At 56.3% G+C, this 243,359-nt stretch overlaps 10 protein-coding genes across 24 annotated transcripts; all 10 read left to right on the forward strand.

The window, feature by feature from the left end:
- The first annotated feature begins 1,823 nt into the window (after positions 1 to 1,823).
- On the forward strand, positions 1,824 to 20,751 carry SLC25A20 (solute carrier family 25 member 20). Its single transcript, XM_045856931.1, has 9 exons — positions 1,824 to 2,029; positions 4,877 to 4,969; positions 8,553 to 8,680; positions 12,691 to 12,781; positions 17,505 to 17,622; positions 18,326 to 18,398; positions 18,750 to 18,859; positions 19,345 to 19,469; positions 19,891 to 20,751. Exons 1-9 carry the CDS (start codon positions 1,925 to 1,927, stop codon positions 19,951 to 19,953), a joined length of 906 nt encoding a protein of 301 aa, XP_045712887.1. The 5' UTR covers positions 1,824 to 1,924; the 3' UTR covers positions 19,954 to 20,751.
- Positions 20,752 to 24,671: 3,920 nt separating this feature from the next.
- On the forward strand, positions 24,672 to 71,228 carry PRKAR2A (protein kinase cAMP-dependent type II regulatory subunit alpha). Its single transcript, XM_045857154.1, has 11 exons — positions 24,672 to 25,221; positions 40,781 to 40,816; positions 43,981 to 44,033; positions 47,043 to 47,126; positions 52,960 to 53,066; positions 57,238 to 57,391; positions 58,681 to 58,782; positions 59,390 to 59,464; positions 64,742 to 64,807; positions 66,587 to 66,728; positions 67,431 to 71,228. The coding sequence occupies exons 1-11, from the start codon at positions 24,972 to 24,974 to the stop codon at positions 67,562 to 67,564; spliced, it is 1,203 nt and encodes a 400-aa protein (XP_045713110.1). The 5' UTR covers positions 24,672 to 24,971; the 3' UTR covers positions 67,565 to 71,228.
- Positions 71,229 to 81,979: 10,751 nt separating this feature from the next.
- Positions 81,980 to 102,744, forward strand: IP6K2 (inositol hexakisphosphate kinase 2). Of its 2 annotated transcripts, none has more exons than XM_045857152.1 (6): positions 81,980 to 82,058; positions 92,996 to 93,327; positions 95,278 to 95,500; positions 96,350 to 96,525; positions 101,359 to 101,534; positions 101,973 to 102,744. In XM_045857152.1, the coding sequence occupies exons 2-6, from the start codon at positions 93,126 to 93,128 to the stop codon at positions 102,471 to 102,473; spliced, it is 1,278 nt and encodes a 425-aa protein (XP_045713108.1). In that variant the 5' UTR covers positions 81,980 to 82,058; positions 92,996 to 93,125; the 3' UTR covers positions 102,474 to 102,744. The 2 variants fall into 2 exon arrangements, with proteins under 2 accessions (XP_045713108.1, XP_045713109.1); XM_045857153.1 differs by having other exon boundaries at positions 82,026 to 82,138.
- A 1,784-nt stretch (positions 102,745 to 104,528) lies between these two features.
- On the forward strand, positions 104,529 to 114,915 carry NCKIPSD (NCK interacting protein with SH3 domain). Its single transcript, XM_045856874.1, has 13 exons — positions 104,529 to 104,788; positions 107,277 to 107,386; positions 107,615 to 107,819; positions 107,990 to 108,080; positions 108,301 to 108,791; positions 110,040 to 110,210; positions 110,374 to 110,460; positions 110,547 to 110,685; positions 110,780 to 110,860; positions 111,042 to 111,170; positions 111,279 to 111,371; positions 111,473 to 111,645; positions 114,007 to 114,915. Exons 1-13 carry the CDS (start codon positions 104,618 to 104,620, stop codon positions 114,208 to 114,210), a joined length of 2,145 nt encoding a protein of 714 aa, XP_045712830.1. The 5' UTR covers positions 104,529 to 104,617; the 3' UTR covers positions 114,211 to 114,915.
- A 3,723-nt stretch (positions 114,916 to 118,638) lies between these two features.
- LOC123830398 (cadherin EGF LAG seven-pass G-type receptor 3-like) lies at positions 118,639 to 155,027 on the forward strand. Of its 8 annotated transcripts, XM_045856570.1 has the most exons (54): positions 118,639 to 122,377; positions 123,839 to 124,489; positions 124,925 to 125,150; positions 125,465 to 125,580; positions 125,906 to 125,994; positions 126,100 to 126,257; positions 126,695 to 126,858; positions 126,967 to 127,092; positions 127,183 to 127,352; positions 127,994 to 128,179; positions 128,697 to 128,813; positions 129,184 to 129,355; positions 129,501 to 129,642; positions 129,742 to 129,862; positions 130,148 to 130,331; positions 130,636 to 130,737; positions 132,053 to 132,147; positions 132,369 to 132,578; positions 132,790 to 132,985; positions 133,194 to 133,349; positions 133,777 to 133,951; positions 134,561 to 134,728; positions 134,953 to 135,079; positions 135,167 to 135,373; positions 135,607 to 135,781; positions 136,010 to 136,122; positions 136,577 to 136,656; positions 137,170 to 137,293; positions 137,648 to 137,764; positions 137,866 to 138,014; positions 138,234 to 138,349; positions 138,570 to 138,728; positions 139,219 to 139,419; positions 139,979 to 140,867; positions 147,447 to 147,605; positions 147,689 to 147,828; positions 148,025 to 148,135; positions 148,676 to 148,839; positions 149,013 to 149,177; positions 149,267 to 149,419; positions 149,573 to 149,655; positions 149,738 to 149,885; positions 150,151 to 150,264; positions 150,381 to 150,458; positions 150,828 to 150,923; positions 151,021 to 151,127; positions 151,299 to 151,368; positions 152,266 to 152,358; positions 152,445 to 152,546; positions 152,899 to 152,991; positions 153,697 to 153,882; positions 154,089 to 154,143; positions 154,411 to 154,547; positions 154,778 to 155,027. In XM_045856570.1, exons 1-54 carry the CDS (start codon positions 118,639 to 118,641, stop codon positions 154,790 to 154,792), a joined length of 12,189 nt encoding a protein of 4,062 aa, XP_045712526.1. In that variant the 3' UTR covers positions 154,793 to 155,027. The 8 variants fall into 8 exon arrangements, with proteins under 8 accessions (XP_045712526.1, XP_045712518.1, XP_045712519.1 ...); XM_045856562.1 differs by lacking the exons at positions 147,447 to 147,605; positions 147,689 to 147,828; positions 148,025 to 148,135; ... (15 more) ...; positions 154,411 to 154,547; positions 154,778 to 155,027 and adding exons at positions 130,955 to 130,969; positions 142,468 to 144,227; XM_045856563.1 differs by lacking the exons at positions 118,639 to 122,377; positions 123,839 to 124,489; positions 124,925 to 125,150; ... (29 more) ...; positions 139,219 to 139,419; positions 139,979 to 140,867 and adding an exon at positions 145,691 to 145,772.
- Positions 155,028 to 156,423: 1,396 nt separating this feature from the next.
- TMEM89 (transmembrane protein 89) lies at positions 156,424 to 158,224 on the forward strand. The gene is made up of 2 exons (XM_045856571.1): positions 156,424 to 156,930; positions 157,333 to 158,224. Exons 1-2 carry the CDS (start codon positions 156,634 to 156,636, stop codon positions 157,516 to 157,518), a joined length of 483 nt encoding a protein of 160 aa, XP_045712527.1. The 5' UTR covers positions 156,424 to 156,633; the 3' UTR covers positions 157,519 to 158,224.
- Positions 158,225 to 161,487: 3,263 nt separating this feature from the next.
- LOC123830829 (cytochrome b-c1 complex subunit 1, mitochondrial) lies at positions 161,488 to 171,884 on the forward strand. 2 transcript variants are annotated; one of them, XM_045857440.1, is made up of 13 exons: positions 161,488 to 161,626; positions 161,879 to 162,022; positions 165,950 to 166,036; positions 166,961 to 167,090; positions 167,280 to 167,478; positions 168,041 to 168,120; positions 169,515 to 169,630; positions 169,860 to 170,003; positions 170,136 to 170,296; positions 170,409 to 170,494; positions 170,823 to 170,911; positions 171,201 to 171,276; positions 171,698 to 171,884. In XM_045857440.1, the coding sequence occupies exons 1-13, from the start codon at positions 161,558 to 161,560 to the stop codon at positions 171,760 to 171,762; spliced, it is 1,446 nt and encodes a 481-aa protein (XP_045713396.1). In that variant the 5' UTR covers positions 161,488 to 161,557; the 3' UTR covers positions 171,763 to 171,884. The 2 variants fall into 2 exon arrangements, with proteins under 2 accessions (XP_045713396.1, XP_045713397.1); XM_045857441.1 differs by having other exon boundaries at positions 161,497 to 161,626; positions 161,882 to 162,022.
- A 3,791-nt stretch (positions 171,885 to 175,675) lies between these two features.
- On the forward strand, positions 175,676 to 206,290 carry COL7A1 (collagen type VII alpha 1 chain). The gene is made up of 119 exons (XM_045856877.1): positions 175,676 to 175,724; positions 175,830 to 175,915; positions 176,466 to 176,646; positions 177,284 to 177,443; positions 177,534 to 177,627; positions 177,719 to 177,880; positions 178,102 to 178,265; positions 178,384 to 178,513; positions 178,646 to 178,762; positions 178,864 to 179,010; positions 179,098 to 179,214; positions 179,295 to 179,444; positions 179,524 to 179,652; positions 180,121 to 180,264; positions 180,364 to 180,489; positions 180,590 to 180,733; positions 181,200 to 181,319; positions 181,453 to 181,596; positions 181,952 to 182,077; positions 182,179 to 182,325; positions 182,587 to 182,709; positions 183,090 to 183,236; positions 183,463 to 183,597; positions 183,695 to 183,841; positions 183,923 to 184,059; positions 184,339 to 184,465; positions 184,548 to 184,694; positions 184,786 to 184,958; positions 185,066 to 185,101; positions 185,189 to 185,215; positions 185,297 to 185,341; positions 185,433 to 185,495; positions 185,940 to 186,011; positions 186,113 to 186,148; positions 186,291 to 186,326; positions 186,484 to 186,555; positions 186,663 to 186,740; positions 186,981 to 187,007; positions 187,085 to 187,138; positions 187,270 to 187,332; positions 187,430 to 187,489; positions 187,622 to 187,657; positions 187,857 to 187,901; positions 187,989 to 188,024; positions 188,409 to 188,453; positions 188,538 to 188,573; positions 188,702 to 188,734; positions 188,956 to 188,988; positions 189,148 to 189,201; positions 189,279 to 189,338; positions 189,431 to 189,466; positions 189,564 to 189,644; positions 189,746 to 189,781; positions 189,981 to 190,025; positions 190,277 to 190,348; positions 190,590 to 190,634; positions 190,894 to 190,920; positions 191,120 to 191,149; positions 191,285 to 191,365; positions 191,446 to 191,481; positions 191,556 to 191,591; positions 191,666 to 191,746; positions 192,034 to 192,069; positions 192,446 to 192,508; positions 192,595 to 192,639; positions 193,471 to 193,506; positions 193,579 to 193,614; positions 193,732 to 193,827; positions 193,950 to 193,985; positions 194,072 to 194,107; positions 194,227 to 194,274; positions 194,614 to 194,649; positions 194,758 to 194,880; positions 194,966 to 195,166; positions 195,271 to 195,306; positions 195,385 to 195,438; positions 195,614 to 195,682; positions 195,760 to 195,804; positions 195,917 to 195,979; positions 196,106 to 196,150; positions 196,483 to 196,518; positions 196,636 to 196,671; positions 196,808 to 196,852; positions 197,065 to 197,097; positions 197,175 to 197,237; positions 197,329 to 197,364; positions 197,444 to 197,524; positions 197,747 to 197,815; positions 197,918 to 197,953; positions 198,027 to 198,068; positions 198,177 to 198,221; positions 198,309 to 198,353; positions 198,979 to 199,014; positions 199,101 to 199,160; positions 199,276 to 199,383; positions 199,557 to 199,628; positions 199,775 to 199,810; positions 200,233 to 200,292; positions 200,436 to 200,480; positions 200,693 to 200,728; positions 200,848 to 200,883; positions 200,964 to 201,020; positions 201,169 to 201,240; positions 201,713 to 201,784; positions 202,022 to 202,057; positions 202,304 to 202,384; positions 202,632 to 202,685; positions 202,769 to 202,822; positions 202,901 to 202,963; positions 203,308 to 203,370; positions 203,475 to 203,591; positions 203,774 to 203,851; positions 203,948 to 204,001; positions 204,162 to 204,210; positions 204,811 to 204,843; positions 204,970 to 205,056; positions 205,213 to 205,302; positions 205,446 to 205,643; positions 205,951 to 206,290. The coding sequence occupies exons 2-119, from the start codon at positions 175,831 to 175,833 to the stop codon at positions 205,965 to 205,967; spliced, it is 8,811 nt and encodes a 2,936-aa protein (XP_045712833.1). The 5' UTR covers positions 175,676 to 175,724; position 175,830; the 3' UTR covers positions 205,968 to 206,290.
- Positions 206,291 to 206,531: 241 nt separating this feature from the next.
- Positions 206,532 to 207,671, forward strand: UCN2 (urocortin 2). The gene is made up of 2 exons (XM_045856912.1): positions 206,532 to 206,654; positions 207,321 to 207,671. Exon 2 carries the CDS (start codon positions 207,333 to 207,335, stop codon positions 207,669 to 207,671), a length of 339 nt encoding a protein of 112 aa, XP_045712868.1. The 5' UTR covers positions 206,532 to 206,654; positions 207,321 to 207,332.
- A 1,405-nt stretch (positions 207,672 to 209,076) lies between these two features.
- On the forward strand, positions 209,077 to 236,965 carry PFKFB4 (6-phosphofructo-2-kinase/fructose-2,6-biphosphatase 4). 6 transcript variants are annotated; one of them, XM_045856891.1, is made up of 15 exons: positions 212,749 to 212,831; positions 213,652 to 213,752; positions 218,447 to 218,563; positions 218,707 to 218,803; positions 221,905 to 221,971; positions 224,618 to 224,692; positions 225,047 to 225,103; positions 225,786 to 225,907; positions 228,002 to 228,209; positions 228,731 to 228,877; positions 231,034 to 231,138; positions 232,429 to 232,558; positions 232,672 to 232,734; positions 233,556 to 233,620; positions 234,968 to 236,965. In XM_045856891.1, the coding sequence occupies exons 2-15, from the start codon at positions 213,725 to 213,727 to the stop codon at positions 235,025 to 235,027; spliced, it is 1,341 nt and encodes a 446-aa protein (XP_045712847.1). In that variant the 5' UTR covers positions 212,749 to 212,831; positions 213,652 to 213,724; the 3' UTR covers positions 235,028 to 236,965. The 6 variants fall into 6 exon arrangements, with proteins under 6 accessions (XP_045712846.1, XP_045712850.1, XP_045712845.1 ...); XM_045856890.1 differs by lacking the exons at positions 212,749 to 212,831; positions 213,652 to 213,752 and adding an exon at positions 209,077 to 209,203; XM_045856894.1 differs by lacking the exons at positions 212,749 to 212,831; positions 213,652 to 213,752 and adding an exon at positions 210,470 to 210,489.
- The last annotated feature ends 6,394 nt before the right edge of the window (positions 236,966 to 243,359 follow it).

Raw genomic sequence — 243,359 nt, forward strand, 5'->3', positions numbered from 1 at the left:
AGAAAGAGGGGGAAGGAGGAAGAGAGGGAAACATCAATGTGCGAAACAGTGCCTCTCACACACCCTCAACTGGGGACCTGGCCAGCAACCCATTCATTTGCCCTGACCAGAAATGGAATCAGCAATCTTTCAGTTTGCAGGCTGGCCCTCAATCCACTGAGCCACACCAGCCAAGGCAATAATGACATTTTTATCTGTCAATTTCTCCCCAAGAAATAAAGATTTTAAAATTAAGCCAAGCCCTAGGCCCAGTAGTTCAGTTGGTTAGAGTGTCCCTGATATGCCAATGTTGCAGGTACAGTCCCTGGTCAGGGCACACACAAGAAGCCACCAATGGCCCTGGCTGGTGTAGCTCAGTGGACTGAGTGTGGACTATGAACCAAAGGGTTGCCCTGTTTGATTCCCAGTCAGGGCTCATGCCTGGGTTGCAGGCCAGATCCCCCGTGGGGGGCATGCGAGAGGCAACCACACACTGATATTTCTCTCCCTCTCTTTCTCCTTCTCTTCCCCTCTCTAAAAACATACAAATAAAACCTTTTTTTAAGAAGCCACTAATGAATGCATATTTAAGTGGGACAACAAATTAATGTTTTTCTCTCTACTGTTTTATCTCTAAAAATCAATTAAAATAACTATTTATAAAAACAATTTCTCTAGATTCTTCCTTAAGAATATATCCAGAATCCAAATATTCTCTTTTTTTAAGATTTTATTTATTTATTTTTAGAGAGGGAAGGGAGGGGGAGAGAGAGAGAGAGAGAAACATCAATGTGCGGTTGCTGGGGTCCGAGGCCTGCAACCCAGGCATGTGCCCTTGACTGGGAATCAAACCTGCAATGCTTTGGTTCGCAGCCCGCGCTCAATCCACTGAGCTACGCCAGCCAGGTTTCAGAATCCGAATATTCTTCACCACCTCCTCTGCTATGCCCTGATCCAAGCCAGCATTCCTGACCATGATCTTCAGCCTCAACACGTCCTGCTTTTTCCCTGCTCCCTACAGTTTATCCTCACCCAGCAGTCAGAGGGCTCCTATTAACTCAGACTATCGCTTCCTTGCTCAAAACCCCAGGATGGCTCCCATCTCCTTCAAAAGAGAAGCTGCTGTCCTCACAATGACAAAGTCTGCCTTGCATGCTACCATCACCTCCATGTCTTCATCAGCTACTCCTCTTGCTCTCTCTCGCTCTGCTGTAGCCACAAAGGTCTCCCTGTGGCTTCTAACAGACCAGGCACAGACCATCTCAGGGCTTTTGCATTTTATTTTCCTCTGCCTTGGAAGGTCCCTCAACCCTCAAACCCGTGGACAGGACTCACTTCCTCACCTTCTCAGGTCTTGAATCCAGTCACGTCAGTGAAACCCTTCCTTACCTAATGAAAATTGCAAATTACTCTGTCCCGCTCCTAATCTTCTTTCCAGGTTTATTTCTCCCCATAGCAGTCATCCCCAGTTGATACGATGCATCTTTCACTCATTTATCTTTGTTACGGTGTGAACTCCACAAAGACAGTGACTCGTGTGCTGTATAACCAGCTGCGCCTCCAGCACCTGAAAGGGTGCCTGGCACACAGCAGAGGGCAAACGAATTCTGCCCAGCGAATAAAGAAAAGGGAGTACAGAGGAGGACGCATTTAAGTCTGGAAAGTCTTCCTGGATAAAAGCACCCAACCGCACACCCAAACCCACCACTCAGACCGCGTTAAGGCCAGCGCAGCTTCCTAGGCCACGCCCATCGGGGGAGGGGCCGAGGCCGGAAGTAGCCCCACGGCGGAAGCTCCGCGGGTCAGTCTAGGCCCACCTCCCGACCTGCCCCGGGTTCTTGCCCCGCCCACCCGAAAGTGGGTGAAAGGTCGGCGGAGCCGGAGCTGCGACTAGGGCAGTGCAGCCAGGTGACAGGGAACGTGCAGGCTGACTGACAGACGGACCATGACAGACGAGGCGAAGCCCATCAGCCCGCTGAAGAATCTCCTGGCCGGCGGCTTTGGAGGCATGTGCCTGGTGTTCGTGGGGCACCCGCTGGACACGGTTAAGGTGCGAGGAGGCTGGGGCGCGGGTTAGGGGGAGGAGGCCCCGGCAGGGCGCGGAAAGCAGGGTCTGCCGTGAGGCGCGCTGCGGGACAGAAAGGGGGCCCGTGGGAGCTTCGGGGAGAAGTCGGGGAACCTCCCTTTCGCCCCTCTCAGGGGTTCGTGAAAGCTGTTCCTCGCGCCGCAAAGAGCTGGGTCGCGCAGAGTGAGCCGCAGCTAACCAGCCGTCAAGGACCGTGATTTCAGGTCCTCCGACCCGTAGCCTCCCCTGACCTTGCGCCACTTCTTCGGGGATGGGGAAGAAAAGGCGCCTCCCCAGAGCTCCGATTTCAGCAAACCCTGACATTATCGGTTAGGCTGAAATCCGTCGCCGGTAAATCTCGCCTCAGAAAGAGGCACGGATATTCCGGAGAGGTCTTTTGACGCATTGCTCTGGGTCCGAGTGCCCATTACTGTCTCCTTCCGCTTCCCCCCTCCAGAACGGGGCTTGGCGGTCTTCGGCCTGTCACCTCATATTAGCGTAAGTGGCCTCCAGTGGGAAGTGATGATTTCCTCGGGGACGGGAGCCCCTGCTAAGGAAGCCTGTGACCAACTTTGTCTCCGGCCAGGCCGATGCTCTCAACTCCCTCCCAGGTGCGGAAGCCACGCTCACACGGAGGCTTTGGGAAGGAGAAACCTCACCTGGGCTTTTCCCCGGGCTTCCTCGCGTCCTGCCTGCCTCAGCTGCTCCCGCGGCAGCACTTCCAGCCAGGCCTTCATGGAGGCGAAAGCCCGTGAGCTAGGATCTAGGGTTGAAAGCTTCCTCCTGCTTTGTAACCTTATTTCTTGACACACATTGGGAGGAAATCGACAAATCACGGCCAGGGTGCTGGGGAGCAGACGTGAGTCTCAGGGAGTAGGAAGCCTGGGGAGGGGGCTTACTAGAATTCATCTCGGGTTTCCAACCCGGGGAAATAGCTTTAGGCCATGTCCTCTTGGCAGATTCGGGCAGTGACTTATTTGCTACCTTTCACCTGGGAGAGGAGCTGGGGCCATTTTTTGGCAAGACCAGGATCGAAGCAACCTGCCTGACTAGGACACAGTGACACATGAAATCAAATGTTTATTTAGCTGATGGTACTTCCGCGTGTTTACTGCTGCTTCCCAGACAGTGATGGTTCTAAGCAACACTGTCTAGTAAGAGAAAAGAGCCCTGGCTGGTGTGGCTCCGTGGACTGAGCACAGGCCTGTGAACCAAAGGATCACTGGTTCGATTCCCAGTCAGGGCACATGCCTGGGCTGCAGGCCAGGTCCCCAGTGGGGGACGCATGAGAGGCAACCACACACTGATGTTTCTCTTCCTCTCTTTCTCCCTCCCTTCACCTCTCTCTATAAATAAATAAATAAAATCTTTGGAAGGAAAAAGGAAAAGAATTGTCTGGCCCCTCTTCCTATTTTTTTAAATTAGTTTTCAGGTATACAACATCATTTGACATCTGTATACACTTCAAAGTGATCACCCCCAAAAGTCTAGTTTCTATCCATCACCATGAAATTGACTCCCGTCACCACTTTTGCCCATCCCAACCACCCTTCCCTCTGGTAACCACCAATCTGTTCTCTGTATCAATGAGTTTTTGTGTTTTGTGTGTGTGTGTGTGTGTGTGTGTGTGTGATATCATATGGTACTTTCTGTTTCTGACTTACTGCACTTAGCATTGTGCCATCAAGGTCCATCATTCATATTTTTTCAAATGGCAAAATTTCATTCTTTTTTTTTTTGGCTGAGTAGTCTCTCTCTCTCTATATATATATATGTGTGTGTATATATATATGTGTGTATATATATATATATATATATCTCACATCTTGTTTATCCATTCATCCATACATGGACACTTAGGTTGTTTCTATGTCTTGGCCATTGTAAATAATGCTGCAGTGAATATAGGGGTGCATATACAGGGTGAGGCAAAAGGAGGTTTACAGCTGTTCATATGGAAATAATACAATAGTCACTAAATAATAATACAAGAATAAGCTGTATGTTTCACATACTCACAACTGTAAACCTGCTGTTGCTCCACCCCCAGAGATTCTGGGGGTGATTTGAGTAGGGAGAGCTTCTCCAGGCAGTTGGAAATGTAGCCCTAAAGGTAGGGCAAGTCTGGACATGGGCCAGTGATAGCAATCACTGAGCAGGAGCTGAAGCCCTGGAATCTGAGTTTTCTGAAAGAAATAGTGGACCAGATGAGTGGGGTGCTGAGCCGTAGAGAATGCCTGGAGTAGAAAAGAAGACAAAGGAGAAAGTACTAAGAAGGGAGGTTTTAAGAGAGAGACAGTTGAAACATTGGATACATCAAAAGGTCAAGAAGGATGACCAAGAAAAGTGGCATAAAATCCACCTGACTCCAAAATGCCATCGTTGATTTGCACACCTTACCTAACTGCCAGCATGCCATTACATGTCAGAGTGGGTGGTGGCCAGAGCTAAACTTTGCATAAGCCTGTTACTAACCTGTCACTGAACTCACTGAACCCTGTCTCCTCATCTGTAAACTGGGAATATCTATCCCATTGGGTCATTGTGGGATCCATTAGGTAAGAAATGAATGGCGAAAAATAAGTGCACATCTGTAAACTGGGAATATCTATCCCATTGGGTCATTGTGGGATCCATTAGGTAAGAAATGAATGGCGAAAAATAAGTGCATGGGGAAATCAGAGGAACCATCACTGTCTCTGAAAGCATGCTACTAGTGACTTGTGAGTGCAGAGTTTGAATAAACTGGAGGAAAGAGAAGCCTGAATCTGGCAGGTTAAGTGAGGCAGTTCTGATTCTGGGGAGTGACTGTGTCTTAACTTCTGATTTCAGGTCCGACTACAGACGCAGCCCCCGAGTGCGCCTGGACAGCCTCCCATGTATTCTGGAACTTTTGACTGTTTCCGGAAGACTCTAGTTAGAGAGGTATTGTATCTCGGCGCTGGGCATTCCTTTCACTCAGAGGAACATATTCACAGGGTTGGTGTGTGACTCCCCCTAGGACTTAGCTTGACCTTGTGAACCCACAGCGGTGGCTCATTCACCGTGCCATCCTATGCCTTCCTGTTGTCAAACCTGTCGCTCTGGAGTCTCTGCTAGTTCAAGTTCCAGTTTTATGCCAATGACTAAAGCTAATAAAATGATTCTCTTTCTGGAAGGCAGAATTGAGGCCACAGGAAATTAGTGAGGGATAATTGGAGACTCAAAGTAGAAGAAAACGCAAGTCTGGATCAATCAGTTTGACAAGGATCAGTGGCAGAAGTTTACAAAGAGTCTGGAGGAAAAGTCAATCAGTCCGAGGCTCAGTGAGAGAGGCCACAGAGTATTCAAACCCCTAGACAGGGATGCTAAATTGATCGATTGTCTCCCATATACACCCCGACCAAGGATCAAACCCAAAACTTAGGTATATGTCCTGGCCGGGAATCAAACACCTGTAACCTTTTGGTGTTCGGGATGACGCTCCAACCAACTGAGCCACCCGGCCAGGGCCAAAATACGGGACTTTTAAAGAAAGTTTTAATTACTAATGATATTTAGTACTCAATTAATTAGCACATATGTAAAAAGACCTTGTTGAGAATTTTTTTCTTCCTTTGCTCCCTAAAATATAACTCTCATATGAATAAATGCCCTATTAAACACATAGGCTTTACTAAATACACAGAAACCGAGCAGTAGGTGTCACTGAGATAAAGAGGGGATTCTGCTGGTAAGTGATAGACTTGGACTTGGGGAGAAGTTGTTCCCAGGTGCCCTGAAGGATCCAGGAATAGGGGGAAGATTTTGCACCCATTCATGAATTAGTGCTGTCTTTTCTTCTGTGAGGTGCTTCTTCTTTTTTTAAAATCTTCACCCAAGGATATGTTTTTATTGATTTTTTTTTTTAGACAGAGTAGGGGAGAGGGAGAGAGAAAGAAACATCAATGTATGAAAGAAACATCAATAGGTTGCCTCCTATACATGCCCCAATCAGGGATTGAACCCACAACCTAGGCACGTGCCCTAACTGGGAATTGAACCTGCAACCTTGTGGTATGTGAGACAATGCTCCAATCAACTGAGCCACCCCAGCCAGGGCAAAGTGCTCCTTCTTTTGTCTGTGTAGAGTCTGATCAGTGTAGGATGGAGGCTTAAGGCTTCAGGTATGCTCAGAGCCCTCTGCCCTTATGGAAGAGAGGCAGGTTTACAGGCCCTTTGGTCAACAAATGTTGAGCACTTGTTTAGCAGCTGGGCAACGTGCTGGGTGCTAGGGGCCCTGTGAGAATGGCTTGTGTAAACCCAGGTCCCTGCAGAGTCAACTAGGCTCCCTGACTGCAACCATATTGGCGTGTGTCCCTGTGTTTGTTGTGCTGGGCATGGCTCTCTGCTTTCTGGAGCTGCCAGACAAAGGTCTTGGTTTTGCTGCATGGGTCCGGGACGGGGGGGGCAGCGTGGTGGGAGGAAGGCTAGAACTGTCAGGACTTGGCTCCTCTGGACCTGAACATCTGCTCAGCCAGGTGGGGAGATTCTGTCGGAGGGGCTTTGGAAGGAGTTTGCCCCTCCTGCTTGTAGATTCTCCTCAAAAGCTTCTCTGTCCCATCACCCTTTTCTGTTTACTGCCTTTGCACTTTGTATTTGGAGAGTCAGCTTACAGCTGGCAGGAGTGTTTGACCTTTGCAGGGTCCTGGAGGTGTGCTGACAGGTACAGCTGTGCCCTGTTAGTTCTGGAAGGTGGATGGGGTGTGAATGCCCCGGGGCTGCAGCTGGGCAGGCTCTCCAGACTGGGACCCTCCCACTTGCAGTCCACTCTGATACTCCTGCTACTCTCCATAAGGAGCAGCTTTTACATTTTTTATATTGGTTTTTAAATTATTCTTATTTTTTAAAAATTATCTTGTATTAAAGTGATACAAGCACTTAGTTTGTTACTGAAAGGCTGGTAACGAAAACAGCCGTCTTCTCCCCACATGCACACCTTCCGCCCCCATTCTGCAGGAACAGCTGCTCTGAGCTCTTGCAGCTGTTCGTGCTGTTTCTCTGGAGCTGCGTAACACACATTCACTGCTACATCTCCACACTTCTATGTGGTTCATCTCCCTATTTATGGTAGACGATTTTAACTCTTACAGTACCTATCCCCTGATTTTGACCTGCGCATATAATTTATCCTAGATTGTGATTTAATCCAATTCACTGTTTTCATGATTACAACTCTATGTATGTTTCTTTCTGTTAGTTAAGTAACACGCTGACAAGTGCATTTCATTTATTGGGCAACTTTTTGTTTTTCTTGAGGTTGGGTTAATAATTATGTCAATTACAGTCACTTGTGTTTCTTTGCATGGCTGTTTCTGTCGTACTGTACCCTGACTGCTCTGTGGCATACCTCTCTGGCTTTCCACACTGCCTGAACAGTGACAACCTGTTGTTTCAGTGTGTGATTTTGCTTTGCTTTTCTTGGAAACATGCCTACTGGAGTCCTCCCTCCTTGTATTCGCAAGTGGACGGACTTCTTCCCAGGCCCACTGCGCCCAATACCACCCTGGAAGTCCCTTTCCCTTTTCTGGGGCTGTACCTTTGCTCTCCCAGATCCCAGACCTTCCTTTCCCTTTACTGCTCTTGTTCGGTTGAGATATCTACTTGTCTTAGTGTCCACTTACTGCTACTGCATAGTTGCTTTCATGACCAGACTATACTAGTGAAAATTGATGTGCAGGCTTACTATTGTTGTTGTTTTTTTAAGATCTTATGTATTTATTTTTAGAGAGAGGGGAAGAGAGGAAGAAAGAGAGGGAGAGAAACATCAATGTGAGAGAGAAACATCAATCGGTTGCCTCCCATACAAGCCCCGACCGGGGACAGGGGACCGAGCCTGCAATGGAGACATATATCCTGACCGGAAATCAAACCGGCCACCTTTCCCTTGCGGGACAGCTCTCAACTGACAAGCTACACGGGTCAGGACTTACTGTTGTTTTTTTAACAACAAAAACCCATGTCTTGATTTTTGGAAAATACAGATCACCTCTAATCTCACCCCAAGGAAGTCAGATCAAAATACCCTGTTTTGTAGCCTGTTTTGTTTTCCCTTAGTAGTCTCTTCACGTTACAATGTGATTTCATGACAGTGTGATAGTCCATTTGTGGAACTCCTATAATTTGTGTCATTTATCTCCTATTTGGGGGCTTTAAGATTCATTCCACAATCACAGTACCTGATAAACACCTGATGTTATTTTCTTCTTTTCCATCTCTGCGTATTTCCCTAGAATACACCTCTAGACAAAGGATTTCTTGGTGAAAGGTTCTGCCTGAATTTCTTCCAGAATGGAAGCTGTTTTCCATTTTCTCCAGCAGTATGTAAGAAGACAACTGTTTCTGACAAACGTGAGGGGTTTCTTCCTTTTAAAGGAGAGGCGAAGGCAGGATGCCTCAGATAAGCAGACAGACACACTGCTCGTCTGTTTCAGCGGCGTGAGGGGTGGCGGTGCCTGTACACAGCTTCTGCTTCTGTGACCCCTTGCAGGGCATCACGGGGCTGTATCGAGGCATGGCTGCCCCCATCATCGGTGTCACCCCCATGTTCGCCGTGTGCTTCTTTGGGTTTGGTCTGGGGAAGAAGCTGCAACAGAAACACCCAGAAGACGTGCTCAGGTGAGTGCTTACAGGCCTGGAGCTCTTGGTGCTGCTCTGCCTGGTGATGTAACCTGAGTGACAGGGAAGAACCTTGGCGGACAGGCAGTGGCTGTCCTCCTGGGCCCCCGAGGCTGGCTCCTGAGAGCGCACATGGGGCATGAGGGAGCTACTTGAGTTTCCTTGGCCTTGTGAACCAAAAGAGGAAAAGCCCACCTACCCCTCCACCAGGTTTTCATAATTCCTTCTGTGAGGTAGTATTGTGCTTATTGGGGCTATTAGTAATACCAGCCTTGAGGGGTGTTGGGACATCTGCACGCTAAAATGTGTGTCAGGTTAAAAAAGCCAAATGTGTATCAGGCGCTCTGAGCAGTACCTGGTGCAGCAGTAACGACAGCCTCACCTGCTGGTGGCAGCCTCATTTTCACTCACCTGGTTGGGGAAAGGGAGACTCCTACTTCTGTCTTTTACCTCATTTTAATAACAAAGTTGGATTTGGGTATGAAGTGGCAGGTGAGTCAGAATTACAGCTCATGACAAAGTGGTTCGTGAAAATAGACTTCTCATGGCTCATGCCAGGGCCATGTGCTGCAAGCCCAGCGGGGGCACCGCCAGCACTTTGGCCTGTGGGTTGTGTTCCCCATGTGATGTGATCAGAGAAACACTCTTCCTGCTTAAGCAAAAGTTGGGACACTCAGGACCCCACCCCCACACTCCTGCCATGTTCAGAATCCTGAAAGTCAGCCCTATCACTTTCTCCTCCCCGCAGTGGTGTTTGGGAAGAGTATGGAAAGGAGCAGTACCAGGGCCTTGGGGTGGAAGCTCAGGAAGGGCCAGTGCTCACACATGCCTCCCTGGGGTGGGATGGGAGTGGGCAGCAGAATGGGCCAGGCAGTGACAGAGTATCTACATGGTACCCTGTGTACACACAAAAACCCCGTTCAGAGGAGGGTCACCAATTCTAGGAGATGGAGGTGTCCTAGCCAGGGTCTGGGCATCCTAGGAAGAATGGAGCATGCTGGGTTCACAGGAGAAGTTTATTTGCTGAGAAGTCTCGTCTTGGGAACAGCACTGTGAATGGAGACTGTGAAGGAGACCATGCATGAAAGCAAGTCTCTTGGCTGTTCAGCAGACAGCCTTTGGGCTGGGCTTGCATGCCTGAGGTGGAGGTGTGAGCCCTGCCTGGGGCCATGGAGACTGGTGCCCCGCCTAGAGGGAAAGACCCTCAGTGGGTGTCTTCCCTACCCCATTTGACATCCATTCCTCAGGTCTTGGGCTCCTCATTGGGTAGAACTGGCCTAAAGGCTCAGCTGTCAGAGGTTTGGGCTCAGGAGGGGCCTGAGGCTTAGGCAAGTAGGTGAAGTTTTTCAGCAACATTTGCTAAATTGTGAGGAATCTGTTGAAATACTAATTGTAGCTTTGTGCTGCATAGCCTCTAGACCACCCTGGTATTGCTAGTCCCGGAAAGAAAAGATGCCAGAGGTGGCATAGACAGCTGTGGCCAAAGCTGCTAGGAGCCTCAGACTCCTCAAAATACTCAGAGTGGCTGATTCTGTGGGGGCCAGAGTGAGGGTGCATATATCTGTCCACTGGGGGACTGTTCCCTGCACAGAGGGCCCCAGGGCCCATTATGCCTGTCTGGGCACCATCCTGGTCTGGCCTTTCCTCAGTGTTTTTTTAACATACTTTATTGATTATGCTATCACTGTTGTCCCAATTTCCCCCCTTTTGCGTCCCTCTTCCCAGTACCCCATTTCCTCCAGCAGTCCTCCCCCTTAGTTCGTGTCCATGGGTTATGCATGGAAGTTCTTTGGCTTCTCCATTTTCTATACTATTCTTTTCTCTTTTTTTAAGATTTCATTTTTTATTTTATTTTTTATTTTATTTATTTATTTTTAGAGAGAGGGTAAGGGAGGGAGAAAGAGAGGGAGCAAAACATCAATAGGTTGCCTCTTGCATGCCTCCAACTGGGGACCTGGACTGCAACCCAGGCATGTGCCCTGACCAAGAATCAAATTAGCAACCTTTCGGTCCACAGGCCCATGCTCAATCCACTGAGCCACACCACCCAGGGCTCCTACACCGTTCTTAACATCCCCCTGTCTATTTTGTACCTACCACTTATGCTTCTTAATCCCTGAACTGGGCATCCTAGGAATGCCCCCCCCATTCTTCCCCTTCCTCCTCCCAGTTGATAACCCACCAAATGATCTCCATATCTATGATTCTGTTGCTGTTCTGGTGGTTTGCTTAGTTTTTTTTTTAGACTCAGTTCTTGATAGTTATGAATTTGTTGCCATTTTAATGTTCATAGTTTTTATCTTTTAAATAGGTCCTTTTAATATTTCATATAATAATGGCTTAAACTCTGTTAGCTTTACCTTGTCTGGGAAGCACTTTATCTGCCCTTCCATTCTAAATGATAGCTTTGCTAGATAGAGTCATCTTGGTTGTAAGTCCTTGCTTTTCACCACTTTGAATACTTCTCACCAATCCCTTCTTATCTGCAAAGTTTCTTTTGAGAAATCAGCTGACATTCTTAAGGAAACTCCTTTATAGGTAACTTGTTGCTTTTAAGATTCTCTCTTTATGTTTAACCTTTGGCACTTTAATTATGATGTGTCTTGGTGTGGTCCTCTTTGGGTCCAAATTGTTTGGGACTCTATGCTTCCTGGACTTGTATGTCTATTCCCTTTGACAAATTGGGGAAGTTTTCTTTCATTATTTTTTGAAATACGTTCTCAATTTCTTGCCCTTCTTGTTCTCCTTCTGGCACCCCTTTGATTAGGATGTTGGTCCATGTGAAGATATCCCAGAGACATCCTATACTGTCCTTGTTTTTTTTGTTGTTGTTGTTGTTTTTAATTTATCTACTTGCTGTTCTGGTTGAATTCTTATTTTGTCTTTATGTTCCAAATCATTCATTTGAATCCTGGCTTCATTCTCTCCACCGTTGGTTCCCTATAGGTTGTTCTTTATTTCACTAAGTGCAACCTTCATGTCTTCCTGGGTCTTTTTTATACCATTGCCATACTCAGTGAGTTCTTTGAGCAAAACACTGATCACCAGTGTTTTGAACTCTGCAGCTGATAGGTTGGTGATCTCTGTTTTGTTTAGTTGTTTTGTTTTGTTCTTTCATTTGGGCCATATTTCTTTGTGTCCTCAATTTGGCAGCCTCCCTATGTTTGTTTCTGTGTATAAGGTAGAGGTGGTTTGACTCCCTGGTAGAAGGGCTTTGCAGATAAGTAGCGTGGCTTATTTTAGAAAAGACACCTGTCAGGATGAACGTGGCTTCTGTAAGTCCTTGGTTGTTGGAATTCCATACAGCTTGATTTTCTGACTGTTCTGGGTGTTACTTGTTTTGAGGTCTAGTTGCAATTCTTCTTTCTGTGACTGTGTAAGGAGGCAAAGCATGTTTAGCTCTGCCTCCACCTTGATCAGAAGTCCCCTTTCTCAGTGTCGTATAGCACATTTCGTAGGACTGACCTGGCTGCCCCTCAACCTGTGGAGGTGGCCACAGCTGTTCTTCCTGGCCTTGATGCTGTCCTGCTTAAATCTTGGCTTAAAATATTCTCAGACCCTTGGTGGTCCAGAGGAGGTGATATTGGAGAAGAACTGGGGTCGACTGAGATCCAGATCCTGGGTTAGTAGCTTTTTTCAACAACAGCCCTGAATTTTATAGATGCAAAGCAAGGCACAGAGAGGCATTGAAACTTGTTTATAGTCATTGTGCATGGCAGGCCCAGGGACGGAAACCGTGTCTTACTGTAGAGCCTTTCCCACGGGTGAGGCCATCTGCATGTGTAAGTGGGCCTCGCGTGGTTCTTGGCACTGAGGCCCTTGCCCCCGGAAGTTTGACATCAGAATACACCTGAAACTCGGCTTTTGTGCGAAATTTGATTTATTTGTGCTGGGCTTTCTGCCCAGTCCAAGTATTTATTTTTTTTCTTATAAAGTCGTCCTTGGCTGGAACTGCCTCTGTCCGGTTGAGTACTCACAAGTGCTTGCTTCTGGTTTTGTTTTCGATGCAGCTACCCCCAGCTGTTTGCAGCTGGGATGTTATCTGGTGTCTTCACCACTGGAATCATGACCCCTGGAGAACGGATCAAGTGCCTTTTGCAGGTAAGGGTGTGATCTGGGTGGGGGGATGTGAGGTGGGGGGAAGTAGTTAGCTTCTTCTGTTCAGTATACAATTTTGTGTGGATGTTTATGTCCTTTCACCCTTTATAAGGCTTCAGATCAGGTGTGTAAAACAATTTCAAGGTTTTCAGGAGCATGGAAGCAGTCATAGTAGAATCAAGAACCAGGACAGTGTAACAGACCAACCAACATGTCACACTTATGACGTATCAATCCAGACATATCTACCCTTATTAGCACCTGCTTCAGGGACTCTGAAAGGTAAGTCATGTCTCATCAGAGGAGAAAGCGAGGCTGCTCCTGCCCAACATCTCACGTCTCCACCGATTACCCTGAGACCCCGTGCCTGCAGTGTGCCTCAGGCCCAGTGAACTGGCTGTCTGCCTTAGCACACGGGACACTTTTTAAAGAACAAATGTTAATACTTTTTCTTTGAATGACTGAAGTAATTTAACACACAATTCTTGCAAGGAAAAAAGATTTTTTAAAGATTGTATTTACTTACTTTTTTAGAGAGAGGGGAAGGAAGGAAGAAAGAGAGGGAGAGAAACATCAGAAACATTGATGTGTGAGAGAAACATCGATCAGTTGGTTGCCTCTTGCATGCCCCCAGCTGCCTGGCCCACCACCCAGACATGTGCCCTGGCTGGGAATCAACTGGTCACCTTTTGGTTAGTGTTACTATGCCCAACCCACTGAACTACACCAGTCAGGGCTAGAAAATATCAATGATGCAGAGAAGCACAAAGAAAAAAATGTATCTATTACCCATGACATTACCCCATTAAGGTAACCACTGTGACTACCGCTTGCATGTGAATTCTAGTCTTTTGGTAAAAATGTATATTTATCAAGAAATATTATCTTTTGAAATAAAATTAGGATCACCTACTACAATTGTTTTATAGCCAACTTTTTCCCCTTGATAGACCGTAATATTTTTCTGTGATTATTTTTCTCAAGCATAATTTTCTGCTACTTATTTCATTACGTACATGACTGTCATTTACCCAGTAATCCCTTACCTGGGGGTATGACAAATTATATGCCAGCAGCAAAGATCTCTATAAATAAGATTTTGCACAATGTACCTGATATTTTGATGAATATTAGTTGCTTGTATTTTTCCTTTGTGAAGTAACTTTTTATGTTTGTTGCTCATTTTGTGTTTTTTTTTCCTCAATTTATTTTTAAAAGCCTGGACTTACTAAGGTTATTAATTACTTATATGTGGCAAGTGTTTTTTCATGACCACTCCATTTTGTGTATTTTTTAATTAAACTTTTTATTTTAAGATAAAATAACAGATTCATGTGCAGTTGTAAGAAATAATACAAAGAAAAAAGAAAGCAAGAAGTAATACAGAGAGATCTCCTGTACCCCTTACCCAGTTTTCTCGCAGTGGTAACATCTTAAAGCTACAGTACAGTATCACAATCAGGATATCAACATTGATACAGTCAAATACAGGACATTCCCAGCATACCGAGGATCCCTGATAGTGCCCTGTTATAACCACATCCACTTCCCTTCCCTGCTCCAGTCATGAACCACCCCAGCAACCATTAGTCTGTACTTTATTTCTATAATTTTGAAGTTTCAAGAATGTTATAAAAATGGATTCATACAGTATGTAAACTTTTCATACTGGCTTTTTAAACTCAACATAATTTTCCAGAGATTCATTCATATTGCTGATATATGAATAATTCACTTTATTTTAAGGAGTACATGGCATGGAAGAACCACAATATGTTTAACTTTCCATCCATTGAAGGACATCTGGGTTGTTTCCAGTTTTTGGCTCTTATGAGTAAAGATGCATAAACAGTCATGCACAGAGATTTTTCTGAGAAAATAAGTATTCATTTCTCTGGGATAAATGCCCAGGAGTATAATTACTGAATCATATGGTCCTTGCATGCTCAGTTTTTAAGGAAATGAACAAACTGGTTTGAAGGGGGCTGTTCGGTTTGCATTCCTGCCAGCAATGTGTGCGTGAGCCAGTCTCTCTGCATCCCCACCGACATTTGGTGTTGTCACTGGTTTCCATCTTAGCCATTCTGATACGTGTGTAGTGATGTCTCCTTTTAATTTGTTTCCCTCATAGCTGAAGATGTTGAACTTGTTTTCATGTGCTTTTTGCAATCTGTGTATCTTACTTGGTAAAATGTCTGTTCATGTCTTTTGCTCATTTTGCAATTGGATTATTTTTTAATTGTTGTGTTTTGACAGTCCTTTACTCTAGATACTAGTGCTTTGTTAGATATGTGGTTTGCAAATATTTTCTCTCAGTTTGTGGCTTCTGTTTGTCCTCTTAATCTTTTGAGCATTTTAAATTTTATGAAGTTCAGTTTATTAATTTTTCTTTGATTGATTGGGCTTTGGGTATTTAGGGTTCTGGGTCTAAGAACCCTTTATCTAGCCCGACATCCTGAAGATTTTCTTCTACTTTTTCCTAAAAGCTTTGTTTAGTCCTTGCAGGTGCGGCTCAATGGGTTGAGCGCTGCCCTGGGAACCAAAATGACACCAGTTCCTATTCCCAGTCAGGGTACCTGCCCGGGTTGCAGGCCAGGTCCCCCAGTTGGGGGCGTGTGAGAGGCAACCAGTCTATTTATCTCACTCATCCATGTTTCCCTCTGCCTCTTTCTCCCCCCCTTTCTCTCACACATTGATGTTTCTCTCCCTCCTTTGCTCCTTTCCTCCCCCTCTCTCTAAAATAAATAAATGAATGAATGAATAAATAAATAAATAAAATCTTAAAAGTGTTACTTACAATTTTACACTTTAAATTTAAGTATGTAACCCCAGTATGAGTTAATTTTTGCACGATGTACAAGAATTAGTCAGAGTCCTCCCTTTATATCTGTAAATCAGACTTTTCTTGAACCTCAAACTAGTTTACCCAACATTTGTATGTGGCTGCTCAGGGACACCTCAAAGGTACCTCGTGCAGAGCTGAACCGGTCTTCCCCCAAACCCGCGTGACCTTCAGCCTTCTGCAGCTCAGGTGGTAGCAATACCACCCTTTCAGCTGTTCAGCCCTGCAACCCAAACGTCCTCCTGGGCTTTCCTCTCTCGCTCGCTGTATATATCCCATCTCTTGAACAGTTGAGTTGGCTTTCCACACATCCCAAACCCGTCCCTTCTTGCCACCTCCACTGCGGCTGCACTGCTCCAGGTCGCCTTCATCGCTGGCCAGGACCACCGTGGGGGCCTCCTTACCTGGTCCCCGCTTACAGTCTGTGCCGGATGTCATGAGAAGGTTGTTGGTGTGTCAGTTCTATGTCCAGCCCTTTCTGCTTCTCCAGATCACTGCGAGTCAGCTCCAGTGTTCTCTGGTCACGTGGGCCTCCCTGCTGTTCCTCGGACCTACCAGGTTCACATGTGCCTGCATCATCCAGGAAAATTATACCAAAAACCAAAACAAAACAAAAAAACACCATTGGTATTACATTGACCTTATCCTAAATTTTTACTTTTAGACAACTTGACATCTTTCTGATTAGAAACTTTTCATAACCAGAATTATGACTTTTTATTTATCTCTTCTTTTATATCCCTTAGAGATTTTTTAGTTTTTTGTTTTGTTTTAAAGTTTCATATATGCAAATCCTACTGCTTGACACACTATATTTTATTAATTTTTTATTATATTGCTGTTTTGAATGGGATTCTTTTTCATTATTTTTCAACTGGTTAGTGCTGGTATGTAAGAAAATTATTGGGTTTATATATTTATTTTGTAAGTGTTTCTCCTGGGAACTGTTAAAACTGAACCCTCTTTTCAGCTTTAATTACTCTTTGGTTGATGCCCATGTGTTCCGATTCCTCTTGGCTCTGTACTTCCTGTGGATTCTGCTTGGGGGTCTCTTTCTCTCAGACCACTAATGGGGCTACCCCTGCTTGTCCTCAGGCTCTAGGGGTACAGAGGTAAACAAAACAAAACAAAAGGGCCGTGGATCCCAGAAACCGAGATGGGGGCCTCTCCTTGGCCCTCCGCTGCCTCTGCACAGGACCTCTATTTAGATACTTACAGAGTTCTGAATCTAATTTCCAGTTCTCCTTTTCTCTCTCTTTTTTAAAGATTTTATTTATTTATTTATTTAGAGAGAGGGGGAGGAAGGAAGAGGGGGAAACATCAGTGTGTGAGATACATCCATCCGTTACCTCTCGCAAACCCCCAAGGGCACCTGGCCTGCATGTGCTCTAACTGGGAATCAAACCGGTGACCTTTCCGTTCGCAAGCTGGTGCTCAATCCACCGAGCCACACCAGCCAGGGCTCCAGTTCTCCTTTTCTTCACCAGGCTTTAGGACTTGGAATGGAGTTGGTGCTCAGTGGATATTTGTGAAAATAGAGTAAATGAATGACTGATGTATTTGTCTCCTCCTTTGTAGACCTTCCAGCTAACTTTTTGGGGAATGCTTTTGTATTTTGGAGAATTCTTCAACTTATTTTCCAACTCCTCTGTTGATTTTCTTTTTCTAGTCAGCGTGTGCATATTCTGTGATATTTTCACCTACCCTTATTTCATAGTGACTTGCACCGGTATTGTACATTCCAAATAACTATCGTTTTGACAGTCATCTTTCACCGACCTAATGCATAACGACCACGTCCCTACTCACTTTGTAACCTGTAACCTGCTGAGCCTGTTGACTGTGATGCTCTTGCTGACTTGATGACTCTTCCCTTCCTCTCAGATTCAGGCCTCTTCAGGGGAAACCAAGTACACTGGTGCCTTGGACTGTGCAAAGAAGCTGTACCAGGAGGCTGGGATCCGAGGCATCTACAAGGGGACCGTGCTCACCCTCATGCGAGGTAAACTTTGAGGTCCCCCACCTGAGGTCACCTTGGAGAGGCTCACCTGTGGTGGATTTGCCACAGAGGGTCTGGCCTGGATCGCCGCCTTAGCCTTCACACCAGACATGCCACCTCCCAGACAGGGCTGAGACTGAGTGTCCTGGCTTTCGGTAGTCTCACCTCTGGCCAGTACGGACACAAATGAAGATGGGGGCATCATCTGTCCTTCTCATAGGCCAGCCCTCAGGGGTAGAAGTCATGACAGTGGCAGTTGGAGGGGAAAGGTACATAGGTAAAAATTATGGCTGGAGGGATGAGTGGGAAGAAAGAACATACTTGGGACAGTGGGGCTCTCCTGGGTTTCGAGAGGCATGCTCTGCCGGGGTGGAGGTAGGAGAGGCAGAGATGGCCCAGCCTGGTCCTGAGATGGCAGCTTGGAGGAAGGCCAGATGCTAGCGGTGGTTATAACTGCCTGGAGTGGGCATGTCACTGGGGACTGGGCAAGGGGAATTTGAAGATGAGATGATGTCATGTGCGTTTACCCTCACTCACACCAGCGCCCGCCCCGGAGCAGCGTCTGGTCACGGCGCAGTGATTATCGCAAATAGGGTGTGCTGCCGAGGAACTTCCCGGGAAACCTTGACGAATCCAGCGCCAAGCTTGGCTCTACTAAGTTCAGGATTTTGTATCATTTAATTCACATCCTTCTTGCCTCTAACAGATGTTCCAGCCAGTGGGATGTATTTCATGACATATGAATGGCTTAAAAACATCCTTACTCCAGAGGGAAAGAGGTGAGGAGAAAAGAAGAACTTAGAAGCCACTTTGCTCAGCCACGGGTAGGTTGCGCTTTCCTGAGAGTGGGTCTGGAGGCAGAAGTAGGACTTGCTTCTGGCTTCGTGTCCTCTTTCCTCTCATTGTCGCTGAGGCCCAGCCAACACCTCTGGCCCTGTGCCTCACCCAAGGGAGCAAGCATCTGAAACAAGTGCATGAAACCTCCAAGGAGTGGCAGCTGCCATGTCATGGGAGCCCTGGCCTTGGCCCCTGTCGCCCTAGCCACTGTCTCCTCCCACTGTCTGCCGCAGGAGGGATGGTCAGAGCGCCACTCTCACAGCCTTTGTCTGACTGTGGTTGGTGTTCTGCAGTGTCAGTGAGCTCAGTGTGCCTCGGATCCTGGTGGCTGGGGGCATCGCGGGGATCTTCAACTGGGCCGTGGCCATCCCTCCAGACGTGCTGAAGTCCCGCTTCCAGACTGGTTAGTGCAGGGTAGTGGGGTGGATGGGGGTGCAGTGGGTCCTGGGACTGGCTGCCCCTAGGGTGCGGCGCTCATAAGTGCTGAGGGATACTCACTCTCCAGAGCGCCCCAGCACCTCTCTGTCCAGCATTGTCCCTTGTCATTTGTGTTCTAGAAGCCTAGACTCATTTTCCTGTTGACCTGAACACAAAATAAGTGAAATAAGAAGTCCAATCAACTCTCCTTCCCCGCTATGAGCAGAAGGACTGTTTCACTGTTCATTCCTCTTCTCCACTCCCTCAGCACCAGTAATCCAGACATTTGTGCCTGTTTGTCCCAAGGTGAACTGTGTTGTCTGTGACCTGGTCCCAGCTGACCTGCAAGGTGTCCTCTCCCTGGTGCTGTGACCCTGCGGGAAGACTTGACTACAAGATTGTTCTCATGTGGGTCACCATGGTCAGGTTAGGAAGCTTCCTGAAGCCTTAACAGTTGGGTTCTACCCGCAGCACCTCCTGGAAAGTATCCTAATGGTTTCAGAGATGTGCTGAGGGAGCTGATCCAGAAAGAAGGAGTCACATCCTTGTACAAAGGGTTCAACGCAGTGATGATCCGAGCCTTCCCAGCCAATGCGGTGAGTGGCTGGCAGGAACTGTGCTTTTTCTTTGGTGTTGAGAGCAAGCTGCAGGGGCTGACTTTTGCCTGCTCTTGGGGTTGGACTGGGGGCTCAGTTTTCTCAAAAAACCCACTCTCGGCCAGAGCCTTCTAATTTGCTCCCTTTCCTGAAGATGTCGGGAAGATTTGCCTTTGTGATTCTCTGAGGTGAGGGGCTTTGATGACCTGACCTGGCCATCAGAAGTGGACAGCTGTGGAATGTGCATTTTCCTTCCCTCTTGGGAATGAGAAAGCACAGCTCGATTCCCTGACCTGGGTGCGGTGGGGGTGAGGTTAGGGAGGGGTTCTGGTCCTGACAGGGCCAGCCAAACGCGGTGCTGGGGTCTCTCTGAATAGTGACCACTCCTGCTGGCTTTTCTCTTCTTCCAAACCCTTCTCAGGCCTGTTTCCTTGGCTTTGAAGTTGCCATGAAGTTCCTTAATTGGATCGCCCCCAACTTTTGAGGCTGAAGGCTGCTCAAGGCTTCTGGATGCTGGAAACGGTTACCAAAGAGGAGCAGTGGGCAGGACTAGGCCTTCCTGAAGGGGGAGGGCAGGGGGTGGGTGAGATCAGAGCTCTGTGCGTGGACTTGTTGAGACCGTTTGCCTTAATGACATCCTCTACCTGGTATAACCTGGCGTGCCCTTTTGAAACTTGAATTCACTCTTATCCGTTTAAGGGATCTCAGGAAGATTTGGAGATGGAGTAAGTGGCTTCTAGACCAGATACCACCTGTGGCCTGAGAACTGCCTATGGGTTGGTTGACTGCTGGCCCTAGTATACCCCGAAATGCTGGTCTCAAAAGAGAAAAGCTTGGCTTTTCATTGGAGGTGCTATCTGTGTTTTTGGCCAGTTGACCCAGAGCCAGGGGCTTCTTTGATCCCTAGGCAGGAACACCCACCGGATGTCTGTGGTATCATCCTATCCTGACCCGCACAGCGGGGTATGAACTTGAGGCCCATGTCTGTCTGTCAAGTGGAATGAGCAAATGTGTAGGGCAGATAGCCTGATAACTATAGGGTTTGGGTTTGTTTGTTTTTTAAGGCATGCAAGTAATCAAAATTGAATCTAGAGTAGTCTAATTTCCCAGGAAAAGGTGGAGAGCTTTCCCTCCTACACAGTGAGGAGAGTTTTAAATTGGCAGTCCCAGCCTGCTAGGATAAATGAGAAATCCCAAGGTGTTGGAAGCCTCTCTTTGCACATTCTTTTCTCATGAGAGCCCCCTGTTTTTACAGGAAACAATAAATATTGTTTGTAATTTTTGCATTGTGTGAGTTTTTTTTTTTCTTTTGAATCTAGATCATTTCAGCAGGCAGCCTGTGGCCTTGGTAGAGGCTGTCAGGGATTGGGTGTCCTTTCCTGGTTGCTTCAGGCTCCATCAGGAGAAAAAGGGGGCAGTTTTGGCCAGGCAGCCGTTCCCTGACTGCTCCAGCCCCAGCTGCTTTAGGTGGAGTAGGGTGTGGCGGGGCAACTCAGTTGGTAACTGTTCTCATAACTCCCAGTGCAAGCCTGGCGTGCAGGCCCCACACACCCAGCCTGCAGCTTATCCGGTCATTCCTTAGCCTTTCTGCGCCCAGCCACACAGATGTCTGAGCTAAGAGATGGAGAATCGATTGTTCTCAAAGACCAGAAGCGGTCTTGAGTATTCACACGAGCTTTGGGTGGCTGTGTGAACTGATGTCACCAGCCTGGCTTTGCTCCTCAGGCTGAGGAGGGTGCCCGGGTGCTGCCTGAGGAGGTGAGGAAGTTGGAGCAGAGAGTCACAAGCTAGTCTGTCCTTGCCTGGTTGGTGGAGGGGGAGGCTACTGGAGCTGAGCTGCTCTGACAGTGTCCCATCTGGCAGTCACAGTTCTGTTGCACTTACACTTCCTGCCTGCTGCCGCTACAGGGAGACCCTTGGACTGTGGCTCTCCAGCCAGCACTCTATGTAAATGGGTGGGTGGGGCAGGGACCCACACACATCCGGGAGTAGGCGTGGCCTACCTGGGGGGAAGCCGAAGATTTGGGGGTTTCAAGAAGGAGGCTTTATTTCTGGGAAGATATTTCTAGAGGACCAGACAGGAACTATGGTCCAGTTAAAAAAATAGCGTTCTAAGATGAAAGTTGTGTGCCCGCTGCTCTCGTGCTGCGGGATGTCTCTGTTTAACCTTTTTGGTTTGGAGGTGGCCATATATGTGTCTCCTGAAGCTGTTGTCAGCACGACCCAGTTTTTGAGACCTTCCTGAGACCTCGCCCTTTGCTGGGAAGCCCCTGGGAGTGCATTTGCATTCCAGTGAAATGCCAGCCATTCCCATGGCTCCGGATCTTTTACAGTCTGCGCTTCTGGATAATTTGCCCTTTGAAACAGCTTCTATTTTCAAATGGAATGTTTTTGGTTCCTTGATGTTAGTGGTGGTAGATTCTTCTACTCCTTTGGGTCTTCGGTAGACTCAAGTCAAATAGGGAAGCCCCTGGGGGCATGTGTGCGAAGGGAGCAGAGCAGATGGTGAGTAACTCCCTCCTGGCTGGCACTTCCTTTTTATGATGCACTTTGAAATGCCACCTGTTCTGAAATATCTCCTCTCTCCCTGATGGGGGTACGGGTGGGGAAGAGATTGGGCCCCTCTGCAGCAATTTCTCTGTCACAGAAAGCGTTAAAGTAGAAGCCAGACAATGTTTGTTAAAACGGCCAGCTGGTGATATTAGCCTCACCAGGCACAAAGCAGAGTATAACTGGGTGAAATGTGAAGGACAGGGGGCAGGTTGTTGCAACAGCCGCCCATTAGAAGCAATAGTAGCACCATTTCTGCTGTAATATCATACCATCTCTACCCACAGTTCTTTCCAGGCTGGAACCCCCTATGCCCTTTGTCACCTCTTCAGGGGTTCATTTTCATCCCTTATCCCCATGTAACTCAATGTTTGATGGCTAGGGATTTTTAGCCCCCACCCCTTCAGATGTGGAAATCAAGACTCAGGAAGGGTGAACTGCTCGGCCAAGATCATCAGCAAGTTGGTAGCAGAGTGGGGGTAATAGAGTGGTGTCTGGATATCCAGAGGCCTGCAGAAAGGCTTGTGATGCTCTCAAAGACTGACCTGGGGCTACCTGACTCAAGCTCCAAGAGGCCTATCTGTAAAATGCAGGGTCAAAGCCCAGGCAACGGGCTTGTGAGTCAGGCCAGGGGTGACATACAGAGTCCCAATAGCCACTGGCAGGGCCCCACAACCAGGTGCTCCCATCGGGCTCCCTTTTCTGCTTTCTCTCTGCTCTGGGCAGCATGCAGCCCGGCTGTCCAGCCGGGCCTGGGAGCTGGCTGTCTCTTCTTACTCTGAGGGTAGTCTGTGGACACAGGTAAGGAGCCTTACTCCCTTCGGGTCCAAGGATGCCTTTGAATGCCACGTTGGCTGGCTGGCTGGCTGGCTGACCAAGCTGCGGGGCATATGAGCACAAGCCAGGCAAGCCAGCCTGCTTCTAGCAGAGTCTGATGGGTGTTGCTTAGAGCAACTGGCAGAACCCACCACACCCAGCTCATCAACCCTGGAGTAGCTAGTCTCCCTCTACTCTATCTTGTAATTGAGGCCAGAGTCCTAACTGTATTCGAAAGGTGCCTGTCCCCCTTTCGAATATATAAAACCTGACAAACAGGCAAACCAGGGAGTGGAGATGTGATTTTGCCCTTCCAAAGGGTTGGTTGTAGGACCATTCGAAGTGGGGGCACATCCTCAGGTGTGGCAGCAACGGGAGTCACACCCAGGTTTCCTGGGTGTGGGCCGACTCCCGGACAACTTGGAAAGGTTGGTCTACCCAACAGCAGAGGAGAGTTGAGAAACCATGCCCCTCCAGCCCTCACTGCCTGTCCTTAGTGAAGTCTTTATATTCTGAGATCAGAAGCACAGCTTTGGAGCAAAGAATCCTAATTCTGAGACCGTGAGGTCAAGAGAGCAGTTTAATTGGCCCTGCTTGCTGTGTGGGAATCATTCATTCATTCGTTCCTTCATCCAGTAAACCTTCTCTGAGGGTGTCCAGCAAGCAACAAGTTGGACACTGCCCTTCCCCTCACAAAATTGGTGGTCTGAAACTCCTTCCAGGGGTCAATGAACTTGACTAAGGAGACACTGCTCTTTGGAATCACAGGCCTGCCTGGCCTAGAGCTTGGGTGGCTTCTGCACCCACAGCACTGATCTTCTGGCTGTGTGCCAAGCGAATATGAGCGGTCCTAGTGAGGATTTTAATCGATACTGGGTAATTACCAGGCGGAGCTTAACCAACCTGGATCAAATGCCTTTCAGGTTCCCTAGACTACATACAGCTAGTCTCTTTCTGGTGGGACCCAGCAAAGAGAGGGAGGGCTCTGTCCTATGTCCACTGGGCCTTTGGTCGGTGCCTGGGCTGTGGCATGGACATCCAAGACGATCTTCACCTTTTCCTATTCACTTCCAATCTGGTGTGGGTAAAAGGGGACAACTTGGGAAATAGACTGGCCCTTCCAGTTTGCTTGTGTCCCTCCCCTAGGGGCAAAGGATAACACTGCTTTGTGGTCTGCTCAACATCATCAAGCACAGAACTCAGGGTGGAGTGTGGGGAGAAAGGCACATGCAGACCTAGTCCTGGGACCCCTGGTGGGAGTACTCAAGGAAAAGAACAGGCACAGAGGTCATGCCTGCAATGGCTTTATTCCCATTTCTCAAGGTACACATTTGGCCTTTCAGGCTGTGTGCCTGTGGCTCCCAAATTACTATGTCATTGGAACTCCTACTATACACAAAGCCTTCCCTGTTTGACATCTCACAGACCTGCCTGAGCGTCCTGTGGTCATTCCACCATTCCACCTGCTGGCCAGGGTGGTCCTGACTCGGCCAGACCTTCGCTCTCACTGTGCACTATGCTCAGATGGCCTTCCTACAGGTCCGAAGTTGGATCCTGTCCAGGATTGGAAGTCAACTTGAATGTCACCCCTTAAAGGGTCCACTAGCTCTCCAACGTGTCCCATAGGCTGTATCCCAGGCGTCTAGTAAATGCTGGCAAACAGGAGGCTCTGGGCGCATGTTGAAAGAATAAATGAAAGGCCTTTAAGACTAGGTCAAAGGCGCTAACGACTCTGTTCAGTGGCTGAAACCTGGACTGGCCAGGGCGCGCTGCCCCTCGGCGCACGCGCACTGAAGGCCGGCCCTCGGCGGGGGCGCGCACGCCCGTAGCCGCGTGCGTCACAACCCCGGCTCCTGCCCCGCCCGTCCCGCCTGCCCGCTGGTCGGTCGCGCGGCGGCGGCGGCTGCCCGGTGACAGCAGCGGCGGCACCAGGCTGGCAGTACGAGCGGCGTAGGGTCCTGCGGCCCAGAAACGCGTAGCCGGCCAAAGGGTGGCACGGCCGGGGGCGAGGAAGGCCCGACCGTGGTCGAGCGTGAGGAGACCTCGCGGGCCGCGGGCGTGAGGCCGGCGTGAGGGAGCGCGGAGGCAGTGGCCGCCGGCGGCCGGGACCCGCCTGCCCTCGCGGCCGCAGCCGGCATGAGCCACATCCGGATCCCGCCGGGGCTCACGGAGCTGCTGCAGGGCTACACCGTGCAGGTGCTACGGCAACGGCCGTCCGACCTCATCGACTTCGCGGTGGACTACTTCACCCGCCTGCGCGAGGCCCGCGCCCTAGCCTCCAGCCCGCCCGCCACCCCTCCTTCCTTCTCCCAGGACCTAGAGCTCGGCCCTGGCCTGGCGGTCACGAAACCGGAGAGTGAGACGGACGAGGACGAGGACTTGGACGGTAGGCGGCGGGGCTGGGCGGAGGTTCGGGTGGGGGGCGGGGATGGAAGGAGCCGGGCGGGCGGCTCGGGCGGGCTAGAAGGGCCTGCGGGGGGGGAACCATGCCGACCACCCTGGTCCGGACCGTGGGGCTCTTGGCCCGGAGTCTGTCGGGGCTCCCCGAGCCGCCGGCGGAGCCCAGCGTGCGCCTCCTCCAAACTGAGTTCCGCGGTTCTCCAGCCCCGGCGCGCACGGAGCGAGTTGTCAGATTCCGCCTCCACGGAAACGTGCGCGCTTTCGGCCCGCGTGGTGGCGCGGAACCCGCATCCGCCCGGCCGGCCGGAGGAGCCCTCGCCTCTGCTGGAGGAGACCCTTCGCCCGGTTTCGCTCCCAAGACGAGAACACATGCATCCATTGACTCCTGTTTAATAACCAGGAGTGGAACTGAGCTTGGGAATCATTTTGTGAAAAGTTACTGGGAAAAACTTCAAGTATAGACAAAGTGGAGGGAAAAGAGGAAACCTCCCGATGCCATCACCCACATTCAGTAGTTGACATGTTTTGCAAAAAAATGTTCCCTTCCTCCCTCTCTTCCTTCTTCCCTTCCTTCCTTCCTCTCTTTCTCTCTTTCTCTTTCGCCTTTCGGAAGTATTTTTAAAGGAAATCCCAGTCAGGTCATTTCACAGCTGCATACTTGAGTATGCATTTCTTAAAATATGAAGCCTGGGAATACAGATAAAGATTTTTTAAAGGTTTTATTTATTTATTTATTTATTTATTTAATTTATTTATAGACAGAGGGGAAGGAGGAAAGAGAGGAAGAGAAACCTCAAGGTGTGGTTGCCTCTCTCATGCCCCCCACTGGAGACCTGGCCTGCAACCCAGGCAAGTGCCCTGACTGGGAAGCGAACTGACGACGCTTTGGTTCACAGGCCGGTGTTCAACCACTAGCCACACCAGCCAGGGCTTAATTTATTTTTAGAGAGAGGGAGAGAAACATTGGCCTGCAGTCCACATCTGTGCCCTGATATAGAATTGAACCCGAATCCTTTGGATTTACAGGCAGGCGCTCAATCCACTGAGCCATACCAGCCAGGGCCGTATATAATTTTTAATGTGGCTAAAATGACTGATTCAAACTTGGGGAGGGTAAACACTGTGTTCAGCACACTGAGTGCAGGAGAGAAGATGAGTAACACTTTCTACAGCAGATTTAAGCAAGGTTGTCAAAAACCAATTCCAACATAGGCTTTGTCAGTTTAACAATGGCATGTATCATACTTTTAAACAGCCAGAGTTTAACAAAACAAGGAAAACATTTGAGAGGCAGAGTTAGAGACTTAGTGCTGTTAGATTATGCTGAAAAAAAAAAACTATTTCTGAGTCGAAGTCACATTAAGTCATGCTGGCAAGGAGTTTGGTTGGTCATTGCTGTTGTAAACTTCAGTGTTCTTGACAGCTTCCCTAAGCTTATTCATGCTAAGAGTGAAATTGCTCTTCCATGTTTCTTGTAACTTATTTATTGCACGTTAAATTATGGGTTCTTGCCTTAACCCTGGAAATAAGGAATTGTCGTTTCCCAAATGTCTGCCACAGATTTACTTTGTGGTCTAAGACAAGTTAAACCTGTTTTCTTTCAGATTTACTTATCTTTAAAATGGTGAGAGTGGCAACAGTATCCCAGGAATGTGTTTCTAAAGCTTTATTTCAGGATAGACTCCTACGTTTGTGTCACTGTCATATCTACAAATCACAAAGCTGTAATCTGCTTTGCAGCCGATTTTTTTCCGGTCTCTTTTTTTTTTCCTTTTTCTTTAAAAAATATTTTATTTATTTGCTAGAGAGAGGAAGAGCAGGAAAAAGAGGGGGAGAGAAACATCAATGTGCCCCTTGCCTCTTACATGCCCCCCACTGGGGACCGGGCCCACAACCCAGGCATGTGCCCTGACTGGGAATCGAACTAGCGACCCTTTGGTTCACAGGCCTGCACTCAGTCCACTGAGCCACACCTGCCAGGGCTAAATTTATTTTTCAATTAGAGTTAATGTGCAATATTATATTAGTTTTAGGGCTACATCATAGCAATTAGACATTTATGTACTTTACAAAGTGATGGCCCTGGTAAGTCTAGCACTGATGTGACGCCACACACAGTTATTACGATATTGACTCTATTCCCTGTGCTGCACTTCACATCCTCATGACTGTTTTTCCTGCTATAACTAATTTTATAATGTGCAGTCTATACTTAATCCCTTTCATGTCTTTCCTCCCATCTCCCAAACCCTCTCCCATCTGGTGACCACCAATTATGACAGTTTTTATTTACATGAGACAATATTTTAGAAACCAGTCCCAGATGAGTAAAATGGAGTTCATAAGTTTTGTGTTATGCCTTTATTCTTTGTTATTTTTATATCTTTTGCAGAATTGAGTTGACCCCTGTTTTGTTCTTTATTTTGTCTCCAGTGCTTAGCATTTAGCCTGACCCATAGTAGATACTTAAAAATCTCTTGTTGATTAGAGAGTCGTGCAAAGATTGTGGGTTTAATGCCTAGTCAGGGCACATATAAGAATGAGCCAATGAATGCATAAGTAAGTGGAACAACAAATCAATGTTTCCATCTCTCTCTCTGTCACCCCCCTTTTCTTTCTAAAGTCAACATTTTTTTTAATGAAAAAAAAAGGATTTAAAAAAATCTTTTGTTGAGTAAATGGGTGAATGAATGGCCAAAGGACTGATTTTGGAGACTGCTATCACAGAGTACACTGGGAGTACAGAGATGGGAGCTAAGGAAGGGATTGGTTGGTCAGTGGTGTGGGAAGTAATGGAGAGGTCAAGTCCAGTAAGGCCATTGTTGAAGTGACCGACACAGTGGTAATTCTCAGAGATAGAGGCTCCACTGGGGTTGTGGTAGAAGAGGTTTGTTGGCTGCAGGAGATTCAGACAAGGAATAGGGAGTACATTTTGAAGAAGTGAAGAATGGACTTGGTGGTAGCTTAAAGGAGAGGTACTAATTAGGGATTTTTTTGTTTTTTTAAAGATAGAGTCACCCTTAGTATGTTCATGTGCCTAGGTAATGGAGCCAGAGGTAGCAGCTTATGAAGCATGGTCCTAGAATGGGTGTGTGGATTAGAACAGAGGGGAAAAGTGTTATTTAATTTAAAGGGTAATTTGAGCCCTGGCTGGTGTGGCTCAGTAGACTGAGTGCCAACCAGGCTGCTGGTTCAATTCCTAGTCAATGCACGTGCCTGGGTTGCAGGCTGGATCCCCAGATGGGGGCATGCAGGAAGCAACTGGTTGATGTATCTCTAACACACTGATATTTCTCTTCCTCTCTCTCTCCCACCCCCTCTCTCTAAAATTAAATAAAACCTTTTAAAAAATGATTTTAGAAAAAGAATAATTTGAGATTTTACTTCTTTATGCCCTTAATTCAAAGTTTTGTCTTTTACCTACTTGATTCTGATAAATGTGAATATTTAAGCTAAAGGAAAATTACCTCTTTAAAATTGGTTATTGATTTTTCTGGCTTATCTGTTGCTCATTTGCATGCAATGGATGTATGAAAGAGAGGCAAATGCATTTTTAAAGGGCTTATAAGTTAGACCTTTTGGGGGGGGTTCTTTATAAAATGGATCTACTCCATACAAAACGTTTTATCTAGAAATGAAGGAAAGGGCAGCTTATTGGATCCTCTTTCAAGTCTCAGAACTCTTCAGTGTCTGATAAGAGATGATGTACTACTTTTGGATGATTTTATTTTTTGGAATTTTTCATTTGTTCTTATTAACTTATTACTTTCTTGGAAAAATGAAAGCAATTAAAAGGTCATTATCATGATAAATATACTAGAAGCTATTGTAATAATAGCTAACTTTTATTGTGGTTTCTGGAGATAGCCAGATAATTACAATCAGTAGTTAAGTGATATAGTTATCCTTGAATTGGTTTTTTGATGGAGATACTTCATTGAGAATGCAGATTTCCTACTTTTTCTTCAGCTCTGCTTCTGATACTTACTGTTAAAATATTTTCAATTTTGGCCCTGGCTGGTGTGGCTCAGTGGACTGAGTGCAGGCCTGCGAACCAAAGGGTCGCCAGTTCAATTCCCAGTCAGAGCACATGCCTGGGCTGTTGGCTGGGTCCTGGGGAGGGAGCGTGTGGAGGCAACCACACCTTGATGTGTCTCTCCCTCCCTTTCTCCCTCCCTTCTCCTCTCTCTAAAAATGAATAAATAAAATATTTTCAATTTTGTGAAAAGGAATGATGTCCTCAGTGATCAGCTCACAAATTGTTCTCATTATAGAAAAGGGCACGGCAGTCCCCAGTTGGAAAAGTGAGTTACGCAGTACTATGAATCACACTCTGCTTCTCCCGTGCCTACGTTTTTCTCTTTGAGAGAGGTAATCATCGTAAGTCCTGTTTTTGTCCTATCGTGATTAACACTTCTGTGACTTCAGTGAGGCTGCTGGGGCCTGTCCTCCCTGGGTGGACTTGCCATCTTCCTGGGTGTGAGAAGGTGGAGTTGCTGCTCTTCAGCGAGACCCGCCTCCACTTAATGCAGCTAAAAAAACCTCACGTGCCCTCCCTCTTCCGTCCCTTCCTTCCTGCCTTTACTGCTGGGTGGCAGTAAAACTTACAGCCCTTCAGCCCTTTCTGAAAGTGGCTATGAGAATGGTCTGTGGGAAAGACCTTCCCAATACCTGAGAAAAGGTAGGCTTCCTAAGGAAACGCAATTATTAAAAATGAATTAGAGGACACTTATTCACAGAACACAGAAGATCCCCTCTAGCATTAATACAAACACGAAGCTTTGCTAATGCATCATCAGTAACCTCTAGGCAGCTTTTGAAATGTTCTTACTTGAAAGACCAAATGCCGTTGTAGCCGTCAGCACGTAATATTTGGGCAAGGACAGGTTGGGCATATTTGCCCATTCTGGAAAGTATATGAGGAGGTTGTTTTCACTGTCTTTGGCATAGAATAGCCTTAGTTTACAGTTCTGTCGAAGAATGAGAGATTATTTCAAGATTAAATGTTTACTCAGTAATAATGGATCAAGAATTCCTATTCAAATAAGAAGCAACTTGAGGGAAAATACTAGGGAAAATATTTTGCTCATTGAGTTCTTTTGTTACAACTTTAGATGATGTGGTTCCAGAAATGAAAATAGGCATTGGCACAGCGACTTTTTTTCTCTCTTAAAACATGTGGTCTGCTAGGACTATTTTTGTATATTTTCACAATATGTTTTCCTTGTTTAATTTTTTCCTGCTTAGAGTAAAATTTAGTGTATGGCTCTTTGGAATTAAAAAGAAAAAGGAGGGCTCAGAGACTGGTAGCTAAAACTTTTAGCTCATACTATTTCTTTTGCATTTGAGGTTCCATTTAAGTGAATCTAAAAATAGATGGCTTAAGTTTTTCTCAGTCCAGGCCCTGATATCTGCCTGGAATTTGTCAGCAACAATTTGAAGATATAATACCCACAAGATATTATGTATGAAGACAATGACTAATAATGTAGAAATTTGGATAAAGATTTTTTGGATTAACCAATGGCTGGAGAATTACTGTTCAGTTTGCAGTGTTATCATTAAGCACTGTTTCTTTAAGGCATCCAATATTTAAAAAAAAAAAAGATTTTTATTCTCACTTGAGGACATTTTTTTCATTGCTTTTTAGAGAGAGAGGGAGAGAGAGAGAAATATCGATGCAAGAGAGAAGCATCAATTGGTTGCCTTCGGTATGTTCCTGGACTGGGGATCAGACCAAGGATCGTTCTCACCCAGGTCAGGGGTCAACCCACAACCTAGGCATGTACGCTGACCAGGAATCAAACCTGCAACCCTTCCGTTACAGGACAATGTTCTAACCAACTGAACCACACTGACCAGGGGCCAATTTCTTCTTTTTTAAGATTTTATTTACCCAGCCCTGGCTGGTATGACTCAGTTGGATTGAATGCTGGCCTGTGAACCAAAGGGTTGCTGGTTCGATTCCCAGTCAGGGCACATGCCTGGGTTGCAGGCCAGGTCCCCAGTGGGGAGTGCTTAAGATGCAGCCACACACTGATGTTTCTCTCCTCTTTCTCCCTCCCTTCCCCTCTCTCTAAAACTGGATAAATAACATATTTCTTTTAAAGATTTCATTTATTTGTTTTCAAAGAGAGGGGAAGGGAGGGAGAAAGAGGAGGAGAGAACATCAATGTGAAAAATGTCGATCGGTTGCAAATTGCATGTGCCCTGACTGCACCAAACCTGCACCTCAGGCATGTGCTGGACTGGGAATCAAACTGGTGACCTTTCACTTTCAGCACCCAACCAACTGAGCCACACCAGTCACGGCCTGGGCCCAATATTTCTTTTAAAAAGTAAAATTATGATTAGAGCAGGATTTTCTTCTTACTGTAAATAGATGTATCCTTTTGTCGTGTTCTTGATGGCTCTTTTGGGAAAGATTATTGAGGTTTTTTGTTTGGTGGCTCCACGATCATTAGGAGGGCAGATGATCTGTCTTGCCATTACCAGCCCAAGTATCCAGTGCTCAACTAATGGGTTGGTTTCTTAACTCACAAAAGGTAAGTCCCATCTGGTTGGCGACACTTCAGGGTTTTTTTCTAGGGATCATTAGATAATTCTCAGATTATGGTTGCTTTTAACGCATACCAAATTTTTAAAATGTTAATCTAGTATATCAATAGTATCTAAAATGCTAATAACCCTGGTGTGGCTCAGTGGATTGAGCACCGGCCTGTGCTAAAGGTTGCTGGTTCGATTCCCTGTCAGGGCACATGCCTGGGTTGCGGGTTCAGTCCTGGCAATTAGAGGTGTGTGAGAGGCAACCAATCAGTATGTCTCTCCCTCTTATTCTCCCTCCCTCTCTCCTTAAAAATAAGTAAATAAAAATCTAAAATAAAATAAGATGCTAATAAGTAAGGATGGGAAATAGCACTCCTAAAATGAGTGGGCATCAGTGGTCTTGGGTATTTTTTTGAATGTTTCTCTTTATTTTTGTAAATTGGCTAGGGAGTTTTAACAGTTTGTTTTTGTTGCACAATAAAGAATGTGTCTGGCCTGTGTCCCAGAATCCTGGCAGTGAGCTTCTAAAACTCTTAGAATTTCCCAAGTGTAGGAGTGTTTTTGGAGCCTCCTGGCTCACACCTGACTTTTGTTAATGAGAAGATTCAAGGTGAGGCCTGGTCACCAGAAGACCAGCCATGTGGCGGGTTGGGGCTTTGGTCCAGTCTATCCTCCAAAGAAGGAGCGGGACTGGAGCTCGAGTTCAATCATGCAGCCCGAGATTCAGTCAATCACGTCTGGGGAATGAAACCCCAGTAAAAAAAACTGAACACTGGAGCTTGGTGGAGCTGGAGCGTCATGGTCAGCAAACACATTTATTATCTGCTGGGAGAGGGGTGCACCCCATTTCCATGAGGAGCAGGCATATCCAGGACTGTTCCAGACTGCGCCCTATGCGCTTCTGCGTTTGACTGGTCCTGCTTTGTACCTTTACAATAGAACTGTAATTGTAAGTATACTGCTTTCCAGAGTTCTGTGAGTTGTTCCGGCAAATCTAACCTGAAGAGTTGTGGGAACTTCTGAATTTGGAGCCAGTTGGTTAGAAATGTGGGTGGCCTGAGAACCCCCAAAGTGCAGCTCACTCTGAAGTAAGGTCAGTCTCATTGAGACCATGTCTACTTTGTGTGGTAAGCATCAGAACTGTATTGACAAACACCAGTTAGTGTCAAAATAGTTTTATATTCCTATTATATTTTGACTTAAATTGGCCCCAGATGTGATTTGATGAGAGGATATACACCAGAAAAGGGACATGATTTTTAGTCGCTTTCCAGACTGAGTAATAATAGGAAATCATTTACTCAGCCTGTTTATATTCAGTGTCTATGTGTGCCGAGGTCTGTACTAAAAAAAAAAAAAAATGGCAGGAAAGTCCCCATTCATATTCCTTAAGAGCTTTTAGTGTGGTGTAGTAGGCACATGGAATTTCTGTGTGCTCTGATAGGGAAGGAGTGCTCAGCCTTTGGAATGGAGCTACCTCCTCTGAGTCTTGGAAATTGGGGCTGGATTGGTGATGGGTCTATTAGGCAGTGGGTACTTCAGAAGCAGGGAGATGTCAAACCTGCAAGTGTTATAGGGGCAGGGGGTTGTGGGTGGCAACGGTTGTTTCAGAATAAGTAACTGTGTTTATTGGCTGGATGTATGTCTTAGGGCAATGCTTTGCAAAGAGTGGGTAAAGGAACCACCAGTATCAGAATTACCCTGTCCACTGGCTCACCACTCCTCCCAGAAATGCTGGTTTTCTTTTCTATTTTTTCATGATAGAAAATGTTAATTATTGACAATAGTAAGAATAGTGTAATATACCCCTATCTACTTAGTACTCAACTTCATTAACTCAAGGCCAGTGATAGAATGGCAATGGGATCTAATTTATAGTTTGCTAATTTCCCTTGGGGAATATTTACCCACCCACGCATTTACCACGCCAATTTCAAACTACCAACACAATTTCACTCATCTCATGGGAGCTGGCCCCAGCTCATGAATCATTCCCGCTCAAACTAAGCTCTTCTTCCAGATTGTTACCATAAGCGGTTAAGATTATGCCTGTAAGGACTACTTTTTAAAATATACCCACAGTATTTATCTTACCCCTGCTGGGCTCCGTGCTTGTTGGGTCGAAGAAGTAAACATTGTGGAGGGACACTGACCTGTTTGGAGCAAAATGTGGAACATACACAATAATGAAAGAGTACCATCCAATTAAGATGGCAGTGTAGGCAGACATGGCTCACCTCTTGGCACAACCACGTCAAAATTGCAACTAAAATATAGAACAACCTTCATTCAGAACCTTCAGAAATCAAGTTGAATGGAAGTCTGACAACTATGGAATTAGGAAAACCATATCCATCCAGACTGGTAGTGGGGTGCAGATGCGGAAGGGGCTGTTCCCTCATCTGTATGTGGTGGATAAAAACTTGAAAGGGATATCTCAGGAGTGAGGAGTCCCAGACCCACACCAGACCCCCCGACCCAGGGTTCCAGTACCTGGAAGATCAGTCCCCACAACTGCTGGCTGCAAAAACCAGCAGGGATTGAGTTGGTGAAAGAAACTACTGGAGCCCCAAGCAGTCCTCTTAAAAAACCTACACGTGGACTCAACTACTCAGACTCATTCCCTCTGAGCTCCAGCACCAGAGTAACAGCTTGAAAGGCACTTGTGGCATATAGGGGGAAACTGAAGTGTCTAGTAGCATCAAGGTAAACAGATACCATTGCGCCTTTCCTAAACCCTACCCTCACAGAGCCAGCAAGCTGATGCTATATCTGAGACTCCATCAACCTGGCTAACACTATTAAACCCTCCTTGGAGATCCTTAGAGACTCTACCCTACCCAATGTATGGACCTGCCCAAGCTGCTTTTCCATATGAATGGCTGGTCCTGACTCAGGCTTCACAACTTCCTGAGTCCTCTCAAACAAGCAACAGCCATCCTCATTGAGTCCCAGGCCCAGCACTAGCAGCAGCCAGCCTAGATTAGCAGCTTGGCTTTGCCTGGGAGTCTCCAAGCCTAGCTCAAATAGCAGCCATCTCATACTGCTTTATAGCTCAGTCAGGGTAGCCCTGGGCAAAACACAGGTGGGGGCTGACCTTGGCCTACACCACCAAGGAAAACTCAGGGCCAGCACACCCAGTAGACAGCAACAGACGATGTTGGAACACCACCACCCTGTCCCTGCACAGCTGATCCTCCACAGAGGGTAGACGGTGGTGGGAAGTGGTCACAGCCAATCCTTGCAGCTGACTAGCCTGGGTAAATACTTCCCATTGATCTGCCAACAACAACCAAGGCTCAACTACAAGAGGAGGGTGTACTCAGCCCACACAGAAGGCGAACCTTGAGTACCCAGCTTAGGTGATAGGGGAGGTTGTGCCTGCCACCAGACCCTGTAGGACACCTACTATATTAGGCCACACTACCAAGACACAGACGGAGTCAGAGCAGCTCTACCTAGTACATAGAAACAAACACAGGGAGGCTGCCAAAATGAGACAGAGAAACATGGCCCAAACGAAAGAACAGATCAAAACTCCAGAAAAACAGCTAAATGAAATGGAGATAAGCAATGTATCAGATGCAGAGTTCAAAACATTGGTTATAAGGATGCTCAGTGAACTTAGTGAGGACCCCTCAACAGCATAAAAAAGATCCAGTCAGAAGCAAAGGATACACTAATTGAAATAAAGAACAATTTTCCCTGGCTGGTGTGGCTCAGTGGGTTGAGTGCCAGCCTGTAAACCAAAGGGTCACCAGTTCAATTTCCAGTCTAGGCCACATGCCTGGGTTTCGGCTGGGTCCCCAGTAGGGGGTACATGAAAGGCATCCACACATTGATGTTTCTCTCCCTCTCTTTCTCCCTCCCTTTCCCTCTCTAAATATAAATAAATAAAATCTTTTTAAAAATTTTAGAGGGAAACAACAGAAGAGTGGATGAAGCTGAGCATCAAATCAATGATTTGGAACATAAGGAAGCAAAAAATGACCAATCAAAACAATGAGAAGAAAAAAGAATCCCCCCTCCCAAAATGAGGATCATATAAGTAGCATCTGGGACAACTTCCAAAGGTCCAACATTTGCATCACAGGGGTGCCAGAAGGAGAAGAGAAAAAGCAAGAAATTGGAAATCAATTTGAAAAAAAAAAAGAAAGAAAGAAAACATCCCTAATTTGATGAAGGAAATAAACATGCAAGTCCAGGAAGCACAGAGAGCCCCAAACAAGATAGATGCAAAGAGGCCCACTCCAAGATACAGCATAATTAGAATGCCAAAGATTAAAGATAAAAAAAGAATCTTAAAAGTAGCAAGATAAAAGAAGTTTGTTACCTACAGGAGAGTTCCCATAAAACTGAGCTGATTTCTCAAAAGAAACTGCAGGCTAGAGGGGATTGACAAGAAATATTCAAAGTCATGAGAAGCAGGGACCTACAGCCAAGATAGTTCTACCTAGCAAAGCTATCATTTAGAATTGAAGGGCAGATAAAGTGATTCAGACTTTGGCCCGCAGGGTCCATGTGTTGTGGCTGCGATGAGCAAATTCACACGGACTTCAGAAGTTCTGTGGAGAAAAAGGGATGGCGTGGCTGATCTCTAGGTGAGAGAGAGGGCCCCGGCCCCTGCCTGGACAAGCTTTTATTGCTCTTCTGGGTACATTACATTGAGGGTGGTCCTCATTTACTGTGCACAGGTTCACTTTAGGTGGTTATCTTTTACAGATAACAAAGGAAAGAATGTTGATAATTCAAAGGATATTTGCAAATGCAAGGGGAAAGGTGGTTGAACTGGTTACACTCCATACTTGGGAGGTTTAGCACAGATTTTGGCAAGTTACTTCAAAGATATGCAGTAAACATTTGCTGCCTCAATTCAGGGTGAGGGAGTTTTAGCAAAAAGCAAGCCTCAAGGCAGCCTAGGTACAGTGCAGGCCTGATTCCCCTCGGGGAAACCGATGCATGGGCTTGGTTTCTGTGTGCCAACTCGCTCCCCACCTATTTTCCAGATCACGAAAAGGTTCCCTATAATAAAGAGCTTCCCAGACAAGGAAAAAAACTAAAGGAGTTCGTCATCACCAAACCATTATTATATGAAATGTTAAAGGTACTTGCGTAAGAAAAAGAAGATCAAATATACAATCAATAAAATGGCAACAAATACTTGAATCTTGAAAGACAAACGAAGCAAACAAGAACAGAGGCAGAATAATGGTTATGGAGAGCGTTTTTGATGGCCAGATGGGAGGGGTATGAGTGAATGGGTGAAGAGGTGAGGGAATTAAGAAGTACCAATAGGTAGTTACAGAATAGCCATGGGGATGTAAAATACAGTGTAGGAAATGGAGCAGCCAAAGAACTTACACTCATGACCCATGGACATGAACAATGGTGGGGGGATTGCCTGAGGGAGTGGGGTTGCTGGGTGGAGGGGGGCAAAGGGAGGGAAATCAGGACAACTGTAATAGCATAACCAATAAAATATAATTTAAAAAATATATCCACAAAATTTTATTACATTTAATAAGATAATTAACCATAATTCCTTAATCACATATTCCTTCTGTGTTCAAATTTCTCCGTACACCTTCAAATAAGATCCATAGGTTATATTTGGCTGCTGTATCTTTTAAGTCTCTTTTGACCTATAGGATCTTTCTCAGTATGTCTCTCCTTTTTTTTTCCTTTTGAAGTCTACTTATGGAAGAAAATTTCTATAGATTTTTTTCACAATCTGGAGCTTCCTGATTGCATCCCATGGTGTTTGTATCAAAGTTCCTCTGTCCTGTGTTTTTCCTCTAAATTCTAATTAGTGCTATAGCAATAATTCTCCAAGTGAGGTTCCAAGATCAAAAACATCAACATCAACGTGGGAAGTTTCATAGAAATACAAATTCATGCTTGGCCTCATTACAGGCCCATTGAATCAGAGACTCAAGATGGTTTTCTGCCCTGGCAGGTGTAGCTCAGTGGATTGAGCACGGGCTGCGAACCAGGCATCACAGGTTCCATTTCCAGCCAGGGCACATGCCTGGGTTGCAGGCCATGGCCCCCAGCAACCGCACATTGATGTTTCTCTCTCTCTCTCTTTCTCTCTTCCTCTCTCTCTCCCTTCCCTCTCTAAAAATAATAAATAAAATCTTTGTTTAAAAAGATGGTTTTCTGCAATATATTTTAAGTAGTTCTTCACATGATTCTGATACACCCTAAAGTTTGGGAACCGTTGTTATACAGCCTTAGTCAAATTCAGGTTTGTCTCTCCTTCTTCCCCCCACCAACTATTTTGTAGCTGTTGATGTGTTTCCCTTAGAAGGCACGTGAAGCTGATCAGTCTCATTTATGAGGCTGGTGATCATGTCAATATTGCCTACACTATGGGCATTGTTATGCATAAGATGGAACACTTCTGTAAAAAAATTCCACTCTATTAACTCTTAGGTTACCTGTAGTCTAGTTGGTTCACGAAAAGCAGGGTAAATGCTTGAGTCTTTTCCTTTAATTAACCTGGATTCAAAATAATAAGTTGGTTCTCGAGCATGCTGCGAAGACGACCAATTGAAAGGTTTTCTTAGGCTCCTCGGAGGAATAAATGCCAATCAGCCACCAAGTTAGGCAGTATAGGGCTTTATTGGGGTTTGCACACCCAGGCGAGGTTCCCCGGTCCGCACGGTGGGGCCGAGGAAGTCGCGCCCAAGCAGGGAATATGGCGGGGTTTTATTTTGGCTGGCTCTCTCCGTGGGCGCTGGGGATTGGTCCCCTTTGAACAAAGTGGCAATGTATCATTGGTGGTTCTCCTCCGGCTCAGGTTGCTTTGCGGATATCCGCTTTGGCAAAGCCCGCCGTTTTGGCTCCCTGGTTTGACGTCAGCCGTCTTTTCCGGGTTGTAGTTCAGCCGCCATTTTGTCCTACCCCACCATTCCTGACACCAATGAAGTCTGAAAAAATATCAGTATAAACTCAAGGATCTCACTTTATCTGATTTTTTAAAGTGATTTTATTTATTTATTTTTAGAGAGAGGGGAAGGAGGGAGAAAGAGAAGGAGAGAAATGTCAATGTGCGGTTGCTTCTCGTGTGCCCTGTACTGGGGCCCGCAACCCAGGCATGTACCCTGACTGGGAATTGAACTGGGGACCCTTTGGTTCACAGCGCACGTTGGGTCTACTGAGCTGCACCAGCCAGGGCTCTGATGTTTTAATCTATTGCCATTTTGTTCTTATTTGATGCTCATGGTATCCCATCTGTGTAGTGGGAACTTCTTCCTGTTTCTACCTAACACCCTTGAGATGTGACCCATGTTTCTTTTGTGTGTCCTTGATTTCTGGTAGATTTTCCAGTACGTACTGTTACACCTTTAGTTCTAGACTAGTTACTGGGATTAGTAATTTCTTCAAGGACTCCTATTTCCCTTTAGGCAAACATAGTAGAGACCACGATCTAGATGGTAGGGATGCTCATTGGTACTGCGGTTAGTCATATTTTTCATTTAAGTTCAAGAGTTTTTAGTGTTTTTACTCAACTTAATGTATATCCCTTCTCTAATGCCAGAAAATCCCAGTATTTAACAACAAAATTACTCTCTTCTCTGACCAGCATGGCTCAGTTGGCTGAGAGTCATCTTGCAGAGCGAGAGGTTGCCAGTTTGATTCCCAGTCAGGGTGCATGCCTGGGTTGGAGGGTGCCCCTGACTTTGGGGGTGTGGGCCACTGATCAGTTTTTCTCGCACATCCATGTTTCTCTCCTTCTCTTTCTCCCTCCTTTCCCCTCTCCCTAAAAATTAATAAATAAAATCTTTTTTAAAGAGTTGTTCTCTTTCTTCATCTCATAGCACACACAAACAGTCTCAGAATCCTAAGACTAACAGTATGATTTCTGAAAACTAAGATTATCTTGAGTTCTTGTTACCTTTAGGATATACCCCACTAAGATGTCCAGTCAAATCACTTGAAATGGTTCTTTGTGTGCTTTTGCTCAAAATTTAATATATTGAATACAGTTAATTTTGCTTTATATTTTGGGGATTGCTTTTTCAAATTTAATTGTATAATTTTGTAAAATATTTATATGGTTCCAAAGTCCAGTATGTAACAAAAGGTATATTCAGAAAAGTCTGACTTCTACCATCGTAGCCTTCTTCCCTTTGCTAGTTTTGAGTTTATTTTGCTCTTTTTTCTACTTCCTTAAGTTGTACAATTAGGTTATTAATTTGAGATCTTTCTTAAATGTAGACATTTACAGCTGTAAATTCCCCCTTAGCACTACTTTCAGGGCATTCCATAAATTTTGGTATATTGTGTTTTTGTTTTCATTTGTCTCAAGGTATTTTCTAATTGCCCTTCTGATTTATACCTGTACATTTAAATTAATATCATTGTGGTTGATTGTTGGTAGTGATGTTTTAAAATGATTTTTTCAGCATTTATAGATATCGCATAGCAAGAGAATAGACCTTGCATTATAGTTTTTAAATTTGTGACTATGTTTTTTTCCCCTAGAAGTTCAAGTTGTTGTTTGTTGTTGATTTCACATCTCCCTGGTTGTTTTTGGTTGTATCTTATTCTTCCTATGTTTTTGACTCACTTTATGTCTTTGTTATAAACATACTTTTTATTTTGTAACAGTTCTATAATCTTGATATCTAACTCTTTGTGAGGTATCCTCTGATATCTATCACTCATGCTCAATTGTGTCAGTATGTGTTTTATAATTTTAGGTTGTATAGTAGCGTTTAGTGGGGTTTTAATTATGGAAATCCATGTGACCTGCCTGCATTGAGGGCTTAAGCTGGTATACCCTTCATACATCTACCAGAGTGACAGGCATTGGTATTTCAAATGATCAAAGGAATCTCTCCCATACCCATCTAGCTAGAATGATACCATTTGGTATCATTTGGTATCAAGATGCTTAATTCTATTGCTAAAGATCTTTGCAAAAAGGGAGGATAAAAATGGGGTCATATGACATTATGATGACTAAATATTGTTTCTTCTTTCTTTTACAGTTCCAATTCCTAGTAGATATGACCGGAGAGTATCAGGTATGTGTTCTCTTTCAAAACATACTGCTAAAATGCTATTTTGAGATAGGATTACCTTAAATAAAAACAAACTGATCTTTTTAATAAAAAGTTAGCATTCAGATGATTAAAATGACTTGATTCCTTCATTCTGTTTCACTTTAACTTCTAAGTATCTATGTATATAGTTTTGTGTTGCTGTAATTAGTTAATTATTATATCATTAATATTCTTCCATGTTTATAATTGTGGCTTCAGAAAACTACACTTAATATTACTATTTATGGTTTTTCAGATTATGCTGCCATTAACTTCTTGCATACAGTTTTCAGCCACTTAAATTACTTCCTCAGTTACAGTGTTGGGAGTGGCATTCCCCAGTCAGTGACTAAGCATTGCGTTGGCTTTTCCTGTGCGTTGCTTTCTAGAGACAGTCTGTAGGACAGGCTGCGGGGAGAAAGACATCCCGCAAAGGTCTCTTTTCCAAAACCGTCTTGCTAACACGCATGGTGCCTACTCCTTTAAAGATTCTGTATATTTACGGACTACTTCTTTAGTTTAGATGTAAAATAGTACCTCAGATTGTTTTTATTTGGCATTCCATTCATAATTCATAAAAATAAGTGTTTTCCAAACAAAGGGAAGTCTTCTTTTATTATTTTTGTATGGAACTAGTTTAGTAATACTTGACCCTTTTATCTCTTATAGTCTAGATTATTTTTGTAAGTTTGAGTAAATTTCTGTCATGATTTTTAACCATTTGAAATTTTAATGCAAAGTTTTCCATATTGGTTGTGCTATTTTAATTTTGCTATTTTTTTATTTACTCAAAATTTCCATTATGTAACTAGTACTTTATACCCTGCCTGGCACATAGAAGGCACTCAGTGAATAGTTATTGAATATATACATCCTCTCCTTTTTTTTCAAGATCGCTCCTAAGTTGAGGAGGTCCCCCTTTTTTCATAGAGCTGATGAGTATATTTTCTAAAAGTTTTTCATGTAATTAAAATGTTAGACTTTTGGATACATCCAGAATTTGATCATTTGTTTATAAAGAAAAGACTTTTATTAGCAAGTTGTAATAACATCTAGAGTTAATTTCGTTTTATACAGTTGGAGTGTTAATGTGTTTTAGGATTGCTATGCAAGCTGTATGTGTCACATTCTTTCATTTCACCTTGTTCTGAGAATGTTTCTTGCCCCTACATTTACCCTTCTTGTCCCTCAGTCCTTTCATTTAGGAAAATCTTATCATTCGGAAAGCCTTTTACCTAGACTGACCAGTTAACATTTTGCCACATTTCCTCTTTCTGTCATGTGCATATGTAACGTTGTACACCAAAGTCTGCTGAAAGGAGATTGAAGGATGTGTTCTTATGTACAGACAGTTGTTTACAGAGAGGAAGTAGAGTAGAGATTAAGGTTGGCGCAAAGGCTAGTGAGTGATCATCTCCTGTTCGTGTTCATCCCTGCCTGCATTCTCTGCCCCCCCCAAAAGATTAATAATATTCCTTGACATCTGCAGGACCGATCTGGGCAGTGGAGAGTACAGTGGCATCTCCAGAGGCACAGGTGGTGGTAGTTCATGAATTGCTGCTTGGGCTGTCAGTGATTCAGCCCTTGAACTGTTGAAAACTCAGACAAGCACATGTTATTTGTCCCCCTTAAATTGTACAGTCTGTTTCTCTTTGTATTCAGTTGTGGAATTACTCCATCTGTATCAATTTAATTTTGATTTTTCAATATGTAAAGTATTTAATATGACTTAAATGTTAAAACTGCATAAAAGAATTTTCTCAGAGGAATTTTATTCCTTTCCCTATACCTTCTTTTTGCTTGTGCCTACCCTTTGTTTCTGAGTAATTATATTAATTTCTGAGTAATATAATTATATTACTCAGAAAGTAATACAATTGTTTATCCCTTTTTTTCCTTTTGGAAAAATAAATAGGTAAAAAAATTGTATATATATTGAAATATTTGTTTACTCCCTCCCTCCCCCATTTTTAGCTCTCCTACTTTCCCATGGAAGTCCTTTCTTGCTGGAGGGATGGCATATTACATGTGCTTTTCACCTTGCTCTTTTTCCTCCGACCTCACCCTCTGTTAGCCTGTGGAAATCTTCCTCATTCTTCTTAGCTGTGTTATTCAAATGGACACTTACTATCATTTATGATGTTTTTGCTATCATAAACAATTGCTCAGTGAATATTTTTTAAATCTTTAAATTACAACAAAGGCAAGTCGTACAGGAAACTGGCATACACACAGGTTACCTACAAAGAAAATCAAGATGGTTTTAGATGTATGTAATGTACCTAGAACAGAGTGTGACACGAAGTATTTATTTTGTCAGAAGTTCATTCTTTTTTTTAAGTCATTCATGTACTTACTGATGGTAAGTTATTTTAATTGATCCTGTTCATAATTACTCCATATCCATATGCATATGTTGCATATATTGCACTTTGTGGTTTTCCACCCCTGCTTCATAACAGCAGAGATAGCACCTCATGCTTGTCCTTGGCACCATAGTAGGATTTGGTAGATGGTATACATGGTGGGTCAAAAGTGTGTTTATGTTCCTTGGCTGGTGTGGCTCTGTGGGTTGATCACCGGACTGCGAATGAGGGCATCACCAGTTTGATTCCCAGGCAGGGCATGAGGCCGGCCAGCAAGGGCCAGGTCCCCACTGGGGAGTGTGTGAGGGGCAATCTCTCACACACACACTGATGTCTTTCTCCCTCCCTCTTTCTCCCTCCCCTCTCCTCTCTCGAAAAAATAAAAAATAAAAATCTGTTTAGAAAATATATATTTACAGTTGTGAGTACGTGAAACATAGTTTATTCTTATATTATTATTTATTAATTATTGTATTATTTTACATATGAATGACTATAAACCACTTTTGACCCATCCTGTATTTTTTCATCTCTCTCCTGTTCGGAATTACAAATTAGGAATTACAAATCCCTAGAGACCTGGCCTTTCAGCATCTAACAGGATGCCTCACATTAGTAGGTATTTAATGTATTTGTTAATTGAAAGAAAGGATTTAAAAAATCATTACAGCTTTAGCAAAGAGTGAATAAAAGGAAATTGTGTTCACTTCCTATTTTCCTAGTTAAAAGCACACATCTGTTTCATTGATTTTTCTCTTTATTTTTTCTCTCCAAATTTAGTTTGTGCTGAGGCCTATAACCCTGATGAGGAAGAGGAAGATACTGATCCAAGGGTAAGAACTACAGCAAAGAGTACTGGGTAGAACTGTTTTATAACCCACTTACTCCCCTGCTCCTCTACATACCAAATCAAATCATGCTGGTAATTAATACAAATTAAAATCTCAAGAAGGTACCATTTTTTTAATCTAGCAGATTGACAAATATTAAGAATTATACATATGAAACTAATACAAAATAACATTGAATGTAAACTGAAGTTGAAAAATAAGCCCTGGCTGGTGTGGCTCAGTGGACTGAGTGCTGGCCTGTGAACCAGAGGGTCGCTGGTTCAATTCCCACTCCAGGCACATGCCTGGGTTGAGGGCCAGGTTGCCATTGGGGGGAGGGGCGTGCAAGAGGCAACCAGTCACTATTTCTCTTACACATCAATGGTTCTCTCCTTCTATTCTCCATCCCTCCCCTAAAAATAAATAAATACAGTCTTTAAAAAAATAAAAATAGCCCTGACTGGTGTAGCTCAGTGGATTGAGTGCAGGCTGTAAACCAAAGGGTTGCCAGTTCGATTCCCAGTCAGGCCACATGCGTGGGTTTCAGGCCAGGTCCCCAGTATGGGGCACATGAGAGGCAACCACACATTGATATTTCTCTCCCTCTCTTTCTCCTTTTCTTCCCCTCTCTCAAAAAATGAATAAATAAAATCTTTTTAAAAAGTCTATTTATAAAAAATATATATCTATATATAATAACATTTTTAAAAATAAGAATGAAAGCAAGGCTAATTGAGTTACTGGAAAGAAGGGGTGCCTCGCTATACCTATCAAAGCCTTAAGCTTAGTCAGGACAACTGGCCCAGCAGTTCCCTGAAGGAGAATTCATTCCTTAACAGTTGGGTCTATTTGTTCAATTATTTCTGGAAGGCTGTATCTCAGAGGTTAACAGTGGTTGTGGCTGGACTGTGGTTGACTTTTGGGAGCTTTTTAAAAAACTTCAGTTTTAAAATTCTTATACAGTTAACAAATTACTTCTATAAAAGCAAATGTGAAGCATCATTTTTAAAAGATTGATGTTATAAAAGAAACTTTGATGATCTTTCAAGTATGCCTTAAAATGAATAGCCTATTAAAGATTTCTGAAGTATCCTAATAGTAAAATGCTGCCATTGTGTGAATATAATAGACGTAGGTTTTTAAAAATATTTTTATTCTGGATATTGTAAAATACCTGATGACTTTTCAAAGTTAAATTGATTTTTTTACTAACTTTATTCAAAATACTTCACACTTTTGATATGTTATTTCTGGTTATATTACATGATGTACCTTTCTTTTAGGATGAAGACAATACTTAGGAACGATGGGCCTCTCAATTATAAACACCAGCAGTACTAGCGAAAATTGTTTTTTGTTCAATAAATGTTTGTCGAGCATAATAATAGTAATAGTTTTGAGCATCTACTAAATGTCAGGTACTGTTTTAAACACTGCATATATTAACTTATTTAATCTTTATGGCAACTCTAATTTTATTTATTTTTTAATACTTTTAAAAAGATTTTTATCTATTTATTTTTAGACAGAGGGAAAGAGGGAGAGAAACATCATCAATTAGTTGCCTCCGCACACCCCCAACTGGGGGCCTGGTCCACAGCCCAGATATGTGCCCTGACCAGGAATTGAACCAGCGACCTTTAGGTTTGCAGGCTGGTGCTCAGTCCACGGAGCCACACCAGCCAGGGCACATCTCTAATTTTATAGATACTACCACTACTATTACTATTGCTAATAATAATGATTACTGTTATTTGTTGATGTTTGAGTTCTAGCTTATATAGCCATTGTTTACTTTCCATGTTTCAACAGACAACTCAAACTTAACATGAATTCCTGATTATCTCTCCTTTTAAACATTCTTTCACCATAGTCTTCTCCAGCTCAATTCATGGCAGTACCATCCTTCCAGTTGCTCAGGCCAAAAACTTTAGGGTCACCCTCTGGTCCTGTCATTTTTCCATACCCATATTTAAGTTTTCAGCAGTTTCGTTGGGCTCAGTCTTTAAAACAGCCGAAATTCCACTACTTCTCAGCACCTCCACTGCTACCACCGTGTTCCTGACGATCACCATCTGGCAGTGGGATAATGACAGTAGCGTCCTGGCTCTCACCCTTTCTTCCCAAGGCTGTCCTCTACTCAGCAGCTAGTGTGAGCCTTTGAAAACATTCGATCTCTTCCTTTCCTCAGTCACAATCCTTAAACTGTCCCCGTGTCACTGAAGAAAAGTTCCAGTTCTGTGACCTACAGTGCCCTCTGCATTTGGGCATCACCCACACCCAGCCCCCCAACCTGCTGCTCTCTTCCCAGCCTTTCCCCCTCACTCTGCATTAGCCACATCTGTCTCCTGGCTGTTTCTCAGACATGCTGTTTACCTACCATAAGGACTTGTTTTTACTTGCTGTTCCCTTAGCTTGAAGTGCTCTTCCTGCAGAGATGGCCAACATGACTCCCTCCCTCTGGTTGTCCTCACTTCCTTGAGGTCTTTACACAAATGTCATCTTCTCAGTGAGGCCACATCTGGACACACACACACACACACAAACACCCTTCCCTAACTTACTTTTCTGCTGAGCCTTATAACCCTTCAACATATTTTTATGTATTTACTGAATACAAGAGCAGGTGTGTTTTGTCCGTATGTTCACTACTGTGTCCCCAGAGGTAGGACAGTGCCTGGCACCTAGCAGATACCTAGCATTTGTTGAGGGAACAGATCTAGAGCCCGCTGCTTTACGAATGAGGACTCTGAGGCTTCCGGCGGGGGCGGGCAGCTAGCTTGCTGGCAGCCACACAGTCGGGGCTTTTCAGGCCCCAGGGTGGGTGCCGCTCATCCCCGTGATGTTACCCTTCACAGTCAGGCCACTGCTTGGAATTTATATGCATTTGAAATGATAGGAAACACTCTTAATTTTTCCCACTTTTTAGGAGAGGGAAGTATACCAATTTGTAAGTAAAGTAAGATTTTAAAATGGAATTTAAAATTTTCTTGGTTTTATTTGTATTGGCAGGTGATTCACCCTAAAACTGATGAACAGAGATGCAGACTTCAGGAAGCTTGCAAAGATATTCTCCTTTTCAAAAACCTTGATCAGGTAACATTGATTTTGAAAATATTTTTGTTCCTTTATTTTGCTTCTGTAACTTGTTTCCTGAGCCTACACAGCCCAGCTGGCTCACTTCTCTCTATGTAATTTTCTAGCTAAATTGTCTCTTATAATTTGAAAAAATAAAATAGCTTTATCTTTTAGCTTTTTTCCTTTGTCATTTCAACAGTTTTAGTGTCTTAACCACAGCTATGTGAGGCATAAAACTTTAAACTCGTCTTACTTACAGATGTTTGCATTGTGTTGTGAGCTTTTCAGGTGACTTTAGCTTTCATAGAGCAGCTTCGACACTTCCTCCAGACGGTACCATTTGAGGGCCGTGCGGTTTGGTCACATGAAAAGAGAATGCTCAGGTTTGCGTGACCCTGGCTTAGTTAAAGGGTCTGAATTCATGCTGCAGAGTAATTTCTCCAGAGATGCCCGTGTGGGGTTCTCTTCATCTGTATCTGGAAGTGTGTGACTGCTTCTCAGACCTTAGGTGTGGGGCACCTCCTGGGATTACTTCCCATGGAGAACCTCAGGCAGGGGGCGCACACAGAGTGTTGTGTGTACAGGGCCCAGAGGGGGGATCTCTGCGTGCGCTTGTTTTCCCTCCCTCGGCGGAGACAGAGAGCAGGGGCTACCTCCTGAAGACAAACAGTCTTCAACTCTCCTCTGTCTTCTTCACTTTGAGGGGCCACGTGCTGAAGCCATGAATGGCTGAGATGCTGGACCTGCTGGGGAACCCCCTAATGTACAGAGATAGGAAGGCTGGGATTAGAATTCTCCTACTACCCAGCTCCTGCAGATAAGTCTTCTGAAGATATTCCCACAAGCCCTCCCTGGGAATCCGGCTGGCCATCCATGAATCTGTGTTATATCAGTCAAGCGGACCAGCCATCTCTGGGAAACCAATCTGTTTGCTAGCTCTGTGGTTTTAGGAATGCCCAGAACATTAATCAGAGACTCAGATTGGACTCAGGCTAAATAAAAGAAAACAAAACAAGGACTGTGAGCTCCAGGAAAAGCTGGTTGTGAGAAATGTTGGTCTGTCAGCTGTTTTCTCTCGATGGCCCATCTGTATCAGCGGAAGGGGGAGTTGCTTCTTGATCTACTGTGAACAAAACCCCTTGTGAACTTAATACCATTGGATGTTCTAAGGGAAGTTGCTATAGCAATTTAATAGTTTTGTTCGTTTTGGAGAATACCATTTTAGCTTCAAAATGATAACTGAATTTTCAGATTTACCAGTAATTATATTTTTCTAACGTTTTGTCATGAAAACATTCAAATACAACAAAGTTCAAAGAATTTTATGGAACAAGCATTTATTCACTACTTTGATTAACATTTACTATGCTTGCTGTGTTATATGCCATCTATTTATCCATTTCTCAGCAAAGGGATCGCCAAACTTTTTCTTAAAGAACCACATAGTAAATATTCCACCACAGTTACTCAACTACTTGGTTAGTATAGCAGGAAAGCAGCCATAGGCAATACATAAATGAAACAATGTGGCTGTGCTCCAGTAAAACATTATTTAGAAAAATAGGCAGCTGTTTGTTGGCTCCTATAGTAACCCATCTTATTTTAGGCGGTGCATTTCACAGTTAATTGCAGGTGTCAGTATTCTTTCCCTTAAACACTTTGGCATGCATGCCATGAACTAGAGCTTAATACTTGCTTATAATTTTTTCATGTTTTAAGTATGCATTCACAGAAGTTTGACCATATTGTACATTTAGGTAATCCAAACCCCTATTAAGATATAGTCACCCTGATTGGTGTGGCTCAGCGGATTGAGCATCATCCTGCAAACTGAAAGGTGGCCAGTTCGATTCCCAGTCAGGCCACAGACCTGGGTTGTGGGCCAGGTCCCCAGTTGGGGGCGTGTGGGAGGCAACTGATTGATGTATCTCTCGAATGTTTTTCTCCCTCTCTTTCTCACTCCCTTCCTCTCTCTCTAAAGTAAATAAATAAAATGTTTTTAAAAATAAAATTTAAAATAAATCTTAAGAAAAAAAAAAGATATAGAACATTGCCACCACTCCAGAAAGTTCCCTCATGCACCTTCATGATCATTTCTTGCCCCTCTGTGGGGACAACGCTCTAACAAACTGAGCTTACCTGGCCAGGGCTATTTTGGACTAGTTTTAACCTCACAAAAAAAAGTTGCAAAAAAACACAGAGATCTCATATATTCCTCAACCAGTTCCCTCAGTGTTCACACCTTACATAGACCATAGTACAATGATCAAAACCAGGAAATTAATGTTGTTACAATACTATTTAAACTACAAACCTTCAGTACCTCATGCAAATTTCACTTCTTTTCTCACTAATGTTTTGTTTTCTTCTGTTTTCCAGTTAAGGATCTAATTCGGAATCCCACATAGCATTTAGTTGTTATTTATTCTTAGTTTATGCCAGTCTGTGATAGTTTTCAGTTCTTTCTAAGTCTTTCGTGATGTTGGCACTTAGAAAAGTACTTCTTTTTTTTTTTAAGATTTTATTTATTTATTTTAGAGAGGGAAGGGAGGGAGAGAGAGAGAAAGAGAGAAACATCAATGTGCAGTTGCTGGGGACCGTGGCCTGCAACCCAGGCATGTGCCCTGACTGGGAATCGAACCTGCGATGCTTTGTTTTGCAGCCCTCGCTCAATCCACTGAGCTACGCCAGCCAGGGTGAAGATTACTTCTTAATTATCTCATAGAATGTACCTCAGTTCGAATTAGCCTGATACTTCCTCACGGTTGGGAAACAGTTACACATTTTTGGGCAGTCTGGCACAGAAATTGTGTTGCGTCCTTCTCTGAGAATTGTCTGTATGAAGGGGTCCGTGAAACCAGTAAGTCTCATTGCCGGCGACTGCAGTTCTTCCCTTTTTATTGCCGAGTAGCAGTCCTTTGCGTAGAAGGCCAGTTTGCTCATCCACCTTTCTGTTGATGGGTGCCCGACCAGTCTCTCGTTTTTCAGCTCTTACAAATAATGCTATGGACATTTTGTACAAGTCTTTCTGCGAACTTTTTTCCCCATTTCTCTTCAGTAAGCTACCTGAGGGCAAAATTGCTGAATCATAGGATAGATACTTATTTGATTTTATAAAAATAGGTCTTTTTGAAAGCAGTTGTATCATTTTGCATTCCTTCCAACAATATGTGAGATTCCCAGTTGCTCCTTGTCCACATTTAATGTTGTCTACTTTCTTAAATTTTAGCCATTCTGGTAAATGTATTTATCTCAATTTTTAAAAATTTAAAAGTTTCTACTTTTAATTCTACAAATTTACAGAAGGTAAATTTGTAGAATTGACCTTCTACAAATTCTGTAAATTCTACAAATTTACAGAAGGTCAAAAGAGTAGTACCACGAACAGCCATACACCTTTTACCTAGACTGACAGTTAACATTTTGCTACATTTACTCTTTCTCTCATATGCATATGTATACATGCCTAATAAGTACATATAAACTGCTTTTTCCTGAAGATGTGTTTTCCAAGAACAAAGATACTTTCCTACATTAATATATTACTGTTATTAAACTCAGGAAATTTAATATTGGTGTGATAATATTACCTAACATACAGTCCATATTCAGATTTTCCCAGTGAAGTTCTATGTAGCTTTTTGGTTTTGTTTTTCAAATCCTGAATCCCATATTGCTTTTGGTTGTCACGGTGTCATTTCAGTCCTCTCTAACCTAGAACACTCCCCTAGCACCTTATTCTATATCTCATGACACTGGTGTTTTTAAAGAGGCCAGGGGAGAAGAAGAGTTACTCAGAACAAGAGGCTACCAATGCACAGTCCCCAGGCCAGACACAGCCCGGTATAGATGTGTGTGTTTGGTCTGTATTGTACGTGAAAATCTGAATTTGTTACTGGTACAAGTCATGCGTTGCTTAACGACAGGGATACCTTCTCAGAAATGTATCGTTAAGCTATTTCGTCACCATATGGACATCAGAGCGCACTTAACGCAAACGTGGTACAGCCCACTACACACGTAAGGCATATGGTACAGCCTGTTGCTCCTAGTGCAAGCCTGTGCAGTGCGTTACAATGCTGAATACTTTAAGCAGTTGTAAACAGTGGTAAGTTTTGTGTATCTAAACATAGCTAAACAACAGGAGATTAAATCAAGCACAAGAGAAAAATGATGCAATCAAGAGATGCCATAAACACGAGATGTATGAGGCTGCTGCTAACATAGCATATTGTGTTACAACAAACTTTTTTTTAATAAATGGAAAGAGTACACTCTAATGATAAAAAGTGTAGTACAGTACATACATAAACGAGTTACATAGTTGTTTATCATCATCAAATATTATGTCCTGTGCAAATTGTATGTGCGACACCACTGACAGTGGGTTTGTGGACACCCCCGTCCCCACAGACATCACCATAAACATGTAATGTGTTTATGGTGCCACGATGTTGAGATGGCTGCAGCCTCACTAGGCAGTAGGAACTCTTTAGCTCCATTATCATCTTACTGGACCACCATCGCGTATGCAGACTGTCATTGACCAAAGCGTCGTTATGTAGCACATGACTTTATTGGAACATGAGATGGCAACACTGGGCTGACATTCCACATGAATGTGGATGGCATATGAGTAGTGAGCCTTCCTTTTTATATTTGTCAGCTTGTACAGTATTCAACATACGTGGAACTGTGGAACGAAAGTGATGTTTTTTGGTGACACTCAGTTATTTTAGGTAGCATAGTCACACTGACAGAACCCGGAATCACATGAAATTATCCACCAATAAAATTATGTCCTGGCCAGGTCTTCAACCCACATTCCTCCAAAGAAAAAGTCTTTCTTTGAGTTGAAGCTTTTTTTTTTTTTAAGATTTTAGTCATTTTTAGAGGGGGGAAGGGAGAGAGGGAGAAAGGGAAGGAAACAACAGTGTGTGGTTGCCTCTTGAGTGCCCCCTACTGGGGACCTGGCCTGCAACCCAAGCATGCATCCTGACTGGGAATCAAACCAGTAACCCCTTGGTTCACAGGGCAGCACTCAATCCACTGAGCCACACCAGCCAGGGCTGAAGCTGGTATTCTTTACTGAGCTCTAATGGTCACTGATCTCCCTGCCTGACAGAGGCCCTAGTCTGAGACCAATGTTTTGTTAGAATTGAATAGCATTGTTTTGTTTTCATTATACTTATTGATACAGTTACCTTCTGGTTATGGCAGGTAACATTGGTAAGTAAGCAATTGTACGTGTTTGTATAGAAATGATTGAAGCAGTATTAGTATCTGATAATAGATCTCATTTACTGAGTACCTGTTATGTACTGCTTTCCTTAACATTTATTAAGCCCCTTTATGCATGCGAAAAGAAGTGAGAGAGGTGTAGCGATGTGCTTGGCTAGTCAGAGCAGTTGTGCTACTCTGAAAGATAACCTCCAACGCCATCCCAGCCCCTTAGATCTGATAATCCTGATAAACTAATACCCACAGGAAGGTGGCCTCATATGGTTTTACATGTGACATAGCGGAGCATCAGGGCCAGTGGCAGGCATGTGGGTCGGGTGAGAGAATGGGCACCATGATTGAGATATCCGTGTTTGCTTAAATTATGGGACACTTTCTCAAAACAATGCTGCCTCAGAAAAACTCGGCACCTGAGCTGTGTGCACGGAGGTACAAAGCTGGATGGTTACAGGAAGGCACTTGTTTCAGTAGTCCTTAAGTTTCTGCTTGCATAGGGGGAATCATCTGATTTGGGGACTTCCACTATGTAGTCACAAACTGAGATGAGCATAGTCATTTTGTTTTCCAGCAGCTGTGAAAGCCATCTTTTCTCCTTGTGTTTACCCTGCAGGAACAGCTTTCTCAAGTCCTCGATGCCATGTTTGAAAGGGCAGTCAAGGTGGATGAGCATGTTATTGACCAAGGAGATGATGGAGACAACTTTTATGTCATAGAACGGTAAGAGATGAGGCTTTGCGGTTGTGCAGCCACACTTACAATGATTCATGTTTAGGACCAGTGCTTTACGCTATACTTTGTTCAGGCCCAAGAGGACGTAGGCAGGTGAACCAGCTTCCCAGAGCTTACCCATCTCCTTCCACAGCCTGCCCTTTCCGCTGTGGTCCTGAGTCCTCAGTACTCCCCACACTTGGGCTGCCACCGTCTCCGTGGAAAGTCTCCTTTACAGTTAGGCAAGCTGTGCTTTATAAACCTGTCGTCAGTGTTCAGAGGGATTGATTTCCTGAAGAATAGCTGTGATTCCATTATCATACAGATCTTTCAATCCCAGCCTCATCTTACATGGGAAGACACTGCCTCAACCTCTGCCTCTGCTCCAGGTGTAAGCCATGATGGAAAATACAAAATATGTGGGTTTGACCTGCTCGCCTTAGTGTGCCCTAACATCTGGAGCTGTTAGTATCACCTGGGGGATTCCTTATGACCGCTGCTGAAAGGGGTGCCCTCACCAGAATTTAAGATCAACACGATGTTGCCTTACCCAGTAACTTCCATATTTATTTTTTTATTTTTTTTAGAGGTTAATCACTTTTTATTGTTGAATTATATTGTCAAATCTACATCTACAGTTTAATCAGGAAAAAATGCTTTGCATTTACATCAAGGGAATTTTTTCTTTTGAAGTAATTTCAGAGTTACAGAAATGTTACACAAATAATACAAAAAAATTTTCATAAACCTAGTTCCCCAGGTTAGTGTTTTACCGGATTGCTTTATTGTTTGAGAGTAAGTTGCAATTACAATGCTTCTTCACCACCAAATACTTCAGTGTTTATTTCCTACAAATAGGACATTCTTTTACATAAGCACAGAACAATTTTAAAAATCAGAAATTAACATTTATACAGTACTGTCATCTCCTCTACAGACTTACTCAATTTTTCCAATTGTTTCCCTGATTTCCAAGATTCTTTTCGTCTCTGCCAAGTAATTATAACAGATTCATGTGGTTCCCTTTCTTGCCAGGCCTTGGCCTGTTCGGATTCTTGCGCGGAAAATGTTCTCCCTCCTTGAATAACCTCTGGACTCTGGATATCTGTGACAGTGTTACAGCGAGAAGGAATGTTTTGTTTAAGGAGTAAAGACATTACAAATAATAATCTTCTAAGCTACATTCCCACGTCCAGCAGCCACCTTTCCCCTTGCTCTGCCGTGTGCTCTCCCACCAGCTCAGGAGTCCTGGGGGCCTGCAGTGTGGGAAATAGGCGTCCACCTGCACGTGTCCATAGATAGCCTAAAGGTAGAAATGCCTGTCTGCAAAGGGAGTGATTTGTTACCTGTGTAAATGAGACGGATTATCTTTTGTATGCTGTGAAAGTAATTATTAACGCATTGGGAGAGACAGACCCTTAAATAGATAATTATTACTTATCCATTTAAGGATAAGAAATCCAATAATTATAATTATTAATTATAAATGGATGTGGTGGGAACAGCAGTGATAAAACTATGTTCTGTTATTTGGAAGAGGACTGGAATGAGAGCAGCCGCATCTGCTTTGCGGATGACCTTTGACCTGAAGTGGCTCATGTCATTCCCAAAATTCAGTAACTAGTGTCTCCTGGAGGACTGACTCTGAATTCCGCTTCCCAGTCATGGCCTCATTACTTTTGCCCTGTCTGCCGGGTCTAGGATAGGTCCGCTTCCCTGTGGAGTGGTGAGCTCTCTTGGGAGCAGAGTCGGTGCCACATAACCTGATACTTTAGTGATTGATTTTATCAAAGTGGAGGCTCTTAATAAGAAATTTAGAGAATTAAAATAAAAACAGGAGCCCTGGCTGGTGCGGCTCAGTGGCTTGAGCTGATTCCTGTGAACTGAAAGGCCACCAGTTTGATTCACACTTGCCTGGGTTTCAAACCAGGTCCCCAGTTGGGGGTGTGTGAGAGGCAACTGATTGAATTTGTCTCCTTTTCTCCCTCCCTTCCCCTTTCTAAATATAAATAAAATCTTTTTTAAAAATGAAAACTGGAAAGATAGTGATCTGGCCATAATTTCATTACCAGAATATATCAGTTTTTCCCCCTATGTTTTACTGTTGAGGTTAAATCTATGACCCCAGATTTGGTTCAGATGCTTTGACTGATGATACCACACGCACTAAGGGAATAAAAAGGTTTCTTACTCACATAATGAGGCTTTTTAGGGAGAGCAAGTCAAGCTCCCAGTAAGTCCAAAAATGACGGTAGGGAGGGGTGACTGACTTGGAACTTAACTTCACGGGGTTTAGAAGGTGGGACTGGGGTGAGGGTACTCTTACGTATGGGCTGGCACTTGTGTTGTCTGAATATCCCATCAGCACCATCGGAGGGAGCAAGAGGCTTTCTTACCAGCTTTCCTAGATGTGAGATGGGAGAGCAAGGTGGACTGACGGTAGGGCTTGAGAGCTATGACAGTCAAACATCAAAAATGGAGTTGACTGTTTATTACATTTACATGTGTGTACTTTTTTACATTGTGTCATACATTGTTGTGTGGCCTGATTTCGAAACCCATTTTAAGTAGTTTGCCACGGGATGTAGCATTTTCTGTCACCTTCATATGGACTGTGTAATGTGGATATAGACATGCATTTGACCTATCTCTTCTTTTTTTTTTTAATTTAATTTATTTATTTTTAGAGAGGGAAGGGAGGGAGATAGAGAGAGAGGGAGAAACATCAATGTACGGTTGCTGGGGGTCATGGCCTGCAACCCAGGCATGTACCCTGACTGGGAATCGAACCTGTGACACTTTGGTTTGCAGCCCGTGCTCAATCCACTGAGCTACGCCAGCCAGGGCTGACCTATCTCTTCTTGTTAGCAGATTAAATTGTAATTTTTGCTGTTATAAATATTACCTGGTGAGCATCCTTGTAGTTAAATTCTTTTCAGTATCTTTGATTATCTCCTTTAGAATGCCAATTAGAAATGGAATTGCTGTGTCAAAGGGTCTCTTTAAGGAATTTGCTATATGTTGTTAATTATCTTGGAGAAACTTGGAAACATGTACATTTGCAGCCCTGGCTGGCATAGCTCAGTGGATTGAGCGTGGGCTGCGAACCAAAGTGTCGCAGGTTCGATTCCCAGTCAGGCCACATACCTGGGTCCCATGGCTCCCAGCAACTGCAAATTGATATTTCTCTCTCTCTCTTTCTCCCTCCCTTCCCTCTCTAAAAATAAATAAATAAAATCTTTAAAAAAAAAAGAAACATGTACATTTGCCTCAAGTGGTATATTGAGAGTGCCTGTTTCTCCAGCTGCTTGTCAGTTCTGAATATCATTATCCATCAACAGATAGAAATGTTATTTTTGTTTTTTTCATTTTAATCAAGTCTACATCCTAGTTTTCAACAGACTACAAAACAAAACCCTACATTCATTTGAATAACTGCAGGAAAAGCATTTGACAAAATTCAACACCTTTTCTTGATAAAAACTCTCAACAAACTAGCAACAGAAGGGACTTTTCTCCAAATTAATTAAAGGTATTTTTAAAAACCTACAGCTAATATCATACTTATAGTGAAAAATGGAATGTTTTCCCTTTAAGACCAGGAACAAGACAAGGATGTCTGCTCTCACCACTTCTATTTAATATTGTGTGTAGGTCCTAGCCAGTGCAGCAAGGCAAAGAATAAAGAAGGAAAAGGAGGGAAGGTGGGCAGGAGGGCATATAGATTGGAAAGTAAGAAGTCAAACTCTCTTTGCAGATTACATGATTCTCTAGGACAGGGCTGTCAAACTCATTTTCACTGGGGGCCACATCAGCCTCAAGGTTGCTTTCCATGACCAACTGTAATTTCAACTCCTTAACAGTTAAGGAGTAGTTATATTTATCCAGTCCTAAAATTATTTCGGCCCTTTGAAGGCAACTGCAAGACTGATGTGGCCCCGGTGAAAATGAGTTTGACACCCTGCTTTAGAAAATCCTAACAGTGTTGCAAAAAAGCTACTAGAACTAATAATTGGGTTTAGCAAGGTCACAGAATACAAAGTCCAAATGCATAAATCTGTTGGGAATGCCCTTTAACAATGTTTTCTATCTTGTATACTTTCTATTTATATACCACCTGCCAGTTCTTAAATGTATTGTTGGAATTAATAAATGAAATTGGTTTTTGTTTTACTTTCAGGGGAACTTACGATATTTTAGTAACAAAAGATAATCAGACTCGCTCTGTTGGTCAGTATGACAACCGTGGAAGTTTTGGAGAGCTCGCTCTGATGTACAACACCCCGAGAGCTGCTACCATCATTGCCACTTCGGAAGGCTCTCTCTGGGGACTGGTGAGTTGGATAAATGGTTCCTCTTGCATGGCCCAGTACTAATTCCCTTAATTCCTGAGTCTCTGTCCTTTGGCTATTGATTAACGCTGTATTTTATAGACAGTTATTTGAAAGACATGGTGGAAGGCCCTGGCTGGTGTAGCTCAGTGGGTTGGGTGTCGTTCCACAAACGGAAAGGTCACTGGATCCAGTCCCGTCAGGGCACTTGCCTGGGTGGCGGGGCCAGGTGCCCGGTTGGAGACGTGCAAGAGGTAACTGATTGACGTTTATGTCGCACGTCGGTGTTTCCCTCCCTCTTTTTCCCTCTTCCCCTCTCTCTGATCATAAATGAATAAAATGTTTAAATAAATAAATAAAATGATTTGTCAGTACCATTTATTCTAAATTACAGGACAACAGCTGGGTCTCGTGACCCTGCAGTCATGTCAGCTCTTATTACTTTTTCTGTTTGATGTTTTTATGAGACAAGTAGGCCGGGGGGTGGAGTAACAGTCTATATAAGAGAGAGCAATAAGAAAAATAAGTCATTGAGCCCTAGCTGGTGTGGCTCAGTGGATTGAGTGCCGGACTATGAAGCAAAGGGTCCCTGGTTCGATTCCCAGTCAGGGCACATGCCTGGGTTGCAGGCCAGGTGCCCAGTAGGGGGCACAGGAGAGGCAACCACACACTGATGTTTCTCTCCCTCTCTGTCTCCCTCCCTCCCTTCCCCTCTGTCTAAAAATAAATAAAATCTAAAAAAAAATCTTACATGTTTTTTTTTTTTTAAACTTATCCTTGATCACTCCATCCTACTGTGAAATCTCTCTCCCTCCTTGGAATTCTTGTGGCACTTATTTTGTCTCTGTAGTTCATCCAGTACATTTCATATGCCGTCTTGAACTATAAATTTTTTTATTCCCATATATTGTGTATTGTCTTCTCATTGAGATTGTAAAGTCCTTGAGGGCAAAAAGCCATGTGATTGTTTTATGTCTTTTTTCTGAGGGTGCATCTTTTCACATTGAACAGTGATTGACTGTAAGCTCACAAATGTGTAATTGGAAGTTTTGCATTTTGTATTCTATTCATCCACCCGTAGGTGGCACTCATTGAGTACTACATAGCAAGCAACAATTTGTAGACATCTGTCTGGCCCAGGCTGTAGTCTTTTTCTCCAATAGATGACTTAGATTGAAATATCTGACTTAGTCCCTTTCACAGTCCTCTAATACTTGCTGTGGCCAGTTAATTAAACCATATTTGTTGTCTTACATACACATTTATCAGGATTTTCATGTTCTTTCTTGTAGGACCGTGTGACTTTTAGAAGAATCATAGTGAAAAACAATGCAAAAAAGCGGAAGATGTTTGAAACATTTATTGAATCTGTGCCCCTTCTTAAATCACTAGAGGTAAAGTCTATTTAAATAAGACTCTGTTTATGTAGATTTAAGGAAAGCTATTAAGCCCTGGTAGGGTGGCTCAGTTCATTGGAGTGTTGTCCCACACATCAAAAGGTTGTGGGTTTGATTCCTGATCAGGGCACATACACCTAGGTTTCAGGTTTGAGGCACGTACGGAAGGCAGCCGATCAATGTTTCTTTCTCACATCAATATTTCTCTCTCCCCGCTCCTCCTGCTCTCTCTCTAAAGTCAATAAACATATCCTTGGGTCAGGATGAAAAAAAAATAGAAAAGCTATTAAAACTATCCTATTGCCCTGGCCAGATAACTCAGTTGGTTAGAGCATCATCCTGATAGTCCAAGGTTGCAGGTTTGATCCCCAGTCAGGGCGCATACAAGAAGCAACCAATGACTGTATAAATATGTGGAACAAGAAATCAGTGTCTCTCTCTCTCCCCCATAATCAATAAATTTAAAAAATTTAATTAAAAACAATTCTATTGTTAGGTGTTCAAATCAAAGTATTCTAATCCATTTCTTTGGTGTATCGATGTTATTTGTGACTTTTAGTTGCAGTGTTTTCCTTATCATTTGTGAGTGTGTCTGTTGTTTCAGGTGTCAGAACGAATGAAGATCGTGGATGTGATAGGAGAGAAGATCTATAAGGATGGAGATCGCATAATCACTCAGGTGAGGGGTGGGGACTCGCCTCCTGAAGGACTGGTGCATCGTTTGTTCTCCCACTTTGGGGGGCCCGTGTTGCGAGACAGTAGGACACACTTCCTGCAGGGTGTTCCGAAGCCCTTTGATGGTCATCTCGCGGACGTGCAGATCTGTTGCCTTCACTCGCCTTTCTGTGGCTGCTGGGTGTGTTCTTTTGGATGTCATTTTCTTTTGATCCTGAGCAAGCTTCATTCACGGCTGTTAAAAGCTGGGGAAGGTCAAATAGTTGTGCCTTTTACCATCTGTCTGTGTTTGGCCCAGAGGCAGAGTCTTAGCTAATCTAACACAAACCAGAATCTTTGGTCTCCAAAGCAACTCTGTCCTGAAAGCCCCAGGCCTCCAGGAGGTATGAGAAGCCACAGTGTTTTCTGGTGTGTCTGTGCTCTTGAAGACAGGAGTGCTGGCTAGTGGTGCAAAATGGACACAAATTAATATGCTTATTATAGACTCCTTTTGACAGTGTCTCTAGACCAAGGGTGTCTCTAGACCAAGGGTTCTCAAGCAGTTCCAAATGGTTTTGAGAGGAAGAATGACAGAGTATTCTATTTCCAAAGCATAGTTCTGGCATCACTGAAAAATGAATTGGTGCCCTGATTGTGTAGCTTCGTGGGTTGGGCATCATCCCACAAAGCAAAAGGTTGTCAGTTGGAGTCCTGGTCAGGGCATGTGCCTGAGTCGCAGGTTTGGTCCCACATTGGGGCGCATGTGAATGGCATCCGATCGATGTTTCTCTCCCTCTCTTTCTCCCTTCCCATCTGTAAAAATAAATTTTAAAAATCTTTTTAAAAATGAATTGGCTTCAGCTTCATTGAGTAATCAAGGAAATGCAAATTAAAAATCACATTTAGGAACCATTTTCATACATATTACTCTGTCAAAAAGTAGGAATCTGACTTTTTTTAGAGAGGGGAAGGGAGGAAGAAGGGGAGGGAGAGAAACATCTGTGTGTGGTTGCCTCTCAAGTACCCCTCACTGGGGACCTGCCTGCAACCCAGGCGTGCACCCTGGCTTGGAATTGAAATGGCAACCCTTTGGTTCAGAGGCCGGTGCTCAATCTACCGAGTCACACCAGCCAGGGCATGACCTTTTTTTTTTTTTTAATCTGACAATTTTAAGTGATGTAGCAAGAACTTTTATTCACTGTTAATAGGAAAGTAACTTAATTGAACCCCTTTGGAGAGAAATTTAATCTTAGCCTATAAACTTCAATTAATCTTCAACCTCTTAATCTAGAGGTTTCTTTCCTTGATATTTTCAGAGAAATGCTCTCACACGTCAGAAGTGGCCCAACCCTCACGAGTTCCTTCTCAGCCACAGCCCTCCTGCCGCCCTACCCTGACTTGCATGGCAGTCACATGCTTACCACTCCTTATAGTTCTTACCGCTTGTGTGTACACCTTAAACAATACGGCCAAGGTTTACTTCTTTTTGTATTTCTTTCATTGGAATTAGGAAGTATATATTTTATTTGCATCTGCTTTTTTTTGCTCAATGTTCATTCACATTGCATGCAGCTGTAGTTTATTCAGGGGCGCGGGGTATTGCTATGTCCTATTCCAGTGTATGAATATAAACTGTTTGCCTTTGCACCACTGATGGACATTTGGGATACTTCTAGTTTTTAGCTATTACAAACAATACGTAAGTGATTACGTTGATTTGGTTTTCAAATGTTAAAGCTACCTTTTGTTGCTGACATAAGATAAACCAATGTGGCCATCATATAATATCCTTTTTATATGTTGGTAAATCCAATTTGCTAATATTTTGTTTAAGATTTTATATCTACACCTAGCGGGTGTGGCTCAGTGGATTGAGTGCCAGCCTGCAAACCAGAGGGTCACCAGTTCGATTCCCAGTCTAGGGCACGTGCCTGAGTTGTGGACTAGGTCCCCAGTAGGGGACATGTAAGAGGCAACCACACATTGATGTTTCTCTGCCTCTCTCCGTCCCTTCTCCTCTCTAAAAATAAAATCTTTTTAAAAAATAAAAAAGTAATATTTGAGCAATGCAGAAATGTATACACTATGAGTTAAAGGTTTCTTTAAAAACAAAACAAACAAACAAAAAAACCCGCCCTGACTGGTGTGACTCAGTGGTTGAGTGCTGGCCTGTGAATCAAAGGGTCACTGATTCGATTCCCAGTCAGGGCATATGCCTGGGTTGTGGGCCAGTTAGTTCCCCAGTGGGGGCTACGTGATAGGCAACCACACATTTATGTTTCTTTCCCTCTTTCTCTCTCCCTTCCTCTCTCTAAAAAATAAATAAGTAAAATCTTTATTAAAAAAAGATTTTGTATCTGTGTTCCCAAGTGAGGCTTATATGTACTTTTCCATTTTATAATAGCTTTGTCAGACTTTGGTATCAAGATAATGTTAACTGATAATGTAAGTTGGAATTCAGTTCTCTTTCTATTATCTGAAGAGTTTGTGTAAGATTAGAGTTTCTTGCCCTGGCTGGCGTGGCTCAGTGGTTGAGTGCTGGCCTGGGAGTCAAAGGCCGGTGGTTTGATTGCCAGTCTAGGGCACATACGTGGGTTGCAGGCCAGGTCCCCAGCAGGGGGCGTGGGAGAGGCAGCCACACATTGATGTTTCTCTCCCTCTCTCCCTTCTCCTCTCTAAAAAATAAATAAATAAAATCTTTTTAAAAAATTAGAGTTTCTTGGATATTTTATGGAACCAGTGTTTTCTTTGTGGAAAGATTTTGACTACAGATTATTTTAATTGTTAAACTATTTGAATTTTTTATTTCATTTTTTAAAATTGAATTTATCAGGGGGATATTGGTTAATAAAATTATATAGCTTTCAGGTATATAATTCTACAATATATTTCATCTTTGGTGTGTTTTGGTAAGATTTCTTTTTTAGGGATTTATTCATCTCTTCTAAAATGCAGTGTTATTGGCATAAAGTTGGTCCATAGTGTTCCTATTAATGTCTTGTAAATATCTACTGCATCTAGAATGATGTTTCTATTTTCTTATCTTTTTTTTTTTGAGATTGTATTTATTTTTAGAGAGAGGAGAAGGGAGGGAGAAAGAGAGAGAGAGAAACATTGATACATGAGAGAAACATAGGTTGGTCACCTCTCACATGCCCCCAACCAGGGACCTGGCCCGCAACCCAGGCATGTGCCCTAACCAGGAATCAAACTGGCGATCTTTTGGTTCTCAGGCTGGTGCTCAAGCCATTGAGCCACACCAGCCAGGGCTCTTTCTTAAAAAAAAAATATTTTGTTCCTTTATTTTTAGAGAGAGGGAAAGCAAGGGAGAAAGAGAGAGAGAGAGAAACATTGATGTGTGGGGCTAACTTTGATTGGTCACCCCTCGCACACCGAACCCATAACCCAGGCATGCGCCCTGACTGGGAATTGAACTGCCAGCCTTTTGCTTTGCAGGCCAATGCCCAACCCACTAAGCCACACCAGTCAGGGCGATTCTTTGAGGTTTTTTGAAGAACCAACTTCTTCCTTTTAATGCTATTGGGTGTTTGTTTTCTGTTTTATTACTTTCTGCCTTTACCTTATTTCCTTTCCTCTACTTTTTGTAATTTTTTTCTATTCTGTTGAGTTAGATGCTTAGCTCTTTACTTTTCAGCCCTTCTTTTACATTTATGGGCATTTTAAAACTAGAAATTTCCCTTCCCTACGTCTCTGAAGATCAGTGATAATCCTCAGCACTTAGAGATTTCTACTCTTAGTCCCCTTGGACATCTGTGCTCTGACTTCTGTTACTCTTTAGCACCAACACGCCACAAGCTTCTTTCTGCAGCCCAGTTGTTCTTTACACGTGCATTTTGCCTGAGGATGGGCTCCTTGCCCAATACAGATGTCCAGCTGGGGCCCGGATGCAGCAGAAAGAACAGAAGCCACTGCCTGTGGCAGGGGATGGTAGCATCCTAGCATGCACCTCAGCCTGTTTCTGGATGTTCTCCACACCACACCTGCTCTCTGGGCAGCCCCTGGCCAGCAGCTGTCCCTTCAGAGTTTTTTTTATTCCATCCCTTTAAGTTTGTCAACACAATTTTTTATGTTTGTGTTGATTTTTTAGTTTCTTTCATGGCTCTCCGTCCTTCATTAACTCCTGTCATACACTTACTTGTGTGATGCTAGAACTTCATGGTAATTTAGCTCTGCTGAGTGTAGGGTGCGACCCAACATAGCAGCACTGAAACCCACAGACACCCCTTCATAAAGCTGTGGCTCTCACTCACATGGGACAGTGATGATTGCGGGTAAGAGCCTCACTGAAGATATAAGACCCAGAAGAAATGAGAGCGTATGATTAATACTGAACTATCCAGTGTAGATGGTCACTGCTTCCGAGCTTACAAGTGTGGGCTCAGAGTCTGAAGTATGCCTGAAAGCTGCCTCTCCCCTGCTTGCCTAACTCTCACCTCCTTGCAGCCTCTGCTTAAATCTCACCTTCTCAGTGAGGCTCTCTGTCGGGTATGGTAGCCATCTCCTCCCCTAGTCCTCCACATCTCACATTCTCTGCTCCCTTTTTCTCCTGTAGCCCTTACTGCCTTCCAACACAGAAATAACTTACTGATTGTTATGTCGATTGTTTACAGTTTGTTCATGCTACCAGACTGTAGATTTCACAAGGGTAGGGATATTTGTTTTGTCCGCTGCCTGTATCACGTGCCTAGGGTAGAACAGTGCCTGGCAGAGAGTAAGTACTTAATTATTTGTTGAATTACCTGAATGACTAGTTCGGCTAAATGCGGTAAAATCAAAACAAGCGAAAGAAAAGCCTGAGGCTCATAAGGATGACATCAGCCCACATCAAAGCACCTTTCTCACCAGGCAGGGCTTTCCCGCTGCCCCCAGACAGCTGCATTTGATGATCAAGATGACCCCTGGGCCCCCGCGACCCAGGGGTGGCCAGGAGCCACCTTGATAGTGTCTGTAACAGCCTTGGCTCCTGTCCCCTTGACATAGGTTTCAGCAGTGTTCCAACACAAGCCGCAGGAAGAGCAGTGCTCTGTGCAGCTGACGGCCTGGGCATGGGCATGGAAGAAGAGGTGAATGTTCCATGTGAAGAAGGAGAGACGTGTGTCAGTTCTGTGGGACTGACATCCCCTGTGGGCAGCATCTGCTCGTTTTGTTCTGAATTTGCTAGCCATTGTCTGATCTGTAGAGTTGGAAAATAAATACAAATCAGAGCTCAGGCAATGACAAAATGATCTACTTCTGTGTCCGCCTTCAATACACATGTACCTGACCTCCTTTCCCTTTTCAGGGCGAAAAAGCTGATAGCTTTTACATTATAGAGTCCGGTGAAGTGAAGATCTTGATTAAAAGCAAGGTGAGTTGGTGTGTGATTATGTAAGTTATTCCAGGGAAGATCCAGATGCCAGGTGTACACACAGAAAGTCACTGTTTGTTTTAAGTAACGTGAAGTGTGTTTCGTGTACCCAAACCACCACTGTTAGGTGAGGCAAAGACCCATGTTGAAGCCCATCCACTGATGGGGATTTACTGTAATGTACTTATGTTTGTCCCTATTGCCTCTGCCTCTGTTGTGTAATTAATGATATGAGAAATATCGGCCTACAAGTCAATAAAAAGATAAATACCCTAATAGGAAAGTAAGGGAATTACATCATTAAAAATACATGTTGGTGTTGAATATGAAGATAGCTTCCTTATGGACCTCTGGGAAAGGAGGTCTCTAGGACAGTTATTATGGCTAATTATTATGGTCATTTGATGGATTGCGAATTTTGTACATTTTTTAGGTATTCGTTTCCACACAGCACAGTGTTGGGCGTGTAGGACAGCAGCACTGTGACACTGGGGGAATGGGCGAGTTTGTCTGAAATGCAGACCTGCTGAACCAGAATTGGCACTGTTACAGAAGCCCTGGGGTTCTGGTGTGGGTGTGGCAGGGCGGTGAGTGCTGTTCTGGCGGAGGGACTAGGTAGGCACCAGCATGTCTGTAGGCTCCGAGAGGGCTGCAGAAGGAGGAAAGCGCCTTGGCTTGAATGGGGCAGGCTGGTTGAAGAGCAAACAGGTCAGGGTGGAAGCGTGGACCTGTTTACGCTTGTCAGGGAGGACCTGTTGTCAAGGAGGAATAGTCAAGCCATGTAAGCTATTGAGGCACTTCTGTTTATTTTTCTAAATAAGTCTTCAATAAATTATTCTATCTGCCCATAACATAAAGGGGCTATGAGAGATTTCAGACTAATTCTTACTAATAAACTCTAAATAACTTTTTTACTTAAACGAGTTACTGCTTAGTTTAGTAGAGGGATTTGGTTTAAAAAAAGGAAACTCTAGACATTTAATACAGTATAGTACTTTACTCACCATTTTCAGTGATCTGATAAGCATGTGTTACACCCTACTTGATTTCTTAATACAGAGTTAAACCACCAAATTTTGGGGATGGACACAACTCTTCTTTTAAAAAGTGTGTGAGGGGACCACTAACTGAAGAGGTAGACAATACCTTAAAAGAAAATTTGTCACTGTAAAGTTTTATCTGAGAAAGGCATGGTCTCAGATCAAAATGTAGTAGCCCAGGATTTTCATTCTTTACCTAAGAAAAGCATTGACATTATTTAGAAAGAATTAACAAAAAATGTTGTTTATTTTCCCTGTGCCACAGAGGTCAGCATCTGACAAACTGGGAACATTCATATACAAGTATATGTGTAAAATATGTGCATTATTATATGTCAATATGCAATGTATTAATAATTATTGATTATATAACATTCTTTATGTTATATATCAATGACTGTATATTATATATTATAATTATATGTTATATGTTAATTGTGTATTATAATGTATAATGTATTACTATAAAGTATATAGTAATATGTATAAATCTTCACCAAAAATGGTCTGCACCTTACCTTTTGATATTTAGCTGTTACCTGAAAGGTGCTAGGACTCAGATGAAGTGTCAGTGGAAGCCAGCTCCTCTGATTAAACCATGTCACTGAGATTAGCCCAAAGTGAACTTCTCAGTAGCTGTGTTAAATGTACTAAGAAGGGAATCAAAGTGTGTGTGACTGGACGTGCCCAACTGTGGTTCTGGAGTCAGCCTGGGTCATCTTCTCACCCTACTCTCTAGACTACAACAAACAAGGATGGTGGGAACCAGGAGGTCGAGATTGCCCGCTGCCATAAGGGGCAATACTTTGGAGAGCTCGCACTGGTGACCAACAAACCCAGAGCTGCTTCGGCTTATGCTGTGGGAGATGTCAAATGCTTAGGTAAGAAAAATTCTTGCCGTGGCTGGTGTGGCTCAGTGGATTGAGCGCCAGCCTGTGAACCAAGGAGTTGCTGGTTCAATTCCCAGTCGGGGCCCATGCCTGGGTTGCAGGCCAGGTCCCCAGTAGGGGGCATGTGAGAGGCAACCAGACATTGGTTTTTCTCTCCCTCTCTTTCTCTTTGTCTTCCTCTCTCTCTAAAAAAATAAATAGATAAAATCTTTTTAAAAAGAAAAGTTCTTTATGTCTGAATACTTTTTTCTAACATTCAGTATTTTTTTTGCTCATCAGCAAGCCTTGACTTGTTTCACCAACTCTTACATCTAGACTTGGACAGTTTGCGTGACCCATCAGAAATGCGTGAATATTTTCTTTTCACAAACATTTCTGAGCATTGACTAGCCTGTGAACAAGATGGGCATACGGGCACCCGGGCATTGTCAAAAGAGGAGGCAAGTGTCCAGGCTTGTTTGGGGACAGAGAGAAATAGGTGCTGCTGGACTCTGAAATGTCTCAAACTTAGATGACACTGTCCTGCTGTGTTCACAGAGAAACATCCCTCCTCTTCCCCAGTTCCCGGTGTCCCAAAGTCTAAGGTCCTGTACTGTGAATGTGTGTATTTAAGAAAAGGCGTGCCTGAGGGAAACGACTTTGAATTGTTGATACAGAATTCATCCTCTCCCTCACGTCTTTTTGACAATGCAGTGATGGACGTACAGGCCTTTGAGAGGCTGCTGGGGCCCTGCATGGACATCATGAAGAGGAACATCTCACACTACCAGGAGCAGCTGGTGAAGCTGTTCGGCTCCAGCATGGATCTGATGGACCCCGGGCTTTAGGTGCGCCACGCCTCGGCGTCTTCTCAGTGTGACACCAGAACCTTCCGGTCAGCCACAGAACACACGCAGAACGCAGACACGACAGGACCTTTCCTTCCGTTGCCACCACAGCTGCCATTGCTGTGGCCATGGGCATTTAGAAAACTTGAAAGTCAGCACTAAAAGATGGGTAGAGGTTCAACCTGCACCTCCACTTTGCTTCTGAAAGCCCATTATTAGACTGCTTGTAATGATTGTTCCAACCCAGTTCCACATCTTTGGTTCCAAATGGCATGTCTCTCCAACAATTTAAGTGCCTGATACTAAGTCCAAAGTGTAAACATCTTCGTTTCCTCTCTTGCTGCTACTATTGCTTTTGGAAGTCACCACAGGTCTGCACAAACCTATTGTGTAACTGTAGATGCCCTCCCCCAACCTTTCTCAAGGGAGGAAATGTCGTAGCCTTTGATCTCCTCGTTTGTTCTTTGAGAAAGTCCACATTTGTTCACAATTGTAGCCTTCGGTTTTATGTTGGAAAGTAGTGGCAAATAGGATGAAGGTCTGTGGTCCTGTGGCATTTTGCTGTCTGCTGAAAGCAGCACACGTGACGGCCGTCTCCAAATTCTCAGTGATGCTTAAGGGATGGCCCTGCTCAGGGCCCAGCAGGGCAGCACCCCAGCGCACGCTGATGGAGCACTGGGACTCACCTTAGAGCAGAAAGTCTGGGTCTGGTACGTTGTTCCGGTAGCAGAAAGATGGAAGGTTTTCTGGGTTGGGGTTTTTTTGTTTTTTGTTTTGTTTCAGTAGGTTTTGTTTCATTTCATCTCCGTGCAGTTTGCCTGAATGAGTTGCTGTCCATTTATAAGGAGCCAGGGTTTGGGGATGTCATCACTTTATCCGACCCACAGACTTTCCTGGGTAACCCCTGCTGTCCCTTATGTCCAGGCGCCTCTACCGGCCGAGGGAGCAGGCCGGCCAGAGTTGCACTACAGAGATAGCCTTGGCTTCCACTCTGGAGTCATCACACAGCTGTGCTGTTGAGCCATCAGTTTTTAAACTCTGTGAAGAAGCAGCAGCTATTTTTGAAGTTCAAAAAATATTTCTCTAGGAATTCCCCTTGGACATATTCACGTATATCAGTTTGTCAGCTGACTCAGGCATGATTCCTAATGATTAACTCTTTGTTGGTTTTCAGAAATTGGCAACATTTACAATTTTATAGAATTACTGCCAAGGCCTTTCTAATTCAGATGTTAGGGTATTTGGGGTTCCAATTGTGAATCCCAGAAGAAAGTAATTTAGCTTCTGTTTTTAAACTTTTTTAACCTTTTAATTATATCAGCTAGAATTTTGATTATTTTAATTAACTAGATGTTTCAGAATGAAACTTCTTCTTCAGAATGACTTAAAATCAGATGATACAGGTGATGCTAAGAGCAGTATGAAATTTGCATAAATGTTAATTTGAGTGTTGTAGTTCAGTTTTTATTAAATCAAAAGGCCCTTTCCAATATGATTTTTTTAAAACTAAGTTTTTAAAAACTTAGGGATTAATAAATCCCTAAGATACTGCGTGCTGGGGCTTGAGCCATCCCTGTGGCGGATGGTGATGGGAGCCCGCGTGGCCACCCGCCAGCGCCCGCATAAGCCCGGCTCTCTGTTTTTGCCGCAGACACTGTGGCCAGGAGACTCCCAGAGCAGTGACTCACCGCGGCCTTGTCAGCCCTCCCCTTTCCTGTGTCCGTGACGTAAAGGCAGGAGGACTCCTCAGACTGGCTGCCCTCCGTGGCCTGCACTGCAGCTCGGAATCGTGAAAGGTTGAAACCAGTTCTCCGAAACAGGCAGCTAGCACTGGGAAAGTCCATGTGTTTTCCCCATGATTGCTCAAGGTGATTATTTTCTGTGGTGGTGTTTCATTATCAGGTAAGGAAGCAGATCTCGCACATCACCTGACAACCACCACACCCTTTTCTTGCCAACGTAACAGGTGCACACTGGGCTTCAGGGGTGACACGGAAGCCTGGCCCCAGACTGTGTGAGGACTTGAGGACTCGGTCCCCACCGAGCAGAGGTCCCCTGCGCACCTGCGTCCCACCTGTGAGGGCTGGCTGTGCGCTCCAGGCCAGTCGCTCCTGCAGGCTGCCCTCTTGCACATCCGGGTCAGTCCTCCTCTTCACAGAGTCCCCTGTGACACCCCCGCCTCACCGATGGCTGGTGTTCTACAGGGTAGAATTCATCAGATTTAAGTTCTCCTGCTCCAATTACAGACTGATATGCGGATGATCGGCTTAGCCCCTCACTGCGTACAGGGCCCCTTGGGGGTCTGGCTTTGAAGGAGGGAGGCTTTAAAGGGACCAGTGTGAGTGAAATAGGACATAGCCGTTTCCAAGGTGCCAGGTGTCTGACAGTGTTCCGAGTCTGTGTGCAGCGTGGGGAATCACAGGTGGTGGGCAACCACAGGTGGTGGGCACGTCCAACTCAGCGCCGTGGTGTCCACGTTGTGCCAGGCAAGCCCTGCACTGATGGTTGCACCTCACGGGGTGGAGCTTGTGTTGGAAAGCGACCCCTTCGGTCACTGACTTGGATGGTGGAGAATGTTCTAAGAGCTGTGAGGTCCAAGTTGCAGTATTACCCTTCCTTCTGACCCCAGTGTATCACATCCACTCTCTCTGGGTTATGTTCTCTGAAAGAAGGATTCATATGTTCTGACCTCTTAGTCAGTAGTCATGTATAGTTGTTACAGATTCTCAGAAATGCAGGCTTAGGTTTTCTTCAAGCAGTTTAATGAGAGAATTCGGCAGCAAAGTGGCCAAGAAATGGTTCTGCAGCCAGGAGAGCTCGTGCTCGTCCTCGTACCGCCCAGTCTCTGCTCACAGTGGCAGGGCAGTCGTGAGTGGCGCTGGCACCCAGCAGCACCCTGGGCACGCGGCATTTCCATGTCGTGTCAGGTGTACCGGCCACCCTCTCACGCTTAGAAAAACTGAAAGGGCATTTTTGCACAGAGAAGAAGAAAAGAGACCCATGAATGTCATCTTTTATCTTTTGCTTTCAGTTGGCTGATGTTGGAATTTGTGTTCTTGACATGCACTTGTAAACCAATCTTGCCAAGATACAAGTCGTTTCGGTTTCTCACTGTAATTACCTCTTGTCCCTCCTGTCTTGACTGCTGACGTTCCTCAATGATTCTAATGTCTATTTTATAGGAAGCGGCCTTCCCGTGGGTTTCCTTTTACACACTGCAGGGCTATCTTTATATTAAAAAAGTTTTTTTTTAAAGAATATTGTCACTAACCTCATGGGGGATTTGCAGAAAACCATTTAACCCACCTTGAGCAAAAGGTAGATTCCTCATTGTTTTCTTCAGCTCGTTGTAATAAAAAATCTAATTCAGCATTATTGTGCTACCTCAAAGGTAAAAATGTTTTAAGGTCTTGTTTTGGTCCTGAGTTCTCTACATAGTGTTTGAAATGTCTTTCAATTGGAGTTACTTTTAAGTCACTGGGAAGAATCTTATTTTAACCTGTTTTACACTTGTGTTGTAATCTCAGAAGAATAAGTGATTAATCCTTGCTCTGTAGTATTGAACGTATAATGATGTCATTGTTTGCCATAACCAAGGTTGGGTTTTTTTAAAGGAAACTCTAGGGCTTGGCTTCGCTTTTGGTTAATAAAGGCTGACAAATCACGTCCGGCTCTGCGGCTCTGGGGCTCTGCAGGGCAGCCTCGTGTCACGGCCACCCTCTCACGGCAGCGCTCCAGGCCGTCATCTCACTCACTGGGCAGGCGCGCGGTTGCAACTGGGGTGTGGGTTCTTAGAAATCAGAGAGGAGGCCCCGGGTGTACATATTAGTTAGGGTTCTCCAAAGGAACAGAACCAACGGGACAGTGGGGGAGGGGCGGTATGTGTAGAGAAATTAAAGAATTGGCTTTGCAGTGAGTTGGCAGTCTGCAGACCCAGGAGAGCTAATGGTTCAGCTCCAGTCCGGGTCTGAAGAAGGCCTGAGACCCAAAGAGCCGATGGTGTACTTCCTGCCCAAAGGCCGGCGGCCTGGAGGTCCGGGAAGCGCCGCCGTCCCGGTTCCAAGGCAGTCGCACAGGAAGATGCCCTCCTACCGGGAGGGAGACTCAGCTTCTGTTCTGTTCAGGCCCTCGGCTGATGGGGTGGCGTTAGGAGGGCAATCTGCTGTACCTCGGTCTGTTGGTTTAAATGTTGACATCTGCCTTATGGAAACCCCCAGAATAATGCTTGACCAAATATCTGGGCACCCCATGGCCTAGTCAAGCTGACGCATGAAACTAACCGCAGCTTTGAGTTGTTGGGAGATGGTGTGCGGGGGCATCCAGTATGTCCCTCGCCGGGAAAGACTCTCTCACCAGCGAAGCCCAACAGAAGTCATCTGCTGTCTGACAGTGTTACTTGTCATTTCCTTCTCTGTGACACAGCTGCCAGAAATAGCAATGACTCTGTGATAGCCCACTGTACCTACAGTTTCAAGTGACCACGGGGAGGTCATTCCGTGATAAAACCAGGTTCCAGTTTGATCTTGCCTCCACCTGGCAGTTATAAACAGTCAAGTAATGAGTGAACATACAAAACATGCACGTGGGGCCCAAGAAACTAGTCATTGAACCCTCAGACCCAAACCAGCCTTGTTTCAAGAATTTAAAAATGAAATTTTTTTTAATTTTTAAGAAACATCCCACCAGCCCTGGCTGGTGTGGCTCAGTGGATTGAGCTGTGGCCTGTGAACCAAAGAGTCACTGGTTTGATTCCCAGTCAGGGCACATGCCTGGGCTGCAGGCCAGGTCCCCAGTAGGGACACATGAGAGGCAACCACACATTGATGTTTCTCTCCCTCTCTTTCTCCCTCCCTTCCCTCCTCTAAAAACAAATACATAATCTTTAAAAAAATTAAATATGGTAAACCTTTGTGTTTGGTGGCATTACTGCTGTAAACAGTTAAGAAATGCCAGGACAGCATCGAAACCATGTTGTCCAGGCAGTCTCAGCCCTGAAGAGTGAGTGTCACGTGAGGGCTTTGCTTTCCGTGTACATTGTAAGAGGAAGCTAGATATTTGTCCTGTCAAAGTGACCTGAATATATCCTCTATATCCTCAGCAGTCCTAGTGCATCGATTTTATAAGAACAGAATTTAAAAGTACTACTTATAATAGGGTTAAAGAAATGGGGGTCGTTTCACAAGGCATCATGTTAAGTATAGATTTTGCTTCCTTTACCCATCCTCCCCATCGTAGGTGATGGCCAGTGATACGTACTGTCACCTGACTTTGAGATATGCAGAAAACCCGGGGTGTCCAACCTTTTGGCGTCTCCAGCCCACACTGGAAGAAGAGTTGTCTTGGGCCACACATTAAATACACAAACATTAATGAAAATAAAGCAATCTTACAATGTTTAAAGTAAACTTATAATTTTGTGTTGGGCCGCAGCACCTGAGTTGCAGGTTAGACACCCCTAATTGTAGACTGTTAACCAGGAACATACCGAGTAATCAGTTGTGAGTTGAGATAAGTATTATCCAAGTTCTGAATTAGAATGTCAGAAAGTGGGTCTGACTCAGGCCTTTGTTTAGTGAACAAGTCTTGATGACCTGCTGTGGACTTTCCCGACACTGTGTTTAAACCCCAGGCGTTGGCAGGACTAGCAGTACTGAGGTCCGCTGGGCCGTCCCAGACCTGGCCTCCGGTGCTGAAGGCCACAGCCCCAGGCTGCTCCTTTAAGGACGGTCACGGCTGTTGTTGCCCTTGGTCATGCTGCTCTTCTCTGTGTGGGCTACCATTGCCTCTTGGTAAAGTGAGTGGCTTTTGTTGTTGTTGTTATAAAGGTTTATTAAAACACAGCCACGCACTCAATTATTTATACAAGGGGGGACCCCCCCAAAAAATGGAATTATCTTCCGAAGGGCAGGCCTCTGGTAGTACAGGCTTGCCCAGCTCGGTGAGTGTTCTAGGAACCTGTCTGGATGAGTGCACCAGCTGGCATTGCTGTGAGAGGCTGCATTCGGCATCAGTGGATTTTTTTTTTTAAGACTCTTTCCATGCATTTGCCCATTTTATGATGGGTGATTTACTAGTGCACCTGCCCACACTGTTGCTGAGTGTTCAGTTTTTGACCAAAAATAGCACGACTCCTGTGCTCCACCCTCCCTATTCACCTGATCTCAGAAACCAGCAGAAGCACTCAAAGGCATCAAAACTGACGAGTTCAAAAACTTCTGAGCAGTGGGAAAAAGTCTCCATAGGTGTATTGCATCAAACGGGGAGTACTTTGGCAGTGACTGAGGTTTAAACATGTAAAAATAAATACACTTTTATACATAAATTCCTGGGATTGGGGGGGGTTGCGCCTCGTATACAGCTTGTGATAGAGGCCGCGTGGCCTGTGAAGCCATCGTTGATGTCGGCCCTGAACAGACTCCAAGTCCCCATCATGAGGATTAAGTGTAACCAGCTTGAAAAAGCAGTATTTGCCTTTTTGGTTGACGTGAGCACATCACTGACAGTCATGAGTTACTCTGGCTTTGGTAACAGCCCCCCTTTTTAAAAGATTTTCTTCATTCTTAGAGAGGGGGAAGGGAGAGAGAAAGATAGGGAGACACTGCCCCCCCAACAGGGGGTCGTAGGCCGGCACTCAGCCCACTGAGCCGCACCAGCCAGGGTGATAACAGAGGCCTTGAAAAGTGTACAGGATGGGCCCTGGCTGGCGTAGCTCAGTGGATTGAGCGTGGGCTGCGAACCAAAGTGTCGCAGGTTCAATTCCCAGTCAGGGCACATGCCTGGGTTGCAGCCCATGACCCCCAGCAACCACACATTGATGTTTCTCCCTCTCTCTCTTTCTCCCTCCCTTCCCTCTCTGAGAATAAATAAATAAAATCTTTAAAAAAAAACACATTAAAAAAAGTGTGCAGGTTGTGTATTCTGCCATCGAATCAACCAAATCTTCGGCAGGATGAAATTTTCCGGTAATTCGAGTGTATTGTTCCTGGCAACCCCCACCCAAAACAAGGCAGCAAACTACACGCTCCCTTTCCCCTTCTCCCTCTGCTTCCTCCAGCTCCACTGCTGTGGTCATGGCCACAGTTGGCAGGACCTGGGGGATGTTTCCCAGCCCGCACACTTTGCATGGGGCTGCTGAAAGTGAGTGTCTTGAACACACAAGTGTGCGGCGTCCCTCACTGCTCTAGCTGGCGTCACACAATCCTGGTTACAGAAGCGTCAAAGGGACTGTGGAAGAGAGACCATAGGGCTCAGACTTGAAGGAACCCCCCCCCCCCCGCCCCGCTCCAGGTAAGGGCTCCTCAGAAATCGTCATCTTCATGTGAGTCATCCTAAACATCGTGACGGAGTCTGGCCAGAGAGGCCTTTCTGGCCTAGGTTGCCTTCTTTGATGGTGTGTGCTAAGAATCAAACTTTTCTTGAAGTGCCTTTTTTTCAGGTGGCATTTCTACTGCTTCCTCTTTGACTTCTTTCCAACCAGCATCACTGATCCTGTGGGCAGTTCTTTCTGTTCTATAGAACCAGTTATCTGGATTGTCTTCAAGCACACAGACTGAAGCCGGCCGGGCCCAGCCCGTTTGTAGACTGCAGGGCCACCGGGGCTGTGACGGAGGGTGGCCAGGCTAGAGAGTGAAACCCAAGGGGCTGGGGCTCGGGGAAAGCCAGCAGACTTGCCTGCCCCTCATCCGTCAGTCCATTCCAACAGGTTACAAGAATGAGCCCCGGTCGGGTGGCTCGGTTAGAGCGTCACTGCGTCCACCGAAAGGCTGCAGATTCGATCCCTGGTCAGGGCACATACCTCGGGTGTGAGTTCGATCCCCAGCCAGGGTGCACACGATAAGCTACCAATGGATGTTTCTCTCTCTCTCTCTCTCTCCCTTCCTCTCTGTCTAAAATTAATATCCAGTCCAAGGGTGAAGATGTAAATAAATAAATAAAAGAATGGGCATTTGAAACAGTACCAGCTAAAATGCCCATGGCCTTGTTGGCCATGGGCCCACCCCTTCTCTGCAGAATTGCACTGAGCCAAGGGTCAAAAGTCACTGTGTACCCTGCTGGAAGCCCAGATCCAGCAATCTCCTTTCTGGCCAGATCCTCCAATCCCAGAATGAGGAAGCAGGGGTGTGCAATTGGGGGTTTTTTCCCTAGTAAATAGGTGAAAAGGAAGAGCTGAAGTCCAGACCCACCAGATGACCAAACCAGCACTTCCCAGCATAACATCCAAGCGTAGTTCAACTGGACATTTTCATTCCGAAAATGAAAGACCTGAGCAGGAAGCAACGTGCACAGCACCGCCGCCCCCCCCCCAACCCATGTCTGCCATGACCCCAGTCCGGGAGGAGGGAGGAGCAGGGTGCCTGAAGCTGAGTTTTGGGCTGCGGGGCAGGAGGAAAGAGGCCTTCGGGGCAGAGGTGCATCAGTCCCTGGCAAATCAGAACAGCTCAGGAGCCACCTTGGGCCCTGGGGTCCTGTCCTAGAGCTGTGCAGCTGGCATCGTGCCCAGGGCAAGAAATGAGGCTCAGATGCACCTGGGAACCAGCCTGGACCCCAGACAAGGGGTCATCCCCCCTGAGCAGCTCTGGAAGCCAGGGTGTCACCTCAACCTGAATGGAGCTGAGGGGTGGAGAGCATGTGACCCCCCACCACCACCCCCCTGAACTCCAGGCCGCCATGGTGGGTGAACACACAAAACACCCACATCTGCCCTACCTTAGAATTCAAGATAGTTTCACCCAACTGACAGCGCCTCCTCCCTGAGGCCCACGGCTGGAGCCTTGTCCAGGGCCTCTTTTTGGCTTGCCCCTCTGGCCGGGTTTATGGGAGGGTACCACACCACCCGCCCTTTGGCTTTGCCTGCTGGCATTGGGCGCAGTAGGATTTCAGCCCGGCCCCTCACCTGCCCGGGCTGGGCTGAGGCCCAACTACATAGAGTAGGGGGCTCCTCGGATCCAGTGGCTGGTGTGGTCTCTCCTCTTGCGCTTGCTTCAGGCTGGGCATCTCTGGCTCCCAGCAAAAGCAGCCTCCCTCCCAGACAGAGAGAAGGCCTCACAGAAAACGGGGTAGGTTATCCTCATACCTGAAAAGTGGGTAGAGCTGCTTTTACAACCCGAGGGCAAGCCCGCAGGTCCAGGGCCTGGTTTGCAACAGGCAGGCAAGGGTACGTTGAGTGCTGAGGCCAGGCCAGGCAGGCTCGCCAGCACAACGGGGATTTCCCTTCCCAGAGTGACCCTGGGGCTCTTCCCTGCCGGATAGTGCCAGGAACAGGGTGTGCTTTGTGAACCGCCTCCACCCTGGCCCTAACTTAAGGATCCTTTTCTTGGTAATTTTCCTGCCTTTTGTTCCGGAAGAAAAAAATAATAATCTTAGGAATGATTTGCAGTCAGCCCCTCCTTGTGGGCGTGGATGGCGGGAGTTGCGGGGGCATCCGGGGTCGCCTCCATCCTGGTCGGAACATCGTGTTCTCCGCTTGGATCTGCACGTCCAACCGTTGGAGAGGGCGCTGGGTGCACTGGGAGAACTCCAGGCCGGAGAGGGTGGGGTTGAGCAAGAACGGCCAGCTCTATTTAAGGAACAGGCAGGGGAGGCGAAACATGGGGAGAGATGCCGATCCCAGACAATGGTACTCACCCCTGCACCCACCTTTCTCTCCCCCACCCCCTCCCCCAACCCCACGCCTGGAGGGACAAGGTGCAACAAGGGAGCAGCAGCTGCTGGTGCTCCCAGCAACAGGCATGCAACAGACATGACCCGGCGGCGCCTCCACCTCCTGGTCCAGTTCCTGCCCGCTCCTCCTTGAGATGACCCCTCTCGCCCCAGCCGATGTCTGCCTGGGGCCAGGTGACTGACATCCCTGAGGCCGGCTCTCCACTCAGTGCGTCCCTTCACCTTCAGGCCCCTGGCAGGGCTTGCTGCATGGCCCTTGCCCTGTCCTCTAACCTCTTGCACCCCTGCGCCCCTCAGCGATGGCCTCCCTCGCCTGGTCTTTCGGGAGAAAACAGAAGCAGTGGGCCAGAAACTCCAAGCTCCTCCTCTGCTCCCCACATCCTCCTGGAGCTCCTGTCCCTTGTTCTCCCCTCACGGCCCAAAGCCTTGAGTCTGGCCTGCAGTTGCCTCCTCATCTCCCAGTCTCACCACAGCCTTCCCAGTGACTTCCACAGGCAGAGCCAGGGTACCAGGGTCCCCTCTGGCTCCCTGGAGTCTCAGCCACATTCATCGTGGTGAACTCCTCCCCCCGGCTTTAAGGACCCCCCTTCCCAGGAACATCCCGTTCTGGTTTTCTTCCCGCCTGGGGTGAGGTTGCGGTTGCGGTTGCCAGCTTCCACCAAGGCTGCAGTTAAACGTGGGAGTGGCCTGGGACTCCCTCTGTGTTCTGCGGCCTCCTACCCCCCTCCCTCTGCAGGGGCGTCCAACCTTTTGGCGTCTCTGGGCCGCACTGAAAGAAGAGTCATTTTGGGTCTCTCACGTGAAATACACAAACATGAACGAAAACAGATGAGAAAAAACAAGGTTTCAAGTAAATTAGTGGTTTTGTTTTGGGCCTCACTCATAGCCATCCTGGGCCGCCTGCGGCCTGCATGTCACGGGCTAGACACCCTGTCTAGAGATTCTGTCGGGGACAGCAAGGCTTTGGGGGTTACCCCCATGCGGCTCACTCCCTTTGGGACACCGCGCTGAGCTTAGTATCCAGTCCTCCCCTTGTCCCTCTCCCATCTCTGTGCTCCCTGGGAACCTTCTGCAAAGTTTGCTCTCCTTTCCTTTTTTTAATTTAAAAAAATGTTTTAGCTGTGGAATATCATAACAAACACAGAAAGATGCACAAAACAAAGACATTCCACTCAATGAGGTCTCAGAGGTCAAACGCAAAACGACTCAGAGGAAGCACACTTCCGGCCCTCCTGTGGTCCCCCATTCTCCCTGCTCCATCCCGAGTGTTCAGGGCAGGGGTTCAGGGCTTTTCTCAATCACTGCCTCACCTGAACATGCCTCTCTGAAAAAGCACTCTCTTCACGCAGCTGGGCACCTGTGATTAAATGCATAAGGCAGAACTCATTCTAACTGCTGGGCTTTAGCACCATCGTTTATCTTGTCCACTTCTGCTTACCCCACCTGCTCCTTCTCTCGGAATTCTTCTCTGGGGCCCATGGTTACAAGATCTACGTCCCCTACATTTCTCCTTGCTTCTGTAGTCATAGAAGTATACACACAATCACAGTGGTTTGTCTGTGCTGTCTACACTTAGACCATTTTATACACACTTTTGGGCATCTCATTTTTCTCACTCATCCCAGCTTTGTGGCAGGCCCTCCAAATCAGGTGTTATTATTCCAATTCCTTCTTTTTCATGGTGACATAAGACCTGTCCACGCTCTTGTTGATACTTCTCCCTCAAAAGGAAGGATCTTATTTCCCTTTCCTTGGATATAGCCTGGACTTAGTGACTTTGCTCCTAATGAATAGAATGAGGCAGAAATAACATGGGGGCTTCTGAGTCCAGGTGAGAAAGACAACACAGCTGCCACCTGGCTTCCTCTTTCTCTTGGGACGATCATCCTTGGAAGCTTGCCACCACGTTGTAAGGGCACATGAAGTGACCACATGCGGGTGGGTGTTCGGCCCCAGCTAAAGTCTCAGCTGACGGCCAGCACCCAGGTGCCCGACTTACATGGGGAGACTTCAGACAACTCGGGCCCCAGCATTCCAGCTGACGCAGCAGAGGAGAGCGATCTCCAGGGAGCCCTGCCCAAAGACAGACTTGTGTGCAAAATAAAGGTTACTGTTTTCAGCCACTAGAGTTAGATAATTTGTCACACAGCATACTAACCCAAACAGTATGAAGGTAACCAAAATGTCTCCAACTATGTCCTTTTGGATGGACTCATTGTCTCACCACAGCACATGATATAGCAATAAATATCCCTGACCATTTAGCTCACATGTTGTGTCCATTCTTGCCATGCACCAGGTGTCTAAGCCAGGTCAGCCCTTGGAGAGCACTTATGGAACGAATGGAGAAGTGAATGAATGCTAGGGCTGCCCCACGGAGACCCTGCCCTGTCCAGCCCCTACCCATACAGAGCAACGCTGGAATGGGAGATTGCCTGGGCAGAGGAAGCCAGGCAGTGCCTGTCTGCGAGGTCTGAATGACTGGCACCTTTTGGGCTTTTATTCTGTGTTTACAGCACCTGCTGCCAGCCCTGAAGCCACCCATGGGGAACAGCAGCAGGGGCGCAGCTGGGTCTCCTGGCATTCCCGCTGGTTGTGGAAGGCCTTTTGGGCCTGACTCAGGACTAGCCTGGATTTGGGGCACCCTCGCTGTGCCCCAACTTCCTGCTGCCCCATTTTCACTTTTTCCATAATAGTTGTCAGTTAACACCACATGGCTTTATTTTTATTCAGCCAGTCAGCAGGAACTTACTTGGTGTTTGAGGCGCTCAGGATACATTCACGAATAACACAGAGGGATTTCCACCTCACAGAGCTCATATCCTAGTGGAGGAAGTCAGGCAATGCTGTATAAGGATAAGAAATACCGTTATAAACAAAAAGCAGAGCGGGATAAGGGGCTAAAGGTCATCCCAAATGGGGGGGATGGGTGCTGAGAGGTGCAAGTTGCAGTCTGAAATGAGGGGCTCTGCAGGCATAGGGGCGCAGTCCTGCAGAAATCCATCAAAAGTGCTTTCCACCTCCAGGGGACGACTGGAGCCCAGTCCCTGAGTCCCAGCGTGCACGGGGTGTAATATGCGACGAACTTCGCGAGGCTGGGCAGTGGGGCTGGAGGCACACAGAGCGGGTGCAGTCAGACAGGTAATGAGGAATCCTGGGCCCCTGCCAGCTCTGGCTTTTTTCGGGGGAAGTGCTCCTGCAGGGTTCTCAGCCGGGAACGAGGGGTTCTGACTTAGGCATTTTCAGGCTGACATGCGGAGAACAGAATGAAGATGGCAAAGGCAGCAGCAAAAAGACTGGAGGTGGCTATGACATTGCCCCGGGGAGAGGCGGTGGTGGCTTGCACTGGATGGAAGCCAGGGGCCTGCTGCCATTCTCATCCTGGGGATACGATGCAAAGGAAGCAACGGAACTATCTGGTAGGCAGGAAGGAAAGGAGTCAGAAGGTAATCTGCCGCACTGAGCCTGAGCAGTAGGCAGGATTGAGCTGCAATCACTTGAGCTTGGGGAGATGGGGTGGAGTGGGCCTGGGGGATGAACCTGAGCCAGGATGGCACAAACTGAGTTTGAGATGCTAAGTGGAAGTCAAACTGCAGATGCCTCGTCGACTGCTAGACATTGAAGCTAGCACTCAGGAAAGGGTCTGAACTGGACATACACCTTCGGGAGTGATCAACCTGTGGGCAGAACTTTAAGCCACGAACCTGGATGAGATTATGAAAGATACAGTGTAGACAGAGAAGAGGTGAAGAGGAGAAGCAGGGAGGTCAGAGGAAAACCAGGCGGGCATGGGGCCCTGGAAGCCACTCAGGGAAGGTGCTTCCAAGAGAGGAGAGATCAGCTGGTCACAGGAAGTGTCTTTCTTCTCTGCCCCCATAGGGGCCACTTTTTTTTTAACTTTTTGTCCACTGCTATATTTCCAGCACAGAGCATGCATGCTCAATAAATATTTGTTGAATGAATTAGCATATGCTTGAATCCACACCTCTGAAAACCCCCACTACACAGGGCTGCAATTAACAATGGCCTCCTTTAGAGAAAGAGCAGAGATCAGGTAGGAGGCTCTGGCCATTCACAGTAGCACAGAACTCCTCCCTCGCCTTTCCCAGCAACACTGACATTCACTCAGGTGGGAGCCCTACTGGCCAACACAGGACCCAAGACAAATGAACCTGCCAATGTGGAGCTTGGTGGGACCTGGGTTGACACTGAGTTATCCACCAGTCACCGAAAAGCTCTACTCCTTTGTCCATCCCTCTAGATTTAGTCATTTGTCCACCCATCTACATCCAATCATCTGCCCATCACATATATACATATATTCCTTTGTCCACCGTCTACAGCCACCCTTTTCTCCTTCTTTCCGTCCATCCGCATCAGTTCATCCATCTACCAGGGTGACCAACTTCCCGGTGCTGTCTCTTTGTTAGCACTAAACGTCCCACATCCTGGGAAACCCTTTAGACAGTTGGTTGATCCATCCATCCCCCAGGCATCCCACATTGCATCCATCTGCCCAAAGCCCATCTGTCCTGCCGGCCACCACCCGCCACGCACTGACCTCTTGGGCCCACCCTCCCAGGGGAGGTAGACAAAGCTCCGCCCAGTGCCCCGCCCTGCCCCGCCCCTCCCGGAAGCTGCCGCAGAGAATCCTGGCACCTTAGCAACAGCGCTTTTGGGATTACCCAATCCGCCAGTCGGGCTCCCAGTGCGAGCCAATGGCGAAAGTCGTCGGGAGTGAGGTGTGGGGGGCGGGGTTCGGCGAGGCCGCCGCCATCTTGATGGGAGAGAAACAATAGGACAGAAGCACAGCAGGCCGGGGCTGTGGCCGCAGGTACGCCCGGTGTCCGAGCTTCTGGCTTCGTCGCCCCGGGAGCTTTGAGGGAGGGCTTCTCCCGGCTGTTGTGGAGCGAGGTCTCTGGTCACTTGGGGAGGGGCCCTTGTTATTATGATGGGGGGGGCGGTGGCTGGGAGATGCCCAGGATCTTTTTGGGGGGCCGCATTTCCGCGGGTCACTGGCGAGACTACGTCTTCAGGTTATTGGGAGGGAAGATCTACCCTGGCTTTGAGGGGCAGTGTCTTCCCTGGTCGGGGCGGGGGTAGGCGGTCTCCCGGTTATTCGCGGGGTTCGGGATCTGCCTAGGTCATTGAAGTCCCCTCGGGTCCTTGGGGGAGGGAGACCCCCCGGGTCATTGAGGGGTCTCCCCAGGACGTGGGCGTCCCCGATCCCCCGGGTTATCGAGGGGGTTTCCCTTGAGCGTGTGGGTGGAGGGGCCAGCCAGCGCCGCAGGTGCAGTTACCTGGGGCCGGCAGATGCGCAGCCATTTTGAGTGTCGAACGGCCCCGGGGCCCGTGCGCTGGTGTCGCGCCGTCCGGCGGCGGGGCGAGCTGCACACCTAGCCTTCCTACCCAAAACAGGCCCGAAGTGGGTCACCGGGAGCTTTCGTTTCGGTCGCACTGCGTTACCCAGTGTTTGTTTTCTGCCTGCTGGCGATTGGTTTCGTTTTCCGGTTCGGTCCCACGAAGAAAGCGGCCCTGGCAGATCAATGAGCGCTGTGTTGTGAAAATAAAACCCAGAAGCCAGGAAAATCTAGTGCTCTTCGATGCCAGGGGAAAGAGAAGTAGTCACCGCTTGAAATAAAAACACGTTGGTAGAAAACGTACCTAGAACGAGAATAAAATAAAGTCATTTGGAAGAATAGGTTTAAGAAAAAGTACTGAGACTTTTGAGAAATGGTAACAAAAATGTTGCCGATAACCCGTTTGATGGTAGGTTTTATAAAGCACCATGATTACTGTAATTTTGATGAATTCTGGTATTTAAAGTATTTGCTGTACTTGCCTTTTTAGCAGGGTAACATTTTAAGTGAACTAAGATGCTTATTTACGGTTGTTGCCGGGGAATTTGTGTAATTGCATCCTGTAACCTGGTGTTAAGTATTTAAAGAAAGTTTCAGGGTGGCATTGTTTTAACTGTAGCCACTATCAGAATTAGAAACTGGGTGTCATATTTACACAGTAGGCCAGTTGATCGCTTAGTAACTTTTTCTTTGGAGAAAAAATCATTTGAGCTGTTAACCGTTACTCCAGTTGGTTTACCTGCCTTGTGATTTTAGAGTGGAACTCACAGGAATTATTAGAAATCAAGTGGATGGGAACTAGGCCTAGAATTGATATAATTGTAAAAATCAGTTTAGCAGGTGCAATTGACTTACTTTGTGCTTCAAGACATCGAAAGTGACAGACAAGCCCTGGCTGGCGTGGCTCAGTGGGTTAAGCTTGGGCTGCAAACCAAAGGGTTGCCAGTTCGATTCCCAGTCAGGGCACAAGCCTGGGTTGCAGGTCAGGTCCCCAGTAGGGGGCAAGTGAGAGGCAACCACACACTGATGTTTCTCTCCCTCTCTTCCTTCCCCTCTCTCTAAAAATGAATAAATAAAAATCTTTTGAAAGTTAAAAACAAAGAAAGTGGCAGGCAAGTGCAGTGTATACCTGTGCCAGCCCTGTGTCTGTCAGAGCAGCAGGATGTGTGAGGAACAGTGCTGACTGGGTTCCCTTGCAGAAGGTACCAGAGCTTTCTGTACGCTCGGTGGTTGTCATCGGTATCTAGGCAACCACGTTGAGCCTGAGCCTCCCTGAGGTTAGCTTGTGGAGGTGAAAATTTTCCATTGTTTGGCTCATAAAGAGGATGCACTTGGGAAGAATATGTCCTTTAAGTGTTTTACTGGGTGAGATAATCACCTTAAACAAATCGAACATATTCTTGCATAGTAGAAAATAAGTGGATGATTACTCTTACATGATGACATTTCTTAAAACTTAGTTTTATCTATTTTTAGAGATAGGGGAAGGGAGGAAGAGAGGGAGAGAAATATCAATTGATTATCTGTCATACACCCGATGTGAGAGAGAAACGTCAATTGATTGTCTGTCATACACCCCCGACTGGGACCAAACCCACAACCCAGGCCTGTGCTTTGACTGGGAATCGAACTGGTGACCTTTTCAGTTTGAGAGGCGATGTCCAACCAACTGAGCCACAGGGGCTGGGACTATTGAACATTTTCAATTCTGCTGTTACAGATAGAGGTTTTCATATAGGCAGTGGAAGATGTCCTTCCATGTTCTCGTGAGTACCCCTGAGGGAGAGGCAGCTGAGTTGGTTGCTTACCCTCTGCTCAGGGTTTGGGTTTTTCTTGTCCTCTGACCTTATGTGAGTATGAGAACACAAGTCTCTTCCTCAGGCCCCTTGAGCTGCCCTTGCCCTTTGTAGACTTACCCTGGACCTTACGGGAGAGACACGCCACCACCTCTCCAGGGCTTGAGGGCGTGACGGGCTGATTCGGATGCTTGACCTACGTTGGGAGTCAGGGGAGGACTCTAAGCCCTGGGTGCAGGGGCCTGGGGCATTTGGAAAAGCGGACCTTGCAGGGATGCCAGCTGGCAACTGAGGAACTGGGCCCCCAAAACTGATGCAAGTAGCCAGGTATGGGGCAGGTGAGGGCTGGGATAGAAAGGAGCAGGCTCCCCCGCTCCCAGGAGTGACTTACCTCACTCTCAAAAAGTGCTTTTACTTTGAAAATACCTTAAGCTCCTTGTATGGAGCCAAAGAAAGGGAATAGTGTGGTAGATGTCAAAAGTGGAAGTGCCCCTTTGGCCCTCCCTCCAGTCCTCAGATGTGCTCCTTATCAGGAGCTGAAGACACTGTCCTTATCAGAAGCCAGGCGACTTGCTTCAGAGCTGTGGGTACAATTGAACTTGATTTCCCCAAAGAATTCTTCAGTATTTTACTGTACTTTATTTTGGAAAGAAATCTCAACTCATGAAAAAAATTGGCCAATGGTCCCTGTGATAGACACAGTGCTGTGACCTGTGCAGTGTCAGGAGTGTCCCCCCTCGTATCTGGTTCTTCTCCTGGCTGCGTGTGGAGGGGTGCTGACTGTGCTCAGACTGGTTGGGTGGTAAGAGCTGCCAGAGGAGTGCCGGGAGCCTGGGTGGTTTTGTAGACCTTCTAGAGGAGAATTTACCTGAGGGAGGTGTTGTGAGGTTCCAGAGGAAACTGTGTCCCCTGGGCACAAGGTCTGGCAAGTGCAGGGTACACCTTCATCCCTCCAGCGGCAGGTGCCACACTCGGGCTAGCCTGGGCAGGTCAAGGCTGCCTGGTTCCGTGGCTGCCAGCGCATGAGGACTGACTCATTTTTGTCATCCTTTCTTTCAGAGGGTGAGTTCATGTGTCATCTGGTTTGGGAACTGTCTGAGAGATGAGCACTGGTAAATATTGACCACAGGCAAGGAGCATGTAATCTTGCCTGAAGCTCAGGGGGTTTTACCTATTGACACATGAGGGAACTGTGACTCAAGGAAGGAGTGCACCGCATAGATGGAGCCTCGGATTTCGGCCGCAGTCTCACTTCCGTGTGTTCCTGTTGTGTGGGTTTCTTGCCAGTGGTGGGATTCGCGCATTACACCAAGGAGAAAGAGACTAAAGATGGAGATTTACCCTTTTTTAAGGAGGACTGAAAATTCTTGTGTGTGTGGAATACATGTAGCTTTTTATTTTAAAAAAATCTGATGTTCTGATAAAGAGGACATGTGAAACCTTAGAATTACTGATTTAGATTTCCTTAAGGCAGCAGTGCTACAGTTTTAGCTAGAAAAGGCTTTTAAATTGCTAAAACTGTAATTCTAGCGCTGTAACTCTGATGAAAGCATTTACTTCTAAGCAGCTGAAAGTGTCTTCTCCCTGCACCGCTCCATCTGGGGGCCTTCTAGGCTGTCATTCCAGAGCTCTGGTCCGAGGAGGCAGCGGCGGGGCAGTGTGGTCGCACTGGTGGCTCTGGAGAGGAGGGGCAATCCAGGAGACTGCTCTTCCCATACGGAAAAGCTTGTTCAGATTTTTGGAACAGAATTTGCTGTTTTCTTTGTCTCTCAGCATTGGAGGAAGGATCTGCATTACGATTTTCACGAAACAGTTCTACTCTCAGGCCTGAAGACCGCAGGCGTCCGCGTCAGGTAGACGCAGGGCTTTTGTGTCTTGTCTCACTGGCCCTGCTGCTGTGGCAGAGCCAGCACCTGCTGCGGCATGGTGGCCGGCCAGCCGGCCAGGCTGCAGTTCCTTTGAGGAGGGTAGGGCTGTGAGTCCAGCATTCTTAGCAGTGACTTTCATCTCAGGTACCTGTGTTTTTTGCGGTGAGGCCCAGGTGATGTGGTGACGTCATAGTGCCACGGTGCACCCTTTTGTAAGGGAGGTAATCACAGTATCTACTCCAGAGGGCTGTTGTGAGAGTCAGGTTCTCTCCCTAAATGGCAGCTCTCCTGTTTGGCTTGCTTGTGTCCTGTTATCATTGAAGGCTGCGGAATTGGTCTCGTCTTCCACTAACTTCCTGGCACCTGGTATACGCCTTAGGGCCAGGGTGTGTTGGGGTTGTTATCCTCACTTGTTTACATGTGGTACGTGTCCCAGAGTCTCCATCTTGGAGTGGAGCTCTGAGCACGCATCACAGGTAAGATCAGTGATTTTGTGGAAGGGTTTAAAATCTCCAAGAGCGAAGCAGATCTGGGTTTTCCTGTTTTAGTTTTCAGTAAATTCTCTTTTTTCCCCCCTAATGTCCTCCTAATTAAAAGATAACACGTGCTGCAAGTTTGAGACTATTTCAAGAAGTTTGGAACATATAAAAAACTGAAGAGAAGGGAGTAATGACCTTACTGCTTAGTACAGGCAGATCCAGGTTTTGTGGTACCTGAAGTTTATATAATGTTATATAAATACAATCTGTAATTTTATAATTTTAAATGTCATTTTTAAGCAAAAGAAGTTAACAATTATGAAAACAATTAGGTAAGGCCCTGGCCGGTTGGCTATAGTTGGAGCATTGTCCCATTCACCATTCGATTGTGGGTTCAAATCCTGGTCAGGGCACATGCCTCAGTCGTGGGTTTGATACCTGGTCAGGGCACATATGAGAGGCAACTGATCGATGTCTCTCTCTGTCTCTCTCCCCCACCCCTTCCTTTCTAAAATCAGTAAACAGCTGTGGCTGGTGTGGCTCAGTGGATTGGTTGCTGGCCTGCGAACCCAATTCCCAGTCAGGGAACATGCCTGGGTTGTGGGCCGAGTCCCTGGTTAGGGGCGTGACAGAGGCAACTGATCTGTCTTGCACACTGATGTTTCTCTCCCGCTCTTTCTCCCTCCCTTCCCCCTCTCTAAAAATAAATACATGAAATATTAAATAAAATAGAATAAACATATATCTTCGAGTGGGAATTTTAAAAAGTTTTTTAAAAAAGAAAATAAATAACTAGGTAAGAAAGTGGCTGTGTAAGTTTGCCCTGGCTGGTGTGGCTCAGTGGACTGAGCGCCGGCCTGCAAACCAGAGGTCTCCAGTTCAATTCCCAGTCAGGGCACACGCCTGGCTTGCGGGCCAGGGCCCCAGTTGGGGGTGTGTGAGAGGCGACCAGTTGATGTTTCTCTTGCACGTTGATGTTTCTTTCCCCCTTCTCCCTCCCTTCCCCTCTCTAAAAATACATTTAAATTTTTTTTAAGTAATGTGTAGTTATGAAAGTTTTATAAATTCAAAAATGTGTGAATAAAATGTAATCCCTTTATTGGAGTATAATTTCTATACAATAATATTCATTGATTTTTAAGGGTATAATTTGATGATTTTGACAAATTACGCACTCATATAATCACTGTCCCAGTGATTATAGAATATATTCATTATGCCTAAAATCTCACCTGGGCCCCTTTGCAGCCAATCCTGTCTGTCCCCTGGCAGCTGAATATATGATACTATAGTTCTGCTTTATTATAGAATTTCATATAGATGTAATTATGCAGTGTATCCTTTGTGACTTCTTCCAGTTACCATAATGCTTTTGTGTCAGATCTTTGTTTACATGTATCAATACATTATTTTTCATGAATGTTCCGTTCCATTGTACAGCTACACTGCAATTTGTTTATTTGTTCACCTATGATAACATTTGGGTTTTTCCTTTTGGCTGTTGTGAATAGCGCTGCTATGAACAGTTGTGTACAAGTCTTTGTGTAGACATTTGTTTTTATTTCTCTTAGGTAAATACCTATGAGTAAGGTTGCTGGGTCATATAATAAGTATATGCTTAACTTTATGAGAAACTGCCAAACTGTTTTCCAAAGTGGTTGTATCTTTCTATTTCTCCCAGTGGTTTGAGAGCGCCAGGGACTGACCCTTGCGGTGGGCTTGCGTGGCGTGTGTGGGTGTGTGCAGATGCCAGGCGTGGCCCAGGGGCGCGGGGAGAGCTCAGATAGCGGAGGTGTGGGTGGAAAGGGCTGTTTCTCCCGCGGGCTAGTGCGCCCCTCACCGTCCCCTGTGACTGCCTGAACTTGGGGCTTGTCGTCAGGCAGAGTAAGCCGCCCCGGCGGGTCCCGTTTGTAGCCTCATTAACTAAATTCTAGATGTGTGAGATAAGGGCCCAGAGGCTCTCATGAGTTGTGGCTGTTTTATTTGTAGTATTTTAAAAGTTAAGAATAATGGGTGTTGTTTCCAGCAGATTCTTAAACCAATATGATAGATTCGGGGATGTGGGCTGTGAGGGAAAGCTGTGTCCTTGCCCAGGATGAACCCTGCTCTGTGTTCCTGCACTGTTCCTAGTTTCATGGACAAATGTGTGAGGCAATACAGGAACCTAAAATAGACACTAAATCTGAAGCCAGCGTTTTATGGTGTTCCCTGTCTTCCTAGGTGCAGTGTCCATTCATTTCATGGACTTGGCAGGATTCTTGGGAAGCTGAGCTGTAGACCTCAGTTTTGGAAACCATTAAGAGGTCCTGCTGCTCAGACTGCTGTGGAACAGAGAGAGAGAGAGAAGGGGGTGAAATAGAGCAGGTGCTTTGGGTACTTTTCTTTTGAGGCTCCTAGGGAAGTCATTCCTTCATTTCCCTACAGGGAGAGGGTCTGAGGGCACGGGCGCAGAAGCCCTGCTCCTTGGTCTGCCGTCCCGAGTGTGGGAAACACGTCCTGGTGAAGCCACGCTTGTGTTCGTGTTGGAAGATTGAGCGTACCTGAGATGAACGAAGTGCAAAACGACTCACCTTACTATGTGCAGTGCATCGATAGTTACTTGTTTTTCCTTTTTTTTTAGTTCTCACATGACTTCTTTTTCACTGTTTTTTTTCCCCCTTCTTGTTTAAAACATTAATTTGATAACAGCCCACAGAATAGAGATTATACTCTAGGCCTCCCCTCTCTATTTTACAGACCAGAAAACAGATGATAAAACTTAAAAGGAGCCAGGGACAAGTAATTAAGTCACAGATCTGGGGCCACAATGCGGCCCCACCTCACTACAGGGTAATTTTGCCTGGCATTTGTGAGTTTCCTCTGTCATCAGACTTGGCTCGGGTGAGAATGAGCCTCATTTTTCTTGCTTCTCTACTCAAGATAATGATTCTTCTCCGGGGGTCAGTGCCCTGTGGACTGCCAGAGCTGGGTGCTGAGGGGAGTGTGGCGAAGTGCCGCACCATACCCAGCAGCTAATGACCGCAGTGGGGACCTGGGAGGAGGAGGTGGGGACCCTAACCGGGCCTTTCAGCCTCCGGGCACACCTGTGAGGGTGTGCTGCCCCCAGAGGGAGCTGCCATGAGGGACTAGTTTTTGTTTTAGATTTGTCATTGGAGATGGGAATGGAGAAGAGATGCCTGGAAAGAGATTTCTCTGTTTAATTGAATACATTTAGGAATCTTGAACAGAGCTGGAATGGGATTTGTATTGTTAGCTCAGATAACAAAAGCAGTTTTACACATTTTTATGAAAGATTTGGATTATGTTTCTAAAGCCTGGCCCATGAGGAGTGCCTTGTACTTTCAGAATTTAATCATTATGGTACCTGGTTTGTGCTTGGGCACTAGAAGGCTGACCATGAGTCAGTCAGTAGGTTTCTTTTGGCATTGCTTCTACTCAAGAGGTCTCTTCAGTTAGATGAGTGTGAACTGGGCTCCGTAGACCTAGAGAATGGGGCTTATGTGGCCCAGCATCTCAGAGCTCCACCTTATGGAGAGAGTCTGGAATGACTGGGATGTTCTAGAGCTGATTGCCTGTGTGGTCTCTTAGGACTCTTCTTAGCACATGCCCTCCAGCGAGCTTCTCTGATCCTGAGAAGGTAGGGCCAGGTAAGAAATCGGGAGCTTTGGTTTTCTGCTCTTTGCATATAGAGAAGCTTACTGATTTCTAATTCTTGAATCCCTTTAGGGCCCACAGTTGGTTCTCTCTGAAAGGAGGAAATGAACACCAGTTTAAACTTGTTAAAAAAGGCTGTAGTCATGTGCCACAATAACGACATTGTGGCTCAGTCAGCAATGAACCAGATATAGCATGGCTGTCCCATAAGGTTATAACAGAGCTGAAAAATTCCTATTACCTAACGACTGTGTTAATGTGGTAGCACAACACATTACTCACATGTTTGTGGCACTGCCGGCTGTATAAAAGTATAGCACATACAATTATGTATAGTGCCTAATACGTGATAATGGTGATAAACAACTGTGTCACTGGTTTATATTTTAAAGATTTTATTTATTTTTAGAGGGAGGGAGAAGGAGAGGGAGAGAAGCATCATTGTGCAAGAGAAATCAATTGCCTATTGAACGCCCCCAACCAGGGACCTGACCTGAAATCCAGGCATGTGCCTTGGCCGGGCCCTGATCAGGAATTGAACTGGCAACCTTTCAGTTTGTGGGACAACACTCAACCCACTGAGCCATACCAGTCAGAGCACTGATTTATGTATTTACTATTATTATTTCAGAGTGTACTCTTTCTAATTATTAGAAAAACAAAGGTTTGCTGTAAAAGGTATGTGTGGTATGCTGGCAGCAGCGTAATACACCTTGTGTTTACTGCGCCTCTTGATTGCATCAGTTTTCCTTGTGCTTGATTTAATCTCATGTTGTTTTGTACAGTAACATTCAGTACAGGCTTGTACCTAGGAGCGATAGGCTATACCATGTATCTAGGTTTGTGTAGGTGCACTCTGGTGTTCAGTCCATGAAAAAAACAACTGATGATGCATTTCTCAGAACGTACCCTTGTTGTTAGGTGGTTGATGACTGTGTTTTATAAATATGTGGTGAAAGGACTCTCATAGGACAAACTAAATGATTTCCCAAGTGTGTGGGAGTGCACACCAAGGCAGAGACTCTGAGCCCTACAACAGCAGCCATGTGGGAACGTCCAACAGATTGAGGTTCATTTGGGAACTGTGGCTTCTTGTCTCTTGCTCTGGATTAGTCTTCACCTCCCCAGATCAGGCTCATTGTTTGCAACAGAGAGTAGTTTCTGCCTCTTAGAAAGCATCATGAGGACTAAGTGAAGTATGTTCCCGCATTGAACCTGGCACGTAACCTAATACATTCCATCTCCATCAGTGGGCACATCTCCCTCCGACCATCTTTACCACCACCGTCTCAGGTGGCATATTGGGAGCCAGAGGAATTCCCAGTGAGAAACACTGTACCTAAGATAGTGAAGTGTGGCCCAAGCCCTGCAAGCAGGGCTAGCAGTGACTATGTAGTCCACAAATTACAGACAGAAAACAGGAAACTAGCTTGATGTGCCCTGAAACGGTTAACAGTGGTATATAGGCATGCTTTGCTGAGATCCAGTGTGTTTGGGAGTGCAGAGTCAGGTGGAAGGCCCCGGACCTCAGAATGGGAGAAAACTGTGATACCCCAGGAGAGCAGCTTTGGTCTAAAGGTGTGCCCCAGCCCTGGCTGCTGTGGCTCAGTGGACTGAGCACCGGCCTGTGAACCAGAGGGTTGCCGGTTGATTCCCAGTCAGGGCACATGCCTGGGTTGCGGGCCAGGTTCCCAGTGGGGAGGTGCATGTGAGAGGCAACCACACATTGCTGTTTCTCTACCTCTCTTTCTTCCTCCCGCCCCCTGTCTAACCATAAATGAGTAAAATCTTTTTAAAAAATTAAAAAAAATAAAGGTGTGTCCCATATTTGGAGAGCAGGATAGAAATGATAAAAGTTGCCAGTGACCTAGAATGCTGTGTATTTTTTTAAAGGGAGTTCACCTTGATCTGTTTTTAGATACTGACGTTAATTATTAATGCTAGGTCCAATCTCCACTGCTAATAAGGTTAATGAGGCATGTCTTTGGCCTTCGGCAGGGGTAGTGTTTGTGGACATCCTGGGGTGGGGGAGAGTAAATCTTAACTAGATGGTGTGTAAGCAGGTTTTCCCTTTAAATGCATTTCATAAAAACATAAGTAATGACCAAGAGTAAACCCTGAGGTAAACTGATCTTGTGGGTTCATCATCATTTGTAACAAATGCACTGTACTGGTGGGGGACATTGGTACTGGGGGAGGCTGGCATATGGAAGCAGGTAAGTTACATGGGAAATCTTAATTTTGCTGTGAACCTAAAACTCTTCTAAAAATGTGAAGAGACTTGGACATCTATTACTTTAAGTTGAAGAATTTTATTAGGAAATGGTCAGATTTAATCCAAATATTAGGTTTGAGATTGTGGCTTGCTCTCAGTGGCTGTCTAAGGCAGGGGCTGTTTAGGCACCTGGAGCCAGTCCCTGCTTGTTGGTGTCCGGCCCGGCCCCGCCCCGCAAGAGCCCTGGCTCTTTGTTTCTGCGGGTGGAGGCGGGGCTGGAGTGGGCAGAGTGGGCCTGCGCCCTGGGTGAGCTCAGTCTGTTTTGCTGCTGAAGGAGGGATACACTCTAAGGTGGTTCCCAGGCCGCTTCCAACTCCTGTCACTGTTTGCCTCTGGCAGAGCGTCCTGACCTGCGAGACAGAGGAGTGGAGGCCAGACATACCGACGCAGGGACGGAGGACAGACGGAGAACTCGCTGGCCGCTGGACTCTGACGCCTCCCCCTTCTCCCTGCTGCCTGTGCTTGGAGGATGAGCCCAGCGTTCAGGGCCATGGAGGTGGAGCCCCGCGCCAAGGGCGTCCTGCTGGAGCCCTTCGTCCACCAGGTTGGGGGGCACTCCTGTGTGCTCCACTTCAACGAGACAACCCTGTGCAAGCCCCTGATCCCGAGGGAGCACCAGTTCTACGAGACTCTCCCAGCTGAGATGCGCAAATTCACTCCCCAGTATAAAGGTGAGCCCCAAGCTGCTGGTGCAGGTCACCAGCGCCTGGCGAGGAGGTGTGAGGCCAGGCCTGCCTACAAGGCATTGTGACCTTCCGAGGCAGCCATCCCGGGAGCCCTCACCCCCTCCCGCTCACTCTGTGTTTTCCCTCCTCCTCCTCCTCTTGGCCCTGAGCCCAGCACCTCACACCCTCAGTTTTCAAGCCCTGGTAAGATTGCTCAATTCTCTGTTGTTTTGTGGATTGTTTCGAGTTTATTTTTGGATTTTGGTGGAAGTGTAGTTGTGTTTTATGTTCAAGTGTCTCTTGATCACAGTAATCCATAGACCCCATGGGGGACAGCGAGGGAAGACTTTGGGAGGATTTTACCCAGAATATTTGCTGCCTGCTTTTTGTCCTCCAGAAAACCAGAAGCCCCGGTGATTAGGTAGGCTTGGGAGCAGGGCCGAGTCAGATGGAATGCAGGAGTGGGAGGCCTGTGCTGATTAGCTGAAGCCCATTGCTATTACGGAATGTCCCAGAAATTGCTATGTTACAACCCTTATTCACACATGGTGTCTCTTTCTTTTTTGTAATGCATTATGGGGGGATATCCACAGCCACCAGCGTGGTGTGGTCTTTCCCGGGGAGGTGGGCATCCTTTGTAAATCAAGAAAGAATTCATTAAGGAAATGAATTTAAATTTGCGTTTCCTGGTTATACAAAAGACTCTTGAACAACTTAGTTTCTTCTGGGACTGTTGAAACACACTCTTTGAAGACAGAATGTACTGGGTGCCTCTCTCTGTATTCTGAATATGCATGTGTGTTGCGGTGGGGATGTGGGGTGGGGAGTTGGGGGCCCTCACTTGGTCCTTCTCTGTTGTTTTTTCCAGGACAAAGCCAAAGGCCCCTTGTTAGCTGGCCGCCCCTGCCCCCCTTTTCCCCCTGGTTCTTTTCCCATGGACACAGGGAAGTGTGGTCCCCTGAATTTCCCACCCCGGCTCCTCTGCGCCCAGAGCCGGGGACCACCTCAGAAGTGTCGTCTCTCTCTGAGCACGCATTCCCCTGCAGCGGGCGGGCGGCAAGCAAATTGATCCTGGGCCCGAGAGGTCCGGGAGGAAAGGTGTTCAGCCAGTCGGTTGTAAGGCGCTCGTCGGCACCTGCTGAAATGCTGCCACTTGACAAACCCCTCCTCAAAGACTGACTAAATTACACATGGCAGGTGCTAGAGACGGAATGGGGAGAGAGCTGCTTCCAAGGCCACCACGCGTCCTGCTCCCAGCCCTATTCGCCTTGTGTTTATTTTGTTCTTTTGTGACTTGGGACCTCAAGAGACCAATAAAGTAACATTTGAGAAGGACAAAAAGGCTTGGGGCGCCCGCCAGAAAGGTGGTGCTGCAAGAAGCCTTTGCTAGGGTGTCTGTTGTGCTGTGTGGTTTGTTTTGTTTGCTCCTTTATTTTGTTTTGCTTGCCCAGTCTCCCTTTACCCTTGAATGCCCCTTACCCCTCAGGGAAACCTGTATTCCCTGTGGTCAGGTTCTGCTTTAAAGTAAGCCTTGACGCCATCAGTGTTTCTGTTTAGGGCATAAAATTCCCCAGAAGATAAAAAGAGCAAATGTTTTTACATCTCTCTCAGGACTAGAAGAATTACATAAAAATTAATAAACATTTTCAATGATGGAAAAATGTGTCTTGTAATTCTTTGGCTCTTGCCTTGTTGAGTGCATCAGGGAGGAAGACTCTGGGCCATGTTTGCTCCCTGATCACTTGTCTTGTGTGGTGTCATCTTTTCTAGCTGTTTTGATATTTGTTAGGTTTGCAGATGAGTTTGGGGCCTCTGGCAACATAGAGACTAAGGAACAGGGTAAGAAAAAAATCCCACACATGTTACAATCATGTAATTTATAACACATGTGGAATTAAACGTTCTCTCTGCCTCTGTGGAATTAAAAGTCCTCTCTGCTGCTCACCCCCTTTCCAGGTGTGGTATCTGCGCGCTTTGAAGAAGATGAAGACAGGAACTTGTGTTTAATAGCATATCCCCTAAAAGGGGACCATGGAACTCTGGACAGTGTAGACAATTCAGACTGTGAGCCAAAAAGTAAGCTCCTAAGGTGGACAAACAAAAAACATCATGTCCTAGAAACAGAAAAGAGCCCCAAGGACTGGGTGCGGCAGCACCGGAAGGAGGAGAAGATGAAGAGGTGGGTGTGAACGGACGGGAACCTGACTCTCGGGGAGGGGGGTATCGGGGATCTTAGCTACAGCTCAGTGCCCTGGACCCTAAGGACTCACTCAGTGGCCTTAGTAGGTGCCTCTTCACTCAGTGGCCAGTTTTCCTCATGGCATGCCCAGCTTTTCTGTAACCGACTCTGCATTAAATTATACCATTTTGGGTAAACAGCTGTAGTGACAGCTGTAAAAGAATTTCAGTCACTCGTTCCTTCTGTGCCAGGCCCCATGCTGCATCCTGGGGATGTAGCAGTGACCGAGACAGCCACCTGGTTCAGGTTGCTCACTGACAGAGGGGGACAACACGGGCTGCTGGGCATCCCCGAAACTCAGGAGTCCATCTAGGCAGGGCCTTCCGCGTGCCACACCTTGGCAGAGCTTGTAAAAATGTAAGTTGAAGTATGTATATATAATGTAGCTCAGTAGGCTGACCTGAAACCATGGAATTTCAGTTCAGATTTCCCTGGTCAGGGAACCTGGGTGAACCAGAAGCCAGCAGGGTCACTGCCTAGAGGAATAGGGCAGTGCACGCTGCCCTGTAGGGCTGGGCAGCAGGCAAAGGCTGTTCTTCCATCGTAGGTTCTCCTTATGTTAGGTAAACAGTGAACTGGCTTCTTAATTAAAAAACTTTATTGAGGTATAATATACATACAATGATATGTATACAATGAAATATACCCATTTAAAGTGTCTGATGTGTACAATGAAACCACCACATCAAGATATCAAACTTCCTGTCACTCTAGAAAGTTTCTTTGTGCTTCTTTGGCCCTGAATTTTGATAAGATACTGTGATTTATTGGCTCCTTATCTCTTCATAGCCATAAGTTAGGAGAAGAATTCGAATGGCTAAAGAAATCTGAAGTCTTATACTACAATGTAGAGAAAAAGGGGAATGTAAGTTCCCAGCTTAAACACTATAACCCTTGGAGCATGAAGTGTCACCAGCAACAGTTACAGAGGATGAAGGAGAATGCAAAACATCGGAACCAGTACAGTATCCTTTGTTCACAGGACATCTTTGCCTTGGGGAGGGCGGGGAAAGGAGCCTTGCGGAGCTCGGAGAGAAGGGTTGGGGGTTTTCGGTCACGGTTGAGCCGGGACACTGCTGCGTGATAGCTGTGGGCAGACTTCACTCTTCTCAGGGCCAGGGGCCAGTCTGGGAGTGCGGGTGGTGGGGCAGCGGGGTGAGGGTCTCCGGGGTGAGTGGCTTCTCGTGAAGGGGCCAGCCTGCACCAGGGATCTTCCAGCCTAGAGTGCAAGGGGCAGGTTCATGTTTCGGACTCCTGGGGGGGTCCCCAAAGGGTGCTTGCCTGCCAAGGGCCAGCCAGGGTGCGGGGACTGACCAGGCGGGCATGTGAAGAAAGCACAGGGTCCTTTTTTCTCCCCTTTTTACCCATTAAGCTATGTTACAGAATTTTTTTGATCTTATGGGGGGAAGTTCCTCAGAATTGAGTGTGATTTATTTATGATTTTATTCATTCTTACAGAGAAGGGAGAGAGAAAGGGAGAGAAACATTGATGTGTGAGAGATACATCTATCAGTTGCCTCTCCCATACCCCAAACTGGGGACCCAGCCTGCAACGCAGGCATGTATCCTGACAGGGAATTGAACCAGCAACCCTTTGGTTCGCAGGCTGGCACTCAGTCCACTGAGCCACACTAGGCAGGCAGGGGTGTTTTATTTATTTTTAACATTTTATTGAGGAAAAATTTAAACCTCTTAAAAGTGGACTGGGTAGAACCTTTAAATGCCACTCTCCCAGATTCAGCAGCTGAGCCACGACATGAGCAGCCTCGTGTCACGGCCGTCACACACACGCTGCGCCCCACCGCCGGGCTGTTTCGGAGGCCGGTGTCGGGTGTGATGTTTCACTCTGTACGCTTAGCGCGAGTCTCTGCAAGATAAGGATATTTTAAAACATTAACACAATTGTTACACCTTGAAAGTGGACAGTAATTCCTTAGTATGAAGTCCTTAGTTTCTGTCCGCGATCTCCTGAATGCCTCAGAAATACGTTTTTATTCACCCACAGTCCTGCGCTCTACCAGCCGAGCTGTCGGAGGCAGTGTGCTTTTATCGATAGTGTCTTTGGATGGAGACCCAGTGAGATAGACGCACGTGTTCCGTTTGGTTGAAATGTTTTAAGTCTTTTTAAATACCCTTCTTTTTTTTTTTTAATTCTTGGAAACTTCTTGCCAAAGAAACTGGGTCTTCTAGAGTTTCCCACTATCTGAATTTTACTGATTACGTTCCTGTGGTGTCTTTTACGTGTTGCTCTATCTCCTCTGTTTCCATTAAGTTGATTATTTGATCTACAGGCGCGATCAGATTCGGGTTAAATTTTGGGAGGTGGGAACCAGAGCCTCTCAGAGATGGTGTTGTCCGTGACCGTCAGGACATGCTGTTTGGTTGTCTTTCTCTTCTGTGTTGTCATTGCCTTTGATCTATTTTTTTTTCATTCAGCGTTTTCTAATTTTGTCATTCCTTCGCTCATTAGGTAGAATCCTACTATAAAGAAAAACTTTTCATACACGTTAACTGGCAAACACAGCAACTCGGCTTCAAGCGACCCCATCCAGTAGTTAGTTTGTAAGTTCACGTGGAAAGTTGAGACTGTCCGGCCGCTGTTGATGAGCCCCGTCCTGACACTGGTGAGCAGGAGGACATACTAAGCCAGTGTCCGACCCGGTACACTGCTCCGCATTTCACCTGCTCATTGCGGGCCCCGTGCTCTTACGCTTCCTATGCGGTGGTCTGCACGAGAACTTTCTCTCAGTTGGTTTTGCGAGAGAATCTGACCTTATTGCCCCGATTAGTGGGGGAAAAAAGGAAAGAAGAACTCTTTATGGAACAAATCTCAAAGGGAAGACTGTGCCGCCCGCACCAAGTTTACATCATCTCTGGAATTGTCCTCAATTATCTGGCGTTGCTCTGACCTTTTGATTGGTGTCGTCATTGGATCAAGTGACAGAGTAATAGCGAATAGTCTGCAAATCCAGAAACATTTTGAGACACTGGTGGTTACTCTTCAACCGCCTGCCCATGGGGAACAAGCAGATTGACCTGTTAACTGTGACGCAGGTCCTGCTATTAATGGATAGATTCCCAACAGTGGGTTGGATCTTACGTGTTCGTTATGCTTAACAGGTCATTTGAGTCTCCTCTCAAGGAGGCGCTTGATCAGACCTGACTTGGAGCAAGGAGGGCACGAGTGACAACATATTACACAATTCAGATGTTCCTGGAACAGGGCATGGACGGGTCCCTTGCGCTGCCGCCAGCTGTTCATGGTATTGTAGTGTCTGAGGAGGAAGGAGTCTAAGCTTGTAGAGAAGGCTCTCGGTCAGTGTTTTGAATATGGAGGAGCATTGAGGCACCCCGCCACGTTGGAAACTTCACCGTGCATGTCCCAAAACCTTGCCACAGTGGACAACCTTTGGGCTTGGAGATCAAATCCAACACATTCTGGCTTCACGGCCCCTGATACCGTTCTGGGGCAGCTGTCCCACTACCGCTCACTCAGGCGGTAGCAGTGAGAAGGGTCTGGAGAGGCCCAGTGTCCTAAGGCAACATGGCAGCATCTCAGAGGAGGAAGCATTTCTTGAGTATGTATTCAAGACACACTTTTCCTCATCAGCTGTGTGCTTATCCTGAGGTATAGTTTATCCAGGAGGGAGAGTCAGGTTAAACCTTTGCTTTATTTACCACATATGTATTTGGAATAATGGATAGGTTTCTTAATATCCTCCATAAGTGACCAGTGAGGGTTTTTATTTTTGATTGATTTTGAGAGAAACATTGCCTTGTTCCACTCATTGATGCATTCTCTGGTTGATGCTTGTATGTGCCCTACCTGGGGATTGAACCTGCAACCTTGGCATGTCAAGATACCCTAACTGAGCTACCCTGCCAGGGTGACCAGTGGGGGGGTTTTTTGTTCGTTTTGTTTGTTTGTTTTTTTAGCATCATTACGAATCTGAATTTAAACATATTTGACATTGCATTTATCTTTGTTGGTGCTCAAATTGTCTCATGTTTGGCCAGTGGAAGACCTTTTATTTATGTATTTACTTGTTTTTTTAATTTACTTATTTTCTAAAAGATTTTATTTTAGGAAACGAGGGAGAATGAGAGGGAGAGAAACACTGATGTGTGGTTACCTCTCACGTGCCCCCTATTGGGGGCCTGGCCCGCAACTCAGGCGTGTGGCCTGACTGGGAATCAAACAGCAGCCCTTTGGTTCGCAGGCCTGCACTCAATCCACTGAGCCACACCAACTGGGCACATTTTACTTATTTTAGAGAGGGAGGAAGGGAGGAAGAGAAACATCAGTGTACGAGAGACACGCAGATAGGTTACCTTTTGTTCGCTCCCATCTGGGCCCCTGGCCTGCAGCCCAGGCATGGCCCTGACTGGGGTCAAACTGGCTTCCTTTCAGTTTGCAGGTCCATGTTCAATCCACTGAGCCATGCCAGGCAGAGCAAGACTGTAAAAAAAATCCTTACCCGAGGATATGTTTTTGTTGATTTTAGAGAGGAAAGGGGGGGGGGGGAGGGGGAGGGAGAGAATATGAATGAGAATGTTGATGAGAGAAAAACATCAGTTGGTTGCCTCCTCTACACACCCGGCCCGAGGCTCCACCCCTGACGTAGGTATGTGCCCAGACTGGAGATTGAACGCGCAGCAACCCTTTGGGGTACGGGGCAGTGTTCCAGCCAGTTGAGCCACCTGGCCAGGGTTTGTATTTTTATCCTCACCCGGGGATATGTTATATAGATTTTGGAGAAGCAGCGGCGGGGAGAGAGACGTGACTGTGAGAGAGAAACGGCTCCTGTGTGCCACCCTGACTGGGAGCAAACAGTGGGAGACGTTCTAAATAAGCTCCTGCGTAATCACAACAGTCTGTGGTAGATGTCTGTCTTTTCCCTTCCGAGGTGGAAGGGTGTCCAGGTCATGTAGGTTTCCTGCTCCAGATGAGAATTTAGTTATTCCTCTTAAGGCAGGGGGTGTAAACCTTTTCCGTAAAGGGCCAGAAAGTAGACATTCTAGGCTTTGCAAGCCACACTCTGGCATTGTAGCATGAAAACAGTCCTAGATAACGAGGGCGACTGTATGCCAGTGAAACTGTTCATGGTCACTGAGGTTTGGGTCCATTTTCACGTGCCACGACGTATTTTATGTATATTTTTTGAACTCTTAAAATTGTAAGAACCATTCTTAGCTTACAGATTATATATACAACAATGAGTTAGGGGGCCACAGTTCAACAGTCCCTACTCCAGGGGTGCTGGTCTGGAGCTAGGGGTGCTCAAACATCTGGTCATCGTTTCTAGACCTGTATAGTGCATGCAGCTGGAAAATAACACTTATTTTACAGAGAGACTCTTGATGAGTTCATACTGATGTTTCCAGTTCATTTATTTTTTATTTTTTATTTATTGCTTTTTAGAGAGACATTGCTTTGTTCCACTTAAACTCATGCATTCATTTGTCGATTCTTATATGTGCTCTGATAGGGGATCAAACCTGCAACCTCATGTATTGGGACAAGCTCTGACCAGGGCTCAGCCAGGGCCCTAGTTCACATTCAAGGCCTGTGTTGAGTCCAGACCCGGGCTGTTCTCAGGCAGGTTCCCTGACGAGAACTGAAGATGCCTTTTAGCCTGCAGTCAGCCTTGGGCTCCTTATGGGAGATGGCAGGACTGATGGGACCCTCTTTGGTCTTGTGTTGCACTGGGCACTGTGCAGGCATTGCACCCTGGGAGTGCCAAGGACCCATGCAGCCGCAGCACCTCTTCTAGAGGGGGGTTTCCTTAACCGCTCAGAATTTATCTTACTGGAGAACCTGACCTCCCGGTACGAGATGCCTTGTGTCCTGGACCTCAAGATGGGCACACGCCAGCATGGCGATGATGCCTCGGAGGAGAAGGCAGCCAACCAGATCCGAAAATGCCAGCAGAGCACATCTGCAGTCATCGGTGTGCGCGTGTGTGGCATGCAGGTGAGAGGAGGGGGTGTGGTGTGGGCTGGCTGGGTCGCCCAGTAGCTGCGACTCCCCCCACCCTGGCATAGTCCTATTTTCCCAAAAAGATACCAGATTTGATTAAATTGAGCACTTCTGATTTGAAAAGAAACCACGCATGCCTGGGTGATCCCCTTTGGGGCTGGCCTGGCTGGTGGAGTCCAGGGTCCAGACACAGGAGAGAAAGGCAAGAGGGTTAGGTCCTCTCCACCAACCGTATACCGAACAGGTGGCTGGGGAAACCCGAGTCAGGGGGCTGGGTCCTGACTGAGTGTTGACTGGAGAGGACAGTGTCTCCTGTGAGTCAGCAAGTCAAAGGATCTGATCCAGGGCTGCCTGCCGTTCTTGCCAACCACTCCCCGGGGTCTGGGCTTTGAGGTGGCTGCAGCATCTGACTTGTTGGTCTTCCTCCCACAGGTATACCAGGCGGGCAGTGGGCAGCTCATGTTCATGAACAAGTACCACGGACGGAAGCTGTCTGTGCAGGGCTTTAAGGAGGCGCTCTACCAGTTCTTCCACAATGGGCGGTACCTGCGCCGTGAGCTCCTGGGCCCAGTGCTTAAGAAGCTGACCGAGCTCAAGGCTGTGTTGGAGCGACAGGAGTCTTACCGCTTCTACTCAAGCTCCTTGCTAGTCATCTACGATGGCAAGGAGCGGCCTGAGGTGGCCCTGGACTCAGATGCTGAGGACTTGGAGGACCTGTCAGAGGAGTCAGCCGACGAGTCTGCTGGTGCCTATGCCTTCAAGCCCATCGGTGCCAGCTCAGTGGACGTGCGCATGATCGACTTTGCACACACCACCTGCAGGCTGTATGGCGAGGACAGTGTGGTGCACGAGGGCCAGGATGCTGGCTATATCTTCGGGCTCCAGAGCCTGATAGACATTGTCACAGAGATAAATGAGGAAAGTGGGGAGTGAGCTTGCTGGCTGCAACAGCACTTGACTCTCTGTGTCCCAGGCACAGCTGTGCTGTGTCTCGGAGGTGGCCAGTATGGCCTGGCAGTGGGGCCTCTGCAGCCTGGAGCTGATGTTCAGAGGCCTCTGTGAGTCCCAGCCTGGGCCAGCCCCAGCCACGCTTGGAGTCTTTATTTATTTTAACTGTTTCTTCAACATTCCACATTTGATGATGCAGATACCTCTTTCTTCCCTGAGTGTAAATGTTCTAATACAAATCCTTTTGTTAACTGTACACAGTGCTGCTGTCGTTCTTGCCCAAGGCCGGCAGTGTACTCCCCTTCCAACCCGCAGAAGTCTCCTCACCATTCTCCTTGCCACTGTCTCCACTCCATGGCGTGGTCCTCAGTCCCCTAAACTAGCACCCTGTGGTCACCCAAAAAGGACCCTCACACATACAACTTTAGCCGGATTCCTGTGGGGTCTGTGGTGGCCTAGTGTCCCAGCAGCCCCTATGGAGAGAATTACACTTGGTACTGGTCTTTCTCTGCTCTCATGCAGCTTACCTGCAGCAAACCTGTAGCAGCTAATTGGCTTGACGTTGTGATGTCAGAGGTCCAGGGAGCAGTGCCGGGGCCTCAAGGAGCCACCAGCCTCTGGTCTGTTGGCAGCCATGGTCTCTAGTGAGGGGTCCCAGGAGGTGGGTGCTCAAAAGGGTCTGTTGGTTGGTTCCACTCTGGCACCTGTCACCACTCCTATGCAGCCCTGGGCCCCACTGCAACTGTGCCGGTCTTGGCCTTCATGCAGCTTTAGCCAGGACAGCCCCAAGGAGAGTGACCTGTGCTCTTTGCTAGGAGGGTTTCTGGGAGGAGGATGTGTGGCAGGAAGTTTGAACTGCAGAACCAAACACCAGGGAGGAGGACACAGACCTGGCACTGAGAAGGCAGGGTCTGGATGTCCAGTTTCAGCAGCCCCACCCCTCTCCTGAACCTCCCAGCATCACCTCTCCAAGGCCCACTGTGCCTCTGTCCACTACGACCAAAAACAGGCCAAGTGCATACACTGGTGTGGTTGTGCCCACAGACTGCTCCCTGGGCCCAGGCTTCCAGTGGATAATGTGGCGGAACCAGTCCCTGGAGAGAGGGGAGAGATCCCCAGAGATCTCTCTGGGTTCCCCCCTCCCTCCTAGGACTTCCAAGTGCTTTCCAGGTCAGGGCTGACTTGTAAAGTACGTGGGTCAAACAAGCTCTTAAGGCCACACGTCACCCACTCCTCACCCTCCACCAGCCCTCCTGTCTGTTTCCAGAAGGGAACACCAGAATTGGAGCTGATTCCTGTCAAGACAATAGAACAGACCGATGTGAAACGTACAGATTCCTGTGCGTCCGGATGCTGTGAGCGGGAAGTGCGTCCCAGGCAGAGGAAACAGGCCACACGAAGACAAGGGCAGGGAGGAAGAGAGTTGCTCGTTGTTGAAAGGAGGTGGGGTGGGGAGGGAAGACGGGAGGGCTTTGGACGGGAATGTCCCGACCTGGCTTCTGTTTTCAAGACCCCTTCCTCACTCTTGCTTCCCCATTGCCCACCACTGGCGCGGTCTGCTGCCGGAGCTGTCACTTTAAGGGGTCCTAAGGCCTAGAATACACCGAGGGGACACGGGCCCCGCTGGAACCTCAAAGTGTCGGGTCAGCGTGAAACAACAAAGGGACAATCAACACGGGGTCGCCGTCCTTTCTGTTACGTCAGGACTCACTACCCAGCTCCAGGGTGGCGGGGACGCCAAGGACACGGGCTCTGCCGTTGGGCTGCGGGCGGAGCGCTCCTTCGCGAGGTGCCTAAGCCCTCGGGCTGGAGCCGGGTAAAGGACTGGGGGACTGGGCAGACAACGCTGGGGCTCCCGGAGGGGTCCGCGTCGGGAGGGTGGGGCAGGGACCTGGAGCCCGACCGTCCGGGACCGAAGAGGCAGGGAACTCTCTAGCGTTTGGGACCGCCAGGGGCCTCTGCGCTTGCGTGCGTGGGCCGACACACTCAGGGGCGGGGCTGCGGCGAGCGGGCGTGCGCGCGCACGCGTTTTGTGTCACGGGGTGGGGCGGGTGCGGCGCTCGCGGCCTGGGTCCCGGTTGCACAGCCCCCGCCGCCTACCCTGCCCCAGCGCGGCCCGGCTCGGCCCCATGTACCGCGCGCTGTACGCCTTCCGCTCGGCGGAGCCTAACGCGCTGGCGTTCGCGGCGGGCGAGACCTTCCTGGTGCTGGAGCGCAGCAGCGCGCACTGGTGGCTGGCGGCGCGGGCGCGCAGTGGCGAGACAGGCTACGTGCCCCCCGCCTACCTGCGCCGCCTGCAGGTGAGTGTGCCCCGTCCCAGCCGGCCCTCCGCGGCCCTTAGGTTGAGCCCTGTTACCTGCTCGCACAACCAACCCCGGAGTGCTGGGCTCGAGAAGGAGTTCGAGAACCTGACCCATGGCTTCCCCTGGTCTGACGATGGCCCCGTTTCTTTCCAAACCCACCAGGACTAGGACCCCAAGAACTCGCACCTCCACATTGCACCTGGCCCTTGACAGCCAACTCTAAGGACTTCAGACCTACCAAAAATCTGACTCTGGAACTGAGACTCCTTGGGATCCCAGACCCACTGGGATCCCGTGTCTGAACCCTCATCTGAATAGAATCCAAGAGTCAGCCTTGGATTCCAGCCCCACCGAATTCTGACCAGTTCCCCAGATCCCTTATCGGTCCCTTTCCTGGATCCCAAGGATCCCACACTCTTGCCTCCCACCCTCAGACCCCCAGTTGGAGCCACTGCTTCCACCGCGGAGACCCGGCCACCCTGGACACTTTGCACAACCATCCTCCCTGTCCTCACCGCCCCCCAACTTGGACCCTGGAGCCACAGGCACCCCTGGCCCCCAGATGACTCCCAAAGCCCTGAGACTTCAGTGTCTTCCCCTGTCCTGTCCTCAGCTACTCCCTAAGCTCTGCCTAAGACCACCCACCCACTTCGAACCAAGGTGCTCAACTAGAACTCCCTGGCCCTACTCTCCCCCCTTCCCCCAAGTCTCAGGTCCTGGCTTTCCAGACTTCCTTTGCTTTGAAAGTGAGGGAGTTCCATCCCTCCTTGTCCCCAGTGTGGAGTGGGGACTGTCCCCATTGCGAGGAAGTGAGACCTCCCCATGGCTTCCCTTGGTCTGGCTGTGCCCCCGTGTCCTTCCAGCAGAGGCGACAGCCCTAGTTCCTGTCTCCCCAAGAATAGTCCTGCTGTTGGGGCTTGGATGCAGTGTCACCAGCTGGTCACTTCTGACCACAAGAAAAGAAGGCCCGGAGCCTCCAGGCCCGGCCAGTGCCCGACACCCCCACGGCCGCCCTAGTCCCTAGACCAGGAAACATCCTGGCCCAGCCCAGTTAAGGACAGAAATGACAGGGTAAATTTGGAGGTGTCCTCTGGTCTTCCCAGAGGAATGGGCCCTGGGCAGGGGACCCTCGGCCTGGTGCCTGGAGTGACAGTGGGCAGTGGCGGACGTCAGGGGTGCCGGGTCTGGAGCGAGCATGTGAGGCCCAGGCTCTCTGGGGCGGGCGGGGGGGCTGCTGGAGGCCGCCGAGGAAAGGCTGCTGCTTGTACACCTGGGCCTGTGAGGCCCCTCCCCTGGCCAGGGCCGGCAGGGCTGGGCGTTCGGGGAGGGCAGAAGGGCTACCCTCCGCTCTGTGTCTTGGTTTCTCTCTGCAGATCTCCCTGCCCCGGACTCCCTAACGCGCTCATTCTGACTGCCTACGTGTGTGTCTGTCTGCCTCCGACTCTCCGTGTCTGTCTCAGGCTCTCAATTTCTTTCTGCGTTTTCTCCCTTTGCCTGACTCTCCCCACCCCCCTCTCTCCATCTCTATGTCTTTCTTCCTGTGTGTGTGTGTGTGCGTGCGTGTGTGCGCCTTTCTCTTTCTGTTCCCATTTCTGGCTCCTGGCTCCTGTCTCCCTGCACTCCGGCGTGCCCCGTGTTACCTGCAGGGCTTTGCTGACCCCTGCGTCCATCTGTCTGTCCCCACCACGGAAGCTTTCAAACCCTCTCTGTAGTGACGACATCCCCTCAGTTCTGAGGCTCCTGTGTAGCCCGATGGATCGTGTGTGTCAGGGACAGGGAAGGGGTGGAGGTGGCTGGTCCCACTGCTGCCACCCCCTGCCCCCTGCTCCACGCCAGGCAGGCTGGGTAGCCTGGGCCCCTGAGTAGCCGGGGGATAACAAAACAGAATCTGGGACAGGTTCCCATGTCTCATCCTTTGCCACAAACACAACTGCTGCTTTCCCGGGTGGGTCTAGATTCCTGGACCAGCTCTGGGGGATGAGGGCTGGGAGCAGGGGTAGGGAGAGGAGATCCCTTCGGCCCATGGCCAGTTACCAGGACCTGCAGAAGGCTCTGTGAGGTCAGGGCTGTTCTGGAATGTGACCTCGGTTGTGTGAGCCATCAGCAGGGTCCAGGGTGACTTGCGAAGGGCTCTAGACTCGGCAGCCTCCCTGCGTGGCATCTCAGCCTGAGCTCGGGGACAGTCAAGCCTGGGGATAGAGCAGGTGTGTGCTCCTGGCCTCAGGCTGGGGGTCCTGGCCTGTGTGTTTGCTCCGGACTCCTGGTTTCCAGAGACATCTTAGCTGAGAGCCTCCCTGTGGGCCAAAATCCCGAGCGGGGCCCCCACGGGCCAGGCCTTGGCTCCCTGGCCGAGTGAGTGACGCAGTTGGAGAGCCCCGTGTCGTATTCTAGCCCAGCTGTCTGTTCTCACACCCAGCCTTCCAGGCCTCCGCTGTTGGGGTCCTCTGTCTGCCCCGGTTCTAACTGCCCCCCCTCCCCCACTCAGGGCCTGGAGCAGGATGTCCTCCAAGCCATCGACCGGGCCATCGAGGCCGTGCACAATGCAGCCATGCGGGACGGTGGCAAGTACAGCCTGGAGCAGCGTGGAGTCCTCCAGTGAGTGGGGGGTGGCGGAGGGCGCCTCCCAGGGAGCACAGTGGGTGGGGTCCTTCCGTGGGTGCTGGGGAGGCGCCGGGGGTAGGGCTGGGGGTAGTGCAGAGTGGGGTGGAACGTAGGGGAGGTGGGGAGCACCCGGGCGGTGGGGGACCCGTGCATCCCACAGGGAGCATGCGATGACTCTGGGAGTTACGAGGTGACAGCTCCAGTGATCTCCCGGTCCCTTAGGAAGCTGATCCACCACCGGAAAGAGACGTTGTCTCGAAGGGGCCCCTCTGCCTCCAGCCCTGCAGCTATAACCCCGTCCACAAGTGACCATTATCTGGATTCTGCTGCCGGGAGGCAGCCCAACGGGGTGTGTCGTGCTGGGTTTGAGCGGCAGCACAGCCTGCCCAGCTCTGAGTATCTTGGGGCAGACAGAAGCCTCTACCAGGTACATGGTGAGGGCAGCCTGGGGAAGGGAGGTGGGCGGGCCTCAGGCCCTCGTGCAGAGGCCCGAAGGGTCCAGTTGGGGCGGCACTGGCTGCCCAGAGCCGTAGCCCTGCCCGTGCCAAGAGCCCAGATGGCAGCCTGCCCTCTGCGACCGCACTTGCACCCTCCCAGATCCCTCCGCAGCCGCGCCGAGCAGCACCGGCCACACCCCCTCCGCCTGTGAAGCGCCGGGATCGCGAGGCCCTGGTGGCCTCGGGGAGCGGTGAGAGGCGGGGCTGGGGGAACTGTGGGGGCTTGCTCTGCTGTGTCAGGGAGTTGGGGGCTCCAGGCTCAGGGGGAAAACGAAGCACATATTGCAGCAGTTGGGGGCTGTGGGCTCAGTGGGGAGGGTCTGGCAGAGGAACCGGGCCCCGAACCAGGGACAGAGGAGGGGTAGGGCCCCTGGAGGCTGCCCCAGCACAGCATCCACTCTCTGCCCACAGGCGGCCGCAACACCACGCCCTCCGGGGGCAGCTCCGCGTCCGGCGGCTCCTCAGTCAGCAGCACGTCCCTCGACACGCTCTATACTGGCTCCAGCTCGTCTGAGCCGGGCCCCAGCGGCTCCCCCACGCCCCCGCCTGTGCCCCGCCGCAGTACTCACACCACCGTGTCCCAGCCTCAGCCCCCTCCCTCCAGGGTGCCAGCCCCCGAACCCCCTACGGAGGAGGTGGCGGCTGACACCCCCTCAGCCCCTGATGAGCTGGAGGCCCTGGGTGCGCTGAGCCTGGAGACCCCGGAGGAGAAGGCAGCGGCTGAGACGGCCGTGCCCAGGACCATCGGGGCAGAGCTGATGGAGCTCGTGCGGAGAAACACCGGCCTGAGCCACGAGCTGTGCCGCGTGGCCATTGGTGTCGTGGTGGGTCACATCCAGGCCTCTGTGCCAGCCGTCTCGCCCGTCATGGAGCAGGTTCTCCTCTCGCTGGTAGAGGGCAAGGTGAGGGTGGGCAGCGGGGCCCAGGGCCGCCCGGTCCTTGTTCCGCCCTGCCGCCCCCGCCCCTTTTCCACCCTGGCATTGACGCCCAGCCTTTCCTTGGCAGATGCATATTGAGCTCTAGCCCTGGGCCACCACCAGCGAGCTGGGTGCTGGGGGCGTTTGAGCTGATCCCTTGAGCTGATCCCTTGAGCAGACAGGGACGGGGAGCATTCTAGGCAGGGGCTCAGCCTGGACAGAGGCCCTGAGGCAGCACCCAGCCGGGCTCACGGGAAGCAGTGGGCCAAGGCCAGTATGGCTGGAACGCTGGGAGTGAGCGTGCAGGTGGTGTGGGGGGAAGTGAGACACGGGGCAGGTGACAGGTGAGACCAGATTCGGTGGCCAAGAGTTCTCTCTGGCTTCAGGGAAGGGATGGACATAGGGCGTGAGTGAGGGCAGTGAGTGCCTTGCTGACCTTGGCATTGGAGACAGAGGGGGGGTGCTTCGAGGACTCTGACGGAGGCCTAAGTGCTGGCTCAGACATGAGTGAGGTGTGTGAGCATCATAGGGTGGGGTCCGGTTAGGGAGCGGGATGGGAGGGCAGCGAGCCCAGCCTGCCCAGTGGGGCCTCCCGGGGCCCCATGGTTCCTGTGGCTCGGGTTTGGGGTCAGGGAGCAGTGGGTGGATGGCTTGCCTGTGCTGGGCATGGCTGGCACTGCTTGGCTGGCAGGGTTCAAGGGGAACGTGGGAGGTAGGTTGATGGCAGGCCTGGTGCCCCTTTGAGCAGAACTGGAGCGTGGGGTCTCAGCCTCATTTGAGCTGTGACAGAGGCCACGGCCCTCCTCGTGGGGGAGCTTTATCCAGATCTGAGATGAGAGGCAAGCTGCTGGGAAACATGCACACACGTGCTTTAAGCAGAAGCCTGTCCCAGGAGGTTGTGCGGGCGGGGGGGCAGTGGCGTTTCCTGGAGGGGGAATAAAGCACTGGGCTGGTGTTTGTGGGAGCCTTGGTGTTGAGGGATGGCCCGTGGGAACAGGTGTTGGCTGGAAGCCCGAGGGGGAGCCGTGGTGAGGAGGGACGATAACCCCAGTCTGGTCCCCTCCCAGGTCCTAGGACGCTGACCAGGGGCAGCTCTGGGAGGTGAGGCCGGATCCCTGGCCTCACCCTGAGCCTGGCTCACAGGGACCTCGGGGCCTAGGTGGGGCTCCAGGGTGGGGGCTTCCTGGAGATGGGGGGAGCCTGCTGAGCCACGCCCAACCCTTTCCCCCCCAGGACCTGAGCACTGCCCTGCCCTCGGGGCAGGTCTGCCATGACCAGCAGCGGCTGGAGGTGATCTTCGCAGACCTGGCTCGGCGGAAGGACGATGCCCAGCAGCGCAGCTGGGCCCTGTATGAGGATGAGGGTGTCATCCGCTGCTACCTGGAGGAGCTGCTGCACATCCTGGTGAGGGGCGGGGGGGGCCCGCAGCTCTTCCCCGTGTGCAGAGCGGCCACCCCACCCCACGCTGTTCTCCACCGCTCGGGCGTCTCCCTCCCTGTACTCAGCTCGCTCACGTGAGGCGGCACAGCTCACACTGAGTGACTGTCGCACTCCCTCCTCCTCACAGACTGATGCAGACCCTGAAGTTTGCAAGAAAATGTGCAAGAGAAATGAGTTCGAGTCTGTCCTGGCCTTGGTGGCCTACTACCAAATGGTGTGTGCGAGACGGAGGGGCGGGGCCCGGAGGGACCTGGGTGGAGGTGGGGCCCCAGGCACTAAGCACCCAGGGTCCCGTACCAGGAGCACCGGGTGTCGCTGCGGCTGCTGCTGCTCAAGTGCTTCGGGGCCATGTGCAGCTTGGACGCGGCCATCATCTCCACGCTCGTGTCGTCTGTGCTGCCGGTGGAGCTGGCGCGGGACATGCAGACAGACACGCAGGGTGAGGCGAGGGGAGCTCCTTGCCGTGGCGGGTGGGGGGGGGGGGCGGTTTCTGCCATCTGTGGGGACTCTGACTGTCTGTCTCGCCCCCTCAGACCACCAGAAACTCTGTTACTCGGCCCTCATCCTGGCTATGGTCTTCTCCATGGGGGAGGCAGTGCCCTGCGCGCACTATGGTAAGAAGGCAGGCCACTGACCAGCTCACTGTAGGGAGCCCAGAGCCAGCTGGAGCCAGGACCGAGGGCCTGAGAGGCTGGGCCCCACTGACGGGTGTCTCCAGGGCTCACAGAACCCCAGGGAGGCTGGGGGTGTGGAGCGGAGGCCAGGGCTGCGGACTTCCGTTTGCCCCTCTCGCAGAGCACCTGGGGACCCCCTTCGCCCTGTTCCTGCTGAGCATCGTGGAGGATGGGCTGCCCTCGGACACCACGGAGCAGCTGCCGGATCTCTGCATGAACCTGCTCCTGGCGCTCAACCTGCACCTGCCAGGTGGGGGGGGTGGGGCCCGGCCGGGAGGTAGCCGGCTGCCCCGGGTGTGGGGGGGCGCTCCCCGGGCTCACAGCCCGCGCGCTCACCCACACCCGTGTCCTCCCTCAGCCCCCGACCAGAACGTCATCATGGCCGCCCTGAGCAAGCACACCAACGTCAAGATCTTCTCCGAGAAGCTGCTCTTGCTCCTGAACAGAGGGGGTGAGGGCCCAGGAGTCCTGTGACTCCGAGATCCCGTGACTCCCGGGGGCGACTGGGCCCCCCACGAGGACCGCCCTGACGACTCCTCCCCCGCCCCCTAGATGACCCTGTGCGCATCTTCAAACACGAGCCGCCGCCGCCACACTCGGTCCTCAAGTTCCTGCAGGACGTGTTCGCCAGCCCCGCCACGGCCGGCATCTTCTACCACACGGACATGATGGCGCTCATCGACATCACCGTGCGCCACATCGCGGACCTGTCGCCCGGAGACAAGGTGCCCGGAGGGGCTGCCGCGGGGACAGTAGTGTGTAGCACCCGACACAAAGTGGGGGGACATGACACTGAACGGAGACAAGGGATGGGGATGCTCCTGGCGCCAGGGAAGCTCCGGAGCCTGGCCGGTGTGCCCGGCCCCAGAGGAGCCAGCCACGGGGCCACGTGGGGGGCGGTCTGTCGGAGGGGGGGCGGAGCTGGAGTGGAGGGAGCCGTGGGGGTGCAGAGAGAAAGTGGGAATGTGGAGGCTGCGAGGGCTTTCTCCATGGAGGGGGGTGCACAGGCCTACGTTTGGGGAGGGCCCCTGATCTGATGATGGACACCCACGGAGGGGCCGAGAGGAAGCAGCCGCCGCTGTTGGGTGGCAGGGGCTGGTGGGGAGAGCTGGTGGAGGGAGAAGAGGGCAGAGCCGGGTATTGAAGGTCGGCCAGGCCGGGCTTGCTGCCGCACACTCTGGTGTTGAAGAGCAGGCGACGGAGGAGGCGCTGATCGCTGAGCCGGGGAGGAACTTTGACCCCCAGGGGCGGCGGTGGCCGGTGGGGACAGAGTTATGTTTTGATGTGTGGAGATTGAGAAAAGATCGCTGCTAGACAGGCAGGTGCAGAGGGGGTCGGGGAGGCAGCTGGGACTGCAGAGACGCTTCGGCGGTGTCCGTGCATAGATGGGGCAAGAAGCCTGTGGCCGTGTGACCGTGTCACAGGATGGACAGGTCGGAAGGAAGCCCAGGCCCCGGTGCGGGACCCTGGTGGGTGAGCAGGGAGAAGCCGGGAGGAAAACCGAGAGAACAGGAGCCCAAAGCCACGGGTTTGGGGGACGAGGGAGTGAGCTGTCTCCACAATTAGGAGCCTGAGTTAAGATAAGGGCTGAGAACTGGCCACTAGATCTGCCACACAGAGGTCAGTGGTGGTGGACAGGCCGTGTCTGTGGAGTGGAGGGAAGAGAACGTGAGTGGGGGGGTTGGAAGCAGTCAGTGGAGACGTCTCGTGAGCTTCTGTGAAGGGGTGCAGGGGAGAAGGTGGCACCGGGGGCCGGGGAGGGCGTCTTAAAGCTGGGAGAGCCCGGCGCACGTCTCGGAGCCAGAGGGAACCATCTGGTAAGTGTGGAGCACTGGCGTCATGATGTATTGCGGGGCAGGGTTGGGGGGTGCTGCAGAAGGCAAGTGGGTGAGGTCACAGGAGGGTCCAGGCCCATGTTGGCGGAGGGCCCCTGACAGTTCCTTGCTGGGGGGGGCAGGGAGTTGCCGGGGCTGAGAGAGGACAGGACTTCCTGAGAGGTGGCTGGTTTCCTTCCTGAAGCCCAAGGCCACCGGCTGACTGAGCAGTTCAGGTTTGCAAATCAGAGACGGTGGGCAGTGGCGCTTTGAGGAAACAGTGAACACAGCCGAGAAAAGTGGGGGCAGTCCAGACGATGCGCGTCTATCCAAGTTTGTGGTCGGGGAGGAGGTTGAGGCCCGCGCCTGGCTCTGCAGCTGCCCGCTGCTCAGGCCTGGGCAGGCTCCGGGTCTGACCAACGGTGGGAGTCACAGGGTGACGCTGCCTCAGCTGAGGTAGAGAGAGAAATGAGGGATGGTAAGGGGCAGACCCAGAGAGAAAACACTGGGTCAGGTCGGTGCACTGGGGGCCTCAGGGAGGGGAAGGAGCAGCTTGGGGTGTCAGATTGGAGCTCTTTAACCCGAGGTGCAGGGAGGGTAAGTGGGGGTTGGGAACTGGAGCCAGATTCAGAGCATGTGGAGGCTGTAAGATGATGGGGTCCAGTGGGGTTTGGGGGGCGTGGGGAGACACAGATTCGGAGAGGGGACCTGCAGTTTTGGCCTGCACTTCTGAACGGACAGCAGAGAGTTGGACGGCGGATGGAGGGGTTTGAGGTCCCTTTGAGATAGGCAAGAGGCCACCAGTGGCAGTTGGATGATTCTCTTCTGGAGCTCGCAGAAGTCTAGGCCAGGGGTACGGGTGTGGGTCACGTTTGGAGCTGCGGGTGTGAATGAGATCTTCCAGAGTGAGGGCACAGTGAGAAGCGGAGGGCCCCTGAATTCAGACAGCGTTACCACGAGGGCTCAGCATCAGAGGAGGGGGGCAGGGGCTCGCTGCTGCTTCTTGCCTCTTCGCTGAGCCAGGACTTCGTGGGCCAGCCACATTCTGGGACTGTCTGTGTCTCGGCTGATTCATTCACTCACTCACTTACTCAACAAATATCGGAGGCCAGTTCTGTGCCAGATGCACTCTGGGTGCCGGGCGTGCGACCCTGATCCTCACTGGTGTGAGCGAGTCCACAGCCCCAGGGTCCAGGTGGCTGCCACGGGGCCTGTCCCTCTCTGGCAGCAGTGCCTCCGTGGGGTCCACGAGCTTGCCCGCTCTTCCCGCAGCTGCGCATGGAGTACCTGTCCCTGATGCACGCTGTGGTCCGCTCCACACCCTATCTGCAGCACCGCCACCGGCTCCCTGACCTGCAGGCCACACTGCGGCGGATCCTGGCCGAGGAGGACGCCTCACCCCAGTGCCAGATGGACCACATGATTGTGCAAGAGATGTGCAAGGAGTTCCCAGTGCTGGGCGAGGCCCCCAGCTAGCACCTTCCTCGCCACCCTTCCCTGTGGCCCTGGGCAGGGATCAGAGGACTTGGGGCTTGGCCCTAAGAATGTTTTGCACTGACAGTGTTAGGGGGTGTGGTGGTGGAAGGGACCTGAGCAGAGCCCCCCACCTGAAGTAGGGCTAACTCGAGGGGCCAAGTGCAGGATTGAGGACCACGCTCTGGGAACAGTGCTGGGGCAAAGGGAGTTTGTGAGCTGACGTCCATCTCCCCAGGCTGCCTGTTCAGCATGTCCCCCTGCCCCCCAACTCCCCATATACACGCACACACTCAGAGTCCTGCTGCTGCTGCTGCTGCTCCAGGCTGGGCCAGAGCCCCTGTCCCCACCTGTCAGGTCTGTGTCCTGGGCTTCAGCCAGCCGTGTCCTTGGGGTGACGGGATTTCTTGCCAGCTCAAGTTTTTTTTGCCTTAGCTTTGCAGTAAATGCTGCTCGTGCGCTTCCCCCGCCCCCGGGGGGGTTGCTACCCCTCACTCCCACCCCCAGGGGCCTTGGCCAAGCTGCTGCTTTGAGAGCAGAATCTTGGGGATGGGCCACCCATCCTCGAGCCTCACAAAATGGAGCGATGGCACCGAGAAAGCCAACGACAGATTCTATTTTCTCTGTAAAAATGTAGACTGGAAAGCCATGTGTATTTTCCTATGTGTCGCCGCTCACCTTTGGGAATAAATCTCAGGCCTCTGCAAACAGGCTTCCCAGTACGATGCTGGGTGGTGGTGGGAAGAAGATGGGCCGCGCCACTGGGACCTCAGAACCGGGTCATCAGCTTGCCCTGACAGCTCCAGCCCGGTGAGGTGGCGGTCCCGGACAGGCCTGTCCTTCACGGTCCCTTGAGCCCTGTTGAGTTCCCACTTCTGGGCCACAGCCACTGAGGGCCTTGTGGTCCTTGTGCAGCTGACCGCCCCTCCGGGCTTCACTTAACTGTTTCTTTGCCTTGGATGCCGTCTCTCTGTCCCCTGTTGAAAGCTGACCCGGCCCTGGCCTCTTTGGACCCCTGGGCCTTGTCCAGCTCTGTTTCGTTACGGGCCCAGTGAGATCTTTCATTATTCAGCTTCAGCAGAGACTTGGTCATTATTGGGGTGGGGGGGGGTGTGCAAAAAGAGTAAAACATGGGTGAGAGCTGCACTGTTTTGAGGGGAATTAGGGCAAAAATGTTATTTTCCTTGTGGGCTTCCAAGTCAAATGCTCTTGCTGGAAGTGGGGGCGGGAGAATCAGGAAGTCTCTGCCAGACGGCAACCAGTCTTGCGTGTTTTTTTTTAATTCATTTTTATAAAGATGTTGTATATTTTTAGAGAGAGAGGAAGGGAGGGAGGAAGGGAGAGAAACATCGGTGCGCAAGAGAGAAACACTGGTTGTCTCATACACACCCCGACCAGGGGCCACGCCCTGCAATCAAGGCATTTCACTTCCCCTGCTTAGGAGTCGAACTGGCAACCTTGGTCTGTGGCACGGCGCTCAACCCACCAGGCCACAGCAGTTGGCAGATTTTTGTTTGTAAGAGAAGAAGGGAGAGAAACGTCAATATATGAGATCAAGTCGTATCTCACAGCCCTCCAACTGGGGGCCTGGACCCCAAACCAGGCATGTGCCCTGACCAGGAATTGAACCAATGACTTTTCAATTTGCAGGCCGCAGTGAATCTACTGAGCCATGCCAGCCAGGGTCAGGATGGTTTTTACCAGTTCCCTTCATTTCTCACCAAGATGATTTTTTGTTCTTATTTATCATTGTTCAAGTACAGTTTTCTGTCCATTACTCCCATCCCAGACCGAGATGATTTAAAAAAAAAAATTTTATTTTTAGAGAGAGGAGAAGGGAGGGAGAAAGAGGGAGAGAAACATCAATGTGTGGTTGCCTCTCACGTGGGGACTTGCCCCACAACCCAGGCACCTGCCCAGGGAATCCAACTGTCAACCCTTTGGTTCGCAGACAGTGCTCAGTCCACTGAGCTACCCCAGCCAGGGCTCACCAAGATTTTTATCAAGTGATTCCACACATCCAGAATCCCTGATACTGTGACTTGCGTTCCCGACTTAGCCTTTCTCAGCGGAGCACGGAAGGCAGGGGACTTTCCCCCAACAGGACTAACGCAGTGAGCAGCACAGCGAGGCCAGGGTTAGGCTTGGGACCTGGGAAACAGGTCCTTAGGAAGCTGAGGCAATTACATTGGACAGGGAGCTCACGGGAGCAAAGTGCGGGGGACTGATGGGGAGATGTCCTTAACTGTCCCCTGTCAGAAGGCTAAGCACAGAGGCTCCCCTGGACCTGAACAGGGGCTGAAGTGTTTGGCCCCAGTGAAAGCAGTTTGTTGCGCAACGTGGTGATTTCTCTCCATCCTGGAGGCATCATGCCTCCTGTTCTCGTCCCGAATGGAGACTCCTGGCTCGCTGGGGTGCTGGAGGCAGAGAACCACGATTCTCCTCCTGAAATACTGTAATTCAGTGGAAAACACGTCCTTGGGGAGCTGAGGCAGGAACATTTGACATCCTCTGTGCTTTGCTCTCTGCCCTGTGCACACACTGACCTCGTGGGAAGGGGAGGGCTGTGATGTGTCATCTGTCCCAGTGCTGGCACTTACGGACAGTGTGGCCGTATGGCAGGAGGACCTGAGAAGCTGCTGCCAGTTTCCACGAGACTGTCCAAGGGGCCTTTGTGTATGTTTGAAAGGGATGCAGATGCTCCTCCATCACGCCCTTAGGAACCCAGACCACACAACCTGCATGAAGCTCTGATCTTAGGGGGTCCTCAGAATCAGAGACAGGAGAGCACCACTTGAGCTCAGCCGCCGGCTGTCCACCGCAGTTTAGGCGGGGGAACCCGCGGGAACACTGCCTCCCGGAAGCATAGATGTCAAGAGGCCAAAGAATGCGCTGATTGGTTGATGGTGATGTCATAGTTACCGTTTGGGGCGGGACAGAGGCCTTAGGTAGGGGTCCTCTGCCGGTTCGAAGCAGGAGCCGCGCCCCTTGGAGCGTTTTGGGCCCCAGACCTGACCCCTCCTCGGTCTTGGTAAACCCACACCCTCTGCACGTGGCGCTGAAGCCCACTGTCGCTGCTGCCTCTGCAGGCTGGTTGGTAGAGCTGGATAATCTTTCCGGCTATCCTGGAACCTGCAGACCCCTCTCCCCAAACAATGAGTCTGCCGTCGGGGGCGGAGCCTCCCATTGTGCCTATAGAGACGGTGAATTTCTGATTGGAACGCTCGGGCGTTCACTCCCCGCCCCACTCATAGCCTGTGACGTCTATTCTGCCACGTCTGCCCATTGGCCAGCCGATGCCGGCCTACGCCTGCAGTTGCGTAGCGCGGGAAGAACAGGATTAACCTGCGAGGAGAATTGAGCTGTCATTAGTCCCTTCAAGGGATTAAGGGACTGGGTTGGAGCGCGCGATCGGCCGGGATCCGAAGAGCCGGACCCGCAGCTGTGTGGCAACGCCGGCCTCCAGGTGGCATCCCAGAGCACTCAAGACCTGTGACCTGGAGAGGGGCACGTAACATCCAGTGGAGAATCCCCCAGCCAGGGGAGAATACTGGGGGCCGCCTAGGCAGGGGAGAGTTTGGCCTCTGCTTCCGCCTAGGGCGGGTAATCTCTCATTCCTGCTCATCAGGGGAGCTCCAAACATGGAGGTGGTCGCGGCATTTCATGAGTTAAAACTCGCTGATCAAACAGTTAAAGCTATTGTTCGGGCTGCTGGCGCCCTAGGTACCGCGCCCCACCCCCCAACCATCGCCCCCTCTACCCCAGGATTCCACATGATATCCCCCGCCCCCCCCCGCAAGAGTCATGAGAACTCTCATTGTGCAGCAAATTTTCAGACCAAAATCCGGGACAGCATTCGGAACCAGCATTCTTGTGCTCAGGAAGGGCGACAAGAGTTCAGCAAGCAGAAGAAAGGCTGGGAGACGTAGCAGGGACAGCTCCCTAAAAGGAAAGAGGCGGGTGAGGGCGGTGGCCGTGAGCGAAAAGGGTGGATCCAAAGGCGGTCCCCTCTACATCCTGTTCAGCACCGTGGGCAGCGCTTATGCTTTGCCATTAATAAAGATGGCGGCACAAGCTTCGGTAATCAGAGATGCCATGCGCGACGGTCTGTACCACCGGATTTGGGGCTTCGGGGCGGAGGTGGAACGAACCATCGCGGCAGCCGGGAGCCATGTTGGAGCGGCGGGAGGCGGCAGCAGCGTCGGGGATGCTGTGGTGGGGGCGGCAAGAGCCGGAGCCGCACTCCAGAGGGGCTCTGGCAACGGAGTAGATGGTGGCCAGAGGGTGGCGGCGGTGGCGCGGAGCGACAGGCCGAGAGGCGGGGGACCGGGGCGGCGGCAGGGGCCCGGGAGGGGGCCCGAGCGGCGGGGTGGGCCCAAGGCCTGGACCGGAGCGGGGGACGGTGGAGGCCGTGTGGGGAGGCGGAGGGTGATGGCGAGGCAGCCACCGTGGTGGGGCCTCAGGGGGCCGACGACCTCACTACTCCTGCTCCTCCTCTCTTTGTTCCCTCTCAGCCAGGAAGAGCTGGGGGGCGGCGGGGGCCAAGGCTGGGACCCGGGGGTAGCTGCAGCTACGGGGTCAGGGGCTCCGATCGGCGGCAGGGCCTTAGCTCTTTGTCCCGAGCTGCCCGGAGCCCGAGAGGATGGAGAGCCTGGCCTGGGAATCAGGGAACCTATCTTCGTGGGGCTCCGAGGAGCAAGGCAAAGCGCCCAGAGCGATCGAGGGTCCCCTGAGCAGCCGGATGCGGGGCTTAGGGTGGAATACGGGGTTCAGGCATTAGGCAGCCCCGGGCAAGAGACAGGACAGGGAGCGGGGTCTCTGTTATGCTGGCGCTCAGAGGTCTCCTCTTGCAGGCGGACAGGACCCTCACGAAGAGATAGTTTGTCGCCAGAGGCTCTTTCCCCAGGGGTCCCGGGCCCAGAGAACAGTTTGCCCTCCGCTTCAGACCTGGTTCGGCCCCGTGGTTCCAAGCTGGTGTCCTCCCAGAGGAATGCTGGGAAAGGTGCTCCCCAAAAAGTGGGAGCCACGCGATGCTGCAGAGAATTGTGGGTGCCGGGGTACAGGGGTCAAAGCGAGAGAACCCTGATATCCCCAGCCGAGAGGACAGTCACCGGGGCGGACTGTCCTCCCGGAGCTACGGGATCTGGCCCCGGGCTGGATTCAGCACCGCGCACGGCAAGGACAGCTCCTGCTTCTGGTTCAGCACCGCGCGGTTATCGGACAGCTCCTGAGCTGACGCCCAAGCGCATGCGCTCCCGCGGTCTCTTCCGCCGCCGCTTCCTTCCGCAGCGCCCCGGGCCGCGACCCCCAGGGGTCCCCGTCCGGCCAGAGCCCTGGATTATACCCCTAGCGAGCCGGGTCCGACCCCGTCGCGCCGCGAACCGACACCCGCAGTTTCCGCAGTACAACTACCAGGCGCTAGTGCCCGAGAACGAGGCAGCGGGCACCGCAGTGCTACGCGTAGCCGCGCAGGACCCAGACTCGGGTGAGGCTGGGCGCCTAGTATACTCGCTGGCTGCGCTTATGAATAGCCGCTCTCTGGAGCTGTTCAGCATCGACCCGCAGAGCGGCCTCATCCGCACGGAGGCCGCTCTGGATCGCGAGAGCATGGAGCGCCACTATCTGCGTGTGACAGCACAGGACCATGGCTCGCCGCGCCTCTCGGCCACCACCATGGTGGCGGTTACCGTGGCCGACCGCAACGACCATGCGCCGGTGTTTGAGCAGGCGCAATATCGGGAGACGCTTCGCGAGAATGTGGAGGAAGGCTACCCAATCCTGCAGTTGCGTGCCACCGACGGCGACGCGCCCCCCAACGCCAACCTGCGTTACCGCTTCGTGGGGCCACCAGCTACCCGCGCTGCAGCGTCCGCTGCCTTCGAGATTGATCCGCGCTCAGGCCTCATCAGCACCAGCGGTCGCGTGGACCGTGAGCACATGGAAAGCTATGAGCTGGTGGTAGAGGCCAGTGACCAGGGCCAAGAGCCCGGGCCGCGCTCTGCCACCGTGCGTGTGCACATTACAGTACTGGACGAAAATGACAACGCGCCCCAGTTCAGCGAGAAGCGTTACGTGGCTCAGGTGCGTGAGGATGTGCGCCCGCATACAGTGGTGCTACGTGTCACAGCTACCGACCAGGACAAGGACGCCAACGGACTAGTGCACTATAACATCATCAGTGGTAATAGCCGTGGCCATTTTGCCATCGACAGCCTCACGGGCGAGATCCAGGTGGTGGCGCCTCTGGATTTTGAGGCAGAACGAGAGTATGCTTTGCGCATCCGTGCGCAGGATGCAGGCCGGCCTCCGTTGTCCAACAACACGGGCCTAGCCAGCATCCAGGTGGTGGACATAAATGACCACACTCCTATCTTTGTCAGCACGCCCTTCCAGGTATCTGTCTTGGAAAACGCACCCCTGGGCCATTCGGTCATCCACATTCAGGCAGTGGATGCAGACCATGGGGAGAATGCCAGGTTGGAGTACTCCCTTACTGGTGTGGCACCTGATACTCCCTTTGTGATAAACAGTGCAACTGGGTGGGTCTCTGTGAGCGGTCCCCTGGACCGTGAGTCTGTGGAGCATTACTTCTTTGGTGTGGAGGCCCGAGACCATGGTTCACCCCCACTCTCCGCCTCAGCCAGCGTCACGGTTACTGTGCTGGATGTTAATGACAATCGGCCTGAGTTCACGATGAAGGAGTACCACCTACGGCTGAATGAGGATGCAGCTGTGGGCACCAGTGTGGTAAGTGTGACTGCCGTAGACCGCGATGCCAACAGTGCCATCAGCTACCAGATCACAGGTGGCAACACTCGGAATCGCTTTGCCATCAGCACCCAGGGTGGCGTAGGTCTGGTGACCCTGGCTCTGCCACTGGACTACAAGCAGGAACGCTACTTCAAGCTGGTGCTAACCGCATCTGACCGTGCCCTTCATGATCACTGCTACGTGCACATCAACATCACAGACGCCAACACCCACCGGCCTGTCTTCCAGAGTGCCCACTACTCCGTGAGTGTGAATGAGGACCGGCCAGTGGGTAGCACTGTGGTGGTCATCAGTGCCTCTGACGACGATGTGGGTGAGAATGCCCGTATCACCTACCTGCTGGAGGACAACCTGCCCCAGTTCCGCATTGATGCAGACTCAGGGGCCATCACGCTGCAGGCCCCACTGGACTATGAGGACCAGGTGACCTACACCCTGGCTATCACAGCCCGAGACAACGGCATTCCACAGAAGGCAGACACCACTTATGTCGAGGTGATGGTCAACGATGTGAATGATAATGCCCCACAGTTTGTGGCCTCCCACTACACGGGCTTGGTCTCGGAGGATGCCCCACCTTTTACCAGTGTCCTGCAGATCTCAGCCACTGACCGGGATGCTCATGCCAATGGCCGGGTCCAGTATACTTTCCAGAACGGGGAAGATGGGGATGGAGATTTTACCATTGAGCCCACCTCTGGCATCGTCCGCACAGTGAGGCGGCTGGATCGGGAGGCCATTCCAGTGTATGAACTCACGGCCTATGCCGTGGACCGAGGTGTGCCCCCGCTTCGGACTCCGGTCAGCATCCAGGTGACAGTGCAGGATGTGAATGACAACGCACCCGTCTTCCCAGCTGAGGAGTTTGAGATTCGGGTGAAGGAGAACAGCATTGTGGGTTCAGTGGTGGCCCAGATCACTGCACTGGACCCTGACGAAGGTCCCAACGCCCATATAATGTACCAGATCGTGGAGGGGAACATCCCTGAGCTGTTCCAAATGGATATCTTCTCTGGAGAGTTGACGGCACTCATCGACCTGGACTACGAGGCTCGCCAGGAATATGTGATTGTGGTGCAGGCCACGTCTGCCCCTCTGGTCAGTCGGGCCACTGTGCACGTTCGCCTGGTTGACCAGAACGACAATAGCCCGGTGCTCAACAACTTCCAGATCCTCTTCAACAACTATGTGTCCAACCGTTCGGACACCTTCCCCTCCGGCATCATTGGCCGCATCCCAGCTTATGACCCTGATGTCTCCGACCACCTCTTCTACTCCTTTGAGCGGGGCAATGAGCTGCAGCTGCTGGTGGTCAACCAGACCAGTGGAGAGCTTCGACTCAGCCGCAAGCTAGACAACAACCGCCCACTAGTGGCCTCCATGTTGGTGACTGTCACAGGTAAGGGGCGGGGGCAGGCAAATGACCCAGTGACTTCAACCTGTCTGGGCTCAGGGACTCCCCAGGGCACCTCAAACCAAAGAGGTATTTCCATGCCTTCTAGAATCCCTTAAATGTTTGGTTCCTGCACCCCACAGGATCTGCCACAGGCCTCCCAGATTGTTTCCACAGTCCCCGCTTAGGTTCTTGGGAAGTCTCTGCAGAATCCCAACGATTCTAGGGCATCTAGTAGCTTCTATAAAGACTGTCTACCACCCTAGGAATAGCCCTTCTACCTCCCAAAGCCTGGAGGCCTGGGATAATGCTCTAGAGCTTGCAGGGAAAGCCAGCCCACACCACACCTCTGTTCACATGATGGGTTACTTTGGGTGCACGCTGACCCTCACCCCATGTATGTAGGAGAGGGAAGCCAATAGTTTTAGTGATCAGGAACGGCAGCTTACTCTGGCAGCTTCAGGCAGAAAGTGGGCCCATATTGGAGGCCCTGCTTTGGGAAACTATCCGGAGGTCGACCTGACTCTTTCCTGCCTCCACAACCGCAGGTTTGCACAAAGCCCTCCCTGATAGGAGGGTGCAGGTGGGAGGGGCTCTTGCAGTCCCCCCTACTGGAGGCTGTGGAGGTTGGGAGACAGACTTTCCCGGTGTTTGCTCCCCAGTCCGGAGCACAGACTCCTGGTACTGCCCCAGAAGGCACTGCCTCCATTTATCACTCAGTTTACTGAACAGCCGGCCCTCATCGACCACCCAGTGTGTGTACGGTCTGGGGACGAGGCACATACGCACCTCATCTTCACTTTTGGGAGTGGCCACTAAGACGGCAGGACCCAGGTCTGGGGTGATGGGCAGCTTGCTGACCTAAGAGTGCTGAGGGTGGAGGAAGTCAGGGTGCAAGACCCGCCTGTTGAGAGGGAGCATATTGACCTGGAGGGATGGGGTTAAGTGGGTCATAGGGCCAGTGCCCTTCTAGTGCCATGGGGAAGTAGTTGGCTGACCAGAGGAAGCTAGGGGACGGGCGATCACTGACCTAGAACTCTATTTTTTTGGACATGTGTTTGCTGGTTGTGCAATGCTCGGAAATGTGGGAGGATGGTTGTTCAGTGGCCCTGGCTCCCCTTCGTGTCCTGAGTGGGGGTGGCCTGCTGAGTATGATAACGGGGGGGAGGGTGTTCTGTTGGAGGAATCGCTTGGCCACCCATGGGCACCGGGGGTGGGGTTGCTGGTTGATCCCTGGTTCAGGCCCCTCCTTGTGTTGGAGGGAGGGGAGAGGAAGCAGGAACTTGTTGACACCTTGGCACTGCCAGAGCTGGTGGTCACAAGCCCCAGAGCCCCCGTCTCCTGGCACAGTCAGCCTGCTGACTCGGGTGCTGGGGGACCCGGCAGTCACTGGCCCCAGCCCTCTTGTGTCCTAGGGTGGGCAGCCGCTGACCTCAGGCTGACCACTGCCCCCACCCCTGGCCGCAGATGGGCTGCACAGTGTGACAGCGCAGTGTGTGCTGCGTGTGGTCATCATCACCGAGGAGCTGCTGGCCAACAGCCTGACCGTTCGCCTGGAGAACATGTGGCAGGAGCGCTTTCTGTCACCGCTGTTGGGCCACTTTTTGGAAGGCGTGGCCGCAGTACTTGCCACACCCGCCGAGGACGTCTTCATCTTCAACATCCAGAATGACACGGACGTGGGGGGCACCGTGCTCAATGTGAGTTTCTCGGCGCTGGCGCCACGCGGGGCCGCGGCTGGCGCTGCGGGTCCCTGGTTCAGCTCCGAGGAGCTGCAGGAGCAGCTGTACGTGCGCCGCGCCGCGCTCGCCGCCCGCTCCCTTCTGGACGTGCTGCCCTTCGATGACAACGTGTGCCTGCGCGAGCCCTGCGAGAACTACATGAAGTGCGTGTCGGTGCTGCGCTTTGACTCGTCTGCGCCCTTCCTGGCCTCGGCCTCCACGCTCTTCCGACCCATCCAGCCCATCGCGGGCCTGCGCTGCCGCTGCCCGCCGGGCTTTACGGGGGACTTCTGCGAGACCGAGCTCGACCTCTGCTACTCCAACCCCTGCCGCAACGGGGGCGCCTGCGCGCGGCGGGAGGGCGGCTACACCTGCGTCTGCCGCCCGCGCTTCACAGGTGCGCGGGAGCGGGCGGGCCGGAGCTGCGGGAACTCGGGCAGAACGTGAGGCCCGGGATCACCCGAACCGACCCTGGGCCGGTTGGGCGCGGTGAGAGCAGCAGCCAAAGAACCTGGCCCTGACAGGGCCTCAGTCACCAAGGGTTAAAGTCGGGGCTGTGGCGGTGGAGGAGGCGTGGCCGTGCGCAGAGGCCGGGCGGTGGTGCTCTGTTTTTGTGGAATGGGCGGGGCCACGGGAGGGGTGTGGCAAGAGCCGGGCTGGGGCGTGGCCAGGCCGAATGGGGGCGTGGCCTTGGGAGCGTTCGTTTCCACAGACCTTTCAGAGGTGTGGAAACACGCCTGCCAGCCCGTGGCCTTGGGAGCGGGGGTGGTCCCGCCCCGGAGAACCCTCCCGGTTGTCCGGACCGCCTCCGACCGTGGCTTGACCCCCCTAGGAGAAGACTGCGAGCTGGACACGGAGGCCGGACGCTGCGTGCCCGGCGTCTGCCGCAACGGGGGCACTTGTGCGGATGGGCCCGACGGCGGCTTCCGCTGCCAGTGCCCGGCAGGCGGCGCCTTCGAGGGCCCACGCTGCGAGGTGTCCGCTCGCTCCTTCCCGCCCAGTTCGTTTGTCATGTTCCGCGGCCTGCGGCAGCGCTTCCACCTCACGCTGTCCCTCTCGTAGGTGCCCGCCCCGAAGCTCCCTGCTCCTCCACACTGTCTCGCTACCTACACGACCCTGACTCAGATTCCTGGCTGCCCAATCCCGCAGCCCCACAAGCCACCGCCCCCTCCCTGTCGCCCAGCCTGGGAGTCTCAGAGCGTCGCTGCTCCTGACGTCACTGCGCCGGCGGCCCCACCCTCTCACCCCCCGCCCCCAGTCTGGGTTCGCTCCCTCACGGCCCGCCCCTGCCCCCGCCCGCCAATCTTGTCCCAGGGATGGTGGGTGTGAGGAGGGGCTTGTGACTCGCCCTGCCCACTCCACCCCCATCCAGGTTTGCAACGGTGCAGCCTAGTGGGTTACTCTTCTACAACGGGCGCCTGAACGAGAAGCACGACTTCCTGGCCTTGGAACTCGTGTCTGGGCAAGTGCGGCTCACATATTCCACAGGTGGGTGCCGTGAGGATGTGTGTGGGCAAGTGGGTGCACGTGTGGGTGAGATGGGGCCATTGCAAGCCCCAAATCCCCTGGGGTTTGCCTTCCTGCCAGACCGACATCAGTGAGGACCTGGTTCCAGGGGAAAGCCCATCTCTCCAAGAGGTGCGGGCTTCTCCTGTCTGTCCGAGGCACTCGGGTCCAGCCAGCGTGGTCCTCAGTGCGGGGGAGTGAGCTGACGCATGTAGGGTCACCCTGGGAGTAGCCATGCCTCCATGACTTGGGGGGGGGTGTCAACTTAGCAGCTCCAGACAACCCTCCACATGCCTCCCCCAAACAGGTGAGTCCAACACGGCAGTCAGCCCCACAGTCCCAGGGGGCCTGAGTGACGGGCAGTGGCACACAGTGCGTCTGAGATACTACAACAAGGTGGGCACCACCCTTGGCCTGGGCGTACCGGGAAGCTGGGGTGCCAGGTTCTACCCCTCAGGGGTCACCGTGGGGTCCTGTTGAGTGGTGTGCCTGGGTCTCCAGCCCCGGACAGATGCCCTGGGGGGTGCTCAGGGCCCCTCCAAGGACAAGGTGGCTGTGCTGAGTGTGGATGACTGCGACGTGGCCGTGGCTCTGCAGTTTGGTGCTGAGATCGGAAACTACTCGTGTGCGGCTGCTGGCGTGCAAACAAGCTCCAAGAAGTGAGGCCCCCCAGCCCCCGATCGCCATGCCCTGTGCTTGCCAAAGCCCACCCCAGGCCTTCACCGACCCCACTTCTCACTCCAGCCTGCCAGACTCCACTTCCTTCCCCCAGACACAAGAGTTTCCTTTCCCCGCACTAGGACCCTGAAACCTCACCTCACCTCTCCACCCACTACCCCAGGCACCGACATGCCTCACTCTGTCTTCCTAGCCCTCACCCCTGCTCTCCCACCCTTCCCCAGACCCTCTGCCCATCACGAGCTCTCCTTTGCGTCCCCAAGTGAAGTCACGCCCCAGCTGCTCTCCCAGCCTGGCCTTACCCTCCCTCCTCCATCACCTTGCCCTCCGAGTCCTACCCCTTCCACTTCCTGTGGCTCCCAGGGGCAACTGTGCTCTGGCTCCAGTCCCGCCAATGACCTGGGCCCCTGACCCCCAGGTCCCTGGACCTGACGGGCCCTCTGCTCCTGGGGGGTGTTCCCAACCTCCCCGAGAACTTCCCCGTGTCCCACAAGGACTTCATCGGCTGCATGCGGGACCTGCATATCGATGGCCGCCAAGTAGACATGGCGGCCTTCGTCGCAAACAATGGCACCATGGCAGGTAGGCCATGTTCCCTCATAAGGAGGGGGTGGGGGGCTACATGGACCCCTGTGTCCAGCACTTGTGCCCCCTCATGTCTCTCGTCCTCCGTGTGTGTTCCTCTCCCAGGCTGCCAGGCCAAGCTCCACTTTTGCGACTCAAACCCGTGCAAGAACAATGGCATCTGCTCAGAGCGGTGGGGCGGCTTCAGCTGCGACTGTCCTGTGGGCTTTGGTGGCAAAGACTGTCGGCTCAGTGAGTGGGCGGCACTGGGCAGGAGGGGCCTGCAGGGTAACTTCTCCTCCTCAGGTGGGGCCTGTGACCACGCTCCTTTTATCTCCTCAGCCCTGGCCCATCCCCACCATTTCCGTGGCAATGGCACATTGAGGTGGGACTTTGGAAATGACCTGGCTGTATCTGTGCCGTGGTACCTGGGGCTGGCATTTCGGACACGGGCCACACAGGGGGTCCTGATGCAAGTGCAGGCTGGGCCACACAGCACGCTCCTCTGTCAGGTGAGTCTGTCCTCTCGACCTGTCCCTCGACCTTCAGCTCTTGGTCGCAGACGCCGCCAGCAGCGCTCCTATTGGGCCTTCTCTGCCGGGTGTGCCAACCCTGCCCGCTCTGTGCTGGGCTCTGGCTCTTGACTCTCCTTCCCACCATGATACCCGCTGTGGGTGCAGGGCGTCAGCATAGCTCTTGTGCTGGCTGCACTGCCCCGCAACCTTCGGCCCCGACCTGTGCCCCTCATCCTCACCCTCAGCAGCATGGCGTCCCTGGGCACAGTGCTGTATGTGCCAGGTACAGCCTTGCTGCTGTGGTTCTACTCTTTGATATTCTTTTTTTTTTTTTAAGATTTTATTTCCTTATTTTTAGATAGAAGGGAAGGGAGGGAAACAGAGAGGTAGAGAAACCCTGTATGGTTGCCGTTCATGCACCCCCAACTGGGAACCTGGCCTGCAACCCAGGCATGTGCTTTGGGAATTGAACTGGCAACCCATTGGTTCTCAGGCCAGCATTCAATCCTCTGAGCCACACCAGCCAGGGCTACTCTTTTGACACTCTTGACCTGTGAGTCCACTGATCTCACCTCCTGACACTCCCAGCCCCAGCCCAACTTGGGGCTCTGACCCCAGGTCTGCCTCTCTACCCACAGCTGGATCGGGGGTTGCTGTCCGTGACGGTGACCAGGAGCTCAGGCCGTGCTGCCCACCTCCTCCTGGACCAGGTGACTGTCAGTGACGGCCGGTGGCACGATCTGCGGCTGGAGTTGCAGGAGGAGCCAGGTGGCCGGCGGGGCCACCATGTCCTCATGGTCTCACTGGACTTTAGCCTCTTCCAGGTCTGACCTCTGACCCTGGGGTAATCCCTTCTCCGTCTTCCAACCGGTCCTTCAACCAGCCCAGGTCCTCTCAGCTCCCTCCCCTGCACATAGTCTGACGTTTTCCTCGCAGTCCACGCGTGTCCTCGTACCCTGCTCCAAGCCCAGCCAGGCGGGCCCCCTGCCGGGCCTTCCTCATGTCAGGGAGGCTGCCCAGATTCCTGGCCTGGTTTCGGGGCAGCCGGCACTCGGCCTAACTCCTGGAAACCCGTCTGGTCTCTGCCCCGACCTCCCTGCTCACAGCGTGGGGTTTCAGGGTCCATTCTGGGTCCCGGAGAAAGGGGCCCATCTGAGCCGGTCTCTTCCCTGGAGCCTCCCTGACATCCCCCGCCCGTGCTCGATAGCGGCTCGCTCCCAGGCCGCGCCCCTGGCGCAGAGGGACACCGCGTGGCTGTGCAGGGCTGGGACGGGCCCAGGCTGGCTCTGGGGTAGGGCAGGGCTCCCCCCGCCCCCAGGGCTGACTGTGCCCCTCCTCCAGGACACCGTGGCCGTGGGGAGTGAGCTGCAGGGCCTGAAAGTAAAGCGACTCTATGTGGGAGGCCTGCCCCCCGGCAGTGAAGAGGAGGTTCCTCGGGGTCTGGTTGGCTGTATCCAGGTGGGGGTCCACATGGGAACATGATGTGGGCCATTGGGGTGAGTGGTCAGAGGTCAGGGGGCCTCGGGGCCTGAAAAAGCTGCGTTCACATGAGGAGCAGTGCGGGGGTGGGGGTGCCCAGGGCCGTGGGAGACAGGTAAGCCTTTCTGTGCGGTGGGAGGGAAGAGTCTAGCTCAGACTGTCACGGGTCGTCAGAGGTGTGTGTCAGGGACAGCACCATGGGGAGGTGAATTGGGGATTTGGGGGTCAGGGTCTGGGGTTTTTAGAGAGATTGCACGTCAGGAGTCATCAGACCAGGTGGCTGGCTCTGCAGGACTTGGGCCTGAGGTGCTTTGGCCTGGGTCTCACCTCTGGCTGGCTGGGCTCACAGGGGGTGTGGCTCGGCTCCACGCCTTCGGGGTCCCCGGCCCTGCACCCACCCAGCCAGCGAGTGAACGTGGAACCTGGCTGCGTCGTGAACAATGCCTGTGCGTCTGGGCCCTGCCCACCCCACGCCGATTGCCGAGACCTGTGGCAGACCTTTTCCTGCAAATGCTGGCCAGGTGGGACCTGGGGGCGGGGCGGGGGGCGGGTATGTGATCCGGGTGGGGACCCAGGGCTCCTGGTGAAGACTGGGGGACCTGGTGAGCCCGGATGGGGAGGAGGCTGAGAAGGGTGGGGGCCTGAGCTCTCTGGCCCCGCCCGCAGGTTACTATGGCCCAGGCTGTGTGGACGCCTGCCTCTTGAACCCCTGCCAGAACCAGGGGTCCTGCCGGCACCTCCCGGGAGCGCCCCGCGGCTATACCTGTGACTGTGCGGGTGGCTATTTCGGGCACCACTGTGAGCACAGGTAAGGGGCTGGGGGCCGAGAGGCTGGGAGGACCTGGTGTGGGGTAAGGAGGGTTTCTGAGATGTCATGGAGCCACCTCACCTGGCTGTCCACCCCCAGGATGGACCAGCAGTGCCCACGAGGCTGGTGGGGGAGCCCGACCTGCGGCCCCTGCAACTGTGACGTTCACAAAGGCTTTGACCCCAACTGCAACAAGACTAACGGGCAGTGTCACTGCAAGGTGTGGCTGGCCCCCGCCCCCGACTAGGCCTTTTAACTCTTCCCGAGCCATGATGTGTGATTCTGATCCATCTTGCTGCCCTCTGCCCTCTGACCAAGTCCCTGACCCGTTACCAGCCTGTGACCACCCCTTGTCCTTGACATCTAACCCCTCCCTTAAGTTTCACTTGAGATCTAGTCTTCCTTCTGGCCCATGCCCCTTGTTCTCTTGACCCTTCGACCTGCATTCTTCTCACCCCCCGAGCTCCGACCTCTGACCTCAGGTAACTGACCCTCCCTCAAACAGGAGTTCCACTACCGGCCGCGTGGCAGTGACTCGTGCCTCCCATGTGACTGCTACCCTGTGGGCTCCACCTCGCGTTCCTGTGCCCCCCACAGTGGGCAGTGCCCTTGTCGCCCAGGGGCCCTTGGCCGCCAGTGCAACAGCTGTGACAGTCCTTTTGCAGAGGTGACGGCCAGCGGCTGCCGAGGTGAGCAGGCGCCACCCAGCTCCACATGTGGAAGGCGCCCTGCCCACAGCCGAATACCGTGGCGTGCTTGGCTCCGTGGGTGGGCACTCGGGGGCTTCTTGGAGGAGACGCTGACACCCAGAGGTTCCCACATTTGCCCCAAGTACTTTGATGACCTGTCACTGGATCTGACGGGCCAGGTCCTGGGAGGCCAGCAGGGGAGTGGTGGGCGGTGGGCCTGGGTTAAATGGTGGAGGGACAGTGTGTATGGCTGTCCTCTGTCCCTGCCCCTGGCTGGCTGGCTCAGTGCCTCCTTTCTCCCTAGTGCTCTACGATGCCTGCCCCAAGTCGCTGAGATCTGGAGTGTGGTGGCCCCAGACCAAGTTTGGCATTCTGGCCTCAGTGCCCTGTCCTCGGGGGGCCCTGGGTGAGTACCCGGGGGGCAGGGGCTTCGCTGAGGGTGAGGGTGGTCCTCTCCTTTGACTGCTAGGGACACCTCTTTTCCTGAACTGGGTGGTCTTGTTCCTGCAAAGAGGTGGGAGTGTGGCAGGGGTCCACATGGGCCCCTCACTACCTCCCAGGGGCTCTGGGTCCCTCCCTATACCTCACTGAGCCTCCGTCTGTTTCTCTTGGCTTCTGGGCAGGATTGCGGGGTGCAGGTAAGGGGTACGTGTTTGCTCAGGTGCGCTGCCCCCTCCCACTGCCAGAGCTTTTGCAGACCCCTCCTGCTGCCTGACGTCCCTGCAGACCCCTCCCCACTGCCTGAGGTCTCTAAGAGCTACTTCCAATTTCTTAAAGTCCCTAGAGGCCCCCTTCCTGCCGTCTGAAGACCCCAGGGCCTCTTCTCTGATGCCCCAGGGCCTCAGAGACCCCTCCCCACTGCCTGAGGACCCTGGTAATCCCTTTCCACTTTCTGGGGTCCCCACAGGTATCTCCCTGCTGCCTGAGTTCTTGAGAGATGAACGCCTCCCTCCTTACCTTTGCTTGAGGTCCCTGCAGTGGCTGGACAGAGATTGCGTATGCATGCTTGTGTGTGTGTCCCTCTGTGCCTGTGCACGCGTCTGTGAGTCTGTCTTGGGGGGAGAGGATTCTATGTTACAGTTAGGGTCCCTCTTGCTGATGGCTGCAAGCTCCCTCCTGGTTCAGGGCAATTTTTATACACCCCCGTCCCACTCCTGCAGACAGCAGAGAGAGGGCAGTAAAGGCACCCCTGGGGCGGTTAAAACTCGCGTGAGAACAGAGTACTCCTGGAGAATCGGGTCTGTGTCGGCGTGTGTGTGTGTGTGTGTGTGTGTGTGTGTGAGTGAGTGAAAGGGCACCATGTGTCTGTGGGCTTGTCCTGGTCCGCGCCTCTGAGGGTGTGCAGATAGGCTCATCGGTGTGTGTGCATGCACAAGGACATGCTTGCCCCGGGCCACATGTCTGAGAACCTTTCCTGGCCTGCATGTGTGTGCGCGCGTGTGTGGACCTGTGCAGTCCTGCCCTTGTGCTCACCTTCATAGTTGGTAGTTCACAGTGGTCCACAGACCTTCCAGGAGTCGACTGACAAGCAGGTGGCGCCTGCCTGGCTCGGGGGCTGGGGTTGCTCCACCCAGGGGTCGCTCCACCGAGGGGTCTAGCCAGCAATGCCTACTACTCTGGTCTCTGAGTCGGAGCTTCCCCTGGGGAGGGAGAAGGCGCTGTGGTCACCTTCTCAGGAAGGAACGCAGGCCCCAGGCCTGACCAGGCTCGCCCGCCCCCAGGTGCTGCCGTGCGGCTGTGTGACGAGGACCAGGGTTGGCTGGAGCCTGACCTCTTCAACTGCACCTCCCCTGCCTTTCGAGAGCTCAGCCTGCTGGTGAGACAGCCCAGACCATGCCCTGCACTCAAGACCTGCCTGGCCGCGGCCTTAGCCCCGGTCTCAACTTCCCCAGGCCTGTGGTAGGCCCCAGCCGTCATGCCCCAGCCCTTGACCTGGGCATTTCCTGGTTGCCCTTGAATCTGGCCAAACCCTTCCTGTGAGGCTTTCGAAAAAGGCCTGAGGGACCACAGTGACCACCCCCACCTCTGTCCCGGCAGTTGGATGGCCTAGAGCTGAACAAGACAGCATTGGACACCGTGGAGGCCAAGAAGCTGGCTCAGAGGCTGCGGGAGGTCACTGGCCACACTGACCACTACTTTAGCCAAGATGTTCGAGTCACTGCCCGCCTGCTGGCCCACCTGTTGGCCTTCGAGAGCCACCAGCAGGGCTTCGGGCTGACAGCCACACAGGATGCCCACTTCAATGAGGTGAGGCTGTGCCCTGTGCCCTCGCTCCCCTGGCCCTGGCCCTCGAGCCCTGGGTCCCTTGCTCGGGCCCCTCCTGAGTTCTCCGTCTTCTCTGGTCCTCCCCAGACCCACCCCCTGCCTGCCAGGGCCCCTCTGAGCACCTGGCCGGACCCCTCAGGTCGGCCCCGCCCCGTCACCCCCGGCTGAGCACACTTCCCCCCCCTCCCCCCAGAACCTGCTGTGGGCAGGCTCAGCACTGCTGGCTCCGGAGACCGGGGACCTGTGGGCGGCGCTGGGGCAGCGGGCCCCGGGGGCCTCCCCTGGCAGCGCAGGGCTGGTGCGGCACCTGGAGGAGTACGCGGCCACGCTCGCCAGGAACATGGAGCTCACATACCTGAACCCCGTGGGGCTGGTCACGCCCAACATCAGTATGTGGCGGGCGGGGTGGGGGGCCTGTGGCGGGGTGAGGACCAGGAGGTGTGAGGGGCTGCAGGCTGGGCTGCCACTCTCGGCGCTTTGCGGGGACCTGCTCTGCGCTGGTAGCGAGGAGGCTCTGGGTCGTGGGGGAGGAGGGACTGGGACCCTCAGCATGGGGAGAAGACCCTTGACGGTCTCCTTTCTCTTCCTCCCGGGCAGTGCTCAGCATAGACCGCATGGAACACCCCAGTCCGTCCCGGGGGACCCGTCGCTACCCTCGTTACCACAGCAACCTTTTCCGAGGCCAGGATGCCTGGGATCCTCATACCCACGTGCTGCTGCCTTCCCAGGCCCCACGGCCAGCCCCACACGAAGGTGAGCGCCTTGGGTGACCCCTGGGCCAGGTCCTGTTTCCCGCACACCCCCCACCCGCAAAGCCAGATACCACCTCTCCCTCCTGCCAGTCCTCCCCTTGCTGGATCCCTGTGAGAGACTGTCTCCCGCCAGCCAGCCCTCCGCCCCGCCCCTGGCCACGGCGCTCGCTCACCTCCTCGGACCCTCCGCCTCCCCTCAGATGCCCGTCCCAGGCATGAGCATCAGGATCTAGCCCTGGGGTCCGTGCTCCCTTCATGGGCCCTGGCTCCCCCAGGAGCCCAAGGGGGAGCCCCTGGGGGAGCCCCGGCTCCTCTGGACCTGCAGGGAGGGAATTCCTATGCTGGATGCTGGGTTGGGTTCGGAGCTGGGTTTATGGGCGCCCCGGGTGGCAGGTCATTGACAGTGGCTCCTCCCCTTCTCCTGGCAGTTCCGCCCACAGGCGGCGGCGGCATGGAAAACTCCACCATCTCCAGTGTGGCGCCGCCACCAGCCCCGCCGGAGCCCGAGCCCGAGCCCGGGCTCTCCATCATCATCCTCCTCGTCTACCGCACCTTGGGGGGGCTGCTCCCGGCCCAGTTCCAGGCCGAGCGCCGCGGCGCCAGGTACACTGGTGGGGTTAGTCCAGGCCCCTCACCCCGAGCTTCCTGCCGGCTTTTACCGAGCCTAGCACCCCATTTCTGGCGGGCAAGTGAGCAGGTCCATGGTCACACAGAGATGGTTGTACGCACAGCTGCAGGCAGCCTTGTCCGCGCTGGCTGGTTCCCGTGGAAATGCAGGGGTGTGCAGAGTGGGGGATGGACACAGCCACAGCGAGGGCAGGCACAGGAAGACGAGGGGAGGGGGCCGGGCCCAGGCAGGCACGCTGGCTCACAGAGACGGCAGGGACAGGCCGACCGACGGAGGCCAGAGGGCAGTTTGAGGTCAATAGTCTGGAGCTGCTCGGGTCTCAGACCCCCGTGTGGGCCGTGGGTCTGAAGCCCCTCTGCTGGAGAGGACCTGCCATTTCTGCAGAACCGTGGCACCCCAGCTAGGCCGTGGACCTCTGGGCTTGAGGCAGCCCAGCACCAGCTGAAGGGGTTCTCAGAAATGGCACCCACTCGGGCCATCCCAGACCGAGGCTCAGCCCCGGGGGGTGTCATGGAGTCAGCGAGGTAGGCAGTCAGAGCTCGGGCCCAAGTGGGTGCTCAAGCCCAAGTGGGGTGTCTCCTCAGGCTCCCCCAGAACCCTGTTATGAACTCCCCGGTGGTCAGCGTGGCCGTGTTCCACGGACGCAGATTCCTGAGGGGTGACCTGGACGCCCCGATCAGCCTCGAGTTCCGCCTACTACAGACGGCGAATCGGAGCAAGGCCATCTGCGTGCAGTGGGACCCGCCTGGCCCGTGAGGACCTCCACTCTGGGAACTCTTGCTCTCCTATTGGTCCCTGGGAGGCCCAGCCTGTCCCCGGGGCCCCCACTCATGCCCCTGTGCACCCAGCCCCGTGAGGAATGCTGCTCCCCGCCTCCAGACACCCTTGGCCCTTCCCCCCATCGGTCACAAACTGCCGCCTGGCACTGGGGCACTCCTCAGTGAGGACGGTAGGTCTGACCGCCCTGTGGCCGCAGGGCGGACCAGCACGGAATGTGGACAGCACGGGACTGCGAGCTGGTGCACAGGAACGGGTCCCACGCACGGTGTCGCTGCAGCCGGACAGGCACCTTTGGGATCCTCATGGATGCCTCCCCCCGTGAGGTAGGGCTGTGCTCAGGGTTCCTAGCAAGGGAGAGGGTCAAAGGGCAGGGGTGCCCAACCCCCCAGCAACCACCCCTGTCCCCACAGCGGCTAGAGGGCGACCTGGAGCTGCTGGCTGTGTTCACCCATGTGGTTGTGGCCACGTCTGTGGCCGCGCTGCTGCTGACTGCGGCCATCCTGCTGAGCCTGCGCAGCCTCAAGTCCAACATGCGTGGGATCCACGCCAACGTGGCGGCCGCCCTGGGGGTGGCCGAGCTCCTCTTCCTGCTGGGGATCCACAGGACCCAAAGCCAGGTGCAGGGTCAGGGTCAGGGGACCTGTGTCCTGCTGACCTCAGCTTAGCTGGTCCAGGAAGGCCTAGGGCCAGAGGGCAGGGATGCTCCCGCTGTGGCCGGGGTGTGGGGCCGGGTGCTGGGTCAGGTGCTGTGGTTCAGGGGTCAGAGGTGGGACGCAGAGGCCTGGGTGGATCTGAGGCGGGTGGGCAGGCGAGGCGGGAGCCGTCCTGACGCCCCCTCCCCTGCCTCCAGCTGCTGTGCACTGCCGTCGCCATCCTCCTGCACTACTTCTTCCTCAGCACCTTCGCGTGGCTCCTCGTGCAGGGGCTGCACCTCTACCGCATGCAGGTCGAGCCACGCAATGTGGACCGCGGCGCCATGCGCTTCTACCACGCCCTGGGCTGGGGCGTCCCTGCTGTGCTGCTGGGTGAGGGCCCTGCTCACTGGCCCATCCAGGCTGTGACCCCTGACCTCTGTCACATGGCCTGACCTTTGCCCCTGCCCCCAGTCCTGACTGTGACCCCAACCTCAGCCCCCCATGCCGTCTGCTCTGGGAGGAGCCTGCTCTGCTCTCCATCCGGGCTTGCCCCCCACACGTGAGAGGCTCAGCAGCTCTGGAACACAGCTCTTCCATCCTGCCCCTCCCCACCCCCAGGCCTCGCTGTCGGCCTGGATCCCGAGGGCTATGGGAACCCCGACTTCTGCTGGATCTCGGTCCACGAACCCCTCATCTGGAGCTTCGCAGGCCCTGTTGTCCTGGTCATCGTGGTGAGCGCTCTGCACGCGGTGCCGTCTGTGTGCTCCCCTGGGTCGGGGGCGGGGGGCGGGGAGCCCCGCGGCAGGTGGGGTGGTGTGAGGCGCGGGGTGCCGGGCGGGGGGGGGGCAGCCTGCGGGCTTCCCGGTCTTGGCCTCGACACTCCCTGCTCAGCGGGCACAGGGATGGAGGCGTGGGGTTCCGGGGCGGCTGCCTCTCTCTGCCTCTCTCTGCCTCCCTGCGTCTCTGTCCCGTCCTCCGTCTCTCCGCCGCCCCCCCCCCCCGTGCCCCGCCTCTGACTCCCCCTGTGCGTCTCCGCTTCTCTGTCTCCCTGGGTCTCTCATCCGTGTGTTTCGCGTGTGTGTGTTTCTCCGGCCCCGCCTCTGTGAGTCTCGGCCTCTGTGCGTCCGCCTCACCGTCTCTGTCTCTCCGCCCTGCTCCGCCCCGCGTGTCCGGCCGTGCATCCAGATGAACGGGACCATGTTTCTCCTGGCTGCCCGCACATCCTGCTCCGCTGGGCAGAGGGAGGCCAAGAAGACCCCTGTGTTGTGAGTTGGCTGTCGGGGGGCCGTGGGGGGATTCTCACCCCTCCCGAGTAGGGTCCGGGTCCCCAGATCACTCCGGGTGCGGGCTGGGCCCCGGGCTCTGGGTGGGGGCGGGGAGTCACCTGCCCTGGCCCGCCGGCCCGCCCTGGTGCGCTCGGTGTGCCCTGGCCCCCTACGCGCCTCGACCCTGCTGCCTCCCCGGAGTCTCCCGCAGCCTAGGCGGCTCGCTCTGCCCCCCGCCTGTGTGTCCCCGCCTGTCTCCCGTGTTTCCTCCCCTGCCCCCCCCGTGTGTGTTTTCCCCATGTCCCCTCGTGGCTCTCTGTGTACCCCGCTCTTCCTGTGACCTGTCACCCCCCCAGTGTCCTCCCGAGACCTCTGAGTTCCTGTGTGACTTCCTTTCCTTGCGTGTCCTCCATGTGCCTCCTGCCTGACCCCCGGGCTCCCTCCTGTGTGTCCTGCGTGAGCCCCGTGTGACTCTCGCGTGTCCTCCTGTGTCCCTCCTCGTTGCCGCGGCAGGACCCTCCGGAGCTCCTTTCTCCTCCTCCTGCTGGTCAGCGCCTCCTGGCTCTTTGGCCTCCTGGCCGTCAACCACAGCGTCCTGGCCTTCCACTACCTCCACGCGGGACTCTGTGGGCTCCAGGTAATGCCGGCGCCCCTCCGCCGCCCCTCTGCCGCCCCAGACCAGGTGCAGCTTCGGCGGTGGAGGTTCCGGCGCCGGGCAGGGCGTTGGCCCAGGCCTGGGGCCGACTCCGCTGGCTGGCTGGCTGGCACCAGGCTGGGCGCTGGTCCTAGACCGTCCTGTGCCGACACCGAGGCCCCTGACCCCTCACCTGCTGGCCCCGCCGACCTTGGCTCACTCCGGTCACTCGGGCCCCTCGGACCTCTCACCGCCTTGGCTGACCTCCTCCGTCTCCCCTGCTGGGTCCCTGGATGACCCCTGGTGGCCCCACCCTGCCTCACCTCCGATCTCTCGCTGACCCTTGCTGACCTGCAGGGCCTGGCCGTGCTGCTGCTCTTCTGTGTCCTCAATGCAGATGCTCGGGCCGCCTGGGCACCGGCCTGCCTGGGCGGGAAGGCAGCGCCCGAGGAGGCCAGGCCGGCGCCTGCGACGGTGAGGGGCTCGCAGGGCTGGGGGGTCCGGCTGGGGTCCCCGGGAGGCTGGGCGTTGAGGCTTCGCCGGGGCTGGCTCATACCCTGTCCCCCACCCCCCAGGGGCCTGGGGCTTATAATAACACGGCGCTCTTCGAGGAGAGCGGCCTCATTCGCATCACTCTGGGCGCCTCCACCGTCTCCTCAGTGAGCAGTGCCCGCTCCGGCCGGACCCAGGACCAAGACAGCCAGCGGGGCCGCGGCTGCCTCAGGTGAGTGGAGGGGCCCCCTCGTGCTGGGGACCCAGCTCAGACCCGCCCCCCTTCCCCGGGGCGAGCACCCCCAGAACCCGAGTGGGCCCTCTGAGCCGCTGTTGCTGCCCCGCCCCCGGAACGCCTCCGTGGGCATTCCCCAAGCGCGCATGGACGCCCAGCCTCCAGAGCACCCCGTCGCATCCCTCTCTGACGGGGGGGGGGCCCCTGCGTTTCCAGGGACAATGTCCTGGTTCGACACGGCTCGGCTGCTGACCACACTGACCACAGCCTCCAGGCTCACGCTGGCCCCACCGACCTGGACGTGGCCATGTTCCACCGAGACGCTGGTGGAGGTGGGGACCTGGGCCAGGGAGGGGGGAGGCAAAGGCTCGCTCCCCAGCGCCCTTTCCTTCTGCCCCAGGCTGGGGGCAGCGGCTGACTGCAGTGGGCCGGGCTCCCCCGGTCACTGCCCCAGGAGGCCCCCAGCCGGCCCGCCCGCCCTGGCTCTCCCGACAAGTCCCCTCCCTCCCCAGCGCGCTGCCAGGCCTTCCCCTTCCCGACCTCCTGCTCTAGGTGCAGACTCCGACTCTGACAGTGACTTGTCCCTGGAGGAGGAGAGGAGTCTGTCCATCCCGTCCTCAGAAAGCGAGGACAATGGCCGGACACGGGGGCGTTTCCAGCGTCCACTCTGCCGGGCGGCCCAGAGTGAGAGGCTCCTCACCCAGCCCAAAGGTGATGGAGCCCTCTGGCCACGCGGGTGACCATGAGACACCCCATATTCTACTTGGGTGTGACCCAGGGACCCTACTGTCCCCTTGGGGTTCCTGGGGCCATCACTGGGCCCCTGCACCCCCCTGCCCCAGCCTGCTAGTAGGGTTCTGCTGGCTAGAGACCCAGGGACAGCCCGGGTGACAGGAGAGCAAGGTCAGGGATGTCAGACAGGGACATGTCACCCCTCCGTCCCCCGGTCTTCCCTGAGGGTTGGGGTTCCACTCTCAGCCATCAGATGTCCCCACCCCCAGTGTCTGTCCACCCCCCAGTTAAGCATGAGGGCTTGTTAGTGACCCCTCCCTGGATGGTCCTTTCGATCGCCGAGAGAGGCCTCCTGTGCTCAGCGGGAATAGCCAGGGTTGCGGGGCTCGTTAGGGTCAAGGGTCCCTGAGTCTGGTCACAGGGGTCAGGAGTCAACCCAGAAGCCCCGTAACCTGTTCTGGCTCTGCAGACGTGGATGGCAATGACCTCCTGTCCTACTGGCCAGCCCTGGGGGAGTGTGAGGCCACTCCCTGTGCTCTGCAGACCTGGGGCTCCGAGAGGCGCCTGGGGCTGGACACCAGCAAGGACGCGGCCAACAACAACCAGCCAGACCTGGCGCTGACCAGTGGCGATGAGACCTCCCTGGGTCGGGCCCAGCGCCAGAGGAAAGGTGCGGTCCCTGACCTCAGACTGAGCTTCAGGGACCCCAGGGACCACCAAGCCCTGACTCGGGCGATTTCATCCTCCTAATCCCAAACTGCTTCACAGGGACCCCCCAGCTCTGCCACGGGGGTCTGCTCCTCTGCCCTGCGTCGCAGTCTCTGGGGACCGCCCCATCGTGGCCGGGGCCCTGCCTGCCACGTACCCTGGTCTGCGCCACAGCACCCCCAGGGGCTCCTGCCCCATCCCGAGGCGGGGGTTCTGCCCTTTGACCCTGCCTGCATCAGCAGGACCTGGGGCTGTCTCCCTCCCCCGACCTGGTAGTGGGGAGGTTTGCCCCTACCTGTGCACGAGGGGACTGTCCCGTCCCGACCCAGGCGACCACTGCCTCCCCACTCGGCCCCTGTTGCGCCGCCTCTCTGGAATTGCCGGGAGCTGACTGTGTCCCTCTCCAGGGGGTTTCTGTCCCCAGCCCACGTCACAGAGATCCCAAGGCTGCCATGTCCCCAGGCCCAGGGAGTTCCCGTCCAGCCATACGCACACCCTGTCCCCTCTTTGTCCCCCCACAGGCATCCTGAAGAACCGATTGCAGTGCCCACTGGTGCCACAGACCCGAGGTGGCCCTGAGTTGTCCTGGTGCCGTGCGGCCACCTTGGGTCACCGTGCCATGCCGGCGGCCTCCTATGGTCGCATCTGTGCTGGAGGGGGCACGGGCAGCCTTTCACAGCCAGCCAGCCGCTACTCCTCCCGCGAGCAGCTGGACATGCTCCTCCGGCGGCAGCTGAGTCGGGAGCGACTGGAGGAGGTGCCTGCCCCCGTTCTGCGCCCCCTGAGTCGGCCGGGTTCCCAGGAACGCTTGGATGCCGGGCCGGGCCGCCTGGAGCCCAGGGATCGGGGCAGCACCCTGCCACGGAGGCAGCCACCCAGGGACTACCCTCGTGCCATGGCCGGCCGCTTCAGGTCACGGGATGCGCTGGACCTAGGGGCGCCCTGCGACTGGCTGAGCACGCTCCCACCGCCCCACAGTGCCCGGGACCTTGACCCACAGCCCCCGCCTCTGCCTCTGTCTCCCCAGCGGCAACTCTCAAGGGACCCCCTCTTGCCATCCCGGCCCCTGGACTCTCTGTCCAGGAGATCGAACTCAGGGGAGCCGCTGGACCGCGTGCCTAGCCGGCACCCCTCACGAGAAGGCCTCGGGCCACCCCCGCAGCTGCTCCGAGTCCGGGAGGGCCCGGCCAGCGGCCCCAGCCAGGGCCCCTCCACAGAGCAGCTGGACATTCTCTCCTCCATCCTCGCCTCCTTCAACTCCTCAGCCCTGTCCTCCTCCGTGCCGTCCTCGAGCACGCCCTCGGGGCCGCACACCACTGCCACGCCCTCCGCCGCCACCTCCGCGCTCCCGCCCTCCACGCCACGCTCCGCCACTTCCCACAGCATCTCGGAGCTGTCGCCAGACTCAGAGTAAGCGGGGACCAGCCACCCGCTCACACCCCAGTCAGCTCGGTCAGCTCGGGGCCACCTCCTGCGCACCCTGCCTGGGCTCTGCCACAGAGTAGGGGGTGGGTTGGCAGATGGTGTGGGCACCCCCCCCCCCCCCTCAGCACAGCCAGGGAGCCGCAGGCTCAGGGCAGAAATCTGGCAGGGAGTGGGGCTGCAATTAATAGGGGCCTGCTGGCTGTGCTATTGGGTCAGCCCCCCTCCCCTGCGCCCCCTGGGCTACAGGGGAAAGTTAGGTGCCGTGCCTTGCAGAGGGCTCGAGCTAGTGGCTGGGCGAGGGCGGGGGCCAAGGCTGAGGTGTGGGAGGGGCAGGGAGGAGAGGCAGAGGGTGCTCAGGAGGCCATGCATCGGGGGTGAGTGTGGGGTAAGGGCGGCCCGGACATGGGTGCCCGGACATGGGTGCCAGGCTGAAGAGCTGACTTTGAGGGTACAGCACGCATCCACGTATTCATTTATTTATTCAGCCACCGTGAGCTTCCTCCTGCCCGTGGGCACTGTGGGTGTGGGCACACGGGGACTGAGGTGGGCCCTGGGGTGTCTGTGGGGCAGGGATGGCAGGCGTACCCAAGGAGCAGCCGCATACACGGGAGTCAGAGAGGGCGGGGAGGAACCAGGACTTGCCCGGTCTCAGGGGGCCAGAAGGAGAGTTGAGTTTTAAGGAGGAGGAACTCTGTGGGGGTCAGGCTCTGTGGAGGTCTGCAGGGTGAGGAGGCTCTGTGGGGAAGGGGACCCCGGTAGTGGGACAGGAGAGCCACGGAATCTGAGCAGAATCAGGAGAGAAGGAGAGAAGGAGAGCGGGGCCAGGGGCTGGGGGCCTGGTGCCCAGGGACTCTGGGAGGATGTGGGGGAGGGGCCAGAGGGGGCTGTGAGCACCACCTGGGTCCGCCCGCAGCTTAGCCTTGGGGTCTGGCTGTGGGGGCCATGGAGCGGGCGGACGAGCAAGGTTTCAGGCTTTGGAGTACCCCTTGACAGCTCTGAGCCTCCGTTTCCTTATCTGCAAAATGTGTCTGTAGTAACAAACTCTGAGATGTGGAAGGGTTTTCTTTTTAGATTTTTAAAAAGATTTTATTTATTTATTTTTAGAGAGGGGGAAGGAAGATAGAGAGGGAGGGAAACATCAATGCGTGGTTGCCTGTCATGTGCACCCCTCACTGGGGACCTGGCCTGCAACCCAGGCCTGTGCCCTGAGTGGGAATCGAACTGGTGACCCTTTGGTTCGCAGGCTGGCACTCAATCCACTGAGCCACACCAGCCAGGGAAAGATGTGGAGATTTTTGAGACAAAGATCTATCAAGTGCTTAACGTGGTGTCTGTACATAGTAGGTGCTTGCTTAGTGCTTAGGGAAAAGACAGAAGTGGCCAGCCACGGACCCTTGCTGATGGGCCTGAGGGTCCAAGATAGGTCGAAGGGATTGGAGAACCCCACCCAGAACGGGCGTGAAGGGGCTAGGGGCTGAGAGGCACAGGTGAGGGGGGAGGCGAGGGGCGGTGGCCAGGCCGGTCTGGTGGTGGGAGCCCAGAGTCCCCTGGCAACCAGCTTTGATCCCCTCATTCAACCCTGCAGAGTTCCCAGAAGTGAGGGCCACTCCTGAGGACCAGACGGACAGCAGGACAGTGGACAGGACGGCGGAGGAGAGCGGCCGAGGGCAGTGGAGGATGTGGGCTCACAGACCGAAGACGCCAGGAGTCTGGGGCCGACCCCAAGGCAGAGCCCGGCTTTCCCTGCGGCCGCACTGCCGAGCTTCCGCGCCCGCCGCGAGCGTGCGAACGTGCATGTAGCAGGTGTGCAGGGCCTGGGACTGAAGGCAGGACTTTTATACCTTTTGTACCTTTGTAACCAGAGAGATACGCTTGTGTTATTTTTCAGCTTTTCTGTTGCCTGGGGTTCTGAGGCTGGGCTGGGAGGGGGAGGGGGACAGAGGGAAAGAGGTGCAGAATGTGGCCCCGTTTGGGCTCCTGGCAAACCATGTGCTTTTTTTTCTCATCTTACTGGGGTAGATTCAGGCCAGTGCTTCCTGGGACCCCAGGTTGACCTGGATGTTGTCAGGCCCCAAAGTGCAGAATTGACCTTTGCTTTTTCCTGGATGCCCCGAGGGCCAAACTTCTGAGACTGGCTCGCGGTCTCGGACACTAGGGTCCTCTGACCTCCTCACTGGGGCTCGCTCAGCGCCCCTCCCCCCCACTCCCCGCGGATGTGGATGTTTATTGCGTGGAGTCCCTGCCACTTACTGCCTTATGACCTAGGACTGATGCTGCCGGCCCTGGCGGGGCAGCAGAGGTCGTGTTTACAGAGCAAGGCTTCCTCTCTCCCGCGGGGAGGGGTTCAGGCCTCGAATCAGACTTTCCTGCAGAGGGTGGACTCAGGGGTCTTTCTTCAGCCCCGCTGTGAGCAGACGTCGTCCGTGGTGCCATGTGGTTCCCTGACACTGCCCCCAGGTAGAATTTACTCTAAAGGATGGGGGAGGAGGGAGCGTGGAGGACACTGGACCGGGAGTGGAAGGCACAGATTGTTTACAGGAACCTCCCTGGCCCCAGGCACCCGCGCTGCCCCTGCCTGCCCCTGCCTGCCCCTGCCGGAAGTGACTCAGTGCCACCCCTCGTGGCTCCCTCCTGAAGGGAAAAATGACTGTTAGGACCCTGTTCACAAAACTCTCGTTTTTATTACTTTGTCTGATGTCCAGAACTGGGGACTTTGACATTTTGTTACTTTGTTTACAGGTCAAGATTTAAAACATTTAAATACTTTGTTTACAACTTAAACGTTGGAATTTTTACACTTTGTTTACAGTTGAGAATGTTTTCCACCCCTTTGTTTACAAGAGGAAGGTAGAAAAAGTGAGAGAGGGGCCGTAGGATCCCACCTATGAGGACCCGGGCCTGGCCACCTGGGGGGGCTTCTAACCCCAAGCTCTCCCAGGCCAAAGGTCAGCCCTGAGCCCCCTGCCGAACAGCAGGCCCAGAAGCTCAAGAGTAGGTGCCCTCCTACCACTGGGAAAAGTGGTGTGTAGGGGGAGGGGCTTTGTGCAGACCCCTCCCTCATGCACAGTCTCGGGAGGCAGTTTTCAAGGAGACTACAATTCCTCCTTTACTGACCGGTGCCAAATCCCAGCAGCCAGGACCCCAGCTCTCCTTACCCAGAATGACGCCCACCCCCAGAGGGTTCCGGGGGCCACTGCGGGGAGAGGGGGTTGTCCTCGCTATGTCCTAGGTTCTGTAGATGCCCCTGTCCGGGGTCGCCCCTTCAGCCCTGTGACCCCATTTCCTGTCTGTGTACATTGTTCCGTGAAGCCGCGCTCTGTTTTGGGAATAAACTTCTATACAAAATGGTCATTGTCTCTTTTGTCGGGCGCGGGTGCGGTAGGAGGGTGGCTGTGAACGATTCGAGCCAGGCTGACCTTTGAGGGAAACCTGAGCGCTGCCTCCTCCTAAGAACGTTCAGCTATTTTTAGCCCATTTCAGAGGAGGTTTGGACCGGGTTCCCATCCCTTTTACCCTCCGTTCTGGCCTTTCACCTTGTGATTGGGGCCGAGGTAGGAGCGCAGGTGCTGGGAGTAAGGTCCCGAGAGAAACCCCCTCCTTCCTCAAGGTGTTAGGCGAGATAGAGAGCGAACCCCGAACCCCGGGCAGAGAGGGGGAGGGAGACGGGGCTCACTCACGCGCCCAGCAGTCCTGAGCCTGGTCAGATAAGACTGCCAGGCCTGATGAAAATCACGAGAAACACTGCGATAGCGCAGGAGGAGGGGAGCCCTTGAAATTCTGTGTGTATCGTTTCACAAGCGGGGAAAGAAAGCATTTGAAATTGTACGTTAACTCCAAGGTCTAGAGAAGGGAGGAGGAGGAGGAGGGGAAAACTAGAAGTTGGCTACCAGCATAAAAACCCTGAAACCCCAGACTAGCTGGGTGCCTGCCCGCAACTTTGTGCTCCAGTGTATTTCATTCATAAACCTGCGATCTCGTTTCCACTATATGTGTTGTCTCTCACCTGAATCCGTTTCTTGTGAGCCAAGACAAGACCGGAGGAGGGGGAGCCCCCTAACTCAGGTCTCCCCAGTGACAAAGGCAGCAGCGCGTGATGACGTCCTAAGTCTTACAGGCTGCAGCCTTAACCTGGCATTGGCCCTGGCCAGGGGTCAGACCAACTCTAGGAACTGTCCTTGCTAACCCTTTGGCCCTTTGACTGCTCTGACCCCTAGTTACCAGCCTCTCAGACTGAGGCGCTCAGGACGTCTGTGTTTCCCAAGAAGGAGACTTGGGCTACTTGGGGGGAGGAGAAGCTCAGCCTCATTCCAGGTTTGGGTGTCCAGAGCTGAAGGGAAGCTTTGGGCACCTGCCGTTTCCGAGACATGACCAGTCTCGGGGGAGAAGCCTGAGGGTGGCTCCCTCAAAGAGATGCCCCACGGACTCGGATACCCCACACCCAGGGCTAAGGCTCTGGTCACTAGCCGCATCCCCGGGGCATCCTGCCTACTTGGGGGGTTTCCTTCCCCATCCCATGGGGACCGTCCACAAGGAAGTCAGGACCTGGTATCAGACCCATCCCACTCAGAAACCCGGCGCCGCGGGTCCGAGTTCTGCAGGGTCCCCAGGCTCAGGCAGGAGGGCTGGGAAAGAAGGGGTTACACCGAAAATCTTTCTCCCCACCCCCCACCCCGGGCACGCCCCGCCCCGAGAAGGACGCTGAGGCCCCGCCCAAGCAGGTTGATTGGCCCAAGCCTTCGTCCTGCTCGGGGATTGGCCCGCGGCTGCGCGCCGCAGACCTAGCCTCTGTCTCAGCCCCGCCTTCGGGCCTTTAGCGGGCCCCGGGCCGGATCTGTTAGAACCGCCGGGCCCTGGCAGCGCGCCCACCATGGGGTTGTCAGAAGCGTCGGAGTGAGTGCAGGGCGCGGCCTGGGATCCCGGTGTCCACGAGGCGCGGGCCGCCGCCGGGCCCTCGCGCAGGCCCCCGGCTTGGGTTAGCTCGGAAGGAGTACCGCTAAGTCTGGAGCAGCCATTTCCCGCCCGGATCGCCTCGGTTTACTGCTTTGCCGACTTTCTGCTGGCGACTGCCCCACCGCGGCGAGGGAAGGGGGATGGCGGGAGCCGGCGCGACCCCAGCCCCTGAGCGCTGTGCGGAGAGCAGCTCGAGAGCTGCCTGGCGGCTAGCTAGGGGCCGCAGGGAGGAGGCTACGTGCGGAGGGGCCCCGGCCTTGGAGGTGCGCCGGTGGGGCGCGTTGGTGCCGGAGGTCCCTGCAAGGGAGACGGTAGCGAGGGCCTGAGTCCACCCAGCTGTACTACTGGTCCGGGAATGAGCGCCGGTATTCTGGCAGCTGTGTTCTCCCCAGAGGGAGGGGCCGAGGCTCTAAGCCCCACCCTCCAAGCGCGGGTTCGGCTGGGGCAGGGAAGACCTGAGCGACTCCACCCAGGAGGAGGGGTGAGGGACTCAGTTATCTGCTAGACAAAGGTGCCAAGTCTTTGTGGATCTTTGCACCACTCCACTCGCCTCCCATCGGGACACCCGGTGTAGAGGCCTGCTCCTTGGGTGGGACCCTGCAGATCGGAACTTTCTGGACGGGTGAGAGCTTTCTCAGCAGTGGGGGGGAGCCTTCCTCCAGGTAAGATGCCCCCTGTGAGATCTGTTCCCAGGTGGGAACTTCACCCAGATGAGAGCTTCCCTTAAGTGGGACAGCACCTTTCTAGACCAGAACTTTCCTGGCAGGTGAAAACTTCCCCCAGCTGGTGAAAGAAAGCGTCTGGCCGCCTATAGCTAGATCCCTCTCTCATAGTTCCTGTTTCCAGGACAGCTTCTCCCCAGGTGACAGCTTCCCCCACATCTCTTATTCCCAAGTGAGATCACCCGCCGCCTCAGGTGGGAGCCTATGGGCAGATCAGAGATTCCCCCCAGGGACAGGACCTACTGGGCCAGTGAAAACTTTCCTGTGGGGTGGGAGCTGTCCTTCCCAGATGGAAGCCTCTGCCTCCGGAGGAGAGCCATCCTTGGCTTTCCCAAATTAGGCTGAGCTTGTCTACAGCCTGGACCCTGGGGCTGGAGACCCAGGGGCAATCTTAGCCGCAGTACTTCCCTTCCCTTAGAGGTGAGGGGCTCACCTGAAGAGGGTGTGCCTGGAGAACTGGACTTCTTCTGGTTTGCTGGGTCCTTCCTTGCCTGCCAGCCAGCACTGGGCTCATGGGGCAGCTGTTAAAGGACTCAGCCTGAACAGAGATCGGCTGGGGGAGGCCAAGGGGCTCAGGGGAGGAGGCTGGAGGGGCAGTCTGCCTGAGCTGGACTGGTGGAACACTCGGGGCTGAGCAGCCACACCGAGGGCTGGAGGTGTGGACTGGGCTCATCCTGCTGTCTCTCGGTTGGGACTTTGGCCCAGCAAGAGGCTTCCACTAGACAAAGTTCAGGTACTACCCCTACCTGGGCATGGGGCCAGCTGGAGTCTGGACCTACCTAGATCTTGGGGTCTAGAAAAGTCAGGTGGGTGACTCTCTGGTCCGATGTGGAGGTGTGGGGGAGGTTGGGCCATGGGTGCCCTCACTGTGTCTCTGGTCTCGCCACCCCAGACCGAGGGACACACAGGTGCTGCTGGCCTCAAGAGAAACCATGGAGCCGAAGAGGCGAGACTACCACGTGGAGCGGCCACTATTGAACCAGGAACAGCTGGAGGCGCTGGGGCGCTGGGGCCCGGCCCCTGGGACCCTCCAGTGGCGAACCTGGTTCCAGTAAGACTGAGGGTGGGGGCCTGGGGGAACCCTGGCAGGACTTAGGCAGCCCCTGTCCTTGATACTGACCCTCGTGTGCCCAGGTGCTCCCGTGCTCGGGCCCGAGCCCTGCTGCTCAGACACCTCCCGGTTTTGGCCTGGCTGCCCCAGTACCCCGTGCGTGACTGGCTTCTGGGGGACCTGTTGTCTGGCCTGAGTGTGGCCATTATGCAGCTCCCACAGGGTGAGTCACCCCTGACTCAGGGGCTGTGCCCTCAGCCTTTGGGTAGTGACCCTGGCCTTGAGATCTTCTCCCTTAAGAGAACCCTGAAGCCATGACCCCTGACCCCCGGAACTATGGCCCATGAGCTGGTGCTGGGATTTCCTCGTCCTCTCAAGGGCCAGCCTCCAAGCCCGTATTGCTGCCATTCCTCCTCCAGGCCTGGCCTACGCTCTCCTGGCTGGACTGCCCCCTGTGTTTGGCCTCTATTGCTCCTTCTACCCCGTCTTTGTCTACTTCCTGTTTGGCACTTCCCGGCACATCTCCGTGGGTAAGCGGAGCCAGGCCCGGCCCGGCGAGAGGATAGCCACATCTCCCGTGGGGACAGGGTGAGGGAGGGCTGCACAGGGAAAGAGAACTCAGGGAAGAGGGGAGCATTGGTGTGGGGCGCTGGGAGACTCCCCCGGGGGCCATGCCCAGGCTGGACCAGGCCTCGCCTCTGAGCAAGGGGCCACAGACTCAGGGGCCTAGAGGCCCTGGCTGCAGGAGGACGTGGGTGGGTGAAGCAACGTGAGGGGCCCAGAACTTCGCACGGGCCTGACAGCTTGAGCCAGGCTGTGGCTCCGTCTCGGTTCCGCCGTTTGTAAGGGGAGTGGCCCTGAGCCAGTGCACACAGGTAGGGCGGGGCGGGTGATGCAGGGCCTACATTGCCAGCCGCCCCAGGAGCCCTTGAGCCCAGGGTTCCCCTCTATTGTGTGGCGCCGTCCGAGGATCTTTGTTTAGAACTGAGGTCTTCTGGGCTGTCCCTTACGACCGGGGCTCCAGGGTAGGGCAGTGTCCTCTCCCCTTGAGACCCGCCCTGTCCTTGTAGGCACCTTTGCTGTCATGTCCGTGATGGTGGGCACTGTGACAGAGTCCCTGGCTCCGGATGATGCCTTTTTGCAGGCCCCGAACTCCACAGTCAATGAGACAGCCAGAGACGCTGAGCGGGTGCAGCTGGCCTCCACGCTCAGCGTTCTGGTCGGTCTGTTCCAGGTGCGGAGCGGCCGGGAATGTGTGCCCCCTGCTGCCCGCCCACCCCCAAACCCGCTCCCACCCCCTTAGGGTCTAACCACGACCGTCCTCCTCATCATGCCTGCCTTCGGTCCCAGCCCCCCCCCCACCCCGGGGCCCCCTGTCTCGCCTGACTGCCCCTGGCCAACCCACAGGTGGGGCTGGGCCTGGTCCACTTCGGCTTTGTCGTCACCTACCTGTCGGAGCCTCTGGTCCGCGGCTACACCACCGCCGCATCCCTGCATGTCTTCGTCTCGCAGCTCAAGTACGTGTTCGGCCTCCGTCCGAGGAGCTTCTCCGGACCCCTGGCCCTCATCTATGTGAGTGCGTGAGTGCAGGCGGGAGAAGGGACGGGGTGGGGGGGGCGGGCACGGTGACCCGGAGTGCTGGCTGCGACCCCCGCCCTCAGACGGTGCTGGAGGTCTGCGGGATGCTGTCCAAGAGCGTGGTCGGCACGGTGGTCACCGCGGCGGTGTCGGGAGTGGTGCTCGTGGCGGTGAAGCTGTTCAACGACAAGCTGCGGCGCCATCTGCCGATGCCGCTCCCCGGAGAACTGCTCACGGTGTGCATTCCGGGGGCGGGGCGAGGGGCAAGTGCCGCTCTGTCCCCGTGGAGTGGGCACGGGTGAGAGTGCCTGGGGGTGGGGGGAGGGGGCTGGGCAGAAAGCCCCCGGGTGGCATCCCCTGCCTCCCCTGACGCTGCCTTCTCCCCGCAGCTCATCGGGGCCACGGGCATCTCCTACGGCGTGGGCCTGAACCACAGATTCGGGGTGGATGTCGTGGGCAAGATCCCTACAGGGTGAGCTCCGGCCCCCGGAGGCCAGGGGGGGCTGGGGCCGGCGCCGGCGCCTTCCTTTGGGCCTCACAGATGCCCCTCACAGGCTGGTACCTCCAATGGCCCCCAGCCCCCAGCTGTTCACAAAGCTGGTGGGAAACGCCTTCGCCATCGCCGTGGTCGGCTTCGCCATCGCCATCTCGCTGGGGAAGATCTTCGCCCTGAGGCACGGCTACCGGGTGGACAGCAACCAGGTCTGGGGGATGGGGCGTGGGGGCAGCCTGGCGGACAGGCGACCTCAGGGCCTGGGAGGGGGGCACACCGGGGACACGGCGAACAGGTGTGCTGGGACCACGCGGGGGCTGAGGGTGGGAGGGCAGCAGGACGCCTGGAGCAGCCAGCCTGTCTTTGGGGCTACCGAGGAGCGGTGGGGGTCGGGGGTGTGCAGGCCGAGACACAGGGGCACAGGGACCAGGCACTGCCGGCGGCGTCTCCTCACAGCCGTCCTCCCCGCACCAGGAGCTGGTGGCCCTGGGCCTCTGTAACCTCGTCGGGGGCACCTTCCAGTGCTTCCCCGTGTGCTGCTCCATGTCGCGGAGCCTGGTCCAGGAGAGCACGGGGGGCAACACACAGGTGGGCGTCCGGTGCGGGCGGGTCTGGCCCCTGCGCACACGGGCGGCGTGACTGGGCGGTGCCCCCCACTCGGTGCCCCCGCTTCCCCACCCCCCTGTCCCACTCCTGCCCCGCAGGTGGCTGGAGCTGTCTCCTCCCTCTGCATCCTCATTATCATCCTCAAACTTGGGGAATTCTTCCAAGACCTGCCCAAGGTGAGCCAGCCCCCCACCCCCACCCCCACCCCCACCCCCACCCCCACCCCCACCCCAGACAGGCTTGAGGGCCTTGGCCAAGCCAGGGGCTCAGGTCAGTCTGCCAGGTGGCAGGTAAGGGGCAGGGGATACAAGGTCATGCGCTGTTTTTCAAGCTTGAGATCTTTGGGGGTGAGATTTGGAGCCAAGGGTCAAGGGTTAGAACCTTTCAGAGTCAGATCCCAGTTGTCAAGTTCAGGGGGTGGGTGGTAGTTCGAGCCTGTGGTTAGTACGCCCAAGCGCCTGAGGTCTGTCTGGCTCGTGCCTGGGGGGTCAGGGGGTCAGCATCTGGGACCCCTCGGCAGCCCCGTGACACCCCCGCCGCCACAGGCAGTCCTGGCGGCCGTCGTCATCGTGAACCTGAAGGGCATGCTGATGCAGTTCAAGGACATCTGCTCCCTCTGGGAGGCAAACCGCATGGATCTGGTGAGGGGCCCGGGAGCCCAGGGTCCGGGGCGGGGGGTCAGTCTTCGGCCCCAGCGGCCTCGCTACACCCCGTTGACCGCTGCCCTTCTGTTTTTAGCTCATCTGGCTGGTGACCTTCGTGGCCACCACCCTGCTGAACCTGGACCTGGGCCTGGCCGTGGCAGTGGCCTTCTCCCTGCTGCTCGTGGTGGTGCGCACGCAGCTGTGAGTCTCCCCTCTCGGCCGCCCCCGCAGTTCCAGCTGGTGAGGGGTGAGGTCCACGCCGGCTCCCCCCGGCTCTCCCACCTCTGCGGGGGACCCCAGGTTCCAAGTTTGCCCCCTCCTCATGTGCTGCCCGCGCCCCCCCCCCACAACTCACTCTCGGTCTGTCCACAGGCCCCACTACTCTGTCCTGGGGCAGGTTCCGGACACAGACGTTTACAGAGACGTGGCAGAGTACTCGGAGGTGAGCGGCAGGAAGGAGGCGTGGGTGGGGTAGGGCAGCGGCACAAAGGGCCTTTGTGGGTCCCTTCCACGCCCGACGGGGACACTTCGGTCTTTGGAATTTCAAGGGAGGAAGTTGGGTCTGTGACCCCCGCTCAGATTATGAGGGGCTAGGCTGGGCCAGAGGACCTGGGGCGGCGTCTCTCGGAGCCAGCAGTGCGAGTCCCGTGCTGCAGAGCGGCCCCGGGTGGGGAGTGTGCGCGCGGCAGGATCCCGGGGCTCCAGGGTGTCGGGCAGGCTTCTTTTTGTTTGTTTTTATCCGATGGAGTCGTTCAGTCTGTCATTCACTGACCTCCTGAGGAGTCCCGTGCCCAGTGCTGGGACTCTGGTGATCTGGATCCGGAGGTGGGGGCTCTGGACTCGAACAAGCCCATTCCCCCTGATGTGGAGCCTTGAAGGCCGAGCACAGTCTGAGTGAGGAGGGGGATGAGTAGCTCCTCCCACTGGAAAGGGCGGGACAGGAGGGCGGGGGCCTGGGCTGAGCCCTGAGTGGGGAGTGAGCTGGGGAAGGCGTGGCTGGGATGGCAGCTGGGGGAGGTCTCTGTCTGCCCACCCAGGAGGAGGCCTAAGCACCACTGACACCTGGGCTGGGTAGTGGCAGGGGGGCAGGGGAGGCAGGGCGGAGGGGGGTGCAGATGCGCTGGAGGAAGCCCGTGGGGCAGATGAGGGAATGGGCAGAGCAGGGGGGCAGGATGAGGGGTCAGGACAACCTGCGCCCCAGGCTGGGCCCCCCGCTGGCCGGCCAGGGAGCGGAGTGCTGGGGGGTGGGGGGAACCGGGTGCTGGGGAGGAAAGGCAGGAGGACAAGATGCCGCCAGGAGAAAGAGGGCTCAGCCGCCCCCACCGTGACCCATCCCCAGGCCAGGGAGGTCCCAGGCGTGAAGGTCTTCCGCTCCTCGGCCACCATGTACTTCGCCAACGCTGAGCTCTACAGCGACACGCTGAAGCAGAAGGTGAGGCCCGGGGCCCCCGGGGTCCATGCCGGAGGGCCCCTTGCCTCCCCAAACACTCCAGCCCCTGCCCTGGCATCTGTCTCTAGTGCGGAGTGGACGTGGACCGCCTCATCTCCAAGAAGAAGAAGCTGCTCAAGAAGCAGGAGCTGCAGCTGAAGCGGCTGCAGAAGCAGCAACTCCAGACACAGGCAGGGGTCCCCCGGGCCAGCGACTCCTGCGCCCAGCCTCTTTCCCAGCCCCCTGGGCTCCTGGCTCCCCTCATCCTCGCTCCCTGCTCCTCGCTCCCTGCTGGTGGCGTTTTGCTCTTCTCCCACCTCCGAGCCCCGGGGACAGCGTGAACCATCGCAGTCCTCTTCCATTCACGGCTGCTCCCGGAGCTGGTCAGAATGCCACGGCCTCTGGCCTGGCTCAGGTCCCGGGCTCCGGCTCCTGCCCCGCCGACTGCCCAGAGCCAGAGGTCAAGGCCAGGCCGGCCAGGCACAGCAGCTGCAGTGTGGCAGCTGGGACAACTCTTTCCCGTGCCCCGCTTCCCTCGCCTAGGCTGCTGCCTCCAGGGGCACTTCCATTTCCATCGATGTCAATGCTAGCGACGGAGACGTCAAGAGCAACAACGTGGAGAGCTCCAAGGCCAAGGTGAGGCTGGAGGTGGGACGGGCCCCACCTCCACGGGCTGCGGGGGTGGGGGTGCTCCGACACGTCTGGCGAGGAAAACCACAGACCTGTGGTTGTGTCGGCGGCGGGGAGAATGGGGCGAGGGGTCGGACACTCTGGAGGGACCTCTGGCAGTATGCCATGGAACTCTGCTGTGGCTTCCTGCCTGTGATCTGGGGCCTCGGTGAAGACTTTGAACTTATAGAGCCTGAAGGGCCCCACAGTCCCTGCTTCTGGGTAGAGGGGAAGGCACTGGGTGTGGGGGGAGAAACGTGGGACCGAAGGGCCGCCGAGCTCTGCTGCAGACGCAGGCGGGGCTGCATGCGTGTCTCCTGTCTGTTCCCCCGGCCCCTTCCCCCTCCCGCTCCGCCCCTGCTGACCGAGGGCAGTACTCTCCTTCTCAAGTGCCCCTGTTGGGCCTGGGCCCAGGAGGTGACAGAGCAGCAGGCGTGTGCCCACGTGCACTCCCGGGGCCTGGGTGTCCTCTCCCGCGTGTCCCTCAGTGTCCCTCCTGCCTGCATCCGGGAGGCTCCCCGTGTCCGTGCCCCCATGTGTCTCCTGCAGGCCCCACGTTTGTCCCACGCCTGCTTGTCCCACCCCTGGCCCCGAGTGTCCCTGCCTGCCTGTCCCTGCAGTCCCTGCCTCACCCCCTCCTGGCCAGCCCCTGCAGCGTGTCTGCTTCCCCAGCAGGGAAGCACAGAGAATGAGCTCGAGGACACAGCAGCCAGCGGTCAAGACGATGCTGATGCCAAGGCCCCAGACCGGTCCACCCTGGAGGCGCTGGGCCTGCCTCCGCCAGACTTCCACAGCCTCGTCCTGGACCTGAGCTCCCTCTCCTTCGTGGACACCGTGTGCCTCAAGAGCCTGAAGAATGTAAGAGGCTGGGGGCGGGGGGAGGGGGGCCACGGCTCTGCAGCCTCTGACCTGACCCCATCACTCGCTCTGAGAGCCCTCTGAGCCTTCGGACCCCCCAAACCTGCTAGACTTCCCCCCTAAACTCCCTTCCCCTGGCCTGCCTGGGTCTCCCCCTGCAGCCCCGGAGCCCCCCCCCATAAAGCGGGCCCCCTTTTCTGCTGCAGATATTCCGAGACTTCCGGGAGATCGAGGTGGAGGTGTACATGGCCGCCTGCCACAGTGCGTGGGACGGAGACCGTGAGAGCGGTTTGGGAGGGGCGTGGGGTTCTTCTGGCCCAGGAGTCCGCCGGGAAAGAGTCTTTCTCTGAAACGGGAGGTCTGAGGTCTCCTGGGAGGCAGGGGTCAAAGGTCAAGAGTGACTGGGAGTTCTTAGCTGTGGCCTCAGCGGGGAAGCCTTGGTGACACGGTCCGAGTGTTCTGCTGGCGGCTGGGGCTGGGGTTCCTGGTGGCTCTTGGAGTCAGGAGAGACCCGCCCCTCGCCGACAGCTCCTGTGGTCGCCCAGCTGGAGGCGGGGCACTTCTTCGACGCGTCCATCACGAAGCAGCACCTCTTTGCCTCTGTGCACGATGCTGTCGTCTTCGCCCTCCAGCACCCGAGGTCCAACCACGTCAGCCCTGTTTTGGTGAGCTGACCTCTGGCCCACTGACCTCTTTACCTACTGCGTGTCCTTACCCTGACCCCAGCTCCAGGAAGTCCCCACTCTGCCTGGGTGCCCCTGACCCCAGTGGACCCACTGCCTTCCCCTCGTGCCTTTAGGTGAAGCTGCTCCCGGGGCAGAGGTTGCTGTCGGGGGGGGGGGCTGGTATGTGCCCCTGGTACCTGACCGGAACCTCCCCTCGTCTGCCCGCTCAGGCCACCAAGCTCTGACCGTGCGGCCGCCCTGCCTGAGACTGCCTACCTCCGGAGCTCGTGACGGGGCACCTGTGGGAACCCCTGCGCTGCCTCCACTGGTCACCCAGGAGTCCCTCCGCACGCACATACACACACACGCACACACTCACACACAACTCAGGGATGGAGGCCTGGGCTGGGGCACTGGCCAGGGCAGGGGTGGGGGATCATGCGTGTTTTCTACTTCAGGAATAAAGACTCGTTTGCCTGACACCGGGTTCTGCTGTGGCTTGGTGGAAGTCGGGGGCTGGGGGGGGGGGCGGCCACAGCCCTGGCTCCTGGCCCTTCTTATGCTCCAAAGTGGGAACTTGAGCTACGAGTTGGGGGCAGGCGGCGGGGGCAGTGAGAATAATCAGTAGGCAGGAGAGCGGTGGGGCCGCCCAGGTTCAAGTTTCTCCCCAGCCACGCAGCCCTCAGCGCCTGGATCTCGGCTGTAAAGTACACACTTGGAATTGGCTGCTTCTCAGGAATGGTCTGGTCTCAGGGACACCAGACAGGGAGCTGGGCAGGGCAGGTGCCGCCAGAGTGGGTAGCGTGAACACCTGAGCAGCCAGCCAAGGAAGCGTAGGTGTTCGAAGGTGCTCGCAGGTGCTGCTGGGCCGCATTTAGCGGTAGAGCACACATGACTGCTTTACGTGGGAAGGTGCCTCTCTGTATTACCAGGTCACCTGGGCGTGGCAGGCCACTGCCAGCCTAGAAGCACGGGCCACCTCTGCTGGAGAACAGCATCTGGACGTGTGGCCCCGCGGGCAGCCACGGGCTTTCTGGCCAGGGATGCTCTGTGTGACTGGGAGGTGGGAGGTCCCAGAACCTCCCCCCGGGGCCTGGCGTGTCCTCACCAGTAGAACAGGAATGGAGACAGTCCCCACGTCCTGTGTTACTCAACGAGGAAACGCCACAGAGCACTTGGAACAGTGCTTGGGCGAGTGGACGGAGGTGGCGCCACCCTCCGAGTCCTTGAGTCACCTTGTCCGCTCTGTTTCCAGCTCAAGTGTGGTCAGTGCCAGCCCCAGACCTGCAGCCCAGGAAGTCATGGCTTTTGTCTGCTCTGTCACCCTGCGTCCTGGCACCAAGGACCGTGCCAGGCACCAGGAGCAGTGAGTGACACGTGGCAGTGCTTGGCAAATATTGGTCGAGTTGAAGCTTATGTGCTGGAGAGGAAGACAGACCTCCAACAAGAGATTTCAGCTTCTTAGAAATACTTTAGGGAAAAAAAAATGAACGGGGTCACTCGGGAGAAGAGAAGACTGTGCTGCCCGAGAGGATCATGGGAGGCAAGGTGGTGCTGGAGAACTCCAGCTGTGAGAAGCACCTTCCCAGGTGCGAAGGGCAGGGCCCCTGCTGTTGGGGACAGTGGGTGTGTTCAGGAATGTGGGCAGGCGGGAGGGGAGACCTCACAGGCCAGGGTGAGCCTCGGGCCTTATTCCCAGGGGGGGAGGGGCCCACACTGTGGAGCGCTCACTGTACTTCTGTGTAGACTGTCCCGGAAGGCTGGGCATAGGGGGTCAGTGAGCAGCTCCGCTGGAGAGCAGCATTGTGGGGGGTGGGGTTAGAATTTTAGGGGGTGGGTGTTAGGTGTGGGGGAGGGCTGGGGAAAGGAGGTGGCCCTTCAGTCCCGGGCCCTGAGCCTGCCATGCCACCCTCCCGGGCCTGGCACTGTACCCACCACCACACTCCAGCACATTTTTCTGGCCGGGCTGTCCTTGCTGAAAGGCCAGGGGCCCCGCTGGAACCCCCAGCCCCTGCCAGGCCTGCCTCGGGGGGAGGGGTGTTTTCCTGTTGCCAGGCGCCCGGGTTCCGAGGCTCTTACTGCAGCCATGCCCGGCGACGTACCGTGCTTCCTGCTGCTGCTGCTCCTGCTGGCGATGTCGGCGCCCTCCCAGGCCTGGTCTCGGCCCCTGTGGTACCAGGTGGGACTGGACTTGCAGCCCTGGGGGTGCCAGCCGAGCAGCCTAGAGGGTTGTGGGACCGGCCTGGGCTGCCCCAGCCACTGGATGGGCCTGGGGATGAACCCCATCTACCCCGTGGCGGGCTTCACGCTCACCACCACCATGATGCTGGTCATCAGCCGCAAGGTGCTCCAGAGGCGGCGCTCACAGGGCAGCAAGAGTGAGGTGAGCCCAGCTCTGCGCGGCCCCGCAGCCTCCTCCCTCCACACACATCCAGTGTGGGCTCCTATCCTGCAGTCAACCCAACCCCACGGCCCCCCCCATCCTCCTGCCCACGTCTGCGGGGCTCCTGCTGCCCCACCCCCACCACTCACACCCCACGGGCCGTACGTATGTCCACACCTGTCAGCCCCTGGTCGTACCCCATGGCCAGCACCCCACCTCCTCTGTCTCCCTGCGACGCCCGTTCCTCACCCAGCCCCCATGGGCCCACGCCACTCTAGCCCCCAGATCCTCCATCAGCCTGACCCCCCTTCCCCGCCCCTCCTCCGTAGCTCCATTACTGCCCGCAGCACCCTTCCGCCCCGGCCCGCTGCTCTCACTGCTGCCCCCTGGTCCTCTCCTCAGCACCTGCAGGTGACCCCGGACATCTCTGGACCCTGTAAACAGCGGACCCCGATCTCGGACCACGCCATTCTCCTCACCGTCCTGCACATGCTGGACGCCCTGCTGGCCCAGATCCAGGGCCACCTGCAGAATCTAGCTGCTCAGCAGCCGGCGCAAATAAAGGGGACTCCCACCTCGAGTGGGTGACTCAACACACGCCTCTCTCTGCCTGGTGGCCGACTGGGGTGGGGATGGCCCGGGGCGCCGGGCCAGCCTTGCACCTGTGTGTCTGTTCTCCCACGCCAGCCTGGCCCTGTATCCCCCGCTTTCTACCTGTAGAACCTGCACGCTGTTGAGGCCTCAGTGCCCCGGTGGGTGGGGCCCAGGCTGGCTCACACTGCTCCATTGCCCTCTACCAACTGACGACTTCACCCAGAAATAGAACACTGCTATTCTGGGGTTCCTCAGGAGGCCCCAGTGGGGTGGGAGGAGACTTGACCATCAGGTTAGACTGCAGGGAGGCATGTCCAGAGGTGAGACCCCGGGCTGGGGCTGGAGCATGGACGGCAAGCCCTGGCCGCCTTCCTCTCTGTGGTGTCTCAGACGTGCGCTGGCGCCCGAGTGGCGCTTGTTCAAGGCCCCAGGAGGTGGAGTGAGGGCTGGACCTCCCCAAAGGGGCCCTCACCCCCCCTCCCTTCCTCTGCCACGGGCAGTCCAGGCTGAGTGGGTACTGAACCTGGGCATTTTAGGGTCTCCAGAAAAACAACGTAACATTATGAATTCAAAAACAGAAACAAGTGAGTTGAAATAATAAGTCACAACAAATGACAAATGTTAAAAAGTTGGCAAACACTACAATGCAAAGTCCAGAACAATAACATATTTGTGGTGTCTTCTTGATATGTTTCTGTAATACTCCTCCCCACCCCCCACCCCACCCCCCATGTTTTCTGGCTGCTCACTCTGGTGGCCTCTATGTAGAACAAGGATTTTGTAATTTGGGGAAAAATATTTCCCCTGTGGAGAACAGAAAGATAATTCAGTCTTCCTTCTAACATGGCTGGTTGAGATTTGTGTTTTAATTACTGATCGTTTAGAAGATGTATTTCTCTCCTTACTTGCTGTTGATGGTGTCACATGAAGGGCCTGGGTGGTTTTCAGATCTGGGAAACTTTCATCAACTTTGACGAGAGATGCTGAATGGTTTGGAAGGATTTTCGACGGATGGGCTTCTGGCTCCACTCATTTCAAACCTTGTTTTCCCTCCACCGCCCACAGTTTTTCTAGCCCTGGGCACTTGGGGAGGGGGGGGGGCAGGTTCTACCATAAACGCAGCAGGACCTTGTACTTCTGTCTCCTGACCAGCAGGGGGTGCCTAGAGGCCATTCCTACACCGGGTCAGGAACACTGAACTAACCATACTCAGCAGGGGAGCAACCCACGTAAATATGTCGCAGTAAACCCAAATCACGTGTGCCCCCCTTCCGGGAGGGCCTGCGGCTGCCCGTCCCGGGGGAGGCGGCTGCCTCGGCTCAGAGAGCCCCCCACAGCCGGCGTCCTCCCGCCCCCGCCAAGGCCTGTCTGAAAGGACACCCCGGTAAACATCTCAGCGTGTGCTTCCCAGAAAACCCAGCCTGGGACAGTCCTCGATGCACCCTCCTCTTGGCTGGGCCCCCCAAATGTCACAGCTTCTCTAACGTCCCCACCATAAGGGGAAGTGGGATGGAGTTCTAACCGGGTGTAGTTCGAGTAACTGGATTTTGCAAGTTTTCCAAAAATACTTGACCCCGTGAACAGACTACTGGGAGGTGCTCTCGAGGCCAGGAAGTAAAGGGCATTGACGGCTGAGTTTCCTCAGCCTCTTGTTAGGGCCACTTCTGTATTCTACAAGGTTTAATGAGCACCTACTGTTTGCCAGGATGCACAGAACACCACTGGCTCCTCCCTCGCCCACTCACAAGTAGGGGAGGGTGGTGGTGATAGTGAAACAGACTCAGAAAGGCAATTACTTTGCAGAGGCATGCTGGCCCGGTTGGGTGGACTGATTGCGGACACCTGGGACGAATGGGGTGGCGAGAGAAGGGGGAGAATGCTGCAGTCAGAAGGACAAGCAGGTGCAAGGGTGCGGTGGGGGAAGAGACTTTGGCCTGTCCCAGGGACCGTAAAGTGGTCAGGACTTCAGGGGAAAGAGCGAGCTCCGGGAGCAGGAGGGAGCTGGCTGGGAAGGGGCAGGAGCTGGCGCCTCCTGGGGAGGGGTGGTGGGCAGAATAATGGCCCCTTAAGATAACCGTGGAGTCAGTGACTATGTTACAACACTGGGCAAAAAGACCTTTGCAAGTAAAATTAAGATGAGAGACCTTAACGTAGGGAGATTACTCTGGATTATTTTGGTGGGCCCAAGTAACCACATGAGGCCTTAAAATATTCCAAGTGTGAGAGGCGCATCGCCCTCTGCTGCTGGCTTTGAGGAAGTCCCGCAGCCCTCGGGGTCTGGGCATGGTCAACAGCCTGAATGAGCGAGGACACGCTCTTCCCTGGAGCCTCCCGGAAGGAACGCAGCCCTGCCGATGCCTTGACTTTAGCCCAGTGAGATCCGTGTTGGACTTTGAGCCTACTGAACTGTGAGATAACAAATCTGTGTTGTGTTAAGCCATTACGTCTGTGGTCATCTGTTAAGGCAGCAATAGAAGACATACAGATGTTAGTATCAAGGGCGAGATCTTGCTACAACAATTTTTTTTTCAATGTGGAGATAACTTTGGAACTGGGCGGGGAGCAAAGGCTGGAAGAATTTCAAGGAACATAACAGAAAAAGCCAAAATTGCCTTTGTGGTGGCTCAGCATGAGCCATCCCAAAATGTGCCCCAGAGGTGCGTGGGTTTGTCTGATTGAGCTAAAGGCAATGGGGGCCTTCTGGGCTCATGAGAAACTCTTGTCCACGCTCCCCACCTTAACTGTCTACAGGCTTTTGAATGAGGAGCCTTGCCCACAATAAGAGCTTATGAAAGGTAACTTCTTTTGACCTACCTATATGGCAGGGCAAGCTTCTGCTTAATTACTGAACATGGTCTCTCCCTTCTGAAGCCCCAACGTTCATTACCTCATCTCTAGTTCACAATATCTTTTCCAAAAAATATTTATAGAGAGAGGGGAAGAGAGGAAGAGGGAGAGAAACATGAATGTGTGGTTGCCTCTCATGCGCCTCCTCCAATTGGGGGCCTGGCCTGCAACCCAGGCATGTGGTCTGACTGGGAATCGAACCAGCGATGCTCTGGTTCACAGGCCAACACTCAATCCACTGAGCCACACCAGCCAGGGCCCTCGCTCACAATGTCTTACACACGCATTTTCCCTTTCTGGTTCTGAACCTTTCCGGCGTGAGGGGTCTCTGACTCTCTCATTATGTGGGGCTCCCCTGCAGCGGAAGTGGAACTTGATTTTCTCTTGCCATTTGGTCTCATTGATTTGACTGCTCAGCCAGCCAGAAGAACCAGAGGAGGGAAAGGAGAGCTTCCCCCTTTCTCACACCTTCAACTCTTAGCAGAAATCTGAACTTTAAGAATGCCGCCCGTCGTACCTGGAACTAAATATAAAATAATATGGAATGTCAACTGTAATGGAAGAGTAAAGTTTAAAAAAAACGCTGCGGGCTGCCAGTGACGGCTCCCAAGGAAATGGGGAACGTGTAACTAGAAACTGTGAGAAAAGGCACCGTCGTTTTGTTGCTTGTGGGTGTGTGTGCTGCTTTTCACACAAGGAAACGGTTTCACAGATTCGTCTCAACTGCCCCTTTTTTCCTTAGCAACATATCGTTAAACCCCTTCCACGTCAACGTCTGAATTTATTTTACTCCTTTTAAGGGAAAACCGTATCTTTCAGCAACTGCCCTTTAGTCCCAGGATTCCTCGCTGGTGCTTTAGCCTGCTCCGAGCACGCAGGGGATTAGGGGGGCCCGTGGGCCGTGAGAAACACCGCTGACTCTGCCTCCTATGGATGAGAGGGGCAGTCGGGCTGGACTGCAGACGGGACCTCGCAGGCCGACAGACTGCCCGTCGGACAGATGCGCGCAGGTCCCTGCGGACAGCGCGGACAGCGCGGACAGCACCACCGACCGGCCAGGAGTGAATATCCTGGAATTCCGCCAGGGGGCGGCCAGGCGCCAAGGCTGAAGTCTGCGCCTGCGCCTCGGACGCCGTCGCGTCCGTTTACGCATGCGTGACGCGACTCTGGCTTACTGAGCTAGAAGATGGCGGCTTCCGCAGTTTGCCGGGTGGCCGGTGCTGGGACGCGAGTGTTGCTGCGCACCCGCCGCTCGGTGAGGTGGCAGCGGGGGGCGCAGAGTTATGGGACGTGGGACTTCGGGACGCTGACCGGGAGTGGGCTGTTAGCCGTGGCGCGTCGAGATTGAGGAGGCCGCGGGGTCAGGGCCGTGGGAAGGTCACGTCCCTGAGTGGGGAGGGCAGTATCGCGGCTGGCCTGGGGGCGGGGACGGGGATACCCCTGCGGGCCTGGGAGCTGAGGAGTGATACCCCAACCCAGACCTCAGTCCCTATCTCCTGCTTAATAGCAGCCGGCCCTGCTGAAGTCGCCTGCCTTGCGGAGCACGGCCACCTTCGCCCAGGCCCTGCAGAGCGTGCCAGAAACGCAAATCAGCCAGCTGGACAACGGGCTACGAGTGGCCTCCGAGGAGTCCTCACAGCCTACCTGCACGGTGAGTGGGGCCCGCTGTCCGGAGGGGACCTCTTTATTGCCCGGGAGTCATCCCAGGTCAGGGTGTGACCTTGAATACGAGGTCTCTGTGGTTCCTGTCACTCCTGCTCATTCACCATTGGATTGACCCTTTGGCACCAGACCTGACTCCATCCCCGCTTTGACTTCTGGAGTGGGGGCAGTCCTCACCAGCCAACACATTTGAAGTCAACCAAGAAGGAGGCCAAGGTGTTATGTACCCACCCCCCCAACTTTTTCTTAAGCAGCCCATATGAGAGAAGCAATTCTGTCTCAGTTTTACAATGAGGAAAATTAGGTTCAGAGACATTGGGTGACTGCCAGCCTCACAGCCCAAAGTCACAGTCTACTTGCTAAACTAGGAATGCATTGCAGAGGAAGGTTCTAGTGAAATGGGTGACTTTTCCAAAAAAGAAAAAAATGCAAACCCTCAAAATTGACTCAAGGATAGAAATCTTGACTAGATACATGAATAGGAGAGAAGATTCTCAAGAAGTAATCCTCCCCCTTCTCCCCACCCCATACTCCAGGGCTCAGTGGTTCTGTGGCAAATCTCTTTTAAGTTTTTCGGGAACAAGTAATGTCCTGTGTGATGTTCTCACAATACAGCAAAGGGTGATGGGTAACTTCCTAATTATGTGGCACCTGTATCAGCCAGCCCAAAGCCTGTTGAGAAAGCTTGGCAGAGAGTGCTGCGTTTCCTGGACTGGAAGATGCTCCCGACGTAGGGAGCATCAGAGAAAGAGCGCTGTCAGTTATTCTCAAAGGGAACCATGGAGTATAAGATGCATCTTCCTTTCCGTGATGTTCAGTGTGGCGTAGATGTTCATGTAAGAGTTTGTGACCTATGGTTGTACATCAGTATCTCTTAGGAAAGTAAATGTGAAATTTTGAGTCAATTAGGAACAAGAAGTACATTAGAAGACTAAATCTATGGGACATATGGGGTGAGTGGTGGTGTTTGCTTCACAGCACACCAGGAGGCTATTAAGAAAATTAGAAGATTCTTGCTCTGGCTGGTGTGGCTCAGTGGATTGAGCGCCGGCCTGCACACCAAAGGGTCGCTGGTTTGATTTCCAGTCAGAGCACATGCCTGGGTTGTGGGCCAGGTCCCCAGTGGAGGGCGCACGAGAAGCAACCACACATTAGTGTTTCTCTTCCTCTCTTCCCCTCTCCCTTCCCCTCTCTAAAAAAAAAGTAAATAAAATCTTTTAAAAAATATTTAAAACAAATGACAAGATTTTCCTCTTGGGTATCAAGGAGACACTTGGCCGTGTTAGGTGTTCAGGTCTGCTTTACAACTTTTGGGGGGGCTTCCTGTCAAGGTGGAGGTGTATGTAGGTAGAACACACCTCGCCTCATAATACAACCATAAGAAGGAACACAACTAACTTAAAAATGAAAAATACCCAGAACTGTATGGGAGTCTGAAAACCAAGGATTTAAAGAAGCTATGTTCATCCAGACGGGTAGGAGGGGCTGAGATGGGGACTCGGGGTGGAGAGGACTCTGCGTGCGGGGGGCAAGGCAGCGGTGGCTGAAAGAACAGTCAGCCTCACGTTCACGTGTGGTGGATGAAAATCAGGGAGACACTTGGTGAGCCAGCGAGCCCGGCCCCAGGTCGTACTGCACAGCCCAGGGCTCCCGCACCAGCAGAAAGAAAGCCTCACAACTTCTGGCTGTAAACCCAGCAGGGACTGGGGCAGTGGAACAAACTGCTGGCTTCTCAGGAGAGCCTGGAATGCATGCAAACCCACCCACCAGAGAACCATAGCCGGGACAGCCTCTGGAAGGGTGCCAGTCAATTACGGGAAGTGGGCAAAGGGACTGGAAACAGGGTGAGGGCCGGGCAAGCCCCCGGAAGTCAGGCAGCAGTGGCATTGTCCCCTTTTTGACCCCTCCCCCACACACGGAGCCACAGTTGCCCACCCGGGCAAACACCCAAGGCTCCTCCCCACAGGACTTAACAGGCTTGCTAAAACAATCAAAGCTGCTTTACCTAGTACAGAGGCACAGGGAGACTACCAAAATCAAGAGACAAAGAAATGTGGCCCAAATGAAGGAACAGAACAGAACCCCAGAAAAAGAGATAAGCAGTGCAGAGCTAACCAGCCTATCAGATGCAGACTATCAGATTCAGAACACTGGTGATCAGAATGCTCACAGATCTCATCGAATACAGCAAAAGCAGAAAGGAAGAAATGAAGGCTCTACTAAGGGAAATTAAGAGAAACCCACAGGAAACCAACAGTGAAGAGAAAGAAGCTGAGATTCAAATCAATGATTTCGAACACAAAGACGAAATGAACATTCAACCAGAACAAAATGAAGACACGAGTTTAAAAAAAATGAACGTTTAAGAAGACTCTGGGAGATCTCCAAAAAAGCCAACATCTGAATCATAGGGGTGCCAAGAGGAGAAGGGGAAGAGCAAGAAATTGAAAACTTTTTTGAAAAAATGATGAAAGAGAACTTTCCCAATTTGGCAAAGGAAATAGACATACAAGTCCAGGAAGCACAAAGAGTCCCAAACAAGTTGTATCCAAAGAGGTCCACACCAAGACAAATCAGAATTAAAATGCCAAAGATTAATTAAAGAGAATCTTAAAAGCAGCAACCTTATGAAAGTTTCCCATAAGACTGTCAGCTGATTTCTCAAAGGAAACTGCAGGTTAGAGGAGAGTGGCAAGAAGTATTCAAAGTGATAAAAGGCAAGGACCTACAACCTAGATGACTCTGTCCAGCAAAGCTAGCATTTAGAATGGAAGGGCAGATAAAGTGCTTCTCAGACAAGGTAAAGCTAAAGGAGTTCATCACCACCAAGCTCTTATTACAGGAAATATTAAAGGGATTTTTTAGGGAAAAGAGCAAAACTGTAAGCGTTAAAATGACAACAAATCAACAACTGAATCTAAAAAACTAAAGCAACTAGAACAGGAATTGAGTTATAGATATGGAGACCATTTGGAGGGTTATCAGCTGGGAGGGGGAGAATGGGGGAGAGGTGCAGAGGTTTAGAAGCATATTTGGGTAGGCACAGACCAGACGGGGATGTTAAGAACAGTATAAACAATGGAGAAGCCAAAGAACTTACATGTACAGCCCACGGACATGAACTAAGGTGGAGTAGCTGGAGGGAAGAGGGAAACCAGGCAAAGGGAGGCAAAGGGAGAAAAACTGGGACCACTGTGATACCATAATCAATAAAATACACTTTTAAAACTTGAAGTGTGAATGAAACCTATTTTCTTTTTTAAGATTTATTTACTTTTAATTGTTTTTGAGGGGTGGAGGGAGGGAGAAAGAGGGAGAGCAACATCTATGTGAGAGAAACATCGCCTGGTCCCTCTTGTACTCACCCCAACGAGGGACTGAACCCTGCACCCCAGGCACGTGCCCTGACTGGGAATTGAACCAGCGACCTTTTGCTTCGCAGAATGGCACCAAACTGAGGCACGCCGGTCAGGGCAGGCTGTTTCTTAACACAGAATGTTCCGTGTCTGAGCTGGTAGCCTCCTTCCTTCGTGGTGAAAGGGTAGAATCACCAGAACGAGGCAGGGTATAATGTTTAGAGAGGAGAAGGTAAGTTGTCAATCACGCGTTTCTTGTCCAGAAGACAACTGAAAATCAAGACTGAATTTGAGAATTTCAGTTTTGCGTAGCGATGGTTCCAGCTGAGCCTGCCCAGTTAGGAACTTGTGTGGGCGTCCTCGCCGGCTTGCCGGGAAGCGCGGTGGGCAGGAGAGGTGGTGCCGGGGGACCCCTGAATGTGATGGCCCTGCTTGGAGACAGCCGTCCCCCGCCCCGGGGCTGGGAGCCTCAGCTTTAGCCTGTGGGGCTGGGGGGAGTCCACCTGGTGGCGTGGACGTGAGTGGGGGCTGCAGTGGTTGGTTTGCTGCTTCCTGTCCAGGTCGGGGTGTGGATCGACGTGGGCAGCCGGTACGAGAATGAGAAGAACAACGGGGCAGGCTACTTCGTGGAGCACCTGGCTTTCAAGGTGAGGCCCCTGGAACCCTGCCCCCTGGGCTGTGTGTCTTGTCCCTCCCGAGGGTGCGGGTCGGAAGAGTCGGCCGCCTCCGTTCGGGGCTGCAGCCGCGGAGGAGCCTCTGGCTGGCCTTTCTGGAAGGAGCCGCGAGGCTCGGCCCCTTCCGAGGGAGCAGCTCTCTGGTGGGGCCCTGCGCAAGGCCCCCAGAGTCAAAACAACAAACAACAACACGAAACAGGGAGCCACAGGAGCCCCCCGCTCCACCAGCGAGGCCAGGCCTGTGTGTGCGCCGACGAGGAACCGTGGGCGTGTGTGGACAGGTCCCACTCCGAGCCCACGTGGGCTGGCCGAGGGCCGCGGTGGCGGCTGCCCCGCCTTCAGCAAGGCTCAGCAGTCGCGTCCGCACCAGCCAGGACTGAAATGTTCTAATGAATGGAAATAATGGAGAAGGAAATACGGGACGGGCAGGGGTGTGCAGCAGGAACGGCAGCCTGGCCAGCTGTAGCATCCGTGTGTGTAGGTCTTCATATGCTTGTGCGTGTGGCACGCACAACTGGGGTCCAGTCCCACAGAGGCCACTGCTCTTTAGCCAATGTGCACAGGCGTATGAATGGTGTGTAGGGAGTGCAGGTAGTGGCAGCATCGCCTGCACACAGGTGTGAGCCTACCTGACCGTGACTGCCAGTAAGGGGGGGGGGTGCCGGACATCTGGAAACACGTGCTGTGGCCGTGCCCTTCTTTCCTGGCCCCTGGCTGTCTCCCTTCTGCGGCCTCAGGCAGCTTAAGCTCGCTCAGTGCTTGGTCAGCACAGACCCTGGGCCCTCTGTCCCCGTGCTCTTTGCTGGAGACCACTGGTTCTGCTGAGACTTGGGCCTCTGAGGGTGGGGGTCCTGGGCTCTGTGGCTCCTGATTGGTGCTTTTGATGTCTGGTTCTAGGGAACAAAGAACCGGCCTGGCAATGCCCTGGAGAAGGAGGTGGAGAGCATGGGGGCCCACCTTAATGCCTACAGCACCCGGGAGCACACGGCTTACTACATCAAGGCACTGTCCAAGGACCTGCCGAAAGGTGACGCCTGGGGGGGTGGCAGGGGCAGGGCCGGCACTCCAGAGGCCGAGGACTGGCACGCAGGGGCCCCTCACCTGGTTTTAGAGCATGGCTTTGCAGCAGGGCATCCGGGGCCGCCAGGCCTGGGTGTCCGTGGTGTTGCTGGTCTCCAGTGGCCCACCTGACACCCAGACCTGCCCCCGCGTCCAGCTGTGGAGCTCCTGGCAGACATCGTGCAGAACTGCAGCCTGGAGGACTCCCAGATCGAGAAGGAGCGTGACGTGATCCTGCGGGAGCTGCAGGAGAACGACGCGTCCCTGCGGGACGTGGTCTTCGACTACCTGCACGCCACTGCCTTCCAGGGCACGCCTCTGGCCCAGTCCGTGGAGGGGCCCAGTGAGAACGTCAGGTGAGCGCCGTCAGGTGAGCGCCGGCCGGGCCGGCGGAGGTGGGGCTCGGGACCCCCTTCCGGCCCGGCTAGGCCACGCCCACGCCCACGCGAGTGTGTTTCTAGCTGGCTGCCTGTGCTCCTCATCTTCCCAGTTCACGCCGTGGGGAGCGCGGTCCGTGCTGCAGTGTGGTCCCTGTGGACCCTTTCTAATTCCTTTGTGGCCTCTGCTCGAAGTCGGGGCTTGCTTTCAGGACGTGCTCCCACGCGTGTCCTGACAACCTGAGGGAGGGAGTGTCTGGGTCTCCCACCCGTGTGGCTTTTTGTTCTGGGTGGGATGAGCGCTGACGCTGCCCCTGAGAGCGCACGGGTCAGCCCGCACCGCCCTCACCAAGGACCGCGGGCCTGTCCTGAGGTCAGGCAAGGGCTGCCCCCTGGGCCCCAGGGGGTGGGTGGCAGGCACGGGGAGGGGTCGGGCAGGGCGCTGGGGCTTGTTCTCTGGAGACGCCGAGTGTCTCCCTGTCTGTCTCCTCAGCCCCATTGTGCGGGGCAGGTGTTGACCCACTGGCCGTGTGTGTTGCAGGAAGCTGTCCCGGGCCGACCTGACTGAGTACCTCAGCCAGCATTACAAGGCCCCGCGCATGGTGCTCGCGGCGGCTGGAGGTGAGCGGTGGACTCATCGAAACCCCGTGGTAACAGCTGGGTGGGCACCGGCCTTGGCTACCCGGGTGCCCTGTGTCTGACTGTAGGGGACCTGGCACTCCTGAGCACCCTGCTCCCGCCCAGTCTGGATGGGAGCGGCCTCTGTCCCAGGGCTCCGAGGTGGAGCAGGAGTCTTCCCAGGTGCCAGCGCTAGAAGGGCCACGCAGGGTGCTGGGCCTCTCTCAGCACGGGCCTCCGTGGGGCTGCCCAGACTCGGGGCGGGCGGGCGGGAGGGAGCACGTGTGACGGCAGACTGGGGAGCGCCTGGGACGGGAGGCACAGAGTGGCGGGGGTTTGAGGGGAGACCGGAGCTGCGGGTCGGGGGCTGCTGTCGAAGCACTTGCGTTTGCACAGAGGCCTCAGGACTGGTGGGGGGCGGGTGGGGAGGGGCACCTGAGCGGAGGGGAAGGCAGTGCTGGGTGTGTTTTGAGGCTTGTTCTGCCGAGTGGGGGCCGGGGCAGAGGCCGGCAGGCCAGGGAGGGGCTGTGCAGGCTGCGACGGCAGGAGCGAGGGTGCGAGGGGAAGGACTCGGGGTGGCCCAGCCGTGGCAGAGGGGACGGGAGCAGGGTCAAGGGCGCTTCCCTGGCTTGTGGCTTCGGCATCCGGCTGCTTGTAGAAGACTGACGGGAAGAACGAGATGAGTGGCTTTGGGGTCGGTTAACCTGGGGACCGAGAGTGGTGGAGCTGCTGGCACATCAGACAGTCGAGTCCAGCAGAACCTGAGCTCAGGGGAGGAGAGAACGAAAGGCAGAGCCCTGGGGGGGCTGTGCTCTGGGGAAGACTTCCCCCCGCCCCGCACCCAGCGGCTGGGGTGCGAGGGCAGCAGGGCCCCCTCTCGCTGAGGTGAGGCGGTGAGGCCCCGCAGGGGTCCTGAGGGCACGAGTGGGTGATGTTACTGCTGAGTGTGCTCAGCCCCCGGACCCCAGAGCCAGTCACAGCCCCGCAGTGCCACCTCTCGGTGCCCCCTCATTCGCCACCCCGCACAGGGGCGGTGGCCAGGACCTGCCTGAGGGGGGCTGGAGGGGCCCGGCAGAGTGGGTGGCCTTGTGCCCCGGGACCCCCAGCCGTGTCCCTGACGCGGGTGGGATGCATCACGTGGGAACCGCTCCCCAGCTCAGCTGCTGCTGCTGGCCTTTGGGCCCGGAGCCGTCGGACCCTGCGGTGCCCGCCCTGCCCGTGCGGCAGAGCCTGGCCACGGAGGGTCTCCTCCCCCGCCCTGTCTTGGGGTCACGTCTTCCTTTTGCCATCCTCCACTGAGACGGGACCGGGCTCTTGCTCGTTCGCGCTCCTTTCCGTGGTTCCCCCGCCCCGGGCCTCACCCCGGCGGGCTGGTGACCCTGGTTCTGCCTCGGCAGGGGTGGAGCACCGGCAGCTGGTGGACCTTGCCCAGAAGCACTTCAGTGGCGTCTCGGGGACGTACGCGGAGGACGCTGTACCCACTCCCGCTCCGTGCCGCTTCACTGGCAGCCAGGTGGGCTGCCTGGGGGCGGGGGCGGTGCCCGCCGCTGGGGCCCCCAGGAGGGCCCTTGTGTGCCGGGTTACCTCACGGCGCCGCAGACGCCTCCACGACGGGGCCACGTGGCCGCTGCCTCACGAGCACGTGTTCACACTTGCACACACACGTTTCACCCACACCTGGCACCTTTTCTGGTTGCCTCAGTCACCCGGCAGTCACTCAGTCTTGCCGTGCACTGTTTCAGATATGCCACCGTGACGACGCCCTGCCCTTGGCCCACGTGGCCATTGCAGTGGAGGGGCCTGGCTGGGCCAACCCGGACAATGTGGCCCTCCATGTGGCCAATGCCATGATCGGCCACTATGACTGCACTTACGGCGGCGGCACGGTGAGTGCCAGGCTGGGTGTGGGGCGCTGCCTTCGGAGAAGAGAGGGTTCTGGGACCGTGCGCTTGGACTGCGGGGTGCAGGGTGTGGGCCGCAGGCGGAAGCGTGGGTGCTGACCCCTGTGCCCCTGGTAGCACCTGTCCAGCCCGCTGGCGTCCGTCTCCGCGGCCAAAAAGCTGTGCCAGAGCTTCCAGACCTTCAACATCTGCTATGCCGAGACGGGCTTGCTGGGCGCACACTTCGTCTGCAACCACATGAACATCGATGACATGTTGTTCTTCCTGCAAGGCCAGTGGTGAGTGCCCGCCCGGCCGCACCAGGTGGGAGGGGGCCTCAGAGCAGGGGGCGGGGGCCGGGCGGCTGGGAGACAGCACCGGCTCTCAGAGCAGACCCCGCTCCGGCTCCAGGATGAGCCTCTGCACCAGTGCCACGGAGAGCGACGTGCGGCGGGGCAGGAACATCCTGCGGAACGCCCTGGTGTCTCATCTGGATGGTGAGTCCAGCAGCCCTCTGGGTGGGGGTGGCGTGCACCCCGGCAGGGGCAGCCCCGGGTGGCCACCGCTCCTAACCGGCACTGGAAGGGAAAGCTTCGAAGGTTGCAGCGCACCCCGGCACCCCGCCCGTGGGCTTGGGGCTTCAGGTCCAGGCGTGGGTGGGCCGGGACCGCCGCCGGCTGCCTGCCCTACACTGACAGGTGGTAGAAGTGAGGGTGGGGGTCTGAGGTCAGACCAGGGTTCAGGTGTGAGCTCAAGCTGGAGTTCGGGTGTGTGCCGTGGGCCGGGATGCACGGGTGGACCTGGAGCCTCGCCTGCCCCTCGCAGGCACCACTCCTGTGTGTGAGGACATCGGACGGAGTCTCCTGACCTACGGCCGCCGCATCCCCCTGGCCGAGTGGGAAAGCCTGATTGCGGTAACAGGGCCCTGGGAGAGGTTCCGCAGTTCTGACCTGGCTGACGCTTAGCGGGTGGGCGGTTGAGGCCCGACGGTGCAGACTCCCTGGGGTCCCGGGCAGTGGGCGGGCACCAGGGCAGGGGAGAGGCGGGCAGGCGGCGGCTCTGGCCGTGGGGCTGGGAGAGCCCTGCCGTCTCTGTGCTTGTGCATCGTGGCGCGAGGGGAGGGTCTGCGCTGGCTGGGTAACCGGACGGGCCGAGGCGGTCCCCAGGTGCCTGTCAGTCATGCGCCCCTGCTCCGCCCTGCAGGAGGTGGACGCCAGCGTAGTCCGAGAGGTCTGCTCCAAGTACTTCTATGACCAGTGTCCGGCAGTGGCTGCGATGGGTGAGCGACCTGGAGGGCCTGCCCTTTGTCTCTCTCCCGGGCCGTTCTTTTGGCCTCCCCCACCCCCCAGCCCCCACTGGAAGCAGCCAGTGGAGGCCCCCAGGAGGCTCTGCCCGTAGTCTGGCTGCCAGGGAGTTCTTGCTCAGAAAACCTGTCCCAGCAGCTCCTTGACTCCCTGCCAAGGTGCCTCCATCAGTACCCGGCACCCACCAGGTAACGGACACCTCCGTGGGGGGGGGGGGCTCTGAGGGCCAGAGCATGAAGAGACAGGCTCAGCACCCCTGGAGGAATGTTCTTTTCCTTCTGCACTCAAAGCCTGTCTTGTGCTGCTCTGGGCAGCTCTGAGGTGGGTGCGGCGCGGGGCCAGGTGTCCCTGTACCAGCCAGGCGCCCCACCCTCACACCCCACCCTCTCCCCACAGGGCCCATTGAGCAGCTCCCCGACTACAACCGGATCCGCAGCGGCATGTTCTGGCTGCGCTTCTAGGCAGGAAGCCTGTGCAGACAAGAGGCAGGGCTGGGGTTCGTGGTCCCCCCACCACGCACTGGCCGCCTCAGCTCTTCGGCCCTGTGCTGCACACTGCCACCAATAAAGTCCTGTGTTGAGAACTGCGCTGTCCTTTCTTGGCTTCGGCACAGCCGCTGGGCCGCGGATGGGGTGGCGGGGACGTTCCCCCCCCCGGTTCTGTGTACCCGGATCCTTGCGCCTTCCCACGGGCTGGCGTGTCCTCGGGCTGGCGTGTCCTCGGCCAGGGGCGAGTGTGGGGCCTGCGGCAGGGAGTCCGGAAGCCTTTGATGCCTGCGGGGAGCTGGGGCCAGATGTTCCCACTTAGCCACGTGGGGGACGCTCCTGGCCAGTCCGCCCCAAGGACGGGGCGTGGCCGCCCATGGGAACTGCTCGCACGGCCTTTGCCCGGGTGGAGGGCCCAGCTGGGCAGACTCGGGGGCTCAGGTGGGGAGCCTCCTGCTGTGGGCCCAGGGCCCCTAGATGGATCAAAAGGGAACAAGGACTCCCCCGAGGAGGCCACCTTCATAATATTTACTCTGGATTCTGGGAGGAGACTAGCCTGGGGCACCGTGTTCCCATTTGGTTGCTAACTGCTGCCTGGACAGGCAGAGCACAGAATCCTTCGCCTCAGTTTGCTTGCTGCTGACTCAGGCTCCAAGAATATCCCTGAGCTCAGTGGGACCTGCGCCCCCTCCCTTGACTAGGTCTCTCCCAGACAAGTCCTGAGCTGCTGGCTCAAGGGTCCCCTCCCCACGTCCCCGAGGCAGCCAGGACCTGGCGGAGCTCTCAGCTGTCTAGTCCCCTTGCCACCTGTGGGGCCCTCCTGCACCTCGCCCCCCTGCAGTCCGGTGCCCCGGGAGCCCCGGGGAGTTGGGAGTGAGGGTCCCGACTCTGCTGTGAGGAAGGCGAGCAGGGTGCTGGGCAGGGTGCTGGGTGGGGTTGTGGAGAACTGTTGGGAAGCCCCAGCAGCCCTGGAGTCACCGCTGCCCTGCCCCAGTGCTGTCCCCTCGCCCCTATTTGGTGCCATGGGTTGTCAGGAAATAACTGCCAAGCGCCCCTGGTGCTCAGGGCTGGGGGACGCCGGTCCCCAGCTCGGCGGCTGCTGGAGAGAAGGTGCGGCCTGTGCAGAGGCCTGCGGGGCCCGCCCCGGGTGCCGGCAGAGGTGGCGCACCAGGCTGCCGGAGCAACAAGTGCTGGGTCCGTCGTCTCCCCGGGCGTGAGCTCCCGAGGGGCAGGACTCGGCGTCTAAGCCCAGGTGTGACCCTCAAAGGTGTCAGGCGTGCTGGGCGCAAGAGCAAGAGCTCCGGGGCCTTAACACCAAGCCAGGGAATTGGTCTTCACTCTGGAGGCCCGAGGGGAGGGGCACTGGGAGTTCCTGGGAAGGGGGCCGCCGAGGTCGGCCGAGATGCCCTGTGGGGACTCCCGGGCTGGGTTTCCGGGGTATCCTGGTGAGCAGCCTTGTGGCAGAGCCGAGGCTGTGGCTGTGGGGGCCACGGCCGGGACGGCATCCCCAGCAGGGCCGGGTGCCCAGGGGAGGAGCAGGGTGGAGGAGGGTGGCCGGCCCAGCTCGTGGCCGTGGTTCTGGGAGGCATTTGGAGTGCCCAGGACAGTGGGGCGCGTGGGGCTAGCACCCTAAAACGAGGCCTCGGCCGGGAGCAGACAGCACCGTCTGGCAGAGGGGTGACCGAAGGAGATGTCCAGGGGCGAGTGGAGGGAGGACGGCGCTCGGGCCACTGCCCCGGCGGAGGGCACGGGCCTCCGGGGCTGTGTCAAGGTTGCTGGCCGGCCTGGAGGCTGGGCCTCAGGACCACACCCTCACACTCCAGCCTCCCTGAGCGCTAGACACGCACTCAACCCCAGCCCAGCGCCTGCCTCCTCAGCAGCATCTCCCGGCACCCTCTGAGTGAGCCCCTCTTATAGCAGGCAGCCCTCCTTTCTTTTGGGGGGCCCTCAGTGGTTCTGATGAGGTCAGCTCGAACACCCTCTCAGCTGGGCCTCTGGTCTCCCCCACAGGCTCAGCCCACAGCTGTGTCTGAACCCTGTGCACCAGCCCGTCCCAGGCTCACCCTCCCCGCTGCTGTGCGAGGGGAAGAGGGGGGTCTGGGGCCAGGGGCTGCCTCACGCGGACATGTCTGGTTCTCTGCTGCCCTCTCCTGTGGGACAGCTTCAAGGGGTTTTGGGTCCCCTCGAATGGTCATGGTTGAGACCTTGACCTTGGAAGAAGGTTCTGGGCCCTGTGGGTCACAGCACTGCCTCCTAGGATAAGTATGGGGTGGGGTCAGTGATGAAAGGTAGCCTCTGCCTTCTGGGTAGTAGGCTAGCAGGCAGCGTTGATGGACTTGAATGCCCCCAGCTCTGGCTGTCCTCGGAGCCTCGGACCCTGGCTGAGTCTGGGGCGGACAAATGTAACAAGTGCTGTCCCCATCTCTCCCCTCTCAGCCCGTGGACCCCCGGGGAGGCTGTGGGACCAGGCATGTTGGAAGGGGCTCCATGGCAGTGATAAGAGTAGGAAGATGTACTTCCAGGGCTTCTGAAAATGACCCAGGACTGGCAGGAAAAACTGGGGGCCTGCCTTCTTGAGAGCATCTCTGCCTGGGGTCACCCCCAACAAAGGAACACAGGAGTACACACAGTCACCTCCTCAGGACAGTGGCCTCGACCGGAGGGCGTGGGGGTGTGGAGGAGCCTACGCACAGTCACAGAAGCCAGCTGAGGGTGGCGAGGGGACAGTCAGGCTAACGCAGGGGGGAGACGCGGGGCAAGGGCAGTGACGAAGCCGGAGGCTGTAGGTGGACCGTGAGGGCAGGAAGGAGGGGACCCCGGGGCGACCTCTGGGCCTCGGGGGGGGGTGACAGGCGGAAGTGGGTCTCTGAGGAGAGTAGACCGAAGGAGGTGTAGGTAGGGGGACCTGGCCTGAGGCAGGACAGAGGGGGCGCAGACAGGAGGGGACCTGGCCTGAGGCAGGACAGAGGGGGCGCAGACAGGAGGGGACCTGGCCTGAGGCAGGACAGAGGGGGCGCAGACAGGAGGGGACCTAGTCTGAGGCAGGACAGAGGGGGCACAGACAGGAGGGGACCTGGCCTGAGGCAGGACAGAGGGGGCGCAGACAGGAGGGGTGCATTCCTGCGACGTGAGCTGTCACTGGGGGTGGTCCCAACCTCTGCACAGGGACAGCCCCTCCCTGCAGACACAGCTGGATGGCATCTGTCCGGGCCTGGCTCAGGGCACACAGTGAGGGATGCCGGACACTGGGGTGGACACGTAAGCACGAGCGTGACACGGATTCTCCCCCATCCCCTCTCCGCAGGGGGTGCACGTTACCCGGGTGCAGCCCAGCGGTGCCTGCTTCCCCTGGGAAATGAGCTCTGTGCCCTCATTTGCTGCGAGCTCTCTGCTTATCAAAGGGACTGGGGTGCGGTGCAGGAGACCCGGCAGACAGAGGGACGGCTGAATCACGGGAGTGGCCGGCGGGACTCATGGCCCGAGGGTTAGTCTGGGCACCCCCACGGGGTGGGGGGGGTGAGTCATTTCCAGCTGCAGCCTCCCCCACCCCCCCCCCACCATCCTGTTGCCTCTCCAGTCCCCGGGAGCCCGTGGGAATTCTGGCCTCCAGCAGCCACTTCGCCAGTCACCCTGTGTTTTCTCTGAAGCAGCCGACACCTCTGACCCCTGGTGGGGTCCTAGGGGGCTCCCCATCAGCGTCTGTCTGCGGAGAACCCATACTGTGGGAAGAAGCCATAGGAGGTGGGGGGCTTTACTCTCGAGTCAGATCATCTGTCCAGGGGAGAGGGGGGCGGTGGCCTCTGGGAGGTGGGTAGGGGCGGGCCCCTGGGTCCCCGCCCGCCGCTCCGCCCCCCCGGGATTAGGGACTTTTCTCTGCTGTGGCCGCGGGACTGCAGCGGCGGCGGCTGGCGGTGGGAGCCGGCGGACCGGACCGGCAGGCAAGACCGGGACTGGGGGTCGGGGAGCACTGGGCTTGGGCCCGCCGAGGCCGCGGGGGCCAAGGGACAGAGGCGGGGTCCTGGCTGACCCTCTCCCCTACCCAGGATGAGGCTGCGACTCCTGGTGGCCGCATTCTGCGCGGGGATCCTAGCAGGGGCGCCCCCCGCGCGGGCCCAGCACAAGGAGAGAGGTGGGCACGCCAAGGACGGACCCCTTGCAGGGCACCGCGCCCCGTCACCTGCGGCTGCCCTCTACCCTCACCTCGGCTCTGCACCCCCCTCCCCACGACCCTGTGACCCTGCGAGCAGGCCTCCAAGTCTCTCTGGGCTCCCCACTTCGCGCTGCATCTCCCAAACCGCACCCCAGCCTGTGCAGACCCCACCTCTGACTCCCCAGACGCGAGCTGGGTTTCCTGCCCCCCGACACTCGACACTCGGGCTGACCTCCCGAGGCCAACCGCAACCCCAGAGCACCCCGGGCTGCCCGCCGCAGGCAACGCTCCCTCCCCAGCAGTCCTCGGGGGACGGGGAGTCGGGTGCGGGAGTCTCTCCCTCTGGGCACCGCTGCCGCCTCCGCTCCCCCCGAGGCTCCCAGGCCCCAGCGGCGCAGGGCCGGCTTGCGCAGCAGACGGGGGGCTACCCCCTATCCCAGCCCGTAGTCCCAAGAGACCTGGAGCAGTGAGGGGGGCGGGCGGGGGGGGGCCTCCAAGAGGAGGTGGTGACCGCTCCCGCCCGCCCCAGTGTCCTGCACGCGCCTGTACGCCGCCGACATCGTGTTCCTGCTCGATGGCTCCTCTTCCATCGGCCGCAGCAACTTCCGAGAAGTGCGGGGTTTCCTCGAGGGGCTGGTGCTGCCCTTCGCGGGAGCGGTCAGTGCGCAGGGGGTGCGCTTCGCGGCCGTGCAGTACAGCGACGACCCCCGGTGAGTGGCTGCCGGCAGCCCCAGCAGGACCCCTCCCCCGGGCAGGGGCAAAGATCCCCCAAACCCTCAGGCCAGGCTTTGGGGAACCCAGAGCCCCCCAGCCAGGACCTCCTCTGCAGACAGAGCAGGCGTCTCCCAGATAGAGCCCCGGCCCCTGGGACACCCCCAGACCGGCGCCCTGCCGGAGACAGGGGCTCCGTGTCCCGATCCGAAGAGGGACAAGCCAGGAGGGTCCCAGGGCCCCAGAGGCCCCCTGCCTGCCGGACTCCCCAAGTCCCAGCCCCCAGTGCCTTCAGTCTCTCCGCTCACCACCAGATGGCCTTCCTGCCTGGCCAGCGTCCACCTCCCCACAACTGGGCCCTTCCTCCTACAGTAGTTAATTAACCAGACATCCTGTCCCCTGAGGCCGAGGGCCCCAAGGATGGGCGGCCCGCCCTGGCCCAGCCGCAGGCAGGCCCGGGCACCTGAAGAGTCTGTTAACTCGGGGGCTTCATGGGTGGAGGGCGGGAGTCGGAGGACCAGGGGGGTGGACCCTCAGGGGGGCTGGTGCTCACAACCCTCACCCCAGAGGCCCCCCCCACCCCGAGACCAGGGCCAGAAAAGGACCCGGCCTGTTGCTGCTCCCCAACCCCCGCAGGACAGAGTTTGGCCTGGACGCGCTCGGCTCCGGGGAAGAGGTGGTCCGCGCCATCCGTGACCTCAGCTACAAGGGGGGCAACACGCGCACGGGGGCCGCGATTCTCCACGTGGCAGACCGCGTCTTCCTGCCCCAGCTGGCCCGACCCGGCGTCCCCAAGGTGACCTCTCTCCCCACCCGCCACGCCCCCCAGGGGGACCCCAGTGTCACTGCCCCAGGCAGCCCTGACTTGGCCCCCGCACCCGCCCAGGTCTGCATCCTCATCACCGATGGGAAGTCCCAGGACCTGGTGGACCCCGCTGCCCAGAAGCTGAAGGGCCAGGGGGTCAAGCTGTTTGCCGTGGGTGAGTGCCCGGCTGGGGTTCCAGGCTGGCTGGGGCAGGGGCCGGCCCGGGAGCACGTGGGCAGCGGAGCCCTGATTGGACGTCACCTCAGGGATCAAGAACGCGGACCCCGAGGAGCTGAAGCGAGTTGCCTCACAGCCGACCAGCGATTTCTTCTTCTTCGTCAACGACTTCAGCATCCTGAGGACGCTGCTGCCCCTCGTCTCCCGGAGGGTGTGCACGACAGCCGGAGGCGTGCCCGTGACCCTGCCCCGTGAGTCCCCGCCCACCTGCCCGCCGTGTGCGTGTGCGTGTGCGCCCTGGCCCAGACCCCCCAACCCCGAGCCCCGTTCCCGTGCTCCGGACAGACAGCCGGCCGGGGGTGCGGTCCTCCTATCCTGCCCTGGAGGTGGCGCCCAGACCGCTGTGCTCCTGACCCTTGACCCCACCGTAAGAGCTGACCCCTGATCCTGCCGCCTGATTCCCCCTTCCCAGCCGATGACTCCACCTCTGGTCCGCGAGACCTGGTGCTGTCTGAGCCGGGCAGTCAGTCCTTGAGAGTCCAGTGGACGGCGGCCGGCGGCCCTGTGACCGGCTACAAGGTCCAGTACACTCCCCTGACGGGCCTGGGACAGCCACTGCCGAGCGAGCGGCGGGAGGTAAAGACGAGCGGCGGGAGGTAAAGACGTCAGGGGCGGCGGGGGGTAGGACGGGGGAGGGGGAGTTGGAGAGTCAGGACTGGGCTGGGCAAGTTGAGTGACCTCTGACCCCGGGCAGGTGAGCGTCCCCGCCGGTGAAACCAGCGTTCGGCTGCAGGACCTCCGGCCACTGACCGAGTACCAAGTAACCGTAGTGGCCCTGTACGCCAACAGCATCGGGGAGGCCGTGAGCGGGACTGCTCGGACCAGTGAGCACCCTGCTGCCCTCTGACCCCGCCCCCCCCACCGACAGCCCGCCCCACCAGCCCCTCCCCACTCCTGACTCCACTAACCCCTGGAGGTTAACCACTAACCACTAACTAACTCCAACCTTCCCCCAGCCGCCCTGGAGGGGCCGGAGCTGACCATCCAGAACACCACGGCGCACAGCCTGCTGGTGGCCTGGCGGAGCGTGCCGGGGGCCACTGGCTACCGAGTGACGTGGAGGCTCCTCAGAGGTGAGCAGGAGGTGTGGGTTGAAGGGGGTCCCCGCACCTCACACGGGACGGCAGAGCCCTGAGTCTGCATGACCCCTGAGCCCTCTGTGCGCCCCATGCAGGTGGGGCCACGCAGCAGCAGGAGCTGGGCCCTGGGCAGGGGTCAGTGTGGCTTCGTGGCCTGGAGCCGGGCACAGACTACGAGGTGACCGTGAGCGCCCTGCTGGGCCGTGGCGTGGGGTCCACCACCTCCCTGACCGCCCGCACCGGTGAGAAGGCTGGGTACACTGTTGGGGATGGGTGGACAGGCAGGCAGGGGGAGAGGACACCGCTAACGCCCCGTGTGCCCTGGGCAGACCCTTTGGTGGAGCAGACGCTGCGCCCGGTCATCCTGGGCCCCACGTCCATCCTTCTTTCCTGGAACGCGGTGCCCGAGGCCCGGGGCTACCGGCTGGAGTGGCGGCGTGAGAGCGGTCAGTGCAGGGAGGACAGCGGGCAGGCAGGGCCGGGGCTTGGCTTCAGCCGGCCTGACCCTGACCCCGCCATCGCGCAGGTGTGGAGACGCCTCAGAAGGTGGTGCTGCCCGCTCACGTGACCCGCCACCAGCTGGATGGGCTGCAGCCAGCCACGGAGTACCGCTTCACGCTCTACACCCTGCTGGAGGGCCGTGAGGTGGCCACGCCCGCGGCCGTGGTCCCCACAGGTGAGGGCTCGGTGGGCCCGGCCAGGTGAGGTGGGGGGCCAGGGCCCCAGGCTGCCTCTCACGCCGTGTCCTCCAACAGGGCCAGAGCAGCCCGTGGGCCCGGTGACAGATCTGCAGGCCACCGAGCTGCCAGGGCAGCGGGTGCGCGTGTCCTGGAGGCCCGTCCCCGGTGCCACCGAGTACCGCGTCACCGTGCGCGGCACCCAGGGTGAGGCGGACATGGACAGCACCCCCCCCCCGCATGCACACTGAAGTTCCAGCCTTCGGGGTCCGGCTGCACCCTCACCCCACCTCCCTCCGCTCCTGGTCCCGCAGTCTCCTCCGGGTTCCTTTTCCACCCCCCAGCTGTGACCACTGTCCACGTGGACCCCGCGTCCCGTGTCCCCAGCCGACGCTGTCCCCTGTCACCCTGCGCCGCTATCAGCGACCCGTCGGCTCACGTCCTGTCCACGGCCCCCACCGTCCTGTCCCGCCCCCGTCTGTCCCTGGCCTGGGTCACCCCGCGTCACTCTCCATCACGGACCCTCCTTCCCCCGCCTCGTCTCACACCCCCTTCTCACACCGTGGCCCGTCCCTCACCGACCTCCCGCCCCCGGTCTCTGCCCGTCCCTGTCCCTGATGACCCCGCCTCCCTCTGTCTCACGGCCTGGCCCGCTTGCCCCGCCCTCTCCCTCAGGGGTCGAGCGGACCCTGGTGCTTCCCGGCAGTCAGACGGCCTTCGACTTGGAGGACGTCCGGGCGGGGCTGAGCTACACCGTGCGAGTGTCTGCTCGGGTGGGTGCCCGCGAGGGCGGCGCCGGCACCCTCACCGTCCGCAGGGGTGAGTGCAGCGCTGCGGTGGGGGGGGGTGCCGTGGGGGCCCGCTGCCTGACCCGCCGGGCCCTAGTCATGACCCCTGACCGCTGTCTTTAACCCCCAGAGCCAGAAACCTCCCTCGTGGTCCCAGGGCTGCGGGTGGTGGCATCAGATGCCACCCGGGTGCGAGTGGCCTGGGGACCCGTTCCTGGAGCCAGCGGGTTCCGGGTCACCTGGAGGACGGACACTGGTTAGTGCGGGGGGTGGGGGCTGTTGCCGAGGGGAGCGACCAGGGCGTGGGGCTCGAGGGGGCGGGTGGGAGCCATGCCCACCCTTCTCCCTGACCTTAGGTCCGGAGTCCAGCCAGACGCTGTCCCCAGACTCCACCGTCACAGACATCTCGGGGCTGCGGCCAGGAACCTCCTACCAGGTGGCCGTGTCGGCGCTGCGAGGCAGAGAGGAGGGCCGCCCAGTGGTCATCGTGGCTCGCACCGGTCGGGCCCCCGGACCTTCCCGCTCACACCCTGGCTTACCCCCCTCGGACCCCCAGTGGCCCCCCGCTCTGATGCCCACGGCCCCGGGGTCCCTGCGTCTCCCTCTGCCTCCTCGGGCGCCGCCTCGGCCCCTGCCTCCGCCTCTCACCTGTGACCCCTCTGGCTTCGCCTTCGAATTCACGCCCCTTCTCTCAGGCGCCCCCGCCCCGCCTTTTCTGCGGGACCCAACTCCCCTCTTAGACTTAGGCCCTCTTCTTTGTCAGACTCCTTGCTGCCTCCTAACGCCCCCCCCCCCGGGGTCCTCTCACCTGCCACCTGGGTCCCCACTGTCCCCTCTGCCAGGAGCCCCGCTTCTCCTGTCAGATACCGGCCTCCCGTCAGGCCTCAGCAGCCCCCTCTAAAGGGTGCCCCAATACCCCCTGCCCCCCCACGCCCCCCATCAGACCTGCCGTTGCCCCCCCCTCAGACCCCCTGGGCCCGGTGAGGACAGTCCACGTGACTCAGAGCAGCAGCTCGTCGGTCACCATCGCCTGGAGCAAGGTTCCTGGTGCCACCAGATATAGGATCTCTTGGCAGCCGAGCCACGGTGGGGCTCGGGGGCTCGGGAGGGCTCCGGGGTGCAGGTCTGGGTGGGAATACGGGCTGTGTCTTCAGGGTCCGGGCAGGGTGCGGGGCCAGAGCCTGGCCAGCCCCGGAGCTGCCTCCGTCCTCGCCCCCAGGCCCGGAGAAGTCCCGGCTGGTTTCCGGGGAAGCCGCGGTGGCTGAGCTGGACAGGCTGGAGCCGGACACCGAGTACACAGTGCGCGTGTGGGCCAGCGTGGACGGCGTCGAGGGGCCGCCCACCTCTGTGGTGGTGAGGACTGGTGAGTGGGCCCTGGGCAGCCGCCAGCCGCGTCTCATCGGCTCCGCTGCCCCACTGTGCGGCCCTGACTGCTGCGTCTGCCCGCCACACCGCTGCTCAGTGCTTCCCTCCCCACGCGGACCCTCCCCATGCGGGCCCACCCCGCGGCCCGCCCACCGCAAACTCCTGGCTGCCGCACACTGCCCACTCCGAGGCACTGCCCTCCTCCCTCTCACGGGCTTCCTGAACTGACCTGTCCACACTAACCTCACTCGGACCTTCGGGCCTCTCTCCGCATCGGCCACGCCTGCACTGCCGACTCGTTCTCCGCCTGCCACTCAGGGACCTCTGACCCCTCGCCCTGCCTCTGCCCCCAGACCCTGAGACGGTGGGCAGTGTATCAAAGCTGCAGATCCTCAATGCCACCAGCGACGTCCTGCGGATCACCTGGGTGGGGGTCCCTGGAGCCACAGCCTACAGACTGGTCTGGGGCCGGAGAGAGGGTACGGTGCCCTAACCCCGCCCTTGTCCTCTGTGGCTGCGATTGGCCCCCTGTGCTTAGCCGCCCCCACCTCTAACCCTTGACCCGTGCTCACCTGTGCAGGTGGCCCCACAAAACAACAGATACTACCAGGAAACAGAGACTCAGCAGAAATACGGGGCCTCGAAGGCGGAGTCAGCTACTCCGTGCGAGTGACTGCACTGGTCGGGGACCGCGAAGGCGCACCTGTCTCCATTGTCGTCACCACGCGTAAGAGGAGCTTGGATTGGGGCGAGCCTCGGAGGGATGGCCTGGACTGTTTGGGGGTGGGGTCTGTGCTCGAAATTGGAATGGGGACCAGAGATTGGTAGCGAGCCTGTGGGGGCGGGGCCTGAGGATGGAGGCGGAGGAAGGCTGATACCTACAGAGGGACCAATTGGTTGGGGGTGGTGCGCGTTCCACGGTTGGTGTGGGATTGGCGCCGGGACCAGTGGGGGTGGAGCCCCCCTGATTCCCACGCTTTCTCTCAAGCGCCGGTGGAGCCACCACCCCTGGAGACGCTTCGCGTAGTGCAGCGAGGGGAGACCTCGCTGAGGCTGCAGTGGCAGCCGGTGCCCGGAGCACGCGGCTTCTTTCTGCGTTGGCGCTCCGAGGGTGAGAGGTGCCCCCGGTGGGCGGTGAGGGACCGCTAGCGGTGGGGCGGTGGCCAGGCGGGGTCAGCGCAGTGCGCGAGGTCAGGGATAGGGGGCGGGGTCTGTCAGCGGGGATCTGCCGCGTCTGCGACCATCTGGGGATCAGTCAGCCAGATGGGTGAGATCCGTGGGGGTCGGTCGGACAGAGTCACTAAAATGGGCGGGGTCGGCAAGAATGGGGCAGGCCAATCAGGAGCGTGGGCCCGGTCACGGGGTCAGCCAGTGAGGCTGCGAGGTCCTTGTCAGTAAGGTCGGTGGGGGCCAGGGAGGTGAGCAGGTCGGTTCACTGCCACTGTAACATCCTCCACCTGCCTCCTGGCCCCGCCCCCGCGCCTGCCCCAGATGGCCAGGAGCATTCTCGGTTCCTGGGGCCTGAGGTCAGCAGCTATGAACTGGACGGGCTGGAGCCGGCCACCCTCTACCACGTGTGGTTGAGTGTCTCGTGGCCTTCTGGAGAAGGGCCCCCCACAGAAGTGACTGCGTACACTGGTGAGCCCAGAGGGCCCACCCTTCCCGGTGTGCTCTTTCCCCCACTAATGGCCGTCCTGACTTTCTGCACCCCAGGACCTTGAACGACCTCTCCTGTAGCTCCCCTGCCACTCCTGGCCCCGGGGTGACCCCCCAGGATGAACCTGCCCTGGGATCTCCTTAGGTCCCTCTCTTCCGGGCTCTCAGGAGGCAGGCCCTGACCCCTGGTCTCCGCCGCCTCCTCCAGAGTCCCCTCGTGCCCCAAGCACCGCACTGCGCGTGGTGGACACTTCAGTGGACTCGGTGACCCTGGCCTGGAACCCAGTGTCTGGGGCGTCCAGCTACATCCTCTCCTGGAGACCCCTCGGCGTCCCCGGCGAAGGTGAAGTGGGGGCCGGGGCGGGGGTGGGCCGGCAGCACGGCCCCACGGAGGGCCTCCGGCGTGACGGAGCGCCGTCGTCTGCCGCTGTCCTCTGCAGAAGCGGCCGGGGCCTCCCAGACGCTTCCCGGGATCTCGAGCTCCCAGCGGGTGACCGGGCTGCAGCCCGGCACCTCCTACCTCTTCTCCCTGACACCTGTCCGGGACGGCGTGCGAGGTCCTGAGGCCTCTGTCACGCACAGCCCAGGTGCGGTGGGCACGGCGGGCGGGGCCGAGGGGGGGCCGGGTGCTGCGACTGTGTGGTGGGTAACTCGGCCCCCTCCCGCAGTGTGTCCCCGTGGTCTGATGGACGTGGTGTTCCTGCTACACACCACGCGGGACAACGCGCACCGGTCCGGGGCCGTGAAGGCGGCCCTGGGGCGGCTGGTGTCTGCCCTTGGGCCTCTTGGGCCACAGGCGGTCCAGGTTTGGCCCCAGAAGCTGCTAGACCCCTGTCTGCCCCAGCCTCCCCCCACCCCCCTGGGCTCCACGCCGGCTACAGTCTCCCCACCCCACCCCACCCTTGGGCCGTGCTCTCTCCCAGCCCTTCCCCCCAGTGCAGGTCTCTCATCTGCCGCCGGGCTCCCGACCCTACCGTCACTGCTGACCCCTGATGGGTCAGGTTTAGTCTCCCCCGCCCCCCAGCTCTGTGTCCCCCATCCCTGCTTTGTCATCCTCCCTGCTCCGTGTCCCCCCCCCCCCCAGGTCGGCCTCCTCACCTACAGCTACCAGCCCTCCCCCCTGTTCCCGTTGAACGGCTCCCATGACCTCGGCGTCATCCTGCAGAAGATCCACGACATCCCCTACATGGACCCAAGTGGGAACAACCTGGGTACGGGCCGCAGTGGACGTGACTCTGGAGGCTCCCCCTCTGGGGGCTCGGCGCCCCGGGTCTGACACGCCCTTCCCCCCAGGCGCGGCCGTGCTCATGGCCCTCAGATACCTGCTGGCGCCAGATGCTCCGGGGCGCCGCCAGCAAGCGCCGGGGGTGATGGTTCTGCTGGTGGACGAGCCCGTGAGGGGCGACATCTCCAACCCTATCCGCCAGGCCCAGGCGGCGGGTAGGCGCGGGGCCGGCGGGGGTGGGGGGGTGGGTCTGGCACGGGACGCCCCCCCGCAGGGTCGTCACGCGGGCTGCCGGGCCCTCCTCAGGGCTCAGAGTGATGATCCTGGGCCTGAAGGGAGCTGACCCAGAGCAGCTGCGCCGCCTGGCGCCTGGCGTGGACTCCGCGGAGACCTTCTTCGCCGCGGACGACGGTCCGAGCTTGGACCAGGCGGTTGGCAGTCTGGCAACAGCCCTGTGTCAGGCAGCTTTGCCCACCCAGGTTTGGAAGGGGCCTCTGGGGGGGGAGGGGGCGCGGAGCTGGGCCGTAAAGGAGATCTGGGGGCTCTTGGTGGAGCTGCCTCCCTCAAGGAGACCCTGTGCCCACAGCCCCCGCCCCCGCCCTGCTCGGTGCAGTGTCCGGAGGTGAGTGTCTGGGGTTGAGCGGCGGGCGGGCGAGGGCCACCCCCGGGGGGGGCCGCTCTCACTCTGGTCTGGCGTGTCTTTGCCCAGGGCCCGAAGGGGGAGCCCGGAGAGAGGGTGAGTAGCTCTGGGAGGGGAGGGTTGGGTGCGGGGCGGGGTGGGGCCGGCAGCACAGGCCTCACCGACCCCCTTTTGCAGGGCCCGCGAGGACAAGAAGGGCCTCCCGGCCCCCCCGGCCTCCCGGTGAGTGCCCCCCCCCCCCCCCCGCCACACACACACTTGTGCTCTGTGCCCTCGCTGGCACGTGGCCTCCTCACCCGCCCTCTCCTCGCAGGGCAGGACCGGCGCTCCTGGGCCCCAGGGTCCCCCTGGAGGCTACGCTGCAAAGGGCGACCGGGTGAGTGTGGAGACCCCTGAGGTTCCCCGAAGACGCGCCTTGACATCTCCTGAGGGTTTTCAGGAGAGAGGGGGACAGAGCAGAGTTAGAACCACGGGTGCCCCTGGAAGCCCCGCCGGACAGTGTGAAGCCCGCCCGAGGCCCTGGGGAGGGGTCTGCAGCGGAGAGGCCCGTGGGCTCTCGACACCCCCCAGGGAGTCCCCCGTCCCGTCCCAGGGCAGGAAGGCCCTCTGCCTGGTCGCAGCCCCCCGGGCCTGCGCTTCCGCTCCACCAGCTCCGAGCAGCTGCTTCTCTGCCCCCCGCCCCACCTGACAGCACTCGGGGCCTGTGGGGCGAGGGGCTCCGGTGAAGAGTAGTCCAGTCCCCACCAGCAAGCGTCGGGGGCGGGGGGCGGGGGGGCGCTGAGGGAGGCTGCTTCCTGCCCTGACCGATCCGCTTTCTCAGGGCCGGCCTGGGACGGACGGGGATCCAGGCAGCCCTGGCCTCCCTGGGGTTGCGGGCCCGCCTGGCCCGAAGGTGAGTGAGCCCTGCCCTCGTGGGTCACGTGGTGGGGCCCTTTGCCTGAGTGGGGGTGGGGGGGGTGGTCCGACCGCCCTGACTCTGGCTTCCCTTCGCAGGGCTCCCCAGGGGGGCCTGGCCTTCGTGGAGAGCGGGTGAGTCTGCTGTCCCTCCTCTGCTCTCCCGGCATCTTCCCGGAGCGGGGGCCTGGGGTGGCGGGGCGCTGGTGGCCCACGGGGGCCCTCCCTCGGACTCACCGGAGACCAAGCGTCACCCTTTGCTCTGCTTTGTCCTCAGGGAGAGCGAGGACCTCAAGGCCCAAAGGGGGAGCCGGTAGGTGGAAGGGGCGGGGGGGGGGAGTTGGGGTGCCGTGGGCCAGACCCCGCGGGGCCTGCGGCATCGTGGGGAGTGGCTGGGACGCCTGTGAGGGCTTCTCCCACCTCCAGGCCCCCACGGCCAGGATCCTGCCCGCTCCTCTCTGTGCCCGCAGGGAGAGCCTGGAGCGGTCACTGGCGGGGAGGGCCCAGGCCTTCCTGGCAGGAAAGGGGACCCTGGACCTCCGGTAGGTTCTGGGATGTGGGGTGGCACGTGCTGTGGGGCGGGGAGTTGCAGGAGGCGGCGCGAGGGTGGGGCGGCGGGGTTGTCCTTTACACTTTCCTCCTCGACCAGGGCCCCCCCGGACCTCATGGCCCACTGGGGGACCCAGGACCCCGCGGTTCCCCAGGACTTCCTGGAACAGCTATGAAGGTGACAGCATGACCCCCATATGGTCTCATGACCTGCATGTGATCCAGTGACATGATGACTCCATTTAAACCCCACTGGTCATTCTGAGCCCATGCAAACCCTTGACCCTCCCCCATGACCCCTCAGTCCCTCCATGACCTCCATAATCCAACCGGACCCCGTGACCCTCATTCCCGCTGGTGACTCGGGGAGGAGAGGTGTGGTCCCAGTCATGATGCCATGACCCGTTCTGTCTTCCAGGGTGACAAAGGTGATCGTGGGGAGCGGGTAAGTGAGGGACAGGGTGTGCAGTGGGCTGAGCCCGACTCCCCTGGGCCATCCCCTGACTGGCCGTTCTCCCCCAGGGCCCCCCTGGGCCAGGTGACGGCGGCACGGCTCCAGGCGAACCCGGGCTGCCGGTAAGACGCTGGGGGCGGGGCTCGTGGTGCGGGCAGAGGGGCTGGGGGCGCTGCTGGGGGCCCTGCTGGGGCAGCCAGTGGGTGCTGGGCCTCCTGCTGTGGGGCTCACCTCTGCACTCCCTCCCTCCTAGGGTCTTCCCGGAGGCCCCGGACCCCGAGGCCCAGGTGGCCCCCCTGGGGAGAAAGGAGAGAAGGTAGGACATCGAGTCTCTTGCTTGGCGTCCAGTTCTGGGGGCTCTGGGCGCCGGGGGCAGGGTCTTCTGCCCGTCTGCCCGTCTGTCTGTCCTTCAGGGCGACTGTGAGGACGGAGCACCAGGCCTCCCAGGACAGCCCGGGACCCCGGGAGAGCGGGTGAGTGTCGTGCCAGGGCTTCCGAGGGGGGCCACGGGGTTGGGGGGTGGGGGGCGGCTCCAGCCCTGACTCTCTACCGTCGACCCTCTGCTCCTCCCTGTTCCCCAACCGGAAACTCGGACCCTTTTCCAGGGCCTGCGGGGACCTCCTGGAGACGCTGGCCCCAAAGTAAGTGCCACTTCAGGGGCGGTGTGGAATGAGGGGGAGACACCTGGGGACCCCACAGGGTTGGGGCAGGCGGGAGGCCTGGGAGACACAGGCTCTTCCAGGTCAGAGGTCGGAGTTTCAGAGGTGGGGTGGTCGGAGGGTGAAACACCTTGTCTGGGGTTCCACGGTCAAGACCCCTCTGGTGTCTCTTGCCCCTCAGGGTGACCGAGGATTGCCAGGGGCCGTGGGTGAGACTGGAGAGAAGGTAAGTGCCACCTGGGGGCGCTCTTGGGGCTCCAGGGGGGTCGGGGTGTGGGGCCAGGCTCAGCTACGGCCCGTTCTGTTCCATCAGGGCCAACGCGGAACCCCCGGCCCTGCGGGACCCCAGGTGAGCCCACTGACCACACTGACCACAGAGCCAGTGCCCGCTGACCTGGGCTCTGGGCCCCCTTCCGCTCCAGACCTGTCATCTTTGACCCCCACTGTCCCTGCCCCTTGACCGCTCCTCACAAGCTCCCCATCTGTGCTGACCTGCGCAGCTCTAACCCCCAACTCTGGGGCTCGGCCTTCGGCTTTCTGACCCCGCTGAACCAAACTCGCCTCCCACGACGTGGCGTTTGGTTGCCTTGAGCCAACCAAGACCCGTGTCTGGGTCTCACCTGAGCCCTCTTCAGCCACACCCCGCCTCTAGCCCCTGTTCACCACCATTGCCCTGTCCCCCCCTGTCCCCCACCGCTGCCCCCCCGTCAGCATTTCTGCCCCCCACCCCCAGGGGCCGCCGGGAGTCGCTGGGCATCCTGGAGCAGAGGGTCCTGAAGTGAGTCTGTGACGACGGTGGGGTCAGTGGTGGGGCTGTCACGAGCTCCTCCTCTCCCCGGGCTCACACTTTCTCCACGCGCAGGGGCCACCAGGACCCACCGGCCGCCGAGGAGAGAAGGTGGGTCATGGGCTGGGGGCCAGTGTCCCACCCCCGCCCCCATAGCAGGGACCATGGCAGGTGAGACACTGAGACCTTGGTCCGAGGTGGGTCTCTCTCCCATCTCTGCCTCCATCCTTTCTTTACAGGGGGAGCCTGGCCGCCCCGGGGACCCCGGCACGGTGAGTGAGGGGGGGCCCCCAGCACAGGGGGTGGGGCGCAGCCCCTTGAACAACGGTGCCTCTGCCCCCAGCGGTGACTCTGGGGCCTCTGGACGGGGACTGAGCTCCGTCACTCCCAGCTGTACATACTGCCCCGGGGCTGCAGTGCTGTGACCCCCCTGGGGCTGCGGCGCTGTCACCCCCAGGCGGGGACAAGCTGTGTTCGCCCTGTTTGTTTTCAGGGGCCTGCTGGTGCAGGGGTCAAAGGAGACAAGGTAAGTCTGGGGAGAGTGAGGGGAGCCTGTTCCGTGGCTGAGGTCAAGGTTGCAGGGCCTGTTGGAGGCCTCTGGAGGCCATGAGGGTTGTGGCCTGAGTGTTGTGTGGCGGGGGTCCCGGAGCCGGGGGCTGGCGCTGACCGCCTGTGTCACCCCCAGGGAGACGCGGGGCCCATGGGGCCCAGAGGAGCTGCGGGAGCCAAAGGCGAGCCGGTGAGTGGAGGGGAGTGTTTGGGGAAGAGCAGGTGGAGGCCGCCCCCCACCCCGACTTCTGACCCTTCCGCCCACAGGGCGCACCTGGCGTGGCTCTTCCTGGAGACCCCGGCCCCAAGGGAGACCCTGGAAACCGGGTGAGTACACGCGGGGATGGGGAGGGTGCCAGAAGGAAGGTCGTGCCTGAGAGCCCCAGCTAAGTCCTGCGTCCCGTCCCCGTGCCCTGCAGGGTCCCATTGGCCTCACTGGCAGAGTCGGACCCCCGGTGAGTACCTGCGACCTTGGGGCACGTCGGGGTTCCCGGGGCCGCTTTCCCCCAGGGCTGGCCGCCACATGCAGCCCCACCCCTGCCTCCTCCACAGGGTGACGCGGGGCCTCCTGGAGAGAAGGGAGACCCTGGGCGGCCCGGCCCCCCAGGACCCGTCGGCCCCCGAGGACGAGACGTGAGAGGGCAGGGTGGGGGTGCAGTCTGCAGGGTGGGGAGAAGGGGTCCTGGGACTGTCACCAGGGCTCTCGGGGCTGGGCTGACGCTCCTGTCTCGCAGGGTGAGGTTGGAGAGAAAGGTGCCGACGGCCTCCCGGTGAGACTGCCGCCCTCCGTGGTTTCTGACCCTTTACCTTTGAACTGTGATCCCTGGGCGGGGGGGGGCTCCACCGGGTCATCCCGTCCATCCCCCCCACCTCCTGTCCAGCCGGTGCCCAGGCCCTCCTCTGTCCCCAGTCCCTCGGTTAGTCTGAGCCTGACTCACCTGGGCCGTGTGGCTTCCTCTCCGTCCCCAGGGCGACCCAGGTTTGCCTGGAAAAGCCGGCGAGCGTGGCCTTCGGGTGAGGCTGGGCGGGGAGGAGCAGGGCAGGGGGAGGACCTGTAGGAAGGGGGCTGGAAGGTGGCAGGAACCTCTGCGGAGAGGAAGAGTAATGGGGGAGCTGGGGGTGGGGGTACCCTACAGGGAGGCATGCTGTGATGGGAAGCTCAGGCATCGTTTTGAGGGTCATGGGACACCTGGGACAGCGTGGGGGTCATGGGGGGACCGTCAAGATGCCGGGAGGGCTTCGCTCAGACCAGCTGCTCTCCCCAGGGGCTACCCGGAGCTCGGGGACCCGAGGGCGAGAAGGGAGACCAGGGAGACCCTGGAGAAGATGGGCGAAATGTGAGTCCTAACCCCTGACCTCTGACCCCCAACCTCAACTGCAACCCCCAGCCATCCAGTTCTCACCCCTGACCCCGCTACCCTGGCCCCGAAATGCTACACCCTCTCGACCCTCATTTCCTGTGGCCCCTCCATCACAACCCCCGAAGGCCACCCGGACTCCCGTGAGTCCCTAGGGTGCTTCCAGAGCTCCTCAAATCGCTGCCTAAATTCGGTGCCCCTGACCTTCTGCTTTCCGCAGGGCGGCCCTGGCGCGCCTGGGCCCAAGGGGGACCGAGGGGAGCCGGTGAGTGGTGCCGGCGTCCCGGGCCTGGGAGGGAGGGAGGGAGGGGGGTTCCCAGGGTTCCTTCTGGGCAGCACCCACGGAAGGGGCCGGGCCGTCACGGCGCGGGGACTGATGGTCACCTCCGGGCCCGACCGGCCCTCTGGGTGGGTCATCGGGGTGCTGGCATCGGGGTGCCGCCGCAGGGCCTCTGGGAGGGCAAGCCTGAGCCGTGCCCGGGGACCTCGGGGCTGCCGTTGATGACGGTTATCTCCTTCCCCAGGGTCTCCCAGGAGTCCCTGGACGGCTGGTAAGTGCGGAGCGGGGTCTGGGCCCCTGATGCCCCCTGCTGCTGCCCCTGCAGGCTCCACACTGTGGCCTCTTACCCCCCTGTCCTGTGGCCCCTGGTGCCCTCACTGACCCCACAGCCCTTCCCGGACCCTCAGTCCACCCCAGGCCCCTGCCCCTCCTCCAACCTCGCTTCTCACGGTCACCCCCTCCGCACGCAGGTGGACCCGGGACCTGGAGCCAGAGAGAAGGTATCGGGGTCTCGGGGTCTCAGGTGGAGGGCAGCTCTGAGCACAGGAAGGCGCCCCGGGGCCCCCATGACGGACTCTGCCAGGGTGCGCCTGCGGCTCAGGGCTGCTCCCTCAGCCACCTTGTCTCTGCCACAGGGAGAGCCCGGGGACCGCGGACAGGAGGGTCCTCGGGGACCCAAGGGCGACCCCGGCGCCCCTGGAGCCGCTGGAGAGAGGGTGAGCGTGGCTGGCCCTGCGGGGTGGGGGGGCGCCAGCCTGGGAGGGCCCGCTCTGATTCTGTCCCTCCGCACCCGCAGGGCGCCGATGGACTTCGGGGGCCCCCAGGCCCCCAGGTGAGTGGCGCACTTTGCCCTCCAGCCCGTGTGCCCGTCTTGCCCCCACCTCTCACCGCCCTTGTTCCCTCCAGGGGGACCCAGGTGCCCGAGGCCCGGCGGGAGAAAAGGTGAGAGGAAGCAGAGGCCTCTGACTGCCGCTCGTCTCAGCCTGGGGGGCCTCTCACCACTCGGTTCTCCCCAGGGCGACAGGGGCCCCCCTGGCCTGGATGGCCGCAGCGGGCTGGACGGGAAGCCAGGAGCCCCCGGCCCCCCCGGGCAGCACGTGAGTCAGGATGGCCGCTGCCTGGCCACGCTCCTGCCCGCGCCCCGTCCGGTGACCCCTCCCCTCACTGGGGTCTCCTGGGCCTTGACGGGCTCTGGGGCCACGTGGGTTCTGGGTGTCTGCTCCTGGAGCCCTGCCTGGGTTGGAGGGCCCTGCCTGGGTCTCGGGGCCCTGCCTGGGTCGGGGGGCCCTGCCCGGCAGCCTTGGGTTCACAGGAGCTAGTGGCCCTGTCCGCAGGCAGGTTCCCCTGACCACGGTGGACTCCCTGACGCTGGGTCTCTCCTCAGGGTACTGCAGGCAAAGCCGGGGACCCGGGGAGAGACGTAAGTAAGGGAAGATGTTGGGGGGAGGGCAGCCCCGGGGTTCCGCACAAACCACAGCCGGGTGGTCAGAGTCGCAGCGGGGGGGGGGGGGCGGGGGCGGGGTCCAGCCCTGCCCCCCGGGAGGGGTTTCAGCCCCGAAGGCCGGTCTCAGCAGTGTCTGGCTTCCCAACCTTCTCTGCCCTGGGGCCCTTCCCTCGGGGTTTTCAGCAAGGAGCCCCCTAACCCCTGGGGTCTCTGCCGTAAGGGACCTCAACGGCACCTCCCAATTCGGAGGGTCTCTCCGTGGGAGGGGCATCTTAGTGCGGTCCTCCCAGTCCGTGGGTGGGCCCAGGGACTATCTCCATGCCCCGTCGACCCCAGCCAAGACTTTTTCCAGGGGCTCCCGGGCCTCCGAGGAGAACAGGGCCCTCCTGGCCCCACCGGCCCCCCTGGAGCACCGGTGAGACTTGGCTTTTGTGGTGCCCCTTCGCCCCCTTACTGCCCTCGCCCCAAGTCTGACCTCTGACCAGTGACCTCTTCCCACAGGGAAAGGCAGGCGAGGATGGCAAGCCAGGCCCGAGTGGGAGAAACGTGAGTGTCCAGGGCAGACTTGGGGAAACTGCCGAGCAACACCAGACGGGGACACAGAGCACACACGCAGACACGCTCTCGTCCGCACGCACGCACACGGAGCCGTGCAGGGAGTCCGGTGGACGAGCCGCCTTGTGCTCCACCCGCCGGGCCTGCGTGTGCGCACGTGCCGGAAACCCCGCAGCCACCGCGCGGGCGAAGCGCCACGGACACGGACCGAGAGGCACAGACACACGCAGGGGGTGGGGCCACACGCAGGGGCACTGGGAGGCACGCCCACACACAGACGCCTCTGCCCGCCCTCAGGTGCACACTCAGGCACGGACCTGGGGCTGCACGTGGGCCTGTGCAGAGGCGTGGTGAGACTCCGGCACGGGACAGTCTGGGACACAGCCACTCCCGCGCATACTGAGATACACACAACATATGCAGGCAAATCCCACGGATAGTGCTCAGGGCACCAGGGACGTGCAGACACGTGTCCACCCTGTGCCCACCCGCGTGCGTCGCCTGCCAGAGCACTGACCCTCGCACAGGTGCACGAGCTGACGGATACACAGACCCGGGACGGGCCACACTCACCGCCCCAGAGGGCGCAGCTGCGGGGGCACGTGTGGGGAGCCAGAGGCGGGAGCGTGCATGTGGTTGCGTGTGGAGGCGAGAAGACCCACACGGGCACACCCTCCAACATGCAGCAGCTCACTCAGGCCCCCAGACACAGCCTTGGAGCTACTGGCACAGGCGGTCGCTGTCCCCGGAGTGCCGCCAGGACAGGGTCTCGCAGCCGCACGCTGGTGACGGTCTGGGCTGATGCGAGTCCTCTGTCCGCAGGGAGAACCCGGGGACCCCGGAGAAGACGGGAGAAAGGTACAGTCCCCACCACGAGTTTGCTCTGGCGGCAGATCAGGGCCATGTCTAAAGCATCCTTGTCTTCCACAGGGAGAGAAGGGAGATTCGGGTGCCCCCGGGAGAGAAGTGAGTGCTGGGGTCTTCTGAAACCTCTAATCCCTGACCCTGACCCTGACCCTGTGATATATGGCTCCAGGCTTTTCTGGGGTCTCGGGGTCCTGACGCTGGCTGCCTCCTCCACAGGGTCACGATGGCCCCAAGGGTGACCGTGGAGCACCCGGCAGCCCTGGACTCCCAGGCCCCCCGGGCCTCCCCGGGCAGGTCGGCCCTCCTGGCCAGGTGAGTGCTCAGGGTCAGTCTAGGACTGGGGAGCCACAGGGGCCACTGCGTTCCCAGCAGACGCCCTCCTCGGAAGGGTGCTGTGGCCCTGCGTGACCGCTGTGTGTTCCATTCCGTCCCAGGGTTTTCCTGGCATCCCCGGAAGTCCGGGCCCCAAGGTGAGTGTGGGCACGCCAGGTCGGAGGCGTGGCGAGGGGCCGACCCGGGTGGGGCCTTCCCCGGCCTGATCATTCTTCGTTCTCAGGGTGACCGCGGGGACAGCGGGTCCAAAGGCGAGCAGGTGAGGCCCACCACTTCCCCACGGCCAGGCAGCCACAGCACCCACACAGGCACACCGCGTGCCCCCCCCCGCCCTCCCCCCCAAGCTGGGTCCCACGGCTTGTCTCTCGCTGTCCCCAGGGCCTGCCCGGAGAGCGAGGCCTGAGAGGAGACCCCGGGAGCGTGCCGGTGAGCGAAGCCGGGGCCTGGTTTAGGCCTCAACTCCGATGTGCCTGCCTCCGGGCACTGCCTCCCCAGCCCCCTGGCGCTGAGGTCCCACGCACTCTGCCCTGGCTGCTCAGCCAGCTGTCCTGTCGGGATTCCTGTAGCCTGCACGCAGGGGAGCCTGGGCTGTGGGGGCATGCCAGGGAGGGACTTCCGGTGGCCTTGAGCCTCCTCAACCAGGGGCCGAGGGTCCTCTGGTCAAAGGCCTGAGGGAGAGGGCGTGGGCACTGTTTCTGGGGGCAGCGTGGGGCAGGGACAGGACGGCTCCTCTGTGGGCAGCCCCTCACCCCCTTGTGTTTCCAGAATGCGGAGCGGTTGTTGGAAAATATCGGGATCAAGGTAGGTGGCTTGGGGCTGGGTATGGGCAGTGGTGGGGGCCTCACGGGCCGCACCGGAGCATGCGGCTACAGTGACGGGCCCTGCCCCGCCGACCTCGTTGCCGCTCAGGCGTCTGTCTTGCGGGAGATCGTGGAGACCTGGGATGAGAGCTCCGGCAGCCTCCTGCCCGTGCCCGAGCGCCGGCGCGGGCCCAAGGGGGACCCTGGCGAGCGGGGCCCCCCAGGCAAGGAGGTGTGTACTGGCTGCGTGGTGTGGGGGGTGCCCTGTGGGGGGGATGGCTGTGCGGCTACCAGTATCCACTCTTCTGCTCTTCCAGGGGCCTGCCGGCTTTTCCGGAGACCGCGGGCCAAAGGGAGAGCGTGGAGACCCCGGTCCTCAGGGGCCACCTGGCCTGGCCCTTGGGGAGAGGGGTCCCCCTGGACTTCCCGGACTTGCTGGGGAGCCTGGGAAGCCTGGTATTCCCGGGCTCCCTGGCTCGGCTGGGGGCGCGGGAGAGGTGGGAAGGCCTGGAGAAAGGGTGAGCCTGGAGGCTGGTTGTGGGGGTGGGGGGGCCCGGGGAGCGGGGCCGGGAGGGGCCGGACCACCCGCAAGCACAGCCCCCACCCCCTCTTCGCACTGCAGGGAGAACGGGGCGAGAAGGGAGAGCGTGGCGAGCAGGTGAGGTGCGGTGGGGCCTCGGGGTGGGGCAGCCTGCAGGCTGTGCCGGGCGCCCACCTGTTTCCCTCTCTTCCGCAGGGCAGAGATGGCGCCCCCGGACCCCCTGGTCCCCCCGGCGCCCCCGGCAACTCGGTGATCACCCCAGCCCCGCCCCAGGCCCGTGACTGCTGTCCCTAGGAAGCCACCATTAGCACAGGCCCCAGAAACTCCGTGTGACCCGATGACCCTCTGGGGCCCTGTGATCTGGGGTGACCCCTCTACGCCACGGTGACAGACACGTCTCTCCCCTGTGACATTGTGCTTCTAGTTGAGTGTGGACATGCCAGATCCTGGATTATATGAAAAACAAGGACCCCCAGGGCCCAAGGGCGCTAAGGTCAGTGTGTGGGATCCGCCTCCGGGGCCACCCCCTGCCATGACCCCAGGGCCCGGCTTGACCTGTCGTCCCTACAGGGGGAGCCGGGCAGTGATGGCGATCGAGGCCCCAAAGGAGACAGGGTGAGACCTCCCGTGCCACTGCGTTACCCTTCCTCCACGGGGGCCTGCCGGGGTGTGGGGGGGTGGCCCTGGGGCGGTGACCGGGGGCTCAGGCACGACCCTCTGCTTGCAGGGTGGGCCCGGCGTCAAGGGAGACCAGGGAGAGCCCGGGAAGAGGGGTCCCGACGGCGGCCCGGTGAGTCCTCGCCCGCAGGCCCGAGGGCCGCAGTCTGCGGTGCCTGGGGCTGCTGCCTGGGGCTGCTGCCTGGGGCTGCCTGGGACGGGGGACAGCACAGCGTGGCCTGACGTCTCTTCTCTCCAGGGTCTACCGGGAGAGCGCGGGGTGGCCGGGCCCGAAGGGAAGCCGGTGAGTGGTGGCGGGAACGCCCCGACCTGGTTCTGTGGAGTGGCTGCCCTCCGCCGCGGGCTGCCGTGGGCGGGCGGCACCGGTGCTCAGCCACAGGGTGTGAGCCTGCCGTCCGCCGGTGCACGTGGGTGTACGATGTCTGTGTGCGTGCGTGTGTGCACAGGCCCGAGTGTGCTCTCTATGAGGGGCAGCCCATGGGTGTGGGGTGATCCGTGCCCGGGGGGTGGGGGGGGCCAGCAGGGAAGCGGGCCTCCCAGGAAAAGTCCCCCGGGGGGCGGGGCCAGGCCCGAGTGATGCCCAGCTGAGGCTCAGCGGCCCCCTTCTCTACTCAGGGTCTGCAAGGTCCGAGGGGAGGCCCCGGCCCCGTGGTGAGTGCCCCATAAGCCTCCGTCCTGTGCCCAACCCCCATGATGGGCAGTACTGCCTCAGTTTCCCTGGTGGAGTGGTACTGGCTCCCCACCACACTCTCTCTCTCCCCCCGACAGGGTAGCCATGGAGACCCTGGCCCGCCTGGTGCCCCGGTGAGTGACCGGGAGAGCACTGCCTGGGGGGGGCGAGACAGGCGTCAGCCCCTGCTGGTGAGCTAGGCCTTGGTAATCCCTGAGCCCTAGGGGGTAACTCTGACCCCTGTCCCCTGCCCTTGACACTCTTCTCCAGGGTCTCGCTGGCCCCGCGGGACCCCAGGGACCATCTGGCCTGAAGGTGAGTGGAGGTGTGTGTGGGTGTGTGGCTGGAAGGAGGAGGCGGCTCCTTCAAGCCGTGTCCGCACCTGGGTGACATCTGCCCATGTCCTGGGATGTCACTGCCCTGAGGCTAACCACCGAGGTGCCCCAGCTCTGGGGGCTCTGCCTGTGGGCCGGGCTGGGGCCCACCTGTCCTTCTGTGGGCTCATGCGGTCTCTGGGCCTTTGGCAGGGAGAACCTGGAGAGACAGGACCACCAGGACGGGTGAGTGGCCCGGGTCCCGGGTCAGAGTCACAGGGAGGGGGTGGGGTCGGAACTTCGCTGACCTTTTTCTCCCCTAGGGCCTGCCTGGACCGACGGGACCTGTAGGACTGCCCGGGCCTCCTGGTTCTTCAGGCCTTGTGGTGAGTGAGTCCCCTGTGGCCCTAGCAGGGACACCATGTCCCTGTCCCAGGTTCTCCCGTGCCCCCCTCACATGTGACTTCTCTCCTGCAGGGTCCTCAGGGGGCGCCAGGTTTGCCCGGACAAGTGGTGAGTCCTGAGGGTCAGGCCTGGGCTCCAGGGGTCAGGGGGCAGCAGGCAGGCCCCTGACAGAGTTCCTTCCTCTCAGGGGGAGACGGGAAAGCCAGGAGCCCCAGGTCGTGATGGTACCAATGGCAAAGATGGAGACCGAGGAGCCCCTGGTGTGCCGGTGCGTGTTCTGAGGGGAGCTTGCTGCAGGCCTGTGATGGGGCTTCTGGCGGAGCAGGAGGAGGAAGAGGAGGAGAAGGAACAGGAGGAGGAGAAGGAGCAGGAGCAGGAGGAGGGGGAGGAGCAGGAGGAGGAGGAGCAGGAGGAGGAAGAGGAGGAGGAGTTGGGGGCTGGGCAGCCTCAGAGGGTGGTGGAGGCAGGTCCTCACGCCGCTCTGCCACAGGGGTCGCCAGGTCTTCCCGGCCCTGTCGGACCTAAAGGAGAGCCTGGACCCATGGGGGCCCCCGGACAGGTGATTTTGAGCTCGCCCCAGCCTGGATGGCGCTGCCCGTCCAGAACAGCAGGGTTGGGGGGACAGCAGGAGGCCAGGTAACTCACTAGCTCTTCCCCACAGGCTGTGGTCGGGCCCCCTGGGGCAAAGGGAGAGAAGGTAAGTGTGGGGGGCCCTGGGAAGAGGGGCCGGGGTGGGACCCAGGAGCCCCACTGAGCCCTCTTCCGCCCAGGGAGCCCCTGGAGCCCTCGCTGGAGACCTGGTGGGCGAGCCGGTGAGTGCGGCCCCTTCACCCCCCGCATAGTCCACCCACACCTACCACCCTCCGCCTCCACACCATGCCCCGCATTTGACCCCGTTGCCTCCTGACCCGTCCGTACAGGGAGCCAAAGGCGACCGAGGACTGCCAGGGCCTCGGGGTGAGAAGGTGAGGCGGGCCTGGCCCCGGGCCCGAGCGCCGGGCAGGGAGGGGTAAGGCTGGGTGGCCAGACCCCCGACCACCCTCTCTGTGCAGGGTGAAGCCGGCCGTCCAGGGGAGCCCGGAGACCCCGGGGAAGATGTGAGTCTGGGGTGCGGGCAAGCCAAGCCTGGGCCGAGGAGTGTGGCCGAGGACACGAGGGAGCCGTCCTGGGCCCGAGCACCTGCCCAGCCAAGCCTGGCCGGAGGCCTGGCGTTCAGGACCCTGCTCTGGGGCGCCCCCCACCGCCAGCCCCAGGGCTCGGCCGTCTTTGCTCACGTGCCGTCCTCAGCCTTTGCTTCCTCCCCGGCCTGAGCTCCCGGGTCTCGCTCAGGCCTCCTCTCGGTCGTGTTTACGCCGTCCCTTCCCCCGCCCCGCCTGCGCTCCGCGTGTCGGGGTAACGTCCGTGGGTGGGGTGTGTCCGAGTTCCTGCTCCGGTCTGAGCTCCCACGTGTCTACGCTCACGCCCACACGTCTGTCCGCTCTCACGTGTGTGCTGGGGTCCCACCTGAGCGTCCCCCCCCATCCCCCCCCCCGTGTGCCTCATGAGTTCGCGATCACCCCCGAGCTCCCGCCCGAGGGCCAGCCCTTGGTCGCGGGCCCGAGTCCCCACGCGCTCGCGATCACATCCGCACTCCCCACTCCGCGGGGACTCTCTGGGGACCGAGTCTGAGCTCTGGGTGCTCGGTCCCGCCCTCTCACGCGCTGTTTCCTTTGCCCTTTCCAGGGTTTTAAAGGGGCTCCGGGACTCAAGGGTCAGAAGGTATGTGCGCCCCAAAGGGTCCCTGCTGGGGGTCGTGCGTGGTCCTGAGACTCCGTGAGCCTGATCTGACCCCTTTTACCTCAAAGGGTGACCCAGGAGTTGGGGTCCAGGGCCCCCCTGGGCCAGTTGGCCCTCCGGGTCCAAAGGTAAGTGGCTGCCCTGTCCCCTGTGGGGAGGGCGGTGGGCAGCGGGGAGGAAGAGGTCATTCTGGGGGAAGGCGTCCTTCTGGGACCACGCCTCCCTTTGCTGCCTGTGTTCCAGGGAGACGCGGGCCCTTCTGGCCCCCCCGGTGCTCCCGGCACCGTCGGCTTCCCCGGTCAGCCAGGCCCTCGAGGGGAGACGGGGCAGCCAGGCCCCAGCGGAGAGCGGGTAAGGGTGCCCGGAGCAGCGTGCGCGGACTCGGTGGCTTCAGGTCCTCTGAGGCCCACAGCGGACGAGGAGGAGACGGCCCGGGCCCTGCCTTGGGGCTCCGAGTCTGGGAGGCAGAGGAGGACGAAGGCTCCCAGGTCACCTCTGCCTCTCCTGCCTCGTTTTTCTGGCAGGGTCTGGCAGGCCCCCCAGGGCGAGAGGGAGCCCCAGGCCCCGTGGGGCCACCTGGACCACCAGGGTCAGCGGTGAGTAGGAGGGCCCCGACGCCCCGTGCGTCTGATTCCCCTGCTGAGTCTGTCCACGTGAGAACCTAGGCGGGGGCCGGGTGCGCGTCTGCCTTTGCGGGGCACGGACCCTCACCTCACCTCACCTCACCTCACTCCGCCCACAGGGAGTGCCCGGGGCCGCTGGACTCAAAGGAGACAGGGTAGGTGGCACAGCCCCGCCGGCTCCCTCCTGCGCCCTGCCACTCCCTGCACCCCTCTCCGGCCTCCGCTGAGCTTCCTCATCCCCAGCAGCCCCCACTGACCCCCATCCAACCCCCAGCCCCCCATCAAACCCCCACTGACCCCCATCACCCCGTCCAACCCCCAGCTCCCCAGCAAACCCCCACTGACCCCCGTCCAACCCCCAGCTCTCCAGCAAACCCCCCACTGACCCCCATCACCCCGTCCAACCCCCAGCTCCCCAGCAAACCCCCACTGACCCCCGTCCAACCCCCAGCTCTCCAGCAAACCCCCCACTGACCCCGTCACCCCATCCAGCACTACTGCCCGCGCCCCCCCCCCGCCCCCCCCCCGTCGCCCACTGATTCCCCACACTTACCCCCGCCGTCCTGTTGGTCTCCAGGGAGACCCTGGAGCAGGGCTGCCCGGGGCCCGTGGAGAGCGCGGGGAGCCAGGTCTCCGGGTACGTACGTCCTGCTCTGCGGCCGCGGTCCCCCGGCCCCCGGCCCCTGGCCCCCGGCAGGGAGCCGCACTGGGACTCCCTTCCTCGCTGGTCTCCCCGCCAAATCCAGCTTCTGATCTGGTGAATCTAACGCCGCCATCCAGGGGGAAGACGGCCACCCCGGCCAGGAGGGACCCCGAGGACTTGCGGTGGGTCCCCTTGGGGGAAGCACCAGGGGTGCGACTTTCTTGTCTGCCTGTGCCCCTGGCACGCCCCCCCCACAGCCCCCCGCGGCCCCCCGGTTCTCCCTGTCTGCTCTCCGGCCCTCTGCCCCCTCTGCTCCCTGGGCTGCCCGGTCCTCCCCCACCCCCGGCCTGTCCCCCCGGAGTCCCTTCGCTCACGGCCTTCTTCTCCTACACAGGGCCCCCCGGGCAGCCGGGGGGAGCGCGGGGAGAAGGTAAGGACGGGGAGAAACGGCCCCTGCGGCGAGTGGGGGTGGGGGGTGGTCTTGTAATTCAGGACTGGGGACGCGCCTGTTTGGGTGGTGACACTCACACTCTTCCACCATCACAACAGGGCGACCCTGGAACGGCAGGGCTGAAGGGCGACAAGGTGAGTGTGGACACGGAGGGGGGTGGGGGCAAGGGACTGAGGGTGCTCCTGACTCCTCTGACTCTGCCCCATCCACTCAGGGTGACTCGGCTCTGATTATGGGGCCTCCGGGGCCACGGGGTGCCAAGGGGGACACGGTGAGTGGGTCTGCCCTCATGCAGACTGGGTCTCCCTGGGGCGTGGGTGGGATTCCCATGGGGGCAGGGCCAGGAGAGTTCAAACCCTCAGAGGGTGAGGGGCCTCCAGCTCCTGACCCTGACTCCTGACCCCTGACCCCTGACCTAGGGCGAACGAGGGCTGCGAGGCGCAGAAGGCGAGAAAGGACCTCGGGGAGACTTTGGGAGCCCTGGAGAGAAGGTACAGAGAAGTGGGGGGTACTCTACGTGAGTCCTGTGGGCTGTGAGGATATGGGGGAGGGTGGGAGGGGCCGTGGGCGCTGGCTTTCTGGGGATCAGAGGGGCGGGGTTTCGTGTGAGCCTGTGGAGCAGCGCAGCAGAGGGGGCCCTACAGAGGGCTCGGGGGCCTCAGCTGAGGTCACGAGGGGAGCTCTGGGGCCAGGAAGGGTCTCCTTGGGGGCCAGGGGCTCTCCAGGTAAATTTGGGGGCTCAGGAGTAAGAGGGAGGGCAGGAATCTGGGTTACCTGGGGTCTGTGGCCCACGTCACACAGTCCGTGGGCCCAGACCCCCAGCCCACCCTGCCACGGCACAGGCGGGAAGGGCCGGGGCCGCAGGGGCAGTGGGTGGCCATGGCACTGGGTGGCCGTGGCCTGGCGGGCAGGTTCCACACCTTTAGTGTGGCCGGGCGCTCCCTCTCCTGGTGCCTCCTGCAGGGCAGCAAGGGAGAGCCTGGGGACAAGGGTTCGGCCGGATTGCTGGGCGCCCGCGGACTCCCAGGACCTAAGGTAAGTGCCGCTGCCCCGGGCACGGAGCCGCAGCCGCACGTCACACGCAGGGCTCTGCTGAGAGTCGGCCGTGTGTGTGTGTGTGTGTGTGTGTGTGTGTGTGTGTGTGTTCACTCGGGGCCTGGGCCTGACCCAGAGCTGGCGGGCGGCTGCGCGTGGAGCGGACAGGCCGGCAGCGGTCAGTCACAGGAGACGGTCACACTAAAGAGCCGCCTCCCTTCCCCCCGTTTCCCGCAGGGGGAGCCTGGTGACGCAGGGATTCCCGGGGACCCGGTGAGATGCCCCGGTCCCACAGGCCCCGTTCCCCCTGTGGTGACCCCATGTTCTCGTGGTGTTGTCCGGTGGCCCAGTGTCCCCCACCTTCACAGTGACCCCAGTGACCCTTCCACCCCGAGGTGACCCCTGACAATGGTGACCCTGTCCCCATGGAAAACCCTGCCCCACCCACTACATCCAGACCGATTCCCTGTGACCCCTCCCCAGCTCCGTGACTCCATGTTGACCCCTCTCCCCCCGCAGGGACCCCCGGGAAAGGACGGAGTCCCTGGCATCCGCGGAGACAAAGGAGAGATGGGCCTTGTGGGCCTTCGGGGCCTCAAGGTGGGAAGGGGCCTGGGTTTCTTTCCCCTGGTCAGGAGGCCTGATGTTGGAGCGTGAGGTGTCTGGGGTCAGAGGTCAGGGTCCAGGGTCAGAAGCTGGGGTCCCCCGAGTTGAAGGTGGGGATGTTGGGTCCGAGGTTGGAAGGGGAGGGGCTGGAGCGTCTGAGGCCAGTTTGGAGAGTGGCTCGGGGCCCAGGGGTCACAGGGCGGAGTATCCAGAGGTCACTTCCCACTGCTTTTCTCCTCAGGGCGAACGGGGCGTCAAGGGAGCCTGTGGCCTGGATGGAGAGAAGGGAGATAAGGTGCAGAGGTGGGGGGATGTGGGGGTCTGTGGGGGGCTGCAGGGCCCGAGGCCTCGGGCTGACCCCTCCCCTGATGCCCGCAGGGAGAAGCTGGGCCCCCGGGCCGCCCTGGGCTAGCGGGACGCAAGGGAGACACGGTGAGTGCGGGCACGCCCGGAACTGGGGCCTGGGGGCTGGGGGCAGGCCGGGCCCCGCTCACGCCTTCTCTTCTCCAGGGGGAGCCGGGCATGCCGGGCCAGGCAGGGGCCCCGGGCAAGGAGGGCCTGATCGGTCCCAAGGTACGGGCCCCCCGGTGGTGGACAGCGGGGGAGTCGGGGTGGGCAAGGAGGGCCGTGATAGGGTCACGGGAGTTTCAGGTGGAGGAAATTGTGGAGGCTGGGACACAGTGGCGGGGACGGGGGGCTGGCCTTGAGGTTTCGGGGTGGGCTTTAGGGTGGAGGGATGGGGGGGTCTGTGGCAGGTGGGGGTGGCGGGTAGCGGGTCAGTGTAGGAAAACAGGTGCAGTCGGGGGGCGCTGCAGTGGGGTTGGGGTCCTGGGTGTCACCGAGGTTGGAGCGTCCCGGGCTGCCAGGGCCGAGGGAGGCCAGGGCAGAGGGTCTGCCATAGTCCTTTCTGCTCCCAGGGCGACCGAGGCTTCGATGGGCAGTCAGGACACAAGGGTGACCAGGGCGAGAAAGGAGAGCGGGTAAGTCGAGGCCAAGGTCACGGTGAACTGAGGGCATTGTGCTCTCTGGAAGTGGCTCCATCTCTGGGGGCTCCGTTCACCGGCCCTGACCTGTTTCTCCCCAGGGGCCCCCAGGAATCGGGGGCGTCCCGGGTCCCAGGGGCAATGATGGTGCCATTGGCCCCCCCGGGCCACCTGGCAGTGTTGGTCCCAAAGGATCCGAAGGACTTCAGGGCCAGAAGGTGAGGGGGGGGCCCTGACTCTGACTCTCGACCCCTGGACCTCCCTGACTCTCCCAGCCTCGCTGACCTCTGATCCCGTTCCCCATCTCCCAGTGTCCCTGCCCCGACTTCCACACCCACATTCCCTAACTTGCCCTGTGTCTGACCCCTGTGCCCCTGACCCTGGTCATTGCGCCTGACAGGGTGAGCGAGGCCCCCCTGGAGAGAGCTTGGTGGGTGCCCCTGGCGCCCCTGGGACCCCTGGAGAGAGAGGGGAACAGGTGAGTGGGGATGCCTGAGCTTGCGGTCGGAGATTGGGGTGACCTCTGGTGTTCCTGAGATCAGAGGTCACGGCCTGGTCCCACCGTTGCACACAGGGGCGGCCAGGACCCGCGGGCCCCCGCGGGGAGAAGGGAGAAGCTGCACTGACGGTGAGTGTGCGCCCGGAGGGAGGGCCTGCCCCCTGCCCCCTGCCCCCTGCCCCCTGCCCCCTGACCTGACGCTGTCCCTCCATCGTCCCTGCCTCATGTGCCCTTTGTCCTCCCCGGGGCCCGGGGGTTCTCCGTGACCCCTGTGGTCTGGCGCTCCCAGGAGGACGACATTCGGGGCTTCGTGCGCCAGGAGATGAGTCAGCACTGCGGTGAGCGGGGCTGCGTGCCGCCCCAGAGTCCCTAGACGGGGTCGGGCGGGGTCCCCAGAACTTGCGGGCGGCGAGGAGTCAAGGAGACGGTGGCCAGGGCGGACACACAGGAGGACCCGCGTGTTCAGGACGGGGCTCCCCCAGCGGAGAGGCAGGCGGAAGCGGGTGCACACGCAGGGAGTCTGCGTGCCCGGCTCGGCCATGCGTGGAGTGCGGGGGCGGGGGGGGGGAACAGAGGTGGGGCTGTCCCTCTCGGCCTGAGGTGGGGCACCAAACAAACAGTGACGCTCTGTCCCCGCCCGCCCTCCGCCTGCACCTGCTTCCGCGTCATCTCACGTGCCCGTCTCTGTCCCCGTCCCCCTCTCTCTCGCCCTCCGCTGACCTGTCCCCCCAACTTCTCTCCCGCCCCTTCTGGTTCTGCTCTGCGTTCCTCCCTTCTCGCTCCCCTTCTCTGCCCCTGCGCCCCATCCTCCGCCCCCTCCGCTGGTCTCCCCGTCCCTCCCCGTGTGTCCCCGCCCCCGTGTGTCCTTCTCGCCTGCCTCTCTCTGCCTTTGTCTCTGGCTCCCTCTGTCCTTGTCCCTGCCCCGCGGCCCCCTGCAGCCTGCCAGGGCCAGTTCATCGCATCTGGATCACGTGAGTCTTTTTCTGGTGTTTTCTGTCCCCGGAAACCACGCCCACCCCCTGGCCCTCTCAGCAGGGGCAGGGCTGGGGTGGCCACCGTGCTGACCCCAGGGCCCTGTCCCCTGCTCCTTGCTCCAGACCCCCTCCCCGGTTACGCGGCAGACACCGCCTCCCACCAGCGCCGCCCTGTACCTGTGCTGCGGGTGTCTCACGCCGAGGAGGAAGGTGAGGACAGCTGGCCCCGTGGGGTGGGTGGTGTGCTCCTGCACGCAGGGCACGTGTGTGCACACGCGCGGGAGACCATGGGCTGGAGCTGGGCCCCGGGACACCGGCCCAGCGGCACGGCCCTCACAGCCCCGCCCGCCCCGTGCCCTGCGGCAGACCAAGTGCCCCCCGAGGACGACGAGTATGAGTACTCTGAGTACTCTGTGGAGGACCCCCAGGACCCTGAGGCCCCTTGGCACGGCGACGGTGAGGGTGTGGGCTGGCTGGGCTCGGGGGGGGGGGCTCGGGGAGGGGAAGGCAGAGCGGGTGGCCCCTGTGGACCCCCGGCAACCCCAGGCCCTCTCTGACTGCCGCCCTCTCCGCCGACCTCCCACCCCCGTGGGCTCCAGACCCCTGCTCGCTCCCCCTGGACGAGGGCTCCTGCACTGCCTACACCCTGCGCTGGTACCACCGGGCCGGGGCCGGAGGCCCGGGGGGCTGCCACCCCTTCGTCTACGGCGGCTGCGGAGGGAACGCCAACCGCTTCGGGACCCGTGAGGCCTGCGAGCGCCGCTGCCCGCCCAAGCGCGCCCAGAGCCAGGGCGGAGGTGTGTATGGGCCTGCCCTCTGCCCTGGTGGCCGGCGGCCGGGGTGCTGAGCCTGCCCAGATCAGCTCCCGGGCCGGGGTCCCGGGCCAGAAACCCCTCCGACTGGGGGACCTGGGACACAGCCCAAGGCCAAAGAGCTAAAGAGAGAGCCCACCTGTGGAGTCTCCAGTACGGTCCCCTCTGTTCCCTGTCCTTGAAAGAGCCGATGGGGACCCCCTCCCCCGCTCTCCTTCGCCCAGCGCTGCCCTGCGGCCCACGTGCTGGGTGGGGTCAGGCGGCTGACCCGGCTCCCAACCCGCCCCGCCAGGTGCCCTGCAGAGCTGAGCCCCGGGGACGGGCTGAAGTGCAGTGATCCCCGGAGATGGTGTCTCAGCGGGACGTTCCGTTCCTTTCCTTGGTGCTAGAGGCTCGTGTGCCCGTGAGCGCGCATGAGCCGTCCGTCATTTCAGTGACTTGTTCCCGTGGGTCTCGCCTTCCCCCCTGTGGACAAACCCCCATTGTGGCTCCTGCCTCCCTGGCAGATGACTCAGCGTGGGGGTGGGTGTGGGCAGTCAGCGGATGTGACTACGTCTGACCCGCCCCTTGACCCAAGCCTGTGATGACATGGTGCTGATTCTGGGGGGCATTAAAGCTGCTGTTTTGAAAGACCCTTGTTGTGGCTGCTTGGGGAGGTGGGGTGTCGGGGGGCAGGTGTCCCTGGGGGGTCAGTGCTATCCTGCACGGGTGTAGGGTCCTGCTGTCCTATGACCCTCCGCCCCTGACGTGCCCCCAGAAAGGAGAACACAGGGAGGGGGCTGAGGGTATGTCCTCACTGCCCCCCAGGAGGGGATGAGTCATGGGTGGGGGCCTGCCTCCTGCCAGGAGACGTGCCCCGGCCCCCCAGGCGGCCGAGAGAGATAAAAGGGGCTCTCCCGGGGGCAGAGGGTGAGGTCGCAGCGCAGCCGCCTGGCCCCAGCCCTGGGCAGCCACGGTGGCCCTGACTTACCCCGGAGGAGGCTGCTGCTGCTTCTGGTAGGACTGGGGTCTGGGCGGGAGGGGCAGGGCCTCGGGGGCGGGTGGGTCTGGGACTCGGGTGAGTGGAGGTCTCTGGACCTGGGGGCGCTCTGGGGGCCCTGGCTGCTTCTCCTGCTCAAGGACCCCCACCGCCACCCCTTTGTGCTGGACTCTTGCCTTGACCTGCGGCTCGCCTTTGTCCCTCTGCGTGTCTCTGTGTCCGCATCCTTGTTCCCACCACGGCGTTGATCCCCAGCCTGGGTTCTCTCTCTCTTCCCTCCGGGGGCTCTGCCTCCCCCCACCCCCTCCATCTCTTTCTCGCCTCCTCTCCCTCTGTGTGGATGTGAATACAAGTATAAATACAAATATAATCTCTCTCCACACACACACACACACACACTCTCTCTCTCTCCATCTCTGGATTTCCCCCTCTCTTTGCACCTAGCTCTGTCTCCCTCGTCCTCACCCTCCGGCCTCTCTGGCCCCTTGTCTGTGTCACTCCGGTTCTCTCCTTGTCCCTCCGTCCCTCCCTCTGTCCCTGGCCTGGCGGGGCCGACTTCACCTCTCAGCCCCTGTCTCGTGGCCGGTCTCCCCTCTATCTCTCCGCTTACCCTCCGCCCCTGTCCCTGTCCCTGAGCCACAGCGGACCGCAGCCTCTGCCCTGAGCCTGTTTTCTCCTCGCAGCCTGACCACGCGATGGCCGAGCGGGCTCTTCTGGTGCTGATGGTCCTCACGCTGGGCAGGGTCCCGCTTGCCCCGGCAACCCCGCTCCCAGCCTTCCAGCCCCCCGCTCAGAACTTTCCTCGGGCCACTCCCTGTCCTGTGGCCTCAAAGAGCCCCTCGGCTGGCACCACGGACCCCTCCACCGCTAGGAGCCTCCCCAGCCCGGGCCCCCACCCTGGTCCCCGCATCACCCTCTCGCTGGACGTCCCCCTTGGCCTGCAGCAGATCCTGCTGGAGCAGGCCCGGGCCAGAGCTTCGAGGGAGCAGGCAGCCGCCAATGCCCGCATCCTGGCCCATGTTGGCCGCCGCTGAGCCTGGGGGCAGGGGCCACTTGGAGGGCAGTGGCGGAGCTGGACGTGCTACTCTGGGCACGGTGCATCTGGACGCCGCCATATGGGGTCACTGCCGTGTCACACCTGAGCGCCCCATGGAGCCGCAGAGAGTCTGGACGGCCGTGTCGGGTGGCTGCCGAGCGGAGCCGTGCCGCACCTGGGAGCCCTGCAGACTTACGGCGCGTCTGGTCACCACCACGGAAGGCTGCTGCCCATGCAGCCTTGCTGTGTGGGGGGGCCCCGCGGTCACAAGGCGTCTGGACCCACCCCGCATGGCCACTCTCACCCTCGCCCGCTCTCAGGAACCTCCACACAGGAGCCCACCACTGACTCTTTGAGACCAGCCCACCCGAGACCAGACCCAGTGGTCAGCCCTGCCCCCACAGGCCACCACACGGAAGTGGCGGCTGATGGTCACACGCATGTTTGTGCTCCCCGAGGCAGCACCCACCCCGGGGCAGACAGGCTGTTGGGGGCATGTCCAGGCACAGGTGGCCATAGTGGGAAGTCTGTGGCTTTGGCAGCCTTGCCTCTGGGGTGGGGGGAGTGGGTGTATGTGCAGCCGTGTCTCCCATGTCTGACAACTGTGTGTGACAGGTGAGGGCATGTGACAGGGCTGGGAGGAACAGGTGCTCGTACCCCAAACCCGAGTGCAGCGTGCAGAGCGCACAGCCAGGCACGGTCCCACCTGCAGCCCGGCACGCCCAGCCTGGGCCCTTGGACGCGTGGGGCCCAGGGAGCGCAGGCTCAGGCTTCCGGGCTCGCGCCCAGCTCTGCCCCTCCCTGAGCAAACTGTCCCGAACAAGTGCACTCACCTTTCCGAGCCTGTTTCCTCACCTGTACAACAGGTGACACCACCTAGCTTCTTTTAGGCACCGAGTGACGAGTGCACGTCAAGGTTGTGGCATGCAGGCGGAGCTCAATAAATGCAGTGTTGGAGACCGAATGGCTGAGAGTCACACAGCCATGTGCACCCAGGCAGTGACACACGGAGGCGGCGGCACTGCTGGCTATGCTGCCCCTCTGCCCGCTCCCTGCTCCCCACACCGGATCCCCTGGGGTGGAAGAGTGGGGTTTGCCTTATCTCACGCTCGGGGCTTCGTGGCTGGGCCTGAGAGGGACTCACCTTCTGGATGGTGTGGGCAGGCTTGCCTGAGGATGATGGGGCAGGCGCTCCGGGCGGTGCAGACAACCCAGCTGGAGATGAGGGCAGAGCTGGGCGGTATGGGCAGCTCTGCCAGGAAAGAGGCAGTCCCGGCCGGAGGGCGGCTGCCTGGAGTGGGGGCACTGAGGTGGATCTCAGCTGAAAGCAGCGGTGGGGGGCGGGCCCAAGGCGGGGCTGGGGAGGCGGGGCCACGGGTCATGCTCCTCTCTCCAGAGCCAGAGGGCGGGGTTGCGGGGCTCCAGCAGCTGCAGGGGGCGGTAGCCCCGGCCAGTTGGGTTGCAGGATGGACAGAGGCACAGGAGGAGGCAGCCTCCTGACGGACCCCGGGTCAAGGAGCAGCAGGCAGGGTAGGCTCAGGGTGGTGTGGAGAGGGTGGGGAATTGGGAAATGACCTGGGGGCAGTGGGGGTGGTGCTGGATGGGGTGCAAGGTTGTTGGGGGGGGTCTCTGCAGGTAGAGGGGCGCTCTGAGGGGCATCAGCCTGTCAGTGGTCTGGAAGAGGGGGCACGCTGTAGTCTCGCAGGAGCGAGGGAGCCGGGCCAGGGGGAACTATAAATAGCTTCTTCCTCCAGCCCAAGGGGAGGGACGGCCAGCTGGAGCGCTCGGGGCCCTCCCTTGGGGCCCTTCGCTGGCCTCCAGGTTCCCTGTCAGGGGTCACACCAGTCTGGGGAGGCTCAGAGGCTCATCTGGGAAGTTTTTCATATGATTTCACTTTAGCACTTAAAGCAGCATTTCTAGGGCACCTACTGTGGGCCCTGTGCCCATGCTGAGCTGCACTAAGCACCTATCGTGTGCCCTGTGCCCTAGGGGGTCAGGAGCCTCTCGGAGCCCTTTCTGTGTTCCCTGGCTGGTCCTGAGTCACTTTGAGCACCAGTGTGCGCCCCGTGCCAGGCTGGAAGCAGCAAGTGCAGATAAGTGTTCCCGGGCCACTTGGTCACGTGGCTCCATGCCTCCAAATGGGAACCTCACACCCACTGTGAGCTCTGGGCGCAGGGAGACACAGGGGATGATCCTCGGCCAGAAATGGCCAGAGGGAGCTGGAACTCCCGGGAACCCCCTGAACCACCACCCAGTGGCAGCAGAGGGGACAGGAGGAAGGGAATAAAGGGGAAGGAAGGCAGTGGGGAGCAGCAGGCCCCGGGTGCAGGGCTGGTCAGCGTGTGCACATGCTTGCTTCTGTGCATCGCATGTGGGTCTGTGTGGTGTTCGCTGAGGTCCCTGGGCCCTCACACTGCAAAGGGCGGCTTGGTGGCTGGCCAGGGCTGGCCCGTAGGTCCAGGACAGCAGAGTTTGAGCACAGAATTGAGGGTTGAGGACTCCAGCCACCCCACAGCTTGCGGCCTGGGACGCGGGAGCAGGTCCATTGGTCGGTGCAGAGGGCACCACGGGAGGCAACCAGGGCCAGGCGAGGCGCATTCACGGTGGGGAGGCTGAGCAGGACGTGTTCACACACGAGTGCACACTGACACCCTGGCACACTTCCCACAGACAGCTGGCTCACTTTGGGGTGGCCCCGAGGGGGACAAAAGCCCCGAGGGCACCTACTGACGCAGAGGGTGAGAGAGCAGGAGAGCATTTGGATGGAGGGAGCGCACGGGAGCGCAGGCCAGGAGGCGGACCTGCGGCAGTGCGAGGTGTGGGCCATGCGAGGTGTGGGCCGTGAGCTTCAGCTGCAAGTCGGCCGGGGCCATCCTGCTGGGGGTGGGGCAGGGGGCTGGCTCTGCAGCGCTGAGCCCCTTTCTCAGCTTCCCCCTGAGAAACGGGGCCATGGGAGGGCACAGGGGGAGTATCCTCAGAGCAGATGTGGACCCTGGCCTTGGGGAGGGGCCCCGGGCTCCTGCTGCTGGCTGACCTGTGGCCTCCTACTGGAATCCGGGCCTCGGGAGGGTATGTCTGGGTCGGCTCGGGCTGTTTGGGGAAGAGTGGGAGGTGAGAGCTGCTTCCTAGGAAGCCAGACTCAGCCTCTCTGGGTGTGGACGTGGCTCCCCAGACACGGCGGCCCTGGGGAGAAGTGCCCTGCCCCGGCCGCCTCCTGCCCCCAGCCTTTGAGTAACATCTTCAGGGAGGTGGGGAGGAGCACGGGCGGGCCTGAGGAGGTGCTGGGTGTTTGTGGGTGTGAGAGGAGGCGGCCTTTGCAGTGGGGGGGTGGGGGGATGGACAGGGTGTGGGCATACGGTGACAAGGTCTCTGAGGCCAGAGTGGCCCCAGGATGACCTTGGCAGTGGCCAGGAGACAGAAGGGCTGGCTGTGCCAGGAACAGAATGAGTGGCTTTGGAGGAGGAGGAAGCAGAAGGGTGGTCACGAAGGGCTTCCTGCTCATCAGAGGCCACCCATGGGTGTGCTCAGAGGTGCTGGGCATGGAGTGGAGGGAGGAGGGGGTGGACCCTGCAGAGCAAGGAGGAAGTGGCCGAAGGTGTCTGAGGTCGGGCATCCCCAGGGGAGGCAGCCAGAGCTGGTTTCAGGTTGGGTCTAGGTGGACTTCCAGCCCGTGGACCTCCGGACCTTTCATTTCCCGGGAAGTGGGCAGGCCATCCGTATCGGAGTCACCCCAAGGATCCTTGCCAGGCTGTGAACGGCTGGGTGGTGATTTGGAGAACTAACCCAAGGCAGGGGTGTGGCGAAAAGGGTAGGGGGAGGGGTTGCAGCACCTGCGGTGTACCGGGGTGACCCTTCCTTGCTCGCGCCCCTAGCATCTGGCTCCTGACGGGCCACAGTTTGGTCAGAGGGAAGTCCAGGTAGGGCACAGTGCTCCTGGCAAGGGGAGTGGCAGAGAGCCTCCCTGGAGGGCAGTGTGGCCAGTTCAGCCGTGCCCGTAGGGGCCCCAGGGCAGAAAATGTCCAAAGCTCAGCAAGGCTGAGCGGAGAAGACAGCAGAGTGGCCCCAGGGTTTCTGAACTTCCTGACCTCCGCCTCGTCTCCGCTGCGTTTTAAGAGACAGTAGACACATAATATAATAAGTGATAACATGAACGAGTGGTTTTTTCAGAGTGCTTCAGAGTGGATTTTTCAGACACTGGCACACACACTCTGTACCAGGATCTTGTAAGATGGATGACCTGCACCTTCCATTTTCAGCGGACTCCCCACACAGCTTCCTTACGTCCCACACCCGCCCGCGTCCCACTCACTGGCTCCAGGGCGCCTGGGGTTTAGCCTGAGCTCCCCAGCAGCTAAGGCAAAGGGAGAGACACGATCAGGTTTGAAATATTTCCTGGGTCCCTGTCCATGACATGAAGGAGCGTTTTCAGCATGGCTGAGCGGATCGTTCCTATAGGCTGGGGGAGAGCCCCGGGACTTGGAGCAGACCAGAGGGTCGGGGCAGAGCGAAGTGGACAGTTGGGGCATCAGGCCGGTGACTACTGTCGCGCGGAAGCCTCTAGGATGGTCCTGACCAGTCAAGCCCCGCGTGTCAAGTAGACTGTGCCCTACTGCGGGTAAAGTCGTCCCTCCTGGGGTCCCTGAGGTCCCGCGTGGTAAAAGAGCAGAATTTCGGGTGCCTTGGGGACGAGGCCTTAGGAGAGACCCATGCAAGTCAGCGCGGTCGCGTCGGGTGTGCTGGACTGGTTCACCGGAGGAGGGGCCTACACCACCTAGGATTTGGGCCCGTAGGGATTTGGGCATGCGCGGCCTGTATTTCCCCGCAAGAAGGGCGGGCCGGCGGGGGGCCGGCTGGTCGGCGAGTTGGGCACGCGCGGCGGAGGCCCGGCCCCCTTTCGTTGGGGTGGAGCCTGCTCGGCCTGGGGCGGGGCCTGCGGCGTGCTGGCCTTGCATCACGCGGCTGGAGGAGAGGCGGGGCCGAGGGGCGGGGTCTCTAGCGGCACCAGTTGGCCGGGCTTCTAGGGCTCGGGAGCCGCGCACTCCGACTCCTCCCGCCTCCGGGATGGCATCCCCGAGGGAATTGACTCAAAATCCCCTGAAAAAGATCTGGATGCCGTACAGCAACGGGCGGCCCGCCCTGCACGCCTGCCAGCGCGGTGGTGAGGCGGGGTCCCCGGGGAGCGGGGAGGGCCGTCCACGGGGATGGGTGGATAGGGTGGCCTGGGCAGTGGTCTCGCATGGAGAGGGGGCCGGGGCCCGGGAACCGGTGCGGATCTGGGGACGGGTGAGGCTGCCTAGACGGGTGGGAGGGGAGCAGAAACAGGTGGTGGGCCCGAGACAGGTGTGACAGAGCAGGAGACGGAAACGGGGATGTGGGGAAATCTTGTCTCCTTGGGGGCTGGGTCTTGCGGTCTTCACCTCTGCGAGAGGCCCCAGCACCTAGCACTTCACAGTGTCTCCACTGCCTCAGGCCAGGGGAGGGCCTGGAGCCCTTGCCCCGTCCTCTCTGCTGACCAGAGAGCGTGGGCCTGGTAATTGGGCTGGGTCTGAGCTGTGTTGGCCTTAGAGAAATTGCTTGGCCTCTCTGAGCCCAGAACTTTCAAAGGCTCACGTGTAGGCTAGCCCTGCAGTGGGAGGAAGGCTTACCTCTTGGCCTTCATCACCTACCTCTTCGCCTAAAATCGAGTTTTGGGAGGAATGTCAGGAAAGTGCAGCTTTGACTAGGACAGAGATAGTGAGGGCACTGCGACATGCCGGCCTGTCTTTGTGTCCAGGGGTGTGGAAGCATTCCAGTGGGGTCATGGGTAAATGGTAACATTTGTGGTGAAACATCTAGGAGCCATGCTGAAATTCACACATTGTTAAGGGGCTCGCCTTTCCTGGAGTCCTGGGCATTTAATCCACTACCTTGACTTTCTACATGTCCTTAAATGAGTCTGCAACCTTCTTATTATGAAGAAAAACAAAGGTTTGTTTTAGGAATAATGAAACATTGTGATGAATTTGCAAGTTGGCAAGGACCTCGGAGAACATCTAGTCCAGCTCCTGGTGCATGAATGGAATGGAGCCCAGGAGACTGGGTATGCGTGAGGGTCTCCCTACACTCCCGACCTCTGCTTGGGGCTGATAAGGGAGGGGAAAGTGTTCTTCGTTTGTCCAGCATGGAGGCCAGCCTGGGGCCTTGGCTGTGACCACGATGTCCGTCCTCGGGAAGAAGTGTGTGTATCTCCTTCCACACTGTGGGTTCTGGCAGGCGGTGGCCATGGCTTTGACCGTGATACAGGTCCTGGTGGGAGACGGAGCCTGTGCTCATGCTTTTAGTCCCGGGCCCATGGCTTTCCATGCAGTGCTCGGAGTCCTCGGGGGCTATGGCCATGCCTTCCTTCCAGACTTTTCTGGAGGCGTGGAGGAGGCTGAGGCCCCCTTCTGTGCTCCCAGCCAGTCTGCGTTGGGGCCGCATTGTCTGAACTGGGTGGTAGCTGCCGTTGTCACATAGAGGAAGGAGTAAGAGCCTGGACTTTGGAGGCAGGCGCACTCAAGCCGCCTCCTGGCTCCAGTGTGTGACCTTGGGCAGGGAGCTGAGCCTCTAGGCCTTGGGCTCCTCGCCTGTGGAATGAGACTGTCACCATCCTGCTCCGTGAAGCTGCTGTGAGCCTCCTAATGAGTAGGTGCTCAGGAGGGGGTGCTGGCCATTTTGTAATTTCACCACTCTTTCTTCACCTCTTGTCCCCTCGAGGCCTGGGGCTGCAGCATCAGCTCTGAGCGAACCCCCACTACAGGTGGGAAGGGAGCTGCAGCCTAATGGGGAGGGGACTTGCCGAGGTCTCACAGCCCCTTGGGCGGGGCCTGTCTTGATTAAAATGTGGCTCTGGCTTGGGCAGAGGGGCTCATGCCCATCACAATGTGTTGCACGGGGTGGGTGGGATTGTGTGGGCTGGCCCAGCACCCCAGGTGCTTCCTGGAGAAGGAAGTGGCACCCAAGAGGCCAAAGATGAGACCTGCAGAGTGTGGGGAGGTTCCCAGGTTAGGGTCCCAGAATTCACAGCAGGGTGTGACTCAGCAGTGAGTGAACCCGCGGATGGAACCTGTACGTGCAGCAGGTCCATTCCCCAGAGGCTGCATTCCTGCAGCCTTTATGCTCTGCAAAGCGGGCCTATGACCAGGTAGGAGGACAGGTGTGGACCTGAGGGTGCGTGGTGCGTAGGAGTCCACTCGATCGCTGGTGTTTGCAGAGAAGAGGGTGCGGGGCTCACGGCTGGTCTGTGCTGTGTGGTGGGTTGTCCTCTGGGCACCCGAGGCTGATGGGTGGCTGTGGGACATCCTGTGCTTCCTCCACCCCCACTTCTCATTAGCAGCTCTTCCTCCTTTTGATAAAATCAGAGCTACACCTGAGGTCCGGAAGCTGTTACCTCCCTCATCACTGACCCCTCAGCACCTGGAGGTGCTTCGGGGGGCAGGTGAGGCAAGGGCGAAGAGGGGACTCAGGAAGCGCAGCAGAAAGGACAGTGTCTGGTGGCTTTTCCTAGCCAGTAGGTGGCAAGACTCTTCAGGGTGCAGACATGACTGGGGTGTGTGCAGGACAGTAGGAGAGTTGACTTGCTGTCCCCTCTGAACAGGACAGTGGTGCCATGTTGCTTTATTTCCAGGAGCTCCTCCTCCTTCCTGCGCCTGGCCCAGGGGAGCGGAGCAGGCGCAGTTCAGGAATAAGTCCTGGAACCCTCTTCAGGGACTTGTGGCTGTCCCTGGGGTGGCCTCCCCAGAAATCGCTCACTGTCCAGCACGAGGCTTGTCTCAGGCCTCTTGTGTGCTAGGGTCCCCGTGGCCTCGGACGAATGTGCAGGAAGGGGAACTAGAGAGGGCAGCTGGGTGACATGTTTTCAGATTTCCTTCCGCATATACCCAATGTCCTACACATTGTGTCCCGCTGTCCCACTGCTCGTTGTCAGGGTGCTCCAGGGCCCTGCGCTGCTTGTTGTGAGGGTGCTCCAGCGCCCCGAGCTGCACGCCCCGGCTCGCCTGGTCAGCGAGCTCTGTGTCCCAATGCAGCGGGTTTCCCACCCCACACCCCCACGGGGGCCTTGGTGTGCACCTTCTGCATGGCTGGTGCCTTCCCAGTGTTTTGCAGTTGGACGCAGAACTGTTGTGAAAGGACTTGTACTTTGACTTTTCTTTTGGGTCATTTCCTTGGGAGCTTATCTTGAGGAACAGAAGTAATAGGTAATTTATTGCTCTCGTTTTGTACCCAGCCTGGATTTGCTGCCCTGCCCGCCCCCCAGGGCTGTGCACCCAGGGTGGGAGGGTGCCGAGCAGACCCCCTGGGGGGAGGCCAAGGCGTCTCTGGGAAGACCGATGAAGAGGGGATGCAGGAGCCCAGTCCTGAGATCGAGGAGGAACCAACCCTCCAGGGGTTGAGGCGGGGAGAGGTGGCATCGTCACAGGGGGCAGGAAGGGTTCAGGTCCTCCCCCACGGTTGGTAGCGATGCACCGCCCTGGTTAGTAGGCCTGCGCTGCCCTGCAGTTGCCTGAGCCCCGGCCGGCCAGCTAGGAATTGTGCAAATGGCCCAGGGCCCCTTGCAGCTGGCCTTGAGGACACAGGGCCTTGCCTAACTTGTTTTTCTCTTGCATTAGCTAACGCTGAGGCTTTTTCGCAAGTTCCCTCACTCTTGCTCACCTGTTCCGGGGGATTCTCTCCGGTCGTCCCTTGGGGCTCACTGTTTGTGTCACCTTTGCCCACAGCAGCGATGGCACTCCCACTGGGGAGTAGGGCCCTGTACCTCTCCCTGGGGACAGAAGTGCCTCCACACCCCAAGTCCCCACGGGCAGTTGGTGCTGAGGTACACCTGTGTCCTTAGCCTGGCATTCTGCCAGGGTACGTTTATTTATGTGTTTTTAAGATTTTATGTATTTATTTTTAGAGAGGGGAAGGGAGGGAGAAAAAGAGGGAGAAAACGTTGATGTGAGAGAGAAACATCTGCCGGCTGCCTCTTAACGCCCCCTACTGGGGACCTGGCCTGCAACCCAGGCATGTGCCCTGACCGGGAATCGAACAGGTGACCCTTCAGTGGGCAGGAGGATGTCCACCCCACTGAGCCACACCATTCAGGGCGGGAAGTGCTTTCACACGGAGATAGGGCTGGACCTCCCTGAGGGATTATCTACCAGCCCCTCCTATAGGTTCTGACAGAGCCAAGGTAAGAACCCAAGTCTCCCTGACTCCTGACCCCCAGGCAGCGCCGGCCCTGGGGCCACTGTGCTTCAGCCGGAGGGTTGGGGTGTCGGGCCTGGCAGTCTGTCTGAGGAGGGCTACCAGGTAAGGGCACTTGCAGAGCCACAGGGGTCAAAGAAGGGCCCTGACGGGTCCCTACATCTGTCCATCTCTGTCTGCTGGGGCATCACCTGGCCCAGTTCCTGGGGTTGACGAGAGGGAAGCTTCCTGCGGCTTCTGAGTGGAGATCACACGGATGGCTGAGCTGGGTCACCTGCTGCGGCTTTGCTGCCTGTCCTGGCAGGCCAGGGAGTTGGGGGGCTGTGGCCAGACCCTTCCCTGCAGCCAGCCCGGCAGCTCCTCTGATTGGCACACGGTCCTGGTGGCACACGGGGTGGCGGGAGTGGGCTGTGCCCTTGTGGACGTCGGCCTGGGGCTCTGGTCTCAGCCCCTTGCAGCCGTCACCCTGCTGGGCTTCGAGATGCTTCCCCACACCCTCCTGCCCGTAAATTCTGAGCACCACCGACTCTGTGCCAGACTGGAGGACCCCAAATGGCTCAGACACCCCACGGCTGCTCTCGCTCCAAGGGACGGGTCTCGGGGCGCAGACTCCTCAGTGAGACGGCTGGCTGGGCCGAGGAGAGAGGACGCCGCCAGTGGGCACGGGGCGCCGAGGAGGAAGGCCTACGGAAGGAGCGGTTTCTGAGTTGGGCTTTGCACGGCGAAGGGAAGCTCACCCCGGGGAGAGCGCGCAGCGGCACTGCGTGGCGGGAATGCAGAGCGCACCCGTGAGATTCCCGGATGGGAATCCACCGTGTGGGAAGCCCCCAGGCTCTGGCTCTGGCTCTGCTCCCTGTGGGACTCCCCAGTGGCGCGCAGCCAGGGGCGCGGCCGGTCCGGCTTTGTGTCTGGTGATGCACAGCAGGGGGGGGGGTCCCACGGTGTCTGCTGGGCCCCCGGCAGCCCTGGGGAGTGGGGGTGTCGGGGAAGGAGCAAACTTTCCTCCACCCCAAGGTTCATCTGCCTGGCCTAACAATCAAATAGACACGAGACAGATTAGCAAGAGAAAATAACCAACTTAAATACGTACGTACGAGAGCCCATGCACGCGAGCGGGTCAGAGAGGAAAGGGGGGCTGAGGGGGAGAGAAGACGCCCTGAGCCGCAGATAAGGGGAACTGACCTTTGGCAAACAGACGTGTGCCCTGCCCCGCAGATAGCTCAAAGGAGCTATCTCGGGTGAAAGCTTACGGGCAAGGCCTGCAGTGCAAATTCTTTTCTGCGGTTGATGGGGCCTGGGCAGAAGATTCTCTCGAGCCTGTGGCTGGAGCTGCCTTTCACCCAAAGCCATCTGTATATCACAGAGGCACATGTTGGGGCGACTCGTTCTGTACCCCCACCGGAGCAAGCCAGTGGTGGCTTGAGGTCGGGCCTGGGGCGCTCAGGGACCTGCGTGATGTGGAGAGGCTTGGAAAGCGTGTCTGATGCCAGCCCTGGGCCGCGAGGGAGGGAGGGCCCCCCCCCGGGAGGGGTCCTGACCCTTGTCTGACCTGTGCCCCTTGCCTTTCAGTCTGCATGACCAACTGCCCGACGCTCATCGTCATGGTGGGCCTGCCAGCCAGGGGCAAAACCTACATCTCTAAAAAGCTGACTCGCTACCTGAACTGGATCGGCGTGCCCACGCGGGGTGAGACTTGGCCTTGGCTCCCCGAGCGGGCGCTGGGGCGGTGTGTGGGTGGGGGCGTGGGGGGGGGGGATGAGAGATGGGGCCCGGGCTCGGGGGCCGTTGCTGTCGTGGGAAAGCTGAGCCTTGCCTTTCCTCTCCCCCAGAGTTCAACGTTGGCCAGTATCGCCGGAACGTGGTCAGGACGTACACCTCCTTCGAGTTCTTCCTTCCAGACAACGAAGAGGGCCTGAGGATCAGGAAGTGAGTGGCCACGCACGCGCGTGTGAACAGAGAGGGCCGTGGAGCCTCTGGAGGCCAGCCGCCGGGGACAACGGAGCTGCCCCTGAGCCCCGGCCTTGCTGTGCCCCCCGCGGGCTGCGCCGGGGCGGGCCTCTTGACCTCTCGGGTGGGACAGGGCTGGGGATGCGGTGGGTTCGGGGACCAGGAGACAGGCTGTGTGGTTCCTTGGTGTTAACGAGCCCTTGGCCAGGGCAGGGGAGGGCCGCCCTCCGTGGGTGGAGCCGAGGGGGTGCCCGTACCGTCCTCAGGGGTCGGGCGGAGGGGGAGGGCGGCCACCTCCTGGGGCCTCGCAGAGCAGAAGGATCGGGCCGGAGCCGGTGCCTTTCCTCCCGTGCCCCAGGAGAGGCTCCCTCCTGTGCATTTGGGGGGTGGCTAGCGCGTGCCTGGCATGTGTGGGGCAGACCTTGACCTGGCTTTGTAGCCGCGCTGGGTGGCTGGTTGGCATCCTGCTGTTACTCTCCAGGGGGAAATTTGCTTGCATATGACCCCCACCCCCCCTCCCCCACCCCACCTCAACTGAGTCCCCTCTCCAGAGAAACTGAGCACCAGCCTGTATCTGAGGAGCGCACTACGCTCTTCCTGTCTGGTGTCAGCTGAGGGGTCAAGAAGCGTCCTTGCCCTTGATGGGCCCCACGCCCTCAGTAGGGCACGGAGCAGAGGTTGGCCAAGGTCTCCTAACGGCCCCAAGTCAAACAAGTCAAACAGGGCCCCCCAGGCCAGAAGTCGCCAGGGCCTGGACACTAGGCAGCCAGCTCTCTCTCTGGCCACCAGGTGGCAGGAGCTCCCCACCGTGGGCCTTGGCCCTCTGACCTGTTTTTTGCTCTTGGGTCAATGGCTTGGGCCGGGCTGCTTGGCTCATCCTCCAAATGAACCAAGAAGGGAAGGCGAGTCTGACGTTCAGGCCTCTGCGGCCAAATTGCAGGTCAAACTCAAGGCCGGACCCTCTGGTGATATGGACCCAGACAAAAGGGAGGGGACTGCTATTTGAACTCCTGCTGTGTGCTGGGTGTGTGATGCCCATTGTCACCCGCCCCCATTTTTACAGATGGGGAAATCGAGGCCCAGAAGTCTCATACAAGATAACAAGTTATTTGACACACCCCATGGGTACACATGGGTTCACACACACACACACACAGAGCCATGTGTACACACACATACCTGTGAGTGTATACACATATGGACACCTACACATAGACTCACGCATGTGCAGTCAAGATGGCATAGTGTGCAAGAACACGTACACACACCTGCAAACCTCATGTGTACACCGAGGCACACTTGTGCTCATCTGTGTAGACATATACACACTCAGGCACACTCAAGCATGGCATGGGGGGTTCCCCAAGACCACCCAGATTCTGTGATTTGCTAGGATCTCAGCATGTGGCCACACTCCCAGCTAAGGTTTATTACACAAAACGATACAAAGTGTCAGCAAAGGGGAGAGGCCAATGGGTTGAAGTTTGGAGCAAACCAGCTTCCCAGAGACTCTGCCCCAGACTCAGACAGGGTGCCCTTAGGTCCTCCGGCGTGAACTTGTGATGACACGGGTGAGGTGTTTGCGGCCAGGCCGGCCCATTGCGGACGCGCGTCCAGGGTCTGGCGGGGCGGGCCGTGCGCACACTCCGTGCCTGGCTCGCACCAGTGTTGCAGAATCCCGGAAGGAAAGCAGGTGTTCCGTATAAACTGTATCGTTTGTGTAAACTGTCCAGGAAACTTTTTTTCCATCTTCACCCGAGGACATGTTTTTACTGATTTTAGAGAGAGAGGAAGGGAAATAGAGACACAATGATGTGAGAGAGAAACATCTAAAAGAAAAAAAGAAAGAAAAAAGAAACATGCACTGGTTGCCTCCTGTACACACCTGGCTGGGGACGGAATCTACGACCCAGGCACGTGCCTTGACCAGGGATCGAGCCCGTAACCTTCTGGTGCATGAGATGGTGCTTGAACCGCCTGAACCACCTACACCTACAAATCTCACGTGCACACCAAGGCCAGGACTAAGGAGATAAAAAAAAAAAAAGAAAGAATCTGTGCAGGGAGCTGTTTACCATTCAAGTTCCCAGACCTCAGCCCAAGGCCGGCCTTGCAGGAGGCCGTTCGAAGGTCGGGATTCTCAGGCCGCCGTGTTAACCCTTTTCACACACGTGGTCACACGACAAGTGAAGGTGGGTGCCCACTCTTGCACGCAGACACCTGCATATCTCTTGGCACATGTAGCATGTACATACGGGTGCCCACCCTGTGCACACACATGGACACACGTCAACACACTAAGCACACTCATGTGCTCACACCACACGAAGACACGTGGGCACACCCCATGTGCACTCGCATGGGTGTTCGCACATGCACACCCTGAGTGCACATTTGGGCACACTCACAAGAACCTATACTCGTGCGTGGGTGCACACACACGAACCCCATGCACGCACGTGTGTGCACGCGGTCGTGCCTGTGCCTTTTCACTCACCGCACACGAGGGCTTGGGGGCACCGGGGTGTTTTCTCAGACACCAACTGGCGTCCTGCCGTCCCGCTCAGTTCAGTTCGGACTCCGCCCGCCGGGAGCAGCGTCAGCCCCCGTAGGTCACAGGCTCGACCCTGCCGACTGACTGCCCTTACTGTAAACACCAGTCGCCAGTCCCCGGGGGGCCCCCCCCCCGAGTGCTTCTGACTGACCCTCTGTAACTCAGGGTTTCCACAGCCTCCTCCCTGGTCCAGCGGTTTGCTAGAACCACTCACAGAGCTCAGGAAATGCTTTAGTGATGTTTACTGGTTTATTATGAAGGATACAACTTGGGCACAGCCAGACGGAAGAGACACCCAGACGGGGACGGGGGCGTCCCCACCCTCTCAGGGCGCATGGCCCTCCCGGCCCCTCCGTGTACCCACCAACCTGGACGCTCTCCAGCTCTCTCTGTTCAAGGGTTCTCACGGAGCTCAAGGCACCTGCAGCCCAGCCCCTCTCCTGGCCAGGGGAGGGTGTGTCCCTCACCCACTGCCCTCCTGCAGCCCGGGTCAGGTCCGGCTGACCCCGTGTTTTCTCCCCTGCAGGCAGTGTGCGCTGGCAGCCCTCCGTGACGTCCGGCGGTTCCTCAGTGAGGAGGGGGGACATGTGGCGGTGAGTGTGATGCCCTCGTGACACCTGGGAGAGGCCTACGGGAGCCCACGTGCATCCCCCCCTTTGCTCACTGGGCCTCCGGAGGGGAAGGCCAGGTGTGTGTGGCCCGGCTGCCCCTCGGGGACCCGACCCTGGGGAAAGTCCGCGGCTGCTGTGCAGGAGGCGGCGCGAGGCTGGCTGTGGGCCGGGCATTTCCGTCTGGGCCTGTGACTGTCCGTGACCCCACAAGACTTCCAGTGCTGGCACTGCCGGCCACCTCATAGGTTAGAGGGATCCTGTTACCTGGTCTTGAGCAAAGGTGATTTCCCCTGCCCTAGGGAGACGCCCGTCCAGCATTTAAAGGTTGTTTCAGGAGCCAGTCGAGTCCTGTGTGTTGGCCCCTGTGGTCACATGCAAGGGGTGGGCCGAGCAAGGCTGAGCCAAGTGTCTGCAGGAAGGGCTCCTACCCGCCCCCGCTGTGCAAACACAGAAACTACGTTTTTTCTTACTTTTTTCCCTCGGAGGTGTGCCACCCGGAGCCCTCTGTCCCCCAGCTCCATCTGGATCCGCTGCCCTCTCGGTCTGTGGCACAGTTGCCACACTGGGAATTGCCTTCTTCCTCCGGCTGGGGTATCCCACCATCCCACTCCTGGATCGGTCTTCCTTTTCCATGGCTTACTAACTTGTTTTGCTGGAGCACATCCTCCGGTAGCTTTCTGAGAAAGGTACTTTGGAGGTAAATTTCACCACACCTTGCGTGTCTAGGAATGTTCCTTTTATCCTTAGAGTTTGATTGTTGGGTATGGAGTCTAGGTGGGAAGTCCTTTCCCCTTAGCATTTCCACAACATTCCTCCTTTGTGTCACGGCTTCTAGTGTGTCTGTGGGAAAGTCTGATGTCCTTCTGACGTGCTGATATTCCTGAAGGTTTCGTGGGGGGAGCTGGGGTCCTCTCGTGGCCATCCCTCTGGGGAGGCGTGTGGGGTCTCTGGGCTGAGGTGTCTCACGGTGAGTCTTCTCTCCTCCACCACGCTGGGTCCGGTGGCCGTTTTCACTAGGCAACTCTCCCCGGCAGGCCTGAGAAGTTGTTGTGTCCCACTACTTTGATGAATCTGCCACTTTCAGATAAGTGACCCCCCACTGGGCTCTGATTTTTTTTTAGAGCTGCTTTTTCTGGAACTGCTGGTGGCTGCGCACTAGGCTTGGTCCCTAACTTTATCTCATAAAGACAGTGTCTTACAAGGATTGGTTGAAAAAATTTTAATAAAGATTTTATTTATTTATTTATTTATGGAGAGGGAAAGGAGGGAGGGGGAGGGAGATAGAGAGAGAGAAACATCAATGTGTGGTTGCTGGGGGTTATGGCCTGCAACCCAGACATGTGCCCTGACTGGGAATCGAACCTGCGACACTTTGGTTCTCAGCCCGGGCTTAATCCACTGAGCTATACCACCCAGGGCTGGTTGAAATTTTTAAAAAGTTTCTGTGCTGACATTTTAAATTTGCAAATTTAAAAGTTCTCGTTCCATGTTCTAATTTATTACAACTTTTTTTCATATATTTTTTTATTTTACTGATTTGAGAGACAGCGGAAGGGAGAGACAGAGAAACGTCAATTTGTTGTTCCACTTATTTATGCGTTCATTGGCTGATTCTTGTATGTGCCCTGACCAGGGATCGAACCTGCAACCTTGGCATAGTGGGACAGTGCTCTAACCAACTGAGCTACCCAGCCAGGGCCAGAACTCTGCTCTTGTTGTGTGGTTATTAGAGCATCCTTGACATTTTCTTTTTTCCCATGCTCTGTCTTCATTTTCTCGAAGTTCCTTTTATTGCTTGATTTATTTTGTTTTTCACGTGAGAGGTGTGTTTGGAGTGTCCAGTGAGCCCTGGTTGCGTGCCCTTTTGCGAGAGGGGGTTGCTCAAAAGCTGCCTGGGTGTGCAGGGGTGCGGACTGCCCCTGAGGGGGCCCAGGCTGGCCTCAGGGGCTTCCAGAGCAGCGCAGGCGGCCGAGCCAGCTGGACGAGGTGGGACGGCCGGACCCGGGGCTCTGCCGGCTCTCCGTTACCGTGCCACGGTCCCTTTCCCCCGCCGCCTGTCCCTTTCGTCGGAGACGCCGGTGCCCCCGCCCTTGCGCGTCTTGATTCTGCACCAGCGGGTGTGCTCGGGTCCATGGGGGCTTGCTCGGGTTTCCCGGTTGTTCAGAGTCGGCGACCGTGTGTCTGTCTGTCTCAGAGAACCTCGTGACGTCTCCCCTCCCCGCTCCTCGCCCGTCCTCTTGATCCTTCTGTTCCCAGTCCCCCGGGGTCTCGGGATGCAGCGGAGATACATGTGGGTTCAGTTCTCCAGGTTTAACTGGTTTCACAGGATATCCTGCTGGTCAAACATGAACTGAGCGCCTGCTGTATGCACAGCAGTGCTGAGTGCATTCCTCCGTGCCAAGGGTTTGCTGCCCTTGGGGAGCAAAGCACACTCATTCCTCCCAGCTTCCTGGGGGTGTGCTCCCCAAGGAAGGGGGGGACCAGCCCAGCCCCCGAAGGTCTGGAGGAGACTGGCCAGGCAGGGCCCGGCCAGCAGCGGGTCCGAGTGGGAGAGCCAGCCCTGCACCTATTGGGTGGCTCTCTCTTCCCCCGGGGCCGGAGGCCCAGTTAACCACAGTTTGGTCCTAGGTTTTTGATGCAACGAATACCACCCGCGAACGGAGGGCGACCATCTTTAATTTCGGGGAGCAGAACGGCTACAAGGTGAGACCTTGTTGGCTCGAGTCCTTGGCCGGGCGCATTGGGGCCCTCGGGGGCCCCTTTCACGGGCATGGGACAGGCCAGCCCCCGAGTGGATCTGGGGGGAAAGCGGCTGCTTTTCTCCAGCCAGGGCCTTCTTTCCTGGGAGGCCAGGGTCTGGGTGGCCGAGTCCCGGAGCAGGTGCCGCCTGCTTTGATTCTGTGTTTCCGGACCCCGCTCCCAGCCCAGGGGCTCAGGGGCCCGGCCGCTCGGCTGCTCGGCTTGGCCCTCGGCGGGGTGGGGGCTCTGCGGGGCCAGGCCGGAGCCCTGACCGTGCCCGTGGCCCCTCCCTCCTGCCGGCCGCGGTCCTCCCCGCAGACCTTCTTCGTGGAGTCCATCTGTGTGGACCCTGAGGTCATAGCTGCCAACATCGTGGTGAGTGGCCCTTCTGACCCGGTCGGGGCAGTAGTGCAACCGAGGTGGCATGTGGCACTTGGGTCCCCCTCCAGGTTAGGGCTTGTGCCTGGGCCAGCCCTAATTTGGTCTTTCTGAACCTCGGGGCCGGCCGGGGTGGGAGAGAGGAGAATGCTGGGTCAGGTGAGCCTGCCTCCCCCCGCAGGGCTGTGTGGCAGGTGGGCCTTCGTTCTGCGCCCTCCTCTTCCCTCCCCCGCACGGCGGTCCCCTGGACGGTGGGGAGACGCTGCAGCCCCTGGGTCGGGGTGGAGGGTGCTATTCGCATTTTGAGAAGGAGACTTGACTCCTCTCCCCTACCCTCTTTCTATTCAAGGAACGAACTCTAGGTTTGGGGAGTTCGTTCAGGTGGGGAGGGTCTTCCAGTCCCCTTGTCCTGGGGCCTCCCCCTCCCCCGTCCCACAGAGAGGAGGGGCTTGACCTTGGGATGCCCAGGAATGCTCTTTTAGCTCCAGTGCGGGGACCAGGAGGCCACTGGGCTCCTCCTGATGTGCCCGTGGTTGGCCTCCCGCCCTGCGCCCCGGCCTTGGCCTGGCCTTCAGCCCAGGGCCCGCACCCCCAGCCCCACCCTCGCACCCTCCTTGGTCTCTGGCCGCATGTGGCCGCCAGCCCTGACGGGTCCCCACTTTGTGCCTGGCGCTGGCAGCAAGTGAAGCTGGGCAGCCCCGACTACGTCAACCGTGACAGCGACGAGGCCACGGAGGACTTCATGAGGCGCATCGAGTGCTACGAGAGCTCGTACGAGTCTCTGGACGAGGACCTGGACAGGTGAGCGAGGACAGCCCCGTGTCCCAGCCCCGTGTCCCAGCCCCGTGTCCAAGCCCCGTGACGGGTGGGCAGCAGGGGCCCGCTCGGCTGCCTCCTCGCGGCTCCCCGTGGCGGTGGGTCGTGGCCAGAGATGGTCTGGCCATTGTTGTTTCTGCCCTGGGGCAGAAGTTGCGGACCAGCGGTGCCCGGCAGAGTCCCCACTGCCTTGCTGGAGCTCCGCGTGTCCGAGTTCTCTCCTGCTCCATCGTGAAATCAAGCCTGATTTCCATGCAGAGGGGCCTCCCGCAGGCATCTGCAGACTGGACTTGCTCCTTTTTAAACGCACAGCCTGCGTTCTGAGAAGGGGGAGCGGTGGCCGGACCGTGCCTGGGGACAGCTGGCGGCGCCTCTCCCTCCCGCCGGAGAGGAGGATCCAGCAGGAGCGAGTGGCGGGTGGGGAGGGGCCCTCAGGTCCGTGGTGGCCATTCAGGTGGGGCGCTTACAGCAGCGGGCAGCTAACTGTTTGCGCAGAGAGGCAGGAGGCCAGGTTGGAGGCCGCGGGCCACGCAGCCGCCGACTCTGCGGCTGCAGAGCAGAGGGAACGAGACGGCGTGTGCACGGATGGGCGTGGCCGTGGTCACCGGGCCGGGGGCTGTGTCTGACTTGCTGGCCGCGGTTTGCCGGCTCCTGGCCCGCATGCGTGGTGGTGGCGGCGCTTTAGGAAAGAGCAGGCGGCCCCTCGGTAAGGCGTTGCACGGTCTTTGCAAACCAGACCAAAGAGACGTGGGCCCGCGCCTGTGCCGCGCAGGGAGTGACAAGGCCGGACTGTGGCTCTGTGCTCGGGCCTCTTCTGGTTACGTGAGAGTGTGCGAGGCCTGCGGACCGAGGGGAGGGGCAGCTGGTGGAGGGCCCGAGTCCAGCTGGGCTGTCCGGCCTGCCCGCGCCATTGGAACGACGCAGCGCTTGCTCTCTGGGTTCCCGGTTTTCCGTGCATCCCCTGCTCTCCCAGCGTGGCCTTCCCGCTCGTGGCTCTGTGCTGTGACCGCAGGAGAGGAGCTGGTCTGCAGCTGCTGCTGCTGGACTGTCAGCAAATGTCACTGCTGTTTAAACAATATATGTGTGTATTGATTTTAGAGAGAGAGAAACATTGATTGGTTTCCTCCCATATGCTCCCTGACTGGGGACCAAACCCACAACCCAGGCACGTGCCCTGACCAGGAATTGAACCCCTAACCTTTTGGTGTACGGGACGATGCTCCAGCCAACCGAGCCACCCGGCCAGGGCAGTCGCTGCTGTTTTTGGTGGTGGTATCTGGGTAACGCCCCTACACCTAGGCCGACATCCTGTGGTCTGGCCAGTGAGAACACCCAGAGAACACCCCGAGAAATCCCACCTTTCCTCCTGCTGCCCCACCCCCTCCACAACCGTAAACAGAGAAGCGCACTCTCCAGGCTACAAAGTTGCACAATTGCAAAGCAGGCAAAGGGGCTGAGCTGGGTTTCTCGGCTGCCGCCACCAGCACAGTCCTCCTGTGCCTCTTGCCCCCTCTCCCCCCTTTCTCCTGTCTGCTGCCTGCTGCCTGCTGGGGGCTGTGGCAGCCACTCTGCGCGTGGATGACCTGGGCTGAGCTGCAGGGGGCGAGGTCGCCAGAGGAAGGAAAGGCCAGGTCCTCGGATGGCTGACCGGGAAGAGGGGAGGGGAAGAGCATCTGTGAGCTACTTGCGGATCTCTGCTGGAGAAAGCAGTCTCTTCCGTGTTCCCCTTGCGGACAGTGCGTTGAGAGCCAGAGGCAGGAGGGACCTGGGGGTCGCAGAGCAGTGGTGGACGGCACAGTGCGGCCTGACTGACCCCCCCCACCTTCGGGTGTCACCTCTCGGGAGCCTGAGTGCTGAGCACCTCCCGCAGGGTTTGTGTGTCACACGTGTCCTGTCGCCCCGGCCTTGCCCCAGCCTCGCCCCGTCACTCGCACCCTGGCTGGCGGCCCCACGTGTCGCGATGTCCAGCCTGGTGGTCGGAGAGGCGAGGGCCTGCCGCCAGGTCCTGCGGCCGGCGGGATGCGCCCCCCAGGGCCCCGGCCACACTCACAGGCCTCTCCCGACCTCCTCCCCGGACAGGGATCTGTCCTACATCAAGATCATGGACGTGGGGCAGAGCTACGTGGTGAACCGGGTGGCCGACCACATCCAGAGCCGCATCGTGTACTACCTCATGAACATCCACGTCACCCCCCGCTCCATCTACCTCTGCCGGCACGGGGAGAGCGAGCTCAACCTCAAGGGCCGCATCGGCGGGGACCCGGGGCTGTCCCCCCGGGGCCGGGAGGTCAGTGCGTGTCTGCGCGTCGGCCCCTCGGGGCGGCTGTGCTCGCGCGGCAGGGGCCGGGGCTGGGCTCCAGCTCTCGTGGCCGACGTGTGACCATCGAGACGGATGGCCTCCCTTCAGTCTAGAACGTTCCAGGCATGTGGAGAAAGTCACCGAGCATGAAGCAGATGCCTGGGTCTCTGGCTTGCGTGTGAGCTGTCCCCTCGGAGAGGCGTGACAGCCTGGGGGTGGCCCGAGTCCCTGCAGTGCAGCTGATGGCCGTGCCCCAGTCTGGGGGTGATGTGGAGGCCTCGGGGGGAGGTCATACAGCCTCGGGCACCCCAGGGTCAAGGGTCGGGGCAGCGGCAGGGGACCTTGCGGATGGCTGGCACTACGCCCAGGGTCTGGGAGGAATGCACAGGCTGTGGGTGTCACTGGGAGGCTAGTTCATGTTTTTACTGAACTTGTGTTCTCGGAGGCTGGCCATGACCTCGGGGACCGTTGCGTCTCTGGGGCCTGAATTCGCTTGTGATGTGTTTCAGTTTGCCAAGAGTCTGGCCCAGTTCATCAGTGACCAGAACATCAAGGACCTGAAGGTCTGGACCAGCCAGATGAAGAGGACAATCCAGACGGCCGAGGCCCTGGGCGTGCCCTACGAGCAGTGGAAGGTCCTCAATGAGATCGACGCGGTAATTAATCTCTGACTCTTCCGTCCTGGCCCGGGGCTCCTGGGGCCGTGCTCAGCCAGGGCAGGGTGTGTGTGAGGGTGGGCGGAGCTTTCTCCCTCACTTTTCTTTGTGGTTTAGGGTTTCGATTTCCCCTTCTCTCCCTGCCTTCCCACTGCTCCTTCCCTCTTTTGCATTGAACTATCTACATCAGCCAGAACTGATTTCGACATAAACCTTAACCATGACCTTTCCCCAGTTAATTCACACGGTGGTTATCTCTAACCATCTGTCTTTTTCCTGTTGATTCACTTTATCTACTTTTATTTTCAGTTCTTACGTATGATTTGTGTGTCTGTTCACACGCCGGTACCACAGTTTTAATTATGACAGTTTTTTTACTATACATACTGGCCATTTGATTTCCTTTGGGAGGTCTTTTGCTCTTTTTTCCCCCCGTTGGGTTGCCTGCCTTTTTCTTACCAGTTTTCAGGAGTTCTTGAAGTACTCCACTCTGGACACGACGCATGCCTGGTCCTTTCGGATGGAGGGCCGGACACTGCGTAGGAACACTTACGGAGATAATCTGAGGTTCTGGCTGACGTTGCCTTTCTCCGGAGGGTGAACCTCTGCCTCTGGCCGGCAGTTGGGGCAGACTCCCTCGGTCTACTCAGAGACAGAGTCATTTTAAAGCTGCGTTTTGAGCTCCGTGGAGGCTACTCAATTTTTTCAGGTCCTCCTCCTCGAGTTTTCTGTTGGAAAACTCGTGGCCCCCAAGCTTCTGGTTTTTGTCTCCTGACCCCAAGATTGTTGACAGGCCGACCGAGCTTCTGTCCACTCAGTCCCTACTTCCTGCTTGGATTCTTTCTTCCTAGTTTCATGGAAATCTAACTGACATGTAACATTGTATTGGTTTAAGGTGTACTGCGTGACAATTTGATGCATGTATGTATCTCAGAAGGATCACCACACTAAGTTAATATTCATAACCTCACATTGTTACAACTCCCCCCTGCCCCCGCCTGTGTAATGAGAATTTTTAAGATCTGCTTTCTCATCAACTTTCAAATATGTGTTACAGTATCGGTAACTATAGTCACCGTGCTGGGAGTTGGTACCTTTTGACCCCCTTTACCCATTTCCCCACCCCCTGGATTCTCCTTTTTTTTTTATATATATAAGATTTTTATTGCCCTGGCTGGTGTGGCTCAGTGAATTGAGTGCCGGCCTGTGAACCAAATGGTCACCAGTTCGATTCCCAGTCAGGGCACATGCCCGAGTTACAGGCCAGGTCCCCAGTGGGGGGCGCACAAGAGATTGCCTCTCACATGCCCCTAATCGGGGACCTGGCCTGCAACCCAGAAATGATCGCTGAGGCTGTGGAAGGGATAAGGGGGCCGAGGGAGCACAGCTGGGACCCAGGACAAAGGCCCGGGAGCCCCGGCATCGGAGGGGCCATGGAGAAGGCTGTGGACGGGCGGCCAGTGCGGTGGGAGGGGGCCCGGGCAGACGAGGGGCGTGAAAGTCAAGGCAGAGAGGAGGCAGTGGTCAGTGTGGGGGATGCCCCAGGGAGGCCAGGCTGAGAACTGACCGCTGGGATGTAGCAACAAGGTCCCTGGGTGTCTTGGCATGAACTGGGTGGGGCTGGTGCCCAGGGGGAGTGGGTGGGGAGCGAGTGGGAAGCAAGGAGGCTGAGCCCGGGGAGACTTGGCCGTCTGCAAGCTGAGGAGGGGGCGCTGGTGGAGAGGGAGGGAGGGAGGGAGAGTGCAGGGAGTCCTGAGGAGAGACAGAGGCCCAGATTCCGTGGGCGTGGGAGTGGGCGTGTACCCTGAGTGACACAGGTGCGGTCTGGCTTTATAGTCTGCACAAAGTCCATACTGAGAAGTAGCGTGTCCACAGCACAGAAGACAAAAGACATGTTAGAAAAGATACACAGTTGCTTTCTGGTTGGGTGAGTGGGTCTTGGATAGCCGGAAAAGACTGTTCTGATAACTTTGCACAAACAGGGGGCCGCCCCTGCTCAGTGTCGCCATAGGGCCAGCTCTTCCCAGGCGGGTCCCTGCCCCGGGCTGGGAGAGCCTCCACGGCCCAGGAACCCGGTCCCCTCTGCCCAGCCCCCCTCCCCAGGGCCGACCCCCCAGCCTGGCATGGGAGGTGTAACGACCCCGGTGTCTCCCTAGGGCGTCTGTGAGGAAATGACCTACGAGGAAATCCAGGAGCATTATCCACTGGAGTTTGCCCTGCGGGACCAGGACAAATACCGCTACCGGTACCCCAAGGGGGAGGTAGGTGGGCTTTGGGTGCTTTGTCCCAGGCACGTGCTGCCTGCCTGGGGGGCCCACCCGTTGTGGCTGAGGTCCCGTGGGGCCCTGTGGGAGCCTGGGGCCCTGTGGGAGCCATGGGGGCAGCACTGGGGGCTGGCCTCAGAGGCAGGCTGGGCTGGGTGTGCCCATCATCTCTACCACTTCCTGGCCGTGGGGCCCAGGCTACAGTCCCCTTCTCCGGAAGGACGGTGCTGTCCTTGTCACCTCCCACGTTGCCCACCCCCTTCCCTGGCGGGGGGGGGGGGCATCATGGGATGATCCCTCTCTCCCTGCCGCTTCAGACCCCACCCCCAGCCCTGAATCCAGACCTGGGGGACCCTCCCAGATGAGGCGTGGCCTGGGCCCCAGGGTTGGGAGCAGGACAACCTCAGGGCATGACCGGGGACAGTGGCCAAATCAAAACACCCCGCACAGACACACGTGTGCCCAGGCATGGAGGCCCCCCCACAGGGGCCAGGCTCCCGGGCAGGCCCTTGTGCCGCCGTCCTGTCCCCGGGAACTGGGCAGCTCTGGGTGCGGCAGTCACTGCCCACACAGTGCAGTGCGCGGAGCTGAGCTTTGGAACCAGCCCAGAGCACAGGGGAAAGAAGCAAAGCAGCTTCCTGCTCGACCCTGGGAATCCGGGGCGGGGTTGGGGGGTGGCCAGGAGGGAAATCGCAGTTACCCCAGAGCCAGTGTAGGACTTCCCCTCTGCTCCTGGTGCCGCCCGAGGGCTCGGTTCTCCCGGGGGAAATCTCCAGACCTCCTGGGCGCAGGGCAGGGAGACAGAGCAGGTCGACTGTAGGCCCGGGACGTTCCTGAGACCTCGGGTGTTTCCGGCAGGCCGAGCTCCGGAAGTGTTGTGGGGGGCAGGGGTCTTTGCTCCCCCTGCCCCCACCTGCTATGAGCTGGAAGGGAGCTGTGTATATTCCACGTCACCAGTTGCCAGAGTCCTGTGGGTGGGCACAGAGGTGGCCCCTTGGGATGGCAGCCTGTGGCCCAGCCCCGCTCTCTCGGTCCTACCGGGGCCTGGCCCTGGACGGGTGGAGGTGACCCCTGTCCCAGACTGCCAGTCCTCCCCGGTCCCTCAGCTTCCCTCGCAAGGTGACTTCTGTCACAGTCCTGCGGTGGGGCGGGCTCCAGCCCTGAGCTGCCCACCCCCGTGCCCTCCGGAGCCAAGCTGGGGGAGGCCTGGCCACCCCCCGGGGTGGCTCATCCCTACCCCCTGCCCCGGATCCGGGCCTGAGGGACCCTCCCTGCTGGTCCTTGCAGTCCTACGAGGACCTGGTCCAGCGACTCGAGCCTGTCATCATGGAGCTGGAGAGGCAGGAGAACGTGCTGGTCATCTGCCACCAGGCCGTGATGCGCTGCCTGCTGGCCTACTTCCTGGACAAGACGGCGGGTGCGGGCCGGGCCCCGGGGAGGTGGGGGGGCGGGGCGGCGTGCACGACAGAGCACGGGGGACTGAGACCCCGGCGTCCCTGGAGTGCCAGCCCTCCCCGTCTGTGCCCACAGAGGAGCTGCCCTACCTCAGGTGCCCGCTGCACACGGTGCTGAAGCTGACCCCTGTGGCGTACGGTAGGACGCTTCCCACGCGCGCGCCGCCCCGCCTGCCAGGCTCGGGCTGCCTGTGGCCCCGTGACTTGCCGCACGTCCCTTGAGAACCCCACTAGGGGCTCGCCCCTCCTCCCTCCATCCCCCTGCATTTCCCGATTTGCTTTTAAATTTTGGGGGGTTCTATTTCTGTGGTCACAGGACGCCTCCCCAGTGGCCCTCCTTAACCAGCACCTACCCATGTGAAGGGCTTTTCCACTGGCTTTTCCCAGCCCTACCCCCCCCCCCCCCCCCACCTGGGGTCGGGCCAGCGGAGACCCCAGGCAGCTTCCCGACGAGCTCTGGGGTCTGGGCAAGTCACCTCCGACACAGGTCGCCAGGTGTCTCGGGGGGTCGTGCCCTTGGAGGATGCGGACGGCTCAAGGGTAGCTGGTGTCAGGCCAGTGTGCGCATCCTCTGGTCCGCCCCCCCCATACTGAGCACCTGGCACGACGTGTGTAACCGGGTGGGGCGGGGGCGGTCTGGGGCCCCTGGGGACTGAGCGTACGGACCCTGAGCTGAGCACGGCCTGTGGCTCCTTAGACCTCCCCGCCCCCGGGGTCCTCAGTGTGGGCTCCTCACCGAGGCTGCGCTGGGCGGTGGCGTTTGACAAGCAGGGGCCTAACAAGGTGCCTGGTCCTTCCTGACATGGGCGGGGGGGCCAGGGCTGTCTGTGGGGGGTGGGGGAACAGGGTAAGACCTGTTCTTTCCGCAGCACCCAGAGCCTCCTCCTGGGAGAAGCTTCTCCCCTCCGTGGCTCCCGCTGCCGTTCAGGAGGGGAATGGCTTTGCATCTTCCTTTGGCAGGTTGCAAAGTGGAGTCCATCTACCTGAATGTGGTAGCGGTGAACACGCACCGGGACAGGCCCCAGGTACCGGCGGGGTCCCTGCTGGGGCGGCGGCAGCTCCCCAGGGGTGTCTGTCTGGGCCCGTCCAGGGCCGGGCCCCGCTGGCTCGACTTCTCTCGCAGGCTGCTGTCCTGTCTGCAGGGGAGGCCCTGGCCTGGGGGTGGCGCTGCCCTGGGGGCGGGGAAACCCCTGGAGCTGGGCCACGAAGCTGGGATGCCCCGGAGCCGGGTCATGGCCAGCTCCCCAGCAGCCCCCAGCAGAGGTCCGAGCCGAGGAGGGCGTCCAGCTGGGGAGGAGGCTGGAGGCCTGCGGCGGGCGGGTGAGGGTTCTTCCATGCTCCCCCCGCAGCCCAGGCTCCCGAGCACCTCTCCCAGCTCAGGCGCCTGTACAAATGAGAACGGTGTGTTCTCCTGGGGGAGGGGCTGCGTGGAGGCTGAGGGGCCTTGGCACTGGGCGGATTCCCCTCAGAAGAGCAGCTCGCTGCCCTGCGTCCCCCCGAGCCTCGCTGAACACAGAGGTGCCTCCAAGGGTTCCCCAGAATCGCTCTCTCCGCCCACGTGGGGTCCTCCCGTCCCCTCGGCTACCTCTCCCACTGAGGCCAAGGGCAGACCACTGCCCCTTCCAAACCCCGTTCCCAGAGCCCCCTGCGGCAAGAAGTCCCCTGGGGCCTGCTGCCAGCCACGATGGGGCGTTCTGGGCCCTGGGCAGCCCCTTGGCCTTGGGCCCCTCGGGCAGCCGGAGGGTAAACGGAGGCAGTCTGGCGCCCTCCCCCGAGTGTCTGGGCAACTAAGGGCAGCAGGTCCCCATAACCTGGAGAAAGGGCCTGATAAGCAGCGTTCGCACAGCCTCGAGGCTGGGCCCGATAAACGGCGCCCATGACCCTGGGTGGGCTCGCATGCGCCGAATCGCCCTGTGTTGACCGCGTGCTCTGGCGTCCGGCCGACCACGCCAGCCGTCTTGCGGCCCGTCAGGGCCTGGTGAGGGGGCGAGGCAGCGGGGCCGTGGGGCGCGTCCTCCCAGAGCCGCTGCCCCCCACCTGGACCTGTCCCCATCCCACTGCCCCCGAAGGCCTGGTCCGGGCCCACCCGCAGGTGACCGGCGCGGACGTCCTACCAGGCGTCCTTCGTGATGCTCGCAGGGGCACCCCCGGCCCCGCTGCTGCCCTTGGGCTTGTCCACCAGCCACGCACGCAGAGGCACTTGAGCCCCGGCTCTCGGGCACGGTCGGGGCCCGGCGTGCTCAGCTGGGCTCCTCGGAGGGAGAGCGGGGGCCCGGGCGCCCACGGCACGAGGGGGCGGGCACACAGCGGGACGGCGGGGACCATCCGCTGCTGCCGCAGGGCGAGTGTTCCGTGTCTCTATTTCTGCCCAGAATGTAGACATCTCGCGGCCTCCAGAGGAAGCCCTGGTCACAGTCCCTGCTCACCAGTGACCCCGTCTCATCCACTGCGACCCCCGGGCAGGCGTCGGTCTCCGCGGAACTGACGCAGGAACACCCTCGAAGCCATGTGCGGCCGGGGCCCCCAGCACCCGCGCCCCAGTCCACCTGTTTCCTGTCGACAGTGACGGGGTGGTGCCCGATGCCACTAAAAGTCATTCAGCCAGACTGTGCCCGCTCCGGGCGGTGTGAGGTCTCCAGCCCCTGCCTAGTCCTGCTCCGGTATAGCCTTCAGGTCTTCCCTCCCACCGTTAGCGTGAAACCCTACAATGTGAAACCGGGTGTTCCCACCACGGCCAAGCCGCCTGCGCGCCCCTGGGGACGCCTGCAGGGGCTCTGCCGCCCTGTCTGCGGCCAGCTCCTGAGCCAGAGGCATGCGTGAGAGGCCAGGTCCTCACGGCTGCCGAGGTCCGCCGCCCCAGCTGAGAGGAGCGCCCTGGTCGCCGAGCCCTGCCTGGAGCCGGAGAGCTTGCACCTGCGCGGACACCTGGGCGGCCAGACCCGAGGGTCTGTGCCCCTCGGGAAGGTGACGGGCTCGCATCGATGCGACGCGACGTGCAGGCACGTGCCCGGAGCTCAGCACCGTGGCCACCCTTCCCAGTCACGTACACTGGAGTATTTTGGGAGCCGGTAGCCAAGGCCCCCCTTCCTGACTACTCTCTCAGTGAAACCAGGGAAAGATGGGGCCGGGGTGGCGGGGGGTTGTTTGAATCACCCTCCCCAGGCCCCGACTCGAAGGGGAGGCTGCCGGCCCATCTCCTGCCCCTCCCTGCCACCCCGCCACCAGGCTTCCTCTGGGCCCCTGTGCCTGGGTCCGCACAGGCGTGCGCACCGGGCCGGGGACGGACGTTTGCTGTGAAAGGTTCGGAAGAGCTTGTGGTGGTCCCGCACGGCCTGGGGGCCTGGCCTTGGCTGACCGCCACCTGTGGTGCTGAGCGGCAGGGAGGCCGGAACCCGGAGGGAGCTGGTCCACGGGGGACTTTCTCGGACACCTCGCAGCCTTTGATGCACGTGCACAGGAGCCTGTTGGAAGTGACTTCGGGGGTCTGCCATCTGTCACGCCCCTGAGCCCTCGGGGCCCAGAGAGGCAGGTCAGGCAGCAGCCGGAGACACCTGCAGGCTCGGGGGGGTGGGGGGTGGAGATGTCTGGGTTTGTAGTCGAATGCCTCCTGCCCACGGGGGACCTTGGTGGAGCCAGGCCCTGGGACCCGAAGCCCACTTGGTCCCCACAGCCCTCCCAGGGCCAGGCCTGGCGGGGCAGCCCACCTGCCCCACGCCCCAGGGCTGTGCAGCTCCCGGGAGCCTCCTGCCGCGGGGGTGGGGGAGCGTGTGCCCTGCCCGTTGCGGGGGGTCTCGCTTTTGTGTGCTGCAGCCGCTGTGGACACACGTGGTGGGGAGATGATGTCGGGTGAGGCCGGGGCAGCGGCCCCCACCCCGGACTCACCTCCCGTCAGAGCCCTGGAGCCGGAGGACCAAGCCCCCATCTTTGGGTCGGGGGGACTTCTGCCTTTGCCCCTGTGTCCACTGGGGTTTTGGCGACTTGACCACATGGACACACTCACTTGTTAGCCATAGCGGGTCCCTTCGGCCCTTCGGTCGGTGGCGCACGTCTGTGGATGTCACCGCCCCTCCGGGACCTCAGGCCAGCTGAGGCGAGACCAGCGAGGCCTTTTCGCTCCGTGTCCAGAGGGGGGTCAGGACCTGCGGGACCTGGGTGTGTCCCGAGGACTGGGCCTGGGGCCGCAGCAGGGCCTCGGGCGGCCCTCCCCGCCTCTGCCTGCGATGGCTCTTGGCTGCCAGGCCTCAGCCACGACAGTCACTGTGCTTCTGTGGTGGCTGTTTTCCTGCTCTCCCCAGAGCGGGTGGTGTTGGGTCTCGCCGCGCATCACACTGTGTCCAGCGTTCTTTGCAATAAATACATTTTTTTAAAGATTTTATTTATTTATTTTTTTAGAGAGGGAAGGAAGGGAGAAAGAGAGAAACATCAATGTGCAGTTGCTGGGGGCCGTGGCCTGCAACCCAGGCATGTGCCCTGACTGGGAATCGAACCTGCGATGCTTTCGTTCGCAGCCCAAGCTCAATCCACTGAGCTACGCAGGCCAGGGCCTTTTTTTTTTTTTTTAATCCTAATCTAAGGTTCCCTCCTGGGGCCAGCCCGCAGACCCCCTGCTGTGGCCTCTCGTGGGCCTGTGCTGGGGGCCTTGCTCCAGCTCCCGCCCCCAGGCCTTGCCCTGCCTGAAAAGAAGACTGTCCCTGGAGTGAGCCCTGGGCTCTCCGCTCTGAGCAAGAGGCACCTGTGGGGACGGGGCAGACCTGGGGGGAGCACTGTGAAGCAGAGGGTTCTGAGGTCCCTGAGAATGTGGGTCCCGAACGTTGGCGCCCTTGGGGAGGGGAGCCGGGCTCTGTGTCCAGGATGGAGCCACCGCTTGGCGCTGCGGGTGGGGGCGTGTTTAGTCGGCCCCTGCCTCTGGCTGGCGGAGGTGACCAGGGATCCAGCCTCCTCCTTCCTGTGCCTCGGACTGTCATCGGAATTCCTGCTGCGCCCCCCACCGCCCCCCTGCCCTGGGGCTGGGCTTTGCAGAGCACAGGCAGCAGGGGTGCCCCTCTGTGGACGTGATGGGCCCGGCACAGCTGCAGGCCCACCCGCACCTCTCTTGGGGTGTCAGCGCAGAGGGTGGCGGTGGCTGTGCTGCTTCTGGGCCGCTCAGGGGTCGCCAACAGCCATGGCTGCGCCCTCCCCGGCTGTGTCGTGGTGGGTGACAAAGTCAGGGTCTCAGAGGGCTCCCAGCTTCGACGGCCTTCCTGGTAGGTGAGGCCGGGGGGCAGCTCGGTGGCCCTCGTCCTGTGCCCCCACGCTGAGCTCCCAGGGCGGACCCCTGACCTCCTGAGGGGCTTCGGCACGTTTGAAGAAGGCGTTGAAGACTTTTAGCAGCAAAACCATAGCAGAAGGAATGCAATGCAACTATCAGAATTTTCCTCTGGGTCCAATGTTCTACCACAACCTAGAAAGAGCAAAGGAGTACCTGCTGTGGCGTTGAGAACTTTGTAGCATTTTGGGTTGCGAAGGAATAACGGCCCTTAGGTAGGATCAGAGGGTATTTGGATGGAATGCAATGTTGCGAAGACATAAGTTTCAGTAATACGTTTATAATAATTATAATTAAAATCATATATAATTATCACCTGTGCCAGCAGGATTCACCCCCTGGGGCCAGGCACCCTGGTGTTTGATCAAAATTATTGTATTAAAAGTGAAAAATGCTGCCCTGACCAGTGCAGCTCAGCGGGTTGGGTGTCATCCCACAAAGCAGAAAGGTCACTGGTTCGACTCCCGGTGGTCGGGGCAGACGCCTGGGCTGCCGTGCAGCCCCTGGGCCAGGCGTGTGCGAGAGGGAACCGATCGGAGTTTCTCACATCGATGTTTCTCTTCCTCTTTCCCCCTCCCTTCCCCTCTCTCTGAAGATAGATGTAAAAGGAAATAAACCTTCAAGGTGCAAAGTGCGAATGTCTTTGCAGCGGACCAGAACTCGCGTCTGCCCGGCCCTGGCTCATGGCCGCAGGTCTTTTTGGGAAGCGCAGGGAGGGGAGTGGGGGTGTGAACCTGTGCTACTTCCTTCCACGGGGCCCCCCTGAGAGGGTGCCCTCCCCGCCTCGGGCAGGGCCCCTGGGTGTGTGCACTGGTCTTGCCTGGGACACGGTGACACACCCCCTCCGTCGCAGCCCGGTCTCCGCTGGTCAGCCCTGGTTATTCTGTTCTGCACACCACGGGAGTCCTGCCGCCAGTCCGTCTCCGCGCCTCTCTCGGTGGCTCAGCAGTGCCCCCCGGTCCCCCCGCCCCCCAGGGTCCTGGCATCGGCACTGAAATCAAGGAGCCGTTCCAACAGCGCCCCCAGTCAGAAGTGCTGATGCCTGGGGAACAGCCACTATGGTGCTTGTGATGGGCTGCCTCATGGGTCCCCCCCAAACTCATACACTGAAGACGTAACCGTCAAGACCTCATAATGTGACCTCATATGGATACAGGGCCATTGCAAGATGTCGTGAGGGAGGTAACACTGGAGTGGGGTGGGGGGAGTTAACCCCACATTCCCCAGCGCCCTGGGAGAGCTGGCGCAGGGCCCTGCTGATGTCTTAGCTTCGGACTCCCGCCTTCAGAACTGTGAGGCAGACGGTGGCTGTCATTTACTCCGTGTGTGGGGGGCACTTCACTGCAGCAGCCCCAGCCAACGGGACTTCCCCTGCAAGATGCCCCCCGCAGTGCACGGACTGCCTGGGGCCCTGCCGGAGGGTGCCTCCCTCCCCAGGGACCCCCGGACAAAAGGTGACCTGCCTGTAAGAAACTCAGTCCAGCGTTTATTTTGAACAAATCAGGGCATCTTCCTGAGGCTTTGGATTCTTTCCTCCACGTTCTCCCCGGGAGCCCTTGGCGTCACCGCCGCCGCCGCAGTGAGTGAGCCCCAGGTTCCTTTCAGTCAAGCGAACAGACACACAGAACAAACCCCAAGGGCCGAGGTCAGCACCTGTGTCCAGAATTTCTGGCAAGCACACCTGTATTGATAGACAGCCCAAGCTAAACATCGAGTCACCTCCTTGGTCTGGGACCTCGGATTTTTCATACAAATTCTCTATATTTTGGCCAACATAAGATAACAAAGCCTTACAATTCTTTTGACATGTAAGCGTTCCCTTCTGGGTTTGACTTTGCAATAAGGTCTCCAAACATGCTGGAATTTTTTTTTATTTTTATTTTTTGAGAGTTTATTTATTTATTTATTTATTTATTTAAATTTTAAGGCAGGGATAGTGAAACAAGGAAGGGCGTAGGGTGGAAGCAGCCACAGGAGGGCCGGGGCGGGGCTGCTCTGGGTCGCTGGGAAGTTGGAGGAAAGGGGGCGGGGGAGACAGGCTCCGGGGGTTGGCCTGGGCGGAGCTGCTGCTGCCCGCTGCCCCCTGGTTGCAAGCCTCAGCCTCATGGGGCCCCTTAGAACAGGGGTGTCAGGCTCATTTTCACCAGGGGCCACAGCAGCCTGGCCTTGGCCTTCAAAGGGCCGAAGGTAACTTTAGGACTGTATAAATGTAACTACTTTTAAACTAGGGGCAAGGAGCTGGGCGCTGCCACTGGGTAGAAACAAGGTGCTGGGCCAGATAAAACAGGGTGGGGGGCTGCATTCAGGCCCTCAGGCCTTGTGTGTGCCACCTGTGCCTCAGCGTTTAGGAGATGCAGCCTGCGGGGAAAGAAGAGGGGAGGGGAAAGGCGCAGGCGGGCGTGCTCCTGGGAGGGGGAGCGAGCTCACCTGAGCTGGAGCTTGTCTCCAGTGTAAGGCACTGGAGACCTCGGAGTTGGGGGACAGCGCGAGAAGAGCTGGCTCCAGACTGCCCAGCAGTTCCCTCAGGAGGTCTGCAGGGGGCGCCCGGGAGCACCTCGCTGCATTGGGCGAGGACGGTGCAGAAGGGCCAGGTGGGGTGGCGATTTGATTCCTCCGGGGTCTTCTCATACACGATTCTGTTCAAGTAACGACTTAAACAGGACGACGTACCTACCCTGTGCTAAGCAGTGGGGAGAGGGCAGTCAGTGAAACCCGAGGTCAGCCGAGTCCGGGGCTCCCGCTGCCTGTCACCACCCAGCCAAAAAGCAGAGACGGGCTGGATTATAAACGCCGCGTTTAATAGGCGCACTACCCGATGCCGGAAATCTGAGGGGGTGGCGCGTAAAGACCCTAACACGGCCCCCCCTTCTCCACCCCCTCCCCCCAGTGGTGAGGGGCACGCGGGAAGGGAATGGGGAAAGGAGCGCGCGAGGGGGGGGGCGGGGGGGCGGGGGCGTGGTCCTGAGGATGCCCAGGCTTTGGCATTTGAGTCCTGGTCGGGGTTTGGATCTTGATGAGTATCTTCATGACCGATTTCCGGGACGCAATGGCCCGCATTCCGATAAGGATGACAGAGCCAGCTGGGCCAAGGTCTTCCCTCTCCCGCTGACCCCCAGCCTGAGGTTCAGGGCTGGGTTAAAAGTCCCTTTGTTCTTTCCTGGTCCGCTGTTAAAACTGCAATAAAACCTCAGCCGGAACATGAGGTCAAACCTATACATTTGATGACTGGGTTACCTTAATCATCTAAGGCTGTGATGGGGGAGGAAGAAAAGAAAGAAATCTGATTTCCTATTCTACCGCTCACACCCCTGCCAGGAGCAGGACAGGCCAGCCCCCTGCTCCCCCAGAGCTGACGTTCCGGAGGTGGGAGACGCGGTAAAGAAGTACGTTGATGTGTACACAGACGTCCCGGAGGGCAGGGCGTGTAAGACGGCCGCACCGGGAAGGTGACCCAGGGCCTGGGTGAAGCTGCGGCGCATCCCACCGCCAGTGCGAGGCTCCGCGGCCCCAGGCTGTGCCGGGTGGGGGAGGGGCCTCGGGCGCTTCCGAGGTGAGCGCCTTGGCCACCTAGAGCCTTGTCCTCACCAAGACACTGAGCGACCACCTGCAGTGTCTTGTTTTCTGACATCCCTTCGGATACTACATTGGTTTTCTTCTTCATACTAACAACCAACTCTCAGATTCTCCCACGCCAACTGGGTGTTCAAAAATTCAACTCATTTTTTTAAAGATTTTATTTATTTTTAGAGAGGGAAGGGAGGGAGAAAGAGAGAAACACATCAATGTGCAGTTGCTGGGGGTCCTGGCCTGCAACCCAGGCATGTGTCCTGACTGGGAATCGAACCTGTGACGCTTTGGTTCACAGCCTGTGCTCAATTCACTGAGCCACACCAGCCAGGGCTCAACTCATTTTTAAAATTGTTTTCTTTGTTTTTAGAGAGAGAGAGGAAGGGAGGGAGGGGGTGAGACAGGACAGTGAGAAGCTGGAAGATTCCTTGGGAGCGGAGTGGGGACACGGAGACAGACAGCGGAACACAATGGCCCAGCAACTGACAGCCGGGTGCAGAGGGTCACCAGGGTGCAGAGGGTCACCAGGGCGAAGGCCTGGCAGGGGCAAACTGGGCAAACAAGGACCTCTTCTCTCCTCCCCTGACCTCCCCTCCCTGGAGACAACACGTAGGCCTCAGCTGCGTTTCAGCGCCAGGCCCAGAAGAGCAGCAAAACCAGGTGGGCAATGCCGGGACCAACTGCAATGACTGAAGAGCCCCGCCCCGCCCTGTCACTGACCAATGGGTGGAGACCGTGACTCCGAACGGGCACACCTGGAGACCCGAGGCACACTCCACTGAAACCCTCCCCGGGCCCCCCCCCCTCAAGATCCCCACCTGCCCTCCCGCTGGGCCCGGCCATTTCCTCTCCTTTACTTCCGCCCCGCGGCTCCCCCACCCCCCACTTCTTCCTTCTAGGCTCACCTCTCCTAGACTCTGAGGCAATGGGCAGCGGGCGGGCGGGCAGCGGGCCCCACCCAGTCTGACCCCCTGAGTCCGCCCCGGAAGCCCCTCCCCTCTGACTTCCCCGTGAGCTGCGGCAGCCCAGCCTCGGCTCTCCCCTTTCTCCTGTGCCGGCCCTCCCCTGTTTCCTTGTCCCCAGCTTTAATGAATGTCACCTGGACGCGTGTTTTGAAATCTTTCCTACGTGAAATCAGGAACCCAGGCACTACAGCTGGCCCTAGGCAGACCCACGCAGGTACAGACCCCTGGCAGGTAATGAGGGAGGGAGGCAGAGAGGAGAGAGAGAGAAACAACGCTTTGTTGTTCCACTCATTTATGCATTCGTTGGTTGCTTCCTGCATGGGCCCTGACCGTGGATCGAACCCGCAACCTCGGCATGTCGGACAATGCTCCGACCAGCTGAGCTACCTGGCCAGGGCTCAACTCCATGCCGACACCAGCTCATGAGTTTGTGCAGACCGCCCGGGTTCAGGGCTCAGTCCTTCAAGACTCCGCCCACCTCAGGGGCCAGTCCCAAGTCCCAAGATTTTGGACTAACTTCTGACCCCTGGCTGTAAATCAGGGGTTCCTAAACCCCCCTCCTCAGGTGTGATAATTGGCTGGACCTCAGAACTCGGGGAAAACCCCTCATTTGCAGTTACGAGTTGATGGAAGATGGAAGAGACGCACAGGGCGGAGTGTCAGGGGGTGGGGAAGGGGGGCTGGGAGCTTCGGACCTGCCCAGCACGTCAGTGTGCTCACAGCCCCGGAAACTGCCCAAACTCCACTGTCCAGGGCATTTCGTGGGAGGTTTCATTACACAGGTGTGATTGGTGGATGGATGGATGGATGGATGAGATCACTAGCCTTTGGCGACAGCAGTCAGTCTCTCGGAACCAAACCCCAGGTTGGGGCTGAGGCTGAAAGTTCCAGCCCTCCATTCAGGGCCTGCTTTTTCTGCTAAGCAGA

The sequence above is a fragment of the Phyllostomus hastatus genome, unplaced genomic scaffold, assembly GCF_019186645.2.
Source record: "Phyllostomus hastatus isolate PE091 unplaced genomic scaffold, TTU_PhHast_1.1 phas_scaffold_129, whole genome shotgun sequence".
In the NCBI taxonomy this organism is placed as follows: Eukaryota; Metazoa; Chordata; class Mammalia; order Chiroptera; family Phyllostomidae; genus Phyllostomus; species Phyllostomus hastatus.

What these genes read in the sequence shown, in the direction of transcription:
- SLC25A20 (XM_045856931.1), top strand. Translation starts at nt 1,925, where the DNA reads ATGACAGACGAGGCGAAGCCCATCAGCCCGCTGAAGAATCTCCTGGCC. An exon ending in ACCCGCTGGACACGGTTAAG is followed by an intron (nt 2,030 to 4,876) that starts GTGCGAGGAGGC and finishes TTCTGATTTCAG; the next exon opens with GTCCGACTACAGACGCAGCC. An exon ending in CTTACTCCAGAGGGAAAGAG is followed by an intron (nt 18,399 to 18,749) that starts GTGAGGAGAAAA and finishes GGTGTTCTGCAG; the next exon opens with TGTCAGTGAGCTCAGTGTGC.
- PRKAR2A (XM_045857154.1), top strand. Translation starts at nt 24,972, where the DNA reads ATGAGCCACATCCGGATCCCGCCGGGGCTCACGGAGCTGCTGCAGGGC. An exon ending in CGAGGACGAGGACTTGGACG is followed by an intron (nt 25,222 to 40,780) that starts GTAGGCGGCGGG and finishes TTTCTTTTACAG; the next exon opens with TTCCAATTCCTAGTAGATAT. An exon ending in AGATCTTGATTAAAAGCAAG is followed by an intron (nt 64,808 to 66,586) that starts GTGAGTTGGTGT and finishes CCTACTCTCTAG; the next exon opens with ACTACAACAAACAAGGATGG.
- IP6K2 (XM_045857152.1), top strand. Translation starts at nt 93,126, where the DNA reads ATGAGCCCAGCGTTCAGGGCCATGGAGGTGGAGCCCCGCGCCAAGGGC. An exon ending in ATTCACTCCCCAGTATAAAG is followed by an intron (nt 93,328 to 95,277) that starts GTGAGCCCCAAG and finishes CCCCCTTTCCAG; the next exon opens with GTGTGGTATCTGCGCGCTTT. An exon ending in AAAACATCGGAACCAGTACA is followed by an intron (nt 96,526 to 101,358) that starts GTATCCTTTGTT and finishes TTAACCGCTCAG; the next exon opens with AATTTATCTTACTGGAGAAC.
- NCKIPSD (XM_045856874.1), top strand. Translation starts at nt 104,618, where the DNA reads ATGTACCGCGCGCTGTACGCCTTCCGCTCGGCGGAGCCTAACGCGCTG. An exon ending in AGGAGCTGCTGCACATCCTG is followed by an intron (nt 110,211 to 110,373) that starts GTGAGGGGCGGG and finishes TCCTCCTCACAG; the next exon opens with ACTGATGCAGACCCTGAAGT. An exon ending in GCTCAACCTGCACCTGCCAG is followed by an intron (nt 111,171 to 111,278) that starts GTGGGGGGGGTG and finishes GTCCTCCCTCAG; the next exon opens with CCCCCGACCAGAACGTCATC.
- LOC123830398 (XM_045856570.1), top strand. Translation starts at nt 118,639, where the DNA reads ATGGCGAGGCAGCCACCGTGGTGGGGCCTCAGGGGGCCGACGACCTCA. An exon ending in CATGTTGGTGACTGTCACAG is followed by an intron (nt 122,378 to 123,838) that starts GTAAGGGGCGGG and finishes CCCTGGCCGCAG; the next exon opens with ATGGGCTGCACAGTGTGACA. An exon ending in GTCTGGTTGGCTGTATCCAG is followed by an intron (nt 128,814 to 129,183) that starts GTGGGGGTCCAC and finishes CTGGGCTCACAG; the next exon opens with GGGGTGTGGCTCGGCTCCAC.
- TMEM89 (XM_045856571.1), top strand. Translation starts at nt 156,634, where the DNA reads ATGCCCGGCGACGTACCGTGCTTCCTGCTGCTGCTGCTCCTGCTGGCG. An exon ending in CACAGGGCAGCAAGAGTGAG is followed by an intron (nt 156,931 to 157,332) that starts GTGAGCCCAGCT and finishes TCCTCTCCTCAG; the next exon opens with CACCTGCAGGTGACCCCGGA.
- LOC123830829 (XM_045857440.1), top strand. Translation starts at nt 161,558, where the DNA reads ATGGCGGCTTCCGCAGTTTGCCGGGTGGCCGGTGCTGGGACGCGAGTG. An exon ending in GTCCAAGGACCTGCCGAAAG is followed by an intron (nt 167,091 to 167,279) that starts GTGACGCCTGGG and finishes CCCCGCGTCCAG; the next exon opens with CTGTGGAGCTCCTGGCAGAC. An exon ending in GGGCCCAGTGAGAACGTCAG is followed by an intron (nt 167,479 to 168,040) that starts GTGAGCGCCGTC and finishes TGTGTGTTGCAG; the next exon opens with GAAGCTGTCCCGGGCCGACC.
- COL7A1 (XM_045856877.1), top strand. Translation starts at nt 175,831, where the DNA reads ATGAGGCTGCGACTCCTGGTGGCCGCATTCTGCGCGGGGATCCTAGCA. An exon ending in CCCAAGTGGGAACAACCTGG is followed by an intron (nt 184,466 to 184,547) that starts GTACGGGCCGCA and finishes CCTTCCCCCCAG; the next exon opens with GCGCGGCCGTGCTCATGGCC. An exon ending in TTGGGAGCCCTGGAGAGAAG is followed by an intron (nt 201,241 to 201,712) that starts GTACAGAGAAGT and finishes TGCCTCCTGCAG; the next exon opens with GGCAGCAAGGGAGAGCCTGG.
- UCN2 (XM_045856912.1), top strand. Translation starts at nt 207,333, where the DNA reads ATGGCCGAGCGGGCTCTTCTGGTGCTGATGGTCCTCACGCTGGGCAGG.
- PFKFB4 (XM_045856889.1), top strand. Translation starts at nt 212,735, where the DNA reads ATGGCATCCCCGAGGGAATTGACTCAAAATCCCCTGAAAAAGATCTGG. An exon ending in AGGAGGGGGGACATGTGGCG is followed by an intron (nt 221,972 to 224,617) that starts GTGAGTGTGATG and finishes GTTTGGTCCTAG; the next exon opens with GTTTTTGATGCAACGAATAC. An exon ending in GCTGACCCCTGTGGCGTACG is followed by an intron (nt 232,735 to 233,555) that starts GTAGGACGCTTC and finishes TTCCTTTGGCAG; the next exon opens with GTTGCAAAGTGGAGTCCATC.